The sequence below is a fragment of the Sarcophilus harrisii genome, chromosome 3, assembly GCF_902635505.1.
Source record: "Sarcophilus harrisii chromosome 3, mSarHar1.11, whole genome shotgun sequence".
NCBI lineage: Eukaryota > Metazoa > Chordata > Mammalia > Dasyuromorphia > Dasyuridae > Sarcophilus > Sarcophilus harrisii.
The window spans coordinates 69,442,958-69,731,315 of NC_045428.1; the positions used below are offsets into that span (position 1 = coordinate 69,442,958).

The following is a 288,358-nucleotide window of genomic DNA, read 5'->3' on the forward strand; positions in this document are numbered from 1 at the left end:
TGCTAGTATGGTATTTTCAGCTGCAAGCCTAGTTTTTTTTTTTTTTTTTTTGCTCTTTGATAGATAAATGTTAAGACCTGCAGTCTTTTAGTGTAACCACTGCTAAATCTTATGTGATTCTAATTGAAGCTCTGCTATATATATTTTTTTCTCCCTTTTTCTTCTGGCTCGTGAAATTTTCTCCTTGATCTTGGGGTTTTTGACTTTGGTTATCATAGTCCTGCAGGTTTTTCTCATGGGATCTCTTTCAGGTGGTGATCAATGGATTTTTTTCTATTTCTTAACACTTCAGGACAATTTTCTTTAATTAATTTTTGTATTATATCAAGATTCTTTTCTTCATTTGATTGTAGTTTTCAGGGATTCTATTATTTTTATGTTTTTTTTTATCAGTCTCATCTATTATTTTCATTCTTTACATTGTTTTATTATTTCTTTGTTTCCTATAACTTCACTTGCTTTCCCTTGCCCCATTCCAATGACTTTCTTCCTTAAGATTCTAGATTTTCAGGGCAGGTAGGTGACACAGTGGATAAAGCACCAGCCCTGAAGTCAGGAGGTCCCAAGTTCAAATCTGGTCTCAGACACTTAATACTTTCTAGCTGTATGATCCTGGGCAAGTCACTTAACCCCAATTGCCTCACCCCCCCAAAAAAAAAAATTCTGGATCTCCTTTTCCATTGATTGACTTTCTTTTCATAATCTTCTTGTTTTTTTTTCCTGGATTGTCTCCCCTCTCCCCCAATTTTTCTTCAGTCTCTCTCATTTGATTTTGAAAGTTTTTTTTTTTTTACTTCAATATCTTCTTCTGAAGATAAACCCCAGTCTTTTCTTTCCCAAAGGAACTTTCTATGGTTGAATTATTTACCTTTACCTAATTTTTTAATCTGCAGCAGATTGTTGGCATAATCACCTCTTGCCCTACGGTGTGAGGAATGTTTTCACTGGCCTCAGGTCCTCCTTCAGTTTTCCCCCTCTAGCCTGGAACAAAAACAAAGAACTTATCTCCTATGAGTATGCACAGCCAGCAGCATCCCAGCCCCATTGTTTCTGCACTCACAGGGAATATGTGGGGTCCCTCTCACTCAGGGTTACCTATTGGCAGCACAGTTGGGTCTGGCATTTCTCATTAGCAGTGGTTCCCTCATTCTTCTTCTCCTAGGTGCAGGACATCTGGGAGATGAAAGTTCGAGTTGCTCTCCTAACCTAGCCTTAGGACTTTTTTTATGTGTGTCAGTGGAGCCAACCTGTTACACTTCACATGGGTCAAACCTCCATTCTAGTATTTTTCTTTGGATATTCTCAAGATTTACCACTCTATGTTTGCCCGTGATACTATTTTGTCTTGTTTGTGAGGGAAATCTGAAGAATTTAGAATTTTCTAATCTACTCCACTATCTCCCCAAAATCATGTTAACCATGAGTTCCACTTTTTAAAAAATGATATGTTGAATTTGAGATAGGGGCAGAGCCAAGTAGAAATGTTCAGTGGACAGTTGGACATGTTGAATGAGACCCTAGGAAGATAAAGAAAAGCCAGAGAGAGAGAGAGAAAAGAGATTTCAAAAGTCGCCAAGTATCAGGAGGATATTGTTGGGAGAAATTTTCAAATTTAAAGAGTAGGAAGGAAGACTAGCAAATGAGACATAATATGTAATAAAGGGTGGATATTTTTCCCTATTTGTAAACTGAGGTGGTTAAAAGTGCTGTCTACGATCTAAATTCTATGAGTCAGAATGATATACTGGAAACAAGTTTGGAGTCAGGTTCAAATGACACCTCTGATACCTATTGACTTTCTGCAAGTCATCTAGCTTTCTGGGCCTCAGTTTCCACATTTGTCCAATAAAAGAATTTCTATAAAATGACCTCTCCAGCCTCTTTCTTTGATCACAATCTTGTAAAAGCCAAATTTTAGTTTTAAGGAATGAATAATTGAATTGAATAGAAAGATTGGACTGAAAAAAAAAAAAAGAAACTCTGGAGAAGCAGTTTTCATCATCAATGGGGAATGAAAATCATATGACAAAGGTATCAAGGACTGAGTAAGGGAAGGGAGATACAATGGAGGAAGCCTTAAAAATTATTTGTTTTAAGACCTAACTCTGAAGGGAAGGAAAATTAAGATGGCATCTAGAAAAGATAGTAAAGTCAAATGAATGTTTTTGAAGATAGGAAAATGACATATTTGGAGACAGAGGGAAACAGAGCTGATAAAAATGTAGAGTTTGATGTTGTAAAATAGAGAGATGAATTGAAGGACCAAAATACCCAAGTTATGAGAGAGGGAAAATTTTAAAGTCATAGGTGAAAAAATACTTTTTTTTTTTAAAGAAGAGGAGTTACTTGAAACTTTAGAAAATATACAAATTCTGTATTGCTCTTTCAATAAGTTTACATCTGGAGGAGAAATTTCAGTGAGGTTCCTGCATCATTTTCCTTTGAGATAAGATTTTCATCATCTTCCTTAGAGATAAGATAGACAGAAGATCAATGCAGAAACAGGTATGTTGAAGTTTAGAAGCTACAAACTAAGAAAGGTCAGGCTGGATGGGCGTAATCCCAATAAAGCTAGAGGTATGGGCACACTTCAGGAGGGGGAAGTTTTAGAAAATTCATAGCAGGGAGTCTCTCAAGGAATTAGAAAGAGATTAACAGAAAGATTACAAAATAGTAGAGAGAAGTGAGGAAGTATTTTAAGTGCCTGCAACATGAGTACTCAATAAATGCTTGTTGGTTGACTTATTGACTATTAGGAATGAAGGCTGCTGTGGGCCAACTGAAAATGCAATTTTCTCCAATAATTCTTTGTAGGATGGGGAAAGAAATTAGACAATAGTAAGACTAAAAGGGCAGAACTGTTTGATGAGTGAGGAATAAGATTGAACAGGACAATGTATACAAATAAGTCATGGCACCATATAAATTTCCTTGTCATATAAAATTGTTTTATGAAGGATTAGTGTCTTATATCTTGTAATCAGCAAAACATTCTCTTCCTGGGAGCCAGATTCCCTTCAATGCCAGCAATCATAAATCACTCCTTTACCACATCACCACTTCCAGGTTCTTCACAAATTTCCAAAGAACAACTATATACATTTCAAGTGCTTAAGCCAAAAATTTCCTCTTTGAAGATTCTTGGAGGAAACAAACAAAAAGAAACCTTCACAATCTTCTGTAAATCAATAGTTCCCACTTCTCTCAGTTTGCAAGCAGTTCTTTATTTCAAATCCTGATTGCTTTCTATGTGAATATGCATCCCTTCTTAAAACTTTATTGAATGGGTCAAAAATGAAGCATTATTTATTCCCCCTCCTACAAGAAGCCTTTCCCAGCCCTCTTAATTTCAGTACTTTTATTCAGTTGATTATTTCCTGTCTATACTATATATAGCTTGCTTTAAATATGTGTATGTGTTTACACATACATATTTATTCATGTATAAATGCAATGCAGCTATGCATGGATAGCAGATTTGTACATGTGTACACGCATGTGGATCCATGTGAATAATGTAGATATACATAGATTTATCCATATAATACATGTGTACACACATGTATGCACATTACATATTTATACACACATATACTTATACATGTACATACACATTGTTGTGGTTGTTTTTTCTTTGTTCTCAAAGAGGAACGTAACATCAGGAGATGATGCCATGACATGCTAGTGAATTGGGTTTAAGCGAGGGAGGATTGTACAAAGTCACCTGCCCCACGTTCCCCTCCAGAACCACGAGTCCACTGGCAAGATATAGATCAAGATGACTGGAGATAACCCTGGATGAAATGAGACCTTGGACTTTTTAAGCTAAAGTCTTCAACAGATCTCAATTTGAGTGAGGCTACACCCATTCAGTGATTAAGAATATGAAGCAAAGAATCTCCTCTTTCACATAGTCCAAAAAACCCCTAAAGAAATCAATAAATAGGGGAGAAGCCTCTCTATTTCTGGCCAAAGCAGAAATAGCTGCTATTTACATTCAAAATGAATCAATCAGGATCCAAACAATGATCAAATGGGGCTTGGCCTGGGACCTATTGGTGACCAATGAAATAAGATTGATTTTGATTTAAAGCATGGTCCTTAGAAAGAAATCTAAGCAATAAACCCCAAGAGATCTTGGGAAGGTTCAGAGGTGCAAAAGATAAGGAAAAAAAAATCCTTTAAGAGTATCTATAGGTAAGGGTATAATATCCGTATAGACAGAGGGAGAAAAGGAAAGGAGGGAAGGAGGAAGGGAAGGAGAGAAGGAAAGAGACAGAAAAAAGGGCAGGAAAGAAGGAGGGAGGGTGGAGAAAAGGAAGAAGGGAGAGAGGGAAAAAAAGGAAGAAAGAAAAGAAAGGAAGGAAGGAAGGAAGGAAGGAAGGAAGGAAGGAAGAAAGGAAGGAAGGAAGGAAGGAAGGAAGAAAGGAAGGAAGGAAGGAAGTCTTCCAACTGATCACTTCCAATTTGTGGACCATCTTTAGTCACAGAATTGTTTTTTTTCCCCTTCATTCATGAAGAGGACCATGACATAAACACACACACACACACACACACAATCTGCATGTTGTCTCCTCCATTAGACTATAAGTTTCTGGAGGGCAAGGACTGTCTTTTATCTCTTTCTATCCTCAGGGCTTGACTGGTAGTTAGTAGAGACTTAATAAATGTTTATTGAATTGAATAGAATTGAAAGATAAGTTCTGGAAAGAATACTCTGAATGAAGCTGTATCATCAAATATTTACTATTGTCACTTCAAAAAATTTTATTTGGAAAAAAGAGTAAGAAAAAAGAAAAATGGAAAAGAAATAAAGCAAAGCAAAAGAGAACATTGTCATGTGCCCAGCAGAACGGCAGGGAGGATTCAAAATATATAAAAACAAATTACCAGAACAAGAATATATATATATAGGAGAAATTATATATTCATGAATGTCCATTTTTTCTTTATTTCCTTGTAAAATGTTCTGTTGTTCTTTGCTGAGCACTTTATTTTTTCCTCCCCTTTTTATCCCCCCCTTAAACAAACAACAGTTAAGAAAAGATATATTTATGTAGACATATATATGTCTATATATATATATATATATATATATATACATACACCCCACACATACATACACAGACATGTTTTTCCTGTTGCTGCTGACTCTAATTAAATTCTGTTCCATAATTTTCCTTGCTATTACTTAACCTCCCCCCATCCAAAGACTCTTCCCTTATCTTCTTCCCTCATCCTTTGCTTTCCATTCACCCATCCCTCCCCCCTTATTTCTTTATAGAATTTGGATGGTGCTATCCTCTTCATGGTATATATGTAGTGTTGCCTATTGAACCAATTCCTGCTATAAGTAGGTTTTCAGAACTACAAGCCCTCCCCTTCCAATGCTTCTATGTCTATTCTTCCTCTGCACCTCATTTGTATAACATGATTACTATTTTTACCTTAACTCTGCCAATCTTTATTTTGAGCATTAGTGATGTGAATGTTAAACAAATAGTATGCATTTCCCATGTAAAAAATCAAACTATTTGTCCATGTTTAAATAGTTTGTTCATGCTGAGTTCCTTAAAACTAATCTTTTAATTTTGGCCCTTATATGTTAAATTTTCTGGTAAGTTCGGGTTTGTTGATAGAAAGTCCTGAAAATCTGCAAGTTTGTTGAATATCCATTTTTTTCCATTCAAAATTATAAAAATTTTACTGGATATGATATTTTTGGCCACAGACCTACTTATTTTGATTGTTGGTAGATATGACTCCAGAACCTGTGGTCTTTAATTGTAGCTGCCGATAAGTCTTGTACAATAACTGTAGCTCCAGTGTATTTGATTTTTTCCCCTTCTTTCTTGCAAATTTTTCTCTTTGTTCTGGGGGTTTCAAAATTTGGCAATAATATTCCTGTGTGTTTTCCACAAATTATCTCTTTGAGGTGGTGATTGGTGGATTTTTTTTCTATTTCTACTTTACCCTCATGTTATATCACTCCAGGACAATTTTCTTGGATTATTTCCTGCATTATTGTGCCACAACTTTCTGGCAGTCTTAATTATTCTTATATTTCCCCTTCTTGATCTGTTCTCCAGAGCTATCATTTTTCTTATGTTTCACATTCTGTTCTATTTTTTTCATTCTTTATAATCTGTTTTGTTATTTCTTGGTCTCTCATAGCTTCACTGACTTCCCTTTGCCTGATTCTAATTTTCAAAAAATTATTTTCATCTTTAAAACTCTGTACCTGGTTTTCTAGTTGGTTAACTTTTTTTCATAACCTTGTTTTTCTTGGGTGGTTTTTACTTATTTTTAAATTTTTACTCAATGTCTCTCATTTGGTTTTTAAAATCTTTTTTTGAGTTCTATGAATTCTCCCTGCGTGGGGAATCATTTCACATTATTCTTTGAGTTAGAAGCTTTTTTTTTGCTTCAGTGTCCTCCTCTGAAGATGAACCCCAGTCTTCCCTATTTCCACAGTATGTTTCTATAGTGGGATTCTTTCTTCTTTGTTGGTTCATTTTTTTTTAAAATAAAGAGATATTAAACACCTCTAATTGTGAGGGGGGAGGATGGTGGTTTTAGCTTCACTTCAGTTCTCCCCTATGACCAGGTACCCTAAACCAAATGTTCCTCCCTCCAGCAAGTGCCCACAACTAGCACCGTTCTTGCTCTGCTGCCTCTGAATTTACCGTGTGCTAGTTCATTCTCATCCAGGGCTGGTCTGCAGCATAGCTGGGCCTGGTGCTCCTAATCAATTGAAGTTCTCTCTGTCTTCCAAGATTCAGACCCTGACTCTACATTCTGTCCAGGAGGTAAAAATCTCTGTGGTTCCTACTGAGGGTCCAGGCACACCTAGCTAGCCCCAGAGGTCCTCCCTTGATGTTTCTGCAGAGCTAGCTAGAGCTGTTTACACTTCATACAGGCTAATCCCTAGTGGAAGACTTTCTTTAGATCTTCTGGGATTGTATCAGCAGGACCCCTGTTCCACCCCAAGTCTTCTTGATTTTTCACCTCTCTATGTTCACAAAGATGCGCAAATTTGTTCTATTTGCGGAGGAAATCATGTGAGCATGAAATTTACCCACCTATTCTGAGATCTTCCCAGAATTCTAGCCCTTGTGGTTACTTTTATGAAAGCAAATAGATGCAGTTGTCTCCACAAAGTTGTATCCATATAAATGCCAAAGAAAGTGCTTTTTTTCCAATTAAATTTTAAAATAAACAAGCTGGTGATTTAGAAACAGTATTGGTTTTGAAGTCAGAGGATTTGGGTTTAAATCCTGACTAGTTCCCCTGGACAAGACATTTATCCTTTCCTCGTCCCTACTGTCTCATCTTTAAATAAGAGAGTTGGGCTAGATGTCTTCTGAGATTCTAAATCAGTTATCCTGAGAGTACTTAAGCCTAAAGTGTTGTTTAAATCTATGATGCTATGAAAAAAAATTGAAGAAAACGGGTAAAAGAAATAATGAAGGAATGACAATATCACTGTCAATTCAATTTAGCAAGTCTTTATTAAACCACAGTTGTTTTCAAGGCACTCTCCTAATCCTGGATTAGCTAAACAAAGAAATAAAATAATTCATGGTCTCAAGACACTTATATTCCTCTATGGGATCACAAATTATACAGAAGTTTGTAAACACAAAGTATATATAAAGTAATTTTAAGAGAGAGTGACCACTATCAAATTGGGGAGAGATCAAGAAAGAGCTTGGGCAGGAAAGGAGGTTTGATCTGTGCTTGGAAAGAGGGATGGAATCTACAAGGTACAGGCAAATGGGGTTTGGGAGGACTAAATGGACAAAGGTATCCAATTAACTGATTAGCATAAAATTACATTAAATAATGACTTTGCTAATAATATTTTCATATTTACAAATACTTCCCTAAATTCAGTCTCTAAAAACTGTACCCTACTCTTAAATTTTACAAACCATAGAACAAAAACATAAAGTGATTTTCTAAATCCAGACCTTTATCTTTGGAGATTACTTCAAGCCAATATAGATGAGGATTGATCATTCTAGCTTAAAAACCCAAAAATCGTCCAAAAAAGGAAGTGAAGTTTAATTGTCTATTTTGGAATTTCTTTTTTTTTCCCCTTTGGCAGGGCAATTGGGGTTAATTGACTTGCCCAGAGTCACACAGCTAGTAAGTATTCACAATCTGAAGCTAGATTTGAATTCAGGTGCTCTTGACTCAAGGGCTGTTGTTATATCTGCTGTGTCATCTAGCTGCCCCATTTTAGAATTTCACAGAATTTAGTTTTCCTTCTTTTTTTGTCATGTTGTAATGCCAGAGAAACTGAGGCAAAATAGAGATTAGAGAGTCTTAATATTTTATTTATTGGAGAGTTAAATTTATTGACTGGACAGGACTCTTGTCTCAAAGTATCCAGTGGTGAATGTGAGAATCCCAGGTTTGTTTGTTTGTTTTTTAATAGGACTCTAATAAGAAGAGAAACAAAGGCAGGAAGAAAAGAGCGGGAAGTCTCAGGACCATAAATTTGGTTCTAGCAGGATGGGGGGAAAACTATAAATTCTTACTAGGAAGCCAGAGTCAAGATGTCTGAACAAATAGAAGTAAAAATGTCAGTTAGGTATCTGAGATAGTCTTATCTTTTGGAATGTTTAGAGGGGGTAAAGCAGCCCTAATGGATGGGAAAAAAAAGTGGGGATTGAATGCTGACTCAGGACAATGGAGATATAATTTAGGGAAACTAATGCAGGGAAACTGAGGTAGAACAGTTCAAGGAGGCTATGGCATAACAATGTGTCTTATTCTTCCTCAAAATTCAGTGGGAAGATCAACTTATCATAGACTTTAAAACTGAAAGGAGCCTGTCTCAGTGACTGTCTAATCCAATTTGTAGCCTAAAAAAATTCCTACCACCTGATGAGTCTTCATCCAGCCTTTCCTTGAAGATCTCCAAGAAGGAAAGATGTCTTTCTTCCTGAGGCAACCCATTCTACTTTTCGATAGATGTTCTTGTTATAATTAACAATTTTCTTGACATCAAGCCTAAATTAGGCTGTATAATTCTGTATAAATTCTGCCAATTGTTCTGTCCTGTGAGGTTGGACAAATCTAATTTTGTTTCCATGAGTCCTCCAAATACTTGATAGTAATGATCATGTCCTCTTTCTGTCCCTTCCCCTAATCTTCTCTTTTCTCTAATTCTAAACATGTTCTTTCAAATGATTCTTACATGGCATAGAATTAATTCTATTCCTTCACCCTACCTCATGGTTATTTGCTCTCCGCTGGATATTCACCACTTTACTAATATATTTCCTAAATTATGGTGGTCAAAGTGGAACCCAATATTCCAAATGTGGTTTGAACAGACTAGAGATTATTACATACTTATTCCCAGAATCTGTCATTCTTAATGTAGTTCAATAATTCATTAACTTTTTTGTTGTTGTTGCCGTATCATTCATCTATTTTCAACTCTTTTGATGCAATTTGGAGTTTTCTTAGCAAAGATATTGGAATGAATTGCTATTTCCTTCTCCAGCTCATATTACAGATGAGGAAACTGAGGTAAACAGGGTTAAGTAACTTGCCCAAGATCACACAGCTAACAAATGTCTGAGGCTGTATTTGAACTCAGGAAGATAAGTCTTCTTGACTCTAGAATTGGCAAGTATCCATTGCATCACCTAGCTGCCATTGGTTAGTTGTTTTTTTGTCTGTCATGTTATGTAATTATAGATTCAGAATGAATTGTTATCCAGGGATATTGCTATATCTTTTTTTTTCAGATTGCCTTCTGGTCACACACTTCCTCCCTATCCCTTTTTGGACTTGTGAGTTGATTGTTTGAACTCAGTTGTAAGATTTTATATTTATTTCTATTAAATTTCATCCTACTAGATTCAAAGCAATGTTCTAGCCTATAATTATCATCTAATATGTTACTCCTTCCATATTTGCATCACCTACAAACTTAAACTCTCAATCCATGTTTTTTGTTTGTTTGTTTGTTTGTTTGTTTGTTTTTTGGAGAAACTGATAAAAATGTTAGATAGTAGAGAGCTGGATGTAGGTTCCTAGATCACTTCACTAAAAGTGTCCTGCCACGTTGATTTTGAATTATCCATGGCTTTTCCTGAGTTGGGCCATTCAAACAGTTACAAAAACATCGAGCTCTATCTCTCCATAATATATTCTTTTAAATGTCTTACTAAAATCTAGGTAAACAATACCTAAAGCATTTATCTTATTTACTAGTTCAGTAACTCTGTCAAAAAAAGGAAATAAAGTTACTCTGGCATAATGTGTCTTGGATAAAGTCATGTTGGCTCTTTGCAGCCACCACTTCCTTTTCCAGATATTCAGTAACTACTTTGCTAATCACACATTCTAAAATTTTTCCAAGAACTAAAATCACATTCATTAGCCTATAATTTGCAGACCTGATTTTCTTTCCTTTTTTTTTGGGGGGGGCGGGAAGTCACACAAATTTTCTATTTCTTCAGGCCTGCAAGACCTCTCCCATTTCAAAATCACTGCCTGTTGTTCTTGTACGGAGATAGTGAGGCTTGCCTTTCTTGTTCTCCCTCACTCCACAGAGCCAAGCACTTTGCTGAACCTTGTTGTCTCTATATCCACAGTAGGTATCACTTCTGTTCTATTCTCACCACTCACAAGGCCACTAGCTTGATACGAGTCTTCATCATCTATCTTATAGACAGTTACAAAAACCTCTTAATTGGTTTAGCTGGCTTAAGTTTCTTCCCCCCTCAAGTCCATATTCTATATAGCCTGCAAAGTGATTTTCCTTAAGCATAGAATCTGGTCATATTAATATACTCAATATACTTCAGTGGTTCTCTAATCTCCTATTTATTCTTGTTTTTTTTTTTTTGGGGGGGGAGGGAGGAAGAAAGGGACATTGTAAATATTCAATTGAAATTTGGTTTCTAATTTTCAGGATGACATGACAAATGTCAATTACATTCATTAGAATACATTTCAGTTGGGAAAAATAATTAAGCTATAGCTTTTAAAGCTTTTTTTTTTTTTTTTTTTAAATAATCTGACCTCACAACTCCATTTCCAGACTCATTATACTGTTTACCATTCCCTTTCCTGTATTCTATTGTTCAGCAAAACTGGGCTTGTTTTTCTTCATATGAGATACTGTGACAGCCACCTTTAAACTGTCTTCAACGTCAAGAAGGGTTTCCTTTGTCAATTCCTCCTTGTTGAATCCCTTATTTTCTTTAAGATTCAGCTCAAGTTCAACTTATTCAGAACTACTCCTGATCCCCAAAGCTGCCAGAGCACTCCCTCCCTAAATTACCTTCTCCTTGATGGCATGAACTGATCCATTTTTCTCTTTGTATCCCCTGGACTAAGTGTGTTTCTGGAATATTGTGTTTAATAACTTTGTTGATTAATTTATCAGTTATGTGACATTGAGCAAATCATATAATAGTCTTAGTCCTGAATTTTGTCACCTATATAATGAGGGGGTTCGAATAGGATTTCTTCATCTTTAGATCTAGGATCCTATCTATAATTCCTACAGTTCTGGACAGCTCTCTATATCTATAATTTTAGTTTCTGTTTTCCAAAATTTTTGTTTTCCTATTTTTTACATCTCAAAATATAGAGACTAAAGCTATACATGGTACCTCACCAAGATTTTGATCAATCAGTACCACAAATAATAGACAGATTAATTTATTCCTTCATATCTTTATGCATGTAAAACACTTATTGGATGCTTTCTGTAGATAGACCAGTGTTCTAGGTAAATTAGCAGCATTTATAGGCTATTTATACAGAGCCCATACCCAACATTAAGCACAGGGATAAAATTATGGTCACAAAATACAGACTATATTCCTCTTCCTTTCAAGAATCTTATATTCTAGTTGGAGAAATTGCATACATGCATGAAATTATATTAGTTACAATTAATAATAATGATACAAATTAAAATTTTGCAAAAACAAACTGAGCCTATTAGTCCTAATAGCATACTAAATAGAGGAACAGTCCAGTATAGTTAATAAGAGAAGGCTTCCTGGAATAGATAAATTTGTAGCTGAATTTTGAAAACGACAGGCAATGAATTGCCAGAAAGAATCTGGGAAAGAGAATTCCAAGTAGGAAGGATGGTAAATGAAACATATTCCTGTTAGTACATATAAATTTTATTTTGGAATTTTAAGTGGGATATTAATGACTCATGCTGTTAGTAGCCCAGTGATTTCATCTGTCGGAGTAATATTTCATCTCTTAAAGCAGTAGTATAATCACATTATCTTTCACCTTCTCTTTGATTGACCATTTCTTAATGGGTCAAGGTCACTATGAAGTGTATTCCTATATTTTAAGAGGTTATAGCTTAATACAGCTAGGGTTTCTCTTTACATAGTGATCAAGCTTGAACAATCTGTCATTTAAAAACAACTGAATAAATACTCCAAAGGACTATATACCAATCTGTGGTACCCTATTAAATATTTTTATCTGAGACTGATCTCTTATAATAGATCTCACTTTTCCTTGTAAACAAATTTCAATTCAACATGTACCTCACTTTCCTAAATTGTCGATTAAACTATTTGGAATAGAATCAAATGTCCTTGTTCAAATAAATATTTTTTCAGTTATCTGGCATTTCAAAAGGAGAGTAGGAAACATCTTTATTAAGGGTTAAGCAGTCTAACTGGTCTATGAGTAGGAATTAAAACAAATTAAGCAATCTGTTGTGTTTTCTAGGGAAAATAATTTTTTTTTTTTTGATTTCCTATGTCAGCAAAACTTGAGATTTAAAAACTTACAAATATTTAATAAAATTGCAATGCTAATTCTGGGCTAAATCTGTTATTCATGTAGAACTAAGGAAGAGGGTTGTTCTTGCTAGCAAGACACACCAACTTAGCCTCACATGAAGTAGGTTTGAATTCCAGCTTTGACACTTCTTTGCTGTGTGATTTTTGGTACAACACAACTTCTGTGAGGCTCAGTTTCCCCTTGGATAAAATGGTGACAATCATATTTGAGCTACCTACTTCACAGAGGCCTGATCTGTAAAGGCTTTGTAAAACTCAAATGATTACACAAATGTAGTACATGGGATCCTGAAAAACTATAAACTGAATTATATTTTAAGCACACTGTGATACAGTGGACAGATAGCCAGTTTGGGAGCCAAGAAGATATGAGTTCAAATTCTGCTTCTGCTACCTATGGATTATGTGGTCTTGAGTAGGTCCTTTCTCCTGAATCCAAGCAAATTTTGAAGCCTGTTAGTAGCAGAGAATGTCAGTTTGGATCACCAGAAGGAAATTCTTCATCCAGGAGAAGGTGATAGATAACAGGGAAATTACAGGTCTTTTCTTTATTACTTTAATGTACAAAGGGAGTTAGCTACTTAAAGGATTCCTAAAATAAACAATTTCAGAGTGAATATTAAAAAAAACTAATATGAATAATCAATGAAATTTTCATGATAATTACTAAAAGTAAGCCTAAAGTCTATGAAAAATGCCTCATCTAAACATATATAAATGACCTGAATTTATGTGATTATAAAATGAATGCCTCCTTTACAATCCAATTCTTCTTCATCAACCTTGTTATCTTAAATCCATCTGTTACTAAGAGCTCAAGTGTGCTAGAGAATCAGAATGATATGTCATTTGATGGGATTTCTTGTCCACCTTTTAATACAATTGCTTCCCCTGCCTTGGGGATGGGATCTGTTGAGAGTTTTCCATTCAATTTATTAGGAAGGCTTTCCTTTAGCTACCTTGACACTGTAGGGGATCCAAGGGCTATCACATATCAATCTTTTGTTCAGCTCCTAAAACTACATTCTCTCTCTCTCTCTCTCTCTCTCTCTCTCTCTCTCTCTCTCTCGAAGTTTGTTTTTGTTTTTGAAATTATGGTAATAAGAAGCAACTTGGCTCCAAGCAAGAAAGCAGGAAAAAATATACTATACTTTCATGTTCAGTATTTTAACAGCACTTAGTATATAGCACAGTATTATGAAGTTATAGAATTATAAGAAACCTAAATGACTAGTTTAACCTCTACATGAAAAATAATATTGCCTCTCCAGAGTTGTGAAAACAGTCTCATAAAACTCCAGAATGGGTCCTAACCAGATTAAAAGGTAATTGGGAACTGTTAAATATATAATAATATAATACAACAGAGATGTTATTCTATATTTTCTGAGTTAATATGTAGCCTTTAAGGATCCATTTCTAGTTGATTTTGACATCATTGCTCTATGAACCAACTAACCTTCACTTAAAGGTAATTAATGGAAAGAAAAAATCTACTCCTAATAAAGCACCTCATTCTACTTTTAGACATTTTAAAGTTAAGATGCTTTTCTTTAAATTAATCCTAAATTTGTCCCTTAGCAACTTCTAACATTGTTTTTCATTTTGACCTCTAGGGCTAAGTAAAGCAGCTCTAATGTTCATTTTATTTTTGTTGAATTATTTTCACTTGTGTCTGACTTTAATGTAATACCTTTTTGGGTTTTCTTGGCAAAAATACTGGAATGATCTGTCATTTCCTTCTCCAGCTCATTTTACAGGTAAAGAAACTGAGGCAAACAGGTTTAGATGATTTGCCCAGATTCACAAAGTCAGTGTCTGAGATCAGATTTGAATTTAGGAATTTGAATATTCCTGAGTCCAGGACTGGTACTCTCTATTCACTGTACTACCTGGCTGTCTCCAAGACCTATTAAAGTCTTTGAAATATTTGTAGACAACAATCATGTCCACCTACATACAATCTTTCCTTCTCCATGCTAAACACTTCATTCAGTCTTGGGCCTTTCACTGTTGTGTGTATCTTCTTTTGGGTATATACTAGTTTATTAATATCTTCCCTGAAATGTGAAAAATAGAACTGAGCATAATAATCCAGATGTTGCTCTTCAAAATAGAGTATACCTTATTTCTCTTCCTTCTGCCTTTATTAAAATAATCCAAGATGGTATCTTTCTTAGCTAATACTTAATATTGTTGATAGTAATGAACTTGTAATCCACTAAAACCTCTCATCTTTTTTTCAGATGAACTTCAATGTCTTCCTTATTGGTATAAAAATGATTTTTTGAACTTATGTGAACACTTTTATACTTATCCATACCAATTTTTGTTTTATACTGTAATTCAATATCTGGTAGTACAGGTACTTCTTTCCTTTTTATTTTAATTTCCCCAGATATTCTGGAGTTTGTTCTTCCATGTGAATTTTCTTGATTCCTGCCCCCTTCCAAATGCTAAACATGATTTACCCATAATTGGCCATATTGCAGGTTCCTCTATCCTGTGATATTATATAGTAGCCAATTCCCAATTCAGAGAATCAGAATTTATTATGTGTCTTTTGAAACATCTCCCAAAGATTTTTATTTTTCATAAGAAATGAAGAAGCAATGTTTATATTTCAACAGTTATTTCTATCTCCCACCACTTTGGTTTATCTGATTTAAAATCTCAACTCCCCCCTCCCCTTATTTTTTTAAAGGGAATAACTACTCTATCACAATTTTGACACAGAACAGGATATTGAATCAATCTCTTAACCGTTAGTGTGAATTAAACCAACATTGTACCTATCCTTTATAACAATGTCTATTACAATTTCAGGTATTTCTAATTATGGAATTTTAAAAATGCTCCTTAGAAAGGGATTATAAGCATCAGCTAAGGAAGGGAAAGCAGAATATTATTTTCTGAAATACCTAAAATCATACTATTTGGACCACTTATTTGTGTCTAGCTTGGTGTGATTTTTTCCCAAATTCTTGAGAAGTCTTGTAAAATAAAAAGAGCAGGACTTGATGGGCTAGAGCTAGAAAAATAGGGAAAATAGAAATAATAGCTTGGAACTCTACTGGAGTAGAAGAAATACAATAGCTGGGAATTCTATTATATCCCCATCCCATTTGAAAAGAGTTCTCAGGTTAAAAGGGTTAGGAGATTTTATGCTAACTTATTTGAGAACACTTGAGCATTTAAAAGCCCCACATTTTAAGACTTGAGTCTGTTTCTTTCTTGCTTTTGTCTCACAGGGCTCACTCAGATATACAAAAAATAACCAAGAAGATGGCAGTCTATTGTTTCTCATTGGAATAAAATTTAATGGTTTACTTAAAAATGATAATAATAATTATCTGAATAAATAAACCAAACAAGCAATTTCTTTTAAATTATTGGGCTAACATGCTCCCTTGAGAGGAAAGATCATTTATGGCAGTGATTACATTTGTAATCTCCATATGGCACAATAAATAAATATAAGAAATATCTAATGATTTAATTAGCAGCCCTAAAATACTCATCCTTTGAAATGAAGAAAACCTTGTTTAGTTATTTTTTATGTCATGTCTAATTTTTTGTGATCCATTTTTAAATATTCTTGGTCATAGATACTCAAGTGGTTTGCCATTTCCTTCTCCAGTTCATTTTAGATAAGGAAATTGAGGCTAACAAAGTTAAGTGTCTTGTCTAGGGTCATATGCCTAGTGCCTTTGGCCATTTTAACTCTGGTTTTCTTCTCTTTAGACCTAGTGCTCTATCTCTCTGCCAATTAGCTGCCCAGAAGAAAACATTACAATTTTTCAATATCTCCACTGACAGTTTTGAAAACACATGAATTTCTAAAATCTGAGCAAACTAAAAAATCAGAGTTTTCCAAAGGGATACTAGATTATTAAATATTAAACTAAGAAAAAGCAGAGGAAAAGAAAAAAAAAGTCAGCAATCTCCCTGGTACCTTTCACCAATCCTAATGGTTTTCTCCCCTTTATGATTTATACTTATTTGGATAGTAAAACTATATCAGATATAGTCACTTTTGGTAGTCAATTTGATTCACAGATTCTCACTTTGGCATGAGAAATAATTTGTTTCTAGAACATAAGAATTAAATGTGCTGTATTTCAAAACTTTTGTTTTCACAGACATTTAAAAAAATAACAGCTTATTAGTTGGCTTTGTAGGAATTTCTTTAATAATGTCCACAAAAGTTAATATTTCAGAAGATCCTGATTTCCTTACTGTGGGGACTCATTTTATTGATATAAATCACATTTTTTTCACGTGTTATCAGATGGTTTTTCTAAATAGCTGTGGAGACCTAACAATTGACTGTGTTTATGATCCAAAGATCCAGGCTAAGTAAACATGGTGGAGGTTCATCATCAGAAGTCTGGTCCTGAGGTAATGAATGTTCTATGAAGTAGCTCATAATTGCTCTTATCTGGATCATGTTATACCTAAAAGGTTGGAGTAATTTGTAACATAACAAAAATTAAAAAAAAAAACAGAAGCATAATAAGCACATAATAAGGCTGTTTCTTTATTACCTTGATCTTTTAGTATATCTTGAACATATCTTAATTGTAGTAAACTGGAAACTTACAGAGTTAGAAAACCAGGAAATATATAATGTAATGTCACTCTAATTTTTGTTCATGAAGATGAAAGTAGAGATTTCCAAATAGATCTGGTTACCAAAGAATAAGGTATTACACTGGTCAAGTAACAGATCTGTCTGACTCTTTGGGGATAGAGTAGAAACTATGACTAAATGCTATATTGCCTGCTAAACAGACTAATGAGGGACAGAAAGTCAATTACTGAGGTGCTAGAAGCAAGAGATTGGTTAAACAGAATAAAAAGAATAAAATATTATCAGATGAGGGTGAAGAGGACAAGTAAAAAAGACAGTGTCTTGAACAATATGACTAGTCAATGTGTGCTGAAAGAAATGATCAGAAGAGTGGGTCAGTAATAGGTTCACTAGGTAATCCAAGGGATTAGGTCAGGCTAGTGGTAAACAAACAAGCAAAATAAGGTACCACCAATAAAGTAGATATCCAAGTAGATTTTGGTTTGAAAAAAAGTTAAATACAAATTTATAACTATGAGTGCAAAAAACATTTTAGCATCCTTTTGAGCCCTGCTATGTGATGGTAGCCTTGCTATCCCTGCTTCTCTGAATGAACTTCAGCTGTGGACAGCTCCCACTCACCACAAGGATTTCACACATGGTAGGTCTACATATTATATATTCCAGCAAATCCCATCTGATATCATGAAGTGATTCCATGGAAACCTGACTAGGCAAAACAATGTTACAATAAGTTAGTTTCATAGGAAAGAATGCGATAAATGGCAGTAAGCCAAATGGAGTCACAGTAAGGTTTATCTGATTATTATATATTAAAGATGTTAGGACAAAGCTACTCAGGATGTACATTATGTTTCAAGTACATAGAAAAGAGATGCTGAAAAAATGCTTATGAGTTAAGTTTTGTACAAGGAAAACTATTATAATTTGCAGAAGGGCTCCCTTGCCTGAATCTTTTGGAGTTACTGCTGCAAGACTTCAGAAGCACCAGAAACATCTCAGTATAATAACAATAATTACTGATTTACATTGTGGCTAGTTATGCAACATTTTAAGGATCTGAAACTCTCCTTAAAGAAAAAAGTTGTTACAAAAGAAAAACGGTTTTCAGTGTTTTAATATGCTTGAAGGTGGTCTCCTACTGCCATAAACTTCTGTGCCTGGTTAGGGATCTGAGTTCCAATGTTCCAACTAAGGGACAACCCTTCATCCCTAATGCCTGGGAATGAAAGAGCAGCTACATACTTAACCACTAGAGGGAGAAAGTGTGCCTCCAATGACCCCAGAGCCAATGAATCAAAATAATACAATGGACAGCCTTTGAAGGGAACTAAATCAAGCATGAAGCAGCCAGGGGCCAGGACCCCAGTAACATGGCAGCTTTGGGAAATTTTGGATGAATTCTTAAGACTTCAAAATAGAACCAATCTTAGCATGGAATTAATGGCTTAACCTAGTCTTATATATGTTTTGAATGATCTTGTCTGATTTCTCTCTTCTTCCCCATACATTTTACATATATTTCATTATGGGACCAGTTGGGAAAGGAGATTATTTTGTAGTAAAAGGAAAGAAATTAGACTGCAGGGAAAACTTACTGACTTTGAGAGTTCTAGAAACCTAGATTTTTTTTTTTTAACCAAAAAGGTAATGTAGATCAGTCTTCTTTGCATTTTTGCATATTCTTCAGAGGAATTGTTTCCTGCTTTTCTGAAGGATAGTTCAAATTTGGTCCAAGGGAATAGATTAGATGAATTGCAAGGATTCTCATTCTACCTTTCACAATGTGATTCTAAGATAACTTATTTTTATGTAGGTTACAGCAGAAAACTACTAAAATCTGTCTTACCACCACAAAACTAAGAGGCATTAGATTCCTTAAAACCATAGTAATTTAAAATTATATACAAAGCTGCTAAATTCCTAAATTGAAATTATTTATTTTTCCAGTAGAAATCATTTTGTTTTTACTATGGTGTTAGACACAACATAAAAATGAAGGTGATTTAAAAAATAAATACCATATCTAATCCTTAGGAAATGAACTCCCAAAATTTTTAGAATTTCAGAATTTATATAGCAATACTATATACAGCATTTAAAAAATCAACCCCAAAGGAAAACTATTAACATGAAGGGAAAAAAGGAATCCAAAGGAAAAAAAAATTGCTATTAAAATTGCTATGTTACAAACCACATATTTCTTTTCATTATATTGTCTCTTATTCCTTAGCATAGAAAACTAAGCTTTTCTGGAATTCTTGACACAGCCTCGTATTCCTACTCCCTCAACATTGATTTTCTCCATAATCTATGATAAGGCATCTCAGAAGTAGTGTTTGGCAGGACTGACAATTTTTTCTGTTTTAAAATCTAAGTCTACATTGTACAGTATTTTCTGTTCCTTTCAATTTCCTTTTTCCTTTAATTATACTGTGATTACATCCCCTCTGTTTACAAATGTGGGTCTGGAAAAAGACTAAATGCTACTATTTGTAGAAAGTACATTTTGCTCTTCTGATTCAAAGTTCTCACCAAAGAAACAGGCTTTGACTTAACATATTCCATGGGGAATGTGGGGTTTGTAGTTTCAATGAACAAAACTGGCCAATCACAACCTTTTCTCTCTGATTTTATTGTCGTTCATAATTGGAAAAAGAAACAAACACTATACTTGAAAGGTGAAAAGACTGTGAAAAAGTAGTAAGTAGGCTAAATATCAGACCAAATTCTTTTCTGATCCCATTTCTATTGGTAATCATAAATGTGTGTCCCATGGTTTGAATTTTTGTTTTCTGAAAGCTGAAAGAACTTTATTTTCCAAACAGCCTCAACAAATATATTACTGATTATACACACATGAACATCTATTACAATAGTACTACACATTTGGAGCCACCCTGACTTAATGAACAAGAGGCTGGCCTTGGGGTCAGGAAGCCCTGGACTGAAATCCTGCCACTTACACATTACTGGCTACTTGACCATAGGCAAGACATTTAACCTCTCTGTGCCCCTAGGCAACTCTGAGACACTAAAGTTACAGATAAATTGCTATTATGCATCTGGTAGAGGGAGTTCCCACTATGAAAGTTCCCCAAGCTAATGAAATCTCGGAGAGACAAAATGAGATTAAAAAAAAAATTCATACAAAGTATCTAATCTCTCATATATATATTACAAACATAAATGGATGTTCCTGGCAAGATACTGATTTTTAAAAATGTACATGTATAGCATATTTAGTAACTGGAAGGATTTTTTAAAAATACTTAAGTAGCTATTACTAGTACACCGTGTTCCTGAAGACAAAAAATAATTTTAAAAAGTCCTTATTTCTTAACTGATTCATAAATCTGAGTTTAAAAGACAACTTCACAGGGGGCAGAAAGGAACCTCACATCCTTTTAATACTTCTTTCTGTGCTTGAGGAGGAGGACTTGTACCTCGGAGTTTGGGGGTGGAGTGGAGTGGGAGGAGTGACCATCTGGCTGGCGGAATGCCCCCTTGCAGACGAGGGTAGAAATAGGAGTGTTTTGGGGGACAGTTCGAGGTAGGAGAAATCTTGACTGAGCTTCATCAACTAAAATGAGTGAGTTTGTGTATGTGTGTGTGTGTGTGTGTGTGTGTGTGTGAGAGAGAGAGAGAGAAAGAGAGAGAAATAGAGAGAGAGAGAGAGAGGAGAGGGAGAGGGACAGAGAGGAGAAGAGAGAAAAGAGAAAGAGAGAGAGGAGAGAGGAGGAGGAGAGGGACAGAGAGAGAAGAGAGGAGAGAGGGAGAGAGAGAGGGAGAGAGAGAGAGAGAGAGAGAGAGAGAGAGAGAGAGAGAGAGAGAGAGAGAATGAATGTGTATGTGTGAGTGAGTGTGTGTTAGGGAGCAGCAGAAGCAGCACTTGTCCTGTAATCGATTGCCGAGTGTGCTGAGCGGCCCCGAGCGCAGACACACACACACACGCACACACACACAGATACCCACTCACCGGGGGCGCGCGTACTCTCCCCTCCTGGCTCTCTCTTTCACACACTCACTCACACACACAGACACGCTCACGCACGCACGCACGGAGGCACCCTCGCGGCTCCGGCCCGCCTGCCCTCCTTTCCCCTCCCCTCTCCCTGTCCTTCCCCTCCTTCCCGGTGCCCGCCCGCTCGCCCGCCCTGCGCGTCCAGCCGGCGCTGGGGAGATGGGCTCGGGCTTGGCAGCCGGATCGGTTTCTCGGGGTTTGACCAGCTGTCCCGGGCTCACCCTGCTCCTCGCTGAAGATGGAGGAAGTAAAAACAGGATTACCCTCCGCTCCAGAGCCACTGCCTTAGTTTCCACAGCCCACCGCAGTGCCCCAACACACACTGGCCACCCAGGGACACCCCGAGAGAGACCCACACAGAGACACGAGAGACCCAGACAGAGAGAGATACACAGAGAGAGGGAGGAGAGGACTCACTCACAGTAAACACAAACAAAAGGGGGATGGGATTGCCTCCCTGCGTGTCCTGCTGAGGTAAATCTCGCTCGGCGCTGGCTGGCATGGTGGAGAGAGCGAGGAGGAGGAGGAGGAGAAGGAGGAGGAGGAGGAGGAGGAGGAGGAGGAGGAGGAGGAGGAGGTGAAGGAGGGAGGAGGAGGAGGAGGAGGAGGAGGAGGCGGCGGCGGCTCGGCCGGATCTGCCCTCACCCGGCCCCGACCGGGGGGCAATGAGCGGAGCTTAAGGCGCGCGGGGGCAGGAGGAGGAGGAGGTGGAGGAGGAGGAGGAGGAGGAGGAGGAGGAGGAGGAGGGTGGCAAAGTTAAGGGTAATTATGCAGCCTCGTCTGCACTCGCCGGCTGCGGGTCCGAGGACTTGTTGCTGTTGGCCAGTGATGAGAAGAGGGATGAAGAGGAGGAGGAAGAAGAGGATGGGGGAGGGGAGGGAGTGAAGCAGGGGGAGGGGAGGAGAGGCTGATTAGTGATAATAATAACAACAATAATACTTCATTTGCTGGGAAGGAGGGGGGGGGGATGCTGGTTGGGAGCCCAGCTAGGATGGCTCCCAGGGGTGCGCGGGGGATCGGATGGGAGATGCCTTCCTCTCGATTTTAATTCCTCCTCTCGGATGATCTGTTTCTGGGATGTTAATCGATTAATCAGTTCTCCTCTTGGACTGCTGTCACGGATTGGTGGTGTTTGTTGGTTGGCGTCTGCTCGGTGTTCACTTGCATTTTGCAGCGTGTGTGTGTGTTGGGGGGGGGGGGCTAGGATAAACTGTAGTCTTGATAGAAGGGGAAGAGCCTGTTGGAATTTATTTTAAAAAATACACACATATAACAACAGCAGCCAACAACCACCTGGCATGACACATGTAAAAAGGCAGCAGCTAAATCACTTTGACAGGTTCTAGTGTCTGAGCGAGAGAAAGAGATGGAATTAAGATTTGTGTGTGTATGTGTGTGTGTGAAAATTTTGCCAAGGGCCAAAAAAACAGTCCTGTGAAGTTGGCCTAGGTCCCTCGCTAGGTTTTGCCTGACTGTCCCTCCCCCCTCCTCCTCCTCCTCGTCCCTTCCCCCCCCCCTTTTTTTCTTTCAGTTTTCTTGTCTTAGCTTTTGGTCGATTCTTAAGGAACCGGTGGATCAAGTTTTTTCTCTTCTTGTTAATCGCATTGCTGTAGCACTGACTGACCTCTCTCCCTCCCTCCCTCCCTCTCTCTTTTTTTTTCCTCTTTCCTGAAAGTACATAGTGCCATTCCTGAGTGACTTTTCCTACTAGACCATCCCAAAGGGAGGGGGAGGGGTAGGAGGAGAAGGAGGAGGAGGAGAAGGGGGGGGGGGGTGTTCCTTCTCTCTCATTTCTTCATTTTGTTTATCAGACGATCTGTTTGCTTGATTTGGGCTCCGAATGACCCACCTGTAAAGTGCCTTCCCTTCTTCCTCGCCTTGAACTCTGCAGGGGGCTTGGCTTGGAGGGGGTAAGGGGTAGTGGGGGGGAGGGGGGACAAGAAACTTCTTTCTTTCTCCGTTTATCTGTACTCCGACATTGTCATCTCTTCCTTAAGGAGTTAGAAGAAGCTGAGATCTCCCGACAGAGCTGGAAATGGTGATGAATCTTTTTTAGTCAAAGGACAATTTCTTTTGTATGTACATTTCGTTCCTGTGCCTTTCCTTTCCTTTCCTTTTCTTTCTTTCCCTGAGGGTTAACTATTTCACTGATGGGGGAGACTTTTCTGTTCCCCCTGACCTTTCTAGCTTTTTAATATATGTGTGCCGGGGAGTACTGTTAGAAAAGATAAACTTATGTATTTGTAAAAGATCTGAAGAACCTGCACCCCCTTTAAACTTTATAGATCACTTTCTTTAAAGGCCTTATGTAATCAGTTATTTCAAAGAATTTGATAACAGCACTGCAGGTTGAAATACGTACTGAGCTGATAATTTGATCTGACTATACCATAAAGAAAGAAAAGTTTTTTTTTGGGGGGGGGGGAGGAATTAGAAAGGGGGGGAGGGAAGTGGTTTTGGAGACAAGAAGTGAAGCTGCCTGTTTTCCAGTAAGTAATGGAGAAATTCCAGGAGCCAGGGCTAAATATACTTGGCGATCAATACAGAAATGGCTCATTGTGAATAATTTAGCTGCTGGTGCAGTGAGAGTTTTGAAACTAAAGGCAAAAAGGACCGGAGCCAAAAGGAGAAAAAAAAAAAGTAAAATTCTCCTATGGACATGTCAGTTCTTTAAACTTTTCCCATCAAAGAATACAGTTAGATTATTGATCTCTTGTTTTCTTTATGTGAAATAAAAGCTAGGGGGTGTCATCCCGTAGGATTTTTTGTGTTTCTGGAGCAGGAGACTTTGTTTTATGTTTATGGCATGCATATGAAAACAATCTCAGAAACTTTTTAAAAAATTACCAAAGGCCACAAGAGGTTATGAATATTCAAAATTTAAGATGTATTAGATACAGCATTCAAATCCATGATCTTTCAGGAAATTAATATTACAACGCACAGGTGCTCGGACAGATCAAGGGGGCGGGCTGAAATGTCAGTACAAGTGAGAAAGTTGGAAAAGTGCTGCACAAATCTGTGAGATAGACTTGGGCACCAAGTTTTTTTGTTTTGTTTTGCTTTGTTTGTGTCTCACACCCCATTCCCCCCTTGATTAGAACATGATGAACCAACTTGCAACAATTGTGAATAGAGCTATCTGTTAACTTGGCCGTCCTCAAACCATAATTTGATTGTGGGAACTAATAAATATTAATATATTTAAGTCCTAGTAAAAACTGGCATGATTGAAGTGTGACTCTCCCAATTAAATTCATTAAACTAGGTAAACCATTCTGACTTTAAGAGGCATTCTTGCCCTGCTACAGCTTTAGATGCACCCTTATCTTCTTTACCCTATCTCTAGGAGGAATCAGATCATTTGCAGAAAGAGTTCAGTGACTTGCAAATGAGCACATACAGTACACAGTAGTATGTGTCTTGGGCACAGGTTGTTGCAGCAGAGCCAGCAGTAGCAACAGCAATATGGGCTAACTGCTTAGAGCTTCAAATAAGTTAAGCATTTAATTAATGGCAGATAGTGAAAGGAATCATTGTTTTAAGGGTTTACCCTTTTGTTTTGTAGCACTGCACTTTGACTATGGAAACTGAGGCTATTGATGGCTATATAACATGTAAGTACTTATTTTCATTGATTTATTAATTCATTAATCACAATCACCTTGAATTATCTTATATATTTACTTAATTCATTTGTAGGTATCATTTATAGATTAGGGATCTTAATTTTATTGCCCATCTGGTCATAACTTTATATTGAAGATAAGTCCAGGAAAAAAAAATGAAACACGAAAACTTTAGGCAAGAGCAGAAAAGGGTAAAGATAGACATTGTTGGTAGTACAAGCAACTCATTGAGATGACTAGTTTGGTGTAATCAACACTTTTCTGCTATAATTTTATTTCTTTCATTTTTTATTTTAAGTTAAGGAGACAACAGATTATGTGTGCTTACTAGAAATTTTCTGTGGATAAAAATCTTTTTTCCCCTAACTTTCATTCATGTAACGTGAAAAAAATACATTTAATGTACTTTGGAAAATGGTATCTTAGAAAATGCTTACTGTAAACAGTGTAATATCCATTTATTTAAACAAAATATTAAAAAGAGAGGATCTTAGAGCTGGAAGGAAATCTTAGAGATCATCTTTGCTAATCCTTTCGGTTTATAGATGAGAAATTATATTGTGTGCCTTTTACTATGGCTTTTTAGAAATATGTGATATTTTCAGTTCACTCTTCTCCCCATGATGTCTTTTTTTGACTTTCTGTGAATTTTGTTCTGTTCTTTTTGGGAAAAAAACCCTCCCAAAATATAACAAACTTTTGTTTGTTATACCCAAACCTGTGTTTAAATTTAAAGCTATGAATATTTAAGTATCCATGAGCAAAAGTTGACAAAATTGAAATGTTATAATTGTATTCTATATGTCAAGAAAGTCTAAAAGATTTTATTTTCGAAAGCAGGTGACAATGAGCTTTCACCTGAAAGGGAACACTCCAATATGGCAATTGACCTCACCTCAAGCACACCCAATGGACAGCATACCTCACCAAGTCACATGACAAGCAGTAAGTCTTCTTTTTTTAATGATTTCCCCCCCCCCCCCATTTCTCTAGTGACAGATTTGGATTTGTTGGGTCTGTGGGGTTCGTTTTCTGGCTGTGGTGCACCTACTGCTATAGATTTAGCTAGCTAAAGAAGAGAACAACGCAGATTTATTCCTGTTCATACTAGTATCTTATCTTAAGCATGAGCTTGCTTACTAGTTTGAACTATCCCAAGGTGGCTTTTGGGAACTGGTGCTTACCTGTATCAGGTAAGAAATACTAGGATTTGCTCATAATTGATTGCCTTTCCAGATATTTAAGAGTAGATTTTGTTGTTGTTGTTGTTAATAGGGGAAAAATGAAACAAAATTTAGAATTTTTTTCCTAGTTAAAACGCTATGCATGTTATATTACTTTGTTATAAGGCTATTCTATTATTAGAGAAGAATGTTAGCCTCTTAACCCTCCAGGTGTAGGTACTCGTATACCTTTATATGTGGTACCTATAGGTGTATACATCTACATATATGTATGAGTATACATATCTATCTATCTACCTAATTATCTATCTATATTTCTTTGAAAGTTTCTTCTACAAAGTCTGGAAAGTGGATCATAAATAAGTGGCTCATAAAACTCAATATTCATTTGTTTAATAAAGTGAAAGGGTTTTGTTTTAGATTGTCAAGAGAAAAACTAAGGAAATATAAGAGGATGTACTGGGCTAGCACTAATAGCCAATTTTAGCCAATATTTTTGATAAAGGATCATTCATATTCATATTGTTTTAAGCACTGTTAGAGACTGCAAAGATTAGTTTGCTTATATTTATTTACAAAGGGCAATATACTTTTATTTATTAAGAGCATGGTTTGTTTCTTGATTCTGATGTTTTATCATCACTTACCAAGTCTAAGTGCTCTATTACTTAGATTCAAAAGTAATTTGAAGTATTTTGTTTCCATGTGCTTTCAGTAAGTGTTGTCTTCTTTTATAGGAAGGACACTTTAATTTTTGTAGATAGACAAAGTTGTATAGTTATGCAGAATTTGAAGCAAGGGATATTTATTCTTTCCAAATGATTTCATAAAGAAATTTAACTTATGTATTAATCTATTATGCATAAACATATTCATACGTTTCTTAACATCTAAATGAGTGTATCTGTTTGACACTTTATTCTTCCAATTTTCAAACATAACTCAGATTATTGTAAGCCTCTAAAATCTATGGGAAGTTGTGTTATTTTTTTAAACCCTCAGTTGTGTATATACGGCAGTAATATAAAGAATATATTGTACTGAGTGAATATTCTTGTCTCATGTATTTTGCTTTAAATATTCTAACTGCTGTTTGGTAATTTTTACATATTTTATTATATAAGCTTGTTGCTTGAAGTTCATTTTATTTCCTTATTAATTAAAGAAACTTCATAGAAGAATCTAATTACAAAAGGTATTTTAAATTCTCTGTCGTATATCAATATACCAATTCCAGTAAATGAGTAGATAAGTTTGTGATAAATTCAGATTCAATAGAAACAATACATTTTAGCAGTTTCCCCCCCCCCCACCTTGACTGTCTGTGTATTTGGAGAAATATGCTTATTCTCTAAGGCCTTAGTTTTCTTATCTGTAAAATGTGAGGTCCTATTTTCTACCTCTAATATCATACTTCAATGGCAAAGAACAACTTTACATTCTCATTATTATATAGTATGTGAGTCTTATAGAAGCAGATTTATTTTTCTTTAACTTTTAAAAATCATATGCATATTTCCCTCAAAGATTAAAAGGTCTTTTTGACATAAAAAGTCAACTTTTTATAAAAAGTGACTTTTTGACATAAAAAGTAACTATTTTCATAGTTAACTGTTTAGTCCTTGGCTTCAAAAAGACAGTATAAATTTGGATAGATGTTAGCTGTTGGTCCGAGACTCCGGTCAAATTTGGGCCAACCAGTGGTTAGGATCCACAACCACTGGCTGAATTTCAATCGTGAGCTTGTTGTTAATGTGATTGGTCCCTTCAGTTTTGAATTTCATTTTAGCCTGACATATGCCTAGTTCAAACAAGCATTTTACCTGTCTCTTTTAAGTAAACAGTGCAAAGACCAGACATGATGATTTGAACAAATGAGAGCTGTGCTATTGAAACATTCCAGGTTTTCTCACCCAACAACAGTAAAATTATGTGTTTGGTAAAGAGATTTTTATTTATTAGCCTGTGGCAATTCCATGTTAGAAGAGTTTTTGGCTAGGTCACTGATGTTTTTGGGTTTTATTCCAAAGGGTTGCAGGTTAAAAATGTTGGCTCTTACTTCAGAGATGTCTGTTGCATCCTTTATATAGCCTCTATTTACAGTATCTAGGTTACCCACTTAGGTGTTAGATGGAGGAGATACCCATTTTTTCCCTGTGTTAGAACTAAGAGAATAATCAGTATTTTAAATTGTCAAGCATCTGGTAACAGAGAAGAACAAAAGCATAGACTATCAACTAGAATGAAAAGTTTAAAATTGGTTATTTTAGTGATTTTGATAAAATTTTCCCCCCAGGTGATTCAAACCTTGACTTTATATGAAAGTATTAGATCTGAATTTCCCTAAGCATTTTTATAGTGTACATATGGATTGCTAATTGTAATTGAATAACAATACCTTATGACCTGTAAAATGCACGTTTAGCTATCCAGCATATTTCTTTATGGCCAACTTATTTTAGTGATTTAATTATGATTTTGTAAAAAGACAATGTAATAAGGAAAAGTGGAATTGTTTTGTCCAAATTCTCATGCAATACGACTGTTTTTAGAAATGGCACAGCCAATACAAAACTACAAGTCAGAGGGAAAAAAACCCACAAGTAATTTTAAAATAGTCAAGATGCAATTAAAGAATTCTATTCAGCAATTTTAACTCATTAACTAAAGTTAACTAAAATTAAAGTTAACTAAAATTAAATAACTAAAATTATTGTTTAGTGGTCAAGGCACATTATCAGTTATAGTTTAGAAAAAGTGGTCAGTGTTATCATAAGGCCACCATGATTTGTTTAATTTTTGGTGTTTAAGTTGAGGAGTGACTACAACTTGCTGCTAACTATCATGTTTTTTTAAAATGGTCTGACTATTATTTGACAATGCTAGAGGAGAGAACTGGAAAGAAGTAGAAGTGCTATATTTCCCTGGACTTTTTTTATTTAAAGTACAGTTTAATTCTAAAAATAAGAGCTATTACTGACTGTAACACTTAACAATTTTTTTCTTGTTTCAACATTATTTCTTTTTAGTATCAGGAAAATCTCTTTGGCAGCAAAAAAAAAAAATCTTTGATAAGAAGATGGGCACAGTTGCCCAAGATCATTAGTGTATACATACTGAGTTTTCTGACACTCTTCAATGTCATGGATGACAGTATATTCCTTGATGGCTATTGAAAATACACAAATAGTATCTGGAAGTTAGAATCTGAGACAGAAGTCTGCCAGAACTATATAAAAGCAAAATTTTTTTTGTTGTTTCTGTCTGTTGGAAGAGGCTGACTTTATATTCCATCTTGTTTCTGTGTAAATATCTTAAATTTCTGCATAGTAACTTCTGATTTAATATTAAACTCCCATTGTATTACTTATGAAATTTTATAGATATGAAAGATTATGATTAATCTTCTTTCTCACAATCTTCTATTTTTCAAATGAATTCTACATAAATGTTCTTTATTATTTAGGTTTCCTTAAAATACATATAAAATTTGGGAAGTCGCCTTATTTTATCATTTTACAAGCTTTCTGTGGTTGAAGAGTTTACCCCATTATTCATCAAATATCTTAATAACCATAAGATATAAGAAAAAAGTTGCTTTCATTTTATAAGCAATTTACCAATAATTAGGTCACCGGATTAAGTTTTGCTTTTACAAAATGCTTCAGATTTATTTTTCTTAGCTAGTTCTTAGAACATAGGATCCTCTCTCCCCTTCAAAAAAAATTAAAGAAATTAAATGACCTAAATGACCTAATCTAGGATGTCTAGTAGCTGAAGGAAAATGTCAAAATGAAAACTTAAAATTTAGGCGTTCCTTTTTTGTTGCTTATACACTTTTTAATAAAAAAAAATTATTATAAATGTGGAAGGACATCAAAATACTAGCAGATTATCCTTTTACATTTTTACTGTAGTGTACTTTAAAAAAATTGACAGTAGGTTTCATTTATTCAACATTTTCTTTCCCCCCAATTTTTAACATTTTATTTAAAGTTTTGAAGTCCAAATTCTGTACCTTCTTTCTTATTTTTCCCTGCCTAAAACAGTAAGCAATCAGATATAAGTTGTACATGTACAATTATTTGAAACATTTCTATATTAGTTACTTTGCATAAGAAGACAAATAAAAAATGAAAGTGAAAAATTGCATGCTTCAGTCTGTATTCAATCAATATCAGTGTTTTTGTTGTTGTTGTTGTTGTTGTTGTTGTTGTTTTTTCCTGGAGGCAGATAGCATATGCTTCATCATTAGTCCTTTGGGTCATTGTCTTGGATCATTGTTTGCTAAGCATAGCTAAGTCATGCAGAGTTCTTCATTGAACAATATTGTTATTACTGTGTAAAAAGTTCTCCTAGTTTTCTTCACTTTACTGTGCATCAGTTTGTGTAAGTCTTTCCAATTTTTCTATAATCAGCCTGCTTGTCATTTCATATAGCACAGTACTATTCCATTACAATCATATACCACAGGTATATGTGATTTCCTGTGATTTCCCAATTCCTTTGATATTCACATCTTAGCCACCACAAAAAAAGAGATGCTATAAGTATTTTTGTGCAAAGAAGTCCTTTTTCCTTTTTTGGATGGCTTTGGGATAGACCTAGTTGTGGTATTGCAGGATCAAAAGTATGTACAGTTTATAGCTCTTTGGTCTCTGATGTACTTTTTTAAGACTAGTTTGTTTTATAGGACTCACCAGCTCTTCTGAGTCTTTTTTCTATATTCTAATTTGGCTGGCATACATAGTTAGACTTCATTTGTAATAACCTTGATATTATGCCAAATGTACTAGACAAAAATTATAATTTTAAAATAATTTGGCATTTTTATTTATGTGTGTATAAAAGCACATTAAACAAAATTAAAAGGCTATCTTAAAGTTGTCACAGAAAAGAGTAATAACTTCTATCTAGCCTTTTCAAATCAACAATAACAGAAATAAACCTTTTTTCAGGTAGGAGTAGGAAAAACAGCTCCTCAGTCTTTTTTTCCCCTAAAATTTCTTTCTCTGCTTCTTTTTGGCAGACTTGAATATAGAGATCTGTGGACTTACAATAAGAATATATGTATGTGTATTATTATTATTATTATTATTATTATCATCTTAGAAGACAGTTTGCTATCTCCAACTTGTACATATTTCCTTCCCTTACTTTTGCTTTTCTAGTTTTGAATAAATGGTTGTTATATCTGTTAGCTTAGGTTTTATATTATTTTCCAAACAATTTCTAAGTGTATATTTTATGTCTTTTAAAGTTTTAAAAGCTCTAAATGTTTTAAGAATCCTAAAAACAAAATGAATTGGGTGTCTCATATATTTTCATTGCCAATTCCAGCATCAGCACTGATGCTATTTAATGATTTGTACCTAATTGAATCCTTGACCTGGGAAGAAGTAATATACATTTGATTTTTTTTTTCTTTATATCGACACAGCAATGTCAAATTTACTTCTTGATTATTTTATTATGCCTTTATGTTGATTAATTTGAGAAAATTATTCAGAGAAATAATGGATATTTATTTCTTATTCCCTCATTTGTAATATGTGTCAACCTCTAAAATAGGAAAAGAGTTCTCAAAAGGATCATATAGTGATTCTCGGAAATTTATGTTAAAGAATTAAGAAAAATACTATAGCTTTTAAAACTCTTAAGGAAACTTTAGTTAAGTAGAATATAAATTAGAAATGAAAGTACCTTTTAAAGAATTTCAGAGACATTGACTTCAGTTATGTGCTTTTTGGATGTATGTGAAAGTTATCTATTCTACCATCAGTGTTCTAAAAATACTGGGCAGTACGAATGGAAAAGGAAAAAATACCCTACTAGAGTAACCTATCCCATGTTTAGAACCACTTCTTTCTTAGATCTTTCCCATCTAAAATCTAACCTTATTTGACTTTCCTCTTGATACCTGAAATTCTCTTTCAGTGATCTGTGATAAGTATATATCCAATTGTATAGTTGAGGGGAATAATATATAATGTGAAGCTGTCTTAAACCCAATGAAATCTTAAAATACAGCAATTGCCCTTAGCACATAATGATATTTGTTGAAATTAAAATCATTGGATAATTTATATGGACAACTTCAGTTTTTCTCTCTGATATATAATCTTGTCTTAAGAGTTCTTAAGTAAATGCACATTTTAAAATTTATGAAAATGAATGTTTAATTTAATTGAATTTTGTTTTTCTCCTTTATTATTTTTTCTTTAATATTAGTGAAATAAACTAGTTTGCTTTTAAAGTTTATATTAAGTAATTATCACATCACCTGATCAGTGATCTTATTTCTACTGCTCTAACATTCTGTGTTTCCTTAATTGCACCATTAAAGCTAAATTCTATATTGAGACATGTGAGTGCTGCTTTCATTGAACTCTCTTTGCTTGATGCAACCATTTATACTATTTTCAGAATTCTGGGTAAGTTATATGGCTGACTAACTGATTCTGAATAAAAACAGAGTAGTATATTAACATAGTGGCATATTTAATGTATTAACTTATCTGGTAACAGTAAGAGAATTCATAAACTCATATATGCCATACTGTTCAGCATGGAATCAATCATAATCTAAGTTATATTTCTGTTATGTGTCTTTGCATGTGAATATGCAATTTAAAACCAGTGTGGGAGAACTTCTCAGCTACATATCATTTTATTTCATATTCAGAGGCATAGAATAGAATATTACAAGAACTTCTTTGGAAAACCTGAATAAAATTCTTAAAGATATAATATATATTACCTGAAATTGATTTGGAACATAGAGGTGTGCATTCCCTTTGTTTCTTTTTAATAATTTATTTATAGAACTATGCCCCCTGTGTAAGTATGTTATATAGATTTAAATCAAACTTCTTTAAGCAAAATATCTGTGATTATCTATATAATCTTAAAATATCTATGTCATTATTATTATTTCTTTCTTTTTTTTTCTTTTTTTTTTTGGTCAGGGTCTGTGGTTTGTTCAGATTATCAAACTCCTGGTGAGGAAATTCCCTTTACCAACTCATATCAGCAACTCTTCTGGAATTTAATAGTTTTTAAAGAATTCTTTGGGTACTGAGAAATTAAAAGACATCCAGAGTAACACAATAATATTTGTTGGAGGCGTAAAAACTCTAAGGAAGGTTAACCTTCTATCTAATACCTACAACACATTTTTTTTATAATTATTTAGAGCCACTTTAAAAAGGTGCTTAACCCAGAGCATCTAAAGTAGAAAATGCCTAATGTTTGGCTTCCTGTCTACATAATTTCAAAATAATGATAAATGGCCTGTTATGCTTTAGTGTTAAAGTAATAAATAATAAGGGGGTGGGGAGTGTATTTCTTCCAGGGAGTCCAAACAAATCAGGTATTACTATAGATCAAAGCTTCTTATATTGTGGGTTGTAACTCTATATGGGTTCTCATAATCAAATGTGAGGGTTACAAAATTATGATTTATTGCCAGTATTGTATACCTATTTTATATGTCTAAATACTTAGGGTCATGTAAAAATTTCTGGGGCAAAACGGGGTTGCAAATGGAAAAAGTTTAACAAGTCATATTATAGATGATAATAAAAGAATAAGTCACAAATTGGTATAGGTGAAGTAGTAGTGGATTTAGAGTCAGGAGATGTGTTAGGATTTTGGCTGTTCTGTGTTATTTTAGGTATGTCACTTTACCTCCTTCTAGCTCAGTTTTTCCTTCAGTAAAATGAGAGAGTCGTATCTAAGGCTACTTCCTTGTCTAGGTTCTATGACAACATCTTACTTCTATGCTTTGAGCAGTGGTGAACATTGAGAATACAAATGCAAAAAATGTAAAAACAGTCAAGTATGTCATGTTCTGTGGAGAATACAACATGCTGACTGTAGAAAGAACACCGGCTTTGGAGGCAGAAGCCTTGGTTTCTAGTGCCAACACTGCCACTTAAAACCTGTGTAACTGCGTAAGTCACCTAATCTCTCTGAGTCTGTTTCTTCTTTATAATTTGTGAGCTTCCATCTCTAATTCATGTTCTTATGAGCCTCCTGAGATGGGTATATAGAGAATTTGGCAAGGTGGAAAGAAGTAATTATTATCAAGAAATGAGAAAGAGCTTCCTGTAGAAGATGACACCTTCACTGATCCTTGGTGGAAGCTAAAACTTCTTGGAGTCAGAAGGAAAGAGAGAGTGTATTTCAGGCTTGTGTGGGGAGTGGGGGTTGGGGGACAACCTGTGCAAAATCTCAGAGAGGAAGTACTTGGAATGCTGAGATCAGGGAATAGCAGTTAAGCTAGTTTGACTTGAATAAAGAGTACCCAAAGGAGAGCAAAGTGAAATAAGTTTGTAAAGGTAGTCTGGAGCCAACCAGCTAGTCAGTCAGTAAACATTTATTAAGTACCAACTATGTATTAGCCACAGTGCTAAGCACTGAGCATATTAATAAATCTAAAAGTCAAATTCTAAACTCAAGTAGCTCTCAAATAGGGGAGAGAACATATAAATAGATATGTATAGATGAGCTATGTATAGGTTAAAGTGGGAATAATCAACAAAGGCAAAGCACTAAAATTAAGGGAAATTGAATAGAGACTTAAAGGAAACCAAGGAAGCCCGTAAGAAGAGATGAGGAAGGAGATCATACTGTGCATGAGGAATAGCTAGTGAAAATGCCTGGACTTAGGAGATGGAACTCTGTTAGTAGAACAGTAAAGAAGCCAATGTCATTAGATCAAAAAGTAAGTGGTGGTGCACTCATGTATATGTGTGTAGTGTGTGAGTGTGTGTATGTGTGTGTGTTTTAAAAACTCTGAAAAGGTTGTAGACTAGGACGGATAATCAAAGGCTTTGAATTCCAAATGGAGAGTTCTGTTTGATTTTGGAGGTAATAGGGAGCATTGAAAGTCTTTAATTGAAAAGCTGAGGAGTTGTCTCATCCTAGATAAGTCTTAGAAAACTACCGGTTCTTGAGTAGAGGACTGATATGCTCTAACATGTAGTTTAGGAATATTAATTTGGAAATTATATGGATAATTGATTTGGAAAGAAGATAGACTGGAACCAAGTAGCTGGTTGTTACATTAATTAAGGTAAGCAATGCTACATTCTTGAATTAGGTTAGTGAATGTGTGAAGGGAAAGAATAGAAAATGTATGATTTTGTAGGGTTAGAATCACTAGTACTTAAGAACAAATTGGAAATTGAAGTGGAATAAAAGAAAGAAGAATCAACAGTGATTGAGGTTGTAAACCCGGAAGATGGAGGGGATGGCAAACATCAACAGAAAAAATTGAAGATAAGGATTGTAATTATTTTTTTTTCATATCCAAGTGACTTCTTATGATCTGCTTACCATATTTCTTAATGCCTCTCACTGGATATGCCATAGATTGCCTTCTTGTTCATATATGGTGTGGACTTGATGGGCTTAAAAGTCCTTTTCAAGTCTTAATATTCTGGGATTCTAATCGAAGATTCATAGAAATATTTCAAAAGTTCTTTATCATCTAATTTTATTTAACAAATGCTTTAAGTTATTATAAACTTCAATCCAGAATTTACCCAATTGGTTACAAACTTATATTATACTTAAATTGTAACAAACGTGTGTAATAGGCACTGAAATTTTTGTCTCTATGAAATCTGAATTATTGTTGTTATTTGGTTGTTTTTCAGTCATGTCTAGTCTTTGTGGTTTATTTTACGGTTTTCTTGGCAAAGATACTGGAGTTATTTAACATTTCCCTTTTAAGATCGTTTTAGGAATGAGGAAATTGAGTCAGACTGGGTTAAGTAAATTGCCACGGATTATACAACTAATAAATGTGAGGCCAGATTTGAACTCGGGGAGAACAGTCTTGGCTTTAGGTCCAGCACTCTATCCATTGTGCTACTAGCTGCCTGTGAAATCCTGAATTAGCAGATGCTAATTTAATGTAAAATAATTCATATGGACAAATCTTAGCATTTATTCTTTGCCTTATGTTTTTAAGGCCAGTTTTCTAGTACTCACTTATTTGAAGCTACTATCAAAAGCATGTGAGATTGAATAATACTTCAATGAGCTTTTCTTTACCATTTTGAGTAGACAGAGATTTAATCACTATAAAATAACATTTTAATAAGTTGACATTTTGTAGTTCTTCAAAATCATCACTTTTATCATTGCTACCTTATATAATTGAAGACATACTTTGAAATTAATGACAGTAGCCTTACCTGATTTTGACCAAGTTATCAGTTTAAGGGAAGTAATTTGATAACATTTCAAAGAAGTATGACATCACATCCCTTTTGCGCTATGGAATATTTCTGGAAGGGCCATTTATCAAAGAAATTAAAAGTCCTAACTCCATTTCTATTCCAGTCTCTATAATTAGCACCTTAGAAATAGTTTAGTGTGCCATCCATACCACTATGTCATAGGATTCTGGTTTTTTTTTTTAAGGAGTACCATTTCTCTATATCAGTCATCAATAATCATGTTATCAAGAATCTGTTTTATATTAAGTACTGTCCTACAAATACATTAAATGGAGCAATTTCCTACTTTTAAGAAGTTTAAATTATAATAGGTAATACAGGTATGCATGTAAGTAAATACAAAATAAATAGAAAGATAATACATTATGCTTAAGGAAGGAGGATACTAGCAATTGGGGCTGAAAACTGTTGTATGTGTTGATTTTAATAGATGGCTGACATATAAGATTGCTATGTTGCAATTAGACAAATTTTTAAAAAAGCAATAAAATTTTATTTGTGTAAAACTAAGAACTAAGAAAATAATTATGAGACTCTATTTCATCTGTCTCTCAGAGTATAAATTACTATCTGTCTTTAAAACCATAACAAAAATGATAGACTTTGAGTTCACTTCTTCAAAGGCAAAAGAACTTATCTTTCTAAATGAATTCTTATGTTATAATAAAACTGTGAGACATAATTTAATAATTACATTGATTACTAGTCTAATTGACTTGTAGATCAAGAAGATAAAAATAGAAATTTAAGCAATTTGTGCAACAAGTCATCCTATTTTTATGTTTGATTCAATTTAGTAAAACAACCCATGTGATGTACAAGAAGGTAAGAGAGCACTTCAAGAGGAGGGAAGTAATAGTAACATATTTCACAAAAATGTAATCTTCAACTTAGTGCTATATTCTCACTAAAGTTTGATATATGAATATTTTCTTTTAAGCTAATTTGCCATTCATATTAAATACTTAAAGACACTATTTATTAATTAATTAGTATTAATAACATACCATTCCAGTCACCAATATTTTCAGTTTCAATGTATGTTTTTCAGCTTTGTTCATTAATATTTTTAAACCATTATTATAAATTTGATATGGGTAACAAAACCATTAAAGAAGATAAAATCGCAGAAAAGGACATTATTTTAGCCCAAATCTTTAATAAGGCAGAATCAAGAGAATTAATAAATAACAGCGTACAGACATTCTCTTGTGTGTCCCTTTCCAGGCTTGCCCAAAGTTCTGATCACTTTTCCTTTAAAAATATCAACACCAAAAATTTAGCTAAAATTAATATACATTTTAAAGTTCTGTTTCTGCTCATTTTATGAGCATATATATCTTCATTTATTCATATATATCTTTCCATATTTTCTTTATGATTAATCTTTTTTTTTTCTGGCAATATAGTATTTGAATGCATTTATATATAAGGCAATTTCTTAATTGACCTGATATTGTTACTTTTTACTTAAAAGGCATATTCTTAGAAAACATATGTAGAATATGTAGATAAATATGTAGAAGTACAAACCTAAATAATAGAAATAGAAGAGATTAAGTATTATCATGTTGAAGGATTAGATTTGCTCTTCATGGCCCTTGATGATAGGATGAAGAGAAATCCATGTAAATTGCAAAAAAAAAAAAAAAAAAAAAAAGCCAAATTTCAACTTGATTTAGCTAACCAAAGTCAAATGGGCTGCCATAATAAGAAATGAGTTCTCCCTTACTAGTCATCTTGAAGCAAAGGGTGAATGATTGATTATCTGTATGTTGTCAGGAATTTTTGTGGGACTAGATGGCCCTTAAGATCTCTTAATTTTGATATTCTATGACTCTATAATGACTTTGAAATACCCATGAGGAATAATTATTGCAGTCTATGATACTTACAAATAAATCTAGAATAGTGTTGTTTGTGATCAGCGGTTGTATCAAAATTTTGCATAAATTTCTCTACTTTTCCTATTCATTGATTTTAATCTGCTATAAATCATACCAGTTGAATTTTAAGCTTGATTTTTAAGAAATTCTGCAGATTAATAAAATGTGATATGTAGTTAATTTGATTACCACGCTTAATTAATTTCATCATCTTATTGATTGAGATATTAGTAAAGTGTTTTTTTTTTGTTTAACTTTTCACACAATATTGTAGGAATTGTAATTTTAAGATATAAGATTTGAATAATTATCAATATAAAAATAATACTAAAGTTGTTTCTGTTTTCTTTTTCTTTTTAAATAAAATGAAGCAAAGGCTATATGATTAATGATGAGGAATGTTATAGAATGAATTATCATTTGAATTCAATTTAGTTGAACTACATGACCCTTAGGTTCATTTTAATTTTGTGATTCTGTAATGACTTTAGGAACCTACCTAGAACAATTGTTATAATCTGCAATACCTACAGAGTAATATGCAGTAATTTTGGTTGTACTGAACAACCTACACTCTTTATATTTATCAATTTAATACATTTAAATTTGATTGGTATGTCAGAACCAAATTTCATTAATCCACATTCTTCAACAATTGTTCTTTAATACCTCTCCTATATAATTATCATACATTATTTTATGTTAAAGGTATATGTATATGAGTCTTATTCCTTTACTCAGTTCAAACCCCATAAAGGTAGAGATTGAGCCTTATATGAACTGTTGAGTTTTGTGATCTGACCACAGTAGTGCTTTAAATAAGTCTTTGTTGACTTCAATTATTTGTGGAAAAACTACTGAAAATGATTAAGAATTACATAGATCGCTGGGGATGAAGAAATATTTGTGACAATCTTAACGGGAAGTCTTAAATATTTTAATGGCTTTCTAGTAAGAGTCAGTGGGAGTTGCTTTTTAAATATATTTTATGAATTCTTAAACAAAGGTATAGGAAAAATAGGTAATAGCCAAATTCAAAAGAAAAGGAAGGGATTTTGCTCCAGGTTCTGTGGCAGAATGGTAAATAGATGAGAAAGTGTTTGTAGAGAGAATACTGGGTAAAAAAAGAAAATAAAACCCATGATACTACATAAGATAGAATCTTAGACGGAAAAAAGTAGAAAAGGTCTCAGAGTCTGAACAAAGAAAGCAAAAGAAATTGAGAAACAGAGGAAGGGAAGGAGAGAGAGGAAAAGAGAAAAGAAAAGAAGGAAAGGGGGAAAAAGTTGTAAGAGGCATAAAGAGGGATATAAAATGCCCTATCTGAACTACAGTGGCATTGGATAGAACCTGTATATGTTAGTAGATAGAAGAGTGAAGAATATCAAGATACTTTAATGAAACGAACATTTGTTATGTTGAAGCTTGAGAGAAAAAAATGGAAGGAAAACCAGTAAGTAAGTATTAGGCTAGAGTAGCTAGGGAATATGTTAATCAAAATGCACTGCAGTTATCTTAAAATCTGTGCATTTTTTATAAGAAGCTAAATGGTGTTTTTTATAGTGTATCTAGGAGTAGATACATTATCTTTTTCTTTTATATCCAAGAAGGGAAGCTGAAGAAGGTAACGACTTAGGAATAGAGAATGAAAGAGTTCTGGACAGCACTGACCCAGAAGTTAAGAACTAAAGAAAAGACTGATGTACTAAAAGGAGTGATACTATGTTTGTTATGCCTGGAAAAATATATTTAGCTGTCACCTATGGGAGAGTTAGGGCTTTAATTTGGAGCAAAATTGATTACCAGTGAAATGTAGATTTCTTCACTATTTGAACCCTTAAATTTTCCTATACTGGAATAATAAAGTTTAGTTCTCTGTACTAGGCTGCCATGGTCATTCAAAAACATAAGTATGGTGAACAAAGTTTTAAATTGCTGAAATATTAGAAACACCAGCATAGAAGAATTAAAGACACTCTTCCCAAAATCTTATAGTAACCTCATATATTTGTAATTCTATGAGTATATTATATGTAGTCATAGAAGTATAAATATAATAGAACTATATAGATAGATAAGTAGAGAGAACTATATTTAAAATAGAATAATATATATATATATATATATATATATATATACAATAGAACTTTTCTACCTCAAGCATTTTATAATTCTATGACTATATACATACACATATATATATATATATATATATATATATATATATATATATATATTTAAACATAGTGAGAGACACACACACATATACACACACATATATAATAAAATTTTTCTATCTGGTCATAAGACAATATTGAAGCAGTGTGATTTAGTGAATAAAGAACTGGAGAGTTGACCTCAGAGTGAGAGATGATGATGATGATGATGATGATGATGATAATGATGATAATGATGATAAATAATAGCACTTTTAGGTATGCAAAGAAATTATAGACATAATCTCTTAATTTTTGCAAAAAACATTTTGCAGTAGGTACTGTTATTATTCCCATTTTAAAAAGGAAAATTAGTTTCCTATACCAGTAAAATTTCACATTTGGTCCAAAAACAAAAACAAAGCAAAAAAAAATCCCAGCACAATCTACTCTTCTGAAATATAAATGAATATTAGGTGCTAAGAATAGGAAAAGTATGATTCACTAGGCATAATGCCTTAGAGAGCTGCCTGAGACACTAAAAAAATTAAATGACCTGCTCAGGATCATTCAGCCAGCATATAGTGAGGCAAAATTTTAAGCCTGATTTTCTTGACTCTGAGAGCAGCTCTCTACCCACTACACATCACTACCTCAAAGTAGTTCAAGTGTTATCCTCATTTATCCTCACTTTACAGATACTAAGGTACAAAGAGAGGATGACTTGACTATGTTCAGACAACTAGCAGTGCATTAAGATATGACAGAGAATTGGATGCTCTTTCCTCTTTATTCCACAGCTGCTCCTCTTTGCTTAATGAAAACATTTCATTTAAAATCCAAAGATACTGAATTTATCATAATTTCATTAAGATTGGGTTGAAATTTCCTATTGACTTTTGGCTCAGTACTAATAAGCAAATTAATAATGGGAACAAGAGCAGTTGTGAGGCTAATCTTTTACATATTTAAGCTAAACTACTTTTGAGCATTTAAATTAATAATTCTTAGTTTAGGATTTCTGAACTTTATTTTTTAAAAATATTTTGGCAAATATATTTTAAAATAATGGGTTTCCTTTGCAATACTGTGTTCATTTTTTTGCATTTAAAATTGTTATTTTGGGGAGGGGCCTGTAACACAAAAAAGATTAAGAATCTTAGATTTAAATAATACCTTGTATTTTTATAAAACTCTATTTTTCAAAGCAGAGTTTTACTTATTATGCAAAACAGTGCTCTGAAGAAAATGAGGTCTTATCCACTCATTAAAGCAGTCATTGAAATACCATTATTTAATAATAATTTGTCAATATTTAATTTGAATTACTACAAAATGATAAAACTTTATTTTCTTAGCTAAGTTTGGAGAGATTTGGAGAGACTAATCACAAACAGATTGTTATCTGTTTCCGTCTATCATTATCATTAACAGATAATGAATTCTTTGATCATGACTTTTAATAAAATTTTGTAAAAATACAAAATAGCTCTCAATATGGGGGGGGGGGGGACTTTCTTCCTTGGAAAGAATAGTGTTAAGAGTAGTGGAAAAGTGGATGAGTGGTGCCAAACATAACATAAACTTAACTGTATAAATGGAATTTTTTTCCATTGTCTAATACTTCATTGATGGAAGAAGTAAACCACATCCATGTTGCTACAAAGTATAAAAAGAACTAAAAGAAATTATCCAATACATTTGACACATCCTTTAAGGAGAACTCATGGAAAGACATGGATTAAAATGGCACAAAATAGCCTAAAGATAAGATTTAATTTGCAGCAGTAGAGCATACCCACATAGACTGATGCAGCAAAGATATTCCACTAGTTGACCAGCTAACTTTCTCTCCATCTTTCTTCCCTTGTCTTCTCTAGTAAGAATAGGTGAAATGTTTGCCTTTATCTATAATTTTAAAAATCCACCAGTAATTAAATATATTTGTTAGCTCTTCTGTGACTTAAAAAATAATTTAATACCAACCAAGTAGTCTTGTTAAAGAGCCTTTAATTCTCAACTATAGATAAAAATAAAGCAGCTTTATGGAATTTAAAGTAGCTAATATGGAGATAAATCATAGCATTCACAATTTTATTTAGGCAACATTCATGAAGGATCTGTATTTAGTTTGGGTTTTTTTTTAGCTATCACTGGTAAGTGTTAGTCTAAAACAGATTATAGTTTGTATAATATTTAACATCTGGAAGATTGATTTTTAAAAATTATTCCCTTATTTTATATTTTGGTGCTATTTAGACAGGACCTCAAAAGCCTGGTTTTGAAAAGTGCTTAGACATGAGACAATTATTAATTCTGTTGTATTCAAATCAATTACCAAAGAAATGAAACGAAAATTACCTAATTAAAGTGAATCACAAATAAACCTGCTTTGTTTGTGAGGGGAATAATTGAAATGGTAATTATGCAGTGATAATGCATTTCTTGTGAAGATGGCAATTTAAAAGCTTTATTTGGTGGCTTTTGTTTGGTGGCAGGTCTTGGATGGCAAACTTCTGATTGGCTTCTTTATCTAACCTTGTTCAGAATGTCTGTTTAGAGTTAACCCTTTTACCAAAACTATCCAAAGGGAACTTTAACATGATTCTAGTGTCTTTCTGGGATTTCTTTAGTCTGAACTTTAGATAACATGTTTCTTATACCATAATTAGTTTTTCTATGATCTATCTGGAATTCTAAGAAATATAAAATAGATCATAAGTATAATCCTTTTTTTCTAGTGACTTATATATATTCTGAAAAATGCATATTATCCCATGAACTCTTTGCAGGAGAATGATTATGTGTTGTGCGTAAGTATACTAGGAATGGAATATTTGGTAAAAAGGATATATAAGCATTTTAAACATAAGCAGATAAAATTACATGCACATTAATTTCCGAAGTTTGAGTTTTATTGATATTGCTAAAGGTAGACAATGTCATGGTTCTGATAAAGTTGAAAAAGCAATGCTTAAAATCAAGTGAAACTTAATATGTGGAACCTTGGTTATTTAGGGTTTGGTAAACCTAGAATAACCTCACTTGGTTTCAGTACTCCAGTTACTCCAGATACTTTAAGAGTGGATCAAAATCTTTAGGGCCTACAATTATCTTGTCTTCTCTAGGTTCTTTTGAATCATCAGAATAGTCCTTTACTCTATGATTTATAATCCTAAAGAAGTTCCAGATTGGGGTCTCACATCAAATTTCACCATGTGCAGGACTCAGATATTTTTGTGACAATCAGTAAACAGTTTTTATAAGTCATCTGTTAAAATGTTGATAGACCTAATGATGGGAAGCCAGCTTTTTGCTCTTGTAACACATGAGAGGATTATATAACAACATACTTAAGTTAACTTTAAGATTAGGATAGTATTAATGAGAGAAAAACAGAGAGAGAGAGACAGAGAGACAGAAAAAAAGAGAGAAACAGAGACAGAGAGAGAGATTTTAGAGAAGATTATGGTATGATGTACAAGGAACAGATTAAAATCTAGAAATATTTGAATTCTGGATCTGTCTGTGACACACACACTGAACACACTGACTGTGTAATCCTGAGAAAGTCACTTAATCTCTCAGTGTTTTGAATAACTCTCTAATCAATTAATTAACAGGCATTTATTAAGCACCTACTAGGTGCCAAGCACTGTACAAAGCACTGGAACAACATGTTCAGAGAATGAAGTAAACCCCATTCTTCATTTAACAGAAGAGAGAAGTATACACACATACACACACACACACACATTTATACAGTATATATATATAGACACACACAGTATATATATATATATACATCCATACATTTTCTATATATGTGTGTCTATATAAAAAATACTCGTGAACACATAGACACACACACAAATATACATTTACATATAAAGCTAACAAATCCACACACACAGATAGAGATATGCAAAGTGGTTAAATATAAAGTGAAATTTGGAAAAGGGGGCACTGGCAGTTGAAAGGGAGAATCAGTAATCGTTTCATACAAAAGATGGTACAGGAGCTTAAGGAAGAAAAGGACTTCACTGTAAGGGAGAAGTGATTAGGGAATGTAGTATAGATATACAGAGTGGACAGTGAGAACAATAGAGATGGTAAAGTATTGTGTGTGAAGAACAAAGAGAAAGCTAGATTTCAAAGAAGAGTTAGAAGATAGTCTAAACTGCTAGTAGGAAATCATGTGGAAGATTTCCATACAAATAAAGTAATAGGTCCAACACATTTCCTATCTTAACAAACTTTTTTTTAATTCCCGTTCTTCTAGAATTCTAAAAGTATAGTTATGTATTCTATGAAATCTTGTGAAATTTAACTTGCTTGGTTTATGGTTTTTTGGATCAAATCTATGCCATATAACTTGGATTCTTAAAAGAAAGTCACTTCCTATAATATATAGCTGAAAAAAAAATCTCTATATAGTCATGCTAGAAGATTCATTTAGGACTTATATACTCAGTGACAATAGTCCCTGTTAATTTTGATGCAGAAAGAATACCCTTTTAAATAATCATTCTATAATTTTTATTTGTTGTTTTTGGAGTCTTTTTGATTCCGTCTGACTCTTTATGATCCCACTTGGGGTTCTCTTGGAAAAAATACGGGGGTAATTTGCCATGGTTCTTCTCCTTCATTTTATAGATGAGGATGCTGAGACAAAGTCACTTGCCCAGAGTCAAACAGCTAATAAATATCCGAGTCTGGATTTGAACTCAGATCTTTCTGACTCCAGGCCTGGTGCTCTATCCACTGCGCCACCTAGAATATCATATAATTCTGAGCTACAGTGGCTTAAAGTCATGAGTATCCACATGAAGTTTGGCATCAATATAATGATCCTAGGGAATGAGGATCTACCAGAATGCCTTTGGAGGGACAAACTAGTCTAGGTTAGAAATGGCATGTCAAAAGTCTCAGGCTGGTCAAGAGTTGGATTTGGCTTGGGAGTGGTCATTACACTCCCAACATGGATGAGATGGAGAGATGTAGTCTCACAATAAAACCATGCAAAAATAAAACAAAACCAAAAACATAAGTACAGAAAAGGAAATAATTCCTTCTCTCAAGGATTTTACATTAATATGGGGATGGTAGGGACAACAGATTCTTAATATAAGAATAAATTGGTGTAAGGAAGTTAAATCCAAATCGTTGGAATACGAAAAGACTTCTTGCTCAAAGTAGTACTTGAGTGTATCTTTAAGAAAGTGAAAGATGTCAGGAAATAAAATGAGTGTTCATTGGTGGGGGACAGAAAGAAGGTCAGTTTATTGGGCTCAGAGATCTTAGGAGGATGAGTACTGAAACTGTTCTGGAACTGGATAGATGGGTGAGTCTAGGTTGCTAGCTAAATAAATGAAATTCCATTTTTATCAACAAGCAATAAAGTTCCATTATATTTTAGGAGAGTAACATGATCAAATTTCAGCTTAAGGAAAATCACTTTGAAACTGTGTGGAAGATGATATTTAGAGTAAGGAGAAAGTAGAGGCAGGGAAACCAAGAAAGAAACTGTCATAGTTCTAGGTTCTAGATCAGGATTACTAATTTAGAACTGGAAGGAACCTTGGAAATCCTCTTGTTCAAACCATTCATTTCTCAGATGAAGAACTGATTCCTAGAGAAGGGAAATAACTTTTCTCAAGTTCACACAAGTAATGAGTAACTGCTGGGATGTGAACTCACTGTGTTTTCTGGCTCCATAATAGGCCTGCTTTTCACTGAACAATACTACCTCTGATTTGTTGGGAGAATTTGTAGGTGGTAGCAAGGACTAGATTTCAGCTACTGATTGAATCAGAGTTGAGGCAGAGAAAGAATGGGAGTCTCCATTGTCCCCGTGAATGAGGAGAAAGAAAAGAATTAGGGATGATATCAGAAGAATGATGAAATAGTTTCCAATATCCAGTTAAACACACAGATTCATATAGAAATAAACATTTTATTATGTCTGATGTAGTTTGTTAAGTGTTTGTTCAAGGTCTTTTACATTTTCTTAGAATCTTCCTATTTCATTTCTTTCCTTGTCTTCTTCTGATTTTCTGGCGTCCTAAAATATCTTTTATCCCCTGATCTTATAGTTGCTTTTCCAATTACCAAGCCCATCTAACTTTCCCTATCCCCTCAATTCCCACCCATTCCTTCCCAGTTCTCAGGATACCAAATATTGCTGTAGAAATTAGTAATACTTTTCTGATTGAGTTAGAATTCATGATATATAAACTCATCAAAACCTTCTATGCACTCTGTTAATTCATAAGGACAACACAAACTGCTTTCAAATTTGTACTCCTTTCAAATCTTCAACTCCTATTCCAAACCTGTTCTCAGGGGTGCCCTAATTTTTAGAGAAGATCAGTTATCTCATGTGAGATAATTCCCTTATTTCCATTTTTCATGCTTCTAGAACTTTTTTTGTTTCCCTTTATTCATCTTCGCCACTTTTCCTCCTTTTCTCAAAGAAAAAGTAGCCCCTCTTTTTGTCAGATTATTCCATTATTGCGCCTTTCCTCCACCTTGTTCCCATGTTGTCTAGGGTCGTCTTCTGTATATCATTTTTTCTTTCAATCATTCAACAAGCATTTATTAAATATTTGTTGAGTTGCAGGTACTATGCTAAGCAATGGTGAAAAAGAAAAAGTGGAGTTCTTCCTCCTATGGAGAGGTGTTTACATTTTAATAGGAGAACATAACATACAAGATATATACACAATAGCTTTTTTGTGTTGTTTTTTCTATTTCCGTCTGTGTCCAGGTTTTTGTGACTTCATTTGGAATTTTCTTAGTAAAGATACTGGAATGGTTTGCCATTTCTTTCTCAAGCTATTTCTACAGATGAGGAAACTGAGGCAAACTAGGCTAAATGATTTACCTAGGATCTCATAGTTATTAATTGCTTGAGCCCAGATTTGATTTCAGGAAGATGAATCTTTCTAACCCCAGGTTTAGCACTCTACCCACTGTACCATCTAGTTGCCCCGCAGACCAGCTAGATGCTTATTTTAGAGAAGACATTACTAGCTCAGCTACGACTCAGCTAGGAATGAGAAAGAGCTCCCTTAGAAGGTAGTAAGGTGACTTGAATTGTGAAGGAAGGTGGTGCTTTTACCTACAAAATGTTCTTACTCCATCCAACATTCCATCTCGCACAGTAATTTCAGAATAATTGTCCTAATGCATGAATATATTCATATCATTGTCCTTCCCATAAACATTAATTGGTTTCTCACTATAATAAACAGGTTGGATTCATAGACTCCAAACTCCTTTGACATTCAAGAAATGTCATAATCAAGACATTTCCATTTTTAACTTTGGCACTTTATTGGGATACCACTCTTCCCTTTTTCATATTGATTTCTTCAACTAAACTGAGTTGTTTTCTATTCCCAAAAAGTATTCCACATCTTCTTTACTTTATGTTTTTGTTCCTAGCCTTCCTCATGCTTATAATAGCATCCTGCACACTCCCATTTAAAATTATGTACATGCTACAAAATCCAGGTTCTATGGAGATTCCTCTGACCCTCTTAGCCAGAAAATATCTCTTTTTTCAGTTTTTATATTACTTAGTCCTTTTTTAATCTACATTTACAATCTACTGTGTAAAAGATTTATTTGTGAATGTCTTTCCTCCTCCATAGTAAGACTCTTAAAAGGAAGGAACCAAATTTTCCTTATTAATCTTTCTTCCTTCTTTGGCATTATAATGTCCACAAACATGCAATAGATGTTTATTAAATTAAATGTAGATATATGACTATAAAAATAAATTGGATAAAAATTTTATTTGGCCAGATATCATGTTGTATCATAGGAGTTCCTGCACAGTAATCTTTCAAAATATAATCTATTTTTGAGACCATGGCTTTATCACATTCTGTGTATAATCAACATTATATGTAAATTAGACAATTAATATTTAGCTTCAGGTTTAAAAAAACCCTTTTTTCAGTGTCATTATTAAATGTTTCATTCAGTTCTCTTCTTTGGCTTTGACAGTAGTTTGAGAGGCAGTGTGTTGTAGATATGTTGACATTTGAGACAGAAAGATTTTGGTATAAAGTTCTAACTATGGCATATACTGACTGTGTCTTTGGCCTTCCTTAATCTCCATGTCCCCAAGCAACTCTCTAAGACACTAATAATAATAGCTAATATTTATCTACACTTTATGCATATTATCTCATTTGATTCTCAAAAAGACCTCTATAAGGTAAGTGGCATTATTATTTCCATTTTAGAGGTGAGCAAACTGAGATTGAGTGACTTGCAAAAGCTCACATAGCTAATAAGAACCTCAGAAGGTTTGAACTAAGGTCTTTCTGACTCCACAACTGGCACTCTGATTACTGGTATAGTATTTTTTGGCATCCTTGGATGTTAAATGACTTGCTTTGGCCAAAGTTATAAAACTGATATGTGTCAGATTTGAATTCAAGACTTTTAGTTCTAAGGCCCGATTTCTTCCATTCACTACATCTTCTTGCCTTTATTTTAAAATAATTGGTGTAATTAGCTTAAAAATTTGATATATGTGGTGGTATTTTAATTATTAGTGTATTATTATGATTCTTTAATAACCTGGTAATACTTTAATAAAGAAAAATGCTTTATAAATAAAATCATTCTTCTTGGGAATGTCTATGATATGCTGCAAAGGCAGATGGTTTTTTCACAAAGAAGTTATTTCATTAAACAGGAAAACTATATTTTGTGCAAATTCTTAGAAAACAAAAATGACTTTCATCAATAAAATTTACTGATGATAGACTAAGATCCAAAAAAAAAGAAAATCAATATCTAAGTATGCAAGTTATAGTTCTTAACTTCGTATTTGTTCATCTTTGTCATATAGATATATACACATTTTTTTTCCCCTAAGGCTAATTTTATTTTTTTGCTGAGGTAAGTGACTTGTCACAAAGCTAGGAAGTATTAAGTATCTGAGGTCAGATTTGAACTTGGGTCCTCCTGACTTCAGGGCTAGGGCTCTATCCACTACGCTACCTAGCTGCCCATGTATATACATTTTAAAAATTGTATATACATATGTGTACTTGAAAAAAGTTTCTCAGAATGAGAATACTCATATGAGTGAGAAATTTGCATCTAGAAGAATACAACGTCATTTAATTATCATAGTTTGAAAATATGAAAACTTGGAAGTTTAAATAGTATAGAATTCAGTTGAATAGTTGACGTTTATTATTATTTAATTTATTTTGATTTTTATTAAATTTATCATTTACTAATAAACTTAAAATTATTCATTGAAGTTTAAATAGTACAAAACTTCAATTCCAGAAAGTAGCACAGTAGCATTTAATAAATGCTTGTTGATCACTTTCCTGAGATATAGGTAGTGTGTAATTCCTTTTCCTACACAATTGTCAGATCATTGGATAAAACCACCTTGTGGTATAATATTCCATTGTGGGAAAAACAGTTGTTAGAATCATAAAACTATGTCTTTCAAAAAGAGTTTTAAGGAACTAAGGAAGGGTCTTGACCTTTCTCCCTATTTTACTTTTTTGTTAATAATATGCTACAGATTAGAGCTCCTCAAATAGAGTTCAGAAAGGCTTCTAAAATATGGTGGAATAACAAAACAAATATCTTTAGATGTCTTTCTAGGTCCCTTCTTACAAACCTTCCATTAATAACGAATCTGTGAGGAGTATAACTGCCCATTTTTCTGTTTTTCTTCTTTAATGATTAAGAAAAAGTCCACAAAGACCTGATTGTTTAATCTCTAATTATAATTTATAGATGGAATATGCTGTGGCTGATATAAACCATATCTAATAATTTTGTTTTAAGTAGCTGCTCACCATTTCATATTGTGGTTGGTACTGGAGAAATAGAACATTGGCCATTTCCTGGAAGATAGCCGTAAGTTTCAATTCAGTCAGAATGCTGTATATACTATGATAGGTTTATAATTATTATCCAAAGATTGATGCTTTTTCAGTGAGTGTAAATTTGTGCAGCAGTAATCCATTAAGAAATCAATAATCATTCCATTCTGATGTGTAGTTCCTTTTGAGTGTTATAAATGTATACCCAGACCTAAACCCTCTACTTCCCTCCTCCCCCTGAAATCCAGTTGCTGTTGAAAATGAGGGGATTAGGAGAATTTTCTCTTTTCTGCAAGATCTCTTTCTCCTTGCAGTGCCCTTTTTTTGGATCGATTATTAGGTTATCTTAAAGACTGAAGACCGGCATATTTCCATATATGTGTGTGTGTATATGTGTGTAAATGTACATATATTTATATACATGTGTGAACATATACATATCTCATTTAGGCAGTAGAGCTTGAGAAATTTGATGGAATGATATATACTAAGCTACAAAAGTTTTGTGTTCTTTTTAAAGTTGTATATGTAGTTATTTGACCTTGGCCAGTCATTTATGATTGAATACCTCAGTTTCTTTTTCCTGCAAAATATGGTGAATCCAGAACTTCATGGACATAAGAGATATATCATTTCTTTATTGTCTCTTGCCAACATTATTCTAATGGCCACTCATCTTTTTTGCTTGCTCTCTTTCCCTTCTGGCCATGTTATTCCCATAGTCTAACCACCATTACTTATAGCATACAGTTATCTTAGTCAGCTATTTAAGCCCTTTCATGCTTCTAGTCTATCTTTCTAGCCTTAACACTTCTTTCTTCATGCACCATACATTCCATCCAGAACGAATTACTAGCAATTCTCTTCCCTTCTTCTTTAATTGCATCTACCTTCATTTATTCTTGCAAACTATTTTTCATGCTTGGAATATATTCCTATCATATCACTACCCTCATGTACAACTTATTGAACTTTCTTCATATTTCTTATTGCACTTTGATTAGAATTCTCCCTTGCCCATAACATAGTATATTTTGAATCATAATCGTTTATGTACATGCATTATTCCTTTTAGTAGATTTTAAGGTCTGGAAAGATAGGGACAACAGATAACCATTCCCACCCTTAGGCTTATCTATCTAACTTACCTCTGATAACTCCCACAAGTGCTATTAGATTATAAGTACTTTACAGCAGGAGCTGTCTTAATTCCCAATTTCACTTGTACTTAGCATAGTTCTTTGTACACAGTAAATGCTTATTAAGTGCTTCTTCATTCATTCAATCCTTTCATCATTTTCCAATGCTTTTCATACAATAAATACTTTAAAATTGTTGATTTTATTAGCTGATTAGTATTTTGTATATAATATAATGTAATACTTTAAGGATAAAATATATCATCTCATTTGATCTTGTAGCAGCCTTGTGAACTAAAATACTATAATAATATTATGTCTTCTATACAGATGAGGATACTGAGGCTTTTAGAGAGGTGAAATGATTTGCCTATGGTCACATAACCAGTAAATATGAGCTGAATTAAACACCATTTCTTTCCTGAAGGGCATTTAGTGTACAACTATAATATTTCAGAGAGAAAATTGTTTTTAGCTGTCTATCATGTTTATCCACCCTCCATTCCTTCCAGAAAACATGGGCATGAACACAAATATAAAAGTAGAAACAAAGCAATTCTCCTTTGGAGATGATGGTAAAGGAGAATACAGGACTTTATTTTTTCTGCTAGAACAAAAGGATCTTTATTTTAAAATGATTTTTGACAGACTTGGGTGAATGGAAAAGCTCTTCAGTTGGCTATGTATGGGAATGAAAAATTAATAAATAACATTGTTATAACAGATCTCTAAACAGTAATAATGCATTGGCGAACAAAGTGGACTTAACCCAAAATGAATAACCCAAAAATGTCTGCTAATCATTCTCTGCAAGAATATTACCTTCTGTTTATTTATAGGTGAGAAGTGATTAAATAATGCTAATGTAAATTTTATGTTAAGGACACATGAAAATCTTGTTTGAGGTTGTTGTTTTTGTTGCTACACAAACTAGGATTCTTTATTCTGAAGAAAAAAAGTTACTGGTTCTTCTCTGTAGCCCAACCCATATAAAGAATTTTGAAATGGGAAATAAGTATAAATGAAAAAAAAAATTTTTTTTTCTATCTCCCAGTCCTTTTGTTAGTTGCAAGTAAGGAGAAAATGAAGGGAACAAAATAGATAAAATATCATCAAATAGAGAAAAAACACTTTCTGTGGTACAAATCAAAAGTTAGGAAGGCTTTACTTGAAAATTTCTGTTAGGCTGGCTTCACTACTTAAAAGTCCTTAGGCAAGATTTGAGGATAGGGAACTACTTATACCTAATCCTATTACTCTTTTACTGCTTTAGCATTCTCTAGGACAAGGACCAGAAAACCTTCTTGCTTCCTAAGTTAAAGTAGTGATGAGCCCCTGGGTCTGTCATCTGATAAGCTTATATACTGGAGCTAGATGTTTGCTGTTTATAATATTGTCAAGAAAAGCTACAAGTTTGGTACGAATTTGTTTATTGCTATACTCTGGAAACCACTATGTTTGGGCAATTTAACTGTGCTGCTGTTCTATCAGATGTGAAACTGGCACATAGTGAAGGCTGGAGGAAGGTGAAGATGGTGACCTGACTTGAAACCATATATTTTGAGCCCTGTGTAAAGGAGTATGTGTGCACAATCTGGGGGTGTTCACAGAAGCTAGGGATAGGGTTGTGACCACAAGGCTATGGCATCTATTCCTAGGAACCTCTCGTATCTCGAAATCCTTTACTATCACAAACTTCTCCCCCACACTCTCTTTTAAACATAGAGTAATCCTGGGGCGCACCAAATCAGAATCTCCACTCTTTCCAGAATGGAATAGAACCTCTTCCAGTGATTGGAAACAAGTATTTTAAAGAGTTCCCCAATGCTTTTGGCTGTTTGTTTATTTTAAGAAGAATGTGGTGAGTTGTCACTCTCCCCCCAAGTTGCTTATTTTTGTCAACAGTTTTAATTCTTTTTACCACTGAAAATAATGCCCTTGATTTTTTTTCTTTTCTTTTCTTTTTTTAATTAAGAAACACTAAGGATCTGAATGGAGTTTAAAATGAATAGATTAGATTTTTGTATTTCCTTTTGTAAAACAGAGTTTTGCAGTGTCATCCTTAATGAGTTTCGAAGACTAGCATAATTACTTCTTAGGAATGTTGTAACTGATGGAATGCTTAGCCCATTCCTCCAATCTCCCTCAGATCTCTTGCTCCAACAACAAACTTAAGCAAACAGTGTAGGTGTGACAAACCATTAACCCATTTTGAACTGAGCATACTGTAGGAGTGTTACTTTCAGATATTTTATTCATAATTTATCTTGAGAATATTTCCTTTTAAAGTTCAGATGAAATTATGGGCCAAACAGTACTGCACTTAGAGTCCATGCATGTATAGAAAAAGAATTTAAGGTATTATTTTAAAATACTGCAAGGAATAAAAACTAGGTAGAATTCTCTAGGGGGAAAGTAGGCAAAGCAGTGTGGGTGACCATTTGAAGAATTCAAACCAATTATTTATTCTTTAAAGCTAAAAAGACTTATTGATAGACATCTCAAAAACTCATAAAAGAAAATAGGATCATCTGGTTTCAGGTGTGCAGCTGACACATCTACAAGCCTTCTTTCTACAAGACTCAATACTGAAATTCCCCAGGTGTGATCACTAGAGTTCAAAAAATAACAAATTAATTTAGATATCCCTGCAAAGGGCTTCAGAAGCTTCTGAATTTATATCTCAAGGGTGTAAGCAACATCAGAATTAGCTTACAACTTCCTATTTCTGCTTTATATGAGTGGAAGTTTTACTACTCTCTCATTAGTTTTACTATTGTAATTGAGTTTGGAAATATGCCTGGAGGCATTATTTCAATATGTGTACCTTAGGAATCCAAAAGACTTGAATGATTCACTCATACTTAGAGGGAAAAGTGGTTAGCTTGGATTTTGTGTTTGGGCTGTTGACACTGGCTGTAGAGACATCATCAGTATCCTGGGTCAGCTTTAACAAAATGTAGGCATGTGCACTTTAGAAGGACTTATTAGTCAAGTGTGTCCAGCTTCTGTCAGTCAATGGCTGTTCCTTGGAATATGACTTTTGGCAGATAAAAATTTTCCAGTGAGAAAATCTGCTGTATTTCCAAGGTTTGCTCGTAAATTTAAGAACGCCTTTTCAGCACATTTAATCATTTTACTGCAGAAATGATGAGAAGGCAGCATAGTACAGTGAAAAGGGAATAGTGCTTAGAATTTGACCTCCTAGGATCATAAATTTAGAATTGAAAGGGACTTTAGGAGCTATCATCTCCCTTCTGCACTTTATAGATGAGGAAACTGAAGTGCATGGATTTAGATGCACAATTGAAATTCAAATAAAAATCTTCTGACTTCCAGTTTATCACATCTTTACTGTGATTGGAGTTCAGATCATAGCTGTACCATCATCTGTCTCTGTTTGGTTGTTCAGTCATGTCTAAGTCTTCATGACCCCATTTGGGGTTTTCTTGGAAAAGATACTAAAGTGGTTTGCCATTTCTTCCTCCAGCTCATTTTGGGAAATGGAGGAAAACAGGATTAGGTAACTTGTCCAGGCTCACACAGCTAGGGTGCGAGGTTGAGCTTGAAATCGCATCTTCTGATTTGAGGCCCTGCATTCTATACACTGTTCCACCTAGCTGCTCTGTAATCTACCTGTGTAATGTAGGCCAAAGAGCTTGATATCTCAGGCCCCAGCTTCAATAAGGGGACTGGACAAGTTATTTTTGTTCTAAATCCTGAGTTTCTAGGATCCTTCCACAATGCATATAATGAATAAAATAGGGACTTATTTTCCAGGTCTGTTGTTTTTCTTTAGGCACTTGTGACATAATCAAGAAATAGGGGTCACAGCATGCCTATGCAAGCATCCATTATTTTGTCAAGAAAGAAACATGTTCTCTAGTAACTCACTCTAGCTCAGTTTTTTGAAGTCTCTTGGTAGCTCTATTTATTTATTTCAAGGGATGTTGTGAAATTATGAGAGAGAAACAATCTTCATAGAATTGATTAGATATTAATAATAAATATGACATTAAAATAATTATGAATGAAAATCATGGATCAAATAAATGTTAGTCTTTTGAAATCCCCCACTAGATTATAAATTGCTGAGTATTAGTAAAGGAAAAGTGAGTATCCTGTTTATCTTTAAACAAATTTCCCCATTGGCTACTGAATCTTTATAGTGATAGTGAACACAGTAAGGTGGTCAGCAATATGAATGCAAACTGAAAACTTTGAAATTTGCATTTTATATTGGTCTCCATGACAATGAATTGAGAAATGAATCTGTTTCTCTTCCACTAATTAAAGGAAAAGTTTAATGATAAGATTCATTAGAGAAAGTATTTGAGCAGGAAGGATACATGCAAGACCATACTAACTTTCTTATGTGCTTTAGAAAAAGGGTATTATGTTTGTACTTTTCTTTCTCATGTCTAATTTTTTTTATTGTCCCTTTTCCGGTCATTTAAAATATTCTTCTGCCCTGTTTTATAACACATAAATAACATTTTTACACTGTCTACCAAAGATACCTATTTTCTTTCTCTTTAGCTCCACTTTTTTTCAGGTGTTCCCTTGGTTTGTTTACCCCAAATACACATAGGTCCCTGTTTCAGTCAGGGAGGTTATGCATCTGTTGACACTTCAGGAATAATCAGTTTAGATTTCAGCAGTTGATTAGGGCAGCCAAACTGAGAAGCAACTGTTAAACATGGCAGTAAGTGTTACTCTCTGGAATTCTATGCATAAAAGGAATATAATTCAGATCATTTTATTCAGAGTATAGGTTCTAAAAGGCCCTGTTTGCTGGTTTTGATAGCATTTAATTTCCTTATTTTTCCCCTTTTGGTATCATGAAGTACTCGTACAATTAATTACCTTCCTGCAGACAAACATTAGGCATAAGTCAGTTGTTTCATACAGCCAAGACATTTTCATTAAGGGCCAGTTAATTTCTATCTGATTATGAAGGTGAAATAAGGAATGCTGGGGAGAAATTCAGGACTATTCTCTGTGACTTGTCGGATCATTTCACAGTAACTTCAGCTGCTCCTTAAACTACCCCTGGAAGTAAGAAATGTGACTAGTGATACCATGTGGCACCCAAATACAGATTTGCTCCAGATAAGAAGCTGTATCCCTCTGATCTGGAACTGAAAGGAAATAGGAGATGCACATTTCAAATGCAGATACTTACACGGTTGACCCTACACTTTACCAGTAGTCAGAGAGAAATGGAATCAACCATTATAAAACAGATTTATATGGTGGATTTATAACAGTTTTGTATATAGAAATCACGCATTTAGTTGGTATCTATTAAGACACTTGGCTAGATACTTTGAGGATACAAAACAATTTAAACAAGATTATCTTTTAAGTCCCAGACAGTTCTCTTAAAGCATAAAACTGTTTTCAGCCTCAGTTTGCTTATGATTTATTTAGATAGAGAAGTTATAAATATTTGAAAAATTAAATCCCTTTTGAAAACTTAAAAATCCAGATAGCCATACAAGGGATCGTTTAAGAAAATCAGCTTCTTAAGTATAAGACGTTTGTATAAGATAAGGGTTGGGGAGAGGGTGACTTGGTTGGATACCAGTTTGTTCTGAAAGTTCTTATGTGTTAGTGGACCATAAGTTCAGTATAGAGGAGTAGTACCATGAGGCAGTCAAGAAAACTAATCTAATATTTAGCTGGAGTAATCTAGAGGGAATAATTGTTCCTTTGAGTTTTGCTCATCCTTATCATGCTTGAAGTGTTTTGCTCAGTTCTGGGCAATATGGCTTTTAGAAGTGGCATTTATAAGTTGGAGAATGTCCAGAAGAAGGCATCCAGAATGCTGAAGGGGTTCAAGTTAATTCAGTATTAGCTTCATTTGAAGAAACTAGGAATGATTTTAGCCTGGAGAAGGGAAGATTTGAATGGAGGCAGTGGGAAACATGATTACTTTTTTCTAATATTTGAAGGTCTGTCTAAGGAAAGGATATTTATTTTATTCTGTTTGACTGGGGGTGGGGCAGAAATATGAGCTTTGGGAAGGATGAAAGTTGAAAAGAGGCAAATTTGAGCTTGATGTCAGTGAGGAAAAATTCCTAATAATAAGAGTCACACAATGATGAAATAGAATTCCTTAGGAGGTACACCAAGTAAAAAAATGAGAATGACTTATTGTCTGTGTGTGTGTATGTATAGGTGTGTGTCTACAAACACATTTATTACTATTTTTTAAAAATATTATTTGTTATATGAGATGGCTTTTAGAGGGGAAAATATACCAGGAAAAATTTTTGCATGTAAAAAAAAGCAATAAAATTTATAAATATTCAATATATACATATATTTATACACATGCATATATACATATATGTACATATGCACATACTATATATATCTTTAGAACATTTTATTATGATTTTTATATATCGAAATTTATGTAGTTTCCCTTCTCAGAGAACCATCCTATATAATAAATGTATTTTTAGAAATATTAAAAAAGATAAGAGAATAAATTGACAAAAAAAAGCAAGCAATACACAAAAAAAGTGTGAAAATATATGCACTATACTATGCCCATAGATCTCACCTTTGCAAAGAAGTGGGGTGCAGGGTATCTTCTCATGTCTCTTCTTTGGTACCATACTTATTTTTTATTTTTCAACTTTCACTTTTTAGTTGTTTTATGGTTGTTCTTTCCATTTAAATTGCTGTAGTTTTTGTTTATGTTATCTTGGTTCTTCACGGTGAATCAGATCATGTAAATCTTTCCATGCTTTATATTTATCATATTTATTGTTCTTATAATACAGCAATATTTCATTGAGTTGATGTATCACAATTTATTTAGCTATTTTCCAGGTGAAGTGCATCCCACTTGATTTCTTATTCTTTGTTACTAAAAAAGTGTTATCATAAATATTTTTATGTATGTGAGGACTTTGTAATTATCAGGGACTTCCTTCATATGTATTAAGATGATATAAGCCTCTGAGTGGAATGACTGTGTCAAAGGATATGGGACTTTTAGTCACTTATTTGCATAATTCCAAAATTGCTTCCAAAATGGTTTGAACTGAACCACAGCTCTACTGACAATGTATGAGTGTACCCATTTTGCCACAATCCCTCCCACATTGATTCTAATCTTTTGACTTCTTTGTCAAATATATTTTATAAAGGATCTTTTTTTTAGGAATGGGTTCGACTACATGATGTCTGAGATCCCTTTCAAAACTGAAATGATATAATTCTGTGATTTCTGGGAAATTCTGGTCCAATTATGTCATTATCTGATTAAGAAAGCTTTAGTGAATCTCTGTTGCCCCTCTAATTAGAATACAAAGTCTTGTTTGACATCCAAAGATCTTTATGATCAGGCTGCAGTCTGCCTTTCTAGACTTATTGCATATTACTTATCTTAATGAACTTTACCTTAGAGCAAACTGGTCTACTTGTTCTTCAGCGTATACAACATTCCATTTCCTGTCTTTGTGCCTTTGTACAGGCTGTCCCAAATTCCTGGCATGTACTTCCTTCTCCTAACTTCCTTCAAAGCTCAACTCAAGCTATATATGATCTTTCTTCTGTCCCTTCTCCCACATTATTACCCTCATTACTTTGTGTTTTCTTTATGCATTTTGTATTTACCTATATGTTTGTTTAAATGATTCCCTCTGTTCTTTTTTATAAAGTATAAACTTGTTGGGGGCAAGATATGTTTTTTTTAATTTTTTTATTCTGAATCCACATAGCCTATCATGACACCCCACACATAGTAAACATTTAATAAGTGTTTTTTTCCTTGGAGATAGCCAAAACAGTATACAAATAATTAATTGCAAGATTTTATAAATACATTTAGTACAATTAGATTTCTTATAAAAAATTCCTTTATCAATATAAGCAAAGATTTGGTCCTCAAACCTCAAACTCTAATAATACTTCTAATAAATAAAGATAAACTTTTCAGTGTATTACAAAATATTTTCTAGTTTCCAATTAACAGGCTAGCACTACTTCCTATGATTTAAATTTAAATTATAATTCATTGAAAAAATATTATAGAGTTCACAACTAGCACATGTTCATTTCAGGCATATGATATATTTAATTTCTCAGTGACAAAAGAAGTTTTCCTATTTGCCACAAAAAGTAATCAATTTTGCTTCAATCTAGTTGTTCAGGCAGAGACTAAGTAAATAAATTATGTGTCATCTTTCTTCTTTATATTCCTAGTGCCATGTACCATACTCTGCACACAGCCATTTAATAAAGACTTATTGAGTTGAATAACCACTTGTCTAGGATGTAATAGGTGGGTAAATGCTTCAGAGAGAAAGTTGGTCTAGATGACTTTTAAGTTGTCTTGTATCTCCAGAATGTGTTGATTCTATAGGTTCATGGAGTTGATAGTCTCTTTTAATACTGAAATCTTTATTGACTATTTCTACCTTTTTTAACTAAAGGAAAATGAGATGTGACTCTAAATAAATCATTTTACCTCTCTAAGCCTCGATTTCCTCATCTGTATAATGAAGATAAAGATTTTTGCTCTAGGTAGCTTGCAGGGTTGCTATGAGCAACATTCTTTATAAGTTTTAAAGTGCTATAGAAATGTAAGCTATATTTAATAATTTTAGATTTCATATTCCAAGGTAGCAGGAGAATGGAGTTTGAATTCTGATTGGCATTTACTGGCTAGGGAACTCTGGGCTAGAAAATTAAGTATTCTATACCTCAGTTTCTTTATAAAGTGGAGATATTTCAGCATATCCCTCAGGAGCTTGTGATGAAAATATTTTGGTACCCTAAAATACTATTAATTGCTATTATTATTACCTATTACCATGCAGTTGATATGTGTACCCTTTCTGGAAGCTCACAGAGCTGGAAGAGACTTTTGAGACCATTTAGTCTAATCCATTCTGTTCTACATATAAGAAAAACTGAAGTTTAGGCAAATTTAGTGACCTGCCCAAAGTCATACAAGTAGCATCAGAAGGGTTTTTTAGTGGTTACTTTTGGCTATTATTCACAAATAATTAATTTTCCAATGACTTGGATTTAGGCTTAAGGGAGGGGGACCATTTTAATGGATTCCCTTCATCCCTAAGACTCTGGTAGTTGGGAGAAAAGTGAAGCTAAGCATGTAGGATAGAGATATAGTATGGATAGACAGCTGACTTCAAAGCTAGGAAGGCCTAGATTAAAGTCTTGCCTTTGACACATACTGGCTAGATTACACTGTGCAAGTCATTTAACCTCCAAATGTTATGGGTAACTCTTTAGAATTATAAGATATAGAGAAGATGCCAGTTAACATCAGTGAGTTCCCTGTACTAGTGAAATCACAGGTTGAGTCTCTCTCTAGCCATATATGTTCTTCTTGACTTTGTATATCCATATCTATGCACACATGCATGTGTGTGTGCACATGTATAAACCTTTCACATATAGATAAAATTTTCCACCGGATTATTCTTAGTGTGTGGCATTTGGGAGAATGGAGGCCCAGAGTCCTTTGCTTTGGGAACTTCTGCTTGGCTGCCTAGCAATTCAAGGAAGCAACCCTTGGCATTTCACACACCCATTGACTTTGCATCTCTTTACAACTAGGTTGGACTAGCCATGATTGATTAGGTTGGAGTAGATTTGGTGCCATACACATACCCTTTGGATAGCAAATGCTGCCTTTTTGGACTACTCCCCTTCAAGCTGGTTCTTGTTGTTCCTTTTAATTTCATTCACCTGTAGGAAGATTGAGGTGGGGATAAGCACTTACCAGTTAGGTCATATTTTCCTCATTCATTGAAGTGAACCTCTATTATTACTGGGGCCCTGGCCCTAGGCTGTGAATACTTCTGTGGTCAAGACTTGAACCCCAAGGTTTAGGACAAGAAAACCTTGACAGTTTCAATGGCCCTGTGGAGCAGTCTAGTAGGCTGCTTTACAAGGAAGCTCTGTGTACTTCTTGACCTCCTGTCTAATCTACAAAGGGAAGAAGTGTACCCAGCCTACATTTTCTGCACTTGATTTTCTCTTTATTATTCTCCTCTTCTATATTTTTTTAAACCTTTATTTCCATTGCTTTATAATATTAGTTTCTCAAAACTTCTGGCTAAAAATTAAGGAGATTTACTTCAACTCAGTAATTAACCCTTCATTATAATGGCTTTTTTTTTTTTTTTTGCATATGAAATGAGGTAGTAATGGGTCTAGTGCTTATAATACAGGAACCAGACTACTACCAGTTCCAAGCAGAGATCAGCCTTCAGAAAAAAAGAGGTAGCTAGCATATTTCATCCAACCTCACTTTTCAGGACCCCTTTTTTCTCTTGGCATTCCCTCTCTTGATACTTAATTTATTTTTTTTTTACATCTCACCCAGGTTTCCATTTCCTGGAATGCTTCAAACCCAGATCCAACCTCTAGATGTATTTACTTATTCTAATTGCATTTTGCCTTCTCTCTCTTTTCAAAATTTCCCTCTTTTGGGTCTCATCTCCAGACTGATGAAGAAGTTCATCTACCTCGAACTTTATAGGAAATCTCTGGGTGAGAAGGAAATTTCTTTTTTGTATCTGTAACTGATTTGCTTTTGATCATACCAACTTGTTTGTTCAGATTGGAATTGAACACTGATATATCTGAATTTCAAGGCCAACTCTATCTATAGCAACAATTCATTTAAGTTAAGGATTTTTGGGCTCAAGTCACCAAATAAACATTTTTTAGGATTTAAAAAGGAACTTCAGTGGCCATTTAGTTCAACCCATTCACAAAGGGGAGGGGGTACAATGTACCTGACAAGTAATCACTTGTCCAGCCATTGCTTAAAGAACCTGCCACCTTTTGGTGTAGCCATTTCCACTTTTATACAGCTCTAATTGTTACAGGTTTTTTTTTTTTTTCCCAACATCATAATTAATTTGGAGTGTGTGAATCATATACTTTATTTGCAATCTTCATGAATTTAATTTTTAAAAATTGTTCATTTTTATTTTATTTTTATTAGTAAGCATTTGTTTTCTCTCTTAAAAAAGATAAAAACAAACTCTTGTAACAAATATGAATAGTCAATCAAAAAAAATTCCCACATTGCCATAGATCATCTTGGAATTACAATATAGATTAGTAGCTCAAGATGAGCAAAATAATAACTTAAGGAAGGCAGAGAAAGGATCAGAAGAAATCCAGAGAGGTAGCAAATTGGTTTTAAGTCATTATAAGGTCATTATTAATAAAAAGTATAAGAGAGAATCAGATATGAGAACATTTCAAATCACATCTTTTTTCAGTAGGAGTTCTTGGACTTTTTAGTAAGCAATTTTCATCAGGCAAAGATTTTTACACATTTAGATACATAAAGCCAATCTATGTTTATATAATCCATCCAGATATGATAGGGAAATTTAATTCATCAATTTCTAGAATGTGTCATTTCCTATATGTACTTTGTGGTAATTTGAAACTCATCTAAATTATCTGACTCTGAGCAAGCTTCGATTTTCCCATCACTAAAATGGGAACACTACTGGTAGCACTCATCTCACAAAGTTGTGAAAAGTTTCATATATACATACATATATATATATATATATATATATATATATATATATAATACACATATATAAAATGTCTTGTAAATCTTAAAACACTATGTAAATGACAATTGTTATAAATAGGAGTCATACAATGGAACATCAGTCACCAACAACCCCCACATCATTGCTGCTGCCACTTCCTGTAGAACTTGGGATCCATCCCCCTTATTTTTTAGAGCTCTCAGTTCCAAAGCCTTTCTCCTACTTCATTAGTTATCTTGCTATTTTATTTGTATTATTATTTAAAAGAACTTGAAGACTGGCATGGGGAGTTGCAATCCATTTGCAATTTTTAGATTTTGAAAGTTGCTATGAACAAAATGATTCTCTGTATTTTGTATTTAGTTAGGCTGATCTCTCATGAAGGACCTATAGTTTGTTTTCGAGCCCCTACTTACAGCCTTTCCATCTTGATAAGATCTGCCAATACTTGCATTCCCATACCATAGCCTTAAAAAACCCAAGGATTACCTCCGTCCCCTGAGGGGCATCACAGTATGATCATACATACAGAAATGCATCCATATTTTATATGTATCACATATACTTATAGGAAAAAAAGAGATAGCTGGCATAGCAGAGTGGATAGAGAACCATGGTGCTAATGAGTCAAGAACATTCAAGCCTTGTCTCTGTCAGATTTGGGAGATTTTCTCTGGTAATTTCTATCTATATCCTTCTATTTGATTGAAAGCTCTTTGAAAGCAAGGCCTATATTCTATTTCATTGATTTCCTGCCCTAGCACAGTGATATTTACATAATTTGTACCTGTTTAATGAATGTTTGTTGGATTCAATAATTTAGACTTCTTAAATAGCACTTTAAAATTGGATGCTTTGTTAAACTTTTGACAAATGGATTTAAGATTCCTTTCTTCCCCTCCTTCCTTTTTTTCCTCTTTCCCTCCCTTTCTTCCTTCTTCTTCTCCTTCCTTCTCCTTTCCAAAATCCATATAATTTGAGTCATAGTGCATTTAGATAAGATATCTCAGTTGGGTTTTCTGTTGTTTGTTTTTTTAGGCAGGAGATCATTCTGATTGATGGGTTTCAGGGTGTGAACAGCAACCTCTTATTATAATTCTGGAGATATGGGTATCTAAAGTTGCCTGGCTTGCTGTAGGGCTGGTTAGCCAGGCAAACATCTATTATCTTGAGAACTTGTACCAATTAATCTGCTATCCATTAAAAAAAAATCTAACTGTAAAAGCATTCATTTTCCCAAGGTGGCAGAGATAGAGATTAAATTCCAATATGAAATCTAGTTCTTAAAATATCCTAAATTAATATAGTTGCATCTGATTGCTAGTAAAATATTTTATTTAGGTGTAAGCTAAGAAGGGACTAAGAACATCTCAAAATAAGAGAAAAAAGGAGGAGGGTTCTATGGCTATCAAAATGTCACATTAAAAGTGTTAGGTGCTAGATTAGATTTTAAAGGCAACATAAAGCATGAATAGTTGTAATTTATATTATTCGTCATTATGACTATTCTTGGTAATTCCACCTTAGTCTATTGATGAGTTTATTAAGAGTTAGAATTAGGGTAACTTATGTAAAATCTTGGTATTAACTCACATACATCTCTTTTAACTTCAGAAACTTTTACCATGTTAAGTTTATGCTGTAGTGCATAGGAAATGCATTATTTCAAAAGAATTCTTTTGGAGAGAGTGATAGATATGAATGCATGCAATAGAAATCTTTGTGCTTCTGGAAGACTTAAATGCTAGATACATACTCTCATATTGTTATTTTTTTCAAAGGAGACATTTACTTCATATAAATAATACCATATTTTATATTATTTATAGTTTTACTGCTGAAGTAACACCCTATATTGGCACTTAAAATACACATGAATGATGTAATTTTTGTAAATTCTTATCATGTAATTCCTATTTAGAATCAATCAGATCAAGAAAATAATTTTGTTTCCAAAAAATGTTGAATATGAGGTAAATGACTTATCTGCATAATGAAGGATAAATCCCTTTATTGTCACAGTGTTACAGATAATAGTAGGATATCCATAAGCCATAGTAGCTTTACTTGGAAATCCAAAAGCTGGATATACCTTTTAGAAGAAGAAAGACTAACTTTTTGATAATGCCATGAGCACTAGGCCATTTTTTCCAGTGCTGATGCCATTTAGACCATATTAATCTAGTAAGCTTTAAAAGTCATTGGGTTTGCTGTCCATTATCTGCCCAAAGGTTTTTTACTAGAAAATATATAATCATAATTGATAAATGGATAAAACTGGACAGCAATCGGGTTTACTTGAATGATCATACTGCTATTTATCTTAATATAAACTCAAGATATAACATTGCTGAAGTACTTCAAGAAGAAATTGCATAGTAGGAAAAATACTAGATTGGAAGTTAGGTGATCTGAATAATAGTTTTGGCTTTGTCATTAACAAGCGATGATATCTTATAAAAGTCGCTTGATTTGTTTGGCTCTTAATTTCTTTGTCTACAAAATGAAATAACTAGATGACCCCTTTGTTGTAATTTGGATTAATGAAGATAATAGAAACCCAGTTCCAAATTCCTCTTTCTCTTTTCATTCCTAATGTGCATCTTTATTATTGTACCAAGATGTTGGACTTAGGCGGATTAATTAATTAATTAATGAAGTTAGCCTCATTAAGGCAAAGGACAAATTAATGCGCCCAAGTACCTGTTACTACTCCTAATGCAAATATGCTAATTAAGGGTTGATATTCTTCAAGGATGCTGCTAGCTGATGCTGGACAAGTATAATTGGATAGTTTGGGTGACAATAGTTATCATAAAGCTTTCCTCTACCACTCTCTCCTTATCATTTTTCTGTTGTGTTTCCTTTTAAAAAAAAAAAAAAAGAAGAAACCTTAATAAAGTGGGTTGGGGTGATATAAATTTGGGCTGCTTCAGTTCAGCCATCATTGGTTACAAATGCCATATTGTGCCAAACAACATTCTAGATAGGGGGATACAAAGGTCAGATGATTTGTCAATATGGGCTCTTGCCCAAATAGATGAATATTTCCCAGAATGCTGTGAACTGAGATCAGCGAAGTAGGTAATACAATATTTGGAGTTCTGGACCTAGAGGCAGAAAGACTAGAGTTCAGATTTCGTTTCATTTCTTACTGTGTGACCAAGGCCCACACATTTGCTTGATTCAGTTTTCTCATCTATAAAAATGGGTATAATAATAACACCTGCCTCCCAGGATTGTTATGAAAATAAAATGAAATCATGTATGTAAACTGCTTTGCAAACTTTATATTAGTTCTATTATTATTATCATCATATTATTTTCTAAAAGCCAGAATTACAAAGTTTTTTTTTACTAAGTTCTAAGCATTAACAGATCGCCATACCTCACTAACCATTTTCTTAAGAAAATTTGCTTATTAGAGATCATATCAGGAAGTGCAAGGCAATAATTATTATCTCCTTCTTTTATCTCTTTACCTGAGCAGCAGCTACTGTTAAGTGCTACACAATGATTCCCTGTGATACTGAGAAATATAATTTTTTATTACCCTTTCTTCTTACTAGTCTTCAGAAAGAAAAGGTAAACCTTTCATCTGATTGGGTTCAAAGTCTATACAAATATAAATTATTATTGTTGTTGTTGTCTCTTGGGGAAACCCCGTTATGCAGTTGGGTTTTGCATTTTTATTTAGTTCTAAAATATTACCATACCTGGCATACAGTTCAGGTTAGGAAAACAAAAGTTAACAGAAGCATTTTATAAGAGTCTGAACCAAGAATTTCCTTCTTCCTACACACATGCTTTACTTAGCAAAGCCCCAGAGATCTTCAGAGATAAACAATAGCATATAGTTTATAACTGAATATTTAAATTGTCAAAAGCATCTTTTGTTTTTATTAACTTTCATTAATTTCTTGTTGGGTGTAAAAATATGAAAATCACTAGTGTTATTTAATTTCTTTTACCTATTTAACCCCTGAAAGAATACCTTTCTGTCCCAAGTCACCTCTTCCTTCTCATCATTTTAGTGAAGGATATTTCTATTAGTATGACTGTTGGTGTTTATAAGAAGCTAGTTTCATCCATATTGACAAATCAGTTGGTATCCTCAGGCATTACTTCATCTACTTGAATTCCCACGTGCTGCCCTCTTAGTCCAAACCATTTGCCAGGTTTCTGCTTTCCTACTTCCAAACAGAGCCATATTGTAGATTTCTTGTTTTCTTAAAGTATTTCAGTGATTGCATCACTTGTCATTTATGGATCAAGAGGAAAAAATCCTTATTTCCCAAACCAGAGTCCTGCATGTCTCAACAACTAATTTTTTGGAAATATGAGGAAATAAATGCTTGGAGAAATGTCTATAAATTTCTTTATTCAATATATTGGCAATAGTAAGGAAAGGCAATTTTGTATTGCCTGTGGGAGGCAAACATTCCATTAACATATTCAAGGAAAAGTATCTAGTCATTTCAATTAATACACAACATTTTCATATTTTTTATTCTTATTGAACATATATGTTCTTTCCCTATTGAATAAACATCAATTTTAAAAAAGTATTAAGATTTAGTTGTCTTTCCCTACCCACCCCCACAAACAAACAAAAACAGTAGCAGGAGCAGCAACAAATGTTCTAATGAATCTGGTCTGCTTACATATAAAATCTTTATCCTCACCATAATTTCTAGTTCTTCCAACTCTTAATGGGAATTGGAAGGACCTTTTCTATAAATATATTTTTCCCTTCCTAATCTAAACTCTATATGTAACTAATTCTATTATATACTTCCCTCTTCAATGGACTCTCTTGCCCCTTTATCCTATTACCATTCATTAACTTGGACAAAGTCTAACCTTATACCTTGGTACCATTTCTTTTTTATATTTTCCACATAATTGTCTTTACTAGTCTCCTTCTGAGTTTTAATCTCTGCTTATTTTTCACATGTTTTTCTGATGCTTACAAGTATGCCCAAGATTTCCTATTCTATAAAAAATGCACTTGACCCTATCTCATCCTTAGCTCATAATTTTATGTCTCTCTTTCTCATCCAAATCCATGGCAAAAGCCATCTATACTCATTGTCTTCACTTTGCCCTTTCACTCACTTTTTGACCTTTTTGAGTCTCTTTTCTGGCCTTATTACTCAATTGAAATTATTCTTTCCAGAATTATCATCGATCTCTTAATTGCCTAATTTGATGGCCTTCTCTCAATCTTCATCCTTTTTGACTTTACTGCAGTATTTGACACAGCTGAACATCCCTTTCTTGTTGATAGTTTATCCTTACTAAGTTTTCTTGATACAGCTCTCTTTGCTTTTCTTTGCTGGATCATAATCTGTGATGTACCCCCTAAAAATATCCCCATATCTATTTCTGTATGTATATATACATACAAATATATGTATATATGTTAAATATATACATATATATGTGTGTGTATGTGCACACACATATACCTTTTTTGTATATATATATATGTGTGTGTATATATATATATATATATATATATATATATATATATATGTATGTATCCTTTCTTGGTAATTTTATTAACATCTGTAAATTAAATTATCCTCTCTATTCATACGACTCTCTGATCTACATGTACATATCCAACCTTAGTCTCTCTTCTGAGCTCCAATCCTAGAGCTAATTCACTCATTTGGCAAATATTCACCAAGGATCTGCCATGTTCTAGATGCTGTGCTGTGTGGGGATACAAAGACAGAAATGAAGCAGTCTGTACCCTCAAGGAGCTTGCATGCTATGTTATAAAATATATATGGATGGAGCATCCATTCCCATGGAAAAATTATAATCAAAAGCATGGGAATAGAAAATTGAAATAAATGTGTGGTATAAGTTTTAAACTTAAACTCTCTAGTCTTAAAACTTAGTTGTTGAGACATGCTGTTTTCTGGCTTGGGATTGGGGATTTTTTTCTATTGTTGTGCCAATGACAGGTGATGTAGTCAGACTGAAATAATTTAAGAAAACAATAAGTTTCCAAGATAGCTCCGTTTGGAAGTGGGAGAACAGAACCCAAGCAAAGTTTGAATTAAGGAAGGCATAGCCTAGAAATTCAAATATGTGAAGTAATACCTGGAGTAAAAACCACCTTGCTTTCATATACTTCAGAGTGTATGGAAGCAATTAGTGATATAACAAGAGTAGGAAGTTAGTTTGAAATATTTAGGATTAGATATTTTTAAGTGGATTGTCTTATGAGCATCACAACTCAACCTGACAAGAATTGTTATTCTTCCTAGAAGCTTTTCCCTCTTATTCATTTTTGAGGACCTCATCATTGTTATGCTCAAAGAACTTTGCAAGTTTGACTTTATCCTTCTTCTTTCCCTCTTACACTGCAGAGATGAACAGATGCCAAGTGGTATCAGCTCTACCTCCATGGAGTCTCTCACATCCATTTCATGCTCTGTACTCACAAGGACATCACCCTTTTTCAATAATATTAATAATATATTTTGAAAATGGTGATGCTGATAATATTATCACAATATTAATTATGAGTTATAATATTTCACATTCATATAGTGGCTTAATTTACATTCTTACTTCACTGTATCCTGACAACAACTTGGCTATTCTTCTTCTTTTGTAAATGAGGAAACTGAGGCTGGCAGAGATTAAATGAGCTGATCAGGGCCACATAGTAAGTATCTAAGGTAAGGATTAGAACTCAGGTCTTCTTGAATCTATTCACTCTCTATTCACTGCACCACTTAGTTTTCTCATGTGTTTAGATCCCAGTTGCCTCTTTTATCAACTATTGCAGGAGCATTTGAACTAGTCTCCTTGTCTGTAGTCTTCTCTCTACTCCAGTATTTACACAGTTGATGAATGATTCTTAAGAAGTCTGATTAAATTACTCTTTAGTTTAAGAAGCTCCAATAATTCCTCTCTGTCTTTAAAATAAAAGGAAACTTCTGTTAAAGCTGATATACTACTTGGCTTCAGTCTATCTTTGCAAGTTTGTTGAATAATTTCTTTCACATGTTCTATGATCCAACCAAGATGGATCATATTGCTGTACCTCCATTCATGACACTCTTACCTTTCATCTCTCTGTCATCTATGCCTCAATCTTTTTTTCTCCTCACTTCTGCCTCCTGTTGACCACAGTATACTTCCAAACTCAGCTCAAGTAGTGTTGGTTGCGTATTTGAATTTACCTTTCATTTAATTGTCTTTATTGTCTTTTCCCAGTAAAATGCTTCTGAAAGCCAGAAACTGTTTTGTTGTTGCTTTTAGCTTTTTATCTTCAGCCCCTATCTCGGTTCCACACATGTAGTGGGTACTTAATAATTGCTTTTTGAACCCAAAGAAACAAAACAAAGAGGTAAAGTACCCCTATTTATAAAAATAAATATGCAGCATTATTTGATATAGCAAATAACTAGAAATAAGAAGTATCCATTAATTAGGGAATGATTAGGTAAGTTATGGCATATGACTATAACGGAATATTATTTCGCCCCAAAATATAATGGAAGGGACAAATCCAGAGAAGATCAAGAAGACTTGTATTAAAAACTACAATATTGTAATGAAAAACATCTTTGAAAGACTTCATTCAATGTATTGAAAATCCCTCATTGCAGAAGATGCATAATGAATCATCCTTAAGATATGGCCAAAGAACAGATCTTTTTTGCTTATCTATACTTATTGAGAGGGAGGAAGTGGAAGGTAGTTAATAAGGAAGTAAAAAAGAAAAGACTTTTAATGAAATATACCAAAAACAACAAAAGATAACAGAAGGAAGCTCACAAAGAAATACAGAAAACCAAGACAATAGTGGAATTACCATTTTCAATTTATTACATATATGTGTATATGCAAAAACAAGTTGATAATTGAGATTTAGGATTTCATAATTTTTTGTACTTTGAATTGATAATGTTTATTGATGGTTGTACCCATTCATTTGAGTGTTAGACTTGGACTTAGGAAGACCAGCTGCTGCTTTAGGTACTTACTAAGGACCCTGACCCACTCACCTTTCTCAGCCTTAGTTTCAACATGTAATGGGTACTTAATAAATGCTTCTTGAACCCAAAGAAATCAAAGAAAGAGGAAAAGTACCCCATGTATAAAAATAAATTTGCCTCATATGTATTTTTTTGTCTGACTTTATTCACCTTTGCTGGATTTTCTTCTGTTTCCCTGATTTGTCCTGTACCTTCTTTTTCTATATAATCTTAGTGATCTTATCATTGGCTTCAATTTATTATCTCTGTGGAGGTGACTGCTAAATTTTTATATCTATCTCTAATCTCTCCTCAATTTCATTATGGCATTACCAGCTACATGCTGAAAAACTTGATAGTCATGTCCCATTGGCATTTCAAACTTAATAGGAAAAAATAGAACTTAACTATTTATCTCCATAAACCTGCTTCTCTTTTAAATTTCCTATTCTTATTGAGGACACACATTCTCTTTTTTGGAGATTGCATTTGTTTTATTTTTTAATTAAATTTTCATTTTTAATGTACAAAAATCAGTTATTTCTCTCACCTGTTATTATCACATTGGGAAAAAAATAAAAACAAAACTCTTGTTACAAATACAAAACCAAATCCCTACATCGACCATGTCTAGAAATTTTATCTTATTCTGTATCCCAAGTCACTCACCATTCTATCAGGAATTCTATCATGTTTTATCATTAGAAAGACACCATGATTATATTTTTTAAATAAAGTTTCAGACTTTACAGTTATCCTGAAATCTTCCTTATTACCCAACCTGCATCTTCAGTCAGTTGTTCTACTTTATCCATAACCCATTTCTGCTTTTTTCCCCCAGAGATAGTATTCAAACGGAAATTCTCAGCTCCTTTCTGCACTATTGCAATAGCACCTTTGGAAGTCTGCCTCTTTCCAGCTTTTTTGCCTCTTTATTCCATCCTGCCATAACTGTCAAAGTATTCTCTAAGGCAGAGTTCTTACCTTGTCACTCCTCCCGCTCATCAAGCTTCATTAGCCGCCTGTTGTCTCTAGAATAAAATGCTTTAGCCTGAAGGTACCTGGTTCCACAGTCTGACACCCACATCTGACTAGTTTTCTAGACCCGTTTCATATTATTCTCCTTCATGTATTATATGTTTCAGCCAAAATGATCTGCTAGTTGTTCTATTCCTCTTCTGCCATATTCCAAAATCGTGGCTTTGTCTAGCCTTGATACAGGCTGACCTCTCCTGCTTGTGATGTACTTCCTGCTTTCCTCTATCTCAAGCCCATTAGTTCCTTCAATATTCAACTCAATTGTTGCTTCCTATGTGAAGCCTCTCTTTATTTTCCCAACTATTATAGTTATTTCTTTCCTTAGACTTAACTTATATTTTTAACATTCTGCTGCATGTTGTTTTATGGATTGGGTTACCATGGCAAAAGAGGTCATTACCAAGCGACCAGCTTTGTGATTAAGCTAACTCTTTACACTTGGTCTGTTGCCAGTTCTGGTTGTATTGTGTGTACTGGTCTCTTCCACTGCCTACAAAATGTATCAAAATGAATGTGTGTTACAGTGGCATTTTGAATTAATTGCTAAATGTATCAAGCACCCTTACTTCTATTTGGGTTTAGCTAGTTCACTCCAACCTGATTTCACACTAACAGTTTTATGTTGTCAGAGAGAGACTACCGCAACCGCATAGTTATATTCAGACTATTTCATGGCCCTGGGCGCAGTGTTGTTGAGAGCAAAATGTATTTCCTTTAAGCACACTGCTAATTGAGCCCTCAGTGTGTTTTTTTATTTACACTATCAGCCACTCACACTAAAGACACTTTAGCACCTTAAAAATAATGAGTGAATTAATGATGAAGAAAAAAAAGAAATAATGATAGTATAGTTAATGTATCAAAGCACATACATAAATGAAGAAGTAAAACATGAACACATAAACAAATCCTGATCACACACTCTCTATATTAGTATACTCTGCAGTTGTGGTGAAATGTGCCAAGGGTAAGTCAGAACTCCACACCGTAAGCTTTAATAGTATTAGCCCAGCCAGGAACATTTGCTCCATACGAAACTACTTTTCTGCAAACTACTGCTTGACTACTGATCCTCATCATCCCTCATCTGGGGAAATCCTCTTTCTCTGCATTGCCTATAAAAGTGCCTTCAATTAATCATTACCCTTAACTGGGCTCTTAGCAAGGGTTGCATTTTAAGTGAATAGCAGCTCTCTTTAGGTCATACAGCTGCCAAGTTCATCAGTCTGGCTATCTCCAGGCTTCCCCAGTTATTCACCCAGATGTTGATGTTGCACTGTTCAATTAGAATCAAAGTCATCACTAAAGACTTGAGGTTCGCCCTTGAAGCTGTTCACCAGGACACCAGAGCTGAGTCCCCTGTGCTCTTCCTGCTCAAACCAAAGCTGGTGGTACAGAGCAACATGCCCTAAATGAGAAAGTTCACCTTTTTCCAACTCTGGGGAAGAGATGAAAGGTAATAAGCTGCTCCTGGACCTCGTGGCTTGTGAAAGCAGTGTTCTCTCACAGTCAAGAGGTCTGAGCTGCTTTCTATGGCCCTCCTGTTGTCTTTAACTCACCTTCTCTGGTTCTTCTTCCTCTGCTGCTGTTTTGTGGGATACCTTTGTGCTACAGAGGCTGATTTAACAGAGCCTTTTCACGTTTGTGAACTTTTTGTAACTCAGAATAAACTTCAAATCTTCAGTGACTCATGACGCTTAATAAAAATCATCTTTTACTTTAAAATCCAGAATTCCCCAAATTTCCTCTTTCAAATTCAGAGTTGTCCAATGAGATGACCCAAATCAGTTCCAATTGTTCAGTAATGAAGAGAACCAGCTACACCCAGTGAAAGAACTATGGGAAATGAGTGTGAACCACAACATAGCATTTCCACTCCTTCTGTTGTTCTCTGCTTGCATTTTTGTTTTCCTTCTCAGGTTATTTTTACCTTCTTTCTAAATCTGACTTTTCTTGTGCAGAAAGATAACTGTATAAATATGTATATACATATTGCATTTAACATATACTTTAACATATTTAACATGTATTGGACTACCTACCATCTAGGGGAGGGGGTGAGGGGAAGGAGGGGAAGAGTTGGAACAGAAGGTTTTGCAAGGGTCAATGCTGAAAAATTACCCATGCATATGTTTTGTAAAAAAAAAAAAAAAAAAAAAAAAAAAAAGCTATAATAAAAAGAACCCCCCCCCCAAAAAAAAAAAAAAAAGGCAGAGTTGTCCTTTTCGGGGGAGCTAGATTTCTCAGTGACTAGAATCTAGAATACCTGTTATGGAGTCAAGATGACTTATCTTTGTGAATTCAAATCCAGCCTTAGACACATCCTGAAAAAGTCTGAATATAACTTTGTGAGAATGATAGTCTCCTTCTGACAACATAACAGCTTTGTTATCCTAGGAAAGCCATTTAACCCCATGGTCTCAGTTTCCTCAACTGTAAAATGTGCTACAGAAGGAAATGGCAACACCCTCTAGCATCTTTGCTAAGAAAATTCCAAAAGAGATCTTAAAGAGAGAGACACAACTGAGCACCTATTTAGTCAATAAGCCTATATATGCAAGTTAATATTTATCAATTTATTATTTTTAATTAATTAATCAATTCTTGCCTATTGAAATCTGTAATAAGGTATACTTGAAAACACTTGTTTACAGTTATATTTTTCTAGTTTTAAATCATTTAAAAATTATATATTTTTCTTTGCTGTCATAACACCAAATTATTCCTACACAAGTAAGGCATTCTATATGTTAGCAAAGAGACCTAAGACAGTAGTTTTATACTACAGATCATTTCTCTCCAAAACTGTCTAGCTCTTGTTTGAAAGCTTACATTGTTTCAAACATAGTAAAATGTTAGTAGTTTATATTAAGACAAAATTCTTTTCCCACTTGTATTGAGTATCAAATATTTCATCCTTAATGGCAGCCATATCTAACATTATTTGACAATTAATATGCATTTCTTCCTTTACATAAAAACCTTTTACATCATTAATTGCTCCATATGTAAAGGACCTTAGGGGAATAATGTATCTTATATCAGTATGATGCTCCAAACCATTCTGTTATGGTAGGCCCTGAGAAAACTTGAGCTGTGTATGAGCTTTAAAATTCTAGGATCCCCTTCCACATGAAAATGAGGTAAACAAATGTAGCAGGAAGTCAGCTAGATGGCATAGTGAATAACGGGTAGGCCTAGGGGTCAGGAGAACTTGAGTTCAAACATGAGCTCAAACACTTAAAAGCTGTGTGCACCTAGGCAATTGTTTTTGCCTCAGTTGCCTCATCTATAAAATGAGCTGGCGAAGGAAATGGCGAACTGCTCCAATATTTTTGTTAAGAAAACCAGGTAGAGTTATGGCAAGTTGGATATGACTGAAGTGACTCAATAATAACTAAATTTAACTGGAAAAAAAAGAGATGAAACCATGATATATTGTAGAGAGAACAAGGGACAAGTAATGGACTAGTTCATGGGGCACATTTCAGATAGGAGAGTCAGCTGAGAAACAACTGTAAGTAGTATGATCTTTCATAACAGACAAATGACAGTTATGAACTCTACAAAGCCACTGATCCCATTGATTTCCATGTAATGTCAGTGTAGTATTTCTGGGGCTACTTTTGTAGCTCATACTTAAATTGTAGTCTTGGGCCCTAGAGAGTGATTGACTATTCCCAAGTCTTCTTAGAGTAACCTAGAGGGTGGGTTTCTAGTACTGTGACTTTTAGTCATGAGTTTGTAGTTCTGTGTTTACCACTAACCGTCAACCATATTTAATTAGGTTTTTAGCAAAGATATTTGCTAAGATAGTAGAGCAACAACAATATCAGTTTTTAAAAAATCCCAGCAAAAATGTCTTTTATATTCTTTCACAGACATACATAGAACCCATTGGGAGAGTGTGTTAAATCAAAGCATAAAGATATTGAAAGATGTGGAGAAAATACACACATACACACACACACACATATATATGTATGTATGTATGTATGTATAGCAAAGGGGAAAGGGATAACTCACAATTTCTTGTTGGAAGAGTAAAAGCCCCTTTCACCCTTTGCAGAATCTTCATGAAGTTCCATTAGATATAATTCTCAGATTGTTTCTGGGGATCAGTGGCTTTGTAGAGTTCATAACTGTCATTTGTTTCTGCTGTGAAAGATCATACTACCTACAGTTGTTTTTCCTCAACTGACTGTCCTATCTGAAGTATAGTTTGTCTCATGGACTAGCTATTCCTTTCTAGATTCAATGAGAGAAAGTTATGTCTCATAAAGAGGTCGCGGCTTGTTTATTAGCTAATAGATATTATTGTGTTCTTACATTGACTAATTGTGATATGGGTTTGAAATCCTTCTTACCATAGAAGACAAAGAAAAGACCTTTACAGGTTTACTGGACTCACAGTGGTGAAGACCTGGACAAGAAGACAAGGGATTTCTACACCTAGATGAGACACATTCTGCAGCACAGGAGGGAATACCCACATAGATGAGATTATAGGTAAAATGGGTTATTTTTTGATTGCCCTTGTAGAATGGAGGCTTCTATAGGGCATGGATGATTTTATTTTTATAACTCTAGTACCTGCCATATAATCGGTACTTAATCCATGTTTATTAAAATGAATTTCAGATAAAGGAAAGGAATGGGGAAAGGGGGGGAAAAACCTTTTTTCAGTACTTGTTATATACCAAACACTGTGCTAATAAACATTTTACAAGTATTATCTCAACCTAGGGAGGTAAGTGCTATTATCTCCATACTTCAGCTGAAGAAACTGAGGCAGACACAGTACCACACAGCTAATAAATATATGAACCTGTATTTGAATATAGGTCTTTTGGTATGCAGGTTCAGCTGTATCCATTATACTATCTGGTTGCTTAACATAGAAAGTTGAATAATGTTTTCTTCTTTATCAATTATATAAAAATGAAATTTCATGGTAAGAAATAACCTCTGTTGAAATTGGTTATCTGTTTGAAGAAGTGAAGGTTTGGTGATCATACTATCATTTCAACTTTATCAGATTGTCTAATCTGTTAGCTCAAAGAAGGAAATAATTCATATTTTTGAAGTTTTATTGAGTATTTTTATTGTTACTTGTGAAATGGGGTAGGTGAATGGGTGAGGCTGATGTTCAGGAAATATATCTTCAAAGAATCTAAATTTTCACAAAACTCTTAAAGAACCTTAAATATATTATTTGAGAAATTAGCACTTGAGTTTTGTCTCTGTTATAATTAAAACTTTTACTATCTTTAACGTCTTATGAGCATGTGTTTCAAGTACTTCATGCCTTTAGCATATCAATGTACATATGTCAGGTCCTTTATGATGATTGTATTTGATGAACAGATATAAAGTGTGTTGTTTATTGTTTACAAAACAAAGATCCCCACTTCCTCTAGGTTTTAAAATTGTTTTTCTTTTAGTAATTGTAAGTTGGAGAAAAACATTTTATCCAGTATTTATGTAAACATCCAGCCAAATAGACCAATTAGTATACTCAGATTCCTATCAATACAATTATACTAAGTACTTTCTATTAATCTTCATTTTTATATAAACTTTGAATTACAAATTGTTTTGAAATAATATCTATTGTCCTGTGATCCTAACATGTAGCATTAACATTATTATCTGTTTTCATTTTGTTTTGGGATTGTTACATAAAATCAGAACAGTATTAAGATATTTATGCTACAAAATGCTTCTGGGATGCATGCCTCTTTATAAAGTAGTGTGACCAAAAATGTCAGAGACCCACTATACCTTATCCATAGGATTGTAAAACAGCAAATAATTTTATTTATCCCCCTACATGAATTATACTACTCTACTGATCTCATTTTCAATTCTTATTTGCTTTTGTTTTTATTACCAGTGCTTATTGTTCTGTCTGTTAAGTTTTAATATTATCAGTTTAGATACAAAAATATGTAAAATGCATAGGCATAATTATTAATTTTCACTAAACTTAAAATCAAGATTATAACTTCTTAAAATGCTAACAATTCATTTAAAAATGAATTTGAAAAAGGACAGTCCCATTAATTCTTATTTCAAAACTTTGTTGTTTTTATAGTTTATACTTTGGAGTAAAACAGCTTAAAAGTTAGAAAGATATAGTGAGAAGCAATTTAGAATTATATCAAATATGTCATGAAACTATGTATAGCTTTTGATATAGTTATCTACTACTAAGCATATACATATCAAAGACAGAAGGAAAGGATCCATAAGTACAAAAAATTATTATTATTATTATTTTTTTTTTTTACTTTATAGCAAAGAATTGGAAGCAAAGGATATGCCTAATTTTTTGAGGAATGGTTGAATAAATCATGGTATATAGATTTAATGGAATATTACTGCACCATTTAAAATAAATGAAAAATTCAGACTTAGAAAAACTCAGGAAGATTTGGATGAATTGAACAGGATGAAATGAGAACTGGAACAATTTATAAAATACATACAATGTTATAAAGGAAAATAACTTTGGAAGACTTAATAACTAATCAATGTAATAAGTTGTCAGGACTCCAAAAGACTGCTAATGAAGCATTCTTTGCATCTGTTGGCAAAGGAATAGTGACATATATGTTATTCAATCACTCAGTAAGCATTTAAGTGCCTACTGTGTGCCAAGCTCTGGACACACACACACACACACACACACACACACATACACGAGCAAAAGACAATCTCTGACCTTGTGGAGTGCATACTCTAATATGCAGATAATCTGCATTTTCAGATACAACCAATGTATTTCATTAGCTAGCTTTATTACTTTTGGAAGAGAGAGTTGGTGAGGTGGAAAGAGGGAGGTTAGTGATAATTTTGTTTGTTTATTTGTTTTGTTTTCTTTTTTGAGAAGGAGAGAAAGGGAAAGGCATTTAAAAACACAGAAGACAATTCAGAAAGGGATACAGGAAAGTCGTGTTACTACTACAAACTCAAACATATGCTTAAAACACATCAATAAATAATATAGAGTGGTGGTTAGTAGTCTTGCAGTGCCATGAAGTTTATTTAACATGTTGGCTAATAGCAAGTCTTTTTTAGAAATGAAGCATTAATATCTTTGGCATTGAAAGTAGTGTTTGCCATATGCATTTTGGTCAGGAAAAATGAAACACAAAGTTTAAAGATTTGTAAATTGAAGTAAAATTTAAGGCAGCACATGGCACCTGTTCCTAAGAACCTGTAATGTGATTTGTGAAGATTTCATCCCTTAATTTATTTGATTATTCATTTATAGGGCAGCAGTTTTAAAAAATATATTAGTCTTATATAAACTCCCAAGGGAAACTGACTGGAAAATCTTTAGTGCTATAAATTAAAGTGTCACTTGGAATTTATACCTGCTGATCGCTTGATAGGAACAATAATCTTCTAAAGCAGAATCTTTGTTTCATACAGAGAAGTTATTGTTGACCAAAAACTTTTTAAAAGTCCAAGAAATAGTCTGGTTGTGAGAAGATTTTGCTTAGAAGCACAAGCAAACTGAAGGGACGTGGCTGTCCTTTTTAAAGAAAAATAATCCAAGGCTGTAGAAATCTTGCTGGGGAATCTTATTTGAGGCAAGTCAGAGTTGGCATCTTATGAGCACCCTTGGCACACTGTAGTATCGAGGAGGACTTCTTTTAGGTAAGATAACCCTAGCACTGTGGATTGATGGCTGCTGCAGTGGAATCAGATCTCAGGTCATATCAGTCCAATAGCTCAGTGTGTAGCCCTGCCGACTGGATTTGTGGGGCACTTTCAGCAGATGAGACCTGAATAGTCCTGGGCCAGTCTATGTAAATATGCCAAATACAGCCCCAGATATGGCAATGGGATAAATACTGGTTACATTATTTCAAGTGGGACTCATTTCCTGAACAGTAAAAACAAGATATTTAAGAATGTGTGAATAATTCTGAGATGTTATTATTTTTTAAATCTTTCAGATATGAAAACAAGCCCACTTTGCATGAGAACATTTCTGAAAATCCTTCCTCTTTCTCAAAAATGTATATTTGTTAGAATTGTATCATTCTAGTTAACCTATAGGGTGGTCTTTTCAAACTATACATAGTTTTCTGCTGTCCCATTGTTTAATGCTGAACTGAGAAAATCCTTAAAACTTTTTCTGTGTGCTATCTCTTCCCTTTTCTCCCATCTCTCTGATATTATAATTATAATGTTTTTCTTTTCTCTTGATTCCTGCTGATTTTTATAAGTTTTAGGCCTAGATTCCCAAATCCTTTCATGGATAATTTTGGATTTTTCTTTACCCTAAGAATGCTTCTTGACCTCATTCCTGACTTCTTCGGCTAATAAACCCAAAATAACTTTCTTGACTGTATGTAATACTCCAAGATGCTTAGAGTATTTATAGACTTGGATACGTATGTGTGTGCTCACAACTCAATTTTACAGACATTTGTTGAGGTTCTGATAGGCACTAAATCCTGTTTTAGGTTCTTGGAATTCAACAGCTAAAATGAAATAGAAAAACCCTTACCTAATAAGTAAAGACAAATCATATACACTACATAGACATGTTTTTATAAATGTATGTAATTTACTCAGTGTATGAACAAAGGTATGTTTGTTTAAATGTGAATTATACATGCACATATCTTCCTTTATAATATAGTTTATTATGTATTCTTCTAACATCTGAGAGATGGATATATTAGATAGCACTGCTTCCATTTTGTTAGTAGAATGATTAAATTTAAGATGTTAGTGCTTTTAAATGATTTAGAGGCAAGTAATGCTTCAGTGGAAAAAAAGAATATTGTATTTAGCAGGAGTGAGTTCAAATGCTCACTCTTATTTACTGCATAGATTACCTGAGACAAACAATTAAACTTCTTTTGATCTTAGTTTCCTCATGTGTAATATCAGGGGGTCAGAGGAGAGGTTCACATGAGATTCTTTCAGCTCTAAATCTTTAGTCCTCTGAGTCTGTGATTTAAACTGTGACCAGGTCTCAGATGGCTTACGCTGTTCTGACCTATATGAATCTAATTTTAAGTGGCTAGTTTGGTCCAAATTCATTAGAACAATTAAGGTTATTCAGATAGGGTCATTCCAACAAGGAATTAGTGTGGCACAATGGAAAAAATTGCTGGGCTAAAACTTAGCAGACCTGAATTCAAATTCTGGCTCTGTTACTTCCTATCTATTTGATCTTTGTAAATATATTTATTGGATAAATTTGAGTTCTTCCTTAGGAACAGATTAATGATAGTTGTACTAGCTACCTGCCATATATGATTCATTCATTTATTCTCTTAATGTTTATTGATTCTTAGAAGCATGTATTCTACTTGCTAAGAGTGTCTGGCTTGGAATAAGGAAATGTAAGCTGTGCAGTTGATAGAGCATTGCGCTTTGAGATAGTAAGCCGAGTTCAAATTCTGTCTCAGATACTTATTAACTGCCTTACCTTGGGCTAACCGTATCACCTTTCTTTACTTCAGCAACCATAATTGAAAAAAATGGGAACAATAATAGCATCTATTTTTAGGGGTTTGGTGAGGATCAAATGAAGTAATAATTATAAAATGCTTATTAGCACAGAGCTTGGCACATAGTAAGTTCCATATAAATGCTAGATATTAATATTCTTATTATAGATACCCTTTATTTTATAGATGAGGAAAACCCAACCAAGGAAACTTAAATACTTGCCCAAGGTCACATAGGTTGGTATCAGAGGACAACTTTGAACCCAGGCTCTTGGAGTCTGTAGTGAATATCCCTCTTCTGCACTATGTAGACATACTACTTCTTAGAATACATGCTTAATAAAGGCTTGTTGAATTGAATGACTCGTTTTGCCATTCACAGAAAAATAAGCTTACCCCATACATTTCCTCCATGTAGAACATTAAATTCTTACCCCAATTTTTTTCGCATTAAGTTATGCAAATAATATGAAGCTTTATATAACATAACCTCTTCTTTCATCTGCTATAACTATTGACATACTTTTGAAGGCATATTCACCAAATTTCTTTTTCTTGTTCCTAGGTCTAAATAATTTGAAACTTGTTCTCATTCATTAAATAATTATTAACCATTATATTAATGTATAACTAATATATTAATCTCATATAATGTGTATATGTAATTAATATTATATATTAAACATTTACTATGATTGACATTGAGGATAAAAACACAAAATAAAACAATTCTTGCTCTCAAGAAGTTTTCATTTCAGTGGTGAGGATAGGAAACAACAGGTGTATAATATAATGAGAAAGGAAAAAATATGTTCCAAATAAGCACAAAGTAATTTCCAAGGATTAGAAATTCATGTGGGCTTTAAGATAGGTTTAGAAAGATATCAGGGATCCTGCAAAGGGAAGGTGAGAGAGTATATTCAAGGCATAGGGGCAGTTGGTACAAAGGCATGGAGACAGACATGTAGTGTTGCATAAAGAGGACAGCAAATGGGCCAATTTGGTTGGAGTGTGAAGAGTAATATGCAATAAGGTCGGAAAGTGAAGCTGGAGCCAGATTATTGAGGACATGACCAATTATTGAATATGGAATACAATTTTGGCAGCCATGTGGATAAGAATAGGCTGCAACATGGAACCAGTGAGGAATTTTGAAGAACAGGAGTTAAGGATGTTTTCAAATAATGGTATAACTAAAAGAATAAAATGAGCTGCTCATGTGGTAAGAACTAGTAGTGAAGGAGTGCCCAAGGTGGGTGAGTCAGATCCTCCATTGCAACTCACCATATACACAAGAGTGTTGGAAAACTCACAACTGGTTGGATAGAGCTCCTGTGGCAAACTTCTGTCAACTAGGGATGAAGGCTTTACATGATGGACCAGGATATATGTGTTGTGATCATTAGAAGGAGCTTCCAAAATGATGAGATAACATTCAATTGGATATTTGAGAATAATGAATATGTTGGAAGGAAGAAAAACGAAAGGCAAGAATAATGGTCAGGAGACTAGCACAGAATTTAGTCAAGAAGCAATGAAGACTTGAACTATGGTGGTCATCTTGTGATTAAAATAGATTCAAGAATTATTGTATAGATAGGATGAACAAGACTCTTGGAAAGAATTATTTTCTTAAGGAATCTTCAAATAACATCAAGATGCTTTGCTTTCAAACCTGACTTTTCTGCAAAAGACTTTAAGATATTTAAGTGTCAGAAAAACATATAGTTCCCTCCCCCCCAAAAAAATAGCTAGTCATATTGCCTCATAAACTACATATCTTCTCTCCATATTCAAGGAATTTTTTTATATTATTCTTAAGATATTCTACCTTTGAATAATTCTATTGTGAAAACCAAAGAAGAAACAGGAAAAAAAAAAGGATGTTTTGAATATTAAAGTTCAGATATTTTGTGGGAATTTGAATGTACCCCTTTTCCTAAATGCTTAATGGATTAAATAGGGGTGAAGAGATATAATTTTTGTTGTCAGATGTTACTATGTAGAAATTGATACTTTAATGAATACTTTGCCATGGGGGATTTATGCATTCATTTTCTGCCTCAGATACTCTTTTTAAAAATTCTCCAAAAGACATCCCAAAGTTAAAGCACTACAAAAACCAATTTCAAAACTCTCAAATCATAGTGCAAATGTAACAAAAAGACAAATACTTTTCTAATCCATTTTATTTAAAGTGAACTAAAGCATGCTTTGTTTTTTTTTTTCAAGGATCTGATTTCCATTGGAATAGGTACCCTTATACTTATATAGGTTGCCTATCTTTTACCCAAAGAATTTTAAGTAATTTGAACATTATTAAAAATTGTTCAAGAATTGTAATAGCTAAAAAACACATCCCTTTATGGGAAACCTGGTAACAGGCTTCAGTGAATTAAATTAACTAGACTTTTCTTCAGGTAACCAATATGAATTATGTTACCTGTGCTAGGAAACCTTTCTAGATTTGTAGGACCTACCATATTTGTCTATTCTTTGGCTTTCAGGAGTCCAGGATTACAGATAAGGCATCAAGGGAGGCCTTTTGTGGATAGTGGAGTTAAAACAGAATTTTTAAAGTTTTTTTTAACCAAATACCAGTAAATCAAAGAATAGTTTTGACTGTTTTTTGTAAAGTAATTGAAGATAAATTATTTTATAATCTTTCCACAACAAGAATCTGTTTTTCATGTGCATATTTTAACAAATTTAAAGCACACTGTCCCATTTTGATAAGTTTATTAAAGTGTATATTGTTTATTTATAAAGTTATATTGTTTATATAAAAATGAACTATTTCAGTTCTAGCACAAAATTACTTAGTTACTTAGTAGATAGACTTTTAAAAATCTTGTATAATTTTTCTTCTCTAGTGGTATTCCCCCCAGTGTATTTTTATTGACAGTGATGTCAAGTTCTTTGGGGAACAGTTGGAAAAGAAAACAGCAAGGGAGAAGAGGATTGGATCTTTGGGGACTGAGGGGAAGGAAAGCAATAGAGGGAATTGGTTTCTATGGGTAGCTCTTGGAAGAAAGATTGTAGTAGGAGGGGAATTAGCTCCTTTGAGGGAGATTTAGGGAATGCAGAGGGGATTAGACTGAAATCTGGGAGTCATTGGGAGTGAAAATGGCAGTCTGAGAGGGATGAAAAAATCCTTTTGGGTCTCTTTACAGATGATTGTGTGACTTTGGGAATCTATTCCTTTGGGAGAACATTAAGATAAAAGTAGGAGTAAAAATCAGTTTTGCTCTTTGGCTCTGCTTAAGTGGGAAGTCCTTGATGTGAGGAGGGATTTTAGTAGATGTGATTACATTACAAACCTTCTGCCTGTGTAAATGTAATTGGTGCTGTGAATGTAGCAAGTTCTGATTTCCTTTTTTTTTAAATGGCCTTATCAGAGTATGGGAATGGCTGGAGGCTTTATTGCTATCTCTATGTTGCCTAGTACTCCAGATCTTTTAAGGTGTGACCTTATCAAAGCTGGAATCTAAATGCAAAGTAAAATGCTGGGCAAGCTTGTTCTAGTTAAAGCTCCTGTCACCAGACCATAGCAATGTGGAACAATGGAGACATTACCTGACTTCACTGGATGTAAGCAGTGCCCCTGCTTCCATAAATGGTCTTATCATGATTTTAATGAGTTGAGTAGCATAGTGTACTGTCTATAAAGAAAACCCCTCCCATCACCACTTTTCATATCTTTATGGATATGATTTTGGTAAGAATTAGGAAGAGCTAGAAAATGCAAAGATCATAAAGTCAGGATTTCTTCCTCCCCCAATAGAATTAAAAACTCCTTTGGCTCTAGAACCTTGAAGATTAGGGGAGTTAGGATAATGTAGACATGTCTAGTCAGTGATGAATAAGTTTGTTAAGGAATAGGCTAGATTAGTGTAACTTTGCCTTCAGCCCTGTGGTTTTCAATTGTGATTTACATTTAGTTCTTAGTTCCTTGCAAATCAGAAAAACATTTGCATCAAACAGTAAAATATTTTAATATTTTACTTTTATTATTATTATTATTATTATTATTATTTTAGATGTAGTCTTGCCAAAGGGATTATCATTACAGGTATGGCCACATTTTTTTTTTTGGGGGGGGGGGAGGTGAGTAAGTGCTGAATCAGTTTTAGAAATGATTAATTAGCATACACCATTCTCTGTAATTTCCTTTTCTCCATTGATTCAGAATTTTGACTTGGCTTCCTCGGACTGTTAAAAAAAACAGTAGTCATAAAATTCACCACTTACATGTTGCAAATACATAGGGCATATTTAGAAAATGAAGTTTTTGAGTGTGCCATATGACATAATTAACATTACTTTAACACAATAGTTTTCCAAATGAAATTGCTTGTTACTTTTTATATATGTTATCTTTTTCTTTTAATCAGCTTAGGGTGATCTTACCAGTTTCTATTTTTAAAAAGTAGTAGTTGAATTTTAACTATTAAACCATGGTAAAAACCAGACAATTTGAAATTCTTTGTTTCAGTTACTATGTCAAAGCTTTTTTTTTTCAAATTGAAGTTCATTACATACATTATATATTTATGTACATGTATATACACATTTTTGTATATATACTTGTCCCTAAATTGTAAATATTTTATATTTTCAAATATAGTTAGTAGAAAGAACTTTAGGTTTCAAATTAGGATGTTGTTTTTAATAATCTTAAAATCAACATTTGCTGCAAGAAATTTTAGATGGTAATGCAGTTTTAAAAAGTATTTTTTCTCTAGGACCCTTTTTCCTCTAAAAATGTTCTAACAATACATTTTTATCTAGTAATTTAAACTTTTTGTCTTTGAAAATCATGTCATATTCTGCTAATCCAATTTCATTTTCTATTCAGAATGTTAATGACTAGAACATTAATAAAACATTCATAGGGATTAGATTTTTGTGTAGGTTCCTTTACTCTGTTGTTTGTTAATAAGGATTAGTTGAATGGTAGGGCTCCTACTGTCCATCTCCATAAACTTCTCAATCCTCCCCTCTTACTTTTTAGAGATAACTCTAATTTACTACATTAATTCAGGATTTAAACCAGACACACACATTAATTTCTTATTGCAATGACAGACTCTTCTCTAAGACAGTAGATTCTCTAGTGATTTTCTCTAGGCAACTTGCTTCCCGCTCTATTTTTTTGCATGTTCTTGTTGCTGTAATAAAATCCTAGAAATTTCCCTCAGTACGTTTTGCCCTGGTTTCACTACAGGGCTTAATCTAGACAAGCTGAAGAGCATATCGGTCAGTCCCTATTCACATTACTTTTGTCTGCATTATAGATTGATCTCCTTTTGGCATAATAATTGACAAGTTCTTAATTTATTGTTTTCTCCTTATTTTATTTTCTTTGTTTTCATTATTCCAGGTGTACCTCATATTTAAGGAGAGAAAAAAAAAATATTCAATCTGGCCTAAGTGAATCCATTCTTCTCCATTATCTCTTTTCATTTATTTTTGCATGAACTCCTGGAATTAGTCATGTACCATAATGTACATTATCAGCTAAATAGTGAAAATTTAATTTCAGGAACCTTACTTTTTAAATTGTCTTTTCCCACTGCCTTGTGCTTTGTGAGCTCATTACCTTTGCTCCAGCTGGATAAAAGTTGGGCAAACAGACACCTTGACAACTGCCAACACTACCACACCTTGGCCTTCCTAGGTACAGAAAATAATCAATTATTTCTGGGATATACTATCTTTCTCATCTGTAGACCAACTCAGTTCTAAAATAGTTGAAATTTGAAAATCAATGCAAATCAAAAAAAAAAAAAAAAAAGGGAGGGGGGTTGTTTTCCATATTTTCCAGTTTCATTAAAAAAAAAAAAAGACAACTAGAGAGCTAACCATCTGGGTGAGGTAGATCCATGACTACAACATGAAAATTGTTTCCTGTTAGTTTTTATGATCACTGTTCTTTTGAGAGCCTCATAATGGACAGATTTTAATGTTGGCTCTTTAGAAACCAGGCTGTGCATCAGCTGTCTGAAACTGGCAGGTTTATTTTGTAAACCTAAAGTCAGCATTCTTTCATTTTGTTCCTGATGCAGGGATTTGAATGAGAGCAGGGTGGTCCATAAGCTGATGGAAAAGATATAAATTGCTGTTAATCATAGTACCAGTGTGGATTATTATACCTCTCCCCAGTAATATCTTGCACCAGTAGTGGCCCCCAAGTTGGAATGTTTCCCCAAATTGATTAAACATGAACTTTCAACTAAAATTTATATTTTGTTGGGCACTAGAATCTTTCCTTAATTAATAACTGTTCATTTCCTTTTTGATTTCTGATTTAAACACTTTCAATTTATATATAAAAGATAGTTCTGTATGAGAAGACACCTTCCCCTGGTTTTTGTTAGTAAGTCCAACTCACAAACATTGATTAATAAGCACTTTGGTAAGTACTGGGCAAAAACATCCCTGCCCTCAACTGGTTCACCTTCTCTTGAAGGAGATAGCATGTAAATAACTAACTTTAAAAAGTTAGAGACATGTTTACTGAGGGTGAAAGTCTGTGGATGTGGAACAAGATATAGAATCAGACTTTCAATATCTTGCTGAATTTTATTTAACAGTTTTATTTTCTTGTTAATTTTTTGTTGTAGTCTGTAACTGTCTTGGATGAGGCAGGGAATGTCCACCTGGTCATATAACAAAAAGGATCAATACAATTATTTAAAAAACAAAAACAAAAGATGTTTCTGTGCAGTGACAATTGGTTAATCTCACTTAATTGAATTTGGGTGTGGGGAAAGGTTTCATACCTTGTACTATTATTTGTATCTCAGAAGCATTCCAATAATTGGCAGCTTCATCAGAAATGCCTCAGAATGAAGTGAATTCTCTTGTATCCTCATGTTCCCAATCTAGACTAAAGGCAAAATAGAGTCAAAGAAAGACATTATTATATTATTTATAACTATGTGGTACATTTTTTAGATAGGAGATATTTTCAGTTTGACTTGAACTCTTTTAGCACACACATGCACACACACACACACACACACACACACACACAGTGTTTTCACGATTTTTTTTAAATGGAAATTTTGTAATAGGCTTTAATTAGAAGTGACTTATTAGTTGATTAGTTGGACTTCATTCAAACATTTTCTCTTTCTCTTCTCTCCTCCCCACCCGTGTTGTTGCTCTGTGGTGTTTCTTTCCTCCTGGGGATAAGGAATACAGAAAGCTTTGTTTTCACTACTGTGGAATGGAGGGATATGCTTCTACTGCTGTCGTAGCTCTTGCATGATTTAGCTAAGATCAGTGAGTGGAATTTGGAACCTTTTCCTTGAATACCAAACGGTAAAAACCTGATGTCGCAACCATGGCAAAGATGACAAAGGGGAAAGTAATAATGAAAATATTCTTTGATATATTTTCTTTAAACAAATTAAATGATAGTTTTATAGGGGAACTTTGTTTTTTAAAGAATTAATTCCTATTCAGTTAAGAATGCTTTGCAGAAGTAATGAATATTGACTTTCCTTAGACATTATCTTTGTGACTTTCTCCCATAGCTATGCTTAGGTAGTGCGAGAGATTCGTGTTGCAACACTACCTAGTGAAGCCATCTGAGCTTCTAGGTATGACAGATTAGACTATCATTACTTGATGAGACACTCACATAGTAACTTAATTGTAATTATGTTATGTTTCTGTGATTGGCTTGTGGTTCACAGTTCAGTGAATAACGTATAGAAGCAGAACTGGTCAGAACTCCTGTGTTATCTTTATTATTTATGTATAGAATGCTATAGAATTTTTTTAAAATAATAGCTTTTTTATTTTTCAAAATATATGCAAAGATAGTTTTCAACATTCACCCTTATAAAACCTCGTGTTCCATATTTTCTTCTTCGCCCCTTCCCTATACATGCTCTAGAATTTTTAAAAAGATTAAATAAAAAAGAGCCACTTCTTTGAATTAAGCCTAGGTTGTACATTTATTTCTGTCTTCTCATTATTATTATTATGTATCAGTGATAATCTGTGCTATTAGTTATTGTCAGTAAAACTTGTTTTTTAACTTAAAATTTGAATCTCTCTTTTTAAAAAAATTTCAGAAAACATTTCACAATTTTAACTGTATGATTGTTATATAATTTATTATTTCACATATAATTTAAACTATGAGATAATTTATCTTTATGACTATTTCTTAAGTTGATTCAGAAGTTTGCTATTATGGCTATTTTTTAAATAAAATTAGGTTTATAGTAGAAATAACTCAGTTAAATTAGACATAGAAATGTGTCACTATATCTTGTTCTTTTACAAGGCATTTTGTTATATTTAGTATGATAGCTTTTCATATTCTTTAGAATGACTAGATATAACCTCTGGAAATTCTGTAAAGGTTTTTTTTGTGTGTTTTTTAAAGAAAAGTATAGTTTTTAGTCTTATGGTCTATATAAATTTTGTTTGATATATGAAATGTTTTTGAAATATGGTTAGTACTTTTCTTTTTAGTCATATAAAAGAATGCTAAAGATGAAAAAAGAGAACCTGTGATGTGTTAATAATTTTTAAGATTGTAGTATCTCCCATGTTTTCTCTATATATTATCTATGTAATGTTAGTTTCCAATAAAGTAATATTTCAAGTATTTTTTCTCACTCCCCCTTTACTAATTCTATCACATTTTTAGTTTCTTCATCAACCATTGGAGAAAAATAAAGGGAAGAAAGAAAAGGACCCTCATAACTAATGAAGACTTAGGGTTTAACTTTTTCCTCATTTATATATAATCTCAGTCAAATGAATATTCCACTACATAAGATTTACTGTTTCAGACTGAAATAGTGGTAGTCTGTCTTACTTCCACTCTGAGATCTACCACTTTGTTGTTATCTTTGCAGATCACATAATTTCTCTGAGACTCAGTTTCTTCTGTGTGTGTGACCAAGCAATTGATCTTTAAGGTTCTGTACAGTTTTCTATGTTTTGGGATTCAAGGATTCAAAAATAATAGCTATAGTTTTTAACAGCAGAAAACTGATTAGAATGGATCTAGATTTAATATAACTGGTAAATCCCAGCTCACAGATTAAGATAGTATTGCTTCTGATATATAGTAATTTCTTTGGCTATTTATCAAAGATTAAGTGAAAAATATCAAGGACAGAATAATTGGAACAGGCACTAGATTCCTTGTTTCTCTGTTGCCCTTGAAGGTCCTGGATAATAAAGGGACAAGTGCTTACAAGTGTTGGATTTTGTTGGCTGGATCCAGCTCTAACATAGAGGCGACAGAGGTCACATTAGTACCCTGGAAGTCTGGGAAAGCTAGAACTGGAGCACCTGAACCAATCCCAGACAAACTAGTTTAAACCAGGACAAAAACAGAAAATGCTTTGCTTATGAGAATTCTTGTATATTGCCTGAAGCAATCGAGTATTTGATTTCCTATTCACATTTTTCCCCCCTGCTATCATCAATTCATGTTTTCTATTGAACAGATTAGTGATGGTTTATTTCTCTTAGTGAGCCAAACCTAAAAATTGTAGATTCTTTCATAGAGCTATTGGGATTTCCTCCTTCAAGTTAATAAAAAAAGGGAATAATGGGAAATTGAGGCACATTTTCAAGAATATGGCTGTAGAGCCAATCACTACTAGACTCATGATTAAAATTTGTTGAGTAGCATATAAACTTAAATTAGAAGCAATAGCTACCTGAAATTTCCATTTTCATAATAATTATTATGAAAACTAACTTTTATACACCACTTCAAGGTTTACCTCAAATTCATTTTCTCACTTGATTACTTAAAAAACCCTGTGGTCCATTTGGAGTTATATTTTCTGATTGCCCCTTATAAAGATCATTTGATAACAAGAGATAAGAGTTATAATCTCAGATATTTTGCCTGATTTCTGGTGCAAGCTTTTGTAAATCATTTTACTTTTTTGTATCTATTCATCTTGAAATATATACATATAATGTAGCTTTCCCAACTTGTAGGATTTTTCAGTCCACTAATTGAATTCAACAAACATTCATTGAACATTCTTATCTAGTATCTGTAAGAGAGCATACTAGGAAATGTGTGCATAAGTAGTGGAGTCTATAGAAAGACCAAAAGTTGACTTCAAAGAGTTTAAAATCAATTAAAAGGAGATATTTGTTCCCAAATAACTGCAAAAATAGGAAGATTAAAAGTGTCATTAGAAAGATACCTCGTACTGTGACAGAGAAGGGCTAATTTACTTAAAGTAGGAGATCATGGAAAGCTTCAGAGAAGGTGGCATTTCATTCACCATATGAAATGGTTTGTGCTTATGCACAGTAAGAAGCATATTGGTTTTATTAGTGCTTAAATTACTAAGGTTCTTTTGCTCGATATAATCCAAGTTCTATCATTTCCAAAATGAATGAATGAAAAAAGTATTTTTCATGGGCTTACTTATATGCAAGGATTGTGCTATGTACTAGGAATATAAATACAAAAGCAGACAATTCCCTCCCTCCTCTCAAGAGAGGTACTAGCCAAGGAATGGTATGTTGATTCAGAAATCAATAGTTTTGATTAAGTCATATTTGAATATGCTCTTCTAGTATTGATTTGATTTTGGAAAACTGGAAAGAGTATGGAAGAAGGAATAGCTAACCAGATGTAAGGAAATAAAGAGAAGAATGGCTAGATCAACTGAATACACTGAAACACAGTGAGGCACATACCTGTGTCTCCTCCTACCTCCAGAATTCCCTAGTTGAAAAAGTTTTGTTTTCCAGAGAGCATTGTTTGTGGTTAAAGTATACCAGCACAGGATAACTGTCAAGAACAGTTATGTATCTAAGAAGTGGGAAAAGGAACATTTTCTAATAGAAATGAGCAATAGAAAATAAATATTCAAATCATAATCATATAAACAATAAAGCTAATCCATTTATTACTAATCTAGGTATTAATTGGGCATTGATAACAATTAAACAGTTATGTTTATATTATACTATTTTCCAACTGATTAATTATCAGCTATTCATTAAAACAATCAACAAGTACCTTTGAATACCTACTTGTCCAAAGCTAAGCTAGATGCTCTGAGATATAAAAAGTCACAAGACTCAAGTCTGTGTTAAAGAAATGGAGAATGAAAAATAAATATATGGGTGGTTCAGATTAAAATGCTGAAATTATATTTGAAAAGATATGTTTCAAACATATAAAAATGCAATTTAATAATTAGCATTTAACTGCTGTTAGTTCAGTATTTAGTTTTTATATTTTAGCATAAAAATGTTTATCTTAGAGTAATTCAGATGGGTGTTGATGGATATAAGAATATTTGAGATAGAATAGAATTGCCTGAAACATAACAGGTATTTCATAAATGTTTATTGATTGGTGATTTTACTAAATTCAGTGAAATGCAATTCAAGAAAAATTTGCTAACATAGGGGAAATATAGACACAAAGATATGAGTCCTACCCTCATGGAATTACAATCTAGTAGGAGAAATTAAGCAGCAAGTATTTATTTATCCAGACTCTCAGAGGCTGGATGTTCAAAGATGAAAATGAAATTCTCCCTGTGCTTAAAGATATTACATTCTGTTGGTAGGGACAGCATATATGTATATAAATTTTAAAAAGGAAAGAGGCTAGGGGAATTTGGGGAGAGGGACTTGTAATTAGAGAGATTAGGAAAGGATCTAGATGGTACCTGAGTTGATCTTCAAAGAAAACTAGAGATTCCAAGAGTTAGAAGTAAGAAGGTAATGTATTCCAGGTTTGGGTGATAATATGCAAAGATATATTGATAGGAGGTGAAGTATTGTAGATAAAGTACATTAAGAAGGAAAGCCAATATACCTCAAGCATAGAGTGCATGAAGGGGAGTAATGCAGAATGAAGATTGAAAAGTACTCTGAAGTAAACTTGTGAAAGACATTAACAGAAATAGACTGCACTCTCTCCCTTCTTAGTAGTCTGATATTGTAAATGGATGCCACAGGGGGAAAAAAATTATCCTTCAGTGACTGACCTTCTGATGATGAACCTCTATGCTCTTAATGAGGCTAAGCTTTGAGTGACGAACATACATATGTCCTGTTGCTTGACCTATATTTGCTACCTTTCTAGCTTGGGGGGAATTGCCAATGTTTTGCACTCTGGTGATGTAGCCTTTGAGAACTCAGTGTTGTCTTCACATCATGATGAGGTATCAAAGTTAACTTTAGTGGAGAATGTAATAAATTGTAATATAATTTAGTGTATAAAAAGGTCTATCAGTTTTTAGCAGTGGCAGAAAACTTTTGGCTGGGGATCAGAGAAGGATTCAAAAAAGAAGGGTAATAAAAATAGAGCTTAAATAATTTGTAGGTTTCCATAATTGAAGATGGTGAGCTATTCTAGGTTTTGGGAATGGTATGAACAAAGACTTGAAGATGAAAAAATCTAGTTCGATCTAGTTTGTTTCTCTCATTTTACAAATATGAAATAAGCCATGGAAGAGTTAAATCATTTGCCTAAGAGCATGAAATGCTCAATATGAAAGGTAGAACCAATATTTGAATCCAAATCTTCTCAATCTTAATCCAGCATTATTTCTACTATACCACACTGCTTTCCAGGAAGAAGAGGTTGGAAGCTGGGCATGGAGATTCTATAATGCTAATCAGAAGAGTTCAAATTTTATCAGGAAGTGGGCAGTGAGGAGCCACTGCAAAAATCTTTTAAGTGGTGAAATGCTATCATCAGCATTGCACTGCAAAATGAAATGCTAGATTCTTGGCTTCTTTTTGACTATTTAATAACATTTAAACCTATTACATAATAAAGAATGAGTTCCAAGATTTGAAGTTTTTCATATCAGAATAGTTATTCTATTAAAAGTTTTCTAAAATCATTTGATAGTAATATTGGTTATTGTAGTGACTTTTTCCAACAGTACTAATCTGGTAATTATATTAAAAAAATTTAATTTCTCTGAAGACAAGAACTTTGTTGAAGAGAAAATAATTTTTTAAAACCTTATAATTTATTATACTGATTGATTACAAATTTGGTTATTTGCAACTACTACATGAAATATTACCTTAGTACCATTTTAGCTAACTTAAACATTTTAAATGAGCTTTCTAGGTATGTTAATTAGTAATTGTATATCATAAAGGATATTGAATTTGGAGATAGATTGTCCTGGGTTCAAATTATTGCTTTGCTGATTATAGCTATTATGACCCTAGCCAAATTACTTAAGGATTCAGAATTGGGGGTTTTTTTGAGGTTTTTTTTTTAAATCTGTCCAGTGAAAGAATTAGTCTGGACGATCCCTAAAGTTCCTTTTTCAGTTTTGATGAGAAGTTCTTAACCCCTTTCATGTTATAGACTCTTTTAGCAATCTGATGAAACCTGTGAATACCTCAAAGTGTCTTAAAATATATGACAAAAATATGTGGCATTATAAAGGAAGTCAGTTACGTTAAACAAGTAGGCAATTTTTTTTTTTTTCTTCTCTAAATTCACGGATCTCCTGAAACCTGAAACTCTTTGGTAATCTCTTTTCACAAGGCAAAGAACTCTTGCTCTATTCTATATCAGTGATTGTAATTTTGTTTCAGAGGAATCCTATTATAAAAACATACCAAAAGCCATGGTTGTCCTCTTAATTCTATGTATTGTGTCTAGGTTTGTTATTTAAAGGCAAATACAGTTTCCCTTTTGTTATCAATAAAGAGACGATATTTTAAGAGATTATTTTTTTTCAACCAAGGAGTCACACCAAAAAGGAAACACCTCAGATAAGGAGTATTCATAGTTTTTTCTTTTTAAATATAAAACAAAAATTAGCACATCATCTCCATCAGCAAGCAACTCCTTCTCTTTAGGCCAGATTAGTTTTTCAAGGCTTTCAATATAGTTTCTGAATGTTAAGCTAATAAGTGCAGTTTTTGACCATAGGACTTTTGGAGATCTGGGCCTCAAAATGACCTTTTCCATCATGTAAAATTCAGATCTAGTTTGGAGCAAGATACCCTTCTGTAGCTAACATTTCCTTGGCAAATGATTGTTTACTTTTAAAGGTTTCAATTACTCTTCCTACTCCAGAATTTCTACTCACTTGCTCTATGTACTTCTTCCCAAGTTATTTCTCTATAATACTGCTTTGTAGTTAAAGTGATTGTTGTAACTGAATGATCTTTGTTACTATGGTAGAATCTTTTAGTGGGATACATAAATTTATATGTAACTCTGTAAGCTGTTAAAAGAAAATCAGATAGAATTTCCCCTTCATTCTGTAATATTTGCATTTTATATCAAATTTCTTCAGTTTCCTTAGTGAGCAGAACTCACATTCCCAAATGAACTAGAAGTAGGAAATTAATAACTTATCCTGAGTTTGGCTTCTTACTAGGACACATAAAGCATTTATTATTAACTTAACTCTAATAAATTATCAAAGTTTAGTTTAAAAAAAAAACACCCCAGTGTATTTGTGTCAGTTTTTAATTCAACCAAATTTGATAGATTTTTTTTTTAGGCAGAACATTTTTAACACGTGTAACCTATGTGAAAAATGTGTAAAAGTTCCTTTGAAAACTGCACAGTGCTATATAGTGCCAAATTTTATTATTATTATTAACAACAATAAAAATTACTTGTTATAAGAAGCAGATCATTGGGGGCATTGTATAATTTCTCAGAGGCAATCCACCCTGCTATCAATGCTGGACCTAGTTCATTATCCATTTGCACTGTCTGTACTCAATGAACTGCCCATACAAGTGTATGCACAATCTGGGTAATAGGCATACTTTATCTACTTGGTGAATCAGGAAACCACTTGTATTGAGATAATAAAGGAAACTATGGGATTTAATATGATTATCAAATCATAGCAATATTAAAATTTTAAAAAGAAAACTAGAATTTCATACCATGGGTATGAAATGGATGAAGATTCCATAAAGGAGACTGAGAAGTAGATAGGTCAGTAGGAGAATCACTCAACTGAGACTGCCATCTCCAAAATGATCAATGAGTTCCTAATAGTCATTTTGATGGTCTATAGTCTTTTATTGATCCTTGTCTTTCTCTATCTCATTTAATACTATTGCCCATGTTCTTTTTCTGGATAATTCTTTCCTCTCTGGGTTCCTGTCTTACTTCCATTTTTAACTCTCTTTTTTTGGATCATCATCTATATCATGTCTCCTAACTATGGGTGTTCCTCAACATTCTGTCTTGGGCCCTCATAATATCTCTAAAATTTAACCCTATCTCTCAACTCATATTATGCTCTCATTAATATAACAGTATTCTAATTTTTTTTTTTTTGCATCAAGTCTCTCTCACCATTGTAGATCATTGTTTACACTACTGTCAGTATAATTTTCCTTAAGTTCAGAAGAGACAATGTGACTACCCTGTGATTGAATTCATATTAGTTGTTTTCATTGCCGTTTATATAAAATATAAGCTCCCCAGTCTCCATTGATCTTTCCAGCGCCATTGGACATTATTACTACATCACTCTTACTCTGAAATTCAACCCTTCTTTTTGTTTTGTAGCACTCTATCTCCTATCGCTATCCTTTTTTGCTGACTTTCCTATCTGCCTTGATTATACTCCCTTTTTATTTCCACCTCATTGAGTCTTCTTCTTTACAAGATGCAATTCAAGAAAAAAGCTTCCATTGCTAGTGTCTTCCCCAACTATTTTGTATTTATTTTGTATTGCAGTTTGTACTTAGCTTCTTGTATTTAGTAACTTTATATTTATGTTCTCTGTGTATGTATACACACACATCTAGCTATCTATAGCTAGATAGATATACATACATTTTTTTCTCCCCCATCAGAATGTATGTGCCTTACAAATAGAGATTATTATTTGTATTTATTCACTAGAATCTAACAAAATGTTTGGCACATAGGACATACATAGTAAACAGTCTTTATTGGTTTCTTGTTGATTTGTTAAATGAGGGTACTAAACTAGATGATTTCTGAGGTTTCTTCTAACTCTGTACTTATCTTTCAAGATTTATTCTTTACATCTTTTGTCATCTTTGCCAATCCAATAGATTTTTAATTTTCATTTCTCTTATTAGTGATTCATAACAAAGTTTCTTAAACAATCTGTCTTAACTCAATATAGCAGAATGTGGAGGTCATAAAGTTATGATTTATTATTAGTAAATGTTTGATTTGTATGCCTATTTTATATAGTTATATACCTGGAGTACTTAAAAATTTCTCAACAGAAAGGGGATCTTGAGTAGAAAAAGTTTTAAGAACCCTCAACTTAGAACACTTTGTATTATTGTTGATAATTTGCATTTCTCCTTTTGAACACTTTCTGTTAAATAATTTGACTTTATTGGGGAAATGTCTCTTTTTATTATATATTTGTATTGATTTTCAAAATTCTGCAGAATGACTTATTAATTCTCAGATCTTTATCAAAGCTATTTGATGTAAAACTTTTCCCCAATCTTAGCTTGTTATTCTGATTTTATTATGTTGGTGCAAAATCTTTTTAGTTTTATGTAATCAGCCTTTTTATTGATCTTTCATGAATACTTTTTATCCTTTGTTTGAAATTTATTTCTTTATCATAGGTGTGAAAAGTATCCACCTAAATTCTTTATTTTTTTTTTATAAAATAGCATTTTTATTTATATAGGAAAGTATCAAAAATGAGAAGGGGAGAGAGATGAGAAAGTGAATGTAGTCTTCTGGAGAAGAGAATAGATATTGAAAATATATGTGTTACTTTGGCAAAAAGAAGGGTTACCTTTTTAAAATAATGTCTATAATTGAGGAAGAGATACTGGCTAATGAAGTCAGAGAAATGTTAAATGAGGAAGAGTTCTTGACAAATGGACTCAGTTTTGTATGTGTGTGTGTGTGTGTGTGTGTATGTGTGTGAAACAGACAAACAGAGAGGCAGATGGAGGGCACAGAGAAACACACACACAAACATACATACATACAACTTTGACTATAGTCAGAGTTGAATTGATAGCCTGAGAAAATACTAAGTGGGGGAAAGATTAAGGACACAGTGAGGATTCATACAGTTTAGAGGTAAAAAGACGTAGGGAGAGATGAAATGATAAGATTTTAATTGGATAAAAGAATTTCAGAAATTCTTAAATGTAGAAATGGAACATTTGTGAGTAATAGCAAGAAGAAGGGATTGGCCATCCTGGTGTAGAGATAAGGTAATTTGGAGAGGCTTAGAAAAGTGGAGTGGTTTTCCTGATCACACAAGTTATAAGCAGCAGAGCTAGGATATAAACCCAGGTACTCTGATCTTCGATCCATGGGAGAATGGTGGTTTGCATGAGAGAAGGTTTTAGGTGAAAAAACAGTGATTTCTGCTTTGGATATTTTGAATTTGATATGTATACCAGCCATCTAGTCCAAGTGAATTTTATTGTTTAATATAATAATTTTTTTTAATTTTTCAAAAAACATGCAAAAATAGTTTTTAACATTAACCTTTGGAAATCCTTGTGTTCCAATTTTTTTCCCTACCTCTCCCTCTCCTAGACAGTAAATAATCTAATATAGGTTAAACATAGGTTAAAAAAATATAGGTTCTATACACATTTCCACATCAAATGGATTTTAGAACTGGCGCTAAGGCAAGACACTAAAGGTAGACAGAAAAATATTTTATCTCATAGAAATAATAAAGCATAGGAGCTGAAGAGATCACCAAGAAAAGAGAATGAAGAATGAAAAGAGAACCAAAACAGAACTTTAAGAGACATCCACAGTATTTGACTGAGAAAGAGCAATCAGATAAAGAGAACTAGAGAAATTAGTGTCTTAAAGGCCCAGCATAGGGAAGAGTATACACTATCTATTCTCGGTGATCAACAATAGCAAATTCTGCAGAAGTCAGAAAAAATAAAGTTTGAGAAGAAATATTACCTTGATTTGGTCACTATGCTGCTATTAATACATACATTAATGACAAGATGGTATTGCCATTTTAGTTAGCAGTGTCATATTTTTGTCTCTTATTATGCTTAGTATGGCAGTTAAGGCTCTTCCACAGTTTGATGTTTCACCTTACTTTTTATGCCTTATCTATTATTACATCCCTCCATTTCCTTTATACTTTAGAAAAACAGAAAATTAAATTTCCTTCTACATACTTTTTACTTTCCTGCCTTTATACCTATGCTCAAAATATTCTCTATTCCTAGAATGCCCTTCTCTCTATACTGAATCTGTTAAATTCTTGCCCATTATTTAAATCTCAGCTCACATGTCGTCTTTTCTAGGAAGTCTTCCCTGACCTTATCTAATTACTAATGATCCATCTATCCTCATATAACAAATAACAATTTGTTTGCATTTCTTTAGGGCTTTTATCATTGTTGTTTGTGTCTTCAAAGACTCTACTGAACTCTGAATTTTTGAAGCTTGTATCTGGCTTGGCCAAGGTTTCCCACTACATCTGGAACCATCTCCAGTTACCCTGATCTACATCTTACCACTGGAACCACATGGCCCTGTAGGAGAGAATGAGGCTGGTGATTTTGCGCAGCCCTTGCTCACTCAAATGCAATTTATTTGCAAGTCATTTCTGTCACCTTCCTGTTGTTGTGGCCCTTTTTAAGTTTGAAGGGCAAACAACAAGGCTTAGCTTGGTGCTCTTTAAGTAGTTTTGTACCTAATAAGTACTTAGTGAATTGTAGTTATTTCAAGTCTTTTACTTTGATGTACTATTGTCAAGATAATCCTCTTTAATTTTATTGCCTTTCCTCTGAGATTATCTCACACACACACACACACACACACATGCAATACACATATGCATATCTATATATATGTGTGTTTGTATATATATATATACCTATATTTTGTTTACATATAGTTTTTTGCATGTTTTCTCCCTCATTGGGGACTGTTTTTATTAGTCTGTTTCTGGTTTTTTGGGTTTTTTTTTTTTTTTTGGACTCCAGAATTTAGCTAAATACTTGGTATGTAACAGAAATATCATCAATTCTAGTTAACTGATTAAATGACTAATAATTGTTCATCTTATTCTTATAATTGTTTTAGCATATATAAATATAAAAATGTACTGTTATCTGTTATATTATATCATTTCACATTTGAAACTCACCATTTTTTCTGGGATCTTTGAGAATCTTTATCTTCCCATTCATTCTAGTTACTATCCCTCCCAGTTTAAGTATGATAGAAAAATATTCACCCAAGTTATTAATAAAATGTAGAGCAGAGTGGAAATGAAGATAACCATGTGGTATATCTCCTGCTGCATCAACACTGATCTCTCAATCCTTTTAGTGTATCATGGAATTAACTAGGAACTTAATCAATATTTTATTATTATAGCTAGGAACCTAACTAATTACATTATTTTATCATTGATTATCATTCTTTACCTTAATCTCTAAAATAGCATAAATTATTTTGTCAGCTGCCTTGCTGAAATCAAAAATTGACAATCTTTATAGCAAGCCCTTCATGAACTAGTATACTATTCTGGTGGATCCCATTTTCACTGGATACACTATAGATTACCATCCCTCTTCATGCTGTATGATTCTTATTAATTTCCCATAAATCCTTCCTAGATGGTTCATCCAAATCTATTTATGGTTTTCTCCTTGTTATTTTTTCTGTTTGTAGAGAGGAAAGAGTAACAATGTGTGGCCAAAGCCAGACTTCTGGTCTCTCCTATTCTTTATAGATGGACTTTTTTCTTTTCTTTTCATTCTTAGGTTCTTGTTGATTCTTTTACATCTGTTCTTTATTATAAGCTCTTTTTGCTCTCATTTTAGAGACTACTACTCACTACTATTTTTTCATTGTCCTCGTCTCTGCATACCAATACTGAGAGAATATTTTTCCCCAAATTGATGGGCTTTTGCTGCACTGAAAACACTGTGCATACCACAGTGTCAATAGCACTGATTCAGCAGTAAGAGGGTATAGGTTCAAGTTCTGCATCTAATATTTAATACTTATGTGGCAAATCACTTACCCTCTTTAGCCTTAGGCTCCTCATTATAAAATGTAGAGATTGAACTATGTAGCCTCTAAGGTTCCTTTTAGTTGTCAAATTCTACGATCTTGTGATTTTTTTTTCAACTCTAATATGGTCCTAATGCTCTTCCTGCTGTGTTAGCTATCTCCTTCTCCTTATAGCATATAATCTCTTTAAATACAGGGCTCATTTTGATCTTATATTCCTACTTAGTATATAGTGCCTAGAACATGGTAATAGTTGTTGAATAATTAATAAGTCTAAAGACTTAGAATTTATTTCAAATGCTTGTTGATTGATTTGTCTAGAGAACTGTAATTTATTTCAGATGATCTTTTCTAATTTATTTTTAATTTTTATATAAAGCTTTTTATTTTCAAAACACTTACATAGATAGTTTTCTTTTTTTATGTTCCAATAAAACTTTATTTAAAAATGTAAAAGTATTCTGAGCTCTTGAGTTGTATATTTCTTTAGGTATATTTACAAAACATATGCATGGGTAATTTTTCAACATTGATCCTTGCAAAATTTTCTGTTCCAAATTTTTCCCTCCTTCCCTCAACCACCTCCCCTAGATGGCTGGTAGTCTAATACATGTTAAATATGTTAAAACATATGTTAAATCCAATATATGTATACATATTTATATATGCTTTCTTGCTGTATAAGAAAAATTGGATCTAGAAAGGAAAAAAATCCTGAGAAGGAAAACAAAATGCAAACAAACATCAACAGAAGGCATGAAAATGTTATGTTGTGGTCCATACTCAGTTCCCACAGTCCTTTCTCTGGTTGTATATGGCTTTCTTTATCACTGAAAATTGGAACTGGTTTGAATCATCTCATTATTGAAGAAAGCCATGTCCATCAGAATTGATCATCATATAGCCTTGTTGTTGCCATGTATAATGATCTCCTGGTTCAGCTCATTTCACTTAGCATCAATACATGTAAGTCTCTCCAGGCCTCTCTGAAATCATCCTGTTGGTCATTTTTTACGGAACAATAATATTCCATAACATTCATAAACCATAATTTATTTAGCCATTCTCCAACTGATGATCATTCATTCAGTTTACAGTTTCTAGCCACTACAAAAAGGGCTGCCCCAAACATTTTTGCACATGTAGGTTCCATTTCCTCCTTTAAGATCTCTTTGGGATATAAGCCCAGTAGAAACAAAGGATATGTATAGTTTGATAACTTTTTGAGCATAGTTTCAAATTGCTCTCCAGATAGTTGGATCCATTCACTACTTTATTTATTTATTACTACTCTAATTTCCTCTTCATTGGTAGAAAGTTCTCCCTTTTTTATTTTTGAGACTAATGATTTGGTTTTCCTCTTGACTTTTTCTAATCAAATTGACTAAAGTTTGGTTATTGGTTTTTTCATAAAACCAACTTTTTATTTATTAATTCAATAGTTTTTTATTTTTAATTTTATTAATTTCTCCTTTTCTTTTTGTTTTTCAGATTTGGTATTTGATTGAGGGGTTTTACTTTGTTCTTTTTCTAGCTTTTTTATTTGCAAGCCCAATTCATTGATTTTTCTCTTTCTCTATTTTATGCAAATAACCATTTTGGCTGCAAATCACAAATTTTAGTATGTTTTCATTATTGTCATTCTCTTGGATGAAATTACTAATTGTGACTTTAACTTGCTGTTTCACCCATTCATTCTTTAGGATGAGATTATCTAGTTTCCAATTACTTTTGCATGTGATTTTTATTGCATCATGATCTCAAAAAAATTCATTTACTATTTCTGCTTTTTCTGCATTTGATTTTGAGGGTTTTATGCCCTAATATATGGTCAGTTTTTGTATAAGTTCCATGAACTGCTGAGAAAAAAGTAAATTCCTTTCTGTATCCATTTAATTTTCTCCAAAGAGCTATCATACCTAACTTTTCTAACATTTTGTTTACTCCAACTTCTTATTTATTTTGAGGTTCGATTTATCTATTTCTGAGAGAACAAGGTTGAGATCCCCTACTAGTATAGTTTTGCTGTCTATTTATTCTTGCATCTCTCTTAACTTTTCCTCTATGATTTTCCATGCTATACTATTTATTGCATATATGTTTAGTATTGATATTGTTTCATTTTCTATGGTACCCTTTAGTAAGATACAGTTTCCTTCCTTATTAAATCTGTCTTTGCTTTTATTTGATCTGTCATCAGGATTGCTATCCCTGGTTTTCTTTTCCTCAGCTGAAGCATAATATATTCTCCTCATGCCCTTTACCTTCACTCTGTATGTATCACTATGCTTTAAATGTGTTTCTTGTAAACAGCATATTGTAGGACTCTGGCTTTTAATCCAGTCTGCAATCCACTTCCGTTTTAGGGAGGAGTTCATTCTATTCACATTCACAGTATATTCTATATTTCCTGCCATCTTATTTACCCTAAATTATGCTTTTCTCTTTCCTATCCCCGCTTCCCTCCTTCCCAGTATTTTCCTTTTGATGACCACCTCCCTCAAACAGTCCTCCCCCTTTAGAACCCTTCTTCCTTTTTACACCTTTTCCCCTAATTCTTCTGTTTTAACTTCTATTAGTTTTTCCCTTTCTTTCCCCCCTTTCCCTCCTACTTCCATATAAGGTGAGACAAGTTTCTTTATGATAGCAAATATGTATGATATTCTCTCTTAGAGCCAAATCTGATGAAAGTAAGATTCACACAATGCTCATCTCCCCTGATTTCTTTCCCTCAATTGTAATAGGTTTTCTTTGCCTCTTCATGGGATGTAATTTCCCTTGTTTTACCTTCTTTTTCCTCTAGTTTCTTTTTCATATTATCATAATAAAATCAAATTATACCCTCATTCTCTAAGTATACCCATAACAGAAATATAGTTCTTAGGAGTTCTTTCCTTTTTACTTTTTTATCCTTCTCTTGGGTTCTGTGTGTGGAGATAAAATTTTTTGTTCACTTTTGTCTTTTCATTAGAAATAGGTGAAATTCACCTACGTCATTGAATGTCCATCTTCTTTCCTGAAAGATGATGTTCATTTTAGTTGGATAATTTATTCTTGGCTGCAATCCCAGTCCCTTTGCTTTTCAGACTATCAGATTCCAGGTCCTTTAAGATGCAAGCTGCTAGGGATTTTTTCGATGCCTATTTTACCTTCTGATTCTAAAATATCAGGGCAGTTTTCTTTTATGATTTCCTGAAGATAATGTCTAGGTTCTTTTTTTCATCATGGCTTTCAGGAAGCCCAGGAATCCTTAGATTGTTTCTCCTAGATCTGTTTTCCAGGTCAGTTGTTTTTCCTAGGAGATATTTCATATTTTCTTGTATTTGTTTCATTTTTTTGTTTTTGTTTGACTGATTCTTGAAGTCTTATTGAGTCATTCACTTCCATTTATGCAATTCTAATTTTTATTATATTATTTTCTTCAAATACCTTTTTTTTAGCTTCTTTTGCAATTGGCCAATTATTATTTTTTTTTTGTTCATTACATCCCTTTTCCATTTTTTTCCATTCCTTCTTGCAGTGATCTCATATCATTTCCCCTTTTTCTTTTAACTGTCTTTTAAGATTCTTTATGCAATCTTCAAAGAAAGCCTTGTGAAATGGGGACCAGCTCATGTCTCTCTTTGGGGCTTCTTCTGGAGTTGTTTTGCCTTTAGAAACCTCAGAATTTGAGGTCGGTTCTTTTCTTTCTCCAGGAAAGCTATCTATGGTGAGAGCTCTTTTTTGTTTTTCATTCATTTTTTTAAGGCTTGAGGTCTGTTCAATGCAAAGGAGTGACAGCTGCTTTAATTTGCCCTGGGGCAGTTCTGCTGATTGACAGCTAAGTCCCGCGTTCTTTTGGGGCTCAGAGGTTTACAATTTGTCTTTTACAAAAGTAAAATCTGCTAAGCCACCTGTTTGCAACAGGGACAGAGTGGCCTAAGAGGCTCACAGAAGATTCCTAGGAGTGTGGAAGCTGCAACGCTCTGACTGTCCCCTCCAGCTTCTTCCCTGGTCTCCCTATGTTATAGACTGGCTTTGGCAGACTATTCCCCTGCCTGATTGAAATAGAACTGTTCTGAAGTTCGTCCAAGCTATCTTCTTCTAGAAATGTGTTGCATTCCAGATACTTGTGGATTCTTTGACTTCGAAACCAGTTTAGAGGCTTAATCTGCTTTTAATTTGAGAGGTTAGAAGAGGTTACAGAGTCCTATCTGCTCTCCACCATCTTGCGCATAGTTAGTTTTCAATATTCAGCCTTGCAAAACCTTGTGTTCCAATTTTTTTTCTCCTTCCCTTCCCTTTGCTCCCTTCCCCTAGGTGGCAAGTAATACCATATATGTTAAACATGTGCAGTTCTTCTATACATCTTTTCACAATTCTCATGCTGCCCAAGAAAAAAATCATATCAAAAAGGAAAAAAAAGACAAAGAAAACAAAATGCAAACAAACAATAAAAAAGTGAAAATACTGTGTTGTGATCCACACTCTTAACTTACAATGCTCTCTCTGGGGGCAGCTGGCTCTCTCTATCACAAGACCATAGAATTGACTTGAATCACCTCGCTGTTGAAAAGAACTTTGTCCATCAGAATTGATCATTGTATAATCTTGTTCTTTTGGTGCTACTCACTTCAGTCAGTTTATGTAAGTCTCTCCAGGCCTCTCTGAAATCATCCTGCTGATAGTTTCTTATAGAACAATAATATTCTATAATATTCATATACCATAACTTATTCAGCCATTCCCCAACTGTTGGGCATCCACTCAATTTCCAGTTCCTTGCCACTACAAAAATGGCTGCTACAAACATTCTGCACATATGGGTCATTTTCCCTTCTTTATGATCTCTTTGGGATATAGGCCCAGTACAGACACTTCTGAATCAAAGGGTATGCACAGTTTGATAGCCCTTTCCTCATAGTCCCATATTGATCTCCAGAATGGTTGGATCTGTTCACAACTTCATCAACAATGTATTAGTGTTCCAGTTTTCCCACATCTTCTCCAACATTCATCATTATCCTTTTGTGTCAACTTAACCAATCTGAGAGGTATGTAGTGGTACCTAAAAGTTTGTCTTAATTTGCATTTCTCTGATCAATAGTGAGTTAGAGCATTTTTTCATATAACTAGAAATGGTTTTAATTTCATCTCAAAATGTTCTGTTATATCCTTCAATCATTTATCATTTGGAGAATGGCTTATATTCAGATGATCTCTTCATATTTTTATCATATCTTTTGCTTTAATTTCTTCTTAATAATGTTTGTTCCTTTTATTTCATTTTGAATGTTGTACTCCTTGATGAAGAAAACTCTTTCTCCTTATTGATGATCACACACAATTTTCCCTAAACCTTCCTTCTTAATCATGTTCTGAATACAATTTTTAAAAAATTCCTATTGTCATCATCATTGTTTGTAAGTTATAGCTCTTTTAAGACTTTATCCTGACATTTTTCTTATACTTTTTTTCCTAGTGCAGCTACACTTTGACTTCTTTAATATCTTCCAAGTTTCTTTGTCATTGCTATCATTCACAATGACACATTTAACTTCCATTCTTCTTTATCCATATTCTCTTTTCATTTTTCTGTTCATGGATTTGTACATTTTATTTCCAAGATATTTTTGAAATCTCTTTTCTTAAATGCTAACATATATTTGTGGCTGTTGCCAGATTTCTTTTCCTTCATTATTTTAAAGATTGAGGTGACATGGTGATTTCCTTTCAAAGTTCTTGTCACCTTCATATTACCAGTCAATTCTTCCTTGGTCAGAATTAAACCCAGAAAAGTAATTCTCTTCAGTTCATCCCATATTTCTTGACCACAACTTTTAGTAGTATAGAGTAGAAATGTCAGATCATGGGATCATAGCACCATGCCCAGTTTAAAGTAAAGTGAGATTTCCAATAAATGTTCATATAGTTGAAATCCATTCACATGACTATATATTGCCATCTGCATGGAAGTATCATCAGTAATATGCTTCATCTAGCCAGTCTTTCTCATCCCTATCTTCATTCTCCTAGGAATCAAGTAGACTAGGATTATCAAGTAATTAAAAAGACCAGTACTGAGTAATAAGCCTGTCAAAAATGAGACATGATCCTGGCCTTTCAGGTAACATATGCAGAAGTATGAATAGTTAAGAAATTGAAGAATAGTAGATTTCTAAGAGCAAAGGTTTTGAAGGTAGATTGTAAGTTTAGAAATATTTGTGTATAAAGTAATTAGCACTGCCAAGTAATCGGCTAAGACAGTTTATGATGGCTGGTGTGCTAGACTCACCTCAGCCTCATTTTAATTTGTAGCCACACAACTACACACAGCTCAAAGTATATACTTATAATGATATTTATATTTTTTCCTCCTTTCCTTTTTCCTCATGCAGAATTATGTTTCTTGATTGTCTTATGGTTATATAACATTTTAATGTTTTACCCACTAAATTATATATTCTTTCCTCATTGTAGATATTGCAAGGAAATCAACAAGATTCATTAATTATTTCTTTTGCTTTATAATGTTGAATTCTATTCTGAATACATGCTTACCTGTTTCTTTGATAAAATCTGTTGTCTTTTATCATTAGAATGTTTCCTTTACCTCTTAAGAAGCTTGTGCTTCCTCTAGAACATCCCTAAGTTTTTTTGTCTTACACAATATCATCTCTGAAACTCTATGCAGACATATATAAAACCATGTTTCTTATTTATAGATAATGTTGCAATTTATATTAATTTGATAATGTCCAGAAATGTCTGAAAAGCAAGCATGATTTTTAAACTTGCCCATAAAATTTAACCTGTATCCTTTTCTTTCATCTAAGTAAACAACCATTGTGATTTATTTTTGTTTGATTATATCATCAAAAGCAAGAATTAGGAAGTTATTTGAACATTGAATAAATGCTTTTTATTCAATATGCATATGCATATGCCTATTACACTATTTCACTTAAGATCATAGGATTTTAGAGCTAAGAGGAAGAGACCTTAGAAATCTCATCCAGCTCCCTCATTTGACAACCACAATAACGGAGACTCTAAGATAAGGTCTTAAAGGTCCAAATGAGATTGACTAAAAATGACAAAAGAAAGAAACAGTTGTAGAAGCATTAACTATTCTCTTCCATGTTATGTCAATTTGTCATATACACGATTCACAGTTTCATCTATAAATGTACTTAGGATAAAATGTCTTAGTTGGGCCTCTCACCAAACCTTCAGCAGAGCTGTTTTCACCTTCACTATTTTATATGTTGCATGTAGTAAAACTGTTTAGAATAAATGGTTGAGTTACTCAATAAATGAAAAAAATCATTAAGTGCTTACTAAATGAAATGCACTGTGCTAATTTGTTGCCATATTGTTTTGCAAATGCATTCAGTTTGTTTTCTGAACTCTTCATTTTTGTAATTGCTTTCTACAGTGGTCAGACTTTTGCAGGAATTGAGGAAAGTCAAGATCTATATCTTTGTGTCTTTCTTCCACTTCTTTTTGGGGAGCCATCTATGGTTTATTTGTTTGTTTGTTTATTTATTAGGAAATAGAGGAGATCGAAACAATTACTGCCATATGCAGTATCATTTTAACTTTCCTTTCTTCTATTCTGATGTTGATTTTTGAACTTCATTCCAACCTATTCATTGCATTGAAATCATTTTAAATCAGTAATCATTTACATCCTTTCTGTTTAGTCAAAATTTTTTCCTTGTTTATTATATACTTATCTATTATACCTTAGGGGTGTATTCTGGAAGAAAGTGATCATAATATATGGGGATGATGCTTCTGAGTGGCCTTCAAACTTTTGGCTTTTTTACTTTAGTTTCTTAACTTTGAATTACATTTACCAGCATACTTTTCATTATTATCTCTTACCTGCTTTCACACTGAATCATTGACTACCAAAGTACAAGTTAACTTGGTTCAGAGGATTTGGTCATGTTCTTTGTAGAATTTTACTACCTTATCATCTATTTCAACAGATGTTGGCACAAAAGCTGCAATTATCTTCATGGTGGTCTTTTTGTTTATGCTCAACATGAAACACACTGCAAATCAAAGTAGTATAAGAGTGGGGATTGGATCTGTGATTTTATTTATTTATTTATTTTTTTGGTATGGGGAACCCCTAGGTGAGGAAGCTGCTTCTGTCACTTCGTTTGTACTTTCTTGACAACTTATATCCTTAGTTTTTTTTAAGAGCACAGATGTCAAAAGTGGGACCCAGCCCCCATTGGCTAGTAACACTGCAATTAGAATTAGATTAAAATGTAATTTGAAAAATATTCAAAATAAAAATACAATAAAATACTAGCATTACTTTAAAAAATAGCACAGGGGTCCTCGTATACAGATTAGTGGCTCCTTTATCTGTTTGTGTTTGATACACTGATCTAAAGCATTAAGAATTTAAGTGATTTTAAAAAAATTACTAGTATTTCTCAAAGGAGCTTTAACCTAAAATTAATCTATTCTATATTATTATTATCTATCTCTAAATTCTAATCATAGAAAGAACAAAACACATACATTTAGACTATTGTTTCTTTTTAAAGTTGATATAAACTAATTGATATAAAAATATCATTAAAATATAAATGATATACTATGCAAATAGTATATATAACATAGCATATAAATACTCTTTTATAATAGTTCCCTTAGTGTTGAAGGTTACTTAAGTTGATCCTTTTTTTCAAAGAAATATTTTATTGAATTAAGCAAACATTTATTGACATCTTCATTTATTTGATCAATTTTCAATTTATGTGGCTATTTACAATCTGGTCCAAGTGTCTTAACTCCCTTTGGCTCTTCCTCCTCTATAAAATTAGGGAAATAAAATAGATGATATCTAAGGTTCTTCTAGCTCTAAGTCCAATTAATTATAAATGTTGGTTACTTTTTAAAATTTAAAACTTGAAGAAATTAAAATTTTAATTGTATTTGCATGAAAGAACTTCCCCAGAATTTAATGATTGGATATTTAACTTTATGAATGTTTTATTGGATACCTACTATATTAGGTATTGGCAATACAAAATAATAGATTGCCCTTGATTTTAAGAAGGTTTATTCCATTGAGGGAGAGAGTATGTACATCTGCAAACAGAAAAGGTAAATTAATTGAGTTTAGTAATGGAGTATATTAACATTTGGAATTATGAGGAAAAGCACTATATAGAAAGAGATTTAGGCATGAGGTATAACCAGTGCAAAGATGTAGAGGTGAGAGATGCCCTACTACATTTGAGAAATAGAGTGATGCTTACATTGATTGTACTGCAATGTATAGGAAAGAAAGTAATGCAGGATGAAGCTGGACAGAAGGTTTAGGCCAGCTTTTGGCTTACAGCCAAACAAGAATTTAATTTAATTTTATAGCAACTAGGGAGCCACTGGATTTATTGAATTGTGGAACATGGTCATATTTATGTTTAAGGAAAATCATGTTGGTAACCTTGTGGAGGATGAATTAGAATGGGAAAATCTTGAGACCAAGAAATCGTCAATATAAGTGAAAGGTGATGAGAACTTATTTGAATAAGATAGTCGTCATGTGTAGAGAGAAGCAGTCACATTTTATGTATGTAAAAGGGGCAAAATACAGCAATTGATTATGTAGCATTAGATAAAAATGGAATGAGAACTATGGAGTGTGAGAATGAGAAACTCTCAAACCTGAGAGAAGGGAAGGATAGTGAAAATCTAAGAAAAAACAAGGGGTTTTGAGAAAATGAATGATGTTTGAGTTGTAGAAATCTCTGAAACATGTACTTTGAAATGTCTAATAGGATTAGGGGAGGAAGACGAGCTCAGGAGAGAGACAAGGTCTTGATATATAGATTTGAGAGTCATCTACTCTTTGAGAATCAAATTAGTAATAGCTAAACTAAGTTAATAGCTAAAACTAAGAAAGCTAATAAAGTTTACTGAGAATAAGTTGATATGGCTATTCAGTCTCCCCCCACTAAAGATCCACTATTGATACCTACTTAACACTATCTTTTGTACAGCATCTATGTTTAAAAACAAGTAAAAACCTAATAAGAAAGAATAAGGGTATAGTGTATGGTAGGGAACATTTTAGTCTGATTTCTATTATTAATATCAAACAAACTTTAAAAAATCTCAGAAAGGCTCTGTAATATTGTTTCTGCTGGTTCCAGATAGACTGATAGAACATAATATTTTATAAAATTAAAATTTCTTGTAAATTGTTCTATTATAAATACATTTTGAATTTATTTGATTCCATAATTTAATTAAACTGAATACTGAGTTGAAAATTTATTTCTTTAAAGTTTGATATTCATTCACATTTTCCTGTATTTCTGTATAGAAACAGCATCTGTTTATGTGCTTCCACAAAAATAAATTAATTTGAGTATTTTAGCTTTTAAGCCATGAATTTTGGTGTTTATTCCATAACTGTGGAGTCAGCATTTAAATCAGGAGTTCTTCACTTTTTTCTTTTTGCTATGGACCCATTTGGCAGGTCACACGGTTTGCTAATATTACTTAGTTTATAAAATACATCATAATAGAAAGAAATGCTACATTTCAGTTACAGGTAATTTTTCTTAAGTTCCTAAGTTTCCTAAGTTCCTAACATCTAAATAGGGAACCCCCTTCCATGTATTCCAGGTTAAGAACCTCTGATATGGAATGATAGTTGTGGCAGTAGTTAAAGTTCAGCAATAATTATTTACTCTACATCTCATCATTGTAGCTCTTCATTTAGCTTTTAATGATTCCCTTCTCATGTTTAAGACCTTCACTACTCTGATTCCCAGGCTACCTTGATGTCTTTCAAGTAAATATAATGTACTTTATCCAGTGATCTTGACATCTCCAATTATTGTCAGCTGCCTCCTTAAAGGTAACTAAGAATGGTAAGCTTCCCCTTCTGTTTAAGTAGTAATAAATTAAGTAGGGTTGTCATTGGAAATGATGTACTTCTTTTATTGACTGCCTTATATCATCTAGCAGTTTAGCCCAACTTCATGTTTGTCATCTTCAATCTACAGACTATATTGTGGGTTTCAGGTGTTTTTCTCAGGTCAGTTTCCCTATCATTAATGCTGCAACACCTTTGCTGAATAGATATCCACTCCCCATCCTTCTTTTATTACACCAATGTGAAACCAGCACTCCTGAATCTTATAAGGTTAGTGAATTAAGTCCTGTTTGGGCTTTTATAAATGAATCATAAAAGTGATTTCTGGACTGGAATATAAATTCAGGATATTCTAGGTCAAGTGACCTTTTACATGTAACAGCTTTGAATGGATTCAGATTTGAATATGTTAACACGATCACTATCCTTCATGGGCTTTTAAGTTGATCCTGTTAATGGTGTTACTTTCCATGACTACCAGTAAACTTGGCAGGCTAGATGACGTGAGCAGTAGTGTTTTCCATATGAAAGCATATGTTAGAAAAATGTCTATTCATAGAACCTAAAATGAGAAAGGAGCTTAGAAATGATCTATTCAAGTTCCCTCATTTTACAGAAAAGAAAATTGAAGTCTAGAGAAGAGAATACAATTTATTGGAAGGGACACAGGGAATAAATGACAAAATGAGAATTGTAATCCTCTATTTTGAAAATTCAAATCCATTGTGTTTTCTGTGTACTCAAATATTCAGCATTTTTTATTTTAAAAAACAGAAGTTGAAAACATATAAAAACACATCCTTAAAGAATTAATAAGTAAAATTATTTTTTATTTAACCATAGCCTTTATGAAAAATAATAGTGGTGATTTTGAAATCACTAGTTTATGGGCCATTCCACTAAAGAATGAAGACAAATTTAGTGGGGAACTAATTAACTGGGTGATAAAGGAGAGAAGAAACCTAGTCCAGATGGATTTACAAGTTAAATTTTGGATAAATTATCAGCAAAAGGATTATAAGAATATTTAAAAGAATTCACTTATTTACAAGAGAAATGCATGGGCAATAAAAAAATAAAATAAAATAAAGGAATTCACTATGTCAAAGTTGAATTTCAATCAAGACTGCAAAGACGATTCAACATTATGAAAGCAATGAACATTAATTATATAGACAATATAAAACATACAACAAAGCCATGTTGCTATATCAAGGAACCTATGAGAAAATGTAATATTCACTTATGTTTAAAAAGCATAGGACTTGTTAGTAATATGATCAAAAGTATAGTTGTCAGATCAAGAGCTTTTTTTTTTTTTTTTTTTTTTTTTACTTATTTACAATGGAGAAACACTGGAAGCCACTTCAATAAGTACAAGAGTAAAAGCATGGATAGCTTACTATTTGAATTATTTCTGTAAAAATTATGAAAAACTATAGTACAAAAGAGAAACTTTTAAGGTATAAGCATTGGCAAAGAAGAGAGAAAATTATGCTTATTTGCAGGTAACATAACAGTTTACATAAATATCAGCAAACCAGTGAAAAACTAATTGAGGCAAGTTATAGTTCCACAAAAGTAGAAGGATACAAAATAAATGCACAAAATCAATTGATATTTTAATAATATAGTGCTGAAAAATTCAACCTTAAAATATATGAAACACATGTAAAATATATCAAAGTGGCAAGTGTCTTTTTTACTTTATGAAAATTTTCACCAAAAGCAGTAGTAATACTTTTAAAAATCACCAAAATAAAGTTTATTCAAAGTAACTAAAACATACATAAAATATTTGGTAGTGAAACTACTAAAACTTTTTCAGGACTTTTATAAACATAACTCCATATCTGTAATTTCACTCACATCCACAAAATTAGCAAAACTAATAGAAGGAAAAAAGTCAACAACAGGGAGACTGTTGAAAGATTTTGAAAAGACAGATACAATAATATACAATTGGTGGAGGAATAAATTGGCTCAACAGTTGTGAAAATAATTGCAGATTGTGAGAAAGTCATGAAATGATTCATCCATTTAATTCAGCAAAGCCTTAATCCTACATTAACAATGAACTATGCATTAATACATAAGGCAATGGCAAAAGGAAATATCCAAAAAAATCCCAAAATGTTCATTAATAAAAGTAAATGATCCTTGATTTGGCTACACAACTATTGTTATAGGAAGCTAATGGAATTTTGTTGCATCTTAAGAAATTAAAAATATGAAGAATTAGGAGAACTATAGAGGGACCTGTTTGAACTTAAGAAAATGTAAATATGAGGAATTTGAAGAAATAGAGAAAGCCATGTTTAAGCTGAATAATTAAAAAAAAGCAGAAACAGGAAAAATATGTGTGTGCATAGAATACACATTTATTCACTATTTGTGTAAATACATATATATGTATTTGTATATGTGTATATAATATACACACTTTCTTTACAATTAATTAAAATGAAAAGGTATCTGGATTTAGATTAAATTCAGTGAAATCTATCTTGTTCTTTGAAGACAAATGATGAATTAATTAACTTCTCAGAAAAGAAGCGGCAGCTTTTTGAATAACTATTACTATTAGTTCTTTCTGTTTAAAGGAGAGTTTCTATGGAGTATTGCTTATTAGGAAATGACCATGATATTCAGTCTATAAAGTTTTAAAATAAAATATAATTAAAAAGTGAGAAAAATTCCAGAGACACTAGAAGAAATTATAAAGATAATAATTAAAATGTTGAAAAATCAAGCTTCAGCAAAGGTTAAGTTAATTGTTATTGTGTTACTTAACAGAGTCTCATAATAATTTTTCAGTTATAATAAGGGATCATGGAGAAAATGCAATCTGCTTTTCATATTCATGATGTTAGAATAACAGGAAATAAGATTAAATTTCAGTGAGGAGTTTTGAGATTCAACAGCAAAAAAAGAATTTTCTGAAATTTTGTTTTGTTGATTTTGGAAATATATTAGTAAAAGAAATCATGAAATCATCATCTCTACATGTCTTTAAAAATAAAATATAATTCCCTTCCTGAGGTCCTTACTGCCATTCAATTTTGTAGTTCTATGTGAGAAAAAATTTTATGTAGGCATTCTTGCTTCTGCATTATCCCTACATATTCAGTTTTATGATGGGTGGAGGATCCCATACTGAATATCTTGAAAATTCTGAAATATAAATTAAATTAATTGGTAAATAGTAATTATTTTAATTGTACCCATGGTTATGAAAATAATACTGATGAAGCATTGAAGGAATCACCTAACACATGGCATATATATATATATATATATATTAGTATATTAAAATTATCAGGTCAACTCTAGAAATTAAGTACTTTAGTCAGGTTAAATTTAGAATTTAATACCCCTTGCTCTGTTTATTTTTTAATAGTTTTGCATGTATATGGTTCATTTACTCTAAAAGGTCCCTCAATTTTTTTTATAGAAACCTGGTATATATAAATTACCGAACAGATATACTATGAAAAATATAATATGAATTAATAGCAAATGCAAAAATAGTATTGAAGTCTCAAAATCCCTTAAGCCCTATTAAAGTCACTTTGTAACTATGAATTTTACCCACAGTACTTTCTGACATTCACACGATCACTAGTCTCATAATCTAGCACAGTTAGCAGTTCAAATTATTTTTGGTATAGCTCAGTTTTTCTACCAGACTAGCTCCTTAAAAGCTGTGACTGTGCCTTAGTCATTTTTATATTCCCAGAACTCAGCAGTTTTTTGCATGCTTGAGGTGATTGATATAAATATTTACTAAGTTAAATTGAATTAAACAGCCTGCCTACTAAAAAGAACATGAACTTTATGGAAAGGTCTCTTTGCTTGAAATTTCCTTTAGTTCAGAAATGTTATCTAATGAAAAACTAGGCTAGTAATAAAAAGTATTTGTAGTTGTATGTTCCCTCCCTAGAAATTCATTCATTTATTGTAAACTTGGTCAAAATTATCTGAAGTGCTACATGAATCCTGGCTATTGTTGTTGTTTTAATTGTATGGGTTTTTAAATTTTAATTTGCATGTCTTCTATTCAAATTTGAAATTTCTTGAAGGTGGGAAGCTTGGTTTAGAGATTTCTTTGTAGCTAAAGCACCTTGAGCATATTAAATGCTTAATAAATATTCTGTGAATTGTACATGGATATATATCTGTGTATCCAAACATTCTTAAGCTTATTTTCTGATAAGTTGTGCTAAAGGAGATAATATAATAAATCAGCCTAGCAGGAAACAAGTTTTATTCAGAATAAATTCTTGAATGGATAAATAAATAGGTATTAGAGAACATACATATATATATATATATATATATATATGCACATTATGTATATATTTTACAGAACTGCTGATTTCATCAGTTTAGAGAGTTCCTAGTAAAAGCATTTTTCTACCAATGAAGGTTAGTGCCTTCATTGCAACTTGGAGTTTTAGAAAATTTACTTGGGGGCACTGAGAAACTAAGAGACTAAGAGACTTGTCCAGGATCCTACAGTTAATATGTCAGAGACACATCCCAGTCTTCTTGGTTCCAAATCTAATTCTATATCTACTTTTTTATACTATTACTACTCCTCAGTGATTATGATGATAATGTTGTCGACAGTGATGATGATAGATCATGGAACAGTTAAGTTTCATCGTGGATAATGAGTTTAAATCCTGCATTGAAAGCTTATTAGTTATGTGGCCAGGGTAAGTTTCCCAATCTCTTAAAGCCTCAGTTTTCTCATAAATAAAATGGTAATAATAATAGCACCCACTTCATTGAGTTTTGAGGCTCCAATGAGGCCTAAGCAAAGGCTTTGCAAACCATAAAATATTATTATAATCTGAACTCTATAAAAATATGAGAATGAAATAGTACATAGCATTTTAGATTAGTAAAATGTTTTAAATATTTGATTCCCAGAACAGCCCCATAAGGTAGGGGTCCCATTTTACAGATGAGGACACTGAAGTTCAGAAAGGGTCACAGTGCTAATAAGTGTGAGGCAGCTTTTTAAGTTAGGCCTCCCTGACTCCAATTATAGTACTCAGTCCACTATACCAAATCTGTCTTCTTACCCTCAAACTGTCCCCAAACTTTTGCCCTCAAACCCATGTCCCTAGGTTACCCATCACTGAGAAATTATATAAAGATGAGCCCTATAAGTGAAATGAGCAACTAGGAGATCATTGTACACAGCAAGAACAATATTATATGATGATCAGTTCTGATGGATGTGGCTCTTTACAACAATCAAATAATTGAGGTCAGTTTCAATGATCTTGTGATGAAAAGAGCCATCTGCACCCAGAGAGAGGACTGTGGGATCTGAGCGTGGACCACAATATAGCTTTTTCATTCTCTTTGTTGTTGTTCACCTGCATTTTGTTTTCTTTCTCATTTTCTTTCTTTTTTCTTGTGTAGCAAGAGAATTGTATAAATATGTTTACATATATATTGGATTTAACATATATTTTAACACATATAACGTATTGCCTGCTATCTAGGGTGGGGGGGGAGGGAAGGAGAGGAAATTTTGGAACATAAAGCTATGCAAGGGTAAATGTTGAAAAATTATCATGCATATGTTTTGAAAATAAAAAGCTTTAATAATTAAAAAAATAAAGATGAAGGAATTTGAAGGAAATTTGAAGGAAAAAAAAACAAATCAGCAGTTCATTAAACTTTTAAGTGTACTGAATGCTGTAATTAATTTTTGATCTAGAAATATAAAAAGCAAAAATAGTCCATACCCTGAAGGTACTTTTCTTCTAATGGAGGAGAAGAGACCACAAACCAAGGAGAGCAGTGGTGGAATTAATTCTTTCACCCAGAATATTAAAGAGATGATGAATGGGACAATAAAAGAGGAAATTGACACTTCCTATCCAGGAACAATGACAAAGTTGATATGATCATATTTGTGGTTCCAGATTTGGGGAATTGAGGAGGCATAAGGGTATCTACAATAGGCCAAAGTTCACCATTAAGAAAATGTCTGGTAACTTGGAAGTGAAATAAAGCAGTGTTTGGGCTTTTCTTAGTGACCTATTTTAGATAGTAATTAATCCAAAAATGGAATCACAGGGCAGGGATTTCTCTAAAATGAGAAGGCAACTGAAGAGGTGATAGAAGAGGTGATAAGAAAGTTGGTAGGGAAATGAAGCAGCAGTGGGACTTCTGAAATAGTACATTAGGAGAGTTACCTTTCAGGAGAGCAGGACTTTACTGCAAATTTCTCTTGGATAGGAAGGCATGTTTTTCATTTTTCTTCATATCTTGGTTTCCAAACTTAAAATACATTCCAGGTTTTCAATTTTCTTAAGAAGAAAGGTGCCTAGAATTGGACATAAGAATCCAGATATCTCTTAACTAGGGAACATTATATAGGACTATCATCACCACTCTTCCCCTACTTGCCATTTTCTGGACATTATCCTTTTTTTATTTGATGCAGCCTAAGAACATGTTGCTCTCTTGGATTCTCTGACCAACTATTACTCAGCTCTTAGTCACTCAGAGAAATTGTGGCTTGGGAAAGACCTTAATTTAAAAAGTCAAACACTGCATCTTTGGCTATTGCCAATAGTCTTGACTTTTGTTTTGCCATTGGATTTCAATGACTGGAGGAGAGAACAAGGCTGAGTACTTTGTGCAGCTCTGCCTTGTTTAAAATCAATTCACACATACGTGAAGACATCAGCATAATTTTTCCATTGGTTCTCTTCAAAAATGAAAAATGCAGTATCAACAACTCATCTTGAATTTGAAGTTGTCCAATCTTTCTTCCTCTTACTTACTTTTTGCAACTTTTTCTGTGTATACTTGCTTTTTTATTTAGGCGATTAATTTTTAAAATTCAAGTTTTGGATTTCACATTTTACCTGATTAGCTTTTATATTACTAGAATAGACTCATTATTTCTAGACTATTGAGATATTTTTGGTTTGTGTTTGAGGGGTTTTTTTTACATTCTTACTTTGTTTTACAGTAAGTTGTTAATTTCTATTAACTCTGGTCATCTGAAGTTTGGATAAGCATGACCTTCATTTTTTTATCCAATATTATGGTTCCGACCTGAAATATCATCATTGTAAAGATGTGGAAACCCATCAATCTATGAAGATGGGTTTCTTGTCTAAAATGTATCATCTTAGGGAGTTACACTGAGAATCTGAATATCTTGCCCATGGATTTCTTGAACTAAAAAGGTCAATTTCCATACAATTATTTCAAAATACAGAATTTGAAGAATATTAATATGATGTATAAATGCCAGAAATTAAACTGATGATTAAAAAGCTAATTAGAAATGCTTTGGAATATTTTAGTGGAATATTGACTTTACAAATAGAAGTAGCCTTATGTCCAGGCAGAAAAAATTGATTATCTGTATGATTAGAATGGAGTATTTTAAAATAAATTGATTTTATTTTAAATTTATTTAAATTAATCAATTAATTGATTTAATTAATTTAAAATAAATATTCTTGCTTCATATAATCTTAGATTTTGGTAGAACTATGGATATGGTCTAGTTCATCTTATAGGATACTCCTCTATAATGAAATTGACTAGTGCCAATTATGTCAGAATACTACTTATAACTAGCCACCTACTACTTTGCAAGGCACAGTCTTCCATTATTGGACACCGAGAAGTGTTAGGGATCCTTATTTACAAAAAGCCAAAATTTATTTTCTTTGCTTCCATTCATTGGTTGTGATCTTATCTTCTGGGACTATATAGAATAATTCTAATCACTGACAAGGCTAGCTCTTTGAGGAGCTGTGAAACTAATCAGGTCCAGCATATTCTTATGGCCCCTATATTTTTATCACAGTCTGACATCTTGTAACTGAAACAAAGAGTATTAATAGTGGCAAATGCTCAGATTAAAGATTTTAGCGGAAGCCAAGTGGCCCAAGGCTAAGAAGCCATTACCTGCATATGTTATGCTCAAAGAGCTTGCATAGGATCCAAGGGTGTATGTTTGTTTCTTTGTCTGGCTATTCTTAGACATAAGAAAATTTTTGATTATCCAGGAAAGACCTTGGTTGGAGTAAAAGCCATAGAATAGATTTGTGTGAGGATTTCTGAAGGCTGAATCTGTTCATTGTAAACCTAGAATTTGAATTCTGGGCCATAATTTTTAAATTGCTCTCAGTGCTGCGTTATGATTTTGTTTATGTGCAGGAAATCAAATAATACATTTAAGAAAGTGTCAGTTCTTCTGAAGAAAATTTCACAAAGATGAAAATATTAATTTATATTTGTAGCCCATATTTGGGATTCAACAAGTAGATACTATAAATTATCATAATAATATATCATCTATTTGTTGAATCCCAAATATGGGCTACCAATAGATACTATGCTTAGTTTCTTTGGTGCTACAAGGATCTGAAATATCCTTTTCCTGTAAATAAGAATGAAAGAAACCAAAAAAGAAAATAACACAAATATTGTTCTTGTCCATTCTGATGTGAAATGTGACTAATGTGAAATGAGAGTGAAAAGTCTGGGTGGAGCCAGATCATAGAGGATCTCAAATATTTCATTTTACTGTTGCCATAATAGGGAGTCACTGATGTTATTGAGTAGGAAAGTTGCATGGTCAGATCTGACTGAGATTTAGGAAGATGATTTTTGCAAATATATAAGGGATGAATCAGAGAAGCTGTTGGCAGGGAAAAAACTAGGAGAATAATAAAATTATCCATGAGAAAAGTAATGAGTGCCCAAATAAAGTTTCTGGCTGTGTAAATAGAGGGAAGAGATTGGAGACATGTTGTAGAATTAGAATTGACAAGATTTATCAGTGGATTCTTTATAGAGGAGAAGAAATGTTAAAAAAAAAAGAAAGAAAGAAAAAAATGAGGAATCAGTGCATATTTGTTTTTTGGGAAGGACTTTGTGAGGGAAGGGGCTTTAGGTAAGGACAAAATAATGAACAATAAGTGCATAAACACAATAAATGGACAGTAAAATCCAATTTGTTGGGAGTAACAATAAAGACACTGGATTTGCAAGAGAAAAAACTAAATACTGTGAGAATCCTGCATGCTGAAAGACTTTGGACTTAAAATAGAAGCTACTATAGATTCCATAGTGAGGGCAACTTAATTATAAAAGTGATGTTTTGAGAAGATGAACTTAGAAGCAATGTACTGATTAAATTAACTAATTTAATGAGACATTGAGTAAATGAGATCAGCTAGATCTTTATAGAAGTCAACTAGAATTATATACTTGAAGGTATGAAAACCTGAAATAAATCATTATAGGCATTGTGAATTAGAAAGAAAGGGGATAAACACAAGCTGCAGGTTAGAGAAAGAAATGACAGTACTTATTGGGAAATTTAAAGGCAAAAGGGAATGGGAGAGTCATCAAAATGGACATCCTAAAGTATTTTGCTAGAAAAATGTGGTTCTTTGCTAGGAAAGTGGTTAGCTGAAAAATAATGAATTCTTAATTCATTTGCTTCTCTCAAGTTCTAAGAGTTTGTATTATAGTCTATCTAGTGTATCTCAATCCCCATTTTATAGATAAGGAAATTGTAGCATAGGAATAAAATAGAAATTTATTCTATTTAAATAGAATAAAGTTTAAAACTCTTTTTTTTGGTGGGGGGAACTACTATTAAAAAGTTCCACAGATCAGAAGACGTTTTATAGAAGAAAAGAGAATAAAATGTATTTCTAAACCATAGAGAACATGTTTAGTTCTCTATAGTTGAACAAAAGGAATTATTGAAGAAAGAAATCAGTAGATTTGATTTTGCAAAAATTAAAAAGATGTTACTCAGTAAAAAGAAATCTTTGAAAATTAAAAGAAAAAGCATTGTGAGAAATTCTGTCAATAAATATATCAAATCAAGGTCTAACATATGAAATCTATATGAGACTATACAGTTTCCTAATTGGACAGTTGTCAAAGGGCATAATCAATTTTGAAGGAAGAAATGGAATTGTAATAATCAAAGTATAAATTGAGACAATTTCAAGTTATTACAGCATTATCAATTTGAATTTGATAGACTTTCACAGAAATGGAAACAGCAATATATTGTTGGTCCTGTAGAACACATGTCATAGAAGGCATGTCTTGAACTAGAGAATGACAATAATAGTAGCCATTTCTAAAACTTTAAATTTCAGAGAAAGTTCAAACAACAATGAGAGGAAGGTAGTTTCTTCATCTAGACTTTTCTTAACTAATGAATCACACGTTTAGACCCTATCTAATCCATGAATTTTTTTATTATAGCTTTTTATTTACAAGATATATGCATGGATAATTTTTCAGCATTGACAATTGCAGAACCTTTTGTTCCAACTTTTCCCCTCCTTCTCCCACCCCTTCCCCCAGATGGTAGGTTGACCTATATACATGTTAAATATGTTAAAGTATAAGTTAAATACTATATATATATATATATATATGCATATATATATCCAAACAGTTATTTTGCTGTACAAAAAGAATCGAACTTTGAAATATTGTACAATTAGCCTGTGAAGGAAATCAAAAATGCAGGTGGACAAAAATATAGGAATTGGGAATTCTATGTAGTGGCTCACAGTCATCTCCCAGAGTTCTTTCCCTGGGTGTAGCTGGTTCAGTTCATTACTGCTCTATTGTAATCCATGAATTTTAAATAGAGATGATAAAGCCACAGTTAATAGATTTCAGATGATTTGGGAAAGGATCATAAGAGCAAATAACTTTATTAATTCATTTGCTTCTCTCTTAAGTTCTAAGAGTTTGTATAATAGTCTATCTAGTGTATCTCAATCTCCATTTTATAGATAAGGAAACTGAAGCATAGGAAGCATTATAATTTTCAAAATGTCAGAAAGGAAGTGTCAAAGTTTATGGTAATTATGTTTATAATAATATATTTTAAAATAAGGAATCAATAAAATTATTGTAGGATTCAGGTTGTCAAAATATGTAGCAAAAAGCATTTTTTTCTATTAATGAAAACTTTCTGGATGTTGATAAACTGATCAGTTTAGTGCTTTGTATAAAATACCACCTCTGGATAGCTAATAGTGCTATATCAAGGAATCCTACCTCTGTTAAATGGGTCTCAAGAGACCTAGTTTATTCCCTTGATGTAAGAAAATCAGGAGATGATTTTTACTTAATAAATGGCTTCAAGTAGAATTTTCTTTTAAATTTATCATTATAGTCATAGCTAAAGTCCCATGTTGCTCTTTGATAATGTATATTTTATATCTGTAACTGAAGTATTTAGTTTTTTATAGGTAATAAAACGTTAGAAAGAACTTATATTAAAAGTTGTATTTTAAAAATAAATTTTGTTGATTGTTTTTGCACAACATAAGTTTCCCCCATTACCCTCCTATTCCTCCTTTTCTCAAAGTCATCCTATATGACAAAAAAAGTTTATGAAAAAATGAAAAAAGAAAAAAAACTCAGCAAAACCAGTCAATCTATCAAAAAATAGAAAATATTTATGTAGTTCAACAGCCCTGGACCTTCCACCTATGCATATCATATCTTTTATTTGGGACCATGTTTATAATTTTGCAGCATTCATTTTGGTTGCTTTATGATTTTTTATTTACATTTACATTTGCATTCACATAAATCTGTTTCACTTCACATAAATCTTTCCATGCTTCTTTATATTTAGTGAACTTGTAGTTTTTTTTATAGGACAATAATACTCCATTACATTCATGTATCACAATTTGTTCAGTCATTCCCCAATCAAGAAGATCCTACTTTACTTCTAGTTCTTTCTTGAAATAGAAAGTACTGTTATTAAATATTTTGTCAGATTTTGTTTTTATCTATGACCATCTCTGAGTTATATACTTCTCAAGGATCTCAACAGTCTAATGAGAGACACAGAAAAAATGGCTAAATAAGGTATACAGGATTCACCAGAGGGAAAATGCTAACATTAAGAAATATGGAAATGGCTTCTTATGGAAATTTACATTGGACCTGTAGGAAGCCAAGAAGCAGAAATGAGAAGCATTTCAGGCATTAGAGACAGACAGTGAAAATACATGGAGTTAGAACAAGGAATATCTTGTTCAGGGCTTAGCAAGGAAGTCAGTATCAGCAGCTTACAAAATATGTGTGGGGATAGAGAGGAAAAAATGTAAGACTGGAAATACAAGAGGGACCAGGTTGTCAAGGGCTTTGAATGCCAAACAAAATTTTCTATTTTCTGTTGAAGATGACAAGGAACCCCTGGATTTTATTGAATAAGGAAGCAATATAATCAGATTCTCAGTTTAGGAGGTTCACTTTGATAGCTAGGTGGATAATGAACTATGGCAGGAAGTGACCAACAAAGAGTATTGAAACTGGTTAGATGTGAGGTAATGAGAACCTGCCTTTGGCACCAGCATGGTGGCAGTGTCAAAGAAGAGAAGGAAATATATACTAGAAATGTTACAAAGGTAAATTTGACATGACTTAGCAACAGATTAGATATTGGGGACTGAGATGGATAAGAGAGTGAAAAACCAAAGTTGGTATATTAATTGTAAACTTGGATGTCTATGCAATGATGACCTAAACAGTAATAGGAAGGATAAGAATAGGGGAAGACACAGGCATAAAGATGATGAGTTCAGTTTTGGACAAGTTAAATTAAGGTATTTATGAGATATGCAGTTTTAATAAGAATAATTGTTATGATTATGGCTTGCATTTATTTAATGTTTCATAATTTACAAAGTTCTTCACAAATATCGTCTTATTTTATCCACACAACCTATCCATTTTTACAGAGGAAGAAATTAAGGCAGAGAAAAGTTAAGTGATTTTCCCAGTGTCACACAGCTAGTTTCTAAACCTGGATTTGAACTCAGGTCTTCCAGTCTTCAGCTCTAATCCTCTGACCACTTCTACCAAAGATACCAATTTGGGACGTCTAAGAGGCATTTGGACATGCAAGTCTGGAGGTCAGGGCTAAAAAAGTAGATCTGAGAGTCATAAGCATAGAAGTGATAATTGAATCAATGGAAACTGTTTAGATGATCAAGCAGGAAAAAAAGAGAAGAGGGTGGGTGGGAGTGGGGAGGGAGAGAGAATCTGAAGCTTAAAGTTTTAAAAAAACAAATGTAAAAATTTTTTTACATGTAACTGTGGAAAATAAAATTAGTAAATTAAAAAAAGAAATATAAAAAGATTATATATGGAAAAAAGAAATGAAATGATTTCAAAAAATCCTGGGAACACTTGTATGAACCTGATGCAAAATGAAATGAACAAAATCAGGCAAACAATTTATATAATAATGATATTGTAAAGAAAAACAACTTTGAAAGAGTTCACAACTCTGATCAACACAATGACCAGCCACAATTCCAGAAAACTCAAAATAAAACATATTCTCAACCTCCTTATAGAGACCTGATGAACTCAGAGTACAAATTGAGGCAAAAGTTTTTGGATGTGACTACTGTGGGAATTTGTTTTTCTTAATTGTACATGTTTGTGACAAGCTTCATTTATTTTGCTTTCTCTTTAAAAAGAGAGAAAGAGAGAAGAGGTGCTGGACAGAGCCTTCCAGGACATCCCTGACTTTAATATAGCATTAAAACCGTAAATTGTAGAATTTGTAGAATTGCATTCTTTTTTCCATTATATTGGCAAAACCCAGTCATGAACATTGAATATTTCTCCAACTGTTAAAGGTATTCTTTATATTTTAAGTAGGCGTTTTTTTGGTAAATAAATCTATACCATCATTTTGCATGCATTAGTAAATAAGTGTTCAAATGTTTTACACAGTTTGTAAATATTTTTAGTGATATTTCCTTTTAATCATTGCCTTTTGGGTTTGATTTTTATTATCAGAAATGCTATTGATTTGTGTGTCCTGATTTTTGGTCTGAGATTTTGCTGGAACTATTAATTTTCTTAATATCTTTGCTGATTTCCCTGAGATTCTCTAAATAAACTATCATGAGCAAATACGGATACTTTTATTTTCACTTAGAGTGTCTGTACATATTTAATTTCTTTCTTGTCTTACTCCTATTGCTGGAATTTCCAGAGCAATATACTATATCACTGAGGTGAGAAAAAGCATATCTGTTTTACTCCTGTATTTGGTAGGAAATCTACTTGTCTATCCCCATTGCATATGCATAGTGCTTTTGGTTTTCAGTAGATATTGTTTATGATATTAAAAAAAATCTCTATGTTTTTAATGTTAAAAACTATTTAAAAACCAGCAATCTTTTGAGTTTTGTACTTTGGTAGAGACTTTTTATATCTATTAAAATCATCATAAGGTTGTATAGATTTTTGTTTTTGTTATGATTAATTATATTGCTTCCTTAATGTGAAACCATCCTTGCAACCCTTCGTATAAATCCAATTTAGTCATATTTAATGATTTCTTAGATAAAGTAATGGGGCCTATTTTATAGGATTTTATTTTAAAATTTTGAATGGATATTCAATAGTAATATTGACCTATAGATTTCTTCTTTGTCTTTGAAACTTTAAGAAAAATACATATTTAATTTAGTTGTAAGAAAAAAATTCAGCTGAATGATTTTTAATGGTGTCATACATCTTTAAATATTTATATAACAATTCATAAATATTTATCTATAATGATAAGCCATGTAATTTTAGAAATAAAAGAGAATTTTAAAGATTATCAAGACTGTTTTGTACAATACAAGAAGAAATTGAAGTCCTGAGAGAGCAATTGATTTTCCTTTTCCTCATAACTAGTTTTGGCAGAGTTAGACTAGAACCCAGGTTTCCTAACTCTGTCTTATTATTATTATTATTATTATTATTATTTTCAAATGACTTGGTTTTTTTCCTACCTCATCCCCTATATTCCCACATCCATTGAAAAAGCTCCTGATTCACAGCTTACAGTACTAATTTTCTAATTTATCTTCACTGACAGCATCCATGCCCCCACCCCATTCCTCATTTTGTGGTTTCTCATTTAGAACTGGGTGCCCTAAATCTATTTTAGCCCCAAACTGAGAGGTCCTGAAGTTCCCATGGGCACACCAGATTCTGGGCAAGTTATATCACCCTGTTTGCCTCAGTTTTCTCATCTGTAAAATGACACAGAAAAGGAAATGGCAAATCAGTATCTCTGCCAAGAAAATCCCAAATGGGGTCACAAAGAATCAGAAATGATTGAATAACAACTGAACAAAAAAATCCCATGCAGCTCAGCTTTCTTTTGGACTTGCCCTACATTTGGACCTGCCTTGGAGTATGAAAGAAGATCCATCACAGAATCTCCAGAGATGTATGTATGAGGCATTAAATGCACCTACAATTCATATCTGGGGAAGAAGAACTTTTTAAACCTTTACTCTCATTTGTAGTTCTGTTCCATTAATGGTCATATTTGGAGGAGGACAAGAAGAGGTTTAGTAATAGAGAGAAAAATAATTTCATGACCTTTACAAGCTTAGCTAGGGGCTCTGGTCACGGCACATACTTTTTATCTCTGGGGGTCTCTCTTCTCCATGCTCCATGGTTTGGGCAACAGGGATCATAATTTCTAGGAGTCTCTTTATGTTCACCTCCTATTAGGTCTCAAAGCTACTGATGAAATGATAAAGCTAATGGCCAAAGCCAGTGAGTAACCTGGAATCTTGTTCTCTTGCCATACAGAAAATTAAACTTTTTTGACAAGTGAAATTACATTTCTATAGAATCATGATTTTTATAGAGTATGTGTTTTTAAATCAAAGGTGCTCTTCCAGAATATTTAATAGTGTTTCTCTGGATCACTTGCATTAATGTTAAATGGATATGACTTCTAGCTACCTTTTAACTTTGACACTTCACTTCTGTGCTTCTATTTACTTTTTTTTTGGTAGAACTAGTAATAGGAATACTTTTACCATCAACCTCAGAGTGCTGGTTTGAGGAATATATTGTAAACTCGAGAAGTCAAAACTTTTCAGTCCTCCTGAATAGAGGAAGCATACGAACCTCAGACACACTTGTTCCAGAAAAAAACCCTGAAATTCTCACTCAACCTAATAATGATCAAGGAGTTCAATGAGAAATTACACTAAGGGATTTTTTTCCCAGAAGAAACTATACTAGAAATCCATGAGGAAAATGAAGAGGGACCATCAGCAAAGACCACACGAAGGCAGTCCAACAAACAAGGAGCCTGTCAGCATGACTACAGGCAGACCAGAGACAGATGTTTGCAAGAGTGTGTCCAGATGCAGCAAGAATGGACAGTTCCCCCCCCCCCCCCAGGAATGACTTACAGGGATGAGAACTCAAAAGCTATAAGTATTTACAGTAACTAGTGCATCATCATATCACTCAGAACAGGGCAGTCCAGGGACTCAGAGGGGTCGAGCATTCTGAACTCTAAAGATGCAAGGGGCCTGACTCTAGGAGACAAAAGTCAGTGCAAGAGCTCAGGCGACGTGAGGTAAGAATAAAAAGGACTAAATACCCAAAAGAACATCAGGGCACTGAGCTTGTTCTGGTGTAAAGTCTTAAATCAGGAACCAAACAGGAAAGATAACTAAAGGAGACAGCCACCAATACAAAAAAAATTATTATAAATCTGGTGGTGACCAAAAATCTAGCTTAGGAAAAAAAGTAACACTATATCAAATACAATTGGAGACTTAAAGAAAAATACGGATTTTTCCAAAAGGACTACATGAATATTTAGAAAAAAATGAAGCATGAGATAAATAAAAACTCCTAAGAAAAGAATTGGAAAGAAGATAAATATTTCAACCAAGAAAGTAACCAATTCCTTAAAACCTAGAATAGATCAGAAAAAAACTAATAAATCAGTGAGACGGAAAGATGTTAGTACAAGATCAAATGATTAAAAAATAGGGAAAAATATAAGAAATCCAGTATTAAAAACAATCAAGCTAGAAACAGGTCAGGGAGAGATAACTGAAGAATCATTGGACTTTTGAAAACCATGCTTAAAAATACTTTACACATTAGATTTTAGAAAATCATAAATTAAAACTGCCCAGATCTATTAAAATCAAAGGACAAAGTGAAGATAGAATCAGGAAAATCACTCCATGAAAGAAATATGGAGAGAAAAAGTATTGTTTGAGATAGCCAAAATCTAGAACTTCATTGTAAAAAAAAAACAAAAAAACAAAAAAAACAAAACTTCAGGCATTCAGAAAAAGGAAAGACGTCAAGTACCAGGGACCACACAAGAACTGGCCACTTCCACTAAAAAATAAGAGGATCTCTTCAATTATACTGTTTCATCAGGCAAAAAAAAATATGCTTAAAACCAAGAATGACTGCCTGCAAAGTTAAGTGTATTCTTACAAGTATATAGGAAAGGATGTGGAGAAAGAAGCAGCAGATGAAATGTGGGTACATGCACACACATACATACACACACACACACACACACACACACACACACACTTTGGTATATAAATATGTCAAACTCAAAAGGGAAACAAGTAGCTAAAGGAGGAATGTTACCAAGGAAGGAATAGTCTCAAGTGGGAAAAAAAGCTCATTTTCAAAAGGAAGTATTAAAGAGAAAAAAAATAATGAAAAGAATGATTAGTGTAAATTAATATAATTAAAGATATATCTATCATTTGGAAAATGGTTGAACAAATTGTGATATATGAATGTCATAAAATGTTATTTCATGCAAAAGGATGATTTCAGAAAAACATAGATAGTATGAACTAAGAACTAAAGACAGAAACAGAATAATTGATACCTGGTTAACATCATTGTAAAGAAAACTAATTTTGAAAGATTTAAGAACTCTATTCAGTATAGTCCTATTATTCTTCTGTTTTCTTTTCTTTGCTTTTTTTTTTCAGATTTGTTTTTTTTTTTTAAATGTCACATTCAAGATGTCATGCATTCTCTTCATTTTTTTCATTATTTATATTTTGTTTTATTATTTCTTGGTATTATAACTTTCCTGGCTTCTCCTTGCCCAATTCTAGTTTTCAAGGAGTCATTTTCTTCCTTAAGACTCTGGATCTCCTTCTCTGGTTGATTTCTTTTCATAATTTTCTTCGATTGTTCTAATTTTTTTTAGTTTTTCTTCAATCTTTCTCATTTAATTCTTTAAGTCTTTTTTGAGTTCTGTGATTTTTTTTTTGAGTAGATGACCATTTAATGTTACTCTTGGGGTTAGAGAGAAACTTCTTTTTTTACTTCATTATATTCCTCTGAAGATGAACCCTAATTTCCCCTGTTCCCATACTGATTTTCTATGATTGGTTCTTTCTACTTTGCCTGCTCATTTTTTTAAATAAAAAATTATTAATATAATCACCTGTAGTCCTGGGATGTGGGCATCTGGGCTCAGATCCTCATTCAGTTCTACCCCCTGGACTTGAATCAAAAGCAAGAATTTCACCCTCCTGTAAGTGCTTACAGCCAGCAGCTTCCCTGCCCCACTGCTTCTGCAGTCACCAGTTATATTGGTTTCTTCTCACCCAAGGTCACTTCTTAGAAGCACAACTGGGCCTGACATTACTTATCAGTAAAGATTCCTTCAGTCTTCTGGAACTCAGACCCTGACTCCCCAAACTGTCCATGGTTGGGCCAAGTCTGTCTCCCAACCCATCTAGTCCCTAGGTTCCTGCTAGTTGTCCCAGGGGAACTAGCCTGGAAATGTTTACTCTTTACAGGCACCAAACCTCCTTCTGATATCTTTCTTTGGATCTTCTTGGATTGTCCCAGGAGACAGCTGTTCTATTTCAACTTATTTGTTGTTAACTACTCTATGTTTTCCCTGAGACACCATTTTGTCTTCTTTGGGGGGAAATTTTGAGACCTGGAATTTTCTGACCTTCATTCTCTTTCTAGTATCCTCTCTTATTCTATGCTTTTTAAAAGTAAATGATGTGAAATGGATATTTATATTATCCTGTTATAGTTGTCTTCTATATTTTGTTATGAATATGAACATGGTATTATAGAATAAAAATAATTTTAAAAGTAAAACTTATTAGTGCTTTAGAAATTGGGAATTATTATTGCTATTTAACATAACTTGGGAGAAAAGATTTTCTCACAGTTAAATGATGTGTCACAATTAAAGGTAAAAAATGTCTGTGATAAGAAAGAATAATTAATCTTTTTTAGACTGACATTTATCCTTCTGTGGCAAAAGGCAAATAATTCATTGTAAATAAATTGCTATCTGATTAAAACAATAATGTCTTTTGAATTTAGCATGTATATTTCAGAGCATTATTTAAAAATCCCTCCATATTTAGCCTTAATGATTCTTAATATCTGTACAATCTTTTTTTTTTTTCAGAGAGAACTACTCACAGCACTTTATTTGTTGCATTCTTAACTATAGAGTGAACAAAAATGATAAATATATCCTCCAAGATGAATTATTATGTGGTAGGAATATGAAAACAGAGTAAGGAAGACCATACTCAGGACACACTTCATCATGTGCCTTTGTATACCTCTAACATCTAAGAGTAGTAATTTCTGTCATTCTTAAGCAGCTATAAAGAGCCTCCACAACTTTCAGTGTATTTTATTTTCAGTGTCTAAAAAGCCTTAGTTTGTCTGGACAGGACTGGGTCTATAATTTTATTGGTGTAGAGAATTGCCATTGGGAAATTCTCTTTATGAATGCAGATTGGTGTCTGATTTGTAGCTTACAATTACAAAGAATTTCCTGAGGACTGGGAGATTAAGCAGGTTTGCCTGTGGTTGCACAGAGGTGGCTCATGAATCTAAGTTTTCCTGACTTACATGTCCAGATATCAATTTAATATTATATGCTGATTTTAACTTAATGGATTTTCCTGAATGAATTTTTTCATAAAGGCTTGATCTTTGATGTCCTAAAATGACATCTCATGTCATGTATGAACCACGCTTTATATTTCTAAATTGTCCTAACTTTTAAATAAAGATCTATACATAAATGTATCAAAGATTCTCTCTCTTTTCCTACATTCATTATTCCTACCTATATATATCTGATGCTAATTACATATATAAATATTGTAAAATAAAATGCAAGCTAATATTGATTTGTGCTTTACAACTGTGCGGTTTCCTACCAAAATCTACCCCTCTTCTAAACATTTCTATTTATGTTGAAGATATCATTTTCTATCTATTTACTAAGGTTTACAAACAAAAATTATCCTGATTTTTTACTGATCCTCACCCTCCTTATCCAAACATTTGCCATTTTTCATTAATTCTACCCCTACAGTATTTCTTACTATTCCCTTTTTTTTTTACTTATATAGTACATACGTAAATTAATTTTCATTTCTTTCTTAGAAATCAATATTTAGTAATTGAACATATAGTTGATGTTGTTTATACATTTGTGTTTCAAAAGTAAGAATTAGCAAACATTTCATTTTTCTGTTGCCTTTTAGTATTCATATTCCATTTTTGTAAATAGTAGCAATTTAGATGGAGCTTCTCAAAGTCTGTTTTTCATTATTCTACAGTCTAATGAAAGTAACTTATACAAGACTTAACTAGCTTAAAACTGTAATAAGACTTCTAGAATACCTGGTGTATGAGAAACAGTTTACAAAAGGAATTTAACCTCTCTCATATCATTTGATCCTGACAGCAATCATGTTCCCATTTTAAAGATATTAAATAGAATCTATTATATTTTTTTCTTTTGATCAGTGCTTATTTTTTGACATTTTCCATTTTCCCCATATTGACAATGACTTGTTATAAGAATCAATTGTTTCCACATTCCTTAATTTGCCATCCTTACCAAAATCATGCCAAGTTGGTTTCTGGACTCAGTTCATCTTAGAAACATTACTATTATTTGCCCAAAGCAGGATATTACAATACATATATTTTATAATTTAAAATAACTAAGGAGCTGTTTGCTTCTATATCCTGTACTTGCCAATTAAGTTTTCAGGATCATCAGAGCAAAAATTTCATTAATGCAAATTAAATTTTCCTTTTTTAGGCATGCTTTGATTTCACTTCAGAAGTGTAATGTTTCTTCATAATTCTTAAGTTGGACACCTAAGTTATTATTAAATTACAAGCACAGAAAACAAATTTCAATTTTTAAACAAGGGCATATGTTAAATATTTGTCAAATAATGTATTTTGCTTCTGGCCCCACTGCCAGTTAGTCAGGACAACCAGATTTATACTCAGATAGTTAGTTTGGATGTATTTGCCTTTGAATTCCTATGTGATATGAAATGTTCCATGTTGTCTACAAAGTATCAGGGAAAGTCTGTCTTTGGCAATCATTCATTGTCTGCAGTTAATTTAAAATGTTTTAAGAAAAGCTCATTAAAAGTAGGATTACATATGTTATATGCACCCATCACGTATAATACCACATAAACTTGAATAAAATGTTATTCATGCTAGAAGGTTAACTGTTCTTTTTCTTTTCTTCTTTCTTTCTCTTTTTGCTAATGAATCAATAGTAATTTAACAAAAATTGAATCTGAGAAAGCTGCTCTTTCTTCTTGGATTCTATGTTAAAGCATTGATAAAACTAAACCTGTGAATAGAAAATTAGGAAAAAAAAAAAAGAAAGAAAGAAAATGTTTGATAAAACAATTTGAAAAAACATTGTACCAAGCATTAAATTTAAGTGATTACATCGAAAGAAATTTGGAATAGCCTTTTTGGTGGTTATACAACTCTAAAAGCTTATTCTTCCTGGGAACAAGGGACATATAATTTGTTGCATCACCTTTTAGTTGACTCCTAGAAGAGAAACTTCATAAGCAGATCATGAAATGCCTAGAAGTGTTAAAAAAAACCTTCATTCCCAGAAGCAATGTGCAAGGTTTGGTTCATTGTTGCTGCCTACTAAAAGGTACATGACAGGCATCCGGGATTAGTGGATAGAGAAATAGCCTCATATTTAACTCCCATTTCTAACACAAACTAGCTCTGTTATTCTGAGAGAGTTAATCTAACCCTTTAGTGCTCCAGATAACTCTGTCTATACATTGCAGTGCTAGTCCCTAGTATCATTAGTAGGTAGTTTTCTTCATTAGAAATCTCTAATAGTAATGAAATTACAGTTCTAGTCCCCTCACAAATTAAATGGTGTTATTTAAAATTTGTTTTATCATGTTGAATAAACCTAATAGTTAAAAATCTTACAGATTAGAATCATCAACTTAAGTCATTAGCTCTTTGCACTAATTAGTTGATAATCTAAATATAAACAGATTCCCACATACGTAAGTTTTTTTTCTTGTCATTGCATAATTTTATTTTTAGTATATTCAGTTTTAACTTACAAATCTTACAAAAGACTGTTCACATTCTTCAGTAGTAGTAAACAGCTATCTTGTAATATATATGTAGAAAAATAGAAACAGAGGTTTAAATTATTATATTCATGAAGCAGCTAAGTGGCACAGTGGATAGAACACCAGTCCTGAAGTCAGGAGTACCTGAGTTCAAATCTGGTATCAAGACTATCCTAATTGTGTGACCCTGGACAAGTCACTTACCCCCAGTTGCCTCAGCAAAAAATAAATAAATAAATAAATAAATTATTATATTCATTTAAGTGATTAACACATTTTAATTAACAAATACTTATTTCTTTCCCATCCTCCAACTTAAAAAAAAGAAAAACCTCTTAATAAAATTTGTAGTCAAGCAAAATAAATCTCCACATTTACCATGTTCAAAAATAAATATATGCATTTTATATGCATTTTGAGTAAATCTGTCTCTGTCTCTGTCTCTTTCTCTTTATCTCTCTTTCTGTCTGTGTCTCGAAGTGGGTATGCTTTATCATCTGGAATTGTGATTGGTCACTGAATTGAACAGAAGTCAGGATTTTTTTACTTGCTTTTAAAGTGTTGTTATAAATCTTTCTTTAATTGATGCTGTATTAATTCATAAAAATCTTCTCAAGTTTTTTTAAAAACTATTCCTCTTATAATTTCTTTTAGTGAAATTATATAATATTACATTATTTATTATAATTTCATAAGCTCATTCCCCAGATAATAGGAATCCTCTTTTTAATTTTAATAACTTTTTATTGACAGAACCCATGCCAGGATAATTTTTTACAACATTATCCCTTGTACTCACTTCTGTTCTGATTTTTCCCCTCCCTCCCTCCACCCCCTCCCCTAGATGGCAAGCAGTCCTGTACATGTAAATAGGTTACAGTATATCCTAGATACAATATATGTGTGCAGAACCGAATAGTTCTCTTGTTGTACAGGAAGAATTGGATTCAGAAGGTATAAATAACCCGGGAAGAAAAACAAAAATGCAAGCAGTTTACATTAATTTCCCAGTGTTCTTTCTTTGGGTGTAGCTGCTTCTGTCCATCCTTGATCAATTGAAACTGAGTTAGATCTTCTCTTTGTCAAAGAAATCCACTTCCATCGAATACATCCTCATACAGTATCGTTGTTGAGGTATATAATGATCTCCTGGTTCTGCTCATTTCACTTAGCATCAGTTCATGTAAGTCCTGCCAATCCTCTCTGTATTCATCCTGCTGGTCATTTCTTACAGAACAATAATATTCCATAACATTCATGTACCACAATTTACTCAACCATTCTCCAATTGATGGGCATCCATTCATTTTCCAGCTTCTAGCCACTACAAACAGGGATGCCACAAACATTTTGGCACATACAGGTCCCTTTCCCTTCTTTAGTATCTCTTTGGGGTATAAACCCAGTAGAAACACTGCTGGATCAAAGGATATGCACAGTTTGATAGATTTTTGAGCATAGCTCCAAATTGCTCTCCAGAATGGCTGGATGTGTTCACAATTCCACCAACAATGTATCAGTGTTCCTGTTTTCCTACATCCCCTCCAACATTCTGCATTATCTTTCCCTGTCATTCTAGCCAATCTGACAGGTGTGTAGTGTTATCTCAGAGTTGTCTTAATTTTCATTTCTCTGATTAATAATGATTTGGAGCATATTTTCATATGGCTATAAATAGTTTTAATTTCTTTGGCTGAGAATTGTCTGTTCATATCCTTTGACCATTTATCAATTGGAGAATGGCTTGATTTCTTATAAATTAGAGTCAATTTTCTATATATTTTGGAAATGAGGCCTTTATCAGAACCTTTGACTGTAAAAATGTTTTCCCAGTTTATTGTTTCCCTTCTAATCTTGCCTGCATTAGTTTTGTTTGTATAAAAACTTTTTAATTTGATATAATCAGAATTTTCTATTTTGTAGTCGATAGTGATCTCTAGTTTTTCTTTGATCATAAATTCCTTCCTCTTCCACAGGTCTGAGAGGTAAACTATCCTATGCTCTTCCAATTTATTTATAATCTCATTCTTTAAACCTAGGTCATGAACCCATTTTGACCTTATCTTGGTGTATGGTGTTAAGGCATTGGGTCAATGCCTAGCTTCTGCCATACTAATTTCCAATTTTCCCAGCAATTTTTGTCAAATAATGCGTTCTTATCACAAAAACTGGGGTCTTTGGGTTTGTCAAACACTAGATTATTAAAGTTATTGGCTGTTTTGTCCTTTGAACCTAACCTATTCCACTGATCAACTAGTCTATTTCTTAGCCAATACCAGATGGTTTTAGTAACTGCTGCTTTATAATATAATTTTAGATCTGGTACAGGTAGGCCACCTTCATTTGATTTTTTTTCCCACTAATTCCCTTGAAATTCTTGACCTTTTGTTTTTCCATATGAACTTTGTAGTTATTTTTTCTAGGTCATCAAAATAGGTTTTTGGGAGTCTGATTGGTATAGCGCTAAATAAATAGATTAGTTTAGGTAGTATTGTCATCTTTATTATATTTGCTCACCCAATCTAAGAGCATTTAATATTTTTCCATTTGGTTAGATCAGACTTAATTTGTGTGGAAAGTGTTTTGTAGTTTTGCCCATAAAGTTTTTGATTTTCCCTTGGCAGATAGATTCCTAGATATTTTATACAATCAATAGTTACTTTAAATGAAATTTCTCTTTGTAACTCTAACTGTTGGGTTTTGTTAGTGATATATAAGAATGCTGATGACTTATGTGGGTTTATTTTGTATCCTGAAACTTTGCTAAAGGTGTGGATTGTTTCTAATAACTTTTTAGTAGAATCTCTAGGGTTCTCTAAGTATACCATCATATTATCAGCAAAGAGTGACAGTTTGGTTTTCTCATTGCCTATTCTTATTCCTTTAATCTCTTTCTCAACTCTTATTGCCAAAGCTAGCATTTCTAATACAATATTAAATAGTAACGGTGATAGTGGGCAAGCTTGTTTCACTCCTGATCTTATTGGGAATGGTTACATTTTGTCCCCGTTACATATGATGCTTACTGCTGGTTTTAAATAAATGCTACTGATTATTTTAAGGAAAAGTCCACTTATTCCTATACTCTCAAGTATTTTTAATAGGAATGAATGTTGGATTTTGTCAAATGCTTTTTCTGCACCTATAGAGGTGATCATATGGTTTTTGCTAATTTGGTTATTAATATGGCCAATTATACTGATAGTTTTCCCAATATTGAACCGACCCTGCATTCCTGGTATAAATCCTACTTCATCGTGGTGTATTATCCTGGGAATGATTTTCTGTAGTCTTTTTGCTAATATCTTATTTAAGATTTTAGCATCAATATTCATTAGGGAGATTGGTCTATAATTTTCTTTCTCTGTTTTCAACCTACCTGATTTAGGTATCAGTACCATGTCTGTGTCATAGAAGGAATTTGGTAGGACTCCTTCATTCCCTATTTTTTTCAAATAGTTTATAAATCATTGGGGCTAATTGTTCTTTGAATGTTTGGCAGAATTCACATGTAAATCCATATGGTCCTGGGGATTTTTTTTTAGGGAGTTGATTAATAGCTTCTATTTCTTTTTCTGAAATGGGACTATTTAAGCAATTTACTTCCTCCTCTGATAATCTAGGAAGCCTATATTTTTGGAGGTAGTCATCCATTTCGCTTAGGTTATCAAATTTATTGGCATAAAGTTGGGCAAAGTAACTCCTTATTATTTCTTTAATTTCCTCTTCATTGGAGGAAAGTTCCCCCTTTTCATTTTTAAGACTACTAATTTGATTTTCCTCTCTCCTTTTTCTAATCAGATTTACCAAAGGTTTATCAATTTTATTGTTTTTTTCATAAAACCAACTTTTAGTTTTATTTATTAAGTTCAATAGTTTTTTTTTTACTTTCTATATTATTAATTTCTCCTTTTAATTTTAGAATTTCAAGTTTAGTAATTGATTGGGGGGGGGGTTAATTTGGTCTTTTTCTAGCTTTTTAAGTTGCAGGCCCAGTTCATTGATCTTCTCTTTCTCTATTTTATTCAAGTAAGCCTCTAAGGATATAAAATTTCCCCTTATTACCGCTTTGGCTGCATCCCATAAATTTTGGTATGATGTCTTACCATTGTCATTATCTTGAGTGAAATTATTAATTGTGTCTATAATTTGCTGTTTCACCCAATCATTCTTTAAGATGACATTATTTAGTTTCCAATTACTTTTTGGTCTATTTACACCTAACTTTTTGTTGAATGTAGTTTTTATTGCATTGTGATCTGAAAAGAAAGCATTTACTATTTTTGCCTTCCTGCATTTAATTTTGAGGTCTTTATGTCCTAATATAAGGTCAATTTTTGTGTAGGTTCCATGAACTGCTGAGAAGAAAGTATACTCCTTTGGAATCCTCTTAGTTTACAATTCTTTGCTTACTACAAAGATATTTTCTCTTTGTTTATAGAAGTTCTTTTTCTTTTCCCTTAATCTTTTTGTTGGTTCCAGCCTTGTAATGATAATGCAAGGTTAAATAATTTCGGTAGTTTAGTAACTTTTGTGACAGTTTCAAATTGTTTTCCCAAATGTATCAGTTTATAGCTCATTCTAATGTTCCTCCTTTTCCACAATCCCTTCAACATCTGCCATCTTCCTTTTCTGCTGAGACAGCCAAATCTTATCGATTTGATCAATTGGTAGACTGATCATCAATCTGTTGAGTATAAGTTTGTGAACAGAACTGCTTTGATTTATATTTCTCTAATTATTAGTGATTTGGAGTACTTAAATTTTTTTCATTCATTTTATTTTGAACTTAAGAAATAAAGCATTTCTACAAGATAGGATAGAAAAAAAATCATTGTACATCAAACTATGAATAGGTTGTATATATTTTGCTCTTCTTTTAAAACATATAATAAAGTTATTATGTAACTTTTTTCATCCCTCCCCCATCCTTGAAAAGGCTACCATTTGGCACAAATATATTTTTGTATACATACACATGGCATACATACATATATATTTAAAAACATTCTATATATATACTAATATTTATCATTTTTTTCCTCTCGATGCAGTTAGTGTTTTTCTTCATATGTCCTTTGCAGTTAATTTTGTTATTTATAATAGTCCAAATGACTTTGTTACTCAAAGCTGTTCTTAAAGCAATATTGCTTTAATGTGCACAACATTCTCTTTGTCCAGCTCATTTCACTCTGTTATTTCATGCAAGTCTTTCCATGTTTTTTCTAAGATCATTGCGTTCATCATTTCTTGTAGCACAATACTATTCCATCATGATCATATCCCACAACTTGTTCAGCTGTTCCCCATTTGATGGGCATCCCTACACTTTCCAGTTCTTTATCACCACAAAGAGAATTGCTATAAATATTTCAGAACATATAGGTTCTTTTGCTTTTACTTTAATCATCTTAGGAAATAGACTTAGTGGTGGTATTGCTAGTTCAAAGGGTATAGGCACTTTAATGACTCTTTAGGCATAATTCCAGATTGCTCTCCAAAATAGTTGGAGCAGTTCACAGGAGCACTTTTTCATATGATTGTTGATCCTAATTATAAATTTTATTTTAGGCAGTTGAGATTAAGTGATTTGCAGGTCACACAGTTAGTATCTAAGACTGGATTTGATCTCAGGTGCTCTTGAATCTAAAGCTGGTTGCAATTTGTAAACATTTAAAAGATGGCTATCAGTGAATATCATTTATCAAGTTACTAGGATGAAATTTTTCTTTTATTTGTCATATTTTGAATAGAACTGGGGAGCACTTGTAATAAGAAATAATTACTAGTAACATTAAATGTTTTGAGTTTTAACAAACACTTTGAATTGAATGCAAAAGTTTTATTTGTTTGCTTTTTCTGGAAACCACTGGCATTAATTTGTGCTAGTTAGATTATTGCTTTCAAAATTTACTATGAATTTGAAAAAACATCTCTTGTCCTCTTGGGCTATTTCAGAGATAAAAAATTATTATCTACCAACGGGTTGCAAAACATTGATTGTCAAATCAGTACAGTAGTCTTAGACACTGGAAATTGAATCAGTGGAGCTAGAATTAATTTTCTAAACTCCCTGGAGTTTTTGTGGTTTAATGAGAGCTCTTTAGATTATTTGGCCTCATTGTTTTTCAGTTTATGTATGCTTACTGTAGGCTTATAGGGCTAGCTGGTTGGATGGAAGTTGTAATTCTGGTTGCAGTACCCTGGTTTGCATTTCATATATTTAGAACTGGGTACTGTGTTTTTAGAGGACAGAAATGAAGGGCAGGTATCAAATACAGTTTTGTGTCATTGTAAATATGTGGTCTATTATATAATACTGTTTCTAAAAACTTGCTTGTTCCTTCTTCCATCCTTTGTCACTTTCCATATATACATAAATTATCATGAAATTTTTGTAAAGAAAGGAAAGAAAACATATAATGTAATGATTACATATGAGACATTTATAATAACGAAAATAAATTTTCATTAAAATTTTAATAAAAAGGTCTATGGTATTTTCTAAGCATTTGACATTCTTACCTGATTTAATATTTCTTAAAAATCTCTTATACCATTTCTACTTCTTCATGCAGCATGTATTCAACTGTATTAGAACCAAATGTGGTAGCACCATGGCCATCATGGAGAAAGAAGTTTTCTCTAGAAATCTTGATAGATCTTTTCCATATTGCATCAATTTGTTGGTTTTCTTCCTATGTTATCTTTAAATACCCTAAAGATTATTTGGATTAACTTGACTTTACTATACGTCTTGTGTTTTAAGGCTAAACTGATCATAATCTTTTACCACCTTTCTAAGATTCAGCAAATGAATCTGCATTCTAAATCAGTGTTGCTTTAGCCACTATATATTTTCACTTGATACAGAGTCTAACTTTTTGCTCATTGAAGCTATTTTTGAACTTCTGAGGTCCTCATTGTGCTCTTTGGTTAAACACTCTTAAAAAATGGGTAGTAGTCTGTGTTGATAGAAGTTCTTTTGTTTATTTTCCAGTTTTTGATGTTAGTAACTTGCTTAAATAAAACAAATGGGACTGCCTTATTTGTACAGTTGATGTTCTTATTTCTCTTTTTCTTATTTGGTATTGATTTTTATCCTTTCTCTTATCAGTTTGATGATCCAATTGTACACAGCTACCTCTATCAGTAATAGTTTGTTTTCTATTTAATAGTGTATAATGGATTTTATTTTTATAATGCTATTCATGTTCACACCTCTATTCAATAATTTAAATATATGGCAATTGTATAGCACTTTAAGATTTGCCAAGTTCTTTGTATATTTTATTTCATTTGATCCTCACAAATAGTCCTGAAAAGATAGGTAGTGCTGTTATTCCCATTTTACAGATAAGAAAACAGACTTATAGCAGTTAAATTAACAATGTCGCACAACTATTAAGTGTTTGAAGCAGCATTTTTAAAATTCAGATATTCCTGAGTCCAAGTCTTTCTAGCATCTAAGATGTATATGTGTCTGTGTGTATTTATATATATATATATATGTATATGAGATTTTTTTGTATATTTTGCAAGTTTATGGACTCTTTATTTCTTAATACTAAATATTTTCTGACACATTATCTTATTGTCCTTACTTATGTCCACTTTTGCATCGCTTTCACCAAATATTAAAGAATGAGTTGGATTTTAAAAAAAATCAGTCTTCATAGAATTTCTTTTCTTCATCCTCTGTGATAGATATTGTGTTGTTTCATTTAGCTTTATGGTAATCCTTTTTTTTTTCTTTTTTTCTTTTTGCTGAGGCAATTGGGGTTAAGTGATTTGCCCAGGGTCACACAGCTAGGAAGTGTTAAGTGTCTGAGACCAGATTTGATTTTAGGTCCTTCTGACTTCAGGGCTGGTACTCTATCCACTGCATCAACTAGCTGTCCCCCTTTTGCAAATATTTATTTGTCATAAAGCCTATAACATAAGATGAGCAATTATCTCATAAAAGAAATGTCTTTTGCCTTTAAGGGCATGATGAACCATATTTGCCACCTCCTTTATTTGCCTTTGAGAAGAAATTACTAGCTGTCTTTTCATTCTGCCATATTGTCTTGTCTTCCAATTTCATTTCTAGTGAAAAATGTCAAAGATTAATATAATTCTGCTCCTGCAGTCATTTCTTCATTCACTGGTCCATGAGCAAATCCCTCAAATTTATTATAGTTCCAAGAAATATACTAATGTTTATAGACCATTTGAAAATCTCATGCCCTCCTTTTTGATACTCTTAATATGTTTATTTCAGGAGAAACTGGCCACACAAGGCTGAGGATTGGATCATTTTGGATTTTTTATTTGTTATTATATTGGTTACTATAGCCAAAGACAGACTACTGATGAGGCTCTCCATGCTTAGCTGCATAAGCCCATGAAAAGCAAATTTTTTAGAGCTAGACTCAAAGCTCTAACACTCAAAATGTGTTAAAAACTTCCAAAGCTTACACTTTGCTCTGGCATAGATAAAAGAAAGCAGGATCACTTGCACATTACTAAGAATAATCAGAGTAAGATTTTGTGGAAAGATTTTTTTCATCTTTTTTTTTAAAAGCCCATTGACATATGCAACACCATAATGTGGATATCTTAATTCTAATTCTACGATCCATTCATAGCCTCTTATCATGTTATCCAGAGATTTTCTTAAGCTACATTTGCTCATGTTAATTCTAAAGAAATATAAAAACTTTTCCATTGTCTTTTGCTATCCTATTCCCCAAAAAAAGAATTTAAAAGTATATTTTTATCATTACCTTAGATTTCAAATTTCTCAAGAATAAGTGAGCCATTCAACATTATTTTCACTTTTTCAAAGCATCCAATACTGTTATTCAATGATATGGATGTAATAAATGATTAATATTGTATATAGGTTGTATTGTATGTACTGAATGAATATAACAGTTATTCTTTGCTAAGTACATGGAATTATATTAAGCCTAGCTACATACATGAAATATAGGTTATACCTCTAAAAGCTTATAACCTAGTATGGATTTCATTCTCTACAATTTATTCCTTATTCACATATCATCGAGGTCATTTTGAGTTGATTTTGACCATATTTAATTTTTTCTGGGCTCAGTGATAGCATTTAGTTATTCAACAAAAATTTATTATAATAATTACCTTGTTATGAATAGGAATACCTAATGAAATGAGGCAGCTTAGTTTATTAATTAGAGAATCAGCTTGTGGGAAGTATAGGAAAAAGGAATGATAGATGTCACTTAATATTTAATATTAAAAATCAGTCTAATTGTTTAATTTTCATTTTGTACAAATTAAAAGCTACACACTTAGAGAACCAGCAAAATTGAATTCTGTTATGCTATAAAGACCATATGTCTAATCCATGGAAACCACAATTCAAAGAATGGAAAATTTGCATTCTGATTCACAGTTTTAGTTTCCTTTACCTCTGTTGTGCAAACAAATCTCAGTCCTGTCCAGAAGCTGGGATAACACTGCCCCTCATATTCAACAGTTCATTCAGTCAACTTCTTCATGACAGATACAAAACCTCTCTCTCCAGAAAACATTCTCTGTCAATCCTCACAACTCATGGCTTCTCTTTTCACTGTATAAGCTGCTTTGCAATTACTGCATTCTTTGTACTGTACTCATATTAAATAAAACATTGATTTATAAATGTATTATTTTTAAATGTATGTATATATTTATACATTGCTTAAAAAGCTCTTGATGGTAGGAGAATCTTCTATTTATGCTTCTTCATATTTCCTAGGACAGAATTAAGGTGTTCTCTATCATAGATGAATTTACATATCAGTCATTAGTAGGATTTGTATTTTGTATTTCTAGTGGTGGTGATGACTTTACACTGGTTCATCCACACACTCTCACTTAGTCCTTTTGTGACATACACCTTGTTTTTAAGGCAATTAGCTACCTAGAGATTTGGGGCAGAAGAATCTGGCCATAGCACAAAAGGGAACTCCTTAGTTCAGGTGGGGATAAAATCAAAGCAGTTATCCACAGATAAGTGAGTTTATCAGCTCCAGAAATGTGGATATAAATATAACACACAAAAGGTTCTATAAGTAGTCTTAACTGAATTGTTAATTCTGTGCCATTCTGTTGTGTCATGAAAAAAATAGTAGGAAGAATGGCCACTGCTGTAAAGCCAATCTGTACAAAAGGTAGAGCATAAAACATCTGAAAGTAGTCTCTGCATAGAGATTGCTCAAGACCATGAAGTGGATGGCCTTTGAATGATTCTAATCTAAAAGTTTGCCAAGAGTGAAAATGCTAGCAGATAACTTTTTTACATAACTAAGCACTACTTCAATAGGAATACACTTCCTCTGGAGTCTGAGGACATAGACTGAATTCTCTCCACTATGATTCTTTCAGTGTCAACTGAGATTTCAAATCCTCAGTGAAACTTTAGGAAATTAAGTTCATCTTGGGAGAGGCCCAAATTTTTTTTTTGTCTTAGAGCAAAAGGTACTCACTTTTTTGCATCATGAACCACTTTGTAATCAATTGAAAACCAAGGACTCCTTCTTAGAATACAGTTCTTAAATAAATAAAAATTATATAGAGAGAAAGCTTCAAAAAAAAAAACCCCAAATACTATGAAATAGTTATCAAAATATAGTTAACAAAAGAAAGAACCTTTTGTGATGAACCTCTTTTCTTAGAGGGTAATTTTCAAATTAGAAATACATAAAAAAGACTCTATTGCTGATCAGTGGAGTTTGTGAATTGATTCTAATATTCATTCGCAATGTATTCTGGTAAACCTAAATTGATACATGAAAGGAATTAGAAGAAGCCTGATTGAAGCTATAAAGGGACATTACTAGAAGCAAATGTTAACATTCTAAAATGAAGTAAGCCTTAATTCTAGAACATATTTACATCACTGACTTGCTATAAATTATACTAAAATGTGGTGCCTTGTTAAATTAGGTAACATGGCCTGATGTGAATTACCTGATCTTTAAACCTGATGAGACATCTTCCTGAAATTTACCATCTTTTTTTGTCTTTGCACAGACTCCCACACTCTCCCCCTCTCTCTCAACCCATTCTTTTAATGAACTCTCTTCATTTTAGGCTCTTAGAATCCTTAACTTCCTTTAAGGTTAATCCCAGTTACTTCATCCTTATTAAATCTTTTCTTTTTTCTCTTTCTTTCTTTAGAACTCTGTCCATCCTAATATACTTCACATTTACTTATTTGTAAATATCATTCCCCCAGTACAACAAAAGTATCTTGAAGGCAGGTACTTTTTTCAAACTCCCCTCCCACCCCCTTTATATCTCCTGCTGCATAGCTATGTGCTTCACCTTGAAATCTAAGTACTGAAAAAAAAATTTTAATTGAAAATACAACCATAGGAAAGATACTTAGTCATCCTTGTTGTTATTGTATATGTTAATCATAAATTGTTGTTAAATGACCAGAAAATTCAAAGAAAGTAAAATGAATGTTAAGTGTGGATTGATTAGAAAAGGGTTAGGGAAAAAAGGATCTACTTCCAAGAACATGTTATTAATGTTATATAGGGTATAGATTTTACATTTTGTTTTAGTTTTAACTTATCCCAGAAGGTTCTTATATTGAAATGTGTTTGAGCATTTGGTATTAGATAAAGTGGATGAAACTCCAAATGTCTATTCATGTGGGGCAAGATAAAGAAGCTTAGTATGAATTTCTAACTGAATGGTCATTTTGACATTTGGAAACAGTCAGTCTTGTGTCATTATTTCTAGAAAGCCAAAATAGAGAGGAAGAAAGCAATTTAAAAGTTTGTTTAAGTGACAGGCTCTCCTTACTGACTGTAGCTTTGAGTAAGCACTATTCTTTTTGGGTATGCTGAACAGGACAGATAGGCTTTGTGACAATCAATTGTAAGTTAAGTTTTCATTTGTTTTGAAGAATATGATTAAAAAACATGATTAAGTTCCTATATTTAATGCTCTGTGTATTTTCAGGAAGCAGAAATACAAAACTGGGTTGATATGTGTATCCATGTGACGTATGACTGGATTAGCAAGGTCTAGGTAAAGTGCTGAAGAGATCCCTAATGTAGAAGCATTCCCCTCCCTGGAAACCTGCAATTTGCCACAGTCCCAGATGGAGTGGAAATCTTGCAAACAGCAACAAGCCTTAATGATGGGGTGTAGAGTCTGGCAGGAACAGCATAAAAAAAAAAAAAAAAAAAAGGAAAAAAAAGTCACATAAAGTCACACTATTCTAATACAGTGAGCACTTTAACAAGAATCGCTAAATTTTTGTTTTTAAGGAATTTAAGAGTTATAATCCATATTGTAAGGTGTTCAGAAAAATTTAGTTTGTAACAAACACAGGTATCTCTTTATCTTATTTTGTTGTTTCTTATTCCAGGAAGTTAGCCAGTGTTTTGCTGAAATAAATTCATAAATAAGGAAGATACATTACTTAGGTTCCTTGAGTTAGGTTACTTAACAGCTACATTTAATGTTGGAGATATGTTATAAATATACTTAAACACAAACTGTATAATATGTAGACATATAAACAGATATCTTTTTTGATAGAATTCAAAATATAAACAGAGAAACTTTAAGATTAGATACTAGATTCAAATTAAATTAGATAAATTTGAGATAAAAATTCAATAAGATGATCTAAAAGTTAAAACTTCCCTCATAATCTGTAATCTATGTGCATGTCTGTTAACTGACTTTAGCATCACACAAATGTAATAGATAATAATATCAGCAATACAAACATATAATTTTGAAATAGAAATAACAGAAAGAGGGCTGTTTGGGAATACTCAGTTCTTAAAACGCATTCATTATGCTCTTTTTGGTGTTAACTTTAATGCAAATTTGGTGACCAGGTGAAAAAAGGGGCCTGAGGTTCTCTCTAGATTGTAGCAGTTTTTGTCTCAGTTACCACCAAAAAAGAGATTTTGTCCATTGGAGTCTTTTTGTCAGCTCACTCAGTTCTATCTCCATAGCCAATATTGACCATTCGATAGCTTATTGACCCTCTACATTAAGCTAACAGGAAACAATGAAGGGTATACTTGACCATGTTCTGAAATGCAGAAGAAAGAACCCTCTCATCATATCACCCCTTTTCAGAAGCAGATTTACGTAACTTCTGTGTGAGTTGATACCAGGCAGAGCATATGCTTTAAGGCTGAGATTCTTAAAATTTGGTAGTCTGGTAAATTCTAAAGATTCTTCAGAATCTTTCTTTTAATGCATAAAATAAAATATATAATATTGCAAAGGAATTAAATTATACAGGGATACAACAGACTTTTAAAGTACAAGTTCTTGAACCTCAGATTAAGAACTCCATTCTTTGGACTGGGTCCTCATTGGCCAGTCTTGTCATATAGTAAACAGCATCTTTAAAAAGCCAAAAGTTGTTCTATTATAGAATATAATTGAAAGAATAGGAAAGAAACTAAAAATGACTGTCAGGTTCAGACTTACACCTTCAGGAAGTTGTATATCATTTTTATCCCATTCTACAGGTGAGATAGCCAAGGGAGAAAGTGATGAACTGTCTTGTCATGGCCTTATAATTAATAAGTGGTAGAAAGAGGACAGAAATCTATTCCTCCTCCAATCCGTATAGTACTTTTCCCCATTTTGTACTATGTTATTTTAGACATACTAAGGAATTAAAGGAAAGTTACTATAAAGTCAGTAATCTCAATGAATGAGAACCACAAAAATATCTGAAACAATAAGAAAAAAAAGAGACACTAAATGTACAGCGGGAAAAGATACTGATCATGGAGTCTTACCACTTAGATAGCCTTTAAGGCCTATTTCAACCAGCAAATCTATACTTTGATGATTGATTAATGCCTTTGAACCATATCTAATAATTTAATAATTGACATTTTAACTTATCTAACACAATGTTATGTGTATATAATATACATGTTTAGTTTAATAATGATCTCTAAAGACCTACCTCTAATGAATAATTTGAAACTAAATGGTAGATAAGTCAGAGAACACACTGGCTTTTGACACACAAAGAGGTGACCAACATAAGAAGAATTTTCACTTTTGTAGAAAACACATGGTTTGGATCAGTGACTGTTTACTATTTCCTGATAGCATTGACTTATTCCATTAAGGCATTTTAGAAAATGTAGTATGAATGGTATTATGAATTATAATGAAATTAATGAAAAACCCTATTCATATGTAAAACAGGATACAGTAATCAAAGGCTTGACTTTGACAGAAGCCAAAATTGAGATGTCATCAGACATAGAATAAATGTGGGGGAAAAGGTGGTTTTTTTTTTGTTTTGTTTTTTTGTTTTTTTTTAGTTACCAATTTTTTATTTTGAAGTATGGCAAGCATTTTGAGTACATTAATAATTTCTTTTCAAATCAATTGCTCCAAAATGTTGCTCTTACTCTAGTAGGTAGGTAGATATTCACTATGATCTTCATCAAAGAACTATAGACACCACAACTATTTGTAGATAAGTATTAGCAAAATAAAGAACAGGTATTCTCTTCTCTTTTCTTTCCTTCTGCAATACTTTCTTCTTATTGTTATTCAGTTGCTTTGCATTTTTTCCTTTTCTTTTTCCTGAAAATTAATTTTCATTTTGGTACAATCCCTTATATTTCACCTGCCTCATTAAGATTTCTTAGTTTCTTTCAAAAAGAATTTTAATGTCTTCCAAAACCATGGTATTTCTGAAGTAACATTTAGTGGAGTGGAAACCTTGCAAATAGCAACAAGCCTTAATGGCAGGGTGGAGAGTCTGCCTCCCAAAGCAGAGTATTTCCTTGTCACATAATTATATCTTATCTGTAGTTTTTACTTAACATCCTCTTGAAGTATCTATTGGTAAGTTGCATAAAGTGCTGAGCCTGGAGTCAGGAAGATTTAAGTTCAAATCTAGCTCCATACACTTACTAGCTTTCATTTATTTCTGTCTGTTTCATTTTTGCTGTGCTATATAGTCTATGAGATCACAAAGATTTGGACAGGACTCTCATTTTCCTTATCCATAAGATAATGATATTAATACCTTGTAGGATTTTGTGAGATCAAATGACACGTTAGTTTTTAAGAGGTGTTTAGAAGGGTGTCTGGAATATAGTAGATGCTACATAAATATTTATCCCTTTTTCTTCCCTTTTCCTTCTCCTTCAGGACTAGTTTACAGCAGTGAACTTTCCAATAAGCACAAGTTTACAAAAGTTTTTTTTTTTCTTTCCTTTACAACTCTTTATATAACTTGATTGAAGGTAATTTGTTGCAATCACCAAAAGACATTTTTATTTTATGTTGGATAATGGCCCAAATTTAGGTGACATGATAATGTTATCACTGAAATGTGTCACTTTTTGGTGTCATTCATTTTGTAGATTTTATGTCTATTCTTGGAATGAATCATCTGTTGTAGCAGTGGTCATATATATTACATTTCAAGACTTTGACCAAATGGACATGTCACTGCAATTTTAAAGTCAGAAGAGTTGGATTTTAGGTCTAGTTCTCATATTTACCTTTTCTTTGGGTCTCAGTTTTCTTATCTGTAAAATTAAGAGTTTGGATTAATTGAACACTTCAAAACTCTACAGTTCATGAAGTAACTCAGGGAGGTTCCTCATCAGAATAACAATCCCTTTCTTTTGCTTTGTTTTTGTTTTTTATTTTCTCTCAAGCACTTTTCCAAATGTATTTCTTTCCCAATTTTTTACATAGGTTTTGTCAGGAACAATGTAAAAGAAAAGCCGTTTCAGAAAGATTAAAACATTCAGAATGTTATTAAATAAAGTTACTCTAATTAGCTCCAATAAAATTGATGCCATCATCCATGATATGCCATCTTGTAATACTATTTATTCCTTGAACTGAAGTTGTTAGATCAAAATAGGTAAATATTGACACTTGATTTTTCCTGCATATTTTTCTTCTTCAGATTTTATACTTTAAATGTTCCCCCAACTTGATAATATTTTGTTTTTAAATTTTAGTAGCTAAGCTTCATTTAATCTAAATATTGGTCTCACTCACAGTCTCCTATATGTATGTGGGCATATCGGCCTTGTTCTTACAGTTCTTTTGCTGTTGAGTCTTTCCCACTTCCCTTTTCTACCACTTAGAGAAGTAAAATTCTACTTATCCCTCATGAATCTGCCCAAGAACTACCTCTTCCTCTTAGGAAATATTTTCCAACTTTTCCCTCTGAAAATTCTTTGTCCTGAATTTTTGTAAAGTATTGTTTATATACTGTATGTAACATTTGCTTTTAACTTGCCATTGACATGTATGATGATTAGGGCACAGAACTTGGATTCCAATCCTATCCCAGATTCTATTATTAGCTCTGTGATGCTAGGCAAGTCAATTAACTGTACCAGAATTAACTCTTTAGTGCTTCAGTTTTATTCACTATAAAATTAGTCTTTGACTCAGTTACTTCTAATCTCCCTTCTAGCTCTAAAATCTGTGACCCTATGATCTTGTATTATTCATGATAATTTTTACACAATTTATCCTCCCAACTATATTGCAAGCCTTTTTAATAGCAGAGATTATATTATATTTCTTTCTACTCTCATCACTTATTCCTTTGGATGCTCAATATAAAGATAAGATGGTATGTTAATTATTATTTTGGGTTAATCCACTTGTCATGGTTGTTTCATATTTGCTTCTATTTGCTATTACAAAGGCAAGTTTAACTTGGTAATAAATTTCTAATTGAATAATCCTAAATATTCTGGATAATTATTTATTTAATTCTAATAACTAATAAGTAGGGTTTACTAAAAAAACTCCATAGGAAATGCTTGACCTCCTGTTGCTTTATCCCCTAGCCCTTGTGGCTATTCCTTAGAGAACTAAACTTGTCATTCCTGATCTTTGAGGGAGCTCTTGCACTCTGTGCCCTTCAAAAGCACAAAGGAAGGCATAGGAATGATTGCTATAGCTTTGACAACAACCGGTAACACAATCTTATAACAAAATTTTTCCTCTCTTTCTTGTCCTTGCTGCCTTCTAACAGCACTGACTTTTGTGTTTGGCTAAATGACCCCTGGTTAATTTAAAGGTGGTATAGGCAACTCAGAGAGGTGGATATTTGAAACCAATATTCTGAATTTTCATATTGATTTTAAAGATTATGGAAATTCTATAACTTATACTGCTCATACTAAGGAGGTCATTTCACAATGAAATTTACTTTTTCAAGCCTTCTGTTGTCATGTTAGGAAAGCAATGGGTAAACACTAGTTCAAAGTGAATTGTACTTATAGAAAATAAAATCTACGCTTAGAAAATTTATTTTTGTTAGATGTTATGCTTTTAATAGTTATTCTTCTAGATAGGTTTATCATACATTTGTGGATCTAGCTAGTGTGGAAGTTTGTTTTATTTGACTGTACATATTTGTTTAAAAGTATTTTGTTTTTCTTCTCCTTTGGAGGGAGAGGGGAATAGGTAGAAAAGAAATAGGATTTTCTCCCCTCTCTACAGCTAAAATGGCAGAGTAGAAGATGTCCATCTCCCCAACAACTATTCAAACAAAGATCTAAGGTGTCTGCCAGACCAAGTAGTAATGAGGAAATTTAAGGAGGAGCCATAGTAGAGCTTCTTTCTAGTCTAAGATCAGAAATTCAACTTGTAGGCAAGACACCAAAGCAGGAACAATGGAACTCTAGGGGACAGGGAGGTGCACAAGGATCCTGGACTTAGCCTTGAGTCCAATCCAATAGATACAGGTCTTTCAGAGGAGGTAGGATTACAGAATCATCCTCCCTCTCCCTCAGTCCCCAGCACAGAACATGCAGTGAGAGAAGGAAGCCCAGAGCAGATTGAAGGCTCAGTCCCGGGCCAGGAACAGAGTTTAGGCTAGCTTAACTGGTTGCCCAACTTGGGTTTCCGAAAATGGAGTGAGAATTCAGAGCTTGGTCAGTGTAATATAGAGTAACCTGGACCTAGTTTTGAATTTAGACCCAAGCCAGGAAGTACCGGATATTCCAGAGGAGCCAGTTGGATGGTACAAACCTGTTGGGAATAGCAATCACAAGTTTGTTTTCTTTCCAAGGAAAGTTCACATTACAGGGTGATACTGAGGTAAATCTGGAAGGTGAACCTGGAGGATTGTACAGGGTCTTGCTTCTAGAAAAAAGGTGAAATCTGCCCAAAAGGAAGAAGAAATGTATTGACTGTTTAATGGCTATAGTCACATAGTTAGTAAGTATCTGAGATTGATTCAGGTCCTCCTGGCTCCAGACCTGGTGCCATATCCCCCATGTTTTAGGTATTTTCTATAGGGTGTAATATATACTATTCTGTATCAGGCATTCTGTGAACACTTTCAAAGAAACTAGTGAACATTTTACTTGAATTTGTGGAGAGCTAAAAACAAATGTGTATTCCAGTTATAATCAGAAATTGCCCAGAAGAAACTCTAGATGCTGGAAAAATGGTCAAAGAGCTTATGATTGAAATTGTGAAGAAGGACTGATCCTGGTATTGAATTCAAACCATATAAACCTAGAACTTGGGTTCCTGAGCCACTGTTATTATAACTGTCATTATAAATGTACTAATTTAATATATAGTTATTTGTTCTGCTTTGGAGTCTCATCTAGTAATTGGATGAGTTGGATGATGTCTCTGAATCAAAAAGAACCTGAGTTTAAATCCTGCCTTTATGTTGCTTAGTTTTCTGAAATAGAACAAAAATATGACCTTTTCTGGTAGTATTAGATAGTTATGTTTCAGATATTTTTGAAAGTGACAGAAGCAGACATATATATATATATATATATATATATATATATATATATATATATTACAAATTATGCCAACTGGCAGTTGATAACATTAAATTAGAAGGCTGGCTTTCGAAATGACTTTCTTTGTGTGCCTTTATCTATCCTCAACCTATAGGAAAATTGGAGTCAATTCGTGTCATTTTAGTATCTTTGAGAGTCGAGTAATAAAGTGACCAATGCACACATCTGGATGTAATCTTTTGAAGTATGCTTCCTTTCTTTGTGTTGAACAGTTTTCTTTCTCATGTTCACCTCTCTAAGAAGCATCATGTTAGGCATACTGTGGCTCTTTTATCATTGACATCATGTACAAATTTGATAAAAATAAAATGAAGTAAATGCCAGTTTCCATAAGAAGCATCTCAACTTTTTAGCTGTTTTTTAATTTTAATTTTATTTTTAGTCCATAGATAAAACAAGCATTTCCATAACATAGTATAATAAAAAATGATTGCATATGAAACTTCAACTATACTATGTATAATTTGCTCTTCCTTTAAAATATACAATGAAGTTATCATGTAAATTTCTTTTTTCCCTTCTTCCCTCGCTCACTCTATCCTACCCACTGTTGAGATAGATAGATGGCCATTGAAATTTACCTCACTTCCAAAACTTCATAACAACTTCCCCCCAAAAACATAGAGGACTTTGTCCTTTTATCCCTGCCCAGAACTAAAATGCCCATTGGACCAAGAAATCCTACTTGGGGTTGCCTCTGTTTTCCCACTCCATATATACTGGGGCTTTATTTTATTATTTAGATGTCTTCTGAATAACTACCATGCTTGTACTCTTTCCCCCAGTCCATTCAATTTTGTCATTGTTTCTACAAAGATTTGTGTCATTCGATTCCCCTAATGCTCCATTATCCAATTCTATGACTTTCCAAACAAAATAATTCCCTTGAGTCTGCCTATATATTTCTTTATTAAAATATAAAACTCTGTGAGGGCAGACACTCTTTTTGATTTTGTATTTACATTTCCATTTACATTAGGCTTACTGCTGGACACATAATAAACACTTAATAATGAACACATTTTTGTTTATTTTTTTGTCAGTTAATAATTTTAATCAAGACGAGCTTTTAATTTTTTATTATTTAATGATAATGTGTTTTATCCTCCACAAATGCACCAGAATTTCACTTCTTTCCTTTCACTACAGGAACTCAAGCTCTGCATTTTTGATAGTAATATAATAATAATAATAATCACAAATTGGTCAATTGATCAAGGAAATATTCTTCATAATAGAAAATATATATGTGTATTCATGTAAGATTAACTTAATTATATCTGGCTTTTACCTATCTTTAGATTGGAAGATAAGCCTACCCAATTAACAATGGAAACTTTATTCTGAGCTTTAAAATAAAATTAATAATAATGAGCATAATGATAAGAAAAAATTTTGAAAGCAGAAAAATACAATTGAGTAAAATTATAATTTTTAAATTTAATCAATAGTCCATAAAGAACAAAATTAACTTTCAATGTTCTATCGAAATTTTCTTCAGGCTTCTTTGCTAAGTTTTAAAAAACTGATTTGGAGGGCTAAAAAGTAAATGTAAAATATGTTGGCACATTTTTAAAATGATCTTCTTTCTGTGGATTAGGCCTCTGAGACAGATACATACATGCATAATTTTATTGTTTAGGTCACTGTTGAGTTGGGTAGCTAATAGTGCTAATGGGTAAAATATTGGACCTGGGATCAGAAAGAACTGTGTTCAAATCCCAAGTCAGACTTATAAACTCTACGGGCTAATTATTTTAATATTTTTCTGCCTCATTTATATCAACTGTAAAATGGGGATAATAATAGTACCTATCTTCCAATACTACTCTCTGTGAAAATCAGTTGATGAAATTTAGAAAATACTAAATATAATTCTTCAGACACAGTTAGGCTCTTAACATCCTTCCTTGCTTTTCTTCTTTCTATATGTCTAAGAAACCAACAATGTTTAAACTACATTTTATGTATAAAATTACATATGTAATTTTTTTGGTACTTTAGTGATAGCACGTGATAGTTTTTTAATTCTTAAAGTTTCTTCACTGTATTGTACATATGCATTGCTTCCATCTATTGCTTGATGTACAAGCTACATTTCAACAACTGTTAATGAGAAAAATCACATCTCACCCATGTTTGATATCTTGTTTGTAGGCCCTATTATCTTTTCATCAGGGAAAAGATAATGATTTAATGTTGCAATACTAGGACACAGACTTTATTAGTATACTATTTCTTAAAATTTAAATAAAATATATAATCTTCAATACCAATAATCTACTGACCCTTTCCCCTATTTAGATTTCAACTTTCTTAATTATAAACATTGTTCTTTTCTTTCTCTACTATGTGAGGGAAGAAAGAAAGAACTAGAGGCCTTTTGAGTATTTCTGTAGAGGAATATGTAGCATATTCACCTGTCAATTACTGCAGGAAAATACATTCTATCACTTTGTGGAGGTGTCCTTCTGTAGGACAATATTTAAAATAAATTTGCTTCTAGAAGTTGGATGATGTTTCTTTGAAAATATGTTCCTATGTACTGCTCTAATGTTTATTTTACACTAATGTTCTACTTGAGGCTCTGGATTACTTTGGGTGGCCAGTGGTGTTCTTCATTAATTAAGAAATTTCTTACAAAGGAGAATGGTTTTAAATTGTGTCCTAATCTGTGGGAGGGAGACTGTTTGTTGAGGGAAGGGTGTGGAGCAGGTGATTCCAAAGAGGAAGACAGCCAGAGTATAAGCTCATAGGCGGGGCAGGGTGGAGAGAACATGCACTAAGAATGGCATGAGTTTGCCCAGCTTAGGTAGACATCATAACTGGAATTAAAGTAAAAAATGAGAGGCATCTAGAAAAAACCTTCAGATCTATAGGCAAGAGTATTTGTTTCACCTGCATGGCAATGCTAAATGAAGGCACACTGTGATCACAATAGCATCACAATGTGGCATGGTAGGCAAAACCCTCAGTTTGGATTTGGGAAAATCTGGATTTGAATCCTGCTTTAATTCATTAAACATGTAAACCTGATCAAGTCAATTAATCTTTGTGACCATCAGTTTCAAATCACTAAATATCAGTAAAAATAATTGCACAGTTTGTCTTGATCAATCTCTTGCCATTGGACCCAGATGACTCTGAAGGGAAAAGTGAGGCAGGTGACCTTGCCCAGCCCTTCCTCACATAAATCCAACTCACTTTCATGTCATAATCATGGATTATATATCCAACTCACTTACATATCTCCCTGATGTCATAGTCCTCTTCAAGAATGAAGGACAAACAACAGCAATAATCACAGTAACAATGACAATAGCACCTATCTCATAGGGTTCTTATAGAGATTAAATTATATAACATAAAGTGTTTTACAGATTATAAAGAGCTATATAAATACAAGCAATGATGATATACATATTGGAACTATAGGAGAAGTTAGGTATGGAGTGCTGCATGGCAACAAGGTCATAGCATCTTGGAGAGGTGTAAATAAAAGACAGAACTAAAAAAGAAAAGATTGAAGAGAAATCAAGAACAAATGTATCCTCTTATTTTGCTTGAGGGATAAGGGTATGTGGATACAGAATGTACATTGTGTCAGTTGTTCCTTCTGTTTTTTTTTCTTTGTTGGAAAGGTAGGCTCACTTGGATGGGTTAGTTTATGAGAATATATTCAGATATGAATATTAAGATGAAAATAAGAATAGAAAAAACATATAATGGCCAAATCCTGGAGATTCTAAAGAGAAAAAGTGCCAAAACTCGATTTTGTACTTGTTTAAGAACAAAAGATGGTAGACATTCTAAAATTTAAAAGGGGTCAGAAAGAAAGCAAGGAGGAATTGCCAATAGTAATAAGTACTTATGGTAGTGAGAATATTCAGTGCTTATAATTTCTCCATGAGAATTGTATAAAAAAAGAACTTTTTCCTTTTGAGGGAAAAATATTTCATCTTATTCCAAAAGGATCAAGTAGTTTACTTTTTACCTAGTTACCTTGATCTGAATTCTTAAGTCATTGTCAAGATCATTGTGCCATGCATTTCTCTGTCTTGTGAAAAGACTCTGTCAGCAATCCAGAATTAGAGCTATACTAACAAAATTCCAATTTTTTTTTCTGTGGGATGATCCAAGAACAGCAAACAGAAAGCTTTAGGTTTCTTAACTATCACAAGTGTGTGCATGTATGCTCTGCTCTTCTTGTCATTCACTGCATTCTAATGCACAGATGGGAAAGATTGGAATACTTTGCATGGTAATAATATGTTCCATATAGTAAGTAATTTTTGATGCATAGCAAAGAAGAAATCCATGTAATTGATGTTTGATATGATCTGCAGGGAAAATTAGCCCTCCTCAACCTTGTTTGTTTACTCTTACTTTAGAGCTCCTCATTTGACATGGTGTCTTCATATGTATAAGGAAAAAAAATTTTTTTTGGCCAGAATATCAACATTCACAATAGTCTCTTCATCTCAGTTTTGAAGCATGTTTACACAAGTATTCTGTTTTAACATAGAGCTTGTGATATATATATATATATATATATATATATATATATATATATATATAATTGTTCACCTAAATGCAACATGGCTCAGTGGATGAAGCAACAGATAGTAATTTAATCTTGTCTTAGTCCATAAATTTGCTGCACAAACGCAATCAAATCATTTAATTTCTCTTAACCTCAGTCTCCTAAATGAGAAGCTGAAGAAGTCATTCTAGCACTTCTTTAAAAAAAATTAAAAATGATATAAAAGTAAATTTATTTCAGTGGATCATGTTTATAAACACAGGAAGTTTGAATTAAGAAAAGACATTGAGAGCAGGACCAGGAGATCATTATATACTTCAACAACAATACTATATGATGACCAGTTCTGATGGACCTGGCCATCCTCAGCAAGGAGATCAACCAAATCATTTCCAATGGAGCAGTAATGAACTGAACCAGCTACGCCCAGAAAAAGAACTCTGGGTGATGACTAAAAACCATGACATTGAACTCCCAATCCCTATATTTAGGCCCACCTGCATTTTTGATTTCCTTCACAAGCTAATTGTACAATATTTCAGAGTCTGATTCTTTTTGTACAGCAAAATAACGGTTTGGTCATGTATACTTATTGTGTATCTAATTTATATTTTAATATATTTAACATCTACTGGTCATCCTGCCATCTAGGGGAGGGGGTGGGGGGGTAAGAGGTGAAAAATTGGAACAAGAGGTTTGGCAATTGTTAATGCTGTAAAGTTACCCATGGATATAACCTGTAAATAAAAGGCTATTAAATAAATTTTAAAAAAAAAGAAAAGAAAAGACATTGAAGCTTATCTAATGCAACTAGCCTGATTTAATACAGAAGCAAACTGAAAGCCAAATATCCTCAGTAACTTGGACAAGGTCTCATAGCTAATAACAGGACTGAATAATTTGATGTTTGGAATCCTTTTGTGTAGAATGCCTCAATTACTCTTCTTAATTATTTAAAATTATCTTTATTTGTGGTTAGATGTATATTATATCACATAATGAAATCACTCAACCAGCAAACATTTATTTTGTTTGGTCATTTCAGTCCTGTTCAACTCTTTGAAATTCCATTTGAGATTTTCTTGGCAAAGATGCTGCAGTGGTTTGCCATTTTCTTCTCTCGCTCATTTTACACATGAGGACACGAGGCAAACTATGTTAATAAACTTGCCAAGGGTCACATATTTAATAAGTGTCTAAGGTCAGGTTTGAACTGAGGAAGATCTGTCTTTTGACTTCAGGCCTGATTCTTTACTCACTTTGCCACCTAGCTATCCTAGCATTTATTAAGTGCCAACTACATACCAGACAACTTTGATAGACTCTGAAGATGACCAAGAGAAACAATTTTGAGGGAATTTATATTTTATCAAAGGAAACACATAAAACTTTCACGAGTATAATATGAATAAAAGTAGTAGATACCAGTCATTGTAGGAAAGTAGGACCTTAATAGTTGGGGGATGAGTCAGACAAAGCGTCACAAAAAAAAAAAATAGGGATTGAGCTGAGTCTTGAAAGAAATAAGGAATTACATGAGGCAGAAGTAAATAGTGAATGTATTCAAGGAATGAGAAACAAGGGGAAGTTTTATTGCCAAGGAGACTGGAAATATAATGCCATGTTTGAGGAATAGTGAGAAGATTAGTTTGACTAGACTTAAGTGAAGGAAGGAATGTAAAGTATAAGGAGACTGAAAGGTTAGGGACAGGTTATAAAGGGCTTTAAAAGCTAAACAGAGTAATTGAGATTTTATCCTCCTGGAGGCCATAGTAAACCCATGGGGTTTCTAGAGAAGATGACATGCTTAGAACGGCACTTAAAGAAATTTACTTTGGCAGTCATGTGGTATATGAGACTTGAGAGAGGAAGACCAAGTAGGAGACTATTGCAATAGTCAAGATGGAAGGTGATGAAGGGATGGAATAAGGAAGTGGCTTTGTGAGTAATGCAAAAAAATCACTGTGAAGGTAAAAACGTCAAGATGTGGCTATTATTTGGATATGTGGGGTGGGTGAAAGTGAGAAGGTGAATATAATACCAAGGTTGCAAATTGAAGCCTGTAAAGATGTTGGGACCCTCAACAAAAATAAGAAAAATTGGAAGGGCATATTTGAGAAGAAAGATAGTGGATTCGGTTTTGGACATGTTGAATTTGAGAATTAAACATTCTCCAATTATATTTTAATTTGATTTTCTAGAGACTGAAAATTTGACACCTCTCTAAGGCCTGGCCTTCCTGGACCTCTTTCTTCCTTCTAGTTAGTTCTACATTATATTTCTAGGTATTTTCTTCAGCTGCCCTCAGTTTAATTGTCATTTCTTAAATGATTCTCAAATCTTCATACATACATATACATATATATGTATATGTATGTATGAAGATTTGAGAATCATTTAAGAAATGACAATTAAACTGAGGGCAGCTGAAGAAAATACCTAGAAATATAATGTAGAACTAACTAGAAGGAAGAAAGAGGTCCAGGAAGGCCAGGCCTTAGAGAGGTGTCAAATTTTCAGTCTCTAGAAAATCAAATTAAAATATAATTGGAGAATGTTTAATGAAATGGATAAAAATACAACAAAAAAGTCTTTTGTGGCTTTCTTAGTCATTATGTGGCCCACAGGGATCCATTTTTCTTTGAGTTTAACATCACATTTTTAAAGTACATTCATAATTAGGAGGCAAGATGTGGAAGGAGAACTAAAAGAGACTATTCTTTTGTAATCATAAATATTTAGATAAGATGGTTCAGATGCTTCAGAGAGATCAAGAAGTATGAGAACTGAGAAAAACCTATCAAATCTGTCTTTATAATGCATATATTTTTAATATTTAATGGTTATTTTTTGTTCTCTTTTAAATCACAGCAAATTCAGTAAAGCTAGAAATGCAAAGTGATGAAGAGTCTGACAGGAAACCCCTGAGTCGGGAAGGAGACCTCAGGGGCCATGATGAAGGTAGCAGCCTAGAAGAACCCATTATTGAGAGCAATGATGTGACTGACAACAGAAAAGTCCAGGAGCTTCAGGGCGAGGGAGGAATCCGGCTTCCGAATGGTAAACTGAAATGTGACGTCTGTGGCATGGTTTGCATTGGGCCCAATGTGCTTATGGTACATAAAAGGAGCCACACTGGTAAGCAGCTGAAAGAAAACCTGATGACTGCCTATGGCATCTGATGCTTATATTACCTGACAACTATTCTCTTGCCTTTTTATTCAGGGGTAGAAATGGTGAATGGGGAACCCAACTTTTTCAGAACTCTGCTAGTACTATATTGTTGACAAGCAGAAAGTAATCTTGGTTTTGACTTCCAGCCATGGAATCTGAATAGTAAATCATAAAAATGAAGCTTGGAATTCAATTTTCATTGTGCTTAATATAGCATAATATGCTAAGAGTTCACATGGCAAAGGACTTACATGATCTTTGCATCTTTCTGTGCACATTTTACCTTGCCGTGGACAGGTGAACTGATTTGCTAGTGGAGAATTTAAGATATAAATTTAGTTCACAGACATTTGTATAGGAAGGAATCATTTTATATATTTTTAAACCTTCTGCAGTTCCGAACTGCCATAAGCTACCTTGACAATCAGTAGTAGAACATAATTGCCAGTTAGGCATTGAAGCATTAAAGCACTTAGCCTCAATGCTAGTATGATAGTCAGTATATAAATGCTTATTCTTTTTCTTCCCTTCCTAATCCCTGAAACTATATGCATTCTTTAGACCAAAATAGCAGAAAGGACAGGGAAGTATCCCTGGTAAAAGATTTATGTTTTCTTTAAACAGAATCTTCTCTAAATTGTTTTACTTGTGTCAAGTTTAAATTTTTCTTACCAATTGTAAAAAGCCACATTCTACACATATATAAAATGAACTATTGAAATAAGTTAGGTACTTTTGGAACATCAAAAATTTCTTGTAATATTTAGAACATAGTGGACATTTAATAAATGTTTTTGAATTGAAAATTAATGAGCACTACATATATGAGTTTGTTATCAAAGTTACTTTGACTTGTTGACTAATTAATTTGCCTATATTAATCCCATCTTTGGAAAGCACTAAGAAAGCTTTCAAAAGTCTTCAGTTTAACTTACTGTGCTTATTGTTGGCTTGGGTTTTCACAATTTATTCTATATAGTAGAACTTTGCATCACTAGAGTCCAAGAATAAGTTGCTGTGTAAATAACTATACATGTACTCCTATGATCTGTCTATAATCTGCAATCGCTGTTTAGAACTGACTTCTGCTATCCATACTAAAAGATGGATGATAGTAATTCATTGTTTATGTAGTGCTTTCAGATTTATCAGACTCTTGCCTCACAATAACTTGGTGAGGTATATAATGCAATTATTTTCACCCTCATTTTATTAATAAGGAAAATGATGCTCAGAGGGGCAAAATAAGTTGTCCATGATCACAAAGCTAGTAAACAGCAGAGCTGGGACTTAATCACGTCTTCTAGCTCTCTGATTCAGTATTAACACAATATTGTGCTGCCTCTCAGTAATCTGTGCTTTTTGATAATTATGGTGCATGAGTTTGAGACCCTCAGAAGTATGAAGAGACATTATTATTTCTAATTTCGTTTGACCGACAGCAGATGTTGCCATATCAAAATAATTTCTGATCTTGATGGTGGCAAGGGAGATATTTACCGGTTGGGAGGAATGGAGTACAGCTCAGGAGATTACAATAAAGGGAGTAGGTGAAAGCCTTTCAATTAAATAAATAAACCCTTTCAATCTTAGGGAAATAAGAAAGAACTAAAAGATTTTAATTGCTTTAGTCATGAATAAACCAGAAGTGCATTCATAATTTTAGTATCATCTGTCCTTTACCAGAATTAAAAGTAATTATACAAATGAAATCATGGTAAAAAAAAAAATTGCAAATAAGGGTTACTACTCTTGTACTCTGACCAAAATATTGCAAGTTTGGAAATATAGCAATAGATAACATTAAGTTAAGGGGGAAAAAGTTACAGGAATTTATAATCTCAATAACAGTAATAATAGCAATAATGATGATATATTTGGCCTTTATCTAGATAAAGTTTTAAAGTTTGCAAAATACATTACAATTATCTCATCTTATCCTTAGAAAAACCCTATAAGGTAGATGCCATAATTATTGATGACAAAACTAAGGGAAGCTGTAGTTGTGATTTACCCAGGATCTCAGCAGGCCTTTCTGATTCCAGGCCCAGTGCTCTCTTTACTGACCTACACTTTTAGGAGAAAGATGAGCCACACCAAAACAAAATGACATTGAGTCCACTTCACCATACATTGGCTGCTGTATGTATGTGGAGTGGTGTACCAAGTCCTGTGTAGTAAGGAAGAATAAGAGACAGATACTGTCTTTAAGGAGCTTGTCATCTTTGAGGGAGAATACATGCACATATAAATATGTAATACATTGTAACCACAGACACTGTTATAGGAATGCAGAGAGGAAAAAGGTAAAGCCTACAAAGAAAGATCAGGGAAGGGATTATAAAGGCAGTAATATTTGAACTAGGGAAAACTGTACAGGATTTGACAAGAAATAAAAAGGGAGGTCACCAAGTAAAAATAATAATGTTAGCAAAGGCACAAGAAGCAAGGAAAAGCCTGAAATATTTAAAGAATGGCTTGCCGTATAGTTTGGCTATATTTCAAAGCCCCATCTTATGAGGATCACTTGGAGTCAATTGCCATTCAACCCAGTCTCCTACTTCCTATATATTTACAGTAATGAACAGTCAATAGTCATACTCAGAATGATCAATAGATAAGATCCTCAGGGTCAAAGAAATATTAAAGTCTGAGGTATAATTATAAAGTAATATAACAAATTTTAAAATAAATAGATATGCCAGAATAGTTATTTATATATACAAATATATGTACATATTGTGTATACACACACACACTCATATACTCTGAAATGAATATTGCTACCACAAAAACCCCACTCATTTTCTAACCTCAAAACATTTTGAAACTTCTTCCTTAAAGTGAATTGCCTTTAGAATGAATGACAGATTATTTTGGACATCTTCAATGGCAGCAAATTTTTGCCTTTTCAGAGTAGATTTGATTTTAAAGTGATTTGGTGCTAATTCATGTGAATAAGACAGGTAGCTCAACTTAAAAGTACCATTCTGACTCAAAAGCAGTATATATTGATAAAGTAAAGAGGTTGGGGTTTTTTGTATGATGCATGAACCGATTCTGAAGAGAATTCAAGAGAAGAGTTAGAAAAATATCTTGAATAACGATGGCATCATTAGAATAAGTATAGCCTGTTAGGCAGACTCTTTTGAAGGATAACCATTGATTTGGATGCATAACCTCTGACATGACAGCTTAAAAGTACATCTCACTACTTGTCTTCCATTCAGTTAATTTACCAAGACACTAAATACATTTTCAACAAGGGTTGAAACTAAAAAGGATTTTCAGATTTTAACATGAATATCTAGTTTAAGTTAATCTTTTCCTTTCTTTAGCATTATGAGGTTGAAGTTATTTGTATTGTAGCCATCATGATTTTTGACAGACTCTTGTTAATTTGTTTCTTATAGTTTGCTTAATTTCTTCAGGCTCTTATTATAAAAAATTTGCTAACAGTAGTTTAAACACAGCATATTAATCATTAGTGTTCTGATAAACATATACTTGAAAATTATTTTCAAATTATAACAAAACTTGAATTATGTAGATTCACAATAATAATTATTCCCATTGATCTGAAGGTACTTTAAGTGTAGTCTTAAATATTTGCTAGGTAACAGACTAGATGATCTCTCAAATGTCACATGAATTTTCATCTGTTGCTTTATAGTTAATTGGTACCACTAGTAATGATCTGTGCAACTTTCCCAACAATTAAAGTTCTGGTTAGAATTTTTTTCAAGGTCAGCCTGAAAATATAGAAGTGACATTTTTCCATTTCATTTTATTTATGATGACCTAAAATAATAATTCTACCAAACCACTACTTTTCTAGTTCCATCTAAGACTAAGTGCATTTGGATTTTTTTTTTATTGTGAGCTTTACTTAGGGTAGGGAGAATAAGAAACATTCATTTACAATTTAGTAATTAATATCATCTTAGTGAACAGTTTTAAGCAGAATTTCATCTTCAAATTTATGTGTGTAATTAAATATTTTAGAGAAAGTTCTCTTATTTTTCTTTTCAACTAGCAAAACATTAAATACAGGATTGAATTTAAGAATGCTGCTTAATCATCTAACTCATGACACTCATATGGAGAATCTGATCTAATTAGCTTCCTCTTTTTCTTTTTCCTTTTCTCCTAAAGTGCCAATTCCAGCATCTTATTCATGGTTTGGGATTTTTACTTTGGTATTGCTACTTTAGCCAAGTAATCAGGTAATATGATCATCGGATTCTCTAGGCACTCTTCATGGAAGATATTAAGAAAAGGAAAACAAGTAGGGGGAGTGAAATCAATCATGTAAAACTACTGATCTGTGGGGAGATCAAGAAAGTGGTAAAGTGAATCATTCTTCTTAATTTTGACCCTTTATGGGAAAAACACACAAAAAACACTTTTTGCTTCCAGCTTTCAGTACCATGTTTAGTACATTGTGGCTTTTTGGAGTCATGCCGTTGCTCCTTGATGGCTTGTTCATCATAGTATTTTGACCAGGAAATTCTGCATTTGTATTCTGCTCAGTATGAGACCCTTTATGTAATATTTTGCCTATGTTTTACTAAGGCATATAAATGTGTGTATGGATTCCTGTTGCATAGATATATTCTGCTTATCTTCATGCATGTGCTCATACATGTCTATGCTCAAAAACACACAGATTTATTTTATGTTAATAAGGTAAATAATACAAATAATCCCAAGAATTAACTGTAAATCCTCCTGAAGTGGGTGAAAATTTAGAATAAGTACTACAATACTTATTTCTGTCATAGTTCTTCCCCTAGAGTGAGCAGTTATTTTTACAAGAAATAGCTTTAGCTCAAAAAAAGTTTCTTATGACCAGTTGTCATACTAGGATAGCATTCTATTTGGATATTTGAACTAGATTACTCTTCACTGTTGTTATGGGGACTTCCCGAAGTTGTAAGATTTGTTCTGCATCAATATACGAATAAGAAAGCATTCTAGTCCGTGCTTTCTCCAAAGTACTAAATCTTCACATAAACCAATTAATTCAGCAAATGTAGCTTATTTTAAAAACTAGAACATTGGGGAGAAATTAGTAATATTGGTTGTAATTATATAAATAAATTTATTAATTAGTGGGTATCTGGATAGAGATTATTGATTTGATGGAATGTTTTGATTTGCAGAGGTGATGAAATATTTTTCAGGGTTAGGACACATAAAGCAAGGTAAAGAATTCTTTTGAAAATAAATAAAATAACATGGAATACAAACTTTTTTAAAAATTGTGGCTTAGTAAAACTCAAGATATTTAGAGATTAGTCATTGCCCCTACAGTTATTAGAAAAAAGTTACTTGGCTACATCCTTACAAAAGTGTATACTGTGGGATATAAATAATAGTTTAAAAAATATGCCAAAAACCTGAATGACAAATGCAACTTCTCATGAACAGATTCAGCAGTAAAAAGAGCTGTTTAATATGCTTTTTAAAAATAGATATGTGGTATTCTGGATATTTTTCATTGCAAAATGATGAAACCTTTATTTAGATAAAAATCTAATTCATATAGCAAGCAGATAATCAGAGAACTAAAGCATAGGGAAAGGAACTGAATTTGTGGTTTCATTAGGATTAGAAATTGCCTTTACTATGGAAAGTTGGCACCATCTCTACAACTCATAGTCTTAGAGCTGTCTAAGACACTAGGAAACGAACTCGTTTGGCATGGATCACACAATTAGGATGTCTAAGGAAAGACTTGAATCCTGGTCTTGCTTTCTATCCATTATATTATTGTGACTTTCAGAGACCTAAAACCATACAGATATAGGAATGTTTAGTCCACTAATTGCAATATTTTTTTTTCTTGAATGTCCTAATTTCTGTCCTTATTTGAGCTATGTTTACAAGATGTTAACATAGCTTATCAGTTTGGTCAACTGTATAACCCATTCAAGTAGTTTGTTGTTGTTGCTGTTGTTGTTTTGTTTCTTTGTTTAAATCTGTCAGTTAATAAGCATTTGTTACACCACTGCCAGCTCCTGTGGTGGATTCTAGGGATACAAATTCAAAGAATTCCTACATTCCTACATTCAAGGGATTTATATTTTAAGGTGGTGACATAACTCCAAAGATAGTCAGATTTCCTAGCTTGAATCAAGAAATTTAGAAATTAGTCATTGCCCCCACAGTTATTAGAAAAAAGTTAAGTGGCTACATCCTTCCAAAAGTGTGTACTGTGGGATAAAAATAATAGTTTAAAAAGTATGCCAAAACCTAAAGAAATGACATAACCCAATGTATCTTATTTAGGAAGATAATTATATATTGTCAACACGTATAAGCATTAGTCCAAAGTGCTTGCATTTCCTTACATTTGGTAGTTGACTTGGCCTGAACATACACATACATGGAAATAACTACAGACATGCCTTTTCAGAACTTTTACTTTCTCAGAATCATAGAATCTTCAAGCCTCAAACTTCCATGAAATTTGAAACATATTTAAAGATGTCTTTATCCAGTTATTTTTCACTGTAGCACTATATATGTTCACTGTAATGTTTCATTGTAATGCTATATATGTTCCAGATGAAATTTTAAAATAATATTTAAACAACTCAAAGTGAAACTTTGAAAAGGCAACTCAGTGTCTAATTAATGATTTATCTTTAAATGTGGAAATGGTTCAGATCATCCAAAAGGAAGTAATTTTTTGTGTTTCTTTTTATATACTGAAATTTAAAATGATAAACTAAAAAAACAATCCATATCTAGGAACTGATTGGTTTCATATTGTTTTTTTTTAGCTCTAAGTATAAAATTGCCCGGTTACTGTAAATCTCTTAGAACAGTTACATTTTTAAAAAATGAAATGCAAAATTAGTTACATTAATTAATGAAATTATTTTTCAAGGTATTAATAGAGAAGTCCAAAGCAGATGATCTTGTTTTGAGCCAAAATGTTTCTATTCACTTTTCATTGCAAATTAGACAATTATATGACAATATTAGTTAGCATTTGTGTGAAGAAGAGTTTTAAGAAGATAATTTTATTTGTAATTAGAAATGGAGGTTGACAGGTTTAAAATGCCAGCATTTCAATAGTTTTGTCATTTTCAGCTTCTCACTTTCCCATGCATCTTATCTTATTGACATCATCTCTCATATCTTTCTTTTTCATTCTCATACAACAATACTGCTTAGACATCATCATCATGTACCTGGACTACTGCAAAAGTCTTCTGATTGGTTTTTCTTCCTCAGATGTCTCCCCTCTTCAATTGATGTTTTATGTAGATGCTAAAATGACCCTTGCCATAGCACTTCCCTGCTTTATAAACATCAGTAGCATGCTGTTTTTCTTTAAAATAAAAAAGAAAATCCTTTTGCATTTACATTTTTTTAACATTTCTGCTCCTTTCTAACCTTATATTCATGATATTCCTTCCCATACAAAGATCCAGCTAATTTTGTTCTTTTGCTTTTCCTCATACACAATAGGCCATTTTGGTCTTTGTAGAAACTTTCCCTCCATTCCTTCATTGCCCTCTCTCCTTACTTCTCCCTCTTAGAATCTCTAATTTTCCGCAGAGCTCAGGTTACATTCTACCTCCTATATGAGATCTTTTCTGAATTCCAGCCTATTCTACTGTAGGGACTAATTTCTTACCATTACTCCCACTACCTTTCCCTTCCCACCAAATTACTTTGTATTTGTTATTTATGCTTATATATATAAATGTTGTTTCCCCAAAAATAATGTGAGCTTCTTGAAGGCAAGGGATATATACATTTTTTTCTTTGTATCCCCATTGCCCAAGATAGTGCCTTACACTTAGTAAGTGCTTAATAGATGCTTAAGTATTCATTAATCCATTTTTGCCTATTTATCAAAATAATTTGAGGTGTTTTGTTGACATTTGTCACGGTCCTGTGACTCCTTACACAGTGATATTCAAGAAACTGGAGATGGACCTTAGAAATATTATTAAAGATATAACCATAATTGACTTTGTAAAACAAAATTAGTATTGCTCAGGCCTTTAGTGTTATATGCCAAAGACATGAGGCTACTATACTTACTATCTAGTTAATGCACAAGACTATTCCATGGGCATACAGCACAGAATTCTAATGCAGAAGAAACCACCCAGATAGTCAGATACTATTTGATTGTACTAATATCAACAAGCATGTTTCATACTTGATCCAGTGAATGACAGTCAACTCACAATAATAGATCGAGGTACAATAAACCTAAGGTTGTTAATATTACATCAGAGTTTCCACAAAGAAAAGCTATATTATAATGGAAAAATGTAAGTATGCCAGGTATGGAAATGTTTTTTTAATATTTTTCTTTTTGTCTCTATGTCTTCTACATAAGGATGACACAAATTTGCCAAAGAGTTGTTAGTGACAGGTTTTCATAATGGAATTATTGCTGAAGTTGTTTTGTTTTCAGTCATTAAAATCATTAGAAGTGAAAAATGAATTTTAAATATGTCATTTGGGGCCAAGGTTCCACATAACTTACATAAACTGGCATACACAGGAGGCTTTCTGCCTGCATGATGACATGGTTGAGTGATACTAGTGCTGCACCATGAATCAGAGTTCATCTGCACCTACTACAACCTTGTGAAAGAAAACCCCTTAATCTCTTTGGACTTTACATCTTTTACCTATAAAAAGAAGGGATATGACCAAATGTTCTTTAATATTGCTTCCTAATAAAAATGCTATGAATTCAATGAAAAACTTGAGTTATGTTAGTTGCATTACTAAATTGAATGGTCAGGTTAATAAAATTTTTCGATCTGGTAGACCTAGCCTTAGTCGAAGCAATGGAGCACTACTGAATTTATATGAGGAGGAAAAATGTCATGGATGTGAAGCTTGAAATCCTACCATGATCCAGTCCTACATTTTAAGGAGACATTTGGAAAACTCATATCGGAAAAGAGTCTACAACAAACTTTTGGCATGGAGAAATGGTACGAGTTAGCAATGTGTTGGACTTGAATCACGGTACCATAACTTTTTTAATGCCTTCCTAATTTCTCCCTTCCTAAAGGTGAGCGCCCCTTCCACTGTAACCAGTGTGGAGCTTCTTTCACTCAGAAGGGCAACCTACTGAGACATATTAAGTTGCACTCTGGGGAAAAGCCGTTCAAATGTCCCTTCTGCAGCTATGCCTGTCGGAGAAGGGACGCCCTCACAGGACACCTCAGGACACACTCCGGTAAGTTCCCTCAGGTTACTTGTTCCCTTAATTCTTCATCCAAATCAGTGGCCATGAGATTAGTTCAGTCACTTTTCCAGATGGTCCTAATACATTTCTATCAGCAACTAAATTTCTTGAATAGCTCCTATAAAGTGACAAAACTTATCTAAGTCATAAAATGGTCTGTCTTCAAAGAAGAGCTAAAAGCAAAAGAAGAAAAAAAACTATAGAAAATACAGTTAGTTAAAACTTGGTGTGTAGTCAGGTGACTATTGAACTATATTACTATGGTGCTTCATCTATACTGTTGTTGTTGTTTGTCCTTTGTTCTCAGAAAACCATGACATCAGGGAGGTGATACCATGAAGTAAAGAAATTGGATTTAAGTGAGAGAGGGCTGCCTCACTTTTCCTTTCTAAGTGTGTGGTAAAATATAGATCTGGAGAATCAGACTGGTTTTGCTTTAAGGCAGGGTCTTTAAGAAATAAATCTGGCCAGTATACCCATTAAATAAAAAAGAAGTAAATAGATTGTGTGCTGTGGACATGTTTAGTAGACCTAAAGGGTCTGAGCAAAAAGCACAGAACAGGGAAATTGGGGACCTAGCTGTGTGACCTCAGCAATTAAATTTCTCTTTCTACTTTCTTCATCAGTAAAAATGATATTGACTTACTCTCAGTGTGATTATGAGAATATACTTCACCAAATTAAATATTCTTTGAAAAGTCAATCAAAGCATTCAGAGTTCTCCTTGTTTCCTTCCTCCCTCTCTCCCTCTCTTCTTCCTTCCTTCCCTCCCTGCCTTCCTCCCTTCCTTTCCTCCTTCTTTCCCTTCTTGCTTTTTTTTAAAAAATAAGATGAGCAGCCCAAGTGAACGATATCAGCTGGAAATGCTGTTATTCATGGCAAGTGAAATAAGAAAAAAAAAAGTATAGGTTATGCAAAACTCTAAGGCCTTTTTTATTTCAGAGAAATTGTTATAGTCAATCCAAGATAACTGTAAACCTCTTAGTGAAATAAGAGAGAGTTGCCACCATCTAGCTACCATACAGAGGGGGGAAAAAGCCCTGGTGTTTCATCTTTAACTCAAGGCACAGGTGACCATCTGAATAGGAGTTGAGCACTGCATCAGTGCTACTGATAAACATTAAAATGCTCTTCATCAGAAAATTAGCTGTTAAAAGCACAGTTATATTAGTTATGTGAGTCTTTGGCTCTATAACCACTGTCAATATATGGTTGTGTATCTGTATCTTTTTCCGGCTTCATACATCATCATAAAAATAGAGAATGAGTACTTAATTCCAGTAATGCTAGGAAGAAAAAAAAACATAGCTCAGTGGTTTTTTTTTTTTTAAACTAGTTTCAGCTTGTACTTACAGGACTGAATGAATCTCATTTGCCTTTTAACATGTTCAGCCTCAACAAAGAAGTTAGAGTAAGAAAATTAATAAAGAATCCTGTCATGCTCATTTTATATATTCCTGTCCATCATGGCACATTAAATTTTAATTTTAATGTAGAAAGATGAGGGAAGTACTGTTTTTATCTAAAATGACAAGTGCTGTGGTTTGTAAAGTAATGCTTATATTACATTTTAAAGATTTTTCCTGCTGTACCTGGCCTTTTAACATGAATGTAAGGGAATTACAATACGTTCACACTTTAATTTTGGGATGGTCTGATGTCAGAAAAGCAAAAATGAAAGTTGAGGTAAAGAAAAGTAATATGCTTTGAATAAATTATTTTGCTCTACTATCTGTTTTAAGCTGCCAAGTGCATTTCTAAAATATAACATTTTACATGTGGATGTAGTTAATTTAAGAAATCCTAAATTTCAAAATTTCAAGAAAAAATTGCAGAAAATTTTCATCTTATAAAAATAAGAATAAAGAAAAGACTGATTGTTTCAAGTACATTCACTTTTTTTTAAAGTAGTTAGTCACCATGGATTTCTTTTGGACACATTCACCTATTTTATTTTATTTGATTTGAATTATCAAAAATAATGTACTAACTTGTATAGAAATAAGTCAGTAAATTATTTTTGGTAATTCAAATCAAATACAGAAATGTAGTTGTTGCATAAAATAGGATACATATTTTTTGCCTCTATCATATCCTTTAAAATGTGATTACTTTTAGTTTGTAGAATTAGAATACTTTATTGTTACACTTTTAGAATACTTTATTGTTATTTACTGCTCCTGATATGCTCTTCTGATATAGACATGATACTTATAATTATGCCTATTCTACATGTGAAGCCAAAACAGATGCTCAAGCTTCAGACTTGTTCTTTGGTACTAGTTTGTTTCCTAATTATTGGTGAAATATATATTTTCAAGATATATGCTTGGTATATTGATAGATTAGGTTTTTTTATAATCTTATTAACACTTTGAATATAGCCCTGTTTGTATTGTAAAAGATTTTGAAATTTTTGTTTTTTATGGTGTCTTTTTTCTTTATTTCATTTATTTGGCTTTTTTTTTGTTTTTCTACAATTTATCTCTCACTTTACATGGTTTAACTTAACTTTAATTACTAACACAATAAACATCACCATTGTTTCTCAACATTCTTTTCATTAGAATAAATGCACTCAGTGCATTGTTCAAGTATGTGTGTTGTTAGTATGTTATGATGATCATCATTACTTAATAAATTTGTGAATTAAAGCCAATGCTATCTTCTCTTCCTCTTTCTTATTCCCTTTTGCAGTGCTAAAACTGTAATTGTTCCTGTCCATGAGTAAAATGGTGATGCCTTGATTTAATTGAACAAAACCGTGGCAGAAAAATAAAGGATAAAATGTATGATTAAGCTACTTAAGTTTATTATTATATTTTATAGAGAAATATACCTTTATATTTAAATTCTAAATTTTACAGAAATAGACTGGTATAAGGCTGTAGATATTTTAATGTACTTTAGAAATAATAATATATCTCTATAGAAGGAAAAGTATAAGCATAGTTGAAAGAGTAGTGATGAAGAAAGTCAGTGTCGACGTTTGTTATGAAGATGTGTTGGATGTCTCAGGAGTTGCTGTTAATCATTAGTCATGCTATAGATAGTATAAAGCCGATGTCACCAACTCGGTTGTAAAGGACAGCTTGTAGGGCGGCAGTGTTTGCATCGGTTCGTCCAAATCACCATCTGATGAAGGAGACATGAATTCTAGTTCTCACTTTAAAGTCTAACCAGGTGATAAGTTACAGCCTCTTAGGGATTTGGTTTTTTATTTGTTAAGTTAGAGAGGTGGATTAGGTGATACTTAAGATACTATCCAGCTCAGAAAGTCTTCAGTGGTGATGTCCTTTTAAATATTGAACTTATTTTAGTACTCAAATCTTAAAGAAATAGGAAATACTGATTATAGTTACTAGAATATATACTTGCTTATAATGGGGTAAATCAAAATTTATATAGGGCAGTTTTCATTCATTAGACTCGTCTGTTAGTAATAATTATAAAATGAGATATATGAAAATGTAAATTATAAAATTATATATATATAAAGTATTAATAGCTTTTTATTATGTGAATTCGGCTCTTATTTTTGTTTGTTTCAGTCAGGAAAGCCTTAATTTTTTTTTTTTTATTTGTAGTGCTTCAGGATTGTTCTCAAATCTGCTTGTGACTTTCTTCAAATTCTCCTTTATAAGCAAGCACGCTAATGAATAAAAGCCTTGCTTTAGCTTTGCAGATCCTTTCAGCCTAAGAGTAGAGTCAAAGGCTTCACATATTTACTGTTGAACGGAGAAGATATTTATTCACCACCTGCTACAAGCTAGTTCTAGCCATTCATGCCTATAAACTAATCTTCATTAATTCCAAACCCAAACCTTGTGGACTTTTTATTTGCCCTTTTTTCCTGTTACCAAAGGTGGAAAAAAGCAGGAAACCCTTGCTCTGAAATTCTCTTTCTCCAATCAAGGAACCTTTAAGACTTGGAACTAATTGATAGGGAATGCTATGATTACACTTTAATTGGATGTGTAACCTCTAACTTCTTCTAAAATTCTTCTTAAATGGACTTTACCTTTTAATGTTTTTATAAATATATTAAACACATTGGAACAAACAAGATTATTTTTAAACAATATTTCCTTATAATTACCTTATTTATTGTCTTATACTTAAAGTCTGTTATTCCTTATTGTGATATTAGTTCTCTGATTTCACTTATGACATGTATCTTGAAATATTCTAAATAAAATCTCATTTGACAAGCAAGGTATTAGTGGGAGAAGAAAATCTTTATTAAATTTTCCCTAAATACTTTGTAATATCTGTTAAGAGTTCATGGTTTTTAGGAACTTTTTTTCAGTTTCTTTCTTTTTTCCTTTTTTATATTGTTGATTCAAATCAATCAAAACTTGACTATTTGATTTAATAGATTATTTCAACATTAAAATTCTTATTTATTTTATCATATATATTGCATTTGTTAATAATTAGGTTATTTTAAAATATCTTGACACTTTGCAAATATGATTTGTTTTCAAATAACAAGACATTTTCAGCACTCTTTTAAAAATACATTTTTAGCAAGTTGCCTCTATTCACATACAGATTCTTAGTATAAGTAATTTACAAATTGTTATTTTACTTTTTCCTACAGATTTTTCTAGTCATGTTCTTTATGTGAGAATAAGAATTTAATTTTTAATGTATTTCCTTGATTTATGCCATTTTGTTATTTTGTTGAGATGTACAGCTATGAGCTCTATGTGATTTTCTCATTTACCTAGAATGGCAATTCATTTCATTTTGACTTGACATATATTCAATTCATTTCAACAAAAAAAGTTTTAATTATATACAATGTGTAAAGCATCATGGTACATACTGGAATATCAAAGAACAATAACAATAAAAGATCCACTGCCTTCAAATAGCTTTTATTCCACTATATACAACATGTAGACAAATAATTACAGGGAGATTTGAGGAAAGAGACTTTCTTTTTTATAGCAATCATGAATTTTTAGTTAGCACAAATTTATACATATAGTGCTACCAACTGCTTTGTTAGAGGATAACAGCAGCAAAATCAAAGAACATGGATGTTTATGGTAAAGATTTTAATTATTTTAAATGTAAAAAAAACCAAGTTCTTGAAAACTAAGTAAATAGCTTGTATATTCTTTATTTAAAGAAACACTAGATAAACACACTAGCAAACAAGTCCACAAGATAAAAGCCCCAAGATAGCTTTAGGTTTTATTAAAATATAGAATGATATTCTAAGCCTTTATCTTCCCCTGCCCACACCAACTCAAATTCATAATGCAAAAATTTTAATCAGATTTGAAAGTAGGAGATCCCAAATTTGGGCATTTATTGGCCTGAGAATATAGGATATGTCATGTAGATTTTCATTCCATATGAAAAATATACATTTTCCTTTTCAAAACATTATCATGACAAAGTTATGTAATTGGGATTGGGAAATTGATGTGGCCTATATCACTGATTCTTCTTATCTCTAAACTTGAATTTGACCCACAAAACTTAAAGCTTAAATATAAATATCTAATCTTATTTTTAAAATGTTTGGCTTTCCCAACAATTTCAACACTATTACCTTGGAGATATTACCCTTGTTTTTTCATCTTTCTTTTCCTCTATGTCTTACTCTTAGAACTAGCAGCTGTTTAGCTGATAAAGAGGATGTTGGTAGGGATATTCCTATGTGCCTGATTGTAAAGTTCGTTTTTAACCTTTACTTTCCTATATGTTTGTTGTTGTTATGGTTGTTTTCTATTTGCCATGAAATTTCTCTCTGGGTCCATGTCATTGGATTCTTCTGATTATCTGCTGCCTCCGATTCTCCTTCCCTTTAGGTAGGTAAAATAGTCTTTCTAAATTCCAAATTCCTGAAGATTATTATCATTGTAAATGCCTTATGTTTTTTAGAATATGTCTTTCTCCCATGAAAATATTCTCTTGTGGTACTCTCTCTTAATACTAGTACAAGATTTCTCCATTTTCCCTCATCTTATTTCCTCCCTTTACATCCTTACCCATTTTCCTGTAGTCTTTCTTTTTTCCAATAAGTTGTTTTTTCTTTCATTGTTAAACTTTGACATCACACATTGCTGTTTATTCTTCTCTTTTCCTCTCTTATGTGTCCTCCCATTCTGTAGTTTAGTCGCACAAAAAAGCTTGGTTGACCTGTGGACAAAATTAGTCCATGATATATCAGGTCTATTTTTTGTGTATAGAAGTTCTAAAAAGTTGTCATATAATTTCTTGGATTAAGATGTTCAAGTTTTTTTGAGTCTTCTTCTGGGAGATTTATAACCCTTAAATTGTATATATCATGTCTTCAGGATCAATATGTTTTGCTTATATGAAGATTTTTTTTGGTATGAACATTATTGATTTTGCTTTTCTCTAGGCTATCTTTAATTTCTATATATTTGCATTCCAATCAGTTATTCTCTTTCATTTCTTTGATGAGATTTACCATTGTGGATTAATTATTTTTCTTTTGTCAAATTCTACAAAGACGACAAATTCTGTTTTCATAATTCTTATTTCTCTTTTAAACAATTTAGATTACATTCTGCGGCAGTTTTGTGTTCTCTTGTGAATTGACAAAGTCTTCCCCCTTATTAGATGTTTATTCATTTTCTTTTGTCTTACTTTATTCATTCATAGAATCTTTTAGTTGATCTGGAGGCCATATCCCCTTATACTGCGATCTTTCCTATTTATCCTTATCTGTTTACATTTAAGGGCTTTAACTGAATTTTCTCCCTTTTCAGAGCTTTGTTAATTTCTGTCTTGTTTCTTTATATTCCCCTTTTGCTCATTTTCTTACTCTTCACCCTTTATTAAAGTTTCTATGGAGGCTAGATCTCAAAGCCACTAGATTTAAAAGCCATCTTTGCCTCTTTCCATTCAGGGCAATTCACATTTCACCATCAATTTGTGCCCCAAATGAGTTCTGAGTTGATAGTCCTGGCCCCAGTTAGATATTGAGCCCTAGTAATTACTAAGGTCCTAATATACTCTAAATTTGATATTTTTCACATTAGTGTGGGCGTTATCATCTTGTAAACATTGTACCATGATTACACTGTTCAAATAAAGAAAGAAAAAAAAAAAACTAAGCAATTATGCCAACTACTGTACTAAACAGCTTTACAATATTATTTCATTTGATCCTGTCAATAATCGTACAATTGATAGAGATGTGATATTATGAGCATTTTGTAGTGGAATAACTGAAGCAACAGAAGTTAAGTGATTTAAGTGAGGTCTGATTTGAATTCAGATCTTCTTAACCTCAAGTCCAGTGATCTATGCATTTCACCTTGCTGTGGCCATTACAACATAATGTAGTACAAGTTTCTACTTTTTTGTCATTTATGCAGATCATATTTCATTATTCTGTATTCCCATACATTCTTCTTTAGCAGCTTTCATAGCAAAAGGAGAGGAACTCCTTTTGGGACTCACATAATTTTGAAAGTTAACCTGTTTTCTTAAAAGTGAGACTGTTGATCATCCTTAATCTTTTTAATTTTCTAAAATATTAAGGATATTTTAATGATCAAAGATAGTTAGTTGAAAAGATTGAAAAATTACCAACTCATTAATAAGTTTTTGTTACTCAGCTAAATTCCGTGAGGGAAAGAATCGCGTGATATATAATTTTTTGGGGGGGTCTCTCCCAGAGCATAGTATATTGCTCTAAATGCAATGCATACTTGAAAAACTCACATTTATTATGTATGTCAGGTTTTGAAATCTAATAGTTACAAAACTTGTGAGATGATTATCATTTGAAAACAAAGAAGTTGTTTATTTTTTACAAAAAACTAACAAATACAAAAAAAGTCTGAATATATTCAATTTATTAAATGCTTAGACTTGCCATCTCTGTAAAGGAATGAGTTTGGAGTGATTTTTGTAGTCTTTGAAACAAAATTTCCTTGTAAATTTTGTAACCTATTTGTATTTTTTTTGCTAATTATAATTTTTTATCAGCTATCAATTTTAGATGTGCAAAATTTATCCAGAGTTTGAAAAAATTACATTCAGTATTTGTGATTTCTGGTTCATATCTATTATTAAATAGTTTTGTTTTTAGCTTTGTCTGAGATTCTTAAGACATGGGCCATGATTCTTAAGTAAATAGAAAGTAAAACTTTCAGAAGTCATTTATTCCAGTTGTGCCAGATTCCTGCCCACTATTCACATGTAATTTACAGAACCCCAAATGTTTAAAATGTCAGATTAAAATGCCATTAGACAATTTTTAACAAAATAAATAAAAATAAAATACAATGAAGATAATGGTCATTTGTCATTTTCTAAGTCAATGAATATCTAACAGGGATCTTGGATTATAGGCTTGAATTACTTTGGAGAGATATATACATACAGACATATACATCTATACAGACATATATGTAAATACATACATGCACATATAGGTATGCATATATATATATATATATAGTTGTAGTTTATTTCTAAAGCCCTGTGTGGGCATTGTTATACTACCTAGCTTTGTGATATTTTTGATGTTTAGCATCTTACTTTGGTGTTTCCCCCATTTCTTGGTATCCAATCTAATTTAAATCCATCATGTCCTTCCTAGGAGAACTAGACAATAAGCCATCCATATTCCTGTCAATTGAACAACTGTCATCTCTCTTTTGGATTATAATTTTCTTAAAGATGGGGGAGACCATTTCAAAATGGTACAGAGTTTTACATATAGTAGCAATAAATATTGAATGATTAATGCCATTTTTCTCTAATAATGTACTAACTTACCTATGTGACATCAATTGGATATTTACATTGAAGTTTGTTTGTTTTCCTCTCCAATAGTGATAAGGGATTGGAGATAATTTGTGTTACTTTCTAGATCAGTCCCTCTGTCATCAATTTTCATGTTTTTAGGCTAAGATTCTTGTTTGTATCTTCTGAACAAAGTTAACTTACTTGAGTCATAAAGAGGCTGAACATGAAACTTTGGCTGACCAATACTATGTTCCACCACATTGAGCTAACCAAACATTTATTCTTTCTAGGCTAAATAATATCAACTTATTTACTTTTTCCTTTAGATCTTGTTCTCTAACCATTTTATTTTGAAGTTTTGGTTGTGATAGTATATATGTTTTCTTTTTTTAAAATCCCTTTTCTAAGCTTACTACATTTTTGAATTTTGTGAAGTGACAGACTGAATATCTTATGAACATGAATGTTTTGAGTAGCCTTGGATAGAGTGGCTTTATTATTTACTACGATTGCGACATTAGATCAGGTATTTCCATACTTAACCCTGGTTTGCAAAATGTAAAGTTGTATAGTGTTGTGGCTGGATTAGGTGATCTAAAACATCCCTTAAGATTTAAATACTGTGATCCTAGGCATGTGGTAATTACTGTACAATTTATTTATTAGAATGAATTTAATAAATTATTTTGTGGTATTATTTTTATAGTAACATTAAATAGTTAATATTTAGTTTCTGATATTCCATCAGAAAATTTAGCTTCTTTCCACAATTCTCTTTATTTTATAGTTGTGATTTTTTAAAAATTGACATCTGATTAGAGTTTTAAGCCCTTTGTACCTAATTTTTTATTGTTTGACAAATTTGGTGATAATACTGCTAACTTATGCCATTATATTACTTGCATATTAAGTAGTATCCAGCCTTATAGAATACTAGTTGATATGTAATATTTTACCATTTTTGAGGGAAGGGGCTGTTTTCGCCTTTCTATACGCACAGCTTAGCATGGAGCCTGAAACGTAGCAAAACACATAAAAAATGTTTCCTTACTAACTGCCTGGCAAGTCACTCGGCAGTGTGATTATAGTAATTTTTCTTGGTCAAGTGATTTGTAGTATATAATGTTGATATGGATGGAAATAGCAGCTATTTTGCCCTTATTTTAGTTTTTTAAATAAATTTCACCACTTTCAAGTCTTCAAGTAGTTGCTGGATTAGATTGATTCCAATATAACACAGAAGCAACAGAATAACATTTTTTCTTCTCTAGAGAAAATTTGCTATTTTTCTTAAGCCTAGTTCCAGAACTGATTAGCTTTGTGACCATCAGCAAGTTACTGAATTTTCTAAGCTGTGAAAAAATATATTATAAAAATGATGGTAGCGGTGATGGCGGTGGTGATAATGGTGGTGGTGGTGGTGGTAATACTGAGGAAGATGGCATTTGTCTACAGCACCTTAAGGTCTGAAATCTACTCTATACATTCTTATTTTATTCTAGCCTCACTAGATCCCTGTTAAATAAGAAGGCACTACCGACTTAATTATCTTTATTTTACAGATGAATGAACTAAAAAAAGCTACATGTCACATAGCTTGTAAATGTCAGAGATAGAATTTATACCTACATCTTCCTAACATCAGCAGCTAGCATACTATCCAATACTATATTGCCTCAAGATAGATAATAATTATTACTTACCTTACAGGATTGTTATGAGGAGAGCACTTTGAAAATCATAAAACATTATGTAAGTGTGAGGTTATACTCTTTAACTTCTTGTTAATCATACTTTTTAGAGCTTATAAAGCACTTTTTCCTTGAAACTATCTCCTCTTTCAGAGGAGTAAATATAATTATAATAATATGCATGGCTCATTCACCTTTAGTATAATGTCAGTCAGTTAACAAACGATTAGGTCCTGTATCATGTACTGTGTTAGACACTGAGAGGAAAGAGGAAAGCTAGTTTTTAAAAAAAAGGACTTGGAATGTTTCTTTATACCAGTAGAAAATAGTTTTCAAAAGCAGTGTTAGTTTAGATTAATATAAAGGTGATTTGCCTTCTTTGTTGAATATATGATACATATTATAGTTTTCAGTATTCTTACTTGGATAAGAATATTGATTCACCAGAAATACTGTTTTTTTCCATATGATTGCTCTTAATTCTAAAGAAGTGATTCCCTCAGTCAGATTATTGGATACTTCGTGTATCTGACTTATTTTTTTTTTCATTGTGGAGATTCCTGTCATTGATATAGATCATAAAGTCTCTATGACTTAGAATATGATATATTCACAGAAGTTGCACAGATTAGAATATAACAGAGAACTTACAAGAGTAAATTAGATCTTATACATGAGACTGAAATGAGATTTCAGTTGTAAATCAGAGCCATATTAGGGAAAGAGCTTTCCTATATCCTAACTTGCAAAATTTTTCTATATTGCTACCTACCTTACTTAAATAATGTCTGAAGCCACACACATTTGTTCCTAGAAGTTGTGGCATCAGCTCCATCCCTTACATAGGTATACAGCAATCCTTCAACATTCTCTCAGTTAATGTGGAACCTTATCACCTTCCATATTCCAGGAACAGCCAACAAGAATTGCAACAACCTGCAAAATTCATCAGGGGGAAAATGAAAATAGAGGAAAATGTATCATGTACCATAATCAAGTCAGTGCTAAAGAATAAAGGGAATCACAAGCTAATTGTGCAATATGTCAGAGTCTGATTCTTTTTGTACAGCAAAATAACGGTTTGGTCATGTATACTTATTGTGTATCTAATTTATATTTTAATATATTTAACATCTACTGGTCATCCTGCCATCTGGGGGAGGGGGTGGGGGGGGCAAGAGGTGAAAAATTGGAACAAGAGGTTTGGCAATTGTTAATGCTGTAAAGTTACCCATGCATATAACCTGTAAATAAAAGGCTATTAAATAATAAAAAAAAAAGAATGAAGGGAAAATAGTTCCTGTATTCTCTCAGAAATAAATGAAGAAAGTAAATTAAGCACTGTGTAAAGCACTGTGCTAAGCAAAGGAATACAAATAAAATTAAAATAATTTCTCTTTTCAAGAACAAAAGGGAGTTTTGAGCTGCAGGTTAAATGGAAAGGTCCCATGCTCCTTAAGAATGTTGTGCAAATTTGTACTAGTTCCTGATTTTGAATGATTTGACAGGAAAAAAAGAGGGGGCTACAGAAGAATGGATGAAGGGGCAATTTAGAAGGATTGAAATAGGAGACAGAAAGAGGAAAATCTTGATTCATTGGTGAAGGAGATCCCTTGGAAGAATATTCACAGAGGAGAGAAATAATCTGTAACAGGAGATGAACACCTTACAGTGAGTAAAAATATGCAAGGATTTGTCCTCAGAGAGGCAACAATTTCTAAGAGAATGTTGTATCCTCAAGGGAAGCAGAGCCCATAGGGAACACCGATAATCAGAAGAGTAAGAGGCATGGGTTCTTAGAGAAGAAATCACTGAAAATGGTAAATGATTTGATCATGGGAAATTCTTGAGGGGAGAAATGGACTGCAAAATCAGAAACAAAAGAAAATCTCTATCATGAGACCATAGTTATATGACCCATGCAGGAATTGACACTACTAAAACAATAGAAAAAAAGGGGAGAATGAGCCAACCGACAAGGCAATAATATAGAACTTGTTTAGAAGAAACTCAAAGTAGATACTTTCAAAGCTTTAATCTCATGTGGAACAGAGACTAAAGAAGGAATAAATAAGTATGAGGACCATGTACCAAAAAATAAAAGTTTAATATATACAGAAAAATAAGAGAATAAATGAATTAATGAAATGAATGAATGAAAAATGAACGAAAAAAACTTCTTTTAGAAGTTGAAAGACAGGAGAGGAAGAAGGATTTTACTTAAGTTCTTAACTGAAAAAGAAAAAAAGTGGCGAATTGCATAACGTTCATTGTTTGAATTGAAATAAATTCTGTGGAAGTAAGCATTATCCCTTCTTTCTGAAATGTAAAAGAGAATACTATAAAAAAGTCAGCAAATGAATAGGATTTTTTAAAAATTATGATGGATGAAGTTGGGGGAATGAAACACATTCTGTTTATGAGAGATAGCCAAGTCATTTGGAAAGATCAGTAGTCCATGCTAGCTGGCATATAAATTTTAAGAACAGTCTAAGATAAGGCAAGGAAAAGTAGGTTGGAACCAACTTGTGAAAGTTCTTGAAAAATAAGCTGAGATATTTGAACTTCATTTGTTGAGCAGTAGAAAGTCACTGAAAGTTTTTTAGTGAGAGCATGATGTTATTAATAGCCCCATATTAAGATAAGTTGTGTCATTCCTATATTCCCTATTCCTCCCTTCTGTCATTGCTTCAGCGTGCTGTGCAGGATTTCTCAACTATATCATCCATTTTCTGATGTACTTGAAAGAAGAAATACCACAAGAGACCTGTAGACCTTTTAAAACATGGACATTACTGAAACTTATAAGCCCTTTTAGAATATAAATACAAGCCCTTTATAGCCTTTTTAGAATGAGGAAGTTACTGGAAGCTATATTATTGTCTGTTTTATGTGAATATTTTAACACAAAAGAGTCAATATAGCACATGACTAGTAGATTATGACAGGCAGCTTTTTAAAAAGATAATAATATTTTAAAAACCATTTATTAACAGAACTATTTTCTATAATTTTTCTGTTTTTTATATTATTTAGCAGCTATAATAGTATTAGAGTAATCTAGGGCTAGCTTACTAATGAACACCAGTGGCTCAGCTTGTACTGATTCAGAAGTCAGTCCATGTGTGTCTCAATGCTTGCCTTGTAATAACCCTATATTGAGTATAGTAAAATTTGTCCTGGAGGCTTTCCATGAGAAGGAACTGTTTTCACCTGATCTGTAGCACTGGCATCTGACCAACTCACTGTTTGATCTCCCAAGTGTGAACTTTCCCCACCCTCTGCCCCTCCTTCCTTCCTGGAGGCGGCTGGTGGAGGTGGATTACACTGAGCATTACACAAGCAGTGTCAGTTGCACACATGATTTGCATAACTGTGCTGTGCTGATTTCGCACACCTAGTGTACTCTGGAGTCAGTATTAGGTCTTTTCCTGTGCTCAGTGCAATAGAAACTGTGGGGGGAGGACTAACAGCTTCATTTCTGCTCATATTTTAGGTCAGACAGTAAAATAATCCCAACCTTCCAAAGCAGTAAATAACTTTTTTCTTATTCTCAACAAAGGAATCATCTTGTTGCATATACACACACACACACAGACAAAGAGAGACAGAGACAGAGACAGAGAGTGTATATGTGTGTGTATGTGGAGGTAAGATCAATGTCTCAAGAGGGGGAAAAATTTCTACCAGGAATGAAAAGACTCCAATTTCTGACTTGTACTTACTTTAACATAGCCTTTTCAATATGTCAATCAGATCAGATATAAACTGGGATCTTGATTCTATATTCCCATAACAAGGAGTTCAAAAGCAAAAGGGAGGCATCATAAGATTCTTTATTCTTTAAAGTACTTTTAGTGACACTGCTTTTGCCAGCTCTATTAAATCAAAACGTTTGGGAGCATTTCTGAAGTTACACACGCTCTGCTGGCATGAGCATGGGCAGCTCCTGGATACTGCCATATATTTTTTTGCTTAATATCTTCTTTCTGAGCATTATTTTCCTCATCTGTAAAGTGAGGAAATTGAACTATATCATTTCAAAAAATCCATTCTAAGTCTGAATCCTGCAATTCTATTTGAAAAATCTTCCACTTTTCCTTTCCAGAAAGCTGAGTCGGCAGGTTTGGCATGCTTGGAACTCCATGGCCTAGTGGTAAGGCTGAATGCCAGGTTCATTACTCACTCAGTACCAGAAGAGCACGTCACATTTTTTTTGGTTGTTGTTAAAGCTAACCTCCACCCTTTTCCTTTATTTTTCCTATTTGATCCATGTAGATGAGTCAAAGAAACCTGTTCATCCACAGCCTGTACTATCTTGCCAGATCTTGGAAGTTTCCCATATGGCAAGGGGAAAAAATTAGGACAGATAAGGAAATAAAACTAAATATTAAACATTTGTCCACAAGTAAAAATGTAATTAGACCATAATTATCACCTTTTAAAGTATTGTGAATTTAGTGCTGTAATAATGATAGTAAAGAAGTAACATACTTATAGTAACATTTTATTTCAGAAGTTGCCTAGTGTTTGACAAATATTTAATAAAAGTTTCAAATCAAATATACTTGCATGAATAGAAGTATATTCTCCCATGATTACTCAGGTTTGAAATCTATTTTAGCAATATATGATCTTGGGTATATCTGATGGTCTTATCTGTCCTTAAGTATAAAGCCCTTCTTAAGTCTTCCTTCATAGCACTTCATCTCCCACTTCAAAAACCAAGCCCAGTGCCTGAAATGCATTCCCTATTCACTCATCTTTACCTCTTATAGGCCCTCATTTCCTTCACAATTCATCTTAATAATCATTTGTACATGAAACATTTCACGATTGATAATACTCTCCCAATACTTTGCATATATTTCATATGTGTGTGTATCTTATAGTAAATATTCTGTACTCTAATAAACAGAATAAAGTAGCACTGGGATATGGAAGGGAGGAGGTAGAAAAAGACTGGGGAAGAACTCCTGGGGGAGGTGGGATTGGACTTAAATTTTGAAGGATGCTTGAGAAGCCAGTGGACATAAATGGTATGGAGACAAGAAAGCAGATATTCTAGATCTAAAAGAATATGCATTGGGAAAAGTAAAATATAGGAAGATAGGAAGGAGACAAGTTATAAAGGGCTTGCCAAACAGGAGTATATTTTTGTTTTAGAGATAATAGGGAAACATTGGAGTCTATTTAGTAGGTAAATGATGTGGTCAGACTTAAATTATTTGCATCAAGGGGTTGTATGGAGAATAGAGACAAATGGACCTATTGAGACATTGTGAAAGTAGAAATTTTAAAAATTAGCAACATATTGGATATGTGGAAAGGAGTCTAAGATGATACAAAGATTTTAAATGTTGGTGACTAAGCAAATGATGCTATACTTGGCAGTAAGAAGAGAGGATAGGATTGGGGGATATAATAAGTTCTGTTTTGACTACCTTATGTTTTGAGTTGCTTTCAAGATACACAATTCAAGAGGTCCAAAAGGCAATGGTGATGTGAGACTAGAACTCAAGAAAGAGGTTATGATTGGATATCTAGTGAGTCCTCTGAAAAGAGTTAAATATTGAATTATCACCAAGAGAGACAGTGTAAAAAAAGAAAAGATGACCTAGATAAAGTCTTAGGAACACATAGATTTAGTGTGGATGAAGAACCAGCAAAGGAGACTGAGAAGCAGTGGTCAAGTAGAGAACCAGTAGTAAGTAGCATCGTGATGACCTGGAGAATTAAAACTATCTAATAGAAGAAAGTAATTAAAAGTGTCAGAAATTGTAGAAAAGTCAAGAAAGGTGAGGACTGAGAAAAGACCTTTTAGATTTGGTCACTGAAATCATTGGTAATTTTGGAGTAAGTTCAATGATCAGGTTAGAAGCCACATTGCATTAGGTTTAGAATCAAGTCAGAAGAGCAGAAATATAAGCATTGCTTGTAGAAGTTTTCTCAAACAGTTTATTTGGGAAGGGGAGAAGAGATATAGAATCAGAGCTACCTGAGATGGTACAATCAAGTGAAGGCTTTTTAAGATTGGGAAAAACATTATTTTGTAGAGTAATAGAAAAGAAGCCAGTAGTTAAGGAAAACTTAAATAGTAAACAGTGAAAATGTCAGGATGATAGTGGGGTCTAGAGAAGAATGGATGGGTTTAGATTAAGAGTTTTCCTTGTAAAGGAAAAGACAGGAGAGAGAAAATAGGTGACTGGTGTGAGAGAAGGAAGAGAGAGTTGTTAGGGAATAGACTCAGTTTTTTTTCAATGAATTATGAGGTGAGATCCTCAGATAAAGAGAGTAGAGAAAGAAGGTCTGTGAGATGCTCATTAATGATGAAATTCAATGTAATCTAACGTCCTTGGGGTAAAGATTTCTCACTTTTGTGCTTTACATAAGACCTGAAACATTGGTGCTTAATAAGTATTTGTTGTGCTTGGTTTTTTTTCAGTCTTTTTTTAGTTGTATCTAACTCTTTGTGACCCCATTTGGGGTTTTATTGGCAAAGGTACTGGAGTGGGTTTGTCTTTTATTTTCCAGCTCATTTTACAGATGAGGAAACTAAGGTAGAAAGGGCTAAGTGAGTTGTACAGGGTCATACAACTCGTAAATGTCTAAGGCCAAATTTAAATTCAGGAAGGCAAGTCTTCCTGACTCCAGGACCTCCATCTAAGCACTGCTTATGAAGCTAGGATATAGTTGGTTTGTGATAAATCTCTAACATGGTAAGAAATCAAATAGATTTAGTAGGGAGTATGGGAAGAAAGGTAAAAGGGACAAAATTATTCCTAGAACAGTATGTATTCATAATAGTCTAAAGATTCCACATTCTCTTGTGTATGTTATTTGATCATTTTAATTTAGAAGTAAACCTATTATAAGAAGAATTTTTGGTAACATCGCAGATATAATATGAGGGGGGAAAACAAGCAAATCCTTATCACAAAGAAAGTTAAGTTTGGAGTAATGGTAATGTTGGTTTTTGTGTCTCATTTTCTCAGATAAGTCCCTAAAGAGCTCGTGGCCTAATTGTTATTTTTATTGGTCCAGAAATTAGCACTCTTACTTGGCAAAATACCAAATAGAGGGGAAAGTCTATGCTTGATTATTACATATAAGCATATATTTCCTTATGGCAGAATTATGGCAATAACCACCATCAGGTATTTTAAATGATAACACAATGTTTTGAGGATATTTCCTGGCTAGATTTTCTTTCTTTTTCTCTTTTTATAGAACTATCCTTGTCTATCTCTTAACTTCTAGTGCTAACTTAGAAGACATGGTTGTGGTTTTCAAGTAATTTTGATTAATCCTCTATTTTATTATTTATATTGAACTTTTCCTCTCAGTTTTTCAATGTAAAACCCCTTTAGGGGAATCACACATATCATGAGTATATCTGATGGTTTGAATTTTGGACAGTTATCTGAAGGGTTTTCCCCTCCTGTTGAATATGTATGCCCCACTTACCCTATTGCCCTAGTTGCAATTTTTGTGTATATTTTCACTGGAAAATTTTGGCCATTTCCAGATTTCTGCTAGATTTCCTTTTTTTTAAATTGACAGTCCATTTGGTGTGGAGCTGACCTTATGTTTCAAGTGCTACGGAGGAAGTATCTCCAAACCATCACTGACACCCAGGCCCTATTTTGCAGGGTTTGGGGACTATTTCTCATGAAGAAACCTTGGTGGGAGCTTCCTCTACAAAATATCAGGGATTTCCCCCTGTTTTCTCCTCTCTTCAATTAGAATTGAAAAAGCAGGAGCATTATGTAGGAAATACCAAGAGTTCTAACACATTAGAGCAGGATAAAAGTTTAAATTGACTATTTGTTCCAAAGCCCTCAATTATAGATAAGGAAATTCTGGCCCAGAAAAGTAAAGTATTTTAAGTTGTACAAAATTGTAAATGGAAAAGTAATGATTTGAATCTAAATCTTTTGTCTTTTAAGCATAGTAAACTTTCTACTATACTATACTTTGGAAAGATAGGAAAAAGTGAAACTGCTATAAGAACTGCAAATGAATAGCCCAGCTAGAAAAAGGGAAGAATTCTTCTAAATATGAATTCCTTTTCTATCACCTTTCAAACAACTAAGCAAAACATTTGTAACACATTTTGAAAATAAACTTTTATTTTTACTCCTAACTTTCTACTTCACATTTGGTCTTGGGATATTTGCTATATTTTAACTCTATGCCTTGTTTATAAGTGACCCCATAATTGAGATCTCTAACATTTATGAACCATCTTAAACATTCAAAATTTTTAAAAATAAGAGTTAAACATAATTTATTAAGTTTTGACTTTTTGCCTATACCTTAGAATGTAATAATTATTGAAGAGTTTTTCTTTTGAAATTACCCCAACTCCATGCATTAGTATTGTAATTTTGGGGATTCTGATAATAATTTTTATCTTCAGAGTTTCCAAGGATTTTGATTCAGTTTATCTGGTAGATCTTATTTGGATCATTTGGTGGAATTTTAATTCTTTCTATTTAACCTCATCTATAGCAAAGGAACAAAATGGATTTAATCATCAGCAATTTCTTTATAATTTGATCAGGCAATCTTTCTTTGGCATGTCATTTAGGGCCATATATAGAATTAAAACAGAAGAAACTTGTTTTTTATTCTTATGTTTAGACCATGTATGTTGTAGGAGGCATATGATGAATAAATTATTTTCTTCTTCTTTTTATCAGGGCTTAGAAATTATATTTTATAATATGGTTAAAAAGTGTCAGTATTAATTAGTAACCTAATGTTTTAACATTCTTGATTGCAAATGATCAAGAAAGGAAAAAATGTTGATTACACAGTGTGTTAGTGCTAATCTGTCTTCACCTTTACAATTCTGTAAACAATTGGCAGATAAAAGCAGATGTCAAGACTGTTGTTTTGTGCCATGTAGGTATTTTTAGAAGAAACTGCATGAAAAAAATGAACCAAGGATAATAAAATAGGTTTTAAAATTTGTTCTGCTATTGATTTTATTAAATAGCATGTCATATGTATGTCCATGTGTATATAGCATGTGTGTATATATATATATATATATATGTGTGTGTGTGTGTGTGTGTGTGTGTGTGTGTGTGTATACTGAATGAAATGCCCTAAAAATTGCATGGAGAAAATTTTATTATCATTCATGATTTAGGGGTTATTTTTATTTTTTTTTATTTTTTTTATTTTAATAGTATTTTATTTTTTCCCCAGTTACAAGAAAGGACAATTTTAATATTCTTTTTTTTAAAAAAAGTTTTATTATAATAACTTTTTATTGACAGAACCCATGCCAGGGTAATTTTTTACAACATTATCCCTTGCACTCACTTCTGTTCCTATTTTTCCCCTCCCTCCTTTCACCCCCTCCTCCAGATGGCAAGCAGTTAGGGGTTATTTTTCTTTATTGGTTTCAATTGAAAAAGTCATAAGATTTTTCCAATAAATATAAAGGACTAGCACAAATATATTTTCTATTCCTAAAGAAGATTTTATGGATTATGTATAAAATATTCTTATTTGTATAGCTTTATAATTCTTTGAATAATTATTCTGTAAGACAATCATTTGAAGTGAATGTAAGGGATGTCTTTTTCACATTTTAAAAACAGAAAGTTACTCTTCCTCCCCCTCTAAAAAGTAGAAGTGCTGAATTTATTTCAGAAACTTTCAAACTATATCCATTTTTTAGGCCATTAAAATACTCTTATTATCATAGATGTGAACGACAGTAGGACTCCATGCAAAAGATTAGTTTCTTCCTATCCCAGAGCTGTTTATCATTGACTAATTCTGTCTCTCTAAAGCATTTGACCTCCATTTCCCCAAATATCAAATGAGGAAACTAGAATAGGTAGCATATATAGTCCATTACAACTTTTACAATTCTGTGTCATAAATGATTTCTGTTGTATAATACTTGTACTTTTCATGATTTTTTTTCACTTTTGACTTTAAAATTCAAAAGTGGGTTAAATTCAAGTTTTAAACAATATTAAATGCCTACACTATACATAGGATTAGGTTCTTAGGGATACAAAAATAAAAAATAAACAGTCCCTGTTCTGAAGGAATTTATATTCTACTAAATATATAAACCAATATAAGTTAATACAAAAGTGGTTTTTGGAGGAAGTTTGATAAGGATTAACAGCTAAAGAAGGAATCAGAAAAGAGATGACATTTGAGTTGATTTCTATTTGGCAAATATAAAGAGCACAAGCAAAAAAAGTGACTTATTCAGCTTTATCTAGTGTCTGGAACATAGTAAGTATTTTACTCATAGGAAGGAGATGTAATGTGAGGGTCAGGGAACAGATCATAGTCCAGTTTGAATGGAGCAGAGTGTTCATGAAGGGAAAAGATGTGAAATGTCTAGAAAGGTAAATTGCGCTCAGATTATGAAGGCTGTTGAAGTAACAATAAAAAGACCTGAAAGTTTTGTTTTTGTTGTTGTTTTTCTCAGTATGGAAATAACATGGTCCAATTTGTCATAAAGTCTATGAGGTTAAAAAAAAAAAAAGCTTTGCAGTGGAGGGGAAGAGAAGGAGGAGAGGAGGAGAAAGTGAGCCCAACTCTCTTCAAAACTGGCTCAAAGAAGAGACAATATACATACTCAATAGAGTATAGAAATCTATCTACCCTGCAGGAAAATAAGAGGGGAATGGGATATGGCAAGGGAGGAGGGTGATAAAAGAGAGTGCGTATTGTTCAATATCAAAACACTTTTGAGGAGGGACAGAGTGAAAAGAGAGAGAATAAATGGGGGAAATAGTTAACAATAGTAATTGTAAAAAGAATTTCAAAGCAAGTTTCTCTGATAAGGCCTCATTTCTCAAACATAGAGGGAACTGAGTCAAATTTATAAAAAGTAAGAGCCATTCCCCAGTGGATAAATGATCAAAAGATATAATCTGTGCCCCGAGAGCTATAAATTCATGCATATCCTTTGATCTAATGATAACACTAGTTGGTATGAATAGCAAAAGAGGTTTTTTTAAAAAAAAAAAAAAGAAAAAAGAAAAATAACATATATACCGAAAATATTCTTCTCAGGACAAAAAAAATTGGAAATTGAGGGTATGACTCAATAAAGTGTGGTATGTGCTTATGATAGAATATTATTGTTCTATGGAAAATGATGAGTAGGATGCTCTCAAGAAAAAAAAACCTGGAAAGTCCTTCATGAACTCAAAAAAAGTGAAATGTATACAAAGTAATAGCAATGTTCTCTGATGATCAGCTGTGAATGATTTTGCTATTCTCAATAGTACAATGATCCATGAATACTCTGAAGGACTTATGATGAAAAATCCTATCCATACCCAAAGAAGTAAATGATTGTGTCTTAATATAGATTGAAACATTCTTCATCTCTCACTCTCCCTTTTTTAACTTAATTTTTCTTGAAGGTTTTTATTTTCTTTAGGATGGGAGATCTATGTTTGTTTTATAACAACTTGACTTTTATGGAAATGTTTTGCACAACTTCCCAAGTGGTTTCTTAATTGTGGTGGGGATAAGGAAGAGAATCTAGAACTCAAAAATTTTAAAAACAAATGTAACAATAATTTTTGTTTGGGATATGACTGGGGAAAAATATTAAATAAATAAAATGAAATGAGGGAAAAAATTCTATGAGGAAAATAGAGTAGAGAGGAAAAAGGCTTAGAAGCTGGAAGCCCAGTTAGGAAATGATTTTAAAAATCTGAGGATAAATGAGGTTCAATGTTTTCTGTTAAAGTCAAGAAAGGGGAATGAAGGATAGAAATGTAATAGAAGTATAATTGCTAAGACCAAGCAACTAATTTGATAAAAAGGGAAGGGGGAGCAGAGTCTAAATTACTTTGAATATCACTTTTGGCACTATGTTTCCATAGGTTTTACTCTTTTTGTGTGTATAACTAATATACTTACTTGTGTTTCCTGTTGTTTCCATTTTTAAAGGGCTATCTAGGTGAGATCATATATAGAATATGTGTGACAATAACCATAAGTGTTTAAATTGCTCATGGGGCTCTCTCCTATGTTAATGATCTTACCCTATTAATATTTTAATATGTCTTCTTAGAATTAAAGTTAAATAATTTCTAGGAACTATTTTGAAGGCTCCCACATTAGTCTGGTATTGAAACTTTGAAAATTAGGTTATCGAGTATCTATTACTTAAGTGAATTAAAATAGTAATATGCATTTGTATAATTTGTTAATAGACTACATTAATTAAACTTATTTTTCCCACATTAAAGAAATAGGAATTGGAATGTGTTTGTATTATATTAGTCATATGGCAAAATAAGCTTTTCTCCAAAGAAATTAGATAATTTAGAGAAAGAATTGTGTCATTAAGATTTCTCTCTTTATAGTGTGCTATCTTAAGTTATTAGGAGATAGACTCTAAGTGGAATAGCCTAAGTCATTAGGTGATAGAAGTAATTATGGAAGCTGGTTTGATCTTTGTAAACAGAGTTAGTAAAATTGTCAGCTTATTTGGAGGAGAAAGAGGACAAGTGGACAGGTACTTAATCCATTCATCTGTAAACCCTACCTAAAAACAGTCGTTGTCTTAACAGTAACATACCAGCTTCTCTTAAGAGAGAATTCTATTTTTCCTTCCATAGTTGGGCTCTGTTCTTCCTCCCCACCCTTATCAGAATTTTCCAAGTGAAGAGTAGTATCTATAAAATTATACCTTTTTTCTCTTCTGGCTTTTTTCTTTTCTCATGTACTTTAGCCAGGTATCTGGTTGAATAATTCAAGCTCTGAGCTAATGGTATATTGTTTGGCACTTCTCTACTTAGTGCAAATGTAGTTGAACCAATAACATTTATATTTAGCTTTGGGCTAAGGCATTTTTATTTTAAAAGTAGAAATTGTTACTTTGAAAGCTATGATTTGTTATAAAAACTCTTTCAAACCCTTCCCCCTTCCAACATTAAAAAAAAGACGTAGCTGACATAATGTGAAAAAGGGACTCAATTGAAATTTTGTTAAGTGAAATAGCTTGAGCTAGATTAATATTTGTTAGCATTGAACTGTTTCTAGACATATAAAAGCCAGTGCAATTGATAGAACACTTAATTGAAGAATAAAAAGAGTTTTATATTGAAATTAGGCAATTTTTTTTTGCTGTATCTGACACACATAATTATCTTTTTTTATAAAGGCTAGTAATAGATTGAGTTTATCATAAGACTTTCTGAAATTAAAATAATAATCACATAAGAACTTTATAATTCATTAAGGTATGCAAGTAACATTTTAAGAAAAACTATAGATAGTATCAGAATAGGAATAGAAACCTGGATTCTTTTATCTCCCAACTGAAAACCACTTTAGGTGATGATCTGACTAGACTTGGCCTTTCTCCTCTATAAAAAGTGGAGGTTCATGCTCTCTCTGAGACCCCATAAACATAAGGAGTGTTTTACCTGATTGATTCTGAGGTAATAAAAATAGCAGACAGAATGGTTTAAATCTAATCTCTGGTTCTTATCACATATTATGTTGGAATAAGTCACTTGGTCTCTGTTTTCTTATCTAATTAAATTGAGAAATTATTGTCTTCACATTTTTTGTAGTTGATTTGAATGTTTATAATACTCAGTACAGTCTAATCACAGATATTCTTTGAACAATGCGCTTTCACTCTATATAGTGTTCTCTTGATACTACTCATTTCATTCTTCATTATTTTATACAAGGCTTCCCATGGTTTTTCTAAAATCAACCTGCCCATAATTTTTTATAGCACAAGAGTAATCCATCATAGTCATATACCACAACTCATTTAGCCATTTTCCAATTGATGGGCATCCCCAATTTCCACTTCTTTTCTTGCCACCACAAAGAGAACTTCTATAAATATTTTAAAATATGTAAGTTATTTTCCTTTTTCCTTGGATCACCTTGGGAAACTGACATAATAGTAATATTGCTTTATTGTTTTATAACTCTGGACATAATTCCAGATTATTCTCCCAAAATTTGGATAAGTTCACCATTTGTTTATTATTTTAATCAATCTGAAAAAGTATTGTTTTAAACAAAAACATACATAAGACTTATAACCTATCATTTGTGCTACAGATATAAATAAAAAAATTCTAGAGCATAGAAACTTTTACTACAGACAATTCTAAGATGTTTACAATTTAAATAGCATTTTCATAATATCTTATAATATATAATAACTTTATATATGTAATATATGTTAATGTTATATGTAATATATTAAAATAATATATAATATCTATATCATCATAACTTATAGATTATTAGGATAAAAACTTTAGAAATTTTCTTAAATTTTTCTTTTAGCTTACAAAAACATTTTCCCCCAATTTTATTTCTTTAATTTTTTTTCCTTCTACTTATAAAAAAGGGGAACTTATTTTACAGATTATGACCTGTTCAAATCTGAATGGAATAATTAATTTATTTACAGGTTAAAACATATACACTGACAAAACCCCAAAATTTGTTGTTTAAAAATTCAAAAGTCTCTGATGTACTAATTTTTTCAAGCAGCACTATGTGATTTTACTCTCCCAGGGGAAAAAAAGACAACCTGTAAACTTCAATAGAGATGTTTAAACACCTCATCTGGGCCTTGAACAGAAGAGAATGATTCTGTTTAAAGAAATATTCTGAAGAACAGTTAGGATTGGTATAATAGGAAAAATTTTATAATGGAAATGCTATTATGTGCTTTGTAGGTGATTGAGTAGTCATTTTTTGAAGAATAATAAGGATTATTATACACACAAAAGGCAGGTAAAATGATCACTAGATTCAAGATTAGTATGTGCATTCCAAAATTTTGCCACTAATGGGAGGGAGAAGGTAACAAACATTTTCATAGTGCTTTCTAACATTGGGCTAAAGTGCTTTACAAGTATTATGTCATTTAATTATTATACTAACCCTGCAAGATATACTAGTTTTTAATTATCCCCATTTATAGTTGAGGAATATGAGACAAACAGGTTAAATGACTTGCCCAGGGTCACACAGCCATTAAATACCTGGGGCTGGATTTGAACTTCAGTCTTCCTCTCTCCATTCCCAGAATTCTATGTACTATGCCACTTAGCTCATATTTTCTAAGCTTATTTTTATGGAGAAGTCTTTTGCTTTCTTCAATCCTCAGTTTATCTATAAAATAAAGATCATATACAGTGTTACCTATCCTTTAGGGTTCTTAGGAGGATAATAATTTATACATTTTAAGTACTACATAAATGTGAATTAGGAAGTGGTGGAAATTTCTGAACTTTATCTAGCTATTTTGTAGGCAGAATACTCTTGGTTCCAGTTGGACTGGATGAGATGTGGATAGATTGCATATTGTGGGCACTCTGGAAATAGTTGTTAATTGGCCCAGTGCAAATCTATATCTACTCATAAAGAAATAATCCAAGATGTCTGACTTACTGGTGGTGAAGTAATATTAATAACATCTTTGTTCATAAATATGAGAAGGGTATCAGTAAAGATATACGTTCTTGTAGAATTTAATTATGTTATGCTACATATTTTGGATGGAAGTATCACTAAACATTATTTGTTGTATAGTATTCACAATTTAGGGAGAAATGATAGCTATTTGCAGGGTTTTTTTTTTTCACCTAGAAAAGTATGAACTGTATTTTAATCTTTATCAGGAATGGGTGAAGTTTGTGATATCATGACAAAAACAAAGTAGAATACATGTTATTTGGATGTTGAAATTTTTCAACATTTTGAATGAGGGATTATTTTGGTATATATACAAAGAATTATTTTTCCAATATGAGTTTTTTTTACATTTTTTATTATAGCTTTTCATATGCAAAACATATGCATGGATAATTTTTCAACACTGACCCTTGCAAAAACTTCTCTTTTAACTTTTCCCCTCCTTCCCTGCACCCCTCCCCTAGATGGCAGGTAGTCCCATACGTGTTAAATATGTTAAAGTATGTGTTCAATACAATATATGTATATACCAATATGAATTTAAATGAATCATTTGGAGTCTCTTAGTTCTTCCTTATGAATAGTTTACTATTTCTATTAAGAATGTAATTTTAGCCCAGATTGGAGGTATGTTTCTCTAAGCAAAACTGATTCCTTCTTGGAATCAAACTCATGTTCTTGTTCTGATTGGTGTCTAAAGTGACTGATCAAGATTCCCTTAAAGCTTTTGTGGTGTTTATGTTGAATTGAATTTCTATCTAAAACCAAGAAGTATAAAAGTTCTCTATACCTTCCTAAGTTCCTATACTTTGAAATGTATTTAGTCAATGTTTAGGTTGATTTTTTTTTCTTTTAGAGAAGGTAAATTACTTTTAAATGCGTAAACCAAATATTTTAGTATGTTACTAAGCCCAACTAGGTGATGACTCTGGCAATTAAATGATAAATCTTCATTATACAATATGTCCATATTCTTGATTTTATTAGAATATGGATATAAAAAGAATCTCTTCACTTAGTTCTACTTCAAAGTTGTCCACATTTGACGAAATCTTACTCATTCAGAATAAGGAATAGAGAAGAGACACTATTATTTTCTACCCTCTTTTTTTCCCTTATTATTTTATTTTATTTTTTCATTTTTATTATGCCTTACATCAGTTTTCTTTAGCAAGGTTTCCTGGTTTGTTTTTGTTTTTGTTTTTTTTGCAAGGAGACAATCTTCTCTATTATTATTTACTTGCCAAAATGAATATTTCCTGCTCTACTTAAGAAAGCTCTTAGGTAGGCTTGGAATCTAACACACATATAAGATACAATTGTAATGAAACATAGAGTGAATCTTTTTAATAGGAAAACAAGTAAAATATCAGTAGAGTTTAAGTATCTCTGGAGGTTAGAGGAAGGAGAGGTCATTTCCTAATGTTCCTGATTTGACTCATATCACAGTAAGAGAGACTAATAAGAACAACTTCTGGGATTATAAGTGGGAATAATGTACAGATATTTTAAAGAAAGTTTATCTAATTGGCCTATTATGGCATGGGATTTAGTCAAAACATGAACCTGATTCAGGATTTCCCCTATTATCATAGGTACCGTCAGCTTTATAGACTGTCATCTTTTTTCTTTTTTGTATTTGTGGAGAATGATACTATACTTTTGCCAATGTGGGAGGAAAGATCTGAATAGCGAAGGCATTTGTGCTTAAATAACATGTATAAGTGCCTTTCTGGGCTACAATAAATCTAAGAACTGGTTTGGTTTTGGAGGAGACTTGTGGTATACTAATGCTTAGCTCTCTTCTTTTTGCAGTGGGTAAACCTCACAAGTGTAACTACTGTGGACGGAGCTACAAACAGCGCAGTTCACTGGAGGAACACAAGGAACGTTGCCACAATTATCTTCAGAATGTCAGTATGGAGGCTTCTGGGCAGGTCATGAGTCACCATGGTGGGTGGAATGACATTCAGGACTTTTTATTGACTTCTCTACCATGACTTTTGTTGTTCTGTTTTTTCTCATTTGACTTATTTCCCTAAAGATACAAGTAACCTCTAAATCTGTTAAATAATTAACATTATAATTCTTTTAGAGTATTATGTTCTTCTGGTAAAATTTCTCCATTATATATTAGAGGTAAATTGAGTCTTTGTATTCTTTACAAATATGTTACATATGTTTTTGTGATTTTTAAAAGGTAGTATAAACAATATGATTGGTATGCTTTTGACTTTGAGATCTATGATGGTACCTCGGGATTGTCATATGAGACTAAAAAATGATCATACTTTTTTCCTGTTGACTGAGAAATCATGGCCTTTAGAAATAGTGCCAAACAAGTCTTAAGTTTTTCAAAAGAATGAATTAGTTTAAGATAAAGTTTATTTATGTGCATTTTTACACTATCTCAGTTATTCTGCTGACCAAAGATACAACAAATAAATTTCACAACTTAACTAATTTTTGAATTATTGTGTTTTTTTGTGAAAAATATAAATTATTTAATCAGTTTATTTTATTGGAATCAATACACGTTATATCCCAGAACTGGGCACACACATAAGAAATTAAAGACCAGAACATCTAAAACAAAATGGTGAAGTGTTTTGGTTTTGGGTTTTTTTTTTTTTTTTTGCCAATAATGAAGAAAGAATATCTATATAAATTAAAAGAAACTTCACACCTTTAGATATGGAGATTTTTGTCATCTTTTTTTACTCATTGGCTACCAAAAATTGATATTATCTTTTAATAGAAAAATATCAATATTTTATATTTTAAATTGTTTTATTACACTTTAATCTTTTTGCCTTTGATTTATTTAGATTGGAATAGAAGACTTTTATTTTTAGTGGCATTTGTGAAGATCAGCTATAAAATCTGGTTGTTTTTAGTTCTGTAACACTCAGGGATATTCTTTTGTCCTACTTAGGAAAAGTTCTGAAATTTAAGGGGAGGTTTCTTCTCCTTGGTAAAATACCTGATAGGGAACTATGATATAATACTGTATGTAGTTACTTACATATGAGATAATGTATGCAAAGTGTTTTGCAGACTTTAAAGCACAATATAAATGCTTATTTGGATTGAGCAACCAATGATAAGCTGTTGGCATAGAGTTATGTTTGCCTATCTTAAAAGACTGAGGATTATTTATTTATATGATCAGAAGAGACACACTGGCCTTCATTCTTCCCTAATAACTAGATCAGTTTGTAGTAGTAAACTAAATATGAGTGTTAGCTTAAACTTTTAGGGTAGCCCTTATACAGAGTAATGTGCTAGTTTTTGAAAGAATTTTTCTTTTGAAAAGAATTAAAGCCACCTATCTTACTACCTGTGAGTACTCGGGAGAAAATCTGACATTTTGTTTTTGAAAACCAGATGGTTTTTTGACTACATATAATTTGGTTTCCTTTAGTCCTCTAGAATTTCCTTAGAATCCATTACAAATACCAGTTATCCCTAGAGGAACAGATGTTGGAAGATTCTTGGAATATTTTATTCCTTTCTTTGACCTTAGGAGAATCTGAATTCAGCTGTTTAAAAATTGTTAAGGATTTATGTTGTTATAACAAGCTTGGGAATATTTGGAAAAACAGTCTCACTCAAAGGTTGTTACTTGCATACATATTGACTATTACAGTCTCATCCCCTAAAAAGCACTACTATATAGATTTTTACTTCCACCCAGTTCACCCCTACTGTATTCTTCTCTCTGCCTAGTTTATTATCCATACTTGCACTTAGGAAATACTAAGTCACTGTTTGTTGAATTTGGATAGTTTTAGGAAATTCAGGGAGGTATAGTGTATAGTATTGGATTTGTAGTAGATGACCTGGCTTTGAACTTTGTTTCAAACTATGAACAAATTATTCCATCTCTTAGAGCCTAGGGAAACTTTAAAATATTATTTAAATTATTATTTTGTTCAGGAGGAAACTAGAAATCTTGTGTTATATGTCATAGTGACATTCATGAGCAAGAAGTCAAAGACTACAGCAGAGGAAGAGGAAAAGAATGAAAGGGGAGAGGGGAAGCAAGCAAGCATTTCTGGCTACCTGGCACTTCCCCATGCTCCCCTTTCATGAATATTTTTCTATATAAGTAAAGGTATCACTACAAGGGATGGAAATAGATTAAGCAGGAGTTAAGAAATCAAACTAGAGATTTAACTGTGAAATGAAGCTATTTTTGTTTTGAATTTTTTTTAATGTGAAGCCAAAGTACTTCAGACATGCATAAGACTCATCTCAAGTTTATCCACAAGTTCTCCATGGCAAAACTTTATTAAAGAGGTTTTTATTGATTATATTCTGGCTCTGTGCAATTATGTATAGACTGTTTACTGTTTCTTCCACAGAGATTCATAGAATAGTAGAGCTGTAAGTTGTAAGTAGAGAGCAAATATCAAGTCGAGTGGTTCTTGGACTTTTCCATGATGGCAGAACACTTGGCCACAACAATATAGAAGGATCATGTACTAAGACACTGGTGCAACCCCAGGTCTTTTGAAGTAGTTTAAGTTTAGTTTAAGTTATCAGAGAAGTAAATCTACAAATACGGATGACCATTGAAATAATTTTAACTTTCTCAAAGTTGCCTGAATATGATTGATAAAACAATGCTTCTAGCATTCTGTTTATCTCACATTTAATTGTATCTGAATTATACATTTTATTATTTTACTATTTTTCAGTTTATATATTTTTTTCTATCAACTCTTCCTGTCTAGTATTCTTTGGGGCTACTTTTCCCCATCATGAGTTGATGTATACTCAAGGAAAACAAAAACTCTTTTCAATGTTTGCCAAAGCAGAAGAGAATCATTAAGATAAATCAGCCCATTGATATAAGTAATTTATAACTGACTCAGCTTTTATTTTGGGTATAATCTGTTTATTTATCATACTCTTTACATTGTTCCTGGTTATCACTGCATAGATGTAAATATTTATCAACTCACCCAAAAGCACATTTTTTTTTCCTGCTATAGCTCTTGCTACCTCATACTAGAGATGTTATAACAACTTTGTATTTTTTCTTTTTGGATTTTTCCATTTCATCATTCAATCAACAATATATTAAGTACCTACTATATATCAGCTAGTGGGGATGCAAAGAAAAATAAAATACTTTCTGCTCTCAAAGTTTTACATAGTATATAGAGTAGATAACATGTACATATTAATATAAATGGTATATATGCTAAATAAATACAAAATAAATAAAAGATTGTTCAATACAATATGGTCTGAGAATGCCAAGGATCCTTGGCATGATCATGAAAAATATCATGGATGGTTATGCTGAACTTTGAAGGAATTTAAGGATTGGGATGAGATTTGAATTATGGTCTAATGAAAAGACAAAAAGAATAGATGAAGTACAGATGTGTGAAATGGGAAAAAATATCCAGTTTTTCAGGATCATGGATTAAAGAAGATGGAGTGGTTTTTAATAAGGCTAATAAGAGAGTTTAAGGCCAGGTTGTGAAGAACATTAAAAGTTAAGCAGAGAAGTCTTATTTTTACCTTAAAGACAGTAGACACACTAAGTGTATTAAAAAGGGGAGTTACTGAAGTGCACTAAAGAAATCACTATAGAAGCTCTTTAGAAGATGGATACACAACCCAAGTTTCTTCCTAATCACATTTCACCATCTATTATGTATGTATGTATATTTGTGAGTCCTTCTCCCTAGACATAATTAAATCTATTGAGACGCTGAAATCACCAAAAGAGAATGTAGGGACAGAAAAGAAAAGGATTTAATGTAGAGTTCCAGGATATACCCACAGGTAGGGGTGTGATGATGATCCAGCCAAGTAAAGAACTGAACTCAGTGTCATCAAACTCATAGAGGAAAAATACCTAGGAGGAAAAGATGGCCAATAACAATAGCAATAAGAATAATAGTTCTATATAAATATCTAATTTAGCTATTATGACAATCCTTTGAGATATATTATCGGTATTTCCAATTTAGAGTTGGGGAAACTCGAGGTCACACAGTAATGTATGAGACGGGATTTGAACTTAGATTATGTTGATTCCAAGTATATCACTATACTGTAACTACTACTGTTAAACTGCCTTGGTCTTCAAATAAACCAAATTGTCAAATTCTACAGAAAGATTGAGACTAAAGAAGTTTAGTTAAACTAACAAATCTGACAGTTAAGAAACTGATCATCTATCTTTCTAGTTAAATATTTCATTTAATATTGAGAGGGGAGAGAGAGAGAGAGAGAGAGAGAGAGAGAGAGAGAGAGAGAGAGAGGAAGAGAGATAAAAGAGAAACACAGAGAGATGGATAGATAAGATAAATTAATGATTCATGCATTTCTAATGTGGTATTTAAAAAAAACAAAATTCAGGGTAAATGTTACAATGTTTGAAGTTTGTATTTGAATTGTTTAGAGTAAATTCTGCCTATCATGTAATGAAAGAAAGTCTTGACATAAGCCTTTATTTTCATGTATTCTTGGTGTTCTCATAGTAATAATAGAAAAGAGGGACCATGGCATAATAGATAAATACAGGACCAGCCTAAGAGTCAAATCCCACCTCTCATCTGTGTGAGGTATGTGCCCATGTAAGTTATTCAGACATATTGACAGTAGCAGTAAATTACAGAGTTGTAGATCTGCATTGCTGGGAAAAGTTTCTACACTGGGAATTCTCTACACTGATGTAATCACTGGTCCAAACCAAACCTTCACCCAAAACTAAAATAATATGCAAGAAGTAATTATTTTGGCATCTATTCATCTTAGAAGTGAAAATATGTTTTAAAAAGTAGGTAATAAGCAAATATCTTTATAGGAATAGCAGAATTCTTGAGTCATCTTTAGATGTGAATTTGTATTTCATGAAATATGTGTCCTTGAATATCCTGATGGAGGATAATTTGTTGAATTATCTGAAAAAGAAAAAAAAACTGATTAGCCAAGTTGAAGAATTTATACTGGCCTTTCTTAATGGTGTATATAATTACTTGATCAACAAGTCATCAGACATAATAAGTTGTTGATATGGTAGAAACAATTAACATTAAAATAATTAGACAGGTTTTGAGTGAAAACTGAACAATGCTGCAGTCCATGTTCAATTCATGAGTTTCATTGTAGCTAAGCTGAGTTTAGTCTTTGTGGATGATTATGATGTGTTCAATCCTATTCCATACTTCTCAGTTTCATTTTGAATATTGGGTTTTTACAGATATAAAAAACTCAAGGCAAGATTTGTACAAAGCTGTCCATTTTTACATTATTCATTTCAAAACTAGTTAATTTACTAGTGGGACAGGCCTCAAAAATCAGTTTTGTTACTTTTGAGAAAAATAATGAACTTGTGTTGTTTTTCTCTTTTATCTCAGGACTTCATTAGAAACAAAAGTTTATAGTAAAATTGGTTCATAAACTGCACTGTATTTAGGAACTAACCTGCCAAGTATTGTTTTGCCTCTAATTTCATCACAAGTTTTTATTTTCCAATTTGCCAATTTCTTTGTCCTTCATGATCTTCTGTATGTAAAGTGCATAGCAGCAACAAATATTTTTTAACCCATTTTATCAGAATGCATATTGGTTAGTCACACTTAGATAAAATGACTCTGAGTTCCCTTGAACCTGTCCCACATTTAAAAGCTTTCCCCAACTCCACTTCTGATTTTGGCAAATTTAGTAATCTGCATTAGCTATTAAATAGGTCACCTGCATTGTGCTGTGAATTTTCTCAACTTTCGTCTCTCGCTCTCTTGCTTTTCCACTTCATTTTTGCTGGTGCCAGCTGGATTCTCTTGCAAGTGAGAAGCCATTGTATTTCTCAGTGGGAGCATCCTGTACAAATGAAAGCAGTGGAGTAAATAATTTTACAGTGCAGGCTGAATCCTGAGGCACAACGCGCATGGTTTTCCAAATAGGACTGGCACAAGAGCAAGTGGAAAGCCTGGGGTTGGGGGAACTAGATTGTTAAGACTCTTTATTGTGAACATTAGCTGTAAAAAGTTGATCTGAACTGCTCCAGACGTTCATCTGCTCCTTCAGTTAAGGTTCTCTGACAGTGCTGATAGTCAAAAGCAATGCTTTCACAGACGCTTTCTTTGCATTATATTGTGTCAACAAACATCTGCCTACTTAAGGTCTGGGTACTAGACCACAGTGGTTGTGGAAGAAGAGCTCCAAGAAGAAATGAAATAAAGAGAAATCAGCAGGGAATTTTGGCTCCAAGAATTAGAGCAGTAGTTCAGTAAACCAATGCTTCATTTCAAAACATATTATTTTAGACTGTTTAGCTTTTCTTTAATGTAAGCATATTATCATTATCATTATTATCATTATTAAGTATAATAATGTAGAACTAGAACTCTTTCATGAAGACTGCTTTCTAGAGGTTTTCAAATCACTGGCAGCAGGGCAAAGACCCTGCAGACTTAGACTTTGGAATAGTGAACTTCTCTTTCCATTAGGAAACACCTGAAAGGTAAAATTACTTATGTATTGTGATGCTGTTGTGTATCATACAAAGTTTAATCAGTTGATATTAATTCTTTTTAAAATTAAACTCCAAAACTTTGAGAACACTCTCAAATCTTAAAGTAATATTAATATTAATCAACGTTTAAAAAATTTTCAGAGAAATAAGATGAGAAACAAGATGAATGCCTTTACCACCAATAAAGGTAGCAATTTATATCATTGATGCAAGGGATATTGCTAAATAAAAATTGCTTTATGTGTATGTTGCAACATTGGAAACCAAATGTATATATTAGTGTATACCTTAATGAACAATGTTGATTTCTTGCTATTTGTTGAGGGAAGGGGGACCCTTTCAGCATTCGTATCTTTGTAGCTATTTTATTTCACAGTTTTCTATCTTTTTTTTATTAACAAAAAGATTTATGTGCTGTAATTTTTTCGTTTTATGTAGTACCTCCTATGGAAGACTGTAAAGAACAAGAGCCTGTGATGGACAACAATATTTCTCTGGTGCCTTTTGAGAGACCTGCTGTCATAGAAAAGCTGACAGGGAATATGGGAAAACGTAAAAGTTCCACCCCACAGAAGTTTGTGGGTAAGCTTGTCAAATACTTTTTATAATGGTAACTTTTAGAAATAATAAATTAATCTCAATATGCAAGTAATTTTTCAGTTTTAAGTATATTCAAATCTATTAAATAAATACCCTTTCAATAAAATGAAGTATATGAGTAGTATGAAGTAATAAAGGTAGGATTAAAATAATAAATCCCTCTCAAATAAAAGGAAATTTGAGCAGTGACCTGGGATAAATAGTATATAGAAAAAAACATGAAGAAACCATATATTTTCTGAACCTGTACAAGGAAAAGGTCTCTACTAAATACATGTTCTTTGAAATACTAGTTTTAACTCTCATGCTTTATAAAGATCATATTTTGTAATATTTTCTATTAAATGAAGAACAAATATAGGCTATCACCTTAAAACCTGGAGAAAACTGGATCTGAAATCTAATGCATTAACATTTGTCCAAGATATGTCATACTTATATATGTCATGCATAGAAACAAATTGTTTTATAATTAAATGCCTTTTATATATATAAATGATCATCATAAAATCTTTTGACTTAGATATACACTAATGACAAATCTAATAATGAGACATATCCTCAATTACTATCACAGTACCTTTTCACTCTTATATTAGTACACAGGAAGGAGAAAAATAGTCTGAATCTATCCTTTTTCTCTGCCCTGGTCAATATTATAATTGTTATTGTTTGTCTTTCGTTCTTGAAGGGGACTATGACATGAAAATTAGTTGGATTGAAATGGGGGAAGGCAGTGCAAGGTCACCTGCTCACCTTCCCCTCCAGAGCCATCTAGTTCCTATAGCCAGGCACAGATCAGTTTGACTTAGGCTGCTGTCATTCAGGGATGATAGCTAGGATGCATGATGATAGTAGGCTTATTTTGCCTAGAATGAATAATTCTAGTTCAGTCCTTCTTTGTAGCATCCTTGTGCAAGGAGCTACATTTTCCTGACTCCCAAGATTCTGGTGGCTTGTGTAAAGGCAGGAATGAACAGTAGGAGGGGATGGAAAGATAAATGGAAATTCCTAGCAATGGGAGTAAGGATTTGTGGAAGGCCTGTTCTTTTTTCAACTTCCATAGAGACTACTTATTCCAGGGCTATCAGAGTCTTTCTTTTCCAGTCTCCCCTGTCTTCTAGCTTACTTTTGGTTTTTTCCCAACCCACCATATAATAGAATCTAGTGCTAAGTTTCTCTCTTGCTATCTTGACCTTAAAGTAAGAGCTCAGGTTTTCTGAAGTTTTTTTTTTTAATTTTAATAGGAAATAATAATAGTGCAAAAGAGTTCTTAGTCCCCACATACTCTTCCACTCACATATTTCTACTTTTCCCTCAAAGTCAGAGAAAAGGGAAAGAGAAATAAAGGAAGTACTAGGTCACAACAACATGGACTACTCTGCCTGTTTATTAGCAACTGTTTCAATATTTTACTTTCTTTTCTTGTTTTTGAATTTGTTGATTACCACTCTTCATGACCACATTTCAGTATTTTCAGAGTCTTAGAGAAAATATAATACCACTCAAATGTGATCACTTGCCAAAGGAAACATTAAAAGAAATAGTTCCTTATTTATTACAGTATATTTCGCAAATAATTATCATTTCATAATTGTATTTAATAAATTTCTTTAAAACTTTTTTTTACTTTCTTATATTAGTTTCTACCTCAAATGATATTCCTTAGCCATAATAAATGTTTTTCTTTGTCCTCTAGCTTCTTAACTTCATAACTATATATGTATATGTAAAATTAATAAGTCTTATGAATCTTATCTTGGATTCTTTGAAGCCTGTGGCACTGAAGTAGCATTCATTAGAAGTCATGCTGTAATTTGATATTTTTCTTTAATTTTATTTATTTTTAATCCCCACTATAAGATTCTTTTCCTAGGAGTAATAAAAAGGATTAATTTAAATCAGTGTTTTTGGGAAGAATTCTTTTGTAATTCTTTGATTATGCAGCTTTCTGGACTAAAATTCCAGCAAGTATGGCATCTTTCCAAAACAGTATGCTGATATTTAGAAGATCAGACATATAATAAAAAGTGCAAATATGTGTGTATTAATTATCCAGTATCTCTGCTCTTTGTGGTCACCAGACCTCTGAGGATCCTAGATTCTAGACCACAATCTGTTTAATTACTGATTTTTTAAAAGATGTAATAAATTGTCCAAAAGTAGTAATCACTGAAAGAGACACATGTCTATATATTTATACATGTCTATATACTTATGTCTGTATACTTACATATACTTACATGTATATGTAAAGTCATTTGTATACATATGCATATTGATATATATAAACTATATTTTTCAAATATGAAAAACATATTTACAGTACTTTATAATATATACATTATCACATTTATGGTTCTGAATAACTATGGCAAAGTATAGGAAATAATAATGCTTTCAAATAATTGAGTTTCAAGTGTATTTTTTCAGTTACAAATTAAATAGTAAGATAGCAATATACTTTTCTTCTCATTTAATGGAAAACTTCATTTTTTTATTTTTGTGAATGATATTATTTGAATTTTATAAGGAGGCCCTGATTTAAATACATTCCTCTCATAAGAATAGCTATATTCTTAATATAGTCTTGCTGGGAGTGGGACTAAGGAGTCCTCCTTCCTCACTGATTTTGATACCATTTCCAGAGAGGCTAAGGATGGATCTTGGAAAGTTTTATCAGTGAGAGCAAAAAAGCAGCTGCCAGAGTGCTTACATTAGCTATATCTTCTCTTACATACTGTGGAAATAGCAATAGTCAAGTTCCCTGTACTGATGTTCCCTTATACTTTGACTATAATGCTAAGTTAGTTGACAGAAAGAAAGCAGTAAAACCAGGTGGGACCTGCATGGCTGGATATCCTACTTGCCTAGGTGATTTTCACTATTTCTCTAGTTAGTATGATATCTGCTTTTGTTCTTTCTAGATATTGAGCTATCCCTCCTTTCATTTCTGCGTATCCATTTCTTCATTCATTCAATACATATTTGTTAGGCTCTTATAATTTATGAAACATCATAAACTCATTTTATGGAATAGGAAACCGAAGGCAAACAGAATTAAGAGACTTTCCCAGAGTCACATAGGTAGTAAGTTTCTCAAAACCAGTACTCTATCTGCTGCTCCATCTAGTTGCTTCCTGTAATATACATAGAACTATAATCTGGGTGTTTAAGTTTTAGGTTCAGAGCACATCAAAGGGTGAGAAAATAATGAAATTATAACCAGTGACATGTCCTTAAAAAAGACATCATGAGACCATATTATCTTAACGTGTGTGCTGATGAAAATCCTAGAAAGACTAACAGGATCCTGTGATTATTGAGAGAATAAGGAAGAACTTTAAAGTATTATTATATAATGTAAAAATTATTAAATTTACTAAGTAAAACTTTATGAAAATATTATTAAATAAATAGACATTAAATAAAATATTACTAAAAACAGAACCGATAGATATGCTACAGTCATTACTCCTACTCTGGAAAGGTCCAAAAAGACTATGGATCTACAGGCATCTGCTCATTTTGACTGGTTTAATCTAGTTCTGGGTTCTGCACAAGGAAGACTTTGTTGTAATGATGGTGACTGTTTTCCCTCATTAATCTCTTCTTTCTTCCTTGTAATTTATGAAGATTAATTATGTTTAATTACTTTACTGAGGTCTTTCTTTTTCTTTGCACAGGTCTGTTTGAATATTTCCTCATAATGTATATTGATTCTATATTTCATTAATGACAACCTGGTTTTTAAAAAATATTAAATAACGTATTTTGAAAACTGACAATGATGGCATAATACTAGGACTTTTGTTCTTTCTATTGTTGCTATCAGCATTCATACAAAATACATCTTTAAATTTACTCTAAACATAAATTATTATTGAAATCTTATGATTTAATTTAATTATACTTTTGGGTTAATCCCATATAGAATAGAAGTTGTTCATTTCAGCAGAGGTAATTGAAGAATGAAGATAAAATATTCTATGAAATTGGAGTCACGTTGAATTTGCCTCCTTTCAGTAATCTAAAACAATTTTTTTTACAATTTGTTGTTGTTGTTGTTGTTGTTGTTGTTTAGGAGAGAAGCTCATGAGATTTGGCTACCCAGATATTCACTTTGATATGAACTTAACATATGAGAAAGAGGCTGAGCTGATGCAGTCTCACATGATGGACCAAGCCATCAACAACGCAATCACCTACCTTGGAGCTGAAGCACTTCATCCTCTGATGCAGCACACACCAAACACAATTGCAGAGGTTGCCCCAGTCATCAGCTCAGCTTATACTCAGGTCTATCATCCTAACAGGATAGAAAGGCCCGTTAGCAGAGAAACCTCAGATAGTCACGAGAACAACATGGATGGCCCCATTTCTCTAATCAGACCAAAGAGTCGACCCCAGGAAAGAGAGGCCTCTCCCAGCCATAGCTGCCTGGATTCTACTGACTCAGAAAGCAGCCATGATGATCGCCAGTCCTACCAAGGAAACCCTGCCTTAAATCCCAAGAGGAAGCAAAGCCCAACTTACATGAAGGAGGATGTTAAGGCTTTGGATGCCACAAAGGCTTCTAAGGGCTCTCTGAAGGATATCTACAAGGTCTTCAATGGAGAGGGAGAACAAATTAGAGCCTTCAAGTGTGAGCACTGCAGAGTCCTATTCCTAGACCATGTCATGTACACAATTCACATGGGTTGTCATGGCTATCGGGACCCGTTAGAATGCAACATCTGTGGCTACCGAAGCCAGGACCGTTACGAGTTCTCATCACACATTGTCCGAGGGGAGCACACATTCCATTAGGCCTTTTTTTCTTTCCAAAGGGGACTCTTATGAAGTAAAGAACTGCACATGAAGAAATACTGCACTTACAATCCCACTTCCTCAGACATTAACTTAACCTTTATAAAAGAAAAAAGAAAAAATATTACAGTCAATAATTCTTATTTTATGGACCCAGTCTCATTTGCTCTACCTAACTATCAGGAAGGAAAAGAGGGAGGGAAGGGATGGGGCTAATATCTATTTTTTTGTCACTTGGCTTATTTTGTGGGAATTGAAGGGCAGTTCACTTTTGTAATGGTTGACTGTAAGTTATATCTTGCTTTGAAAAATCACTCAGCTTACATTAGGTTCAACTAAAAGAGGCTGATTTGCCATTCATTTTTAGGATGGTGATCTTGGACAGGAAAGTGGAGAGTTTTCATAGTAAGACTTTCTCATAACAAAAATTAAAAAAAATAAAGAGTACAAGAAATTTTTACTCTCTAAAGAAGAAAGGTTTTCAAAATATAAATTGTTTTTCTGTAAAGATCTTGGATCATAAATCAAACACAATGTTCTTTTCAATGATACTTGCTAGGATGAGCTATGGTCATGGATTCTGTGTTTACTTCACTTTCTGGAATTTCTAATACAATCTAAAGAACATTGTACCACTTAGCAGTTTCATATTACAAGTGGTTAGGACCACCTACAGTACTTTTGAAGTCCTGCTATCTTATTTTTCTAAACTAAAGAAGCACCTTTTTAGACTTGCTGTTTTTCCATAGTTTTGGGGACTGGTATTTTGTAGACACCTTGACAGCCTTACTTTTAACATGTTTTATGATTAACATTTTTACCTGGTTTTCAGAGTAATACAGCTTAGGAATGGCTATGGGGCAGTAGTTTTCTAGAGGGGTTCTTCTGCTCTTTGGAAAAAAATAATATTTTTTTAAGTTATAAACTATGTCCGGGTAGTAGAATATGCTTGTTCTTTTTTTTCTTTTTTAAGGTATGCATTCAATTGTGATTTTATCAGCAACAGTGTTAAACCAGTCAGCAGTGTACACTATTATAGCTGACAGTTGGGAGAACACTAGAAACCTCTTTTTCATAGTGTATTAGTTTATTGAATTTGCAAATACCCAGTATTCTGCTCTATAGTCAAGTCTTTTAAGTCTTGCCTACTGGATAGATATATTTCTTGCCTACTGAATAGATATATAGAATAGAATATTTCTATTCTATAAAACTCCAAAGGGCAATGCTAAGTTTGACCTGAATGTGGTTATTAAAAAGATGCAATCAAAAACAAACATAACCCCTCCAACAACATATGCATAGTGCTGATACCAACTAGGGCTATTTATTCTATTTTTCCAGAGTTGATATATAATACATTTAAGTTGAGGAAATTGAAAACTGCTTTACAATATTTTGGTTGGCCTGCAGATTAAAAACAAAACAAAACATACTAACAAAGTCTACTTTCAACTTTTCTTTGACCCAGGATAGGAATAGAATTATTAAATGATTTCTAGGCCAAAATCATTTACTTCCTGTTGGAATACATGGAAGCCACCTGACAGTGGCTATTGGAGATCCAATCCAGAATGTATCTCATCTTGTGAGAGGATGATACAAGGACACAGAGAGGCAGTTGCTGTTCTCTGACCTCTCTGAGAGGCCATTGCTTTGTCTGATCTTAGTGCAGGAGGCAGAAGAGCCACCATGAGATTGGTCAAAGATAGAATGTCTGTGGCTGATTTTGTCCTCAGTTTAAATACCCTATTACAATAACATCAGTTGTAGAACCATTACACCACCATGCTAAATACTAAGTATATGTAAACTAGATAACCATTGTCTCATCAATTCCTCTGAGTTAACACCTTGTTTCAAGTATACTTCTCCAGAGTTCTGGTTCTCTACAATGCCCTATTTCCTAGCTTTCAACAATTATTTCCTCTGTTGCTTAGACTCTGTGAGATATGACCTATAAGCCTTTAACGCTCTTCTTTTTTTTTTCTATCTGTGCTTACTACACATTGATATTTTGCATAGGTAGATAGATGTTCTTTGAATTTATGAGGGTGCTAATTTTATTCAACACAGTCCAACAGCATTAGAAGGGAACAGCTGAGTGGTATAGTGATTAAATTTTTTGTTTATTTTTACAAGGACATACTTGGCAAAAAGAACATATAATCTATGTTTAGGAAGGATGGGATAGATGGTAGTCAGATTATCCCTGACAGCCATTTTTGACATGAAATACCATTAAATAGTGCTTGAAAAGTGCTGTAGAAATGCCTTGAATACAATGCATTTTTAATAGTATAATGTAAGAATGATGATGAATAGAAAAGCCTAAACATGAATAGGGCTCAGACATTAAAAAGCTGCTCTGTATTACTCAATTTGGTTTTCTATTTTATCTTCTAGTTCTTATCCAGATAACTCCTAAATGCTCATATAAATGGAGTTACACAGAACTAGGGAGAATTGGTTAACTCACTTCTTCCTTCTCATCTTTTTTTGTCTCCGAGACCTTGACAAATTACCAAATAAATTGGTAATGACCACTTTTTAAATCCAAAAGCATCCATCAAAATATAATTGAAAAATATACTAGAATGTCAACTTTAGCATTTCTTCTCTGGTTTATGTAGTGAACATCAATTTTATTTTGCTATAAGATCTTGAACAATGAGCCACAAAAGAAAAAAATATTTAGCAATTATTACTTGACCTTCCAATTCTTCCTGATACTGTTTTTCACATTTCTGGAGAAGACCAATTTCTCCAGTGACCAGTAGTCAACAGTATTGTAGTGAGTTGGAAGAGGGGTGCATGTGGTAATCATTTTCATTTAAAGAAGCACTTTGGGCAGCAACCACTATGTTAAGAACTTAAATTATTTGGACATTTTTGCTGCCATTGCTTGTGAATTTTCCAGCTTTTTTCTTTAGTTCATTTGGTCACCTACAAACATATTTTTTCTGTGCATAAACAGACCCAAAGAATTATATATAGGTCCCCCAAATCACTCGTGCTTTACTACTCCTTCTAGTCTGTATTCTTGAAAATATGGCTGCTGCAGGCATATACTTTTCTCCTTACCCTAAAAGGATGAGGATCTAGATAATGAAGGTGTTATTGGCTTAGGTACGGACAGTGGCAAATAGATTCAGGATCATTGCAAATTTTGTAGGTAGAAAATATTTTGGGATAAGGGATAAGGCTATAGGATAAGGCTCTGAATGACTCTATTTAATTATGGAATTTTCTATAAAGAGATAAAATGACTAAATGTAGATGTGACAATTAGATACCAAATAATCAGGTAGGAAATTTTTTTATAGGCATTGTTTACATATATTTTATTTCAGTGAAACTATATGTCATAGAAAGTACTGAAGAGAGAATTATGGGCAATCTTCTGTACTTCCTTTTTTGGCAGAAATTCAGACATTTCTAAAAATTGATCTATATTCATTTGATTACAGTTCTTGTTTAAGAGGGGAAATATTGAGCCAGAGCCAGGACAAAGCAAGGGTGGTTGTGCCTGAGCAAGGTTTGAAAATGGCACCCCTTGTGTATTACTTTCTAATCAAGGCTGTGAGTCTTTATTGTACCACATGGGACTTGTCTTAAGGAAACAAATACATGCCACATATAGTACAGTTTCCTGGCATTAAAAATGGGCGTTTATGAAAAGTAATATTAAAAACCTTGGTCACCAACTCAATCACTTCCACAAGTTGCACCATAGGCAGCTACTACTTTATGCCCCACCTAGCCTTTGCTGTGTGCTTCCTATATGTCGACTGGTGATAATTTCCTCTACAAAGAAAATTATAATTGGCTGTCAACAAGTGAAAGTAATCAGCAGGCTAATTAAAAGAGGTTTTTTGTATTGTTTAAAAATTAATTGTTGAGAGTTTTCTTGAACGAGAAAATAGAATTTATTCTGAGCAGAATTGATACCCAGCTGCAAAGTAGGGAGTGCCCCTCCTACATAAGAGCAGTTGGTGAGCGTGAGTCAGAGTCACTGGATTTTTTTTAGATATGGATGAGGGAAATAGACTTTGATAAGAAATTTAAAAAAAAAAACTTTTTGATATGCAAATATAGTTGTCATTGGGAAATATACATGGGGAAAAAAAACAACACCATTGTGACTGATTCCTGAGATGTTTAATTATTTTCTATCTCTCTTTAATTTGCTAGAGTGTAACAAAAATTATTGGAGGAGATTGTCTCAGCACACAAAACTTTCATGAGCTTTTTAGGATGAGTAGTGATTGTTCAGCTATTCCAGTCGCTGTCTTATAGAAAGATTTTCTGCAAGACCAGCTTATTACTCAAATCCAAATCTTTAAAGTTTGATCTCCTAAGGAGAGCCCATCAAAATAGAAAGAAATGAGGATCCTTATTTCTTTGTTGATATATGGAAAAGGGAGCAATTCATTCATAAATTTTATTGACTTTTACCCAGTATAATAGTATCTGAGCTAATTATTTCAGAAACTCATTCAATATCTATTGCTATTTCCAAGTGAAAAATGGAATTTATATCAGAGAAAAGGCAATACTTGTGAAATCATTTTTTGGTGTGACTTAATTCATATCACCTCTAAATCACTATCTAGGATGATTGGGAAAAAAAGGAAAAAACAAACAAACAAAAAGTCTAGCAGCTATTACCACCAAAACATAATTACCATAAGAAAGATTTAACATATTTCCAAAGTAAACATTCTTTACTCTGGATAAAAGAATGAATAGCACTTGTGAAATGGATAATTCAGACCTTTTGTTTCTATAAATTACATGGCTCTGCTCTGAATAATCAACTTTTATATGATTTTCATGAGAACTGTTTCAAATGAGGCTGATCCTAAAATAGAAATTTCCCTAACAGCCCCCCCAAAAAATTGAGTTAAAAATCATGTTGGATTTTTTGTGTATTTTTTTCCTAATAGTTTGAATTGTGCATTTTTGTTTTTTAAACCCTGGATTTCTACAAATTAATTGAAATCTATAATAACTAGAATCTTAAGATACTGAAATTTATTGTATTAAATATTTCTAAATTTTAATTATATTTGTGCCTTTCAAAATACATTTAGAAAGTCAGTTATCCAATTATCGGTCTAGACAGCTTTATATATATATATATATATATTATATATATATTTTAAAAATCACTTAAAAATTGAGCACCATATATTTCAGCCTTGACAAATAGGACAAAACTACTATGGTAACATATGCTTGCAAATGCAGAAATTTATTGCTCAACTGTCTAAAGAAAATAACTTTTAAAACATTTTTAAATATCTCAAATGAAATTTGATGGTATTTCAGAATGACCACTACCTACTAGATTGTGCAGATGAGATTTGAGGTGGAGAAAAAACTTAGCTGTGAAATATTATGCTGTGTGATTTTTTTTTAGGAAGAATGAGTTCTGTATCATAATAAGGTTTTATTAGTTTAATTCTTTGTTGAAACAAAATGCAGTATTGTATTGGTACTCTCAGAAATGGACTAGTATTCTAGTCATGAGTCCTCCGTCTCCTAACTGATCTTCAATAGAATAGTCTTGAAAAGTCAGGTAATTCACTGTCCTTGAACAAAACTGAATAGAGCGAGCAGTCAGATCACATTGTTATTCCCCCCAAATACAAGGTCAGTGGGAGATATACGGTCATTATATAGTTATCTGCTGTAGGTTTGTTTGCCTATGACAGCTTTTTTAAAATGAGCTGCTGGTTATAAGAAGCTAACAAAATATGACCAAGAAGCTGTGATATGCTAGTGTTCATCTGCATCATAGTATATTGTTAGGCCAAAATAAAATGACCTTATAAATTTTTATTATGCTTTCAGAAATTTAAAATTGACATTTCCATATGGTATTTAAAAAAAAAAATTTCTTTCTGCCCATTTAAACTTCTCTTGCAGTACTGTAAGTTTGTGATAATCACATGCACTTTCTGCCTGGGAACATATTCACAATTCTATTTAAGGGGACTTTTCCCATACAACACTGTAAATGTGTATTCTCTGTATAAATTTGTGAATTAATCTTTATCCCATACAAAGAGTGGTACAAGGATGACTAGTTTTCTATGGTTTTCTTTTTATTGTGAATAAAATATAAAATGGAGAGGCCCTCTGCTAAGCACCACAAAGTACAGATATGACTTCATGTAAGTACAAATAAGCCAGCTTGCAGTGAATTGGGCCCTTCGGATTACCTCAAGTGACACACAGTAAGAAAAGCTTCTTGAACAGGGGGTAGAGGTCACTGAATCCCCTACTATGCACTTAACAGGATTTGACATTACTTACTGGAAATGGATGTTTGTTTTTTGTTGTTTGGTTGTTGTTTTTTTTCTGAATATACTGTAACAAGGGAAGGAGTTGGGTTTTGTTGTTGTTGTTTTTTTTGTTTTGTTTTGTAGTAGCTAAAATTCTGAAACTGTGATCAACAATTTAAATAACTGTCAAGCACTCTCGGATCTTGAATATATTCACTTCCTGTTCCATGTAGCAAAGTTCTCTTTATTGTCTATGTTAAATTATGTAAAATCTCGCCCTATTTCTGTCTCTTTACCTCAGTTTGAAGACTAGGCTACCTATTTTTTTCAATTATTTCCATCTCTGTGGTTCCCCCCCCCTCCCCTTTTGTTCATTGGCTGTATAGTCTGTTTACATATTTTTGTACTCAAGTGTAGTTTTATATTAAAAAGAAAAAAAAAGAAAAATAGTAAATTTAATGAAAAATATTAAGGTACGTAGTCTTTGTAACACTTTCACTTTCACAAATAGGGTACCTGAAAATATAACTCCATAAATTGTAATTGGACCTATGTTATGCTTGCCTTTTTTGTTGGTTTTTACTTGCTGGTTGTCTTTCCCCCTCCTCCTTACCCCAAATATAAATTGTTTCATGAGACACTGGAAACTTTTCATGCAAATGTTTAGAAAGATTTAAAAATTGTAAAGTAAAAAGTCTTTAACTTTTTCTGTGGGAAGAAAATGCTTTAAAAAAATATTGTTATTGGTATTGCAGGTTGGGGATTTCCCTAGATCCTCTTTTGCTTTTCATAGTTGGACCTTTCCAAAAATGCTGTTTGCAAATTCACAATGATTGCTTATGCTAGTCAGTTCACAATATCCTTTCATTTTATTTCTGTTCAAGTGCAATACTTTCCAAGAAGTCTTAAAAAAAATGGAGTCTACTTTTACCCCATTTTTGACCTACACATTCCTTAGTAACTAAGTCACAGTTTTTTAAACTTCAAGTTTAAAAACCTTCAAGTCACAGTATTTTAAAGAACCATAATAAATATATAAAAGCAAAAAATTAAGAGAAAGCACTCAATAGTGAAGAGGCTATAGAAATTAAGTGTGAAAGACACAGTCCTAATTTCAAAATATATTTATTCAGACTGAATTTTCCATTTAAATATATGGGACACTAGATGAATAAATGGGCCTGAAAGTTGACATTTTAAAATTTAAAACTTATTCTCTTACTTTGACTCTTGTCCAATGTTACAAATTAAAGAATGCTTTTTTTTCTTTTTACAACAACTTTTTTAAATGTAAAGAAAAGCACTTAACACATTTAAAAATATATATATATATATATATATACATATCGTCTCTGAGAGTACAGAAAAATTTACTTGGAGCAATCTCATTCTCATAAATATAAGTGAGGATTATTTTACATATCATACATATTTATATGTAGTGTGCTGGGTTGATTTTTTTTTTTTTTTTTTTTTTTGGTGTGTGTGTGTTTTTTACACCTGTTTCCCTGTAGAAAACTGCTCTTATGTAAATACATGATTAGTTAAAAGATAAATTCTGTGGCATTTCTTTTAAAATCAGTTTGCTACATTTGTACAGTAGCCATGTGTCTTGGCCATTTTAGATTTATATTTTCTTTTAACAATACCAAAGGTAATTAGACTATGTTACAGACTAATTGCTTGACAAATTTCTAGGATTTTTGAGTTTTAGAAGCAAAAAAAAAAAAAATAGTTCAAACCAGTAAACCTCATTTTTTCAAACTAATTTGGAAAAAAAGAAAGCCTATTGTTTATATATATTATATATCTCTACGTCTATGTATGTATGTACCATAGATGTAGACATATATGTATAGATATGGATATATATATATATATATATATATATATATATATATATATATATCCATATCTCAGACCTTGTCTGCCTGGCTTCTTCAGTTTGGGTGTCATTTTAAAGACTTAAATATTTACCTCCAAAGATGAGGTTTATTATGTAAGTTCAAATATAGCCTTTGCAGCCATGTCACAAGTCACCCTCTTCTTTATCCAGTTGAAGACCTCTGCTAAAAGGTTTTATCACTGCAGACTGAAATGTGGGATTTGTATTTTTCTTTACTTTGCTACACATGCATACATGCTTTCTACATGTATGTGTGTACTGTATATGTGTATGAGTGTTGTATATGCATGTGTGAGTGTCTGTATGTGTGTAAAACTAAAGAATCTGCAGAAACTTTGTAATACTTTGTGAAAAGGATTATATTATAAAGGTTTGTACTGTCTGAGTGCACAGCTACTGGAATAAATTTAGGGAATCTCAGGAACAAGCTTATAATTTGTCCAAGATTTATTTCTTTTCAGAAGTGTAAGTGCAGTTTTTAATTCTGTATATTATTTAATATTTTACCAATAAAAATAAACTTCTGACATAAAAAGGCCTTTTTATAAAAAAAAAACCCTCTGGTGAAAATGATAGTCAAACCTCCTTCCTTACAAAAAAGTTTGAATTATTTGATGGTGATAGGCATATTTAGAATGAATCAAATAGAATGCTGTCACTAATTGTGTGCTAATTGAATATACATTTGTTTTCCATGATGGATGGTTAGAACCATCTGTGAATATTAACAGTTTACAACATTTTGTCCACTTTTATTACATAACCCAGAAATCCCCTATAACTCAATGTTTGATGTATAGCAATTTAAGATTTACAAAGCAATTTTCTGTACCTAAAGGAAGTGAGATGACCTAATGGACCTGGAGTCAGAATGCTTTGAATTCAAATATGTTCTCAGACATTTAGCAACTTTATGAATTACCTTGGGCATATGTGGTATATATATATGGTATAAATATATATATATATATATATATATAGTTGTGTATTTGTATGTATGTGTGTATACACACACATATATAAACACATTATACACAGAAAGACAAAAAAAAAACATTAGCCCAAGGTTTCATTAATTCCATTAGCCAATTACTTCATTAGTTATTATGTCAATGTTCGAGATAATAACTTCTTCAATAGGAAAAAAGATACACATTTTCAGTACTGATCTTGATATGCTTCAAGTTCATGTGGCCACTTCTTCCTAGTTATGTTTTTAAAACAAATAATAGCTGATAACTGAGGATATTACCTTTTATATCCAGTCCACTGCAAAATCTCTCAGGTCTTTGTTTCGAATATGAGGATAAGGTTCTCATAAATTATGATTTGTCCAAGTTCACACCACCAAGCATAACAATGGAACTTGAACTCAGAACCTCTAATTCCAAGGCCAGGGCATTCTACTCTTCTATGCTGCCTGCCCAAAATCATTAAATGATGCTTGAAGTCTTCAATTTGTAAAATCCTAATGATCTATTTCTTTTATAAGGAACAATTTTACTTTTCTATAGTTATATGGACATGAAGCCAAACTTTTTAATGACTATTATATATAAGGCACTGTGCTAGGCATTGGAAGTTGGAAAATCAAAAGAATAGTGTCTCCCCTCAAGTACCCAAGAACTACTTTGGAGAAATGAAAAAGAACCATTTGAAGTGATATTCAGGATAATAGCTACATCAGCAATAGCTCTATAGGTCCATTTCTCCCCTCAAGTTGATTTAGACATTGTAACCTCAAATATTCAATCTCAACTTCACTAGCACCACCCCTCAGTCTCACATCATTTGAAAATCCAATGAAGGATTCTCCCAGAGATAGGTGTATAGATACATAATTAGTGATCATAGCTGTCATTATTTTAATTTTAAAGACCATAAAACATTGGTTATTCAAATAAACTTTTTTTTTTCATTGAATATCATCTCTTTTAAAAAGAACTAACATCTTAGGCATCCTAAAAGTAAGAAGTAAGTTGACACAAAACACAAATTGTCCCACTGATTTCTTTTTCCTGCATCATCACCAAAAAATTTACGAAATTTTCATTTGGTTCTTAACATTATAAGAGAAAATCAGTGAAAGCATATAGAAATATCTCTGAATTCTCTATAGTTGTAGGGTTAAAGAGCATGAAAAATTGAAATGCTTGTAATTTGAAGAATCATTCTAATTGCCATACCTATACTGGTTCATGAGTATTTTAGGATTTATGTGCAATTCTCTTGTATGAAATTTGAGTTAGATACACTATTACAGTGAATGTTTCTCTTGTTGAATTGTGTCCATATGTCATTTAACCAAATTTTAATCTGAGATAATTACACATAGCAAAATTCAATGTTTTATTTTTCTTCCCTGATCTTCCATGGAAATGAGATTGTGAAATGCCTAGTAAGAAGATGACAGAAAAGAAAAAGAAACCTCATTAATATATTTTAAACATCAAATACTAGGTTAAAGGGGTCATTCTGCTGGAAAATTTGAAATAGCATGAATAGGGTATCCATTTGGTCTGGAGTTTTTCCTTCCTGTCTTAGATGTACATGGTCCTGAAATTTATCTTAATTTTGGCCTCCTGGTTCTAGCTGTTGGTTTCTCAAATGAGAGTCTTGAAGTTCCATGAAGCAGAAGAAAGCGTGCTTCATGCTAGCATAGACTGTTCACATCATGGTGAATCATGCAATTCTAAAGAACAAAGGGAACCAAATCAAGTGTCAACAATAGAAGCATCTACAGAGGATGAACATCTTCAGGTGTTCAGGTGAGAACAAAATGTATGGAGAGAAGGAGTTAGGGGCTTTGAGTAAAATGCAAGTGCATAGTCAAACCTATGAATAATGGGAGTGGGGGAATGTCAATGGAAATTTCATCTAGGGCTCAGGAGTTAAAAGATAAATAGTGGAGTAAAGATTTTCTTCAGTCAATGTTCCTGAAAGAGAAAGAAGAAAAGTTAGAGGTGAAGATGAGAGAGATGCCTTAGGTACCTTGATTATGCTATTATAGAGGATATCAGGTATAAAAGAAATTGGAAAATACACTTAATGGCTGATAGACTTTGGGTCATCTTCAATCTTTGTGATTATAAATAGCAATGAAAGTTGTTTTTAGTAATAGTTTTAGTAAAAATGACCGAAGAGCCAAGATAAATCTAAATACTATATAAAAGAGCTTTTAGACTGTTATCCACAAGAGTTGGGGTTTGAAAGAATTCCTTTATTATTTAGTTTATACTAGGGAAATAATAACTTATCAGCTAAGAATGATTCATTCAATCTCACATTGAAATTCAGGGTTGAAAGATAATAGTGAAAAATCTTGACTTCTGGATCGTAGCTCATTATCAATCAACAAAGACTTTTAAATACCTATTCACTGCCAGGTACTGTTCTAGTTGTTGGTGATACAAATTTAAAAGAGAGTTTACATACATGAAAGGGGATATTGAACTCTCTTATATCTCATATTTCTCACCATCTGTCTTCTTTCCATTCCTATTAGCTCTATCCTATTTCTAATTTGCCCAAGCCCTCCAATTTTTCTCTTCTCTTCTCTCTCTCTTTTTCTCCCTCCACATCCACACATACATACACACATTTTCTCCTTTTCCATCTTTCTCCTAATCCTCTTTATTACTACATTTAGGTGATCATAAAGTAATTTTAATGTGAATAATTTATTATGTAAGCAAAATAGAACTCTACCTTTATACATGCAGATTACCTTTCAAATAAATACAACCCTTGCAAGATCCATATAATTCATCCAATATTCTTGGAAAATATGGAGTGACACAGTATTGTACCTTTTTGTTGATGAAGGAAAAGTTTCATAATTGACTAAATGAATTTATCTGTGATCCCACATCGAATTAATGAAAAAGCTCCTATTAGATCATATTTTCAGACACTGCAATTCCATTTTTTTTCATTAAATCACTACAATTAATTCTTTATTGTTTGCACTAATAAAAAGACTCTGTTCTATGGATCATCTATTCCATGGAGGATCTCTAAAGTTCCAAGTCTCTGATTTTGCAATCTATCACATGATTTGGGAAGGTAGATTTATTTTGTAAATGACTAAGCATTTCAAGTGATTTGATTGCAAATCCAGAAATGATAAACAAGGAGCAGAATAAAATCCAGTGGGGAATTAAACTTTGCTGTAGAAAGTCATAAAGTAGATTGTCACATTTGATGTAGATTTCCTGAAAATAGCCCTATGTTTAAGGAATAACAGTTCCAGAATGAATTGCAATTGATATTTTGGAGCAGACACTTTGAAAAGATTGTGAGAGTGGAACTGGGAATGATTAGAAGAAAGTAAACAACAAGAGAAGTAGAAGCAGAGTTGAGGAGTACTAAAAATGGCTGCCATTTTGGGAAGGAACATGTTAGGAAAACATTGATTCTCTGGATTGTTTTTCTCTCAGGGGTTTCAATCAGAGACTGTGATGGCAAACAATTTCCACTATGCTTCCAAGGGAGATTCAGCCTGAATGATCTGGTGCTGACCAAACCTTCTTCATGAGAGTAGCTATTCTCTGCCCTTGAAATCAAAAGCATTTAGCATTGGTTACTGAACTACCAATGGATTTAGCTGGCAGGATATTCATGTTTCTCCTCCCCCTCATGTTTTCTTTGTTACTGATTATACTCCATTTGATAAAAATAGTTTAATGTGTTAACCTGTGTTGTTATTTGGTAGCAATGGAGAGGGTGAGTCTGGAATAAAGACTGGGATCTTCCAATAGATAGGGAAAAGAAGCAGCTGAAAAATGAATTCTTTTTCAAAGTAGTTACTACCTAGTAATTCCTTAAGCAATAACAGCTTTTAGCCAGTCCAGGATGATAGTAAATGGGAGAAAAAGCAGAGAGAGATATTTTAATCTGTCATCACTCCTCTTGACTATATATGTGTTTATATATATTTATATATAAAAGATATTCCCAAGGTTTTGGAGCAGAGTTAAGTTCTAATAACTTAAAAAATATAAAGACTTCCAACTTAAACATATATATCATTTAAAAGTTTAATTATTTAAATGAATTTGGTACTTACTTGGTTTTATGAATTTTGAGTAAAAATTTTTCAAAATGTATTATTTATCTTAAACTTTCAGGTTTAAAAAAAAAATTGAGTTCCAAATTCTCTACCTCCAGCCCCTCCCACACCCATTGAGAAAGCAAGCAATATGCCATCAATTGTACATATGAAATCTTGAAAAAATTTCCATATTGAATAATATTTTTAAAATTTCAACAAAACAAGGCACCCTATCATTATGATTTGCATATGTGACAGTTTCTGAGTAACATTTTCTCAAACTTATGTCTTTGAAGAAAGAAGTTTGTCTTGTTTGACCACTTTAGTCACCTGATCTATCCTCATTAGACTTTCCTTTCAAAGTCTCATCAAAAAATGTTGTCTATTCACTAAAAAATTATTTTTGGATGATTTTAAAGCTAAGATTTAAAATGCAGTAATTTCACTGAACACAACTGATAAAAACTTGTACAAAATTCAAAAATTGACTTGAGTGATGGTTTAGCACAAGATGATAGTTATCTTGAATTTTTATAAGAAAATACCAATATATTTAAATTAATTATACTTTCAAATACTATTTTTGTTTGTAAGTTTTAAGCATTTATTCTTCTGATTTTATTAAAACTTAAAACTTCCCTAAGACTTTTAGGGACATCCTTTCTATCTATCTCTCTATCTATCTTTCTATCTATCTCTCTATCATTTATCTATCTATCTATATTATGAATGTCTTTTTTGGCAGTATAAAAGCCAACTACAAAAAGGAGATAAAGTAGAGGGATTGTACTCCCTCTCCTTGGTTCTTCTACTGCCCAGTATATGTACTACACTTGAAGACTTCAAATGAATATGTCAGTATTTTTGGCAGTGTGTTCCAGATACTACATGTAGGGACTGGTCCTTGGACTATTTTTCTTTCTCTATTGTTCCTATTTATTTTAAAGACTTGGAGTTCTAATGATCATTTAAATTTTAATGTAATCATTATATAAGGTCTTTCTTTTCTGTGAAGCTGGCTTGGATTTGAGAATTACTTTACTGATTTTCTGGAATCTGGTTTGTTTTGATTTTTACACATTGATATAACTGTATTTTTTTTCTTTCAGCAAAACATTTTTAGTCCTTTTGGAGTCATTTCTTAATGTCATGTTTTGCTTAGAAGACTGCTACAGAAGATTTTGCCTCCTTACTCTCTCTAGAACCCATATTTTGTTTTTCTTTTTTTTTCCTCTAGTAAATAGATTACCCCACTGTGTCTATTGAAAACACTTTTCAATTTTCCTTTTTTTTCCTTTTATTTATTACAAGCATATTTAACCTTCTATTTCCTAGTTATATTCTGAACTTGTCCACCTTGGGAATATTCTAAGAAAGCCCTGTTTATTTCCTATTTGATTTTTTAAAAAATTTATATGAAGTATCTATAAATCTTTTTTGATGAGTTTTATATCCCTTAATCTATCTGCTCACATAAAAATATTATTATTCAGTATATCTGTGACAGAATTGTGATATGCAATGTGGTTTGTAAGCAAATTCTGAACACCTATTCTTTGCATACTTTTTTTTATATCTTGGTATTTTAAAATTATTCATACTATTTTAATGATTATGAGTTCCCAACTATTCCAATGACATTGCTTTGTTTTATGTAGTTTGATGATTTCATAGAAGTTTGCTTACTATAATACTGAACAGTTTTATTGCTTGACTCAAAATTGTAGGTATTGATAACTTTTTTACATAAAGATGGATTTGGACACTAAAGTAGTTGAATTATTAGGTGTTAAAATCATATAGGTAGTCTAATATTCAAAATAAACTTAAAAGGATACAAATGTTTTAGGAATATTGCATAGGAATGTCAATGATTTGAAAGATTGCAAAGTTCAGCTTACTAATATAAAAGATGAGAAAACTCAGGAAGTTTTATAAATTTTACCTGAAGCATTCATATCATTCTTGTCTTTCTGAGGAGTTAACAAGAAGAAATAGTACTTGCAAGCCATATACCAGTATGCTCTTTGAAGGAACTGCATAGAAAAGTAGGAGCCCTCTTGAGCAAAGAAGGCTTCCTTACAAGAAAACTGAATCTTACATTCAAATACAGAAATAATGTTATCTATAAATTATTCTGAAACAAGTATTTTTAGGGCAGACATATTTTAAGGCAAAATCTGGCATCTTCTCTAGAACCATAATCTTCAGAGATGATTAGTCAGTTCCCTCTCTCCCTCCTTCCTTCCCTTCCTTTATCCCTTCCTTCTCTTCCTCTTTCCCTCTTTTTCTTTCCTCCCTCTGCACACATAGGGTATCATATCTTTACCTATAAATGTTCTTAAAAAGCATTTTTTCCCTTTTCTTTTGCACCTCTGGACCCTCCCAAGATATCTTGTAGTTTACTGGCTAGATTTCTTTCTTAAGGAGCCTGCTTTAAAGCAAGACCAATCTGATTATCTTTGGCCACCAAGAGGACCACCAATAGGTCCTAAGTCAAGCCCCATTTGATCATTGTTTAGGTCCTTATTGATTCAGATTAAATGCAAATAGCAATCATTTCTGCTTTGATGCTGAGGATTTTGCCCTCTCAGCTTTGTTTATTTAGATTTTTTTTTTGTACTAGGTAAAAGATTCTTTGCCTAGCCTCAGTGTTCTATCCACCAAGCCATCTAGTTGTCCCCAAAACAGGAAACACTATTTAGCATAAAGAAGAAATGCCTATAGACTTTACATTCAAAGGAGATAATCATCTAAAAACTTACTACATAAAAGAACAGTACAACATGAGAAAACAGATCTAATTGGCCTACCACAAATAGGTGAAAATACAACCATGACCCTCAATTGTCTAAAGATATCAGTAGAGGCAGTTAGATGGTACAGTGTCTGGAGCACCAACCCTAAAGTCAGGAGAACTCGAGTTCAAAATTGACCTCAAACACTTAATATTTACTAGCTGTATGACCCTGAGCAAGTCACTTAACCCTGATTGTCTTGCCAAAAAAAAAGGTACAGTACTCCACAGAGAAACCACTGTGAGCATTCTACACACATATACTCATACACACTAACTATCCACACAAACCGTGTACAGACTTACAAGAAGCTAGAAGTAAGAGGTACCACTCATTGTCTCTACAGCAATGACTTTTCAAACATAGGACTTTGCATCCTGAGGCCTTAATAACAGTGTGTAAGGATCAGTTGAGGCTGAATTTCAGAAAAAAATTTTTTTCTCAAATGAAGAGGAAATGGGATGTGTCCAAAAGAAAAAAATCCAGAATCTAACTCATTAATTTTTGACCATTCCAGGGAAGATTTTGAAAGATTTCTCTATTTAATTTGGAATACCTCAGAAATCATATCAAAGAAATGCTTATTTAGACATTGTCATCAATAGTGGTGGTATCAAAGAAGAATAAAAAGATATAAATACTACACTTTGAACAAAAGTAAATCAGTCTTGTATGCCTCAGGTTCAAAATGCACTGGATTATCCCCTAGGCAGCCAGTGGTTATCAGTCTTTGACTTGTGTAGTTGAAGAAGTCAAGGAAAAAACTCTCCAGCTGGATTTTTATCAGTTTGATTGTATGCCCCCTCTCTGAGGCACCTACTGTTTTCCAGTAATTGCTAGAGAAAACAGATCGAGATCTGAACTACTTAGAAATAGTGATATATTTTTTGGACAATATTGTTTTTGGAAAGACAATGGAAGAACATGAGAGAGTCATGAAAGTACTAGATCTGCTGAAAGAAATCCATCTGAATCCATTAATAGATAAGTGACGACTTTGTAGACTTCTATCAAGTATATGGAATAAATTATATCTCAACAAAGAGTTATCATTAATTTAAGAAAAGTAGAAACACTTCTCTATTGGTCATGCCCATGGAATTTTATAGACTTAAAATTTTTTCTGGGATTTAGCAGTTGTTATTACAATTTTGTTAAAAAAAAAACACACACACATTCTATTGCTGAACTACTGAATGGCCCAATTCATGCATAGAGGATCAAAGAGATTCGGAACCAGAAGGACAAGAGATGTAACATTATCTTAAAACCAATAAAGTTCTTTGGAAATCAGTGGTTGGACAAATGGCATAAAGCTTTCCAAAACTTGATCTAGGACAGTATGAATACAACAGTGTTAGCCTCTGCAGACCCAAGCAAACCTTTTGTTCTCTACAAAGATGCCAGTGTGGAAGGATTGGGAGCTGTCTTATACTGAGGGTAATAATCACCAGAGACCAATTCTATTTATCATTAGAGAATTGACTGACACAAGGTGGATGCGTTACTCCATCCGTAAGCTTGAGTTCTTGATCTTGAAATAGGCTATCACCAAAAAGTTCACAGTCTGTTTGTGTAGTTCAAAATTCAAAATTCATACTGGTAACAATCCTTCACTTACATTTTGACAAGGCCAAATTGGACAGTGTCAGAGACTGATAACAGCACTAAACAAACAGTTGGGACTTCGGAAATACAGTACAATCCATGGAATATTAGTGGGGATTCAGGTGCTCTATCCTGAAACCAAATAATACCAAAAGATGAGAGCTATATGTAATTCTTAGTGATGGACTATATTCACATGCAAACTAAGCTGAGAATTTGGGACTCCTATCAGATGGTATGCCAGCTATATGTGTGTTTCATTGTTTCATTGAATCAACTTTCCCTTCCTTAATTTTTTGTTGATGATTGGCAACCAGAATGGATGACTGATGAAAGATTAAGAAAAGTGATAAAAACCAAAAAGCAAGGAAGTAATTCTAAGGAACAAAAAAGTCCTGTCTCCAGAAGGACGTTTGTTATTGAGACAATGGCAGAAGGTGGACCTCTGTAAGAGTGCTGTACCAGACCATAATCAAGAAGCAATTGGGATTATCCATATAAATTGTTAAACTGTGAAAGCATTAATCATGAATTTGAACATATAGATCAATATGGTAAGAGATTTTACTATTCCTGAATGACTGCTATTATTACACAGAAATGTGAACCTTGTGCCGAATGTGTGCAGAGAAAAACATTAACAATTTATGATGCATATTTGACAAAAAAAATACCAGTAAATCTTTGGAGCTTGTATGCTTTGACTTTTTAATGTTTGGATGAAGACAATCAATATACAAATTATATCTTACTGTTAATTGACAATCACATATGCACATATGCACAAACTTATCCAGACAAAAACCAGAAAACATCATGGTTGCTCAACTATTGTAGGAAAAGTTTTTCTCATAAAAAATTCTTTTCTAGGATCTATTCCGACCAGGACAGAGATTTTGAAAGCAAATTAAGTTAGCAAATGTTGGGTTTAGTATGTATCAAAAAGTCGAGAACTGCAATTTATTTTCCATAGAGTGTTCCACAACTTAAATGTATGTTGTTAACTCTGAAACCAGAAGTGAAATTAGTCAAGTCAAAATATACAATTTGTAACCCATATAATTCAATTCTACCAAGAATGATGTAATAGATTTTATATCCTACTTGATGATATTTGGACAAGGGTCACACTTATATTTCAACTTAGATTTCTAGTTTCAGATTAAGGTGACAATATAAATATTTACAATCAGTACATTTCTCAACTGAGAGAAAAATTAAATTTATAAGCTACAATTTTGGCTGAAAAGAGCTATGTCTAAAGCAAAAGATGATATTATTTAAGAATCTATTATTGATAAAGTCGTGATGACTTTCAACAAAGAGACAGATCTGTTTAAAAACCTTGGTATCAAAGAAACTCACAGGTTAGCTGACCTACAAAATACCAAACCTGTACAAATTTAGTGAGAGGCATGATGACTTGGCAATGTGTAGAATTGCTTCCACATAATAGAAAGGATCCTAGACAGATAATTCACTGCAACAGCTTATTATATGTAGAAGAGATAGTTGGACTTTTCCAATGAGTAGATAGAAAGAAGTGATGAACAATTACCCATCTAGATGTCACAAAACATCGACAGACAATAATTTGCTATGAATTTGCATGTAAAGTAGCAAATCTATAATGAGGATGATAATGAAAAAGAACCCATACCAGTTATTAGCTTTTGAATAGGAACAAAGTCAGTGGCAGAGGAAATTGACCTAGCAGCCAGTAACTAAACAAAGTTGATGCTATAAGTAAACCTGACATAGTTACCCACATTTCCAATGACAGTATTATATGTGTAGAAATTGCCCATGTGAAGCATTCCCTGAATTACATTGCTTGTTTGTTGCCATACAACTGCCATATATTTAAGTTATCCTTATTTTATTATGTTGCTGTTATGTTCATTTTCCTATGTTTTCATGTTGTGTTTATAGTATAGCAGTATCTATTTAATTTGTTTTAAAAACAAATTTTAAAAACAAAAAAAAAACCACTTGTTTTACTCATTTTGTGTGTCAACTTATAGTTGTGTCATCTTGATGGTTTTTTTAAATTAATTTTTATCTTTTTTATTTATTTTTATTTTTTTTATTTAATAGCCTTTTATTTACAGGATATATGCATGGGTAATTTTACAGCATTAACAACTGCCAAACCTCTTATTCCAATTTTTCACCTCTTACCCCCCCTACCCCCTCCCCCAGATGGCAGTATGACCAGTAGATGTTAAGTACATTAAAATATAAATTAGATACATAATAAGTATACATGACCAAAACGTTATTTTGCTGTACAAAAAGAATCAGACTCTGAAATATTGTACAATTAGCTTGTGAAGGAAATCAAAAATGCATGTGGGCATAAATATAGGGATTGGAAAGTCAATGTAATGGTTTTTAATCATCTCCCAGAGTTCTTTCTCTGGGTGTAGCTGGTTCAGTTCATTACTGCTCCATTGGAAAGGATTTGGTTGATCTCGTTGCTGAGGATGGCCAGGTCTATCAGAACTGGTCATCATATAGTATTGTTGTTGAAGTATATAATGATCTCCTGGTCCTGCTCATTTCACTCAGCATCAGTTCGTGTAAGTCTCTCCAGGCCTTTCTGAAATCATCCTGTTGGTCATTTCTTACAGAACAGTAATATTCCATAATATTCATATACCACAATTTATTCAGCCATTCTCCAACAAAAATTAATTTTTATCAAATGTATGTAATCTTAAGATGTGAATGTAATGTTCCCTACATGTAACCAAGACAAATTGCCAACAAAATATCTTTGGATCAAAAGTATCAAAGTATCAAAACAAAGATTTGTACAGTATCATGTCTATTGCCTGTACTATTGAAATTTTTTCAAATGTATCATAAGCTAGGATTCCAGGACAATCACCCTTTTTGTCAGAAAGTATTAAAGTTTATATTTACGCTGCATAGTAACAGGTGCCAAGCATGCCTTAATTATCCTTTTGTAAGCAACTATAAATTTTCGAGCTCTGGAGAGGAATGATGAACACAGCCTCCCAAAATGCACAACAAAGATATTTTGGAACAGAGGCTTTGAGAAGGCTGTGTATAAAGATGGTACTAGGAATAGTTCACAGAAACTTCTGGGAAGAAGTATGTAAAGAAAAAAGTCAGAGGCAGAATTTTTTGGAAGGAACCTATCATGAAGACATTGATTCCCCAGATTGCTTTTCTCTCATTGCTTTCAATCAGAGAGACTATGAAATAATTCACTGCAACCACTTCCAGACTATTGAAGAGATAATTGGAATTTTCCAGTGAGCATGAGGAGAAAAGAAATGGACAATTACCATAGTGGATGCTGAACTAAAAAGATGATGCACAGATTATACAAAGGTGAAAACAGCAATGGCAACCAATTGTCACTGTCATGGGACAAATGGTTTGAATGATGTGTTACTAAATATATCTGGTTTATGAGACTTTCACCCTCAAAGAAACTCTCCTTCTTCTTTCTGTGATTTCTCCAAACTGTAGAGAAAGCCACGTGATAAAACACCATCTCTGGGATCAAACTCTGCTTTTAAAAGCAACAAAAGCACTTAACATTGGCTGCTCTATTGCTAATGGGCTGAGTTATTCCTATTTATTTTTCCCTCATGTTTTCTGTTTTTCGTTCTTTGATATTAGATGCACTCATTAGATAAAAGAATTCAGTGTGCTAACTTTTGTTGAGGTGTTATTTGGTGGTAGTGAAGGGTAGGAGAGGGTAAGCCTGAAATAAAAATTGGACTCATCTAATGCCCACTATTGAAATTGACTTTGAACAAAGAAGCAACTGAAAAATGATTTCTACTCCTCCCTGCACTCCTGCCCCATACAAGCAGTTACTACCTAGTGATTCCTCAACAGTAGCAACTTTTAGCCAATCCAAGATGGTTCCATTGAATAAGAAAACAATGGTAAAAATAGCATCTGGAATTAGCAAACAAGGAGGAAAGTTTAGGTAAAAAAAATTAATATAATAAAACTTTACCATATTTCAAGAGAAGTCATATCAAATTATTTCATCACCAAAAAACCTACATAACAACAACAACAACAACAACAACAACAACAACAAAACCCTAAGTAATCCCAAATAAACAGAAATAAAAGCAGAGGTTTTAATTTGAACCATTATTCCCTTACATAACTGCATATATGTATATACGTATGTATTTTGAGGTGAGCCCTAAAACCAAGTTTTAAGGGGATTTTGCTGCAGTGGGCTTTCCGAGAAACCTCATCCCTCACCACCTGAGCCTATGCAAAGTAATTATGGACTTTCACTCACAACATTGGTGATATATTGAAAGTACTCCATGAAGATGTCTTTGCCTAGATGATTCAAATAAATTTGACCATGGTTTCTGTTGAAATATGTTTTTTTAAATTGATTTTCATTTTGTATACCTAAACTTCTGTCCTTACTGACTCATCTCCAGATCTTATTTTTGCCCATTTTTCTCATTTCAGTGGAGGTAACTGCTTTCCTTTGTGGTTTTTTTCCTTCAGACCTTTACATTCCTTCCATTTCTTAAACTTTATTCCATCAACAATCTTCACTAGTTGAAGCAGTTTCTGTTTTGCTCTCTCTCTAAATGAGTTACAGAAGTTATCAGTTAAGAGACACAGAATTAAACTATGCTACCTTACCAGCAAGCTGTACTTAGTGATATGTTCTCTATGACTTTTCCTAATGCTAGCTGATGTTTTTTCTTCTTTAGTTTTACCCCCAAAAAAGAGCTTCCAAATCCTTCTCCTCCCTATTCACTGTGAGCTGATATATTTACCATGAACCCAACTTCATGCTTTCTGTTATAGGAATAAAGCCTAGCATTGTTATGTGAAGGTTTTGGACTGGAGCCTGATATACCCCTGCACCTCTCTCCAGTCTTCTACCATAGACTTGGCTACTCTTACTTCTGCACTGTAAGTAACAGCCTGTTATTTTGGCTTTAAAAGTCTGTTCTTTTGTTTCCTCTTCCCCCTCCCCCTTCCCCCTTTTGTCATCAGATTGAAACCTGCATATATAACACTATCATTTGATAAGACTCAGAGGAAAAAAACTGGGACAGCAGATGACTCATGTTTTTTCCATAGTCTTAGCCAAATTACTTTTTAGTCATCTTAACAAATGGTAGTTTGGCTATACCACAACTACAAGCATAAGCCTAAAACCTTTGCTTTCTTCTTTATTGCTCCGACAAGTCTGATTAAACAAGTAAATTGAATTTGAATATCTGTTTACCATGAGGAAAATACCTTATGTTTGGGTGATGGAGAATATGCTCTGTGGGCTTTCTTACTTTTATTTCCTAAGTTCTCAGGATAAGCTGTTTGAATATGAGCTTGAGTCATTGGTCTTATTCTGTTAAATAATAATGAATGGTCATAATTCCTTTCAACTATGAAATGCTAACATTCTTCTATGCTTAAGTCTCTGAAACTTTCTAAAGTAAAATGAATGGAAATTCTGAAATAGTCACACAATGGAGAGACCTGATATTAAATTTTAATTTGTGAGCTTGCCTTCCTCCTTACCCTTTTTGTATGTCTCTTGAAAAAAAGATTTAAAAAGGAAAGTATGAAGATATCTCTCTACCCTTGAAAAGTTGTTCATATTGGTACTTGCTATTAATGTGTTTTGTATCTACCCTTAGACTTCTTAAATGTGGTCTTATTGTCTTTATTCTTTAGGATATAACCTCAACCCTTTAACACTATCTTTTCCTCCAGGATTCTAGTATGATGGCTTTGAGGTAATTTGTAGCATTGCCAAAAACACTCCCTAGCACTTAATAAGCATTCATTCAATGATCATTGAATTGATTTTCACCATGAATGTTATCTTGTCTCTTACTGAAGTAGTACACTTGACTTATCATAATTATGTCATTCACTTTGTCCATTTAGCATCAGCCTTATATCACTTTTAGTAAAATTCTATATTTGATGCATGGACTAGGAGACCTATATATATTCAAAAAATAGGTTTCCCACATTGCTTTCTGGGAGCACTGTGTTCATAAGGGTAATATTAGGTAATGACCAAGGTGGGAATGAAGAGTGTGCTTGCTTTTCTGCACATATGCATTGTTCCTACTAATACTGATAGGTAGCCACTATCATACTTTGAATGTATAATCCACCTACTTTTACTAATAGCTATATTGTAGACTTTAGATCTTTAAAAGTGGCTCTGGGTAACAACCATAGCAACATATCAGTCTATTTCTGGACAGAGTATTACTTCTTTAAAAGGGGACCAGGAATGGATTGAGGAATTGTTTAGATAATCTATTTATAGGTTTTTAAGTTCTCAATCCACATATTTTTTAGTCATTTGTTTATTGGACTTTTGAGTTTTTTGGTGAGCTAAGTTATGAATGAGCCCCAGTATTTACAAAAGGCAACTTTTTCAATGATTCATTTTTTTAAAAAAATAAGAAGGTAGGTGTGGGTATTAGAGAGAAAGACAAAATGTTATTTTAAGCTTTTGAGAATAGATTTGCCATGCCCAAAAATATTGATCTGGATCATCATTTATAATGCCACAGTTGTTACAGTAGATGAATTCTGAGTCTATCTCTTCTTATGCACTGATTCATTCATACAATGAACATTATTAAACAACTTTTATGTACTAAGAACTGGACTAGACATTGGGGCAGACACAAATAAATAAGACAGGATTCCTGCTCTTAGTGAGTTTATAGTTTAAGTAGGGCAAACTATTAAAACATGACATAGTAGGATTACATTTTAAAAGTAGTATTGGAAATTTTCCTCATCTGTAAGATGAGGGAGTTTAACTAGATGACTTCCATGATCATCTAAAATTGTTGATCTTATGGTCTGTGTTAGCAATATTCTCATCATCTTCTGCCATAATGAGAATGAGGCACAAAGTATATAGCACAGATAGCCATGAATTGATATGCACTATCATGTAATCCATGGTATATATTTTAATGGAGTTTTTACTACCATTCTAACAACATCATATCATTTTACAACATCATATCAAAGAAAGGGTGTAATTTTCAACATAGATATGAAAATTAATTATGTGGTTGAATTTATTGTGCAATATCAAACATTTAGTTAGGAAAACATTCACTCATTCAGATGTGTCATCACTTGACATGATGAGAAAGTAGATTTATTTAAGAAAAATGATCATCTTGTGCTGCTTTCATTATTGTTTGAAACTATCACAGCATTATGCCGTCCACTGGAATTTTGGGCTTCCTGATTAATTCCTAATTTGGAATCCATGGAATCCATTTTCTAAATTGAATACATTCTATACATATGTTAAAATATATCTAGATTTTAAAATCTGGATTTGATTAATCTAGTCCTGCTATTAAGAAGGGAGTAAAATGCATGAATTCTTTAAGTCCCCAATGATCTATCAAACATAACTTTCCAGAAAACTGGGGAAAAAATAACTTACTAGTGGAAAAGATATGAAAAATGGGGAGTGATTGATTCCAGCTTATTTCACAAAATATATATTCAGTTTCCAGTCAGTTTGTTTTACATGTAAGCATATACCCATGATGTCAAACTATTGTCAACCAACATTTATTCAGTGCTTACAAGCTTTGCTTATTAAGGACTAGAGGTACAAAGGAAAAAGAAAAGATAAAAAGGCAATCCCTATTATCAAAGAGTCCACATTTTAATAGGGAAGACAACAATATACAAACAATAATGTACAAGTAAGATATGTAGAGGGTAAATCAGAAGTAACCCCAGGGAGAAAGCATTAGCAGTAGGGGAGGAGAGAAAGGAGAGGAAATACTAGAAAACACTTCTTGCAAAAGTGGATTTTGAGCTAATTGTGTATTGAAGGAAGCCAGGAAAGCCAGGAGGTAGAAAGGGGTGGGGGATATTCTATGCATGGAAGACAGGCAGTGAAAAAATATACAGATAGGAGATGGAATTTTGTGGGAAATATAACCAAAAAACCCAGTAATATTGAATCATAGAGTCCATGAAAGGAAATAAAAGATAAGAACATTGGAATGACAGGAAAAGACCAGGTTGTGAAAAGATTTATAAGCGAAATAGGATATTTGATATTTTATCCTAGATGTAATAAAGATCTATTGGAGTTTATTGTGCAAGGAACTGTGGTCAGATCTATATTTGAAGAAGATCATTTTTGGCAGCTGAATGGAGGATGATTGGAAAGGAAAGAGATCTTCTGGAATACTGTTGAATTAGTCATGGTGTGAGGTGATGGGAGACTATAATAGAGTGACTAATTGTGTGAGTGGAAAGCAGAGGATGAATATAAGAGATATCATGAAAGTAGAAATGATAGGACTTCAAACATATTTGATATGTAGGATAAAATATACGTGAGAAATTAAAGATAATAATATCTAGGTTGCAAGCTTGAGTAATTGTAAATATATGTGGTACCTTGAATAACTATTCAATAAGGGAGTCTAGAAGAAGAGAATATTGAGGAAAGAAAATGAGCTCTATTTTCTATATGTTGACTTTAAGATGTCATATACAGTTTTAAATGCCTAATAGTCAGTTTGTGATGCCAGAATGCCAGTTAGGAAAGAGGTTAGGCTTAGATAAATAGATTTGAGCATCCTCTATATGGAGATAACAGAATACTTGGGAGAGGATGTTATCATTAAAGAAGCTATTATAGAGGGAGAAAAAAAAGAGGGCCCAAGGACATACCTTTTGGTGGACACCCACAGTTAGTGGGTATAACCTAGATAAAGATCTAGCAAAGAAGACTGAGAAGGAGTGAATAAACATGATGAGAGCAGGAAGAGATTTGTGTTATGAAAACCTTGAGAAGAGAAAGAATCCAAAATAGTAGGTGATTGAGCAAGATAAGGGTGGAAAAAAATGAAGAAGGATAAGAATTGAAAAAAAGACCAATTAAGAGAAGAGCAAATAAGAGAGCATTGTAACTTTGGGACAACTGGTTTTAAATCTATGTTGGTATTAGAAGCCAATATGTAGAGTTAAAAGCAAATGAGAGGAGAGAAAGGGGAATCAGTGACTATAGATATCTTTCTTGAGGAATTTAGCCAGGAAAAGAAAGAAGGGGATAGGTTGATAACTGCTGGAGCTAGTAAGATCAGGTTTTTTTAAAGGATAGAGTAGACCTGAGTAGGTTTGTGGGCATGAGATAAGCAGTCAGTAGACAGAGAGACTGAAGATTAGTGAGAGAGAGCATGACTTGATGGAGAAAAAAGGATGCCATGACATAAGGAGTGGAAGTAGAAGGGTTTCCTTGTCAAGAAGAGAATTTGAAATGAAATTAAATTGGAAGAAGGAGGAGATAGTGGGTGACTTTCAAGAAAATAGAGTATTTCAAGATATAACATTAAAATCTGTTTTGAGACGAGAGTGGCAATAAATTTGGAATGCTTGGGAAGATTTTGTACCTTCCCCCCATTATTCTCTCTTTTGTGAGTTGTATTTCATTTTTTTTAATGTCAATCAATTGAAATGGATATTTAACTTAATTGGATACTATCACATCATGATCTCATGAAATGTATATATTTGTGTTTTCTAGATTAACACTGTGTGCAATGAAAACTTCACTGAGATGTTTACTCTGAATTTGCCTATGAAGGAAAGAGAACAATATCAATGAAATAACACATTCAATCCAAATAAGTAAATGGATGAATGAATTAATGCACAAGGAACATATAGATTTTTTGAAGCTTTTTATTTTCAAAATATATGCAAGGATAATTTTTCACTATTGACTCTTGCAAAAACTTGTGTTCCAATTTCCCCCTCTTCTGCCTACCCCCTCTCCTAAAATGGCAAGTAATTCAATAGAACATATAGATTTCTAAGAAAATAACAGAAGTTATGAGCAGAACACTTGGTTTATAGTCAAGAAGAACTGGGTTTTCATCCCAACTTAGACACTTCATGATTATATGTTTTGGGAAGGTTTCTTAAAGCAAAGTGAGTCCTTATAAATTACCATAGAGAACAGTTGTACAGATCAAATGAGATAGTGCAGATGAAGCATTTTATGAGCTCTTTATAAATATATATTGGAAATACTAATCCATATGGAATTCCACCAACTAGCCATTTAGGAAAGGTGCATCCTGCATGTGTTAGATTCTCCTTTTAAATGAGTATCCTGGGAAGTTATCATGTAAACTAACTCAGTGTAATATATAAGTAGTCAACTGAGAAACAGTGTGATATAGTAAAGAGAGTCAGCCCCAGAGTGAAGAAGAATTCTTCCTCCTCTGAATCATACTGGCTGTGTAACTCTGGGTAGCTTAACCTTTACATGTCCCAAGGTAACTCTCTGAGACTCTAAGGAACTGAGCAGGTACAAATCTGATTGGTAAATGAAGTTTCCTTGCTGGGGAGTTTCTGTACCAATGAAATCATTGACTCAGGCCAAAAACATAAAAGGATAACAAACATATAGACGTCTAAGAGGATCATTTCACATTATTATGGAATATGATTCCTTTTTTCCCTTTATTTAAAAAAAAAATGGCCATGCATTTTCAGTGAATTTATTCTTTCACACATGCTAATCACAAGCCTTAGCATTTTGGACCTTGAATAGATCTTAAGATCATCTAACCCGAATAGTTCATTTTATAGATGAGAAAATTAGAGCTTCTAACACATGAATTTATTACATATTACATTTTCTTCCTTATAACTAGTTCTAAAATGACTGAGGATCATCATAAATAATGGTATGATTCAAAGACACAAAATTTGCAGCATTGGAACAAACCTGTACACATGTCACAACTTTCATATCATTATTTTTTCCTATGTAGGTTTCTCTGGTATTAAATTCCAACTATGATTTATATTGGCATTCATTAACAAACTTTTCCCATTTCTCATCATGGTAGCCTTTATTTAACTACTAATATAGCCATGAAAATTGGACCTAACCAATCCATCTATAGATACCAATTGCCAATAGTAAAGTTTCTAAAGCTATTTTCATATGTCATATTAAGAGAAAATTCTCAATCTTTTATATGAAAGAAACCTTTAAGATGGAACTCTATCAGAATGATAGATCATTTCAATTTAACAACCCTGTGAAATAATATTCTATTAAAATATGTTTGGAGGTTTATAATGGCTTTGGGGCTTATAGGACTAATCAGTAATGAAGAGATTTTTAGTAGTGATGAAAATGAAATTGCATGAAAATCCTTCATGATAAGTCCATTTCTTCAAATGGAATCCATTCGATAATCCATGCTTGTTCTTTATAGTTTGCTTGAATAGATAATTTGATATACTTAGATCTGTGGTCTCATTAATGTGAGTACTTTTTCTAACACATGGATCATAACTCATCCTTACCCTCACATCAGACGTAATTTTTCACTATATCCTCCTGTAAAACCATGGGGAGGTCTACCCTGACTTCTAAGGGCTTCTAGCTCTTGACATTGTAAAGGTGCCAGTGCAATATAAGAGCTGTCTATCAATTATTCCTCATCCCTGTAATAATGGTCCTGTTATCTTTTCCAGTCATTCACTTTTCTCCACTGTTTATGTTGAACTAGTCTAACTTATTCATGTAATAAACTGAAAAGAGCAATGCTGTCTAGTCTTGCAGTCCTTCATTTAAACAGAGATCAAGCCTGGAATTTGAGCAGCCTGAAACACAAATAATCAGGTGTTTTAGCCAAGTCCTAATGAGCATCTGTTTGTCCAGAGGCTCCCTGCTGCTCCCTCTGCAAAGCTCCCTGACCATTTAAGAGAACACTATTGCCCTCTGAGTTACCCTTGGTGAGACTCAGAAGAATAATTTAAGACAAACACTCAATTGTCCCACTAAGATAAAGATGACCTTTGGTAGTAGAAAAATGACTCCTCTAGTGCTTGCACCCCTTGCCCTGGAAAGAGTTTCATTTTGGGGTAATGGCAGGTTTGTTTCTTATTTCATACCCATGACCAAACTTTTTTTAGTAATGCTCTACTTCTGAGGGATGCACGAGTAGAGAAAACACCATATCATGAGACTAACTTTACTTGAATTAAAGTGTCTAGGGAACAAATTTTGAACTGATATATTAAAATACTCAATGTAGTAACTGTGGAGCTTGTAACTTCCTAGCAACATCTGTCCAATGCATTGTGAAGTAATAGACTGGTTTAGTTTAGTTTTTTTTCCTTTATTCTTTTTTTTTTAAAGTTTACATATTATATAATATTTTGAAGCTCATTTAAATAAAATGGGTTTTCAGAAATGAGACAAGAAAGACATCAGCATTGATATACTCTTTAGTAGAATAAGAAAGAAAGAAGAAAGAAAAAAAATGAGAAACACTTCTGTTCTAGAAGAAAATGGCCAAACCTAATTTTCTAGGGATCACACTTAGTTGAAGGGTAGAGAAAGCTTCAGGTTCTAAATAATCTACAATACATTCTGTAAGACTCTCCTCCAATCTATCTAACCATTTGGACTAATTAGGGTCTGACTTCTGTAAAGTCCCAAAGAAAAAGACTGAAACTTCAGCGTTTTGTTTGTACCTGCTTCATTGTGCCTTCCCTGTTATTAGTCATCCTGTGGGCACTCAATAAATCCCAGTTGAGTTATTTAATAAGCAGTATAGATCCATTCTAATTTTTTTAAAAAAGCAAAGCTATTTCAAATCTTTAATAAATGCCAAATCAAATAATTTTAGAGGTTTTCAAAATACTTAATTTTCAAAATTGAATTTAGAGTTACAAAATATCTTAGAGATTATTTCTTTTTAATGTCTTTGTTTATATCAGTCTGGAAACACAATGTGAGCAGAATTGTAAAAAAAATTCTAGGAATATGAAGAAAGGCAAAATCATGGCCACAGATCTCAAAGACCTCAAAATCTCTGTCTAATAGGGAAAACAATATGCAAGCAACTATGTATGTATATAATATATACAATGAAATGAAAGAGATCTTGGGGAAAGGCACCTAATAAGGGAAACAGAGAAGAAACTAGAAAGACCTCTTATAGAAGGTCTTCAAGTTTTGAAGGAAAGAGGAGGGAGAACATTAAAAAGTGTATTAAGACTAGAAGCGTAGGAAGGAGACAGGTCATAAAGGGCCTTAAAAGCCAGAAAAGAGTATTTTGTAGTTGATCTTAGAGGTAACAAGGAACCTGATATAGTGATACTTGTGTTAAGGAAAATCATTTTGGCAGCTGAAGGGAGGATAAATTGGAAAGATCAGAGATCTTTTTGAGGTTTTGAAACCAATCAGAATTCTGTTGTCATAATCAAAGAATGAGGTTTTGAAACCCTATACCCAGGATAGTGGTTGTATGAGTGGAGAGAAGAGAATGTACATAAGAGACATTGTGAAGGTAAAAAAAAAAATGACAAGATTTGGCAACACACTGGATCAGGGGGATGTGAGTGAAGAGTGGAGGATGATACCCTAAGTGTGAGTTTGGATAGCTGGGCGGATAATGGTGCCCTGGATAGTAAGAGAAAAGTTTAGAAGAGGAAAGTGTTTAAAAAGAAAGATAATGAGTTCTATTAGGTATCTTTGGAATTTGACATCTATCTATCTATCTATCCAAATATCTATTTATAGATTATATACATATATATACAAATATCTACATGTGTTTGAGGTGTCCAGTGTAAGAGTTAGTGATGTAATAAGGAACCTTCTTCACTTTCTTCATTGAAATAATTTTGGATGACTTTGCATATTCTTTTTCATTTACTTGATCACCCTAGGCAAGTCCTTTTCACTGTTTGCCTCAGTTTGCTTATCTGTAAAATGAGCTGGAGAAAGAAATAGTAAGCCATTTTAGTTTCTTTGCCAAGAAAACCCCAAATGGGGTCACAAAGTCAAATAAATTGAAGTGACCAAACAATGACAACAAAACTCCTTATGCATATGAAATCTTTTGCATTTCAAAGGATTGATGGTTTGATAATTTTAAGGCCATTGAAGAATTTTAATTCCCTAAAGTCACTTGAATAATCATTAGAGGAACTAAGTACCTAGATTTTCTGACTCTAATCCAGCCACCAGATTATGTTATAAAATGCTGCCCCTTTTCCCAGGACTCAACTGAATACATTTAATCATACAGCCAGAGAAGAGAGTTCTATATCTGTTCCCTGAAACTCTTGTAAAAGAGTTATCTCATTTTAATGGGTAGAAATACCATAGGATATGCTCACTGTAGCAGTTTGGATTTGGAATTGAAGAAAGCCATAGAAAGCACAAACTATTAACTCACTCATTTGTGCACTTGGTGGTTTGCAACTCATAGCCACATCTTCTCCCTACCCCCTCTCTCATCCTGGGCTATACACAAACAAGTTCTCCAATCTAATGCTTATCAAGATGGAAACAAGGCCAGACCTGCTCTTCTAGATAAAATGCTTTGGCTTCTAACTGCCTGGCTGCTTATCGTTCATCTTGCAGTGTTAACCATAACCCCTTTCCTGACCTGCTCCACTTCTTGTTTTCAGATGAGCTGTAAGGACAAGGGGAAGAAAAAAACCATGCTTGATGAACAAGTTCACTCACTCTTATGTTTCCCCTTTATGCTCCCTCCCTTAAGAAAACTGTTCATCCTTTTCACAGTCATAAACTGGGAGAAGATTGTCTACTGGAAATCCATAAAGAAATCACTTAGAAAATTAAGATCTTGACCATCTTGTGTATATTTTGGTTTATTTATGAATTTTTTATTTCATTTTACTGTTATCCTTATCACTATATTTATATCTTATCACTATATTCTTGCCTTAAAAGTGACATATCTATAAATCCATACATAGATCTTGTGGATCTGTTTACTTGTTGTTGATGATGATCTTTTACCCCAGTCCAAGAAAGATGAGTAAATATAATTTCCTCTCTCTTTCTCTTTTCCTCATCCTTTTTCTTCTCTTTCTCTCTTTTCTTTTCCTCCTTCAGAATCAAATAAGCTGAATCATCTTCTCATTCATAATGTTTAGTTTGGCTTACCTAAATTCTTACTTTCATCCAAACAAAACATTGTTTCTTCATGCCCTTTGCTTGGCATCTAAAAGTGAAAATAGTAGGGGAAGAGCAGTCAAGGTTTCTAATTCTTAAGCACTATCAATGACTTACTATATAATCACTATTTTGTGTAAAATGTTTCTTGAATATAAAATAGAAATGACAACAAAAAAGATCCATTACAACCCCCTCCCCCAGGAATGTTGGAATTCTCCCAGTTTGGTGCTTCTTGGTTTTGAAAAGAATGTAAACTGTCTTTTATGGGGTTGCAAGGGGCCAACATGTTATAAACATATTCAATGAACCACCATATTCTGGTTTATCATACCTCTATCCCACAAAACTCCATATGTCTGAATTTACATGCTCTTCAAAAAGTATGGTAGTGTATCCAAAAGAATTGAAGCTCTCTGGAAGATTGAAGTTCTGTCAGTTAGTATAAAAATTTGGGCAAATGAATTTCCTTATCTTGACCTCAGTTTTGCCACTTATAAAATAAGATCATAAGACTTCATGATCTCTGAAGTCCTTTATAGCTACAAATTCATGATGCTATGAAGCTGTGTTACAAATACAAAGTATTGGTGTGTTTTTTTTAAATATATATTTTGTTCAATTTCTCTGCATTAGAATATAAGCTTTTGAAAATAAAAATTGTCTTCTTTGCTTGTATTTTTATCACTGGTGCTTACTTAGCATAATGTCATATACATAGAAGTGCATTATACATGCTCTATCTGTCTGTCTAAATATGGGATTGCATATTGGTCTTATCAGGAAGACTTGGACTCAACACTTGCTCTTTTAACCATGGACAAGTCAAGTAAACTTTGAATGTCTTCCCAGAAAATTCTGTACTATCCTTAATTTCAGATAAATTGCTGACCTGTATTAGTGAGATTTCCAAGCTGAAAGATCCTGAAAGATCTCCATATTGATCTCTTGGGGTGGGGGGTACTTTGTCCCCCCTAAAAAAGTACTGGTATAAGATCATGTATTTATAAATTATTTTAAATTGCTTCCCAGAGAAAGTTGTTTTCCAATGGTCACTATTCAGACTCAGATCTTTTTTTATCTCTTTAAATTATAAGAGAGAGATAGACAGAGAGACATAGAGAAAGAGAGAGAGACAGAGACAAAGACAAAGACAGAGAGAGGGAGAGAAGGAGGGAGGAAGGGAGGGAAGGAGAGAGAGGGAGGGGGGAGGGAGGAAAGAATGGAGAGAGAGAAAGAGAGGCAGAAGCAGAGAGGGGGAAAGAGGGAGGAAAGAAGGGATGGAAGGAGAAAGAAAGAACAGTAGACCCAAAATCAGAAATGACAAGTTTGAGTTGCAGCTCTAATATTTACATTTATATCAATTTGGAAAAGTCTCTTACCCTATAGAAGCCTGTTTCTCAGCTGTGAAATGAAGTTAGTTAATACCTGTATACCCTTCCTCAGAGGACTGTTATGAAAAAAGCACTTTGCAACTCAATGTTACATACTAATGTGTTAATAGTAATAATTAAAATAATAATATAAGGAAGCAATGTTATATAGGGTACGATGAATTTGTCTGAGAGAGGAGAAAGAACAAATGTCATAGAGAAAGTTCCCCAACAATAAAAACTTACAGATCCTAGCACGTGTTACTCTGAAAAGTAAGGCCCTTTCTTCTCTAGGAATCTTTAAGGAATAGTATGGTTCTTAACCTAGCAAGGGTGAGTTGTGTGATCCTTCTTGGACATACTAAATGGCCTTCTACTTTTCTTTCCAATCCCATGAGGCTATTATCACTAACTCTTTGCAGTCCTACCAAACTATGTACGTCAGAGCAACTAAGTGAATTATCTTCAGTACCAAAAGGGAAAAAAGTTCTTCCTTTAAATATCTTGGCAAAACTAGAACATCTATCCTAACACCTTGCAGCTGGCCTCTGATAAAAGAAGACAGATAATAATCACTGCTTCTGAAGCCCTAAATATAGACCAATTATAGTAACAATGAAAAGACCTTTGTCCCAAACCCAAATACAGGGTGTCCCAAAAGTCTGAGTGTAGTTTAAGCTATTAAAACTGCACTCAGACTTTTGGGACACCCTGTATTTTGTTTTGTTTTGTTTTGACTAATCTTTTGATCTTTTGATTTCATGGAGTCAGAGTGGTTTAGAAGGGAAGTATGCATAGGGGTAAGTTGATGTGCTTTTGTGGTATAGGTTTGGGGGAAACACCATAAAGATGATGTCCATAATCAATTTGAGAAACACTGACATATGCTCAGTTTCTTACCTGGACTTTTATTTTTTAAATGCCTTATATATATTTATTTTTGTTTTTTCACAAAAAGCTGGCATAATATAGTACAGCAATGTTTCTCTATAATGAAGAATGGAAAGTGTGAAAGTATATATGTAACCAAGATTGGAGAATTAATGCTGTTAGCTATCTCTATTTATATATATATATATATATATATATAGATGTATATATGTGTGTACATACATGTGTGTTTCTTTCTATGCTTATATATGTACACACATGTATATATGTATGAGGTAGCAGGAGGTAAACCATGTCTTCTCTCTCAAGAAATTGGCAGCCAGAAGACCAGAAACTCTTCTCCTCAGCTGTCATCAAGTCCACCTGTGCACAGACCATTGAAGAATCAATATCCATTAATAATAAGAGTCTTGTCTAAAAGATTCCTGCAACACTTTGAGCCAAGGAATACATAAAGTCTTGGAAAAGTTTATTCAATGTCTTTCAATTAAACAAATATTTATATGTACCTACTATGTGCCAAAAAGTTCTGCACTAGACAGTGTTGATATAAAGATAAAAACAGCCATATCCCTCAAAGAACATTATCACTACCAGTTTTATTAGACTTGTGCACATTGAAGTAAATATAAAATAATTTGAGGAAGAAAAAAAGAACTTAGGACTTAGTTGGATCCAGGGGAGCCTTTATGGAAGAGGTAATACCTGAGCTGAACCTTAAATTATGTTAAGCGTAACAAGATGTTGAGGTAAATGCTTTTTTGTGTAAAAGGCAGAGATAGAAGATGGAAGGTTAAATCTAAGGAATGTTTAACAGACTAATTTGCCGGAATCATTTCTCTCTGTGTGTCTCTGTCTCTCTCTGTCTCTCTCTCTCTGTCTCTCTCTCTGTCTCTCTCTGTCTCTCTCTCTCTCTCTCTCTCTCTCTCTCTCTGTGTGTGTGTGTGTGTGTGTGTGTGTGTGTGTGTGTGTGTGTAAATGATATGGAATAAATTCAGAAAAATAGATTGTGGAGGGCTTTAAAATAAATTAAGTAAAACATGGGGGTGGCACAAGAGACTCAGTTTAGTTAAGCAACAAAATCACAGTTGACTTGTATATAGTTAAAGTTATTTCCAGGAGATAACCAAAGTCTGGTATCTTTAAAGAGTTAAATTACTTTACAGAGATGAACACTGATTATAAAGAATGCTTGAGTCATTTTGAGTCAGAGGATCAGAATCTATACCAAGAAATTCAGAAGTATGAGTTTATCATAGATTTCCTGATTCCAGATCTCTTATATGCCCTAAATAAATGTGACTTTGTCCTTTTCCCTAGAGAGGCAAGAGATCATCTCCTTGACTCATTTCTTCCCTCTTCAATCCATCCTCCACACAGCTACTTAAGTGATTGTTTTAAACTGTCCATGCCTTTCACCTTCTCAATAAATTCCAGTGGTATTCCATTGCCTCTAGGAGAAAAATCTTCTGACATTTAAAACCCTTCACAATTTGACCCCCAATGTATGTCTTTCTAGTTTTATTATAAATTCAAACCTACTTTCCTTACCAAATTTATCATCTCTGTAACTTTTGTATACTATATACTTGGGATGCCCTCCTTCACTTCTGCCTCTTAAAATCCTTAATTTACTTCCTCTTTATGTGAAGCTATTGCTAAGTAATCAACACCCCAACTGCTAGTACCTTGCCTTTCCCCATCAAAAAAATTGTCTTTGTGTATGTATATGTACACACATGTATATATCCACACATTTGTAGATATTTTCAATATATTACATAATATTTATTTTATGTCTACCTATTCATGTTTATTATGTTATTACCTATTGTTGTTTCCTAATACAATATGGGATGCTTGAGAGTAGAGACTAAAGTCTTTGTAACTCCAACAGCCAGCACTGTGCCTAGCATGTAGTAGGTACATATTAAGTGTCTTTTGAGTATTGATTAATTGGTGTAACCTTCCAGAATTCATTACTGTCTCCATGCCATGAAGAAACATTAGAGTAGGATTCCCTGGAAAAGGCAGGCTCCAACAATGATTACTGATAAAATGTTTCCCAGGTTATGCCTTAGCTAATAGGCAAAAATGTGAGGGAGCAAAAAAAGTGAAAAATATTAGTAGGGGGAATGTTTTTGTTTGTTATTTTGAAAATTAGGGGAGAAATAAAAAAAAAGAAAAGAAAAGGTTAATCTATTTTTTAAAGGTGATAATAGCACTCAAATCAAATTCAATTATATTAAAATTAAATATTGTGAGAATCTAGAGCCTGGTACAAGGGAGAAAATGATTTGACTTCCCAATGGTACTTTGGAAAGCATCATCATCATCATCCCCATTGTAGCTAGCGTGTATAATGTACTATAAAGAGAAATGGACTTATAGAATCATGAATTCATAACTGGAAATGATCTTAGAGAGTATCTAGTTAGTTGAACCCTCTTTATTCAAATGGGGAAACAAAGGTCCAGAAAAATTACATACTGACCCAACCACTCACAGGTATTAAGTAGCAGAGCTGAAATTTGTACCCATTTCTTTGACTCAAAACTCAGTGTTCTTTCCACTGTTCTTTACTCCTTTAAAGTCAGAAGACCTGAGTTGTGACTGTGCTCAACCACTTGATATATGTATGTGTGGTATCAGTCAAGTCATTTCAGTAGCTATATAGTATGGTACCTATAGCACTGGGTTTGGAGTTAGGAAGGACTAAGTACAAGTCCATCCTCAAATATTTACTAGCTGTATGATCTTAGGCAAATTTCTTAAGTTATATGTACTTTGGTATCCTCAACTCAAAAATGATGATATATTTAATAATTACATGCCTTCTAGGATCATTGTGAGGATCAAATGAGATAATATTTATAAAGAATTTGGTACAGTGCCTGGCATTGTGATGATATGATGATATCAGGGTTATTTTTATTGTCATTATTATTAAACCTCTCTGGTCTTTAGTTTCCTCATAAAATTAGAGGTTTGACTTAGATTATCTCTAAATTTCTATGAGGTAAATATAGATGAACTACTTGAAATCATTAAGTTAGATGCTTTAGATTATCAAGGAAGCTGTTTCTGTTTTCCTTTACATTGCTAAATCAATTAGAAAATCAGCAAAAATGAAGGTAGGTTTGGCGAAATATATCTAACTCAATAACTTTTTGTCTTTTAGCTGTACTTATCCTAATCAGACTCCCAGTCGCTTGTTAGCGTTTAGCACTGCCCTCTGTTTGAGGAACAATATTCTAAGGGATGAAACAGATGTCAACTCTTGCTCATTTTTTTTGCTCTTTTTTCTTTTTTTTTTTCTTCTGTGGGAAGATTTGTTTCATGCTGTCATTTAGAGTAGGTGGGTGTGAATTTATTCTTCATTTTTACTCTGGACTTCCAGGATTAAATCACATTTCTGTAGGGCTTTAAGGTTCAAAAAGTATTAAAATTAGGAGTCATTCATTTCTCAGGGCCACCTACACATAAAAAAATCAGATGAGCTCACCTACTTCAATATAGAACATTAATTTCATAATTTATTTGGTGATTTTCCCTCTCTATGTCTTAGTTTTCTTAGCGATAGAATGTGGGAATTGGACTATGAATGATGTACTGTCATCCTCCCAGCCTCCCCAGGTTCACAATATTGGTGTTTTCGTTAACTCCTCACTCACACTCATCTCACACATCCAGTCTGTCTAAATCCTGTCATTTTTACCTTCTCAGCATTCCTTGTAGATATCCTTTTCTCTGAGAAAATAAACCTATACTGATTTTGACACCAACTTGGTGATTTTCCCCTTTCTGTGCCGCTGTTTCCTCAGCTCTGAAATATGAAGGTTGGATTAATTGATCTCTAAGGTTCTTTCCCATTGTACAATTCTGGAAGTCTTTTTAAACTGGGATCTAAATATTAGAAAAAAAGACACGAATTAAGGTCTGGACAGGAGCTTCTTTATAATTACCAGGACCTAAATAATGTTAACAAAGTTGTTTCATTGGTGGAAGGAAAATACAATACAGAAATAGTCTCCATGATACTAATGATTACAGATACAAAAGAATGTCAGTTCCATCAGTGATAAGTTCCTAGACTAAAATTGGGAAATGTTATGAGGCACAGAGGTATTCTAGAAAGAGAACTTGATTTGGAAACTAAGGTCCTGCATTTTTATTCCAACAATGGGCCTGAAGTTCTTTATTATTAAATGGAGTAGAAGGAGGAGTTAGGATACATGACTTTTAGATGTATACCCATTCCAAATCAATTACCTATGAATCTTTCCAGCATTCTTAATACAGATGACAATTCTGTTCTAATCATGCAATCTTTAAAAAAAAGAATAATAAACACCAATCAGTCAATCTGGATTAGCATTGACATGAATCCCCTTTTCTTCTAAACCATTAGAAGGGAGAGCATGTTAGATGGAGTCCAAAGATAACCAAAGGAAAAAAAAAAAATATATATATATATATATATATATAGCATGTATGGACATGATTTAGACAACTAATGTATATGTGTTTGGGGATAGGGAATATATTTATAAAATTTTTTCTAAAATATTTTAATATTTCACTGAAAGAAAGCTATATCTTAATGAATAAGTTATTATATGAGTAAGTTATTATGTTCAATTTCAGCTTTTGTCAAAAAAAAAGTTTGGCCTCTCCTAAACTTTTAATCCTATTCAGTGTAACTCACAGGTGAACTAACTAGATAAGAGATTCTCAAAACAAAGCTGATGGGTGGACTCCTGGTCTGAGCTGAGATCTTCCTCCCTGTTACCCTCAATAGAACACAAAATGCTTACTTAGAAATTTTGTGTATGTGAGGCTCTGTGAATGGCTTATGTAAAAGCCATTTTAAAAGGCTTTTAAAAAAAGATGTCATTTTAAAAAGTAATATTCTTCACATGAAGAAATCCTTAGACCATCTGTGGCAAATTTTGAAATCTGCCTTTAACACAAACTGTTAACCACTGATTTATTAACTCATGCATACAGTCATAGCCTTTTTCTTTTCTTCCTCCTTCTAATTTTTAAATCTCAAAACACACACGTAAGGTAAACTATATTTATGGTGTCATCAGCTTAGCATTCTGAAGACTCCACTTTGGTTTCCATGATATAACATAACTTCATTTTCTCAGTCTCACACATCTGCCTGAATGATATCAAATTTATTACCCCACTTAATAGCTAATGACAAGTAAATTTATGTTGCCTGCAAATTATCTGCATTCTTACTCTAAAAGCAGTCTTGTATAAGAAACAATTGAAGGAACAAAAAGAATGTACTATTAGGTTCAAGAAGCTGAACTCTGTTTCTCTGCCTGGCCTTCATTCTCTTCCTAGCTCCTAAATCTTTCAACTTTTATGTATTATCTTCTTTCATTAGAATGTAAACTCTTTGAGGACAGGGATTTTAAAAAAATTGGTTTGATATTTCTAGCTTTTAACAACAATATCTCATGCTAATTTGGCACTTAATAAATAAATCCTTGTTGACTGAGTTAACTCAGCTGTCAAAGGAAAATGCTCAAAGATGATTTGATAACTATCCAGATACTCTTTCCTTTATTTCCTTTGTGAGGAGTTTCTTTACCAAGAACCCCTTTCTGAGGAATGGAATTGAATTAAATTGCTTTAATATTTAATCTGTACTTGCTTATAATCTTAAAAATCTAAGGGTTAAACATTACAGGAATCTTTTAATAAATTTCCTGAAGATTAAGTCCAGTCATTGAATGATGGCAAAAGGAAGTAAAAGAATCAATGTAAAAATCAATTTTTTTCTTTTAGTAAAAAATCAGGGAATGGAATTTATACTGAGTCTCTTATCAGCTGTGTGATATTAGGACTTTGGGACTCAGTTTCTACACCTTTGAAATGAGATTGGACTTAAATGATCTCTAAGGTCCCTCCCATCTCCAGTAAACCCACAAGCATTTATTAAACATCTACTATGTTCAAAATGCTATACTAGGCACTACTATATAGGACAAAAATAAAATAGTTTTTACCCATATGAATATAGTCTGTTGGTATATTCTGTGACATTAAGTTAGGAAATAGTTTAATTTAGTGAAAAATAGCCACAGAGACTTTCTGTCCATGTTTCAAATATCAAGATTTTAACTTAAAAAAAACACTTTTTCTGGGTAACAAGCTTCCCATCAGATATTGAGACTGATATAGTTAGTTCACCCTCATCTTTCCTAGAACTTCTCTGTGGAAGGCCAAGATGAAAAAAGACCATAGACCTTGGACACTGGAAATCCCTGTTGTAAGGCCTACAGAGTTTTAAGACTTAGGTAAATTAGAACCTCAGGGGAAGGTTCGGAAGTCAGAGCTTATGAATTCGCTTGCCTTTTCTACCACATTCCAGGACAAAAAGACAAGATGGACATGTATTTGTCATCACTGTGGTATGAGAGAAAAATGTCCTCATACATATAAGAAGGAGTATAGGGAGTGAGCATTGGATTAACCTCACTCATGAGACACAGAAAAAAAATTATCTATAACATACACAAACAGGTATAGAAATGCATATAAAAATCAATAGGGAAACAAGCAGAATTAGTGAGTTAACTATTAGGAAAGGGGATATTACTGTGAAAGAAAAAGCTACAAGTAAAATATACTTCTTGATCTGGAAAGCAGATATTTAAAAAAAAGAAATAAATAAATGTACTAAAATCTAACATATTAGAAAAGAATTAGAATCTAGTTAGATTATTTCTTAGACAATAGTGGAATGGCTGAACAACTCATGGCATATAAATGCCAGTAATATTTATACTGAATTTTAAGAATAAATAAAAGACAAGGCATGAATGGAGGCAGAGCACTTAGTTTCACATGCTAATTCCAGCAAAAAGCCTGAAATTCATACCAGGCTGAAAATCAGGAAATCTTATGAGGAACTATAATTAGTGACTTCTTACACCCCAGAACTCTACTAAAAATCGGCCTGAAATCCTTGGGGAACAGAAAATTGTTCCCTATAAAGCTAGCAGTAGTAGAGACAACCAAACTCAGTCTCCCAGTGCAACCAGGTCAAAGACAGAGACAGGCTAAAAGCCATGTGTCCTGAGGCAGCAAAAACTGAAGGATCCTCTGAGTATAGTCCAGAGAAGTCATGCCTAGTCTAGTTAGTCACAGAAGAGAGACTCCACAAAGAGTCAACCCAATTCCCAATAGTATTACAGTAATGGAATTATAGATTGTTAGAGGTAGAAGAGACCTCAGAGGTCATAAAGTTGAAACCTCTTCTGATAGAGAATCTTATTAGACCTAGAAGGGGAGTCACTTGCCCAAGCTTGGTGGTAACAGAGCTATAACTTGGATCTAGAGAGGAAGATAAGAATCAACAAGAAATTTGCTTTACTTCATCATAAATTTTTTTTTGTTTCCTTGGAACTAAAGATATCAAACTTTGGAATTTTTAGAGAAGAGATCAGCAAAAAAGAACGTATTTACAAATATGTTGCCTTTTCTAAGTTTGTCTTCTTACATCCTTTTATTGTGAAATATATTCTAAGAAAAAAAGAAATTAAAAACATCACCAAAAAGAGAGCACCACTGGCTCTATAAGAAGTTAAAATAGGAAAATTCAATAAAAAAAAAATCAGTCAGTTAAGATAACTGATTGCTTTAGAAGGCCAGGACACCTTCAGTGCGACCACATTACACCTCATTAGCTCCATTAATTGTCTGGCATTGTCATCATTCCACCCACTTCTTGCTAGGTACAGTTTCATCGTGTCAGCTTTGATTTCCCCTGTTCTCCCCACACCCTTCTCCTGCCAGATTAGAGTTATTATAACAGCTTCCAGGATCATTGATTTTAAGTCAGGTGTCACAAATTCCACACTCATCATTTCTTTGCAAGTATAAAACTGATTGCTGCACCCGCATCCGCACCCTTTCATTATTTCAGTGTTAATCATTCTTTCCTGCTGGCCAGAGCCTAACTTGTTCCTTCACTCAGCATTTCATTTTTAAGTATCCGAACTTTAAAAAATGGAAATAACTTCCAAGTATGATTCAGGAAATGCAGAATGAAGTACCAGTCCTCAGAATGAATAGGTCATTTGGGCACTCCATATGAGTGTCCAAACACAACACCTAGAATACATCCTACACTGTGGGTGGTGTTCAGAAAGAAATGTTGCAGAAAGAAGTAATACTAATAATTTTAAAAAAGAAGTCCTGATCGTTGAAGTGACATCTTGGAAAGCAGCAACATACAGTGGCAACCAAAATGTTTATATAACTGTCATGAGAAGAAATCGCATGCCATGACCAACGATGCTGCAAACTCCTTAAACATTGATAAGCTACAAGACTGCTGACATATTTTTTTATGTACAGAATATTCTTTTTTTCCTCTAGGGTTATACAAATTGAAATGGCCTCTAGCAGAAATTCCTAGATAAGAGTTGTCATTCAACAATATGATCTCTGAAATGAACAGCAGAAAAGAATACTGCTGGGTGAAACAGAGGAACAAATTCACTTGACTAGGTCACTTACAATTCTTGTTAGTGTTGGATTAGCATATTCAGTTGAGTTCAAATATATCTTAAGCACCTTTTATTTGCAACATATTAGGCAGTGAGAAAGAAAAACTATAGGCTAACTATTTATGGATTCCATTTGGGATTTTCTTGGCAAAGATGCTGGAGTGGTTTGACATTTCCTTCTACAGCTCATTTTACAGATAAGGAAATTGAAGTAAACAGAGTTAAGAGACTTGTCTAAGGTAACACAGCTAATGTCTGACACTGGATTTCAACTCTTGGTCTTCTTTATTCTACCCAATATACTTCTAGACCTAAACATAGGATTACTCTTCATTCTATCTCTATCTGGACTATCAGTGTTTCCATTTTATGATCAGGATGAGGATCAAACTCAAAATACACCCTAATCAGAAGCCCAATGATCTATCCATCAAGCCATCTAGCTGTCCCATTCTTGTCATATAAATATCAATTGAAGGTACTTGGGATGGTTAGCCAAGAAAACAGAAAACATGATAGCTGTTTCAAGTATTTGAAGGACTTTCATATAGAATTAGGATTATAAACTTATTCTCTTTGGAACACAAGGATCCGATTCAGAAATTTAAAAAAAAATTATAAAACATATATACATGTATGTTTTTGTATGTATATATGGATGTGTGCCTATGTATATAGATATACAACTATATATAATTATTATCTATATCTATATGTATTTATGTATATATGTGACTCGGCTTGATGTCAGGAAAAAAACAACACAAACCAACTTCCTTTACTAAAAATGGAACAGGCTGCCTCTTGAGGTAATGGACTCCCCTTCTTTTAGAGCTTTTGGGAATGGATGACTCTTGATCAGCTAGATTATAGTGGAGAATTCCTTTGAGTTTGACATGAAACCTTTTGAAGCCCATTCTAGTTCCAAAATGATTCTAAAATAATCAGAGATTCCTTTGTCTATCCAATCTAGGTCAATAGTTTTGTTTTTTCTATTCCATCTTCCTTTCCCAGACTCACTTCAATTTTATTGTTTTATCTTTTGTATTTAAAATGACTTATATTTTCTTCTTTGTAAAAGTAATCAGGATCTAGTATTAAAAATACAAAATTGGGAGTCAAATAATCTGGATTCTAATTCTTATTTTACTGCTGGTTAGCTCTCTTTTTGGTGGTGTGAGGAGAGTAACAACTTTTATGTTATGTCTTGATTCTTACAGCTAAAACATGAGAATAATTATGGAACTTACACATACCTACTCTACCCAGATGTTCATGGGAAAAAATAAGGTCACAGATTGAGAAGTATTTTGAAAAACTAATTAAAACATTAAAAAAATAAAGTTCAGTTAGAATTATTCTGTTACCTTTACCATTTTCAAATTCTTACTTCTGTCCTGCATGATTAAATCTTGAATGATAGAACTCTTATACTGTGTTTCTGGGCTAAATCAAAATTCTTTAGAGAGAAGAAAATTTTTAAAAATCCAACTATTCTTCTAAAAGTATTCAAAGGAAACACTGTTGTTGGGGAGCAGAGCAAATTACAAGAAGAGTGAAGAAAACTAGAAAGTTAAGGGAGAAGTTAAGATCTTGGATTTCCAATTTAATAGTTGGGAACTATGTTTCCTTAATCCATTTCACATTACTTAGTCAAATTCCTCTGATATAAGTGAACTTGAAAATGATGAAGAAGTACCATATTGGACAGTGTTGTGTCTGGATTCAGGAAGTTCAAGTCCAGTCTTAAAAGCCCACTAGCTGTGTGAATCTAACTAGACAAATCACTTCATCTTTATCTCAGTTTCCCTATCCATAAAATGGGGGTAATAATAGCAACTACTTCCCATGGTTCTTTTAAGGATCAAATGAGATAAATTTTATGAAGTTCTTGGCACAATGCCTATCACACCCCAAATACTATTTAAATATGAATATTGTTGTTTTTCTTATTTTTTTCCCTTGGGGGCACATTGATACATCACTGATAGGCAAGGCTATTCTGAAGTTTGGATTCAAACATGAGTATTTATAAACATATCTCTGCCATATCCATGTCAGTTCATCATTAGATATTAGGAGATAATTTCTTGTATAATTTCACTTCTGGAAGTTATCATTATTCTCATTTCCTTGACCCTCATACTCAATAGCATAACACTTTGATAAAGACCTATTTCTCTTCAGCCTCCTTTTAAGAAAATTTCTAGTTTAACAATTAAATTAGTTACTGGATCCCATAGCATAAAACCAGCAATGTGCAAACCTAATTATTAAATAGTAATGTGATACAAAAATACAATAAAACTATAAGAAAGAGACCTTATTTGGGGCATAGATCTTATACTTTTACAGAAAATAAGTGTTCTTTCATTTGGGTCTATTGCTTAAGACAGAACCATTATGTTTCTTGCCAATTCTATATTAGGCAAGAATTATAATATTTAATATATCTTCATTTACAATACCCAAGTCAGCATGTCACCTAGAATTCAGTTATTTATTTTGAATGATGGCAGACCTTTCTCACCCACTTATATTCTTAGGGACTTTCTGCTGTATCTAAACATACAGCTCACATTAGGGGGAAAAAATGAGGCTGAAGAATTAATTCACTATCTCTTTCTTTTGGAATAACTGCGTTCAGATCTCACTGGAAAAAACGAATCTATGTATCTTTCAACCTGATGCTTATGGGGATCTTTCAAATTCAAAACATCATTCCTGCATGACTGGATCTCCCAATCAGAAAAACCCAAAGTAAGGCTGTGTCTATAGTTGCCAGTGTTTTTACAGAAGTGTGAATCTTGCAAAACAGTGCCATTTCATCTTTGCTAATATTGCTCAACATTCCTAATCTTCCACAAAATTTGGCCATTGCTCTCCACTAAAAAAAAAAAAAAAAAAAAAAAAGGAATAGATTAAAGTGGTTGCAATACAGCCTCAAGACAGTTGTTCATTATTCAAAGGGTTATAGCTCTCCAGTCTCAATCTTTCCTGTTGTCCAGGCTTGTATATCCTTGCCCTTTGCAGGACATCTTCAGTTAGATAGCTTGCTGTTATCTTAAACTCAATTTACCAAAGTCATAATTCCCTATCTTTCTTACAAAGGCCTCTTTCTACTTCCTAATCTCAATTGGTCTTACTTCTTGTTTCTTAGACTTATTCAGTGTTACCATAAAGCCAATACTGACTTCTTATTCCTTATTTCAAGCAAGAGAACTCCAAACTTTGCCACATATTCTTATATGTAGTAAGTTGTGTTACCTAATAGTAGAGTGCTTTTAACCAATGCTTTCAAAGACTTACAGAACAGTAACAGTATAATTAACATTGATAAAAGCATTAGACAATATCTTTGCAACCAAGAAAATAATATTAAATTATATTCAGCATAGTTTTGACCTTAAATGCATTTTAATTCTTTGAAAATTTAAAACCTTAACCAGATTGAGTTTTACATACTCCTTAATTTTTATCTTCATTTTCATATCCCTCACCTGAGTTTTGATCATCTCTTTCTTAAGATGATCTCTGTCTCTTTCCTGATGATAATATTTCTTTCCTGAGACATTACCTTCCTGGCCAATCTATTTTAAATATTATTGTCATCCTTCTGAAACCATAATGTGCCACTCTTCAGAATATTCTAGTATATCGTCAAGATAGTTCTCATTAGGTATTACCTTCTTAACAGTTTTTTAAATGACCTAGGAAGCCTTCTGAGCTTGCGTCTCACTTCTGCTTGACTTTCTATCTTTTAGCTTTAGTCAAACTAATTTGCAACTTGGTTCCCAAAATGCTTCTCCTGCTTTTGGCCATAAGCCTTCATCGACAGTAGTTTCCAAACTTTCCTCAAAGTTCATTTCAAAGTCCACTGTCTTCAAAAAGCCTTCCCCATTTTCATAAAGGCTAATATTGCCCATGAGTTATTACCATAGGAACTGATACCACCCTGGGTTTCAGCTTGATCAAAGTGCCCTTTTTCTTACCCAAACTGCAGGAGTGGGTATGTTTTAGGAGGGGGTATATTTTGTTGGTGAGTGAAATATCTTTATTTGGATTTCTGTTTATCTAAGTTATTTAAATTATGGAAATAGTATATATCAAATTTTATCTATGGTAATGCATATCTTATACACACAAGCATGTGCACACACAAACACACACACACACACACACACACACACACACACACCCTTACTGCATTCCTCCATAGGTACTAAATACTTAGGATATTTGTGCAGAAATGGAGACCACTACTCTCTCTTATACCTTAATAAAATACAAATAAGTAAACTTCTGGCAAGAATGCAGTGTAGTAGAGCACTGGGGTTGAAAGTCAGCAGACTTTGCTCCTGCCAGTAACTATCACTTGATGTCTCTGATTCTTACTTTCCTCATCTGCATTTATGTTGTTTAGATGAGTGTCATATTAGCTTCATCACAAAAAAAATTAATAACATTTTGAAATTCTTGACTGAACCTGAAGTTTCTTATAGTTTCTGTTACTAGAAAATAAGCTCTCCAAGGTCAGGGTTCTTGTCATCCATCTTTTATCTACCAAATCTAACTAAATCTTTAACACAGTCCTATAGCAGACATAGTAGGTATCCATGTATTTGAATAAATAAATGAAAAATCATAATAAACAACAATAACAACTACTATTTAGCTAACTTTCTCTTGAGCCAAGAGTTCAAAACGTCATTAAAGTCACCACTGAAATGCTAACTCAGTTGTGTAGATAGGTATCTTTTTTTATATACTTTTCTTTTTTAAATTTTATTTATTTTTTCCCTCTGAGGCAATTAAGGTTAAGTGACTTGCCCAGGGTCACACAGCTAGGAAGTGTTAAGTGTTTGAGACAAGATTTGACCTCAGACTCTCCTGACTTCAGAGCTGATGCTCTATCCACTGCTCCAGTTTTATATACTTTTCAAGTGATATGTAATTCTCCCTTCACAATCATGAATGAATCCAATAAAATCCAAACTTCTGCTGTTCGAGTTCCAAGATAGATGAAACCCAAATGTCTCTTTCCCTTTTCTTCTACTGCTGAGATTATCTTTATTTTCTTCTGCCCTCTCCTGAGAACTGGCAGACCAGAATGGGATGCCCAGAGTGTCAAGAGCACCCTATCTTCTTCTGGACAGTGCATTAGTGAAAAAAACAATCTGGAATAAAACTCAGTGTTTATGTAATGCCTCCATTTTAACTGGTATTTGCTTGCTAAGGGATAGGAAGACTCTCTTTTCAGCCTTTGGTTTTCTGCCTTTGCCTTTGTTACTTTGGAAGTCATATCTACACAACTATCTGGGTTAATATATCAGCCAAAGGTGGACCAACACTTGCTGTGGCTCTGGAGAGCTTCTAAAACCCTGGAGCTTATTAGAAGATATTACCAACTGATTCATAGGAGAGAGTACTAGTCACTAACTACTCACAGAGCTGAAACAACTTCACTCAAAGTAGCCATTCACTTCATAACTCAGATAACTTCTATTCCCTTTATTGTGACAGGCTCTAGACCTTGTTGTATATTTTGAATTTTTGACAATAGTTTCTTATATATGAGACCTGGCTTCAACTGGGGAACCTGAAAAGGTCAAATGTAGAAACAACAAGGATGATTGCAAAATTGGGAAATAGGATGGCATCAGGGAGTAATTGAACATAACATGAGTTGTCTGGATAAGATCAGAGTTCCTTTTTCAGTTGATACCAACTGCTCAGATGGGAAATGGTATCTTACTGTGGTTCTGTGCAAGCCTGAGACAGTTCTTATCTCAGGGACCAAATCATGAAAGCCTTTGAAACAGACTTGGGTTCCCCTGGGGAGAATTTTAACAGAGAGGTCGGGGGGGGAGAGATGGTGGTCCAGGAGTAAGAACTAGATTGTCACCTCAAGTTTGAGGTATTTCTGAGTGATATGCAAACTGTGGCAATACAAGCTTTATTATTCTTCAAGTCAAAGATGTTGTCCAAGATGGAGGGAGGTCCAGTGAGGAACTACACACAACTGTTTTTATTCTTTTAGGTTCTTTGGAAGATGATTAGATGAAAACATACAGCTCAGAGGAGGAAACTGGAATCTGAGATCAAAAAGTCCCCTTTCTCACCAACATCAATAGGTATTGAGTCCTAGACCCAGAAAGCATGGCGAACACAAGGCATGATAATGTAAAAAGTAAATGAGCAATAGAAAGTTACTCAGTGTGAATGAAAATAAGATAATTCAAGACTGGAAAGGTAGAGGAGCACTGAGTTATGTAAGGTTAATAGATTTAAGCTCATGAAGTTAAAACAGGGGAAAGGGAAGTAAATATGTCTTTGTATAATGCCTACTTTATGCAACATTAAGTTGCTCCTTCATTGAGCCATGTCTATGCTAACCACTTTACAAATATTATCTCATTTGTTCCTACAACTACTCCCCAAGGGGGGAAAGGGAAGGGAATAAGCCTTTATATAGTATCTACTATATACATCTAAAAAAATGTAGTATCCATTACTCCACTAAGTATTTTACAAACATCTCATTTTATCTTCATAACAACTCTGAGAGATAAATATGATTATTATTCCCATTTTACCATTGAGAAAACTGAAGCAAACAGAAGTTAAGTGACTTGCCCAGATAGCAAGTGTTTAAGACTCTGAACTCAGGTCTTGACAATGATGCTAGCTAAGATGTCACAGGCTAGATCTGCTGCCTCTGAGGGTAAGATAAAACAATTTTGTGAGATAAATTCTTTCTTAAAAAATGCACTGTCTACTTTACCCTCCTCTTGTGACTATAGGAGGAAAGATTCATTTGGGAGAAAATTTCACTCAATATAACTAAATCTCAATTACCTGGAATCCTTGAGAAATGAAGGTGATTGACTCAATCAACTCAGCTTTTGGAAGCATAGGCAAATCACCCACAATGCTCTTTATCCAAGCATTAATCAGTCTTCCTTGACACTTCTCTGACTTCGATCCATTCCCTTTCTGACCTTCAGATTTTTCATCTGTTAAATGAGAGGGAGTGGTGATATTATCTTAAGTTTCTACTTTTTTGCTACCCCAAAAAGAGTTATTTCATTTATGATCCCTCACACAACTTAACCTTCTGTTGCCTCTAGGCCTTCTGTCACTCATTATGCTACATAAAATATACTCCTTCTCTTCTTCTTTCTCCTTTCCCCTTTGACATGTCCACTTTTTTCTCTAAAATTCAACTTACAAATCACCTTTCATCAGTCATTCCCGGTATAACACCTCTGATCACTTCATCCCACCATCCTTTGAGTACTTATTTATTTGGAGATGTTAAACTGGGGACACAATGAATGGAGAGAATATGAGCACAGACTGGGATCACTTAAAATTATTTTATTTATGGATAAAGCAGGAAACAGGTGAAAAATTGGATGCATTTTGTTTCTCTTGTCTTCCTGGGATTTTGTATGCAGTAAGAGACACAACATGCACAGAGACCTCAGTGACCATCTAGTCCAATCTAGGAAGTTAAAAGAAAAGTCCCAAATAAAACCTTTTGACTTAATATTCACCTCAAATTTAAAAGAACAAGAGAGCAAGTGATGTCAAAAAATCTATGCAGAAGTGTGATAGTGGGAGAACATTGAAAGAAATAGAAATATTGAAAGAATATAGAAATATTCTAGTATGTCTACTAGTGTTGTTCTTGTATAAGCCTTTAAATTTTTCTCTATCTCTTCACCTAAACTTGCACCCCATACCTCCAGAATCTGTGACCCCAGTCTCTGGGGCTAGTTAGTCCACTTATCTTTGGAGTTGTCTCTTTATCGATCTACCCAGTTAATTGTAATTGAATTAATGCCAACTATCTAACATTAGCCTAGTCTATTTTTTTTAACCAGGCTTTGTTTCATTTTTATGTTCCATTTAGTCATGGAACCATCTATTTTGTTCCTCTTTCTATCCACTGGCCTGTCTCTATATAAAATATAAAATATTCTCTCACCCCTCTTCTTCCCTCTCTCCACTTTCTACCAATGTCATTATTTCTGGGGAGGGAATGTTATCCATACTGATTCACCACCTTTGTACGGAAAAAAAAAAATTACTTTCCTTGTTTACCACTCCCTTACATGCATTTTTTTTGCTGTTGAAATGTAAGTTTCTTGAGGGCAAGAATTAATTCTCTCTCTCTCTTTCTAAGTCTCTTTCTCCTCTCTCTCTGTCTCTCTCTGTCTGACTTATTTATATGTACACACACACACAAACACACACACACACACACATATTTGTTTCCCCAGTGCTTAGCCTAGTTGGTACTATTTGATTGACTACCATATTATTGAAATCACAGATCCACTGAAGTGTCAGGAAAACATCTGGTACTAAGAAGACAAAAACCAAAATGGATCAAAATGACAATTTAAAAAGGAAGATGAAAGCCTATTTCTACACATTGCCCAGACTCTGGTTTTCTTGGCTCTGAGCCTCTTTGATTATAGCAATTTAGAGTCTATGTAACTATTCATATTTCACATAATTCCTTTACAGTAAATTGCACATAAGATTATATAATTTAGCATAGGAAGAGACATTAGAGATTATTTAGCCCAATTTCCCTCATGTTATAGATGAAAATGGATCTGCCTAATGAATGTTACGGAAAAAAATGAGACCCAACAAGGTTAAATGACATTTCTGATATATTTATTTTGGCTCATTAAAAGAAGCAAGATATTATAATTCATTAGTGACTTTTGGAGAAAAATTGACAAATAGAAATGACTTGGTTTTTGGCTGCATCCTTTTTGCTAGGCACCATTTCCTCTTAAAGATTACTTTTTAATCCTTTACCCAACTCTTCCTGGAAATGTGATTCTAAAAGGTCTTAAGTAAGGGAAAATGTGTAGAAAATGATACAGTTTCCCCCTTATCCTCCCCCCCAAAATTATTATATGAAATCAAGGAAAGTTTCTGCTGTTAGCAAATGTTAGATGATAGATCATGGAATTTTCTTATCATATCACTTAATCATCTGTAACAAAAATCTTCTTCATCCTCTTTCCTTTTTCTTCTTTCCTTCCTTCATTCTTACTCCTTTCATAGTCCATCAACAAATATATTTTGAGCACCTATTATGTTCATTGAACTTAAGAGTTGCAAATTTTTTGGAAGCACCTGAAATCTAGGATAGCTCATTTGCCTTCAGGTTTACCTGCCTGAACAAATCCTCATTGGGGTAAAATGTACAGCAAAGCTCTTTGGATAACATGAGGGATCAGGCAGTTGGGCAGAGGGAGTGATATATGATTGAGTTAGGGTGTTGATCCAGTGCTGGAGGCCATTTGACTTTTTTTTTTTCTTAATATTTTTTCTGGCAACTCTACCCTCCTGTTCTTCAATGTCCCTCAGATTTGCAGCATTTCCCTCGAGATGGTGTGACCTATAAATTTCACACACTGTTGCTTAAGAAGATGTCCAGGGGATGCACTGTTTTCAGGAACAGATCCTACCAGAAAGAGCATCCAGTCTAAAGAGGAACATTATATGGCAATACCCAATCCTTGTATTGCCTGATTGATATCAAAGGCTTTGGGCTCTCCTGGTCTCCCTCAGGAGCTTCTGCCACTTCACCAGCTCTCAAATTGCAGCTACTTTAGTTACTTGGGGAGGAGGTGGGGGGAGAAAACCCAGAGAACAAGGAGAAGACCAGAGGGCTACTGAGGGGGTGGACTCTGCCTTTTATGACCCCTCTGTAGCAAGTGGCAGGAGTCAAGAGGAGAAGAGACAGAAGTAGCTGAAACACAGTCTCCTCTTCTTTTGCTTGTGGCAGAAGAAGGTCAGAGTTTTCTCATCCCAGGAAAGGGCTGTGAGCCTGTGAGAAAAGTTTTACAAAGAAACTATATGAACAGCGAGTTCAAGTTACTGCTTAGCATTCAACTTTCTTCCTCTCAAGTAGAAACGGTTAAGGTTTTAGCCCAAGTCAAGAAATCAGCTGGCAACACTAACATTGCTAATAGCTGATCATAATTCCATGTATACAGTATATTAAGAACATCTTTTGTTTGAGGTATTACTTTTTATCCTCATACCAACACTAAGAGAGAGGTAACAATCACAACAACAATACATTATGTAGCACTAAATTTGAGGTTTATAGAGTAAACATTCTATCAAACAAGTATGATGGTTAAAGATAATAATAGCAATAATAAATATAGAATAATAACTAGCATTTTTATAGTATTTTAGGTTTGTAAAGTACTTCACAAATGTTACCTCATTTGATCTTTGCAACAACCCTAGGAATGAGGTGCAATTATTAGCCCTGTTTTACTAATAAGGAAACTGAGGCACAGAAAGGTCAAATGACTTGCCCACAGTCACAATAGCCAGTAAATGTCTCAAGCAAAAGTTCACTTTGGTCTTTTATAACATCAAGACCAGCAATCTTTCTGCTGTACCAGGCTGCTTCTCAGTGATTTTCTAAATTAAGATTTAAATAAAGATGAAAGGAGGAAAAAAAATTAAAATGGGCTTAAAAACAATAACAGATCTATATCTAAAAACAGAATTGATTACCGCTTCTGCCTGAAGATTGTGGTCTTTACTGCACCCAGGACCCTAAGTAGGGCATGCTTTTTGGGTCAGAAAAGTTACTGTTTGAAGGTTGTAGTCAAATGGGTTGCACTTGTTTCATTTCCTATGCTCTTCACATTCATGAGATGATTATCATGAGAAAAGTTCGTGTTTGCCATTTCCTGTTCTTGTTACAGTCTTTGTCATGAAAAGAAGGTACCCAGGTTTTCTCGCCTGGTGATCTATTTAACCTCTTGATTATTTGGGTTATACCCTGGCTTTTCTTGCCATGCTTCCTTGGCACAGTTGAGAGACAGGGAACGCATGGTGCTTTCCAAAATTTCATATCATGACATGCAGAATCACTTCGAATACCCCAAAGGGCATATACCTCCCCTCTTATTCCAGTGCCCTAATCTCACCTCTTGCAAAAGACAAATTTGTGAGAGACCTTGAGCCCATTTCTGGTTCTTTCTCGGTCTCCCCTGATATCCCCTTACTCTCCTCATGGCCTTGAATGGCACTTCTACATGGCCTTTACGTGGGTATGCTGAAAGGGTCAGGGCAGAATAGTTTCCAATTATCTTCAAAGATTTTCACTGGCATTAACCATTTTAAAGCATCAGTCTGTTGATACTGATTTTTAATCAAAAATAGAACATGGTATAATAAGAGTCTTTGCTTCCTGGCATGGACTAGAATCAGAATAGCTAATGGTACTACACTTTCATGCTCTCCTTTTTAAAAGCGGGTTTAGTTCATGTGAAAGCTGCTGAATTGACAGCCAGAGAGTCTGTGTATAGAAAAATGAGAAGCTTTTTTTCTCTGAGTTTTTCCCAAGATGCCTTCGGCTTGCCCTGGAGGGATAGATTCTAGAAGAGAAGAGAGAGGTTAATTCTTTCTCCATGTACATTTAATCTTTGAATTTGGGAGTGGGAGTGTTATCCAAGCTGCTGATTACAGAGGTGTTTTCAGATGTGGCCCCTCATTCACTATCAGCGCAGCTAAGACTGACAGGTCATTTCATGTTGAGCTTGGCAAAATCAACCAGCTTAGACTAGTTTTTGAATCCATTTGTATCTTCACATTTTATGAGTGCTCTCCTGAGCTAGCCTTTTCCAAGTTGGTTTTTGAAGTTTTAAAGAATGGCAGTTCCAGGAAGGGCAAAGGGGGGCATTCGCCCCATATCGTGAACTCTTTAACTACTTCTCCAATCCAGTAACACTTGCCTTGTTGATGTTCCTTAGAGAAGACATTTCTTTTCCCAACTTCAGGCATTTCTCTGATTATAACTACTATCTGGAATAATCTCCCTCCTTATCTTTGCTTCCTGACTTCTTTTACTCCTCCAAAATCTTATCTAAAATCCCACCTTCTATAAGAAACTTTTCCTGTTCCCCTTTTCTACAAATACCTTCCCTCTATCATCTCCACTTTATCCTGCTTATATCCTGTTTGCAGATAATTGTTTGCATACTGTCAACCCTACAGGACTGTGAGCTTCTTGCAGGCAGGAACTGTCTAACTGTTCTTTGTATTCCCAGGCCAGTATTCCCACTTTGCTAAGAGCAAGTGCCTGGTATAGAATGCGCACTTAGAAAATGCTTATACCCTCTTGCTATTGCTCTTGCGGCCTGTGTTAAATTATTGGCTAACACTATCAAAAAGAGCTTGCTTAGAGAATTCTAAGCTATAAATTCTAGAAGTATATGTTGATGGCAGACCAGAAATTTGGTTTGCATCATTGACCTTTTTTGGTGAATCTCTCTGAAGCGCAATTTCCCCATCTGTAAAATGAGGGGCTAGGGCTAGATGACCTCGAAGTTCTTTTCAGGACTAGATGCTATCTTTTAGTGAAATCCTATGACTTAGCTAGGTAGTACAGTAATTAAACCACTGGATTTATAGTCAGGAAGATCTCATTTCAAATCCTGTCTAAGCTTCTAGCTGTTTGATCCTAAGCAAGTTACTTTCTCCTTGGTTTCCTCATCTGTAAAATGTAAATATAAATAGCATCTACCTCAAAACTTCAGTATTATTATGAGAATAAAATGAGATTTTCGTATAATATATGCCATATATGTATATACATATAAGTATATATATACTTATGTATATGTATATGTGTGTATATACACATATATCTATATATACACACATATATTGTGTTAGTCTTAAAGTACTATGTATATATATATATATATATATATATATACATATACATACATATACATATATATATGTTCAGTCATTTTTCAGTCATGTCCAACTCTTCCTGACCCCATTTAGGGTTTTCTTGGTAGAGATACTAAAGTAGTTTGAAATTTCCTTCTCCACCTCATTTTACAAATGAGGAAATCAAGTAAACAGAGTTAAGTGACTTGCCCAGAGTCACATAGCTAGTGAGTGTCTGGGGCTGAATTTGAACTCAGGAAGCTGTGCTAATTCAGCATTCTATTCACCAAGTCACCTAGCTGTTCTATAAACACTATGGAAATGTTAGCTATAAAATAGACCAGAAAATGTCTGTACTTCATTTAGGCAGGTATTCTGCTCTGAATGTGTGGGGGAGATACAGAAAGAAAGAGAGAGAGAGAGAGAGAAGGAAGGAGGGAGAGAGAGGAGAGAGAGAAAAAAGAAGGAAGGAAGAAAATGAGGAAGGAAGGAAGGAAGGAAGGAAGGAAGGAAGGAAGGAAGGAAGGAAGGAAGGAAGGAAGGAAGGAAGGAAAGAATAGGAAGAAAGGAAGGAATGAAAAAAGAAAAGAAAAAAAGGAAAAAACTAGCTAATTTTTCAAATGTTCTTATGACAATTTGCTATTCTCATATTTTTGAAATTGTTGGAGAATTTATTTGTTTGATTTTTTTTGGCATGTGTTTGCACCCTTATGGATTTTTTTAAATTTAATATCCTTGAAGACAGAAATTCTATCATTTTTTTCCTTTAAGAATTGTTTATAATGGCATGGACACTATGGCCATACTCCTATCAGCTTTTTCCCTATCTCTTCTCCTACCCCCTCCATGCATCAATTACATAGAAAGAAAAGTAGATTTCCTTTAGTGTTATAGCAGTTGTGATGAGAAAATCTAAGAAAAAGGAATAGTACTATTTTTTTTAAATGAAAGGGAAAAAAGTTCAACTTGAAAAGACTGGAATTATCCAGTCTATCTATTATTATACAATGTGACAATTCCTCTTCAATATTTGTCTGTGAATGCCAATAAAAAAAAAAGCACATAGCAAGGATTCTATAATTTTTTTTCCTAGCTAATGCTGAAAAGAAGAGCCCCTCCTTTTTCTCCTAATATTGTTCTGGGGAGTTCACAAGGTCAGGAACTTGACACTGGTTTCGGGTGCAAGCCAGTCAAGCAGGATTTCTTTGCCCTCTGGACAAATGGTTGGCCTAGTTCAGGAATTCTGAATAATTATCTCTGCTTTCTTCAGCCAGGAGAAATATACCTTTCACAGGGATCAGGCCTTATGGCATGATCATAATCCCATTGCCTGAGCACATAAAATACAGCTTTGCTCAGTAGAGGAATTGTTCTTAATTTATGTGAGCAGGTCACTTATTTCCTTGCAAATCTCTGGTCTTCAGGAAAATAGGGAATCCACAATATTGCTAAGAGCCTGACATCATAATTAGTGCTTTCAACTTCCCAGGAAAAAATGTCCTCCTAAAAACAAAGGAAGAGAAAAAGGGGGTCCCTTCTACTTGAGCTGAATTTAGCTTAACTTTTTCTAAACAGAAAGCAGCACTTAGAACTCTGAGATAATTACATTTATTAATTTCCCTTCAAAAAAATTACTTTTCTAGATAACCTTTAAATGATGTTTACAACATTGCCCTGCAAAGGAGGGAGAAGTGTTCTGTTTATACTCACTCAGTGCCCTTCTGTTTTGGCCTTGGCAAATTTTCCTTCTGGAAAGTTCAATTCTTCAGCATTTAGGCTTTTGAAAAATTTTAGCCTCTAATTGTCTTTTGAGCATTCTGGGAAACTGGAAACACCAGCCTATCCTCACAGCACTCTTCATTTTCACCAGAGACTAAAAATCTCCTCCATTTCCAAGCCCTTCTTCCTATGTCCCAATGAGACATTGTGTTTTGGAATCATCCTCTATAATACACAAGTACTATTCCCCATAGAGAATTACACCTCTCTATTCCCAGTGAAAGAGAGCCACTGGAAATATTTTCCACGTCTGCAGAGTGACTGTGCAATGCTGGCTCATTTCTGGAGTAATTTCCACACCAAAGAATGCCTGAGTAACTAGCACCTTAGGAATTATTTTCTTCACAACTGGAAGCCAATCAAAACTGAGGCAGACTGTATTCAGGCAATCAGATTATAATTGGGCCAGAAAAGAGAAGCAGAAACAACAAAGTAAAGCTACTGGTGAGATTATTTTTGTTAGTTTCTTTCCTGGGCAGCTGTGTGTTTAATTGTAAGGTCTGCCATTCAACAGTTGTTTATAGGGATCCTACTACAAGTAGAGAAAGGTAAAATGGAATTTTATGGATAAGGAGTAGACACAGAGATCTTGGTACAAGTCATACTCAGGTTTATAATCCTGGGAATGGCTCTTAATCTCTCAATGCTTTAGACAACTACTGGTGAAAAAACAAACAAACAAATAAAAACTAAAACAAAAAAGAATCTATGAATTGCAGAGATTTACACTGTTAGAGAGAGTTTCTTAACTTTCTTAACTTGAGGATGTTGTATATTGATAAAATCCTAGGTCCCTATCCTTAATTCCACAGTTAGTTTGTTATGCCTCAGTTCTTGTTAACTGTCCTGGCTCAGTTTCCCTGTATGAGTTTCCCTTATCTCAGTCTCCCTAACTATTTCCCTTAGTTGTAAACCCCCTCCCCCCTTCTGGTCCATTAAGATTGGGAACCATTTGCTCTAAGGTTATAAATTGTTAGCACACAGGATAAACAAGAGAGTGGAACTCCTGACTCTTTCTTGTTCTCAAGAACTTACAATATCCCTCTAAAAATATTCCAAGATACCTCATTGATATCTTTATTCCTGTCAGACATCCTGTTTCTGGGTTTTTAGGATTTATGGCCTCCTCTATCTTGACAGAAGTTTTCCCATGCTACTTACCCCTTCTTTGTTTCTAAAAGGTATTTAAGAAGTTGGGTTTCTCCTATTCATTCTGGAGGCTGTATGCTAGATGCTGGATTCTTTGAGATGACAGTCTCCTCCAGCCTTGGGACCAACATGGATTCCTTGGTCCTAGTATATCTTTATCTCTGTCTGACTGGATAATTTGAGACAAGAGTCCTGTCCAGTCAATTATACTCTGCAATTAATAAAATATTAAAAAGCTTTCTAATCTCTCTCCTGCCTCAATTTCTCCGGCATTACAAGTTAATCAGTAAACCTAAATCGAGAATCTACTATGTGTTAAGCAGTGTGCCATTGATCACAAAAGAATTGTCCTTGATAACAAACACCATCAGTATTTTTTCCTCTATTACTATTCTTTTATCTATAGTACTTATCCTAGTACCTCATAAATAATAGGATTTAAGAAGAATTGGATTGTTTACACTAGGTTATGTACAAATGTTGACTGCTATCAATATGACTGAATTTATTGTATCATCTGAAGAAGTCATTTTTCCATATTCCTCACAATACTTTGTATAACTACTTGCTGATTCCATTGGGTTACCCTTTTAGTTTGTATATTTTTTAAGCTTATGTGCCAGGTTTTTTTTTTTTTTTTTTTTTGGTGGTTGTGTAAATTGTCTAAGGGTTTATCACAAAAATACTTTTAAGGTACATCTTTAGATAATCTTTTTAGGGATATGGAACCAGAAAAGCTGGGTTTAATGCTGTTGATTGTATTGATTCACCCAGTTCTTCAAATTTTTCTGATAAAATCTTATAGGAAGTCTGTACCTGCATAAGAGGTCCCAAGTGCTTGAAAGTTCAAGAGGAATGAGGGAAATCAGTGACTGAATAATGATGTAATGGAAAGGGCCCTGGACTTTGGAGTAAGAAGGCAAGTCTCTGTTTACCACAGCTTCGTGACTTTGGACAATTTCTGCTACCTGTCTGGGTTTCTGGGTTGCTGGGTCTTCAGCAAAATAGCTTCTTAGATCCCTTCTAGCTATCAATCGATAATTAGCTCAATAAATTTGCCAAACATTTTAGATGCTACTTAGGCAGAAATGGGGATAACAGAGATAAATAGGACATAGGGCTTGTTCTCAAGTAGTTTAAAATCTAAAAGGAGATAATGATAGAGAGAAGGACAAGAACACAATTAAATTAAGTACTAACAGAACCCAATAAATACAGAGAAGCAGGAAAAATGTTACAATAAATTTGGAGAATAAATTCACTTTCTACTTGGAGGCTTTAGGGTAGGTCTTTTTAGAGGAAGTGGTTTCCGAGTGGCACTTCAATGGAAAGGAGAAACTAAGAGACAAACATGTGGAGTAGGATGAGGATAAAGTCTCTTCCAGGCATGGAGAATGGTAAAACCAAAATCACAAAGACTGGGAAAATGGTAACAGGAGGAGCTAGTGTCCAGCTTGGCCAGAATATAAAATATATAAAAGAGAACCAGGTAAAAAATAAGGTTAGATTGCAACCAGATTATAGATGGTCTTGAATGCTGGAACATAGTGTTTATATTTAATTTATAAGGCAATAGAAAGCCATACTTAGCTGGGTTAATATAATCAATCAGGCAATGTGATAATGAAAGAGGAACAGATTTGGGATGAGGACTTGTATTTGTGTCACTCTAGACAAGTCATTTTACTTTCCTGGCTCAAATTTCCTTATTCAACAAGAAGTTTTTAAAAATACTTACTATGTGCAAGTATAAGCTTTGGAGTCAAGAGAAATACACTAGAGGATCTTACCCCTGCATGTGATCACAGGATTAAAGAAGGAAAAGATTATAAGCAGGAAGATCTGTTGGGAAGCCATTGCAGTAGACTAGGAGAGAAGATATAAAGGTTGGAACTAAGATGGTTTCTATGGTAGTAAAGAAAAGAAACAAAATAAAATAGACATCTTAAAGATAAAAAAAGATAAGACTTTCACAAATAATTGAATGTGTGACATGGAGGAGAGACACGAATTGAAAAGAATTTGAGAGAATATGGTGGGTAATGAACCAATCTGGGAATTAAAAGACAATGGTAGGTTTGAAGGAGAAGATGATGAGTTAAGTTTTGGATATTATGACTGAGAGCACTCTCAATAAAATGAATGGTGGGGAATAAAGACAGACTGCAGAGGGACTAAGGAACATATAGTGAGGAAATATGCACTGAGGGTCACTCTTTCTAGGAATTTGTCTATAAAAGAAGAAAAAGAGAAAGGACAACCATGTAACTATCAGAGATTCAGAGAAAATCTTCATTTATCTTTATTTTTAGATTAGGAGTGACCTGAGCATGTTCTTCACATACTACACATCACTACCCATCCTGGTAACTTTGTACTGCCTGTCAACACATCTAGAATGCTCTCACTCCTCACTACTATGTCTTGGAATACCTAAGTTTAAAAAAACACCAAACATCAAAACAAAAAACCAAAACCCAAACCAAAACAAACTCAGGTGCCAGATTTTTTTATGAAGCTTTTTCTGATCTGTTCAGCTACTAGTGTCATTCTCTTGTAAGACTGTGATATTTTTATATTATATATATATATATATATATATAAGCATATTGTCTCCCATATTCAAATGTAAGCTTTTTGAAAGTAGGATCTCTTACTTTTTCCTTTTTATGCTTGGCGTAATACCTGGTATATAGTGGTCTCTAAATAAATGCTTGCTGATTGGTTAAGGAGAAGGACACAGTAGAGAGGAGAAGGTTGATAATGTTGAGAAAAGAGGAGATTATGAATAGAGCAAAGCCTTGGAGGAAACAGGAAGGGATGGATACAAGGACATAGATTAGAAAAAGGAAAGTCACTTATTCAAAGACTGGAGAGAATGAGCAGAGAAAAAACTAAAAAGAGAGGAATAGAAAAATATGAGAATGGAATTGAAGGATTTCATAGAAAATATTTTCATCTAAGTAAATTAAGAGTCAAGTCTGGCCCAAAATGAAAATGGAGCAGGTAAACTTGGGACTTAAGGAGGAGAAAAGGTGAAATAGCCACCATGGTGTTTCCAGGTATCAAAGAAGCAAAATGTTCTAGACCATCATCTCCAACATTTCTGTACTAAGAATTAATTGCATTGAGAGCCAAAATGATTTTACTATTTTCCTTTTATCTGTTCCCATATATGCTTTCTGATTCATCCAATAAGACTGATTCACCTGGTCACTGTACTATTGGTTCAAAAAGGCACTATGCTCCAAGTTCTGACTTTGTTTCATTCTTGATATTCCCAGATTCTGAGAAGCTCTAATGGGATATGAGAAATTTAGGTCTAGAAACTAAACTTTGAAGTGATTTGTATGCCAAAGAACTGAACCTGTAATTAATATACACTACCACTAGGTGATAATGGTGAACACTTTGTTATATATAAGTTTAAACACCACTAACAGAACATTTAAAACATTCTATCCATGTGGAATGCTTTTAAAATTATAAAACCTAGATACAACTCAATACCTTTTCTATTAATCTTTAGCTATGAACAATTTAAAAAAGTATTCTTATTCAATGACTTTGACTAGGATTTTATTATTCAATAAACCTCCTTTTCTTAGAGTCAAAAATCAAACTACAGGCCATCTCAGTATCAAAAGACCTCATGCTAATTTTCTCCATTCACCAGTGGCCATGCTTCTTTTATTAATAATGATAATTTCTACTGTATTTGCCAGAGAAAAAATTTGATTTCCTTTTTCAACATCTTGATTTGCCTCTTTTCTTGTATGGGGTCGAACTCCATTTGTCTGTGTTACTGTGTGTATAAAACAGCATGAATATATTTTTATTTTTTTAAATCTGAAGGAAATAGTTTTTCACATATTACAACATAAACACTTTTTATTTCTTTACCAATAATTCTAACTTTCAATCTAGTTCACACACACACACACACACACACACACACACACACACATCTTTTAAAGGAATACAACCTTTTCTATAGCTGAACAGATCAGAAAAGGCTTCATATAAAAAAGACTTTTCCCAGTGGAGATGCCCCAACTATGAGTTGTCTAACTGAGATGGAATGCCCGATGCTTGGACACATTAAACCCTATCTTATTATTTAGGAAACCAAAGTTTGAATACTAAGATTTAACAACAAATGGAAGCTATTAATGACAACAGCCTTGAAAAGGGATCTTTAGGAGCAATTTCTGAGGGTCCAGACTCAAAATGTATTCAACTCATTGTTGGATATAAAGACCCCATTATAAACAATCTAAGTTTAAAATCTTTTGAATACAAATATTTTTCTGATGATGTGTGACACTATGAAATATTACAATTCCTGAAGAGTTAAAGATAAGGTGATTCATCTGGGCAATTTCCAATCACCTGATTTATCTCTTGCCACTGAACCCAAATGACTCCAGAAGAGAAACTGAAACAGGTGACTTTGCACAGTCCTCCCTCGAATCAATCCAATTCACTTGCATGTCATGGCATCCCCTCCTTGAAGTCATAGTCCTCCTCAAGAAAAAGAACTTCTGTGAGAAGCAGTAGGATCTACCCCACTGGGGACTCAACTGAAACTGGCCAGTTAGGCAACATAGTTTGGTTTTTTTTTTCCTCTTCTCTTCTCTTCTCTCTCTTCTCTTCTCTTCTCTTCTCTTCTCTTCTCTTCTCTTCTCTTCTCTTCTCTTCTCTTCTCTTCTCTTCTCTTCTCTTCTCTTCTCTTCTCTTCTCTCTTTTTTCTTCTTTCCCTTCCCTTTTCCCTATTATAACTTCATCTTTAGGTGCTCTGCTCAAAGGAATGTAAATTTTGATTGCTAAAGCCTTCCAAAATAGCTTGGGGTTTGCAGGCTAGGGCCATGCCTTAAATCCAAATCATTTTTGGTGCTCAATGATTGAACAACTATTGGTCCCAGGCCAAAACCCACTTAGTAATTGTTTGGCCCTTGATTAGCTCAGAGTGAATTTTCTTCTGTTTTTGGCCATAATCCTAAGGGTCTTCTCCTCCCTTGATTTTTTTTTTTTCTGACTAGGGAAAAGAGGTCATTCTCTCCCATATTTCTTACTTATCCTTAGTCAATCAATGGCCTTAGATCTGGGAAATATCTTATCTTAAAGAGACCAAGGTCCCCTACTGCATCCAGGGTCATCTGTAGTCATCCTGTTCTGTGTTGGTTCTGGATAAAGTGAGACTAGTGATCTTGCATAGGCCTGTCTTACTTTAATTCAATATACTTGTGTGTCATGACATTATTTTCTTGATGCCATGGTCCTCTTCAAGAATAGTACAAGCAGCAGCAACAAAGATAAGATTCACTCAAACATCAGTTTTGATCTCCTTGATGTGACCAAGCTATGATTCATTATATGAGAGGAATTACAAAAAAGATGTAGTATGAATGATGTTATCAAGTAAATGTGTAAGTGAAAAAATAAGCAAAGTTGCTCATATTGCAATAATAAAGGATGACTGAAAAACCACATGCTTCACTGGTATTCTCATATCAAGAAAACTTAAAGAATATCCATGCATCTTGAGTAGACTCGTTGTGGCAAGTTCATGAAGGATATTATTTAAAGGGAATTTTATTATTATTGAAGGGAATGCTGCATCAACAAGATTATAGATTCAGTGGACTATTGGGCTAACAAAAAAAGAGATACATTTTTAATTTGCCACTGACTACTTCCTAAACTCCTTCAATATTATAGACAATATAACATTATATATAAAGAATTAAAAACTTTAGTGCCAATAAATAAAACTTCCATTTTAATTTAGATTATAATTTATTTCCATAAGAACATCCATTCTAGAAATAGTATATGCTTTTTGTACATGTAAGCTCCAAAGCTACTCCCTCAAATTTCCATCCACACCATCCCCAAAGGGCTATCAAAATGTGCATATTCTTTGATCCAGCAGTGTTTCTACTGGGCTTATATCCCAGAGATCTTAAAGGAGGGCAAGGAACCCAGATGTGCAAAAATGTTTATGGAAATCCTTTTTGTAGTGTCAAGAAACTGGAAACTGAATCAATACCCATCAGTTGGAGAATAGCTGAATAAATTATGCTATATGAATGTTATGAAGTATTATTGTTCTATAAGAAACTATCAGCAGGATGATTTCAGAGAGGATTGGAAGAACTTACATGAACTGATGCTAAGTGAAATGAACAGAACCAGGAGATCATTGTACATGGCAACAGCAAAATTATATAATGATCATTTCTGATGGATGCTGCTTTTTTTCAACCATGAGATGATCCAGGCCAGATCCAATGATATATCAAGATAATTATATAAATATGTATGCATATATTGGATTTAACATGTATTTTTACTATGTTTAACATATATTGAATTGCTTACTTGGAGGGGATGGGGAAAGAGCGGGGAATTGGAACACAAGATTTTGCAAGGGTTTATGTTGAAAAATTATCTATGTGTATGTTTTGAAAATTAAAAAGTTTTAATAAAAAAATTTCCATCCATACTGTCAGGTCTTATCTCCAGAGATCAGACTGCCAAATATCCCCTTATAGTTTTAGGAATAGCCCTGAAAAACTAGGGATATCTTTTTTTAATGTTACTAGTTCATGAGCTTCTAATGGCTCTCCTATTAATCATTGATATATGGATATCAAATAGTCAATCAGCTAATTAATTAGATTTTTGTAAAGGTTATTTACTAAGGTGTTATAGCAGACCAGTTATTAACAAACTAACTATTCCAAAGTCTTTTCCACAAATATATATAAAGTCAAAAAGAGAGCAGTCTTGAGCTTAGAGCACATGTGGTAAAAAGATGGCTCACAAATCTGGGAAGTCCTTTTGCTCAATTATCAACAGTGTTTTCCTTAGGTATGTTGAAGTTTTGGGGCTGGAATTTTTGTAGAACCTTGAATCTGCCTTTCCTAATCTATCTTAGGATCACAATACAGACCCTACAGAAGGTGATTCCTCCAGGAATTTTGCTGCAATGCTAATTCGGAAAAGTTGTAATTCCTTGGTCTTTCAAAGTCCATAGATTTTTTTCTAGACAAGGGCAGAGGAATCTGAAACCTAAGGCATAGACCAGACTTCTCCATTCCAATGATTCCTTTTCAAAGGCGTTAGCTAAAAGTTCTTTAATTTACCATGAGCAAAACAAAACAAAAACAAACTTCAAAACAAAAATTGGTCAGCTGTTTTAGAAAAGACTTGTTGCTTGTGGCCAATTCCATCAATCAATTCTAATAGTTTAAATTGACTGAAAAAATCCTGTTCACACTTAGATCACACTTTCAACTGATTGATTCAAATGTATCTGGAATTACTGTCTTCTTATAACTTTAAGGGAATGGAATAATTGTCTAGACTGACTTTACCTCCTCTCTTAAATATTCATTGAAATACCAACTTCCATGAAAACAGTTTATGTCTCATTGGGACACAGAGTTCCTACTGGGCTTTCATCCTTCTGTAGAGAATACATCTGGAAGTTTCTACTGAGTTGTAAAGATTTTGAGTATGAACAGATGGATGGTTATGTACCTAGTGTATGAATAATATCCTCATTAATATTCTACTTCTCCTACTTACTACACATGCGACCTTAAGTTATTTCATCACTTTGGATCTCAATTTCTACATCTGTATAATGGGGGAATTGGATTAAGTGATCTCCAAGGTCCCTTCTAAATCTATAATCTTATGATCCAACAATTCTAATTGCAGATGTGCTTATTACCAGAATGATAATAATCACTGATGAATGTTTTTGGCCACAGCAACTTATAAATGTCATTGTGGGGCAACTAGGAGGTTGACACTGGAATTAGGAAAATCAAGTTTAAATCCTACCTCTGACACTATGTGATCCAATGTATTTCCTTATCTGTAAAATCTATAATAATACTAATAATATTAATGATGATTGTAAATATCAAATGAGATATTATCTCATTAGCACAGAGCCTAGGACATAGTAATTAATCATTATTATTAATTGCCAAAACACAGAAAGATTGTAATCCTCTTAGAATTTATAATTATAGGGAAAGTGACCATATTGATAAAAGCACAGATATTATAATGTCTTGATATAATAAAGACTAAATGCCATTAAATATCATTGTTTCTGAATATCTACTATGGTTTTCCCTCATTCCTGTTCCCTAGTAACAAGACTTAGGTTAATTGTCCCTAAGATGTGACAAAACAGTTCTTGGGCATATAGACCCCGGGACTTCCCTTGATACATCTTCTTAGCAGTCTAAGGCATATTGATGAGGATTCCCATTACTTAAGGTCATAAAAATTCCCATTACTTAAGGTCAAAAAATCTTTCAGATTTTGTAAATGTCCTGAGATCATGGGAGCCACTGCACCTTTTTGACTCAAACTTGTTTCCATAAGGAGGTTGGGGGAGGGGCCATTGGCAATTGAAGCTAAGCACTCTTATATCCTTGCTGATATTTTTTCCAAGTTATAGCTAAGTAAACATCTTTTTGTTTATTGTCAAATAACCTATTAGTATCTCATTTCATCCCAACACTGAACCTGAACTAGGAGGGTAGTAATGTCATCATGTTTATCCCTAACAATGACATATTTCCTGAATATTTTCATTGGCAATATAAAGAAATGGAATTTGTAAGGGCCCAGAAGTGCACTAAATTTATTTCTCCAAAATTATACATATATATATATATATATATATATATATATATAAGGTTATCACTTAAAGTTGGAAGTTGTCATAATAGATTATGGTATATGCTTTTCACTTTCTTCCAACTTGTATTGTAGTTGACATAATGTGTCCTGTATCGTGTTTTTCTTTCTTTCTTTCTCCCTTCCTTCCTTCCTTCTTCTCTCTCTCTCTTCTTCCCTATCTTCCTTCTTCCCTTTCTCCCTTTTCCCTCCCTCCCTCCCTTCTTCCCTCCTTCCTTCTCTTCCTTCCCTTTTCTTTCTCTCCCACTCTTTTCCTTTTCTTCCTTCCCTCCTCCTATTCCTCCTCTTTTCCTCCTCCTCTTCTTTGTTCTTCTCTCTCTCTTTGTTTCTCTGTCTCTGTCTCTCTTTCAAGCTTCTTTGCATCCTCAGAAACCTACATCTCATATTGCAATGCTTTAGTAGAAATCCTGTGGGAAATCTGTTAGTGTATTAGACTTTAACAAACTCTCTCGGGGAGCCAGACTTTATGAGTACTAAAAATCCACCCAAGAACAGAAAAAAACTGTGTTGACAGAGTGTGTAAATGAGATTTGGCCTTGCTAGCATTCAGGAGCATTGGGTTTATTCAATTCCAGTTTTCCTTTCATAGAAACAACTGTGCATGTGATGCAGGTGGGACTGTCAACTCTCACAGGAATGAAATGCCTTATCATTCAACAGCAACCACTTTGGCTGAGCAAAGAATGAGATATCGATGGGCTCTGCACAAGAGAGCAAGGGAATGGCATCCAAAACCCTAAATGAAAACGTTGTGATGCAGAAAAAAGGAAAGGATAATAATAACGTATCATGCTGACTGAAAACACTTTGTCTTTGACCATCTTATGGTCTTTCCTCAGTTCCAGAAAATAGAGAAGTACCATTCTGCTAGAAAAAGAAAAGCAAAATGGGCTTGTGAAGAGTCATGGCAGAGTCTTGAGGTACAACCATGGTTAGTGGGCAAGACTTAGATGTCAATCAGAAAAAATTAATCATATGTTGTGTTAAAATTTGCAAAGTATTTTACAAATACCTCTTTATATCCTTGATACCTAGGAGTTAGATACTATTATTATCTTCATTTTACAGATGAGAAAACTTATGGTCTCACCATTAGTGTCTAAATCTGGATTTAAACTTAGGTCTTGCTCTATGTCCAGTACTCCATCCATTTGACCCCCTAGCTACTTTCTTTGAAATCAGGAACAATGTCATATAGAAAGTTTTGGATGAACTGAACTGAATTGTAAAGGAACCAAAGGATTAGGGAGGAATATGAGAAAAGAAGGATGTAGAATGAGGACAAAGGCACTAAGATGTGTGAGGAAAAATAGGGAGAACAGTTTGACTGGACTGTAGTAGGGAAAGTAATGTGTAACACAACTGTAAAGATAGATTGGGGTCAGGTGGTGAAGGGCTTTAAATACCAACGGGAGAGTTTATGTTAGCTGCTAGAAGTAATGGAAAGCCATTGCAGTTTATTGAATTGTGGAATGACATAGTCGGACCTCTGCTTCTGGAAAATCACTTTGTCATTTGTGAAGAGAGGATGGATCAGACAGAGCCATGAAGCAGAGAACCTAATTAGAGGTTAGTTATTGCTCTAGTCTATGCAAAAAATACTACAAGTCTGAAATAAGATGTTGGCTGCATGAGTAGAGAAAGAGGGGATGTATATGAGAGATTCAATGAAGCTAGGAATGACAAGATCTGACAAATACAGGATATATGTGGTGAGAGAGTGAGGAATCAAGGGTGATGTCAGGTTGTAGGCCTGAATCATGGCTAATAGGGAAATTGGGAAGAGGAGTGGGTTTGTGGGAAAATAATTCTATTTTGAATATGTTAAGTTTGAAATGAGAGTAAGTTTATAAACATTTATTAAGTGCCTCTGCCATGCCAGGCACTAGGCTAAACACTGAGGATACACAAGAAAGTTAAAGACAATTCTTGTTCTCAAGGATTCACAAACTAAAGGAGAAGACAAATATGTAAAAATAAGCTACATACAGAAGAAATAGGAAATGAATTGGAGAGGGAAGGCTCTGGAATTGAGAGGGATTAAGAAAAGCTTCCTGTAGATGAAATTTTAGTTGATACTTGGAGGAAGCTAGGGAAATCAGTAGGCAGAGATGAAGAGAGAGAGTATTCTATGTATCTCCAAGAAAATGCTCAGAGCCAAGAGATGGAATATCTTGTTTGAGAAACACCAAAGAGATCAATGTCACTGGGTCAAAAAGTATGTGGGGGAATCTAACCTGTTAGAAAATTAGAAAGATTGGTTTGAAGGGTGGGGAAGCTGATTTTGAAGTACTTTGAATGACAGAGGATTTTGTATTTTTTTCCTGTGAGTATTAAAGAGTCACTTAAGTTGCTTGAATGGGAAGGTGACATGTACTTCCCATGTAATGGGAAGGTGAAATGTACTTTAAGAAAAGTACTTTGGTAGCTGGATCAAATGTTAGTTGGATGCAGGGAAAAACTTGAAAAAAATAGATCCACTAGCAGATTATCACTATAGTCTAGCCTACACAATGGGTGATAGTAATATCAAAGGAGAGAAAAAATTGAGAGATATTGCAAATTGAAATTGACAGGCCTTAGCAATAGATTGGATATGAAGGGTGAGAAATAAGTAGTAGTTGAGGAAGATACCTGTATTGCAAATCTGAGGAACTGGGAGCTCTTGACAGAAATTGCTCTTAACAAAAATAGGGGACTTAGGGGCTAGTGACAGGGGGATGATTTAGAGGGAAGAAAATGAGTTCACTTTTGGACATGTTGAATTTGAGTTGTCTTCTAGACATCCATTTTGAGATGTTTGAAAGGCCATTAGGTGGTCAGCAGAGATATATGGGAAGAAATAGAAAGATTTGAAGAACATCAGCATAGTGATGATAATTAAATCCATGGGAGCCGATAATCAGGTGAAGTAGTATAGAAAAAGAAGAGGAGTCTGAGGGACACCTTTGGTTAGAGGTCATGACCTGGATGAGAATCTACCAAAGAAAACTGAGAAAGAATGGTCTGATTGGAAAGAGGAAAAACCAGGAAAGAAGGAAGTCCTAAAAAAAGGACCTGAAAAAAGGAAAAGGAAGAAGAGGGTGATCGATAGTGTGGAAATCTTTAGAGAGGTTAAGAAAGAGTGTTAATAAAATTTAGATTTGGAGATAGAACGGAATGGGATTGCTAGAAACAGGTGGGTCTTAGTAAGAAGCAGAGTCACTTCTTCATATGAGGAAAAAGTGAAGAAGAAAGAAGAAGGCATCTGAGTGATACCAAAAAAAAAAAAAAAAAAAAAAATGGGAGAGGAAGGAACTCATGGTGAATGGTCTCAATTGTTCTGTAAAATAGGAGACAAGGTCCTCAGTTGAGAGGTTGTCGGGAAGGGAAGCTATTATAGTTTGAGGAAGGAAAAAATGGTTTGAAAGAACTACTGTGAAGAGTAGCATAGTGAACTGTGTAGTAGAGTTACCTAGTGGCAGTGAGGACCCAGTTAAGGTTGTATAACAAATTAAAATTGACACAGTCAGAACTGTGTGGTTTTTCTCCCTCTGCATTTAGTAACACATACTTAGGAACGAAGATGGCAGATAGAAGATGGGAGTCATCCAAAACTGAGACAAGGTGCAATTGGTATTATGATAATATTTGAACTGATCAACAAAATGTAGAGTTGGGGGAAAGGAGGAGAGAAAAGTTAGTACGGGGAGAAGCCTAGGAGAGAATGAAAGGGTTGAGGGATTGGAGATTGTGGGAGGTTGTGAGTAAGGGAAAGTAAAGCAAGGATAGAAAGCCAATAAATTATGATCAGATAAAGATATTTCAGGACTCTGAAACATGGAGGTAGTGCATTTGTGGATAATGAAAAGAGCAAGAGTCTTTGGGTGTAGTTAAGATGGGGTGGAGAAGTAAGTCATGGGAAGTGAGTAGTCTGACAAACTGAGTGATTAGGGTAGGTTTTTGAGGAAGAGTTAATATATATTAGATGTCTCCAGGATTTCTAATTCCAAGGTCCTCCTGCCTGTAATACAGATGAGATGTAGAGATAAAGGACTAGAGCAGGTCTTCTTAAGCTTTTTCTATTCATGATCCCTTTTCACCCAAGAAATTTTTACACAACTTCAGGGGCATACGTATATAAATAGGTATACAAATTATACATTTGCTGACAATAAATCATGAACAAATCTATTTAAAAACAATTCTTTAGTATACATATAGTTTTACCATTTATTAAAGACAAAATAAAATTTGCATACTAATGAGATGATGCACTTTTTTTTTAACACAAAGAATTAAATCTTGGTGGAATATTTTACTGTTGCCAAACTTATCATGACCCCCACATTCAATTATGTGATCCACAGTTGAAGAAACTTTGGGCTAAATCCCTATATTTTTGCCCACCTGCATTTTTGATTTCCTTCACAGGCTAATTGTACAATATTTCAGAGTCCGATTCTTTTTGTACAGCAAAGTAATGGTTTGGTCATGTATACTTATTGTGTATCTAATTTATATTTTAATATATTTAAAATCTCCTGGTCATCCTGCCATTTGGGGAAGGAGGTGGGGGGATGGAGGGGAAAAATTGGAATAAGAGATTTGGCAATTGTCAACACTGTAAAGTTACCCATACATATAACCTGTAAATAAAAGGCTATTTAAAAAAAAAAGAAAAGAAACTTTGGGCTAGCTGTCAATATAAATAAATGGATTCAAAATTGATTGAATGACTTCTACTAAGACTAGTCATAAATGATTTAACTTCACTTAAAGGAAGGGCTTCAGTAGACTGTTTCAGGGTATCTACTTGGTCTAGTTTTATTTATCATCTCTTCAACCTGATCACCTTTTTTTCTGGTTCTATTCCTGACTATCCAGCCTATTCTATATCCACACCAATCTCTCATCATGAAGATGTTTTTGGCTCTTTAGCTCTTTCCATTGTCAAATTCCTAAGATCACTATTTCTTGAATAGTCCAGGTCTTGAATGCTCACCTATCCAACCTTGATTTTGCCTCTCCATACAATAGCACCTCTTTAAATGTTATTTTCCCTTATTCATCTGTAATCTTCTGGAGAGTTGGGAGAGTTTTTTTTTTAGTTAAATTTGAATTCCCAGAAACTGTCACATAGTAAGTGCTTAATAGATACATTATCTCTCAATGATTTAGATAAAGGTATAGATGGCCTGCTTATGAAATTTGTGTATGACATAAAGCTTGAAAGGGTCATTTTGAGGAGATAATGGGTGAAATACCAAGAAGGAACATAAGCACTCAAGAATCACAACTCAGTCAGTTGATTACTCACAGATATACACGCATATAGTTCCTTGGCCCTTCAGTTCCACAATCATAGCAATGGCAGAGAAGTACAGTAGTATATGTACCTTGATTGAGGAAAGTACAGAATTCAAGGTCTCTGCCTTTATGTGTAGTTATATGGTTATTGATGCTGAATCAGTTCACAGGGACCAAGTGGGATGGGGGCCTTAGGAAGAATCAATCAGCAGATGGCCTATACCATGATCCCCATCTCCTTATATTTCATATTGTAATTAGGAAAATTTGCTAACCTCCATACCTGGATTAGATTGTTTGCTGAATTGATTTTGACCAGAAAAGCCTTGCATTCATTATTAAAATGAAGATGACAAAACCAGTTACTGAGTACATTGGAACTTCCAGGATGTATAATGTCAATCAGTAGTGACATGATATCATTTTTGTTAGCTAGACCCTAGCTAGCAAAAGGCCAATATTCCTAGCAGCTAATATTGGTGACAGTATTTAGATTCAAAAAGAATCAATTTTTAAAAATGATAACTCAAAAAATAGGAACAACTCCCCAGTACTCCAGTACCCCAATGTATAATATTAAGATTAAGCTTAACAGGAAAAAAATATTAAGTCTTACATTTGAATAAAAATGTCAGCTTCGCAAGTATAAGAAGATGAAGGCATGGCTAGACAGCAGGAAATCTGAAAAAAAATTGTGGAAATTTAGTTGACTGAAAATATTAGCTTAATATGTACCAATAGTGAAATATGTCAGCCAAAAATCTAACTTGATTTTGGGCTGCATTATGAGATGCATAATCTTTTTCAATCAGATATTCACTTTGCATATCTGCTTTTCTCTTCTAAAGTCCTTACTTCTGATAGGCAATGTGATGAAAAAAAAAAAAACCCTATGTCCCTAAAGTCTTCCATTTACTGACTCAAATATCCTAATCTTTAGTAGTGGATTCTAAATTCTTTGTGGAAGTGTAATTTATGCCCATCTAAATCATTAGAAACAGAGAGTAATCATCTGTTCTGACAAGTCTTAGAAGTTTCTATTTCATATTTTGATTCTGCCCAAGGAAGACAATGGACCTCTCTATTGTGATTATCAGATTAAAAAAAAATAGGTAGTACTCAGCAGGCAAAAAACTACTCTCTTCTCCTCTGGAATCTTACTAAAAATGTACCTTGCCTGATAGTATCCCTGGAGCTACAGTATAAATTTTTGGCGGCAAGCAGTTTCTTTCTCTTCAAAATATATAGCCCTCTCCTCTCTGGCAATAGCCACATATGTGTTTCTTAGTCTAAAATACTCAGTAGTCCTTTTCCATGTACTCTGGGTGACAATCAAGGATCTCAACATCCTGAAATAATTTGCTTAATGTGATGAGACAACATTGGTGTAAATAGCATGTAAGAGCAGAAAGAGAATTAGACGGGGAATAATCTAGAAATCTGGGTTCCATTCCCAGCTCTTGATAGTGATTTTCAATGTAGTCTTGCATGAGTTAATCACTTTGGGTCTGTGTCTTCATCAAGGATAGTCAAGGATAAAGGAGAAGGAGAAAGAGAAGAGAAAATATCTCTCTGACCAACTTTGTGGGGTTTTTTTTCACATGCAATATAACAAGAGATATAGGATATAATGTATATAGAAATATTTTGGAGAATTGGAAGTGTTGTATATAAGTTTACATCGGTATAATGCCCTTGAGTGAGGTAATAAACCACCTCGGAGGCTTGGTTGAATTCTGATGATTGTGTATAAAATTCTCAAAAAATATGGGGAAAAGTATGTGTATAAAATTCCTCAAAATATAAAATATTTAGTTCTGGAAGAGCTGTTAGAAGCTATCTAGTTTGTTCCCTGCTTTACAAATGAAGAAAGTGAATTCCTGAAGGAAAGTGAACTTATCTCAGGTACCTCAATCTAATAAGGACCAGAATCAAAATTGAACCCATCTTATGATTCTAAATTGGAGGCCAGTGTCATTGTGTCATGCTATTCTTTTGAAATTGAAGTCATATTCTAGAATTATTTCAAGCTGAGTTACTGAAGAAGTTTATCCCTTGTGAATACAGCACATTCCCTATTTAACACTTTCAAAATACGAATTTCACAGAAATTTTAGTATGAACAATTGCAAAACTGAAGCATGTGCAAAACAGTCCTTAAAAACATGAACAAAACACTACCGACTACTCTTACTCCAGCCAGAACATTTTATTGCTAATAAAACCACATAAATAGGGTTTTGGACTGTTTGTTAGGAGCATGGTTTATTGGAACAGGAAGTATGTTTCTTCTTTTCTGTCCCTCTCCCTGTTTCTCTCTTTGAATTTACTCAAGGTTGGGTTGTATTTGGACAGAGCATTAATAAGTTTAAATTAGATAGATCTGCTTTAGAATTCTTTGACACAGATCCACCGAATATTCTCTCTGGTTCTCTGATTGTAAGGAGTGTGGTTAAAACTCTGTTTCAGTTTACTTTAGGGGAAGAGCCAATAACTATATATACACATAAATCATAGTACTTACAGTATAAGTTACATGAGGAAAGAGACAAATTTCTTTCATATTGAATGGCTGTTGAATGTTATTTCTCATATGTGTGTGATTGGCCAATGAGAAAACAATCCTTATGAGCCTGTGCAGAGTGCTTGTCTTGATACAATCTTTCATTGAATGCTTTGGAGCATGTGTTGGATCTATTCACTGAAGGTCTTTTTTGATTAGCTTCTAGGATGAAATTGGGTATGTATAGAAAAGACTCCCACTCAGTTGTTAACTCCTTAGTTACATTTGGTAACTAAAAAGGGAGCAATAACTTTTGTAAATGTTTGGGGAGGAAGAGGACCAAAATATGCCCTCTCCATGATCAATATGGAGTGATGAACACATGGCTTTACTAGTATTTCTATCTGTTGTATAAGATTATTTTTTTTTCTGCCTGAAGAAATGATGGAGATAGCTGAGACTTGGCAAATTTTGAGCCTCTGGAAGTTTGGGAACTGGTGTCCATGCCAGAGTTTGAGAACAGCAGAACCCAATGCACCAATGAGGCCTGGAGGAGGGACCTTTTTGACCCAGTACAGCAATGGATTGACATCAAAAATTCTGTGTTCTGCTGCAGTAAGACATCAGGGTTTTTTTTCCCATTGGTTTTACTGTATTTGCAAGGCAATTTGAACAGTTTGAGTTATGTTTCCCAGATACTGAGGTGGTGATTCACTGGTGTTTATACTTTAGTTCTTGCCATGCCTTTCCAATAAAAATTATTTTGCAAAAACTTAATTAATGTTAATTGATTAAAGCATACCAGGGCACTAATCACTAAATTAATCAATGATATAAGAAAGTTGAAGTAAGAAGAAACTGATATTAGAAAGGTAACCCAATTCCTCAAGGATACTTTTAAAATCCTGAAAGAGAGTTGCTCCTGAGGGAGAGTTGCTCCCCCGTGTGAGTAGATGTTAGGATAAGAACTCCCAAAGTTCATGTATGGGTATATATGCATCCTGATTCTTTGCTTGTCTATTATTGAAACTTAGGGGGCCTTTTAGCTCTAATTGTTAAGAGATTGTTCCATTCCAAGCCTAATTTTTACCTTTTTGTAATGTATATGTATTTAAGGCTATGTTTTCAAGGACTTAAAAAGTAATAAGGGAAGGAGAGTTTGGGAAGTGAGGAGAATATATATTGTAAATATGGAGGAAGAGACAGATAAGTATAAAGAAGACGTTTAGGCAAAATGATTTCAGAAATTCAGGCAGATGGAGACTTCTTTTACCTAGAATTGCAGGATGTCTATGAACAACTCTATAGCGTAAATAACATCTGAGTTGAGCTTTAAAAGAAGAGGACATCAATAAATGGAGATAGGAAATGGAAGATTATTCATTCAGATTTAGAGGACAGAATGATCAAAGGCACAGACTTGGAAGATAACAGGATGAGAATAGGGGCTTAGAAAATTAGAGAGATAAGAGAAAAGGTACTAGAACTGGATAGTGGGGAAGTAGCCATATTTAAGAGGGAAGGTGAGGAGAAAAGAAAAGATAGAGGAATAGTCAGAGAAGCAGCAAGATCCTAAAAGAGTAAGGGTCAAGGGAGCAGATTTTATCAAATTGAAAAAGGGTGTTCATAATTTGATACCTTTCAATGTCATTGAGGAGGATTTTTTAAAAAATTGGATTCAGCAATAAGGAAATAATTCATAACCTTGTAGAGAACTCTTTCCATAGAGTGGTGGTAGAGATAGAAACCATATTGCAAAGGTTTGAGAAAGGAGCATATTATTTACAAATATCTTACATTAATCCTTAACACACATACAAATACATACACGCTCATGTACACGCTTAGATGCATACATATACATATGTATATACTTGTATGTATATGTATCTCTGTGCACATGTATATATGTTAGAGAACAAAGCTACTGTAAGAGAACAAATTTACAAAGGTAAATTTATTTTAAAATATTTTGTGACATATTTTCTTTTATTTAAAATACACCTATCCCTCAATCCCAATTCATTTACTTGAACTGGTAAGTTTTACTTAATTTTAGACTTTTAATACAAAATGATTATTTGACTTTAAACCATAGCAATGTAGTCAATTCACATTGAAGGGCAAGTTGAGATACATATATGAAAATTCATGACTCTAGTAGTTGCTATGCAGTTTTGGGTTCAGGGACCCATAACTAGAAGAAACTGCAGAAGCTGACTCCTTATTTTACAGAT

At 33.3% G+C, this 288,358-nt stretch overlaps 1 protein-coding gene across 5 annotated transcripts; it reads left to right on the forward strand.

Moving 5' to 3' along the window:
• Nucleotides 1-21,290: 21,290 nt before the first annotated feature.
• On the forward strand, nucleotides 21,291-212,111 carry IKZF2 (IKAROS family zinc finger 2). 5 transcript variants are annotated; one of them, XM_031958108.1, is made up of 8 exons: nucleotides 21,291-21,907; nucleotides 25,002-25,050; nucleotides 25,903-26,007; nucleotides 161,102-161,368; nucleotides 170,466-170,633; nucleotides 198,362-198,499; nucleotides 205,488-205,631; nucleotides 209,734-212,111. In XM_031958108.1, the coding sequence occupies exons 2-8, from the start codon at nucleotides 25,017-25,019 to the stop codon at nucleotides 210,456-210,458; spliced, it is 1,581 nt and encodes a 526-aa protein (XP_031813968.1). In that variant the 5' UTR covers nucleotides 21,291-21,907; nucleotides 25,002-25,016; the 3' UTR covers nucleotides 210,459-212,111. The 5 variants fall into 5 exon arrangements, with proteins under 5 accessions (XP_031813968.1, XP_031813967.1, XP_031813966.1 ...); XM_031958107.1 differs by lacking the exon at nucleotides 21,291-21,907 and adding an exon at nucleotides 23,373-23,508; XM_031958106.1 differs by lacking the exon at nucleotides 21,291-21,907 and adding an exon at nucleotides 23,373-23,471.
• The last annotated feature ends 76,247 nt before the right edge of the window (nucleotides 212,112-288,358 follow it).

Excerpts from the sequence above, each read along its gene's own strand:
- IKZF2 (XM_031958106.1), top strand. Across the intron at positions 25,051-25,902 it reads TATTGATGGCTATATAACAT|GTGACAATGAGCTTTCACCT; the intron begins GTAAGTACTTAT and ends TTTCGAAAGCAG. Across the intron at positions 161,369-170,465 it reads ACATAAAAGGAGCCACACTG|GTGAGCGCCCCTTCCACTGT; the intron begins GTAAGCAGCTGA and ends CCCTTCCTAAAG.